The following is a 279,532-nucleotide window of genomic DNA, read 5'->3' as shown; positions in this document are numbered from 1 at the left end:
GAGATCTCAGACCTCAGAGGTGACAAGACCAAACTCAGCCTCTGCTCTGACGCCTTTCCCACTGGAGCCTGGTCCTGTGTTTGGCCTGACCAGCACAGTCTCAGCAAAGATCCTGTTGTTATCCCCACCCTGATCTCTGCGAACCCTCATTGTCTGATTTTGTTGCTCTTCCCTCCCTCGCAAGTGGTATGTAATATTCTTGGCCTGTCGTTTGTAAGATCCTTCGCCCTTGAGGTCTTCTCAGTTCAGTTCAGTTCAGTTCAGTCGCTTAGTCGTGTCAGACTCTTTGTGACCCTATGAAATGCCCCACACCAGGCCTCCCTGTCTATCACCAACTACCGGAGTTCACTCAAACTCATGTCCATCGAGTCGGTGATGCCATCCAACCATCTCATCCTCTGTTGTCCTCTTCTCCTCCTGTCTTCAGTCTTTCTCAGCATCAGGGTCTTTTCAAATGAGTCAGCTCTTCACATCAGGTGGCCAAAGTATTGGAGTTTCAGCTTCAACATCAGTCCTTCTAATGAATATTCAGGACTGATTTCCGTTAGGATGGACTGGTTGGCTCTCTTTGCAGTCCAAGGGACTCTCAAGAGTCTTCTCCAACACCACAGTTCAAAAGCATCAATTCTTCGCTCTCAGATTTCTTTATAGTCCAACTCTCACATCCATATATGACTACTGGAAAAACCATAGCCTTGACTAGATGGACCTTTGTTGGCAAAGTCTCTGCTTTTTAATATGCTCTCTAGGTTGGAATCCTAGTAACTTTCCATCCACTTGCCCCTCACTGCTCCTTTTCTGTAAATCCCCCTAGTCCTTGTTGAATTTGGAGTTGAGCCCAGTCTGTCTCTAAGTGCAATAGTCTTGAATAAAGTCTTCCTTACCCTTTTAACAAGTGTCAGGATCATTTTTTTCTTTCACAAGGGTCAGAGTTGGCTTTGCCAAGGTGTCACGGCAATATCCGAAGCCCAGGGCCCTGGAGACTGGTGGAGGACTTGCCTGTACGAGGGACTCCTGGCACAACCAGGGGCCCTGATTCAGTGGGGGAGAGTGGAATTTTGCTGTAGCCCAGCTATCTTTATTGTAAAGACAATACAGGGGATTATAAAAGAGAAAAGCATCCCCACAGTAGTTTAACTGCTGCATTTCCTGTATTTCGTCCGGTGTGCAAATTGGAAGTGGTCAAACGAGAGATGGCAAGAGTAAATGTCGACATTCTAGGAATCAGCAAACTCAAATTGACTGGAATGGGTGAATTTAACTCAGATGACCATTATATCTACTACTGCAGGCAGGAATCCCTCAGAAGAAATGGAGTAGCCATCATGGTCAACAAAAGAGTCTGAAATGCAGTACTTGGATGCAATCTAAAAAATGACAGAATGATCTCTGTTCATTTCCAAGGCAAATCATTCAATACCACAGTAATCCAAGTCTTTGCCCCAACCAGTAATGCTGAAGAAGCTGAAGTTGAATGGTTCTATGAAGACCTACAAGACCTTTTAGAACTAACACCCCCAAAAAGATATCCTTTTCATTATAGGGGACTGGAATGCAAAAGTAGGAAGTCAAGAAACACCTGGAGTAACAGGCAAGTTTGGCCTTGGAATATGGAATGAAGCAGGGCAAAGACTAATAGAGTTTTGCCAAGAAAATGCACTGGTCATAGCAAGCACTCTCTTCCAACAACACAAGAGAAGACTCTACACATGGACATCACCAGATCGTCAACACCGAAATCGGATTGATTATGTTCTTTGCAGCCAAAGATGGAGAAGCTCTATACAGTCAACAAAAACAAGACCAGGAGCTGACTGTGGCTCAGATCATGAACTCCTTATTACCAAATTCAGACTTAAATTGAAGAAAGTAGGGAAAACCACTAGACCATTCAGGTATGACCTAAATCAAATCCCTTATGATTATACAGTGGAAGTGAGAAATAGATTTAAGGGCCTAGATCTGATAGATAGAGTGCCTGATGAACTATGGAATGAAGTTCGTGACATTGCACAGGAGACAGGGATCAAGACCATCCCCATGGCAAAGAAATGCAAAAAAGCAAAATGGCTGTCTGGGTAGGCCTTACAAATAGCTGTGAAAAGAAGAGAAGCCAAAAGCAAAGAAGAAAAGGAAAGATATAAGCATCTGAATACAGAGTTCCAAAAATAGCAAGAAGAGATAAGAAAGCCTTCCTCAGTGATCAATGCAAAGAAATAGAGGAAACAACAGAATGGGAAAGACTAGAGATCTCTTCAAGAAAATTAGAGATACCAAGGGAACATTTCATGCAAAGATGAGCTCAATAAAGGACAGAAATGGTATGGACCTAATAAAAGCAGAAGATATTAAGAAGAGGTGGTAAGCATACACAGAAGAACTGTACAAAAAAGATCTTCACGACCCAGATAATCACGATGGTGTGATCACTGACCTAGAGCCAGACATCCTGGAATGTGAAGTCAAGTTGGCCTTAGAAAGCATCACTACGAACAAAGCTAGTGGAGGTGTTGGAATTCCAGCTGAGCTATTTCAAATCCTGAAAGATGATGCTGTGAAAATGCTGCACTCAATATGCCAGCAAATTTGGAAAACTCAGCAGTGGCCACAGGACTGGAAACGGTCAGCTTTCATTCCAATCCCAAAGAAAGGCAATGTCAAAGAATGCTCAAATTACCACACAATTGCACTCATTTCACGTGCTAGTAAAGTAATGCTCAAAATTCTCCAAGCCATGCTTCAGCAATACGTGAACTCTGAACTTCCAGTTGTTCAAGCTGGTTTTAGAAAAGGCAGAGGAACCAGAGATCAAATTGCCAACATCTGCTAGATCATGGAAAAAGCAAGAGAATTCCAGAAAAATATCTATTTCTGCTTTATTGACTATGCCAAAGCCTTTGACTGTGTGGATCACAAGAAACTGTGGAAAATTCTTCAAGGGATGGGAATACCAGACCACCTGACCTGCCTCTTGAGAAATCTGTATGCAGGTCAGGAAGCAAGTTAGAACTGGACATGGAACAACAGACTGGTTCCAAATAGGAAAAGGAGTACGTCAAGGCTGTATATTGTCACCCAGCTTATTTAACTTATATGCAGAGTACATCATGAGAAATGTTGGACTGGAAGAAGCACAAGCTGGAATCAAGATTGCTGGGAGAAATATCAATAACTTCAGATATGAAGATGACACCATCGTTATGGCAGAAAGTGAAGAGGAACTAAAAAGCCTCTTGATGAAGGTGAAAGAGGAGAGTGAAAAAGTTGGCTTAAAGCTCAACATTCAGAAAATGAAGATCATGGCATCCGGTCCCATCACTTCATGGGAAATAGATGGGGAAACAGTGGAAACAGTGTCAGACTTTATTTTTCTGGGCTCCAAAATCACCGCAGATGGTGACTGCAGCCATGAAATTAAAAGACGCTTACTCCCTGGAAGGAAAGTTATGACCAACCTAGATAGCATATTCAAAAGCAGAGACATTACTTTGCCAACAAAGGTCCCTCTAGTCAAGGCTATGGTTTTTCCTGTGGTCACGTATGGATGTGAGAGTTGCACTGTGAAGAAGGCTGAACGCCAAAGAATTGATGCTTTTGAACTGTGGTGTTGGAGAAGACTCTTGAGAGTCCCTTGGACTGCAAGGAGATCCAACCAGTCCATTCTGAAGGAGATCAGCCCTGGGATTTCTTTGGAAGGAATGATGCTAAAGCTGTAACTGCAGTACTTTGGCCACCTCATGCGAAGAGTTGACTCATTGGAAAAGACTCTGATGCTGGGAGGGATTGGGGGCAGGAGGAGAAGGGAACAACAGAGGATGAGATGGCTGGATGGCATCACTGACTCGATGGGTATGAGTCTGAGTGAACTCTGGGAGTTGGCGATGGACAGGGAGGCCTGGCGTGCTGTGATTCATGGGGTCGCAAACAGTCGGACACAACTGAGCGACTGAACTGAACTGTGGTGTTGTGAAGGGTTTATCAGTCAAGTCTTGGCCAGAACCCCCTCATCCATGCCTGGGTTCTGCTGTACAGTGGGTTCTCTTAAGTGAGTAGAACCGGTGTGAGGGGTTCGGGCAGAGAACACGGCCAGCTGGAGTACAGGTGTCCCAGACCCACATGCCACCTGCCCTGGTTTACTAGCCCGTGTGGCCACACGGGGGCTCCTCTGATCAGCTGGTGAAGGATGGCTGGCTCAGTGCTAGCTGCAGAATGTCTCCCTCTGGTGGTCCCGAAAGAACTCATGAAGGCCAATGCCCGCAATAGGCAGCACTTCGAGCAGGGCACTGGCCTGGGATTTGGTTTGATCCCACTGAAGGAGTTAGTCACTCAGTCCAGACTCTTTGCAACCCTATGGATTGTAACCTGCCCCAGGCTCCTCTGTCCATGGGATTCTCCAGGCAAGAATACTGGACTGGGTTGCCAGTCCCTACCCAACCCAGGGATTGAACCTGGTCTCCTGCATTGCAGGCAGATTATTTACCATCTGAGCTGCCAGGGAAGCCCTTCATCCCTCTAGCAGGCTAGTGAGTCAGCCTGTTACACCTTTGTGAGTGCCAGCAGGAGACTGCAACTCCTGGGTCAGAGACAAAGGACGGTTTATTCCTCGTGGCACTGACAGATATGCATCAGCACCCCCACATCTGAATTTCACAGGAGCAACTCAGTGGGCTCTGTAGATGCTCACTGCCTGTGCCATGGGCACACATGGTACTGAGAGGGATCAAGGAGCTGTGGATCCACCACTTTTCCAGCCAGTAGTGAGAGATCCTCATCTTGGTCTGGGGTGACGACCCTCATGTCTCAAGGTTACCAGGTGTAGGAACAATGAAAGGAAACAGCCTTGCCACCTTGGCACACCAGCAAGACCTGTAGGTGAGCAAGAGGTCCAGGGGCCTGGCCGCCACGTGGAGTGCCTGTCCCTCTGCTGTGTGTGGAGGGCAGTGTGCTGACATTGGATTGTGCGTGGACTCACAGACAGGTAGGGATGGCCTGACCCTCTGGTGGTGGGGGGACCAAAAGGAGAGAGATGGAGAATCAGGGGCAGAGAGGTCTGGAAGGGGTGGTAGTGTGGGCTGCCAGGTGGAGATACTCATACCCCGCTGTGAGGCCATTGGGCACCCACCACAGATGAGGCACTGGACAGCAGGGAGACAGCCCATTGATGGCCGTCAGTCTCTTTCCTCAGCCAGCCTGGTGCTGGCTGTGGGTCAGACAGGGTGTGGCTGGGATGGAGGCTGAACATGGCATCGTCCCTCGGAGAGACTGGGCAGTGATGCACTCCAGCAGGATGGACACGTTCTGGGTTGGCTCTGCTTCCTGCCTGTGGGGACTCACCTGGTACCAAAGTCTTGGGGCTCATTGTGGTTTGATCCACCAGCACAGGATCGGTCCCACACATCACATCAGACTAGGGGACCCACTTCAGGGGCCCCAAGGCCCTGTGTGATGTGCCCCCACCCCCTCCCCTCATCTTGTGCCACACTCCCCTGGCACACTTCCCTTCCTGATGGTCCTCAAACATACGACTGAGTTCACCTCAGTTTGCAACTGCTCTTCCCTGGATCCAGATGCCTTTCATTGATTGTTATGGCTTGATCCATCACTTCCTCAGAAAGTGGATCACTTCCTCTATCCACCCTGCTGAGAAAGGCCTTCCCAGCTACCCTCCCACCAACCCTGTGACCTCTAGTTCCTGCCCTGCTGACCTCAATGTTTATTATGTCCCTTGTGCTTTATGCTGTTCTCCCTCTGGACTACGGGCCTGGGCTCTTCTCCCTGGAGACCCAGCACCTAGACATGGTCTCCCTGTAGCAAGGCTTCAGTGCCCGTGGGCTGGCTGGCTGATGAACATGCAGGGTCTGCAGGTGCCTTTGATGCCAGTCCTGGCAGGTTCCCAAGTCACCGCTCCCTCATCCACTGGGGGTGAAAAGATTTCCTTCTGCACTAGATCACAAAGTCTTCAAACAGTTGTGGGAACTTAGCATGGTGCTTGGCGTGTGGGGGGCCCAGGCTGAGTGATCGAGCCTTTCTGCCCTCCTCCACTGACAGTGACCCTGGCCAGTGCAGAAAGCCATCAAGATGGACAGATGGACTCTGTGGCAAAGCACAGAAAGGACTTGTAGAGAAAAGACTGGCCTGTGTTTATTCATTTTATTCCATGTCCTGACTGTCCGGGTCATTTCTACCTCCATTCTCATCACTGTCACTGCAGAATCTGGGCAATCTGGTAGAACTTTCTGGAATGGCACTCAGCCACTAGGGTGTCCACAGTCTTTACCCTCCTGGGCAGCACACCACACCCACTTACTTCATTGGGCAGGCTTTTCTGATTAGATGTTTCTAGAATGGAGGCCATCTGTTGACCTCATCGATGAAGTGATGAAGGAAAACAATGTTGTCCCCCAGCATTAGGCCCACTACTTTTCATCCTCTCTCTCGACCAGGGTTCAGCAACCTACAGCCCACAGGCCAGATCCAGCCACTGCCTGTTTTTGTAGATAAAGTTTTATTGGCACATAGCCAGGCCCTCTGCTTGTTCTTATAAGTAAAGTTTTATTGACACACAGTCAGACCTACTTGCTTGTGTTTTGCCAATGGCTGCTCTCTGGCTGTAAGGACAGAGTAGTTCAAATGGAGGTGCAAAACCTAATGATTTACCATCTGGCCCACTATAAAAAAGTCTGTACGCCCTCTCTAGGCTTCTCATGAAGACTCACCACAGGCAGACCATGTCTAGGGGCTGGGACTCCCAGCCCCCGGACTCTCACCGCCTTCCTCTGCCAACCCTCCCCAGCTCTTCCTCCAAGGAGCCAACAGCCTCGCCTCTCTATTTCAATGTATTATTCACAAGAGCGCGCCATGCTAGTAACTTTTTCAGTGACTGTGGTTTTCTCTGGCTGGCAGAGCAAGGGGCTTTATGTTTTTGGCATGATGTCTGTGCTGGAACAAAGTCCTCTACTCTGCATTTCCTTTATCTGAACTTGAAACACCCCTCAGTCAGGATCAGTACTTAATGATCTTGTACTCTATGGTTCCTGCTTTTTATTTTTATGGAAAAGATGTTTCATAATTGGTTTTGCAATTATGGAGCATGACCTGCTTGTGAAATATGTGGTTTTCTAGAAGGGAATGCGCCCCAGGGGGGACCCTGTGGGCACAAATGTTTTGTCAGAAGCCTGGTTCATGAGATACTCGGCCTTAAGTGATATTTCCACGAAGGCCCTGGGATACATGAAAATGAAAGCCAGCCTGTCCGACGGCTCTGCAGTTACTGCTGTGTCATGAAATATTAACTTCCCTTTAGTATGCTTTTAGATGTGAGATGACTCTCGGGCCAGAGGGCATTGGGGAAGGAGCCCTGGGCGAGAGCGTGGACAGAGCTGCTGAGAAGCAGCTGCGGACACGGGTGGGTCTCCGCTTCCTTTGCCTGTTGACTAGGGTCTGAGATGCCTCTTAGGGGTTGTGGCTGTCCATGTAGCAGGATAACCCCTGTGATGGCCACTCACTGAGCTCCTGCTGCTCTGAGGATGCAGCTGTGGCAGATGGAGCCTGTGCCCCTGCAATGTGAAGTCCTACAGACCAGAGTTGCAATCTGGTGGACCAGCCATGATGCCTAGGTGCTGTGCCCCTGCAGTGGGCAGCCCTGCATATGAGAGCTGTTGGGTAACAGCCACCATTGCTGGTGCCAACCACCTTGGAAGAGAGACTCCAGTCATCTTCAAAGTACTTGAGAAACTGATCTAGTGCTGTCCAAGGAGCTCTGATGGGTTCTGACACTTACCCCAAGCTGCTTCGAAACCTCTGGGTGGTGGGCGAGTGAGACAGGGGCCAGCCATTGGCCAGGGCACCTGGGGCACTTTGGTCAATGCACCTAGCAGCTTTGCAGAGAGGCAGAGGCAGATGGAGGCGAAAGGCCCTCCAGAGGAGGATGCTCTAGGCAGGAGTCTGGACACTGCGTCCATGTACCCAGAGGAGGAAATGAGGGTCAGCTGGCAGCCCCTGGCCCTGCAATCAGAGGGAGCACGGGACCCTGTTCACTTCCCTAGGTCATGAGGCCACATGGGGTGGCAGCCAGGAAGGAGAGGGCAGAGGGCTGCTGTGGGGTGAGAGATTTGTGGTGAGGGAATTTGGGGTTGTAGGAAAAGCTTCGATCAGTTTTTCGGGAGTCAGCATTCAGTCCTCTCTGTGCTCCAGTCAGGAGGACTGGGAAGGTGCAGCCAGGGTGGAGATGAGGCACCTGTGGGTCCGGGGCAGCACCTGCTGGGGTGAACCCTGTGTGGAGCTCCTCCTGGTGCCTTGGATCCTGCCTTACAGGGAATGGGCTCCTGGCTCGGGGCCCCTAGGAAGATGGGGCAGGGCAGCTGCAGACCAGTAGGGGAAGTGGTTCACCCAGTCTCCGGGCCCCCATTCTCCGACACAGCCCCAGTACAGTCCTGCGCCCCACCTCCCAGCGGTTAGGACTTGATAAGAACTTCCTCCGGGTTCACACTTGGCGCCAGCCTCTTGGGAGGGGATCTGGGGAGGCGGACCGGGCTCCAAAGGGCTAGTCTCTCCTCCTGGGCTCTGGTCTGGAGTGCGGAACTGGGCGGACTGCGCTCTCTGGAGCCGTGACGCGGAACACGCTGCGGGGGCCCCGCGGGGCCAGGGCTGCGGTCCTGCTCAGCCGCGGAGGCGGCGGCGCGAGTGACGCGAGAGCGCGGGCCTCTCAGCGGGTGGGTACGCACGCCGGCCCGGGTGGAGGGAACCGAGGTGCTGCGGCGGCGCGTATCAAGGGCAGGATGCCCCAGGATCCAGGGGGAGGGTCGGGCCGGCACAAGGGTCGGAGCCCAGGCTGGGGTGCGTGGGCCAAGGGATGCGGCTGGGTCCGGGCGCGGGCGCGGGAGCTGGGGGTCGTGGAAGGCTGCAGCAAGCTCCAAAGTGTGAGTGCGCCGGAGTGCAGAGGGCTGGGCTGGGCGCGGCTCGGGCTGCGGTGCGGGCTGCAGCGGGGGTGCGGGGCTGCTGCGGGGGGTGCGGGACTGCTGCCACAGGCAGGCGGCTGGCCGAGTGCGGATGTCCGCTGGACTGCGGCGCGGGGCGCAGGCGCTGCGACACGGCTGGGTGCGGTCTCTCCGGAGGCGCCGTGTCGCGACTTGGGGGCATCTGGGACTTGGCCATCTCAGGCTCTTCCTCTGACCCGCGCCCCCAAGACCTCCCGGCCCAGTTCCGTGGTTGGCGGTTCCTTTGCCCTTCACCCGCATGTGGCTATTTTTAGTCTTCGAAGTGCTGTCACAGCCAGGATTTCAAAGGATGCTGGAGGAGGAGCTCAGGGAGCAGCTACAGGGTTAGAGAAGTGGAGAGGGGGCGCACACAGGGCAGCAGCCAGTGTGCCCAGACCAGCACGTGGTTCTGTTTACCGGTGAGTCTTCTGGGGTGGGGAGGGTGGGGTACCAGGAGGAGCCCTGTCTGGGTGAGTCCCCATGGGAACATCCACCCTGTGCTCCTGTCAGCCCCCCACTCCTCTCTAGGGCCACAGGTTCACGTTTTGTTAGTGTTTTGTGCTGGATGACATTTGTAGGTGAGCATGTTGTTACTGGAGAAGGCGATGGCACCCCACTCCAGTACTCTTGCCTGGAAAATCCCATGGACGGAGGAGCCTGGTAGGCTGCAGTCCATGGGGTCGCTAAGAGTCGGATACGACTGAGCGTCTTCATTTTCACTTTTCATTTTCATGCATTGGAGAAGGAAATGGCAACCCACTCCAGTGTTCCCTGGGAGAATCCCAGGGAAGGGGGAGCCTAGTGGGCTGCTGTCTATGGAGTCGCACAGAGTCGGACACGACTGAAGCGACTTGGCAGCAGCAGCAGCAGCAGCAGCATGTTGTTACTATATTCAGGCCTGCTGCTGCTGCTGCTGCTGCTGAGTCGCTTCAGTCCTGTCCGACTCTGTGCGACCCCATAGACGGCAGCCCACTAGGCTCCTCTGTCCCTGGGATTCTCCAGGCAAGAATAGTGGAGTGGGTTGCCATTTCCTTCTCCAATATTCAGGCCTAGTGGTCAGATTCTCTTTCTTCTTGGAAGTCATTTCCTTTTAGAGTTTTCTCAACATACCTGTGCTAATTGTTGTTGCTGTTCTGTCCCTAAATCATGTTCAACTCTTTGTGACCCCACGGACTGCAGCACGCCAGGCTTCCCTGTCCTTCACCATCTCCCGGAGCTTGCTCAAACTCATGTCTGTTGAGTTGGTGACGTCATCCAACCATCTCATCCTCTGTTGCCCCCTTCTCCTCCTGCCCTCAATCTTTCTTAGCATCAGGGTCTTTTCTAATGAGTGGCTCTTTGCATCAGGTGGCCTAAGTACTGGAGCTTCAGCTTCAGCATCAGTCCTTCCAATGAATATTTTGGATTGACTTCCTTTAGGAATGACTGCAGTCAATCATCTCCTTGCAGTCCAAGGGACTCTCAAGAGTCTTCTCCAACACCACAGTTCAAAAGTATCAATTCTTCCCCACTCAGCCTTCTTTATGGTCCAACTCTCACATGTGTTCATGACTACAAGAAAAATCATAGCTTTGACCATACAAACTTTGTCAGCAAAGTGGTATCTCTGCTTTTTAATACACTGTCTAGGTTTGTGATAGCTTTTCTTCCAAGGAACAAGTGTATTTAATGTCATAGCTGCAGTCCCTGTCTGCAGTGATTTTGGAGCCTGAGACAATAAAATCTGTCACTGTTTCCATTGTTTCCCCATCTATTTGCCATGAAGTGATGGGACTGGCTGCCATGTTCTTCGCTTTTTGGATGTTGAATTTTAAGCCAGCTTTTCCACTCTCCTCTTTCACCCTCATCAAGAGGCTCTCTAGTTCCTTTTCAATGTCTGTCATTAGAATGGTGTCATCTGAATATCTGAGGTTGCTAATTGCTCATGGAGAATTTTTGCTATATAACAGGGTGGCCAAATTTGCTTTTAGGTGAGATGTGAAGAGAGCAACTGATGGTATGATTCTGGGGAAAAGAACCCCAGAGAAGGTTTGATGCGGGGGTTGTAAGTTCATTGTCAGCTTGGTTTTCTGGACTCTCCCAGGGCCTAGACTGTTGGGCAGGGGTCTGGGTGTGGTGTGGAGGGTGTGGGTGGAGGGGAGGAAGGGGAGGGTCAGGCCAGACTCCCCCTGCGCTGGGCATGGGAATGGTTACACATGGCTTTGCCCTTCAAAGTCTGATGAGTGGTGGGTGTGAGGAATGGTGTTTGACACGTTTCCTAGGGACCTGTTGGCAGCTGGGATTGAGAAGATGTGCACAAGCCTCTAGTGAGTGTGCTGAGATGGGCATGTGTGAATCCAAAAACTGTGAATCTGGGCAAACGCACTTGAGTTTCTTGAGACCAAGTCCTTTATTGCTTCTTCTGTCACTTGTCCCGTAGAACAGTGGTCCCCGACCTCTTGGCTCCAGGGACCAATTTCGTGGAAGATAATTTCCCCACAGACCGGGATGGGGGAATGCTTTTGGAATGATTCAAGTGCATTACATTTATTGTGCCCTCTGTCTCTATTATTATTACATCAGCTCCACCGCCGATCATCAGGCAGTAGGTCTTGGAGGTTGGGGACCCTGGCTGCAGGACTGAGCCCTGGAGAGTCCCGGTCCCCTTACAGATTAGCTGCCCAGTTGTGAGATTCTCAGAGCCTTCTTTTCCTCTTCTGTCACCTGGAACATTTCCTGCGGGTCTGCTCCCCCGAGACGCTGACTGTGAGGTCTGGCAAGCTGCCGACTAGGACAGCAGGTGGCCCTGTAAAGGCCACTCTCGAGTAAGCCCCCTTTGCCACGGGGGGTGTGCCAGGCGGCTCCTGAGGACTGCAGGGCCAGCGCCGCTCACTGCTTGCCTCAGTGCATCCTGGCTGCTATACAAAGACCATGTTCGGTGGCTCATAAACAGCAGACATTTATTTCTCACAGTTCTGGAGGCTGGCCATCCAAGACTGTGTGGTTGGTGGTTCTGGAGACTGGAAGTCCAAGACTGTGTGGTCAGTGAGGGCCCACTTTGGGAGCAGACTCCTGTGTTCTCACGTGGAGGAAGGGCCCTGGGGCTCCCGGGGGTCTCTTTTACAAGGGCATTGATCCCATTCATGTAGGCTCCACCCTCCTGACCCAACCACCTCCTAAATGCCCCATAGGAATTTTAGGGGAACACAGCCCATCCCATTCTGGCCCCCCAAAATTGTGTCCTTCCCACATGCAAAATACAGTCACTCCATCCCAACAGCCCCCAAATCTTAACTCACTCCAGCATCCACTCCAAAGTCTCCCCTAAATCAGATGTGGGGAGACCTGAGGTGGATTCACCCTGGGGCATAGTCCTCTCCAGCCGTGAGCCTGGGGAACCAGACTGTCAGTGGCACTGAGCTCCAGTTCACGTGCTCGATGGACACACAGGGAGGCTAAAGGAACTGAAACATCAGCATTGGAGCAGAGAAAGGTTTACCGCAGGGCTGAACAAGGACAGATGGGTAGTTTGTGCCCCCCAAATCTGGAACCCCTGAAGCCTTCAGCAAAGCATTTTTAAAATCCAGGCCATTGGGGAAGGGGGGCAGTGGTCACAGGGTGTGTGATCAGCTCGTGCATGGCTCTCTGATCAGCTCGTGCACGGCTCTCTCATCTCCCACTGGTTGATGGCAACAGGGCAGGGTCTCGGGGGCTAACATCATCAGTCCTCAGGCTCCAGTAGGTCTGGGGGCTACATGCTTATGATCATCAAGTAATTAACATCTTCAATTTGGTGGAGGTGGAGCTTTCATGCGTGTAAAACCACTCAGGAAATGTACAAGAGAGGATGTGGGCAACACACCTGCCCTGGGAAGTCCCCCTTATAGGGTCCTGCTTGGTTGCAGTAAGCTGTGTGCTTCCAGAATGGAGTGGAAGGCCAGGCAGAGGGTGGACATTCCCATTCTGAAAGGGGAAGTGGGAAAGAAGGCAGGGTGACAGGTCCTAAGTGAGCCCAAAGCCTTGAGGACCACTGGGGGATGGTCCTGCCCCGAGGCTTTGCTGTGCAGAGCCCACTGCACCCTCCCGGCTGGAATCTCAGGCCAGGGGCTCTTCCGGTCTGGGGCCGCCCCGCCCCCACACATTGCCCTCTGCCACAGGCTTTGGGCACCTCCATCCTTCAACTCTGAGTGGAAGTAACCATGTGTAATCTCCTGCCCCCAGCCCTGGGGGTGTGCACATCCCTGGTCAGAGTGCAGGCCATCATGCAGGGTCACCCCGTGCCACACCAGGCCACTCCTGGGGCTGCTGAGGAGGCCAAGATGGGAGGGGCGCAGGGCAGCTGGGCCCCCAGGAGAGCATTCTGCCCTGTGTGCCCTTTCCCTCTGGGCCTGTGCTGGGAGGGCTGCCCCCTGAGCCGTGAGATGCCTTGGGGCCCATCCTCCCTTGTCACGGAGGCAAGTCCCGGCCTCTGTTGACTCTGTTGAGATGCTGTCTAGTCTCCCTGCTGGATGAAAACGGCCAGCCCACCTCCATCCCGAGCAAGTCCAGCCATACCCTCTATGTTCTTCCCTGAATAAGCTTTCTCAACCCTTTCTGTGTCAATAGGCTGAGCATCTCCCAACTCTCTAAGCTCTGAGTCTTTTGTGATTAGAAGTCCATCTTTAGGTCATTTCTCTCTTCTTGCATTTTGCTGTAAGTACTCAAGAGAAGCTTTGCTGTACTTTCAACACTTTGCCTACATGTTTCCTCAGTCAAATTTCATCACTCACAAGTTCTGTCTTCCACAAAACACCAGGAAAGAAGCAGTCCACCAAGCTCTTTACCTCTTTATAAAACGATTGCCTTTCCTTCAGTTTGCAATAACATGGTCCCTGTTTCCATCTGAGACTCATCAGAATGGCCTTGACCACCCCTCTTTCTACAAGCATCTGCTGGTGACGACTTAGGTTTCTCTGAGGAGGCTGGGGCACTCCCTACCACTCTCCTGTCCCGAGCTGTCGCCGCACTCGTTCTGTGTGCCCGTGGTGATGCAGGCTTTTTCTAGCACTCCTCTGAACTCTTCCACTCTGCACGTTGCTCAGGTCCAAAGCTGCCTGGGCGTCTGTAGGTGTCTGTAGCATCAGCACCCACTCCTGGAAACAATGTCCTGAGTTGTCGCGGTGCCTCCACGGGAGGGAGGTTTGGCTCCCTTCCTCTCCGCAGGTGTGAGCACGTCTGGGAGTGACCCTGGCCCAGAAGCAAGGGGGCAGGAGCTGCCCAGGGGGACGAGTGAGGACAAAGAGGTGAGAGGTGGCCTGAGCCCTGACCCCAAGTGCCCAGCACTGAACTGAATAGCCCAGAAGAGGGTGGGCCAGGGAGGCCAGGTGATGGCAGGCGCCTCGCTCCCTGGCAGATCCCAGCCCCCCTCCACCAGAGCACGGTGACCACGTGTTGAAGCTAGATGAGAAGTGTTGGGAGGGGAAACTTCCTCTGCTTCCTGTTTTGGGTTCTTATGGTTGAACTATAATAAAACTGACACAAGACTGATCAGCAGGAGAAAAAGAAACTAATTTAATTTCATGCACCTGGAGGTCCCATAGGCATGGGACCTAAGAAGTGGGCAAAGCAGGCAGCTTTTAGTATAAAATAGTATATTTAGGAAAAGAAACCATACACTAGTGAAGAATTGACAGGGCAGTGACACTTAAGTTTGGGGTCCCCAGCGAGTGAAGGATCTAAAGAGTTTGGGCTTTAGTCAATGGAAGAAGTCGCGAGGCTGGTTTACACAGGCCTCTTGGCCCCGAGCCTGCATCTCTGGTGATAGAGCCCTTCTGTCTCTGGGTGCAGGGGTGCACCTTTCACAGGAGAGGTTTATGCCCTGCTCCCAAGGAGACGGAAGGGAGGGGAAGAGTGGCCCTCTTTCGTTGGTTGTCTCTTAAGGAATTTTTGTTGTTGTTCAGTTGCCAAGTAGTATCCAACTTTGTGACCCCATAGACTGCAGCACGCCAGGCTTCCCTGTCTTTCACCATCTCCTGGAGCTTGCTTAAGTTCATGTCCATTGAGTCAGTGATGCTATCTAACATCTCATCCTTAAAATTCATTCAGTTCAGTTGCTCAGTCGTGTCTGACTCTTCGCGACCCCATGGACTGCAACACGCCAGGCTTCCCTGTCCATCACCAACTCCCGGAACTTGCTCAAACTCATGTCCATTGAGTCAGTGATGCCATCCAACCGTCTCATCCTCTGTCATCCCCTTCTCCTCCTGCCTTCAATCTTTCCCAACATAAGGGTCTTTTCCAACGAGTCAGTTCTTCTTAAATTTAAATTCAAAATAATCAGTGTGTCTCGGAGGCGCATTTTGGGGCCACCTCTGCTGGACTCCACAACGGGCAGAGAAAGGACCGTCAGTGACCGTCAGTGACTGTCTTGTATGGGGGAGGGGGATGTGGCCAGAAAGGGCTTTGGGGCGGGAGAGGGAGGGAGACCTCACGACCTGTCCTCTGCCCCTCTTCACACCCTTGGAGCAGCTGATGGCAGCGGGGCCTCCCTGGATGACACCTTGTGTGATATGGGTGATGTCATGAGATGTCACTGTGGGCGTCTTGTCTCCAGGGAAGCTCATGGGGTCTGCACGTATTTATTTTCACATTCATAACCTGAGTTATGAATAACTGAGTAAGCAGTAGTCATACTGCTTACCGAGGCCCCAGGGATGGAGACCGGGTCAGAGCAAGGGTTTCAGAAAAGAGGATCTGTTCTACTTGGAGGGTACGTGTCACAGAGTGCAAGGCTCTGCCACTCCCAAAACCAGCTCTGTGGGCAGTGGGGGCTTTTCTTCTTCTGGGAAAGCAGAAGAAGTGACCCATGTCTGGAAGCAGGAGGCTGGGACCCCATCGTGAGCACTGTGTGTGAGGACTGGGCGGTTTCTGCACTGGTCTTGGGCTCCCGGGCATCACCGGGCACACAGGAGCAGTAGGGGTGGGCATGGTGCTCTTTCTCTGGCCCTTCACGGTGACCAAAGAGGATGAAGGGGCATCTGGGCCCCGTGGCTGTACACGTGCCTCGAGACTGCCCACACCTGATGAGGCCAGAGCTCGGGCAGTCAGAAAAATGTGCAAACCAGAAGGCAGTGGGGCCCCACAGGAGGAAACACCTGACTCGCCCTCTCTGGCCCACTGCAGCAGCCCGGTGGCTGGCTTCTCACCTTGGGTGGTCTTGGGGTATGACAGCTTCAAGTGGGATCTCATTCCCTGACCGAGAATTGAACCTGGGCTGTGACGATGAGTGCACTGAATCCTAACCACTAGACCACCAGGGATCAGTGGCTAGAGTCAGTAACTAGTGGTTCGGTTCTTGACTATTTTGAAGAAAGAAATCAGCAAAGAGATGAAAAGCAGTGGGACAAGTAAAGTGTGTATTAAGAACAGGATACTTGCAAATAGACACCTGGTCAGGTTCACAGAATTGTGTGCAGCGGGGGCAGCTTAGATGGCTTATATGGGGCCGTTTTCTGGGTCTTTGTTTTCCTCTGGCCAATTATCCTACTTTCTGCCCGTATCTGGGCTGACTCAGGGCCCTCCCCTGTGTGTGGGTACATCTTCTAGCCAAGACGGATTCCAGCACGAGGGTCTCTGAGAGGTTGACAGGACATATTATGGGCTAGTGCTCCTTCCTTTTGGACCCCCACCAAACGTTTCTGTGCTTGTGCAGAGGGGTTGGGGGGAGTCTCCTTGACCTCAAGGACGAAAACTGTGGTTGTCTTGTTTTTATTCCATCAGAGCTTAGCTCCTCTCTGCTCCTGCCAAGGTAACTTTTCCTTGAGATGTTAGAAGGAGAATTTCCTCAAAATGTCTAATTGCTCACCTTGGGGCCCACCCACCTCCTACCTCACTTCCAGGCCCCCTGGCTTCAAAAGCCAGAGAGAAGCTTATTTTGAGGTAGCAGGACCAAGCCCGTTCTGTGGAGCCTGAGCCGGGCATCAGGATGGAGTTACTGGCGAAGAGGCATCGGGATCAGGCCAGCTCCGGGGAGGAAGACAGCTTTGGGGTGCAGCCCAGGAGGGTGGCCGACCTGGCCATGGTCCCCAACCTCCGGTGGAGCAGCACCGGCCTCTGCAGGAGAACGAGGTCGCAGTGCCTCTTCAGCAGCTGTGAAAAGGTAGAGCTGGGGTCACTGGGTCCGCCAGGGCCCTGGTGGGGCACAGTGACCACCTAGTTTTGCTGGGGACCACAACCCAGCAGAGGGGACCTGGAGAGAGCACTGGGGGCCCGGGTCCATGCCCCTGGGTTGGTTCCTGTCCTGGTTCCAATTGGGAAAGTGCTGGGTAAGCCCCCACACCCACCTGCCTCATTGTGCAATGACTTTGCCTCCTTTACCCAACAAGGAAGGCCCAGGCACCAGCTGAAGCCTGGGTTGGCTGCACGGAAAGCCCCAGGCAGGCTTGTGTTGGGGACATTTGAATGTCATACACCACTGGTTGGGTGTGAAGATGGTGTCTCACGTTTTAGCCTGGTCCCACAGATGTGGGCGGGTGTCCTGATACTCATGGTCACCTTTGCATCACACTGTTGTTCCCGAGGAAGGCAGCGCTGACCTACAAACTGTAAAGGGCTGTGGAATCCCAGGGTTCCCTCCTCCCTCTGGGGTCTGCATCTGAGGGTCTCCGGCAGGTGGTGGGGGAGGCCTCGGTGTCCTGTCTCTGAAGGAAGACCCTGAAGGGTGTCAGGGCTCACGGGTGGGCCTGAATGGGGTGTGGGGTGTGGTTTTTGGAATGGCACTGATCTAACTGCCTGAGAATCTCTCAGTGACCTTTTTACCCTCAGCAAGGAGACCTGAGTTCATGGATTTCTGACAACATCAAGAAGAAAGAATGCATATACTTTGTGGAAAGCTCCAAACTGTCTGATGCTGGGTGAGTGGCTTGTTCTGTTCCCACTGGTGGTTCAGACAGTATAGAATCTGCCTGCAATGCAGGAGACCGGGTTTGATCCCTGGGTTGGGAAGATCCCCTGGAAAAGGGAGTGGCAACCCACTCCAGTATTCTGGCCTGGAGAATTCCATGGACAGAGGAGCCTGGTGGGTTATAGTCCATGGGGTCACAGAGTCAGACATGACTGACTGACTAACACATTTCTTTCCCTGTTTCCACATGGAGTAGCTGACCAGGGCAGGGCTGACAGAGCCTCAGCAGGGGACAGTTCCAGTGTATATACCAGCCTGGGGTGCTCGGAACATTCCCCTCCAGATATACCCTAGTCCTCACTCTGCAGCAAACAGGCCTCACTGTTTCTTACTTCCGCTCCTTTGTCACCTGGTGATGCCGCCTCCACCATGGAGCCCTCCTTGACCACACTCAGGATGTAACCCGTCCCTCCACTGCACTCTGTATTTGTCTTTTCTGCTGCACTGCTATTATGTGGCTCTGTGGTTTTCTCAGATGAGTTCTGAGCTCTCACCGTGGCTGAGTCACTTTATGACTTCCCCACTAGACAGATAGCCAGCGTCCAGCTCAGACTGTGAACAATACAGAGGGGAGGGGCATGCCGTGTCTGGGTGATGGAAGAGGATGATAATCTGGAGCCAGAGGTGCATGATCATCGACCATGATGCTGTTCCTCCTGGGACGTGCCCAGGATGTTGTCACAAAAAGTGCCCCATTTGGGGGTTCACACTCCAGCTTGGCTCCTCTTCAGACAATGGCCCCCCTTCCTCCTCGGAGGCCATGGGGGACCCCCGCATCAGAGAAGTTTGCCATCAGGATCCAGCTGATGGCCTCAAGGTTGTATTCAGTAGTGATCAGAGTTCAAGTTTAGGCCAGTTGCTCTGACCATGTGCAGAGGGCTTTGCACCGAGGTCTGTGATTTTAGTTTTTAAAGCAAGCTTACAACAGTAGGCCCAGGTTTCCTTGCAGGAGTCATTGGCTCCAAAACCCTTTGAAGAAGGTTATTGCGGAGCCCGGGTCTGGTCGGTAGAGGTTCAAGGGGTGCCATCTGTCCAACCTCAGCCCCTCCTGTCCTCTGAATTCTGAACAAATAGCAGAGAAACATCCACAGGGGTCAGTGAGGGTTGGGGTACAGTTTGTATCTGAGACAGAAATGGGGCTCCTTCCTGTTCAGTGTTTCTGTCCCTCTTTGAAGGAATGGCGCTCAGGATATGTTTGGCTCTGAAACTTCTGAAACACCTTTCTTGGTACCTGGACCCATGCGAGGAGCAGCCATGGGGGCTCTGTTGGGGTGGGCGGTGGGTGGGGCGGGCTGTTACTTGAGTGTGTGTAACTCCCCATGGCAGCTTCTTCCTCATATGTCCCGAGGTGCTGGTGAGGGGAGGGGAAAGGGGGTGGAGCCCCACTTACCCACATGGGCCAAGAGTGCTATGAAAATTCTCTGATTATTCAGCTTCTGGGTCACAGTCTGTGGTTTCCTGCTCTGGGTCAGGCTTGGGAACACTCTGTTGATTGAAGACCTTATCTCGTTGGGGGATGGTTGAAAGAGAGGAGGGGAGGGTGTGGGCTATTTTGGGCTGTTACAACTTATGAGAAAGTTTGGGGTGGCCTTGGGCAAGGACACAAGACGGAGTCCTTGTCCTGGCGGCCCCCTTCCCCAGCTTGGACCCAGCTTCCTCCTACCTGAATGGAGGTGCTCACGGGTGGTGCTCAGGGGAGCCCTACAGGTCTAGAAGTGATCTGAGTCCCCTAAGGGGTCATGAGAGCTTCCCAGGTGGCGGTAGTGGTAAACAACCAATTTGCCAATGCAGGAGACAGAAGAGATGCAATTTTGATCACTGCGTTGGAAAGATCCCCCGGAGGAGGGTATGGCAACCCACTCCAGTACTCTTGCCTGGAGAATTCCATGGGCAGAGGAACCTGGCGGGCTATGGTCTGTAAGGTCGTAAGGAACTGGACACAACTGAAGCAATTTAGCATGCCTGCACACAAGGAGTCATAGAAGAAAGTGGGCTCGGAGTTCCTAACGGCTGGGCCAGTGCTCCTGGGCCTGAGGAGGCCCCGGCCTGAGCAGTGGGACAGGGGTACTGAACCCAGGAGACCAGGAGACAGAGCACAGGGTGGGCCTTGGCCTCTTGATTTTCTGCAGCCTCGGTTTTCTGCACGGTTAGTTAACCTGCACAAATTTTATATGTTAGCTTTCATCTAGAACCTTATTTGGCCCTCACAAATTCTGCAGGTCAGGGGTCAGAGAATGTATTTTTTTCTCCCATTTAATGATTGAGAAGTTGAGAGTCAGAGCCCCTAAGGCCACATTCCACAAGCTACAGGGAAACCCATTTTCTCTCTCTAGGTCCGGTCGTGTTTTCCCCTGGGGTCGCTGGGCTCACGTCTCACCTGGTGTCAGATTTTTTGATTTGGTCTTATCTGTATCTTGTCTTCTAGGTCACCTGTTACTAGCTAAAGTAGCACTCTAAAAAAATGTGTAGATTTCCAATTTAACAAGCTGTGAATAGCATAGTTGCTGTCTCCTCTCTCTCCTCCCATGAACGGCGTTAAAGGAGTAAAATGATTTCAACCCACCAAGACAAAGGAGGAAGGGAGGAGGTGGCAGTTGAAAAGAGATGACGGGTGTTCTCTCTGGGGGGCCATGTGCATCCCTCTAGCCCCAGCTCTAGGTGTTTCTGCTTTGAGCCTACACCGTGTGCTTTTCTGACCTTTTTATTTTGAAATAACTATAGATTTATAAGAAATTGTGAAGATACTGCAGATGGACCCCTCGGTCCCACCAGTGGTTACTTCTTCTACCCCACCATCCATAACACCTGGCAATCACTCATCTGCTCTTCATTCCTACAGTTGTTTTGGGTGCTGAATGTCACACAAGAGGAATCCTTCACGAGGTGATGTGTCAAGGCTGGCTTTTGTCACCCAGTGGAACGCCTCTGTGATCCGTTCGAGTTGTGTGTGTTGGTCCTAGGCTCCTGTTTGCTGCAGAGGAGCCAACCAGCCTAGATCATAGTATTTGTAGTGAGGTTTCGGTAGATGACAAATAATTGGATCTTATTATGTTTTATCCACTTTGCCAATCTCTGGGGCTTCCCTGGTGGCTCAGTGGTAAAGAATCTCCCTGCAATGCAGGAGACACAGGAGACATGGGTTTGATCTCTGGATCAGGAAGATCCCCTGGAGGAGGAAATGACAACTCACTCCAGTATTCTTGCTTGGAGAATGGACAGAGGAGCCTCGTGGGTTACAGTCCATGAGGGTGCAAAGAGTTAGACAGAACTGAGTGACCAACACTTTCACTTTCATTGATAATGAGGACTTAAGTTTGCCATTGTATTTTTTTGTTTGTTATATTTCTCTATTTTTCTTTTCCTGCCTTTCTGTGGGTTACTTGAACTTTTCTTAGAGTTCCAATTGGTTTATCTATGCTATTTTTGCCTATATCTCTTTTACAGCTTTTTAGTGGTTGTTCCAGGTACTACATTATATATATTTAACTTATCACATATTACTGATATCCATGTGTATTGGGAACTCATCCTAGTCTCCTGGTGTTGACATTCACCAGTTTGTGGGAAATGTAGAAACATTCCCACTTTTACACCTCTTTGCCCTTCCCCATTTATATTATAACTGTTACAAAATTTCCTCCACATACATATTAGGTCATGGTGCAATTTTGCTTCAACCGTCAAACATACTTCAGAAAATTCAAGAGGAGAAAAATGTGTTTATTCAGGCACCCGTAGTTTTACTCTTTCCATTCTTCTTTCTTTGTTTTCAACAAGTTATTGACCAGAGACAGAGCAATACATCTTAACACATCTTTCCTCACCTGAACACTATTGACTAAAGATGTCTCAGTATTCACTTACAGAACAAATAGCCGGCCGTAGGCATTGGTGTCTAAACAAATCCCCTGCTTGACAACATGCTAATATTCCAGAATTCCTCCTTTTATCATTTCCTTTCTGTTTGGAGAACTTCCTCTAGCCATCTTCTTTGGGGAAGTTTGTTTGTTGACCAGTTCCCTGGTTTTCTTTCATCTGAGAGTGTCTTGATGTCCCTTTCACGTGGAATGATATTTTTGCTGGATGCAGAATTCTGGGTTGGTAGTTTTCATCTTTAGAAAAATGTTGTGTGGATTCTTCCTGGCACTGATTTCTGACTTCTGATTCAAAATCAATTGTGCAATTATTTTCCTCCAACAGGTAAAGTATCATTTCTGACCTTCAAGATTTTTGTCGTTAGATTTTAGATGTTTGACAATTATGTGTCTCCGCTGACTCTGTGGCTGGGGTGCCAGTCATGACTCCACTGGGCCTCCTTTATCCCTGCTGAGGAGAGGAGCAGGCATCAGTTGCCCCTGGTGATCCCGCTGCCTTTGCAGGAAGGTGGTGTGTGAGTGCGGCTACCCACGTGAGCAGCACCTGGAGGAGGCCACGGGGTCCCACACCTTCCAGGGCCAGGAATGGGACCCAAAAAAGCATGTCAGAGAGATGCCAACAGACGCCTTCGGTGACATCGTCTTCACGGGCTTGGGCCAGAAAGTGGGAAAGGTTGGTTTCCATGACTCCATTGTTCTTATGATGGACCAGAGCCCACCCTAGGTGACTGCAGTGGCCGGACCTCCTTAGGGAGGGAGTGAGAGGCTGCAGAACCCACCTGCCCAGTGCTGGGGGTGGGGTGGAGGGCTCTGCATGGCAAATAGAGCTACATGGTGCCCTCAGGGGATTTGTTGCCAGGGCTCCAGGAGAGGTGTGGGCGGGGCACAATGGCAAGTTCAGGGGGTGGCCTGAATGGCTTTTATCACTGCCAGGAGGGAGCAGGAGAGCACACGGCACGCAGGTGGGGGTGATGGGCAGTGGGGAGGCCTTGGGGCTGGCAAGGAGAGCCAGTAGTAGAGCTGAGAGCCCTGCAGGTGGTGGAGCAGGGTGGGTTAGGGCCCCAGGCCTGCCCGGGGGCACGGGGGTGCGGATGGGAACAGCAGGGGGCCAAGGCCTGGCCGGCGTCTCCCTCTGGTGCTGCGAATCTCAGGGTGGTCACTGGGCCAGCAGCGTTGCCAAGCAGACTAGGGCCCCACCCCTGCCCTGCTGAATCAGAGTCCAGTCCCCTGGCTTTAACCCACCTTCTGGAGGGTTCTATGACAGCTCGTGGGTAGCTCTGCCCTGAGGGGTCTGGTGGGGTCACTTGTTTCTGTGCTGCAGTTCTGGGACCCCAGCCTCTTATTGGCTGGGTGTGATCCTCCTCCTCGATTTCTTAGAGTCGCTGCCCACGTGGCCAAAGAGGCTAAACAGCATGTTGTACAGGTGAACTTGGCCCCAGAGCTGCCTTCCTCAGCACCACCTCCAAGCCCCGCCCCTCCATGAGCTGCTGTTGATGCATCACCACGTTGCCTTGTGGGGAGACTGGAGTCAGGCCGTGGGGCTCAGGCTGGGGCACCGTCAACAGAGAGACCCCAGGGCTGCTCCCCTCCCTCCCCCCGGTTGGCCTCTCTTCTCAGCCCTTGCCTCCCCTTTCTCTCAATTGGCTACCTGCTTGGTGGCAGCCACTCTTGCTTCGTCTGGACCCAGTGTGAGCGTCTGTCCACCTGCCTGCCTGGGGCTGTCAGGCATGGCTGGGGCAGGGTGGCCAGGTTCTGGGGCCTCAGTTGGCCACCCACTGACCCCCAGGGTCTTCTGACCTCCCTGCAGTATGTCCGCCTCTCCCAGGACACTCCCTCCAGCCTGATTTACCAGCTCATGACCCAGCAGTGGGGCCTGGATGCCCCCAACCTGCTCATCTCCGTGACCGGCGGGGCCAAGGACTTCAAGATGAAGCCCAGGCTGAAGAGCATTTTCCGAAGAGGGCTCCTCAAGGTGGCCCAGACCTCAGGTAGAGCAGGGACAGAGGGACTGAGGCCCAGACCATGGGTGGTGCTCAGGCCTGGGAGTGCTGGGTGGGCGAGAGGACCCCTGGAAGGCAGAGTCAGGGCCTTGGACTGGCCAGCCCTTGTGGGTCATCGAGTTGGGCCCAGGCCTGGGCCAGGTGGGGAGTGTCTGATCAGATTCACCCACTTCCTACTGCTGTACTGGCTTGCTCATGGTGTAGACCCAGCTCTGGTTGGCTCCCCACTGATGATGCTTTGAAACAGAAGCATTTAGAGAAAGTTCTGAGATGCCATGTTCCTGAGAGCAGGACAGAGGGAGGCAACAGGGAGGTGGGGGAGAGGGCAGGGCCTACAGTCAGAGACGGGGTCGCCTTCCTGCCCCCACCTGACTGAGCATCGTGGAACATCACGGGTCCTGACTGCCACAGGAAAACCTGATCGTGGTGGGGCTCACACCTGACCATGAGTTTGAAAGCCTTGGAGCAGAGTCTGCATGGCACCAGGTGTCCCTCTGCTCCTCCCCAGGGGCCTGGGTCATCACCGGGGGGTCCCACACTGGCGTGATGAAGCAGGTGGGCGAGGCGGTGCGGAACTTCAGCCTGAGTGGCAGCTTCTGCAAAGGGGAAGTGGTCACCATCGGAATCGCCACGTGGGGCGCCCTGCACAACCGGGAGAGCCTGATCCACCCCATGGTGAGCTGGAGGCTGCTTCTGGGCGGGTCAGAGCACAGCAGGGAGGTGGTGGGGTAGGATCTTAGCCAGCGGTCAGTGAACGGGCCACCCCTTGGACACCCAGGGTAAGTGCAGTGTCACGGGAAGTGGCTGGATAGGGACGTGGGAGACCCAGGCTCAAATCCCCCCCAACCCCCCAGACCCTGGTGACCCCAGGAGAGTAAGCACCTTGCCTGGACTTTGGTTTCCTCCCTCGAGATCATAGGATGGGTCCACGTAAGAGCTGCCAGAGCTGCCGCTGATCTGGGGGCCCTCCTAACACCACTCTGATGAGAAATGGACTTTGCAAAGGTGTAGCATGGCTGGGAGCATACAGCCTACCAGCATCTGGGTTTTCAGATCCCAGAGCCTGGCCTTTTAGCCCAGGGCTCAACAGTTCCCTGATTCCCCTCCCGTGAGCTTCTCTTCTGAGCTTGAAGACAAAGCCTTCCTGCGTCCATTCACCTGGGTGCAGGCCTGAGAAACAATTGCTTAAATGTGAGGATGTGAATTGGAAAAGAGAACTGGTTCATCCAGCAAGATTTTTTGAGGACACAGCAGATTTGGCATAATGAGCACACGGAAGTTTGGAGGGAAACACTGGCCCCAAAATAAAATTCTCCTTGACACACCGAGGAGGTGTGATGACAACTGTCCCACGAGGTTTGACTGATGAGCGAGGCTCTGGCCTTCCTGGGGCGGGGGAGCTGTGCATCCACTTCCTGGGGAGCGCGTCCTCTGCAAAATGACTCCTCATGTCAGTCACAGACGCTGGTCACCAGGCCCCTCGGCTGCTGTCCTTCCGTGTCCACGTCACAGATGTGCTTAGTGGGCTGGATGGGCTCTGTCTTGAACGTCGTTACAGAGTGGAAATTTGAGGCCGAGAGATACTGGCTGACTTCCAACATCACGCTTCACTTTTCTCCCCATGTTGAGCTCAGAGGACTTCCAGCGGCACCACCTGCCCTCCTCTGTGGCATCCAGGGGCCGTGTGCACGGGTCCATAGCCAGCTCTCCTGGACCTGTGTCCCAAGTGACCACAGAACTGATGGCTTAAAGCAACTGAGTGTACTCTCTCGCATTTCTGAACACAGAAGACTGAAGCCAGTACCACTTGGCCAGAATTGAGACGTGGGCAGGGCCGGGCTCCCTCCAGTGGCTAGAAGCTGAACTCCCTGCCTCCTCCAGCTCTGCTGGATGCCACTTTCTTGGTGTGTGCCCGCATCGCTGCAGGCTCTGCTCTTGGTCACGTGACCTCCTCCTTGTCTAGGGACACTTGTCATGGCATTTAGGACCCACCTGGATGGTCCGTGCTAAGATCCTTAGCTTCATCACGTGACCAAAGACCACGTTTCCAGATGACAGAGCATTCACAGCCTCCAAGTTTTAGGACCTGATATCTTGGCGGGGTGTATCACTTATCCCGCCTGCTAGAGCACCCATTCCTGGTATGAAAGATGTAGAGCTGTCTGTCTGTCCTGTCCACCTCTCTCCATCCCCAGGGCGGCTTCCCTGCCGAGTACATCATGGATGAGGGAGGCCAAGGGCACCTGACCTGCCTGGACAGCAACCACTCCCACTTCATTCTTGTGGACGACGGGACCCACGGCCGCTATGGGGTCGAGATTCCCCTGAGGACAAAGCTGGAGAAGTTCATATCGCAGCAGACCAAGGAGAGGGGAGGTGAGCAGGGCCCACTTTCTAGGGCACTTGGAGGAGACGGGAGCAGGCTGGTCCAGGGGTCTGGGGCTCAGCTGGCCGTAGCCAGGACATTTGGTGGGTGGGGTGCTGGGGCGGCCATCAGAACACACCTGGACATCTGTATACTTGGTCAGGGGGTCATCTTCTCACGCCCCTTTAACATAAGGAAAGGCTAGGCAGGCACTCAGGACACAGAGCACCCTGTGGTCCCTTCACTACACACACACCTCAGTCCGGAAACCAGAGTGTGAAGGAGTCAGAGCTCAGACTTTGATCTCATTTCCTCTGTGCCTGGGGTGGGATGGATCCTAGGGCGCTGGGAGGTCAAATACACAGGGTTCTGCACATGTTTTGCTGGTTGGTTAGACACCTTTGAGCTGAGGTTTTCAAGTTCCACTGCATATTGGGGTTCCCAGAGTGTTGTTAGGCTGCAGCAGCTGGCAGGAGCGGGGAAGGCCCCAGGGGATGCTCGGAGCCCATGGTCCTGAACTATGCTCCCTGCTTCATCCTAGGCGTGGCTATCAAGATCCCGATTGTCTGCGTGGTGCTGGAAGGGGGCCCCGGCACACTGAACGTGAGTCCTTTTGGGGATGGGTGTCTTGGGTCAAGTTCTGTGGTGGGTGAGTAACTGCCCAGAGTGCTGTGGCCTGCCTCCCAGTGAGGCTGTCAGCAAGAGGGGGCAGAGAGCCTGTCCACTGACAGAGGGAAGTGCGTTCACCATGCGCAGTCTCTCTGGGTGGGTGGGCTGGAGCCTCCTGAGAGGCCCTGCCATGGGAGGGTCAGTCCTGGGGCTTGACCAGCACAGAGCAAAGAGGGGTTCCAGAGGGACTGCAGCCCTCACCTGTAGGACCCCTGGACAGCCTGTGGGGGGCTTCTATAGCTCTGCACTCAGGCTCCCAGGAGGGGTCCTCAAAGTACAGCCCTCAGCAACCCCCACCCCCAGCCCCTTTACACTCAGCAGCTGAGTGTAAAGCAGGTTCTGACACACGGCCACGGAGCTTCATGCAGAACCGATGTCCAGCAGGGAGTGTGCCTGCCTCATGGAACTCGGGCCAAACTGACCTCTGCCATAGGATTGTAGGATGATTGCAATTGCAGGATTGCCCTGGAGAAGCTGAACTCCCTGCCTCCTCCAGCTCTGGTGGATGCCACTTTCTTGGCTTGTGCCCACATCACTCCAGTCTCTGCTCTTGGCCACATGATGGCGGCCGTGGGTCCTGTCATCCACAAGGATGAAGTGGGAGTGGTTGCTGTCCAGGCAGGTCAGGTGCCCTTGGCCTCCCTCATCCATGATGTACTCGGCAGGGAAGCCGCCCTGGGGATGGAGAGAGGTGGGCAGGACAGACAGACAGCTCTACATCTTTCATACCAGGAATGGGTGCTCTAGCAGGCGGGATAAGTGATACTCCCCGCCAAGATATCAGGTCCTAAAACCTGGAGGCTGTGAATGCTTTGTCATCTGGAAACACCGTCTTTGCTTATGTGATGAAGCTAAGGATCTTAGCACGGACCATCCAGGTGGGTCCTAAATGCAATGACAAGTGTCCCTAGACAAGGAGGAGGTCACGTGACCAAGAGCAGAGACTGCAGCGATGTGGGCACAAGCCAAGAAAGTGGCATCCAGCAGAGCTGGAGGAGGCAGGGAGTTCAGCTTCTAGCCACTGGAGGGAGCCTGGCCCTGCCCACATCTTGAATTGGGGCAGAGCATGATGTTCTGTTTATGTTTAGTAAACTCAGGGGGTCAGCATAGGTCCTGGGGTGCCTCGGGGGGCAGGATGTGTCTGATCCCCCCCACTACCTCCCAGACTCTCCCGCAGCAGTGCTCAGTGCAGATCATCCTTCCTGCTGTGGTGGTGCCCATTCCTCATGGTGCTCTCACCCTGGTCTCTGGGGGTCTCCCTTCATGTCCTTGTCTGACCCTGGGTCTCAAGGAGGGTGTGGAACTCTGGCCCAGGCAGTGCCCCCTTCTTTCTGGGGACGGCTCTCGTGTCCACACGTTAGGGGGTGGAAACGTCCCAATCTTTCATGACAGTGGTGTCAAGTGACAGGCCTGAGAGAGGTGGCAGGTCGGGTGTGTACCCCATGTATATCAGGATCAGCGCCCTCCCCTCTGAGCAGAGGAGCGCACCAAGTAAATGTCTTCAGTAAACTTCCCAGCAGGGCTTTCCTGGCGGCTCAGTGGTAAAGAGTCCCCCTGCCAATGCAGGAGATGCAGGTCCGATCCCTGGGTCAGATCCCCTAGAGAAGGAAATGGCAACCCACTTCAGTATTCTTGCCTGGAGAATCCCATGACAGAGGAGCCTGGCAGGCTATAAGAACCGACCACGACCAAGTGACTAAACAACAAGAACAAACCTTCAGTAGCCAGACAGCAGGGCTCTCGGAGAACCCTCCGTTTTAGGAGGAGTGGGTGTGGGTGGGCTCATACTGGCCCCTGTGTTGCAGACCATCTACAATGCTATCACCAACGGCACCCCCTGCGTGGTTGTGGAGGGCTCGGGCCGCGTGGCTGACGTCATCGCACAGGTAGCCGGCCTGCCCATTTCTGAGATCACGATCTCCCTGATTCAGCAGAAGCTGAGCATGTTCTTCCAGGGGATGTTTGAGACCTTCACTGAAAGTAAGATCGTGGAGTGGACCAAAAAGGTGAGGCTGATGGGTGTGTCAGTTACCAGGTGTGAACCTGCAGCCATAGGTTAGACGCTGTTAGCCTGGCCAACGGGACCAGGACACGCATAACCGAGACTCAGAGGCCCTGGCTGACCTGGGCTGGGCACGGGAGCCATCTGCAGGGGTGGGGGCTGTGAGCCAGGCAGGCGGGGAGCTGTTGGCTGAGGCAGCACGCTGCCCTGCAAGGGAGGATGTGCTGGGCCTCCACCTGCAGAACTCCAGGTGGACAGGTAACACAGGGCAGGAGCCACGGCCATCCTGGAAGGAGGACCCTGTGCACTGGGTGGGCGTGAGGCTGGTGCTGAGGCCCTGGGGGTGGCAGAGGGGTGGGGAGCCCAGATTCAGGCAGCTGGGGTGCTGCAAGTGATGGCAGTGGGTAGCAGGGCCCACCTTCTGGGGTTGTGAAGGTGGGGAGACATGTAGATGTATCAGATGGGGGCCTGAGTGGCTCTGGGAACCATGTGGTGATCTGGGGGTGGTTTCACATGCACCCCCAGATAGAGGCATCCGTGGTCCGGCCCATCCTAGGACCAGCATTCCAGAGGGAATCCCGTCGCCAGTGGTTTTGGAGACTCGAGTCCTGGGAGGGAGCTAGTTCCACCCAAAGAGGGGACCCCCACCCTGCCATGGGAGGAGATGCTGAGTGGAAGCACAGGGAGCTGGGGACCTGACCTTGGGGCTACACATCCAGGGACAGATCATTCAAAGAGGACTCAGCCTTGCTTCGTGAGCCTGCCTGTCCTCTCTCCTTGTTTTGGGACCATTTTAGATTCTTGGAAAAAGCACAGGTCGTAGAGGGTTTCTGTTTATCTTCACAGCTCCCTGCTGTCAGTGCCCTACGCAAGCCCAGCCCGAGCGCCAGAACGGAGCAGTCAGCTCTGGTTCATCACTGTTGACCAGACTCGGGCTGTCCGGATGGCTGGGACCTGAACCATCAGCCTGTTGTCTTCATTGTCTCTTTTCTTTCTCTCTTTCTGTGACATTTTCTAGCTAGCCCACTGGACTCCAAAGAGTTTTCTGGAACGTGACCATATGAACTGGATGATAGTGGGCTGCTCTGGTCGAGGGAGTGGGCGGGGGTCTCTGGTACATGGCTTTCTGCCCATCCCCTCAACTCCTGAGCAGTGAACTTCATGGGCACCCCCACTCCGAATGGTCTGGCTTGGACCCTTCTCCTGACCCGTGGGGAGAGCATGGCTGTTATAGCCCAGGACCACGATTGCCCTGCATTTCAGTAATTTTGCTGTAAAACGCATCAGTACTTTGCTCTTCCATGGCTAGAGTGGGAGATGACACCAGGTACAGGCGGGTGAAGACCTTGCAAGGCTTCTTCTTCTGAAGACCTTACAGACAGGCTTCTTACTGGGCTGGGAGGGGAGGTGGTGCAGGAGTGTACATGGGACGTCTCTCCAAGTCCTGGAAAGAAGGAGCTTCTCTTTCACGCCCTTTGAGTCAGTTGGATTATCTGGGGCATTTGGAACGGGCCTCAGAATTGGTCAAATCCCCAGTGCAGATTTTGGGGGTCCTGTTGAGCTCTGCAGAGGGACACATGGCCTGGCCCCAGCCTCCAAAGGCGGGGCAGGTGGGAAGGAGAGTGGCTAGGCGAGCCCTCGACACCCACGAAGTCCTTGGCTGATAGAGAGCCCTGCCGCCACGGCCGCCCCCCAGCCCCAGTGGTCCTACTGACCCTGCAGTCCGGCCATGCTCTGAGCCCCTGGGGCCTGGGCTCACCTGTCCTGAGGTCCCTTGACCCCTGTTTCCTGGCAGGATTCTTTGTGGGATGGAGGCAGTCAGGGCCTCTCTGACCCTCGGTTTCCCCAACAGTAAGTTGAGGCTGACAAAGCAGTTGGGGTCTGTGTCTGTCATATATTCCGTAGATGCTAAACCAGATTGTTAAATCTCCTGGAGGCTCACAGTTTAAGTGCCTGACCGTCTCCTTTCAGGGCAAGTCTGTGGAGCAGCTTGGTTCTAACCACGTCCAATTTCAGGCCTTGTGGACCAGCCAAAGACCAAGCAGAGGGTTGGGAGCTGGGTAGGGGGACGGCAGCAGGCAGCCCAGGGCGAGCAGGACAGGTTCCAGAGGCAGCACAGCGACCCTCTCTCGCCTGTCTTCTTGTGTCCTCAGCGGACCTCTTAAGGTTCTGGGGGGTGTTTTCACTGTGGACGTCAGATCAGCTCTTCATGGAGCTGGTGGGTATTGGCCGGCAGGCCTTTGGCCTTCCCTCAGTTAGCTTGTAAATTATTCAGGCGATTCTCAGAAGTGGGTCTAATCTGCTGAGATTTAAAGGAGCTTGTGTTATCAATCCATTCTGAGTCAAGGCCTGAAAATGGTGTTTCATACATGCCAGTCTTCAGCCGGGGGGCTGCCCGCGATGGTGGCTCCTGTTCAGTGGGGAGGGGGCCCCCAGAGCTGTGATCACTGATTCACTCCACACGCCTTGGGGCTGCTCTGCCCCATGGTGGGTACACAGGTGCAGCCCCGGGAGGATGCGGATATCTGCCCTGGGGGTCTTCTTGTTGACCCGCAGCCAGCACCACATTGCTGGTGTCAGGAGTGCTGGCCCTCTCTCAGAAGTCCTGCTGTCTTATCTACAGATCAGGGGTGACTGGGGCTTAGACTCAGAGGATGGAGCAGGGCCACCTGGGAAAGTACTTAGTGCCTGGTCAGCGCACAAGCTCAGTAGCTACTCCGTCCTGTGAATCAGGAGTAGAGTTAAATCCAGGAGAGGTTTTGGCTGGAGGATGGGGTAGGGTTGGGAAGAGAGACATTTTGGCATTTTGGAGTTGACATGAAAGCTGGATCCTGAGAGATGGGGAAGGTTGGGGTCTTAGAGGTGGAGGCAGGGTGTATGAGGGGCCCTCTAGGTGGGAGAAGTCTTTATAGAGGGTACAGAGGCAAGAGCCGTGTCCAGGCTGAGGGGAAGGGGGTGGGGGAGGGCAGGAAAGCAGGTGGGGCTGGGCGTGGTGGCCTGGGAGCTGGGAGTGGAGTCTGAAGATTTGGGCTGTGAGGAACCAGCTGAGGCCCACCCCTGCCTCAGGGTGAAAGTTCAAGGGAGCAGTGACTGGTGGCAGGTCTTGTCATTAGGTCGTTCAGTCATGTCCAGCTCTTTGCGACCCCATGGACTGCAGCACTCCAGGCTTCCCTGTCCATCACCATCTCCTGGAGTTTGCTCAAACTCATGTCCATTGAGTCTGTGATACCATCCAACCATCTCATCCTCTGTCGTCCCCTTTTCTTCCTGCCTTCAATCTTTCCCAGCATCAGGGTCTTTTCCAATGAGTTGGCTCTTCCCATCAGGTGGCCAAAGTATTGGAGCTTCAGCTTCAACATCAGTCCTTCCAATGAACTTTAAGGACTGATTTCCTTTAGGATTGACTGGTTTGATCACCTTGCAGTCCAAGGGACTCTCAAGAGCCTTCTCCAGCACCACAGTTCTGGCAGCTGAGAGACGATAGGTAGATGAGATGGGTGACAGCTAGATAGAAAGGGGACAGGAAATAGAGGATAGATAGATTGGTGATTGATAGGTAGGTAGGCAGGGCCCAGGCAGAGGACCAGGCGGAGGTCTTTGGTTAAGCATTGCTGGGTGTTGAACAGATACCACTGATCAGTGAGCTGGAGGTTCTACCCCAAAGGCCACTCGAAAACACCATGTGTTTGGTCCTCACACATCTTCATCTTCATCACCGTCTGGGCGTGGGGGCGAGGCGAGGTGGTGGTCCTGGCCACACGGCAGGAGAGACTCCTGCCTGGGCCTCCGGTTCTGTGTCCGGGGCCTTGGTTCTTCAGGTGCTCTTTGAAGAGGTTGGGGGAACCTCATGCGGAAAATGCCTGTTGCAGATTCAAGACATCGTCCGGAGGCGGCAGCTGCTCACTGTGTTCCGGGAAGGGAAGGATGGCCAGCAGGACGTGGACGTGGCCATCCTGCAGGCCTTGCTGAAAGGTGAGGGTCAGGCGCGGTGAGGATGTGGGGGAGGAGCCAGAGTCCTAGTCCAGAGGAAATACCACCCATGGGCAGACGGGCTGGTCAGAGAGCAGCTGGACCTCGCCACACCACCTCACGCTCCCCCTGGGCAGGTGGTGCCAGTCACTGATGTTGGGGTGTAGGCGCCTTTCTCAACTCACCTTCTTACCTGAAATCTGAGTGCAGCCTGTACTGATTTACCCTTTCATGGTCTTCACAGTTCCTCATAAAATTCTAGGGTGGGAAGAAAGAGCCTCGGATGTCCGCTCCTGTCTCCCCACTCTCTGTCTCCTGTCTAACTCCTGTGTCTCCAGTGGCAGAGTCCAAGTGCAAGGGAGACTCCAAACTTAGGCATCCGGGAGACCATAGAACTCTTGGCCAACTTCCACTCCTTAGTCTCATTTCTGCCCTTCAGCTTGTTCTCCCGGGACCCACACTTCCTGCCTCTCCCAACTCTGGGGTGAGACCCATGCTTCCCTGTCCTTCCTGCCGGCATGGACCTGGACATGACATCCCTGGTGCCCAGGAGCATTTGTTCTGGGCTGAATGGCCCCTCACCCTGCAGGGAGGCCGGCCCCAGGCCAGCAGCGATGGCAGAGCGGGAAGCGTTCACTCTGTTTCTGTGCACTGGTCCCCACGCTGTGGGTGTGGGTCCAGGCTGCTCTGTGCCCTCACCCACACTTGGTCCTGTCAGTCCGTGAAACTGTAGCCCTCCTGGTGGGTGTGAAGCCAGATCGCTGTGTGGTTTGAATTTGTGTCTCCGGGCTTGTTGGCCATTTCCATTTCATCTCGATGAAGTGTCTGTCAGATCTTTTGTCCATGTTTAATTGGTTATTTGTCTCTTTTGTGGAGGTTTAAGAGTTCTTGGTATATCCTTGTGCAAATCCTGTGTTGGACCTATATGCTGGGATGTTTTCTCTTGGTTCATGGTCTGCTCTTTTATGTCCTCCAAGGTATCTTTAGGGAGCAGAAGGGATATACACGTATCTATTCATTTTTTTTGCCACACCGTATGGCCTGTGGGATCTTAGTTCCCCACCTGGGATCAAACCCACAACCTCCTGCAGTGGAAGTTTGAAGTCTTAACCGCTGGACCACCAGGAAAGTCCTATTGGTAACATTTTAGTTTACCAATTTTTTTCCTTCATTATTTATGTTCTTCACATCCCAGGAAATCTTTTCCTTTCCTGCGGTTGCAAATACTTTCTTCCATAGCCACAGCCTTTACGTGTAGGTTTGTGATTCATCTCAGGTTACTTTCTGTGTGTGTTGTGAGGTAAGGGTCGGAGTTCTTTTTTCTTTTCCCTAAATAACAACCCATGTTTTAAAATGTTAGTCCAGAAAGAGCAGAAACTAGTTGGGCAAATAGTTGCACTGAGAACCGGGGTGAGGTGGTGGTTCTGCAAACAAGGCAAAGAAGGACATGTGCTGGCTTTCGTGGTCTAAGCTTTGAAAGTGAATGTTAAAGTGCCTGCCTTCCAGAGAACCGTGTCTCCTTTAAACTTAGGGCGGGGGGCTTGAGCAGGACCTGGGGCCAGGGCTGGGAGCTGGGGTAAGCAAGAGTGAAGACAGAAACCCAAAGATGGTCTGATGGTAGCCTGAAAGGAAAAGTGATTGCATGAAGGCGTGTGTGTGGTGGGGTGGGGCGGTTCGTGACTGAGCACCTTATCTATTCACTTGAAACGATGGGGACGACTTGCTGACCCCACTCTGACTTTGTTGGGCTTTGAAGTGGCTCTGAAGCCCAGATGAAGTCCCCAGTGTGTGTGCTTCTACCTGTAGCTTCTCGGAGCCTCGACCACTTTGGCCATGAGAACTGGGACCACCAGCTGAACCTGGCGGTGGCGTGGAACCGCGTGGATATTGCCCAGAGTGAGATCTTCACCGATGAGCGACAGTGGAAGGTGAGACTTCCGGGGTTTGCCCTAGGGAGGGGCTGGCTGGGGCTTGTCCAGACTCCAGCCCTGTCCTTGGTGAGGGCGACTGGCATGCCTCCTCCTCCTGAAGTGGGAGACGACAGCATCCCTGTCTTGGGGATACCAAGATCGGGGCCTGAAGGCTGGTGACCAACCACATGGCCCCCATGGCCCCCTTTCAGCCCTCAGAGCTGTACCCCATGATGGTGGCCGCCCTCATCACCAACAAGCCCGAGTTTGTGAAGCTCTTCCTGGAGAACGGGGTGCAGCTGAAGGAGTTCGTCTCCCAGGCCACCCTGTTCTACCTGTACCAGAACCTGGAGCCCACCTGCCTGTTCCACTGCAAGCTGGACAGGGTGCTTGGCGGGGAGCCTGAGCGCCTGGACCCCGGTGTGCTCCTGCAGCGTGTGGCCCAGGTGCTCCGGGAGCTCCTCGGGGACTCCACGCAGCTGCTATACTCCCAGCCCCACTCCAGCGACCAGCAGCGCCTCTTCACAGTGCCTAGCGTCAAAATCAGTGTGAGTGCTGGCCAGCTTTGGAGCTCTGAAACACAAGCTATTATTGTTACTGGGAAAGTCGGCTCTCGCCGTCATAACACAGATGGGGCAGGTTACGTGGCGGGCATCTTCTTTTCCCTTCTCTGGAGGCTGGAAGTCAAGGTCTTGGTGCTGACAGGTGAGCTTCTGGTGAGGCCTCTCCTCCTGGCCTGCAGAGGAACGAGAACTTTCTGGCTCCATCTTCACGGCGCCCAGTATGGGTTCCTTTCCTCCCAGGCACCCTAGGGCTAGGGTCCTGTTGGATCAGGGCCCCACTTCTATGGCCTCCCTTAACCTTAATCACATGCATAAAGTTGTTGTTCAGTCGCTCAGTTGTGTCTGATTCTTTGCACACCAGCAAAGAATCCTATCCTTCACCACCTCTTGGAGCTTACTCAAACTCCTGTCCACTGAGTCGATAATACCATCCAACAATCTTGTCCTCTGTTGTCCCCTTCTCCTGCTGCCCTAAATCTTGCCCAGCAGTAGGGTCTTTCCAATGAGTCAGCTCTTCATATCAGGTGGCCAAAGTATTGGAGTTTCAGCTTCAGCCTCAGTCCTCCCAATGAATATTCAGGACTGATTTCCTTTAGGATTGACTGGTTTGATCTCCTTGCAGTCCAATGAACTCTGAAGAGTCTTCAACACCACAGTTCAGAAGCATCAATCCTTTGGCACTCGATCTTCTTTATGGTCCAACTCCCACATCCCTACTACTCGAAAAAACCATAGCTTTGACTATATGTACCTTTGTCGGCAAAGTAATGTCTCTGCTTTTTAGTAAGCTGTCTAGGTTTGTCATAGCTTGTCTTCCAAGAAGCAAGCATCTTTTAATTTCATGGCTGCAGTCACTGTCTGCAGTGATTTCAGAGGCCAAGAAAATAAAGTCTGTCACTGTTTCCATTATTAAACTATCTATTTGCCATGAAGTGATGGGACCAGATGCCATGATCCTAGTTTTTTGAATGTTGGGTTTTAAGCCAGCTTTTTTACTCTCCTCTTTCACCTTCATCAAGAGGCTCTGTAGTTCTCTTTCCGCCATAAGGGTGGTGTCATCTGCATATCTGAGGTTGTTGATATTTCTCCTGGCAGTCTTGATTCCAGCTGTGTTTCATCCAGCCCATGTGTGAAGAATCATCTCCAAATACAGTCACATTAGGGTTGGGGCTTCAGCATATGAAAGTGGTGGACACAATTCAGTCCAGGAGCTTCCTTTCTAAAAACTTCCAACAGTACAAAAAATTATGCGGGAAAATGCTGTCCCCTGTGCCCCTTCCCCTGAGCCCTGCTCACATCATTGGTGTTTGTGTGGCCAGGTCGACATAGCTCATCTGTGTCTGCGTGAGACGCACATGTGTGGCGTCTAGGAGGGGTTTCAATAGGAGGGGTTTTCTAGTCTGAATCTTTATTTGATGAGGATCCCGAAGTTTCCAAGCATTAAGTGTAATGCTGGCATCTGTGGTATATTTATGTGAGTGAAACTCCTCTCAAGATTCAATAAAGTTTTACAAATGACACCTCAGGGCTGAATTTTGTCAGATGCCTTCTGAGAAGTTGCAATACTCTTCTTCTTTGACATATGAACTTGGTGAGTTATAAGTCATTATTCTTTTTTTATCCCTATTTTGAATCTCAACTTGATTTCAGAGTAACATGTATTTAATCCAATGCTGGAGTCCCAACATTTTTTTAGGGGTTTGCAGTGGTACTAGTGGTAAAGAACCCACTGGCCAAAGCAGGAGATGTAAGAGGCATTGGTTCAATCCCTGCTTCTGGAAGATCCCCTGGAGGAGGGCATGGCAGCCCACTCTAGTATTGTTGCCTGGAAAATCCCATGGACCAAAGAGCCTGGCAGGCTACATACAGTTCATGGGGTCGCAAAGAATCAGACTGAAAGGACTTAGCGCATCAGAATGTTATCTTTAATTGTCGTTTTATTTGGGGAGAGTTGTATATGTCAGGTTCTGGTATCAATTTTATGTTAGCTTTGTAAAAACACTGGGAAGAGTTTCTTCTTTCTCTGCCCTGGGACAGTTTATGTGGCTGGAGTTCACTGCCTCTTACACACTTGGCAGAATCCCCTGGGAGTCCAGCGCCTTTTTGGGTAGTAATTCTGATAACTTTCTATTTTTCTTTCCTGATGGTCCTGATGTTTAGGTTTCCTGTCTCTTCTCAGATCACAGTGATTTTGTTTTCTTCTTGCTAGAAAATTATGTACTTTCTTCAGGCTTGCAAATCCATCCATTGTCCTAGGTGAGCTGTGCCGAACCCCTGAGACTGAAGTGGCTGTGGCTTGTTTCTATACATTCATGGTTCTAGTTTTCTTGATTCCAGTATATTTAAGATGCCTAGTTGGAAAGTGCTTATGAAAGTCCCAAGAGGAAGCTCATATTGAACCATGTCTGTAATTTAAGAAGATGAATTAATTTTTCTTTCTTTTTTTTTTCATAAAGATGAGCCTTCAGATGATTTCTGAAATCACTTAAAGTGTAGGTTTGTGTGTGATGTGGGAAATGTGTTCTCTGGGAATTGCTTCCAGAGGATGGACTTGTCTGAGGATGTGTTTGTTTACAGATGGGCCAGGAAGCCTGGAATCAATGTAGACTGAGTGTGTCTGGGGCCGGAGCCCTCCCACTCACATGTGGCTCTGTCTGTCTGGTCTTTCTTGCTGGTCTTCTCTGCAGGAGACACTGCAGGTTCCCTTGAAGAGGTCACAGCATGAATCTATTAACAGACTGTCTTAGAATTTTACGACTCCGCCTAGTGGCTCAGATGGTAAAGCGTCTGTCTGCAATGCAGGAGACCTGGGTTCGATCCCTGGGTTGGGAAGATCCCCTGGAGAAGGAAATGGCAGCCCACTCCAGTATTCTTGCCTGGAGAATCCCATGGACCTCAGAGCCTGGTAGGTTACTGTCCATGGGGTCCCAAAGAGTTGGACACGACTGAGAGACTTCACTTTCACTTTCCTTAGAATTTTACTTCATAGAAAAAGATTTTGATGCTATCACATAAGACTAAGGAACGTTGGGATGCCTGGCGAGTAGCAGGGGTCTGCAAATGATGGTAGTAACTGAGCATTGCACTTTCTTGGTGTTTCTTCATGTCTCCAGAGTGGTGCTTAAGAAACCCCAGTGTGCGTGAGTGTTCATGAGAACATCTGAGTGCTGTTGGAAAAGTGGCTTTCAGGGCTCTTCCTCCGAGGATAGTGGGGCCGAGCTCAGGTCCTGCGTCTTCAGTAGCTGTCCCCCGCCAGGTAGGGGCGCTGACTGTCCGCTGCTCACAGGTGCAGGGAGTGAATCCCCAGTCCTCCTACAAGCATTCATCAGGCCAAGCTACCTTCACCATAGATCCCGTCCGTGATCTTCTCATTTGGGCCATCGTGCAGAACCGCCGGGAGCTGGCAGAAATCATCTGGGCTCAGGTCAGCAGACTGCAACTATCGGTGGACCAGTGACCAGGCTCCAGCCCCATGGCTGCCCGTGTCAGTGGACTCTGTGGGCACGTTCCACCCCTGGAGGGGCCGCTTCTCTTCCCATTGATGGTTGGGGGGCTCAGGCATTATCTGTCGCTAAGATGGGCGCTTCCCAGATGCCGTCACCCCAGGCTGTTGCTGGGCTGTCTGGGAACTCCCACCAGTCAGCTGGGCGGCTCCTGGTAACTCGGCCTGAGTTTGGCTTCATTTTCAATGAAGGGGACTGGCCGGGCAGCTCCTGGTCAATGGACCGCATGGGGCTTTATCACCCATGGCAGGGACTGGCTAGGCGGCTCCCTAAGAAGCAGAACACTGCAGGCCAGGACTCCCCTCATGGTTTTCCTTTATTTCAAGCTGGCTTTCCTTTTAACAGGAAAGTAAAGTTTCATAATTTTTCTCAGAGAGGCCTTGCTTTTCTGAGCCAGCATATCCAGGCTGCTCTCAGAGCCAGCTCCCTCAGGGTCCTGGCAGAGGCTCTGGTGACCACGGCCCCCCCAACCCTCACCAAGGTTCTTGGAGGTACACCCTCTCCCAAGGTGCTTGGGGGAGGGGGTGGGCGACAGAGCCGGCCTGACTGTGGCCTCAAGTATGCCCGGTGGGGCTTATTGGCCAGAAAAACCAAACTCAGGTTTCCAGGCTCTGACACCAACCCCTCACCCGGGCCAGTGCTGCCTTCAGACCCAGGGCCTCTGGGCTGAGTATTGAGAGCCTCCTGTGAGATTCTCTTGGCCCCCCCTGTGATGCCTGGGACTGGGGGTGCCACCGAGGGTGAGGCCCTGGCCTTGGACAGGGCCATGTGATGGCCAGGTCCTCGTTTCTCCTCTTTGGGAGCGCTCCTTGAGTGGGGTTGACCAGATGCCTAGAGAGCTCTGGGCCTTGTGCCAGCAGAGCTGTTTGAGTGCTTGTGTCCAGTCTGTGTTCTTGGGGAGCAAGGGGGCTGCCTGGCCTGTGCAGAAGACTGACTGACAGCAGGGCTTGCATGTGACCTGGGGTGAGCCCAGAGGTTTATGTGGAAGGAGCCACACTGAGTCCTTGCCCCGCAGCCTGTGCTGTCTCAGGGCCTCTGCTCTCATCAGCCTGGGTGGTGGCATGTTGAAGGTCCTGGGGCAGGACCATCCAGAGCCTCATGGTGGCTCCCCTGGGTACCCAGAGCCAGGACTGCATTGCGGCAGCCTTGGCCTGCAGCAAGATCCTAAAGGAGTTGTCCAAGGAGGAGGAGGACACAGACAGCTTGGAGGAGATGCTGGTGCTTGCGGACGAGTACGAACAGAGAGCCATTGGTGAGCTTCTGAGGCTGCAGCCTCAGACCCGGGGCCCTCATAGGTGACCCTGGGGTCCTCGCCCCATCCCTGTGCACACTGTGCTGTCTGGAGGGGCCGTGCTCCACCACTGTCTGCAGCTCCCCCTGGTGAGGATCCGGCTGCTGTGACGAGACCTTCTCCCATCCAGGGGTCTTCACTGAGTGCTATCGGCAGAATGAGGAGAGGGCTCAGAAGCTGCTGGTCCGCGTGTCGGAGGCCTGGGGCAGGACCACCTGCCTGCAGCTGGCCCTGGAGGCCAAGGACATGAAGTTCGTGTCTCACGGGGGCATCCAGGTGATGTTCTGGGGGCCTCCTTCCAGAAATACCTGCCTTGGTGCTGCAGGGGCGGATGCAGCCTCCTGTGCATGTGGATAGCACAGGAGGTCACCATGTTGGGTCCTGTGGGGACCCAGGGATGGCGCTGGCCATCGGTCACCTGCTGCAGACAGGCATACCCTCTCCTCACTGTTTGCCGAGGAGAGAGCCGATGCTGAGTGAGAGTGCGTGGTTAGTTGTGAAGGCGGTGGCTCACCTCTGCACAGGATGGATGTCCCTACCTGGGAGCCCCCAGCAGGGCTCCAGGGCCAGGCCTCAGCTCCACCCACCCCTGCTACCTGGGGTCTCAGGAGGGATACATGGAGGCGGCACGACATCCTCCTGGAGCAGCAAGTGCAGGACACTCTGGCGTTGCCTTGATGACATGAGACATGTAGTGTACCGGGGGGCCCCTCAGAGCCCTGGCGCTTCCTTGGAGCACAGTCTCATCCTGTCACCACATGCTGAGTTGGCCATGCTGGATCCCAGGGGCTTGGTAGGGAGGAGTTCTGCCCACACCACCCACCCCAGGGAGAACTCAGGGGCCAGCTGGTGAGAGTGGGGCAGGGGGACAGAGCCCGGCTCCGGGTTTGAGCCTCACTTTCTGGTCTGGGAGAGCCCGGTCCTGCCCCCAGAGCCTCTTCCTGGGCTGTCAGACTCAGGACCAGACCAGAGCTGCCCACTGTGCTGCCCATCACGTCACCTGTGGGCCTGGCAGAGCGCCGTGCTTGAGCCTGCAGAGTCGCTCCTCCTTGGGAGTCTCAGGGAGCACAGGGTCAGGGTGGGTGGGGGGCCCATCGCCCTGAAACCCTCCTTCTGTCCGCAGGCCTACCTGACCAAGGTGTGGTGGGGCCAGCTCAGCGTGGACAATGGGCTCTGGCGCCTGGTGCTGTGCATGTTGGTCTTCCCGCTGCTCTACACTGGCCTCGTCTCCTTCAGGTGCTGGCCCGGCTGCAGGGCCGCTGGGGCTTGGGGCCAGACCTCCCTTCCCAAATGCCCCCTCTGGGTGTGTTCACTGCTGCCACCGGTCCCAAGATGGAAGGGATTCGCGCTGGGGAAGGGTGAGAACTGCCGTCGCCCAGTATCCACCGGGGCCGAGTTCCACCATGGCCTGAGGATTTTTTGATAGCCCTAAAGGAACCCGAGGGCCCTTCGGGGACCTCTTTGAAGGGCCGTCTGGCCGGGCCCGTACCATAGCCATGCGTGGAGGGTGGGTGGCCAGCCGCAAGTCCTGGGCCTCCCTTCTGTGGTGTGACCCATGGCTGAGCTTGCCCCTCACGGCCGTGGTCTCCCCTGCCCATGTCTTCCGCAGGAACCGGGAGCTGCAGGCAGACAGGTGCCTGGCCCGCGTCCGCGCCTTCTTCAGCGCGCCCGTGGTCGTCTTCCACATGAACATCCTGTCCTACTTCGCCTTCCTCTGCCTGTTTGCCTACGTGCTCATGGTGGACTTCCAGCCCCAGCCCTCCAGCTGCGAGTTCCTCATCTACGTCTGGCTCTTCTCCCTGGTGTGCGAGGAGCTGCGGCAGGTGGGCCAGCCCGCTCCCACTCCACCCGTGGACCCTCCTACCCCCAGGAGCATCCCGGGCTTGGTCACTTTCTCGTGGTGGCCCTTGGCCCCATGCCATGCACAGTGAACCCCACGTGGGTACTGAGAGCCGGGCGAGGCCCCTCAGAAAGTGCAGCCTGTGGTCTGCCAGCCGCTCCTGCCCTTGCTCCTCCTCCACCCGACCCCCTCAAGGCATTGGTTTTTGCTTGAAACTCTCTCTTATCACCCCAAGGGTGACATCACTGAGTGGTGTCCTGGATTTTGTGAGTCCCTGGCTCCGCTGTGAAGGACACTGCAAAATGTGGGGGTCCCCTCTTGGGAGGGGAGCTGGGCTCAGCGGGGGCCACCTCTTCTGCCAGCAGCCCCTCCCCGACTCTCAGCTACCCAGGAAGTGGTGCCGGTTTGTTGGTGGGAAACTGAGAAGGATGACCCACAGCCCCGCATGTCCCTGCTCCCCCCTCCAGCTCTTCTATGACCCTGACGGGAGCGGGCTGCGGAAGGCGGTGCTCGTGTACTTCAGTGACTACTGGAACAAGCTGGACGTGTGCGCTATCCTGCTCTTCATTGCGGGGCTGACCTGCCGGTGAGTGGCCTCCCCTCCTGGTGGCCCTCCCGTCCCATCAAAGGAGCAGCCCCCACAGGGCTGGGCTGGGGTGAGGCTGTGAGCTGGGTCCCCCTTGCGGTTTCAGCACCTCTCTGGATATATCTGTGCCAAGGGTGCCCTGCCCACGTGGGGACAGGGAGGAGCTGGGGCAGAGACGTGGGCTATGTCACCACGGGGAGCTGTCTGGTGGGAGTGCCCACATCCCAGCCGGGGGCCCTGACATCTCTAGAGCCCATCAAGGCCACATGTCTGCCCTGCGTGACCCCTTCATGAGCAGAAGGGGCTGGGCCAGCCTGGTGCTTCCCAGGACGCCCACAAGGCCCAGCTTCTCTGCCTGAGGCTGGGCTTCCGAACCCTCCTGGAGGCTCTGCCTCTGAACTTACACCCAGTTTTAATGCTTTGGGGTCTGGGGTCACAGTGGGGCTGGGGCCAGGCCTGAAGCAGCCAGCTAAGGCCCTGCTCCCTGTCAGGCTGTTCATGGGGCTGGGGAAGCTGGGCAGGGGGTTAGGGCCAGGCCTGGAGTGGCCAGCTGAGGCCCTGCTCCCTGTCAGGCTGTTCATGGGGCCGGGGCAGCTGGGCAGGGGGTTAGGGCCAGGCCTGGGGTGGCCAGATGAGGCCCTGCTCCCCGTCAGGCTGTTCACGTGGCTGGGGCAGCTGGGCAGGGGCCTGGGGCCAGGCCGGGGGTGGCCAGCTGAGGCCCTGCTCCCCGTCAGGCTGTTCACGTGGCTGGGGCAGCTGGGCAGGGGCCCGGGGCAGCTGGGCAGAGGGCTGGGATCAGGCCAGGGTGGCCAGCTGAGGCCCTGCTCCCATGCAGACTCATGCCCTCGCTGCTGTACACCGGGCGCATCATCCTCTCCCTGGACTTCACCATGTTCTGCCTGCGGCTCATGCACATCTTCACCATCAGCAAGACGCTGGGGCCCAAGATTATCATCGTGAAGCGGATGGTAAGGGGGGGCCCAACGCACTCCAAGGTGGATGGTAAGGGGGGCTCTGAAGCACACTGGAGTGATGGTAAGGGGGGCCTAAGGCGCCCCGGGGCACAGCACACCCCACAGGACCCCAAGTCACCACTCTGCTTCCACACCCTAGTGTGCCTGTCTCGGGTCTTGCCTGTACGTTGCCTCTTCCAGGCAGCCTTCCCTGATCCCTGTTATAGCTCCTGTCGCTCCCCTTCTTGGGTCATGGTCACGACCCTTCCTACTCCTCGTGGGGTGCCCAGCACCCCTCTAGGCTGTTCCCTGAAGCTCCTGGCTCCATGCAGCCATGCTGTAAGGGTTGATGGAGTCTCGTCCATTGCAAGGCACTCGGGGACCCTCCTGTGGGCAGGGACAGTGTGGGGTGGTGTGGCTGCAACTGGTACCCCGCTCCCACAGATGAAGGACGTCTTCTTCTTCCTCTTCCTGCTGGCCGTGTGGGTCGTGTCCTTCGGGGTGGCCAAGCAGGCCATCCTCATCCACAATGAGAGGCGGGTGGAGTGGATCTTCCGGGGGGCCATCTACCACTCGTATCTCACCATCTTCGGGCAGCTGCCAACCTACATTGACGGTAGGAGGGGCCCTGACAGCTGTGGAAAAGGAGGTGCCACCCTTGTGGGATTCCTCCAGGGTCACAGAAGTGGGAGGATGGGAGGACTGGGCACATCCCACTCACTCAGCACTGCCTGGGGCCGTGGCTCCTGAAGGAAGAGATGGGTGCACTTGGGAGCCCATCAGTTGAGTGGGGCAGGCATCAGCTGGCCGCAGCTGGGCTGTACTTCGCAGTTGCGGGGAGATCAAAATGGGTCGGGGATGTGGCCTGGAGCATCAGCTGACACCACCCCCCCCCCATTAAATGCCATCTGATTCCTTCCGTTCCTCCCACTGCAGTCAGACATAAGTCTTCCTTTTCTGAGTGGAGAGAACACAGAGTTTGTTCTCTGTCACGGCTTCATTGAGATGAATTCACATACAATAAAACTCGCCTGTAAAAAGTGGCCACTTCCACGGTTTTTAGTATATTTACAGAATCTAATTTTAGAACGCTTGTTCCAAAAGTCACCCCATACCCTTTAGCAGTCACCCCCGCCCCCCAAACGCAGGTGACCTGTCGTCTACTGTCTCTATCGTTGATGGTGCTCAGTAGCAAGGTCGTGTCGGACTCTTTGCAACCCCATGAACTGCAGCACACGAGGCTTCTCTGTCCTTCACTGTCTCCCGGAGCTGGTTCAGATTCATGTCCACCGAGGTGATGATATCATCCAACCATCTTATCTTCTGTCTGCCTTCTCCCGCCCTCACTCTTCCCCAGCATCAGGGTAGAAGGTGCCTTTTCTGGACGCTTCACATAAAGTGGATCATATGATATGTAGTCTTTTGTGTCTTGCCTGTTTTACTCAGTGTAATGTTTTCAAGTCATCTGTATTGTTATCCATATTTAATTCCTCCAGGGGATCTTCCCGACCCAGAAATCAGTTGACTGTTAACAAAAGGGTTTACCTGTTTTATTCCTATTAACCATGTGTCTATCCAGGTGCCAGCACCATGGTCCTAGCCAGTGTGAGTCCTTCAGCTTTGTTCTTTTTTTCATGATTGTTTTGGCCTCTGGGTCCCTTGGGTCCACATGAATTTTCAGGTGATCTAATCAGTTTCTCCAAAAAAGACATCCAGGATTTTGATTATAAACATGGGGTTTCTTCCAGTTATTTAGATCTTTAATTTCTTTCCATAGCATATTTTATTTTTCATCATATAAGTTGTAATTCTTTTGTTAAATTTACTCCTAAGTGTTTTTATTCTTTTTCATGCTTGTTGTAAGTAGAATTGTTTTATTAATTGGATTGTTTACTGTATAGAAAAACACTATATTTTGTATATTGAACTTGTATTCTGAAACCTTGCTGAACTTCTTTATTAGTTCTAATAGTTTTTAGGTGCCTTTTGAGGGATTTGCTATGATCATGTCATCCGCAAATACTTGTTCCTTTCCAATCTGGATGTCTTTTTTCTTTAAGTATTTAGATTTGGCTGCGCTGGGTCTTCACCGCTGCACGAGGCCTTCTCTAGACAGAATGAGTGGAGGCTACTCTCTGGCTGCAGTGCATGGGCTCCTCACCGTGTTGGCTTCCTTCGTTGTAGAGCATGGGCTCTAGGGTGTGGGGGCTTCTGTGGTTTTAGTGCACAGGTTTAGTTGCCCCGAGGCATGTGGAATCCTTCTGGACCAGGGATTGAACCCATGTCCCCTGCATTGCAAGGCAGATTACTCACCACTGGACCACCAAGGAAGCCCTTATCTTACAGATTTTTAAACGCCGAGTATATAGTTATGTTTTGTAATATTATGTATCCTTTACTTTTCTGCAAGTGCGGAGCTGTGTTTTGGTTTCTAGTCACATGTTCCATAGAGAAGGGTCGCCTCTGCAGCACGTTTCCTTTCTGACGTCTCCCTTTTCTTTACGACAGTTGTTCATTTTCTCTTTGACGTCTTTCCTGCCACATTCTGCTCCCAGGGTTAGGACCTGTGACTTAGATGACATAGGCCCTCCTGTGGATGACACACCCCCAGGAAGTGCCCTCGTAGGGTGCCTGGATCCCAGAAAGGCATGTGCCAGCCTGCAGTGCAGGTCTGGGTCTTGGGCTTTCCTGGCAGCGGGACTTCCTGCCCGTGAGGATGCTGGGTGTAGATGGTCAGCCCTTTCTGGCTTCCCTCGGGCTTGAGCTGACAGCTGAGGTCACCCAGATGTCCGGGGCTCCAGGCCAGTGAGGTCATTTCCCAAGGGCCCCTGTGACTCCACATGGCTTTCTGGACTCACTTGCCCCCTCATCCCGACCCAGGCGTGAACTTCAAACCAGACCAGTGTAGCCCCAACGGCACGGATCCCTACAAGCCCAAGTGCCCCGAGATCGACCAGGCGCGGCAGGAGCCCGTGTTCCCCGAGTGGCTGACTGTCCTTCTGCTCTGCCTCTACCTGCTCTTTGCCAACATCCTGCTGCTCAACCTGCTCATTGCCATGTTCAAGTGAGTGGCACATGCAGGGTACACACCCTGCTGCCTGTCCCCACCCTCAGGGTGGTGTGGATGGCGTGGAGCCTGGGACCCAGGACCTGGCTCAGCCCGGGCTGACCTGGTGATCGTGGCATCCAACCTGGGCACTACTGCTGGGGGGCAGCCCATGGGCCCTGTGCTCAGAGACCATGGGGAGGGGCACTGAAGTCTCACTCCTCCCACCCCAGCAGAAGGAGGTGGATGCGGGGCAGCGACTTAGCTGAGATCATCTTTGGGGGTGGAGGCGTGTGTGTCACACTTGTTAAGAATCTTGTGAGGCAAGACGACCTGTCTTTGCTCTCCATGTAAAGCAGGCACATAGGGCCGGCCCTGACTGTGGTGCCCAGGAGGCTGACCCTGTGGCTCAGGGCATTGCCACCCCCTCAGGCCCCTCCCGGCTTCTGGAGAAGAGCCCCTGGGACCTGTGGCCGGTTTGGGCACTGTTTCTCTTCTCTTCATCAGCTAGGGTGATGAGGTTGCCACTTGATGATTTTCCGTGTGCTCTGAACAGTGAGAGACCCTGCTCCAGTGCTGGGCTGTGATAGACAGAGGCCAGAGGCCCAGCAGGCAGCGGCTGTGTCTCAGCCCTGCCCAGCCTCCCTCCCCTCCTCCGAGGACCTCTGTCCGGGATCTGGGCCAGCTGACCTCTACCCGCACGAGACACAGGGTGTGGAGAACGAGCATGTCAGCCTGTTGAAGACACTGTCTCTTCTGTTTGTCAGATTCAGGGGAATCAGACCCTTTTAGGGTCCAGTGCAGGACACCATCCATCTCCCAACACATGAGGGTCTGTTTTGTTCTCTAGCAAGGTTTATGGGCTCTAAAATCTAGGTCTTCTTTCTTCATTCTCCTCTGGGCCCCCAGGGTGCTCAGCTGCCTTTCCTGTGTCCCGGTCGCCCTCCCTGGTGTGCCTTTGTGGGCAGTCACGGCGCACACTCAGGCAACGACACAGTTGTGCATAACCCAGCTTGTGTGGCCCATGTTCCTGGTAACCAGTGCTCCTCGCCCCCTGCAGCTACACCTTCCAGCAGGTGCAGGAGCACACGGACCAGATCTGGAAGTTCCAGCGCCACGACCTGATCGAGGAGTACCAGGGCAGGCCCCCCGCGCCGCCCCCCTTCATCCTCCTCAGCCACCTGCACCTCATCATCAAGAGGGTCGTGCTGAAGATCCCTGCCAAGCGGCATAAGCTGTTCAGTAAGCTGTCCCTCCCTCGTCCCCAGAGCCGCGTCTGGGGTGCAGCCGGGATCGGGGGGCAGCTCCTCTGAGCATCCCAGAAGCTCGGGGTGAGAGAGGGGACATGCAGTCCTCTCAGGCCCCCAGACTGCTGCCAGCCCACTGGGGTTGGGCGTGGGTGGGCTCCTCCGCCCCTCCCTGCGGGGCCCCCAGTGGGTCAGAGGCTCTCCTCCCCGCACAGAGAACAAGCTAGAGAAGACAGAGGAGGCGGCCCTCCTGTCCTGGGAGATGTACCTGAAGGAGAACTACCTGCAGGAACAGCAGTTCCAGCAGAAGCAGAGGCCAGAGCAGAAGATCCAGGACGTCAGTGACAAGTACGGGGCTGGGGATCTCGGCAGGGCTGACGCTGCAGCCCTGTGGTCCCTGAAATGCCTGTCACTTTGTTGTGGAGCAGGAGGCTCTGGGAGAAGGCGGCTTAGAAACGCCAGGGGAAAAGACCGGGGTGTTTGGATGGATGCTTGGCTGTGGAAGTGTTCTTCCTATGAACACATAGGCCCACTTGGGTGCAATTCCTACATTGTAGCAAACTGAGACCAAAACCAGCAAACATTTCCCAAACCACAGTGTCCCCTCCTCCTTCCAAAGTCCCCACTGGTACTCGGAGGCAGCGTCCCCTCCTCTGCCCAGAGGCCGCTCTGTCCTTCCTGAGTTTGTAACTGACAGCCTGTAGGCATATTGAGGTGAGGAACAGGTGTGTGTGCTCTGCACACCTGCCCCTCTGGCCCGGCCACGCCCCTCGGGCTGTCGGGTGGCCTGTGGGCCTGGGGCATCACTGGCTGCGAGGTCTTCCCCCTGGGCCACTAGGTGGTGCTCATTCTCTATGAAACTGTAGAGTGTAACCTTTCAAATCAAGAAGCCTGAAACTAGAGCTGAAGGAGCCTGTGCTGCTGGATGTGGTAAGCTGCCCACCTGCAAAGGGCACCAGGCTCTCTCCACTCACACCCAGACCCCTGGAAGGCCGCGGACCTCAGCTGTGTCCTCTTGCAGGGTGGATTCCATGGTGCGCCTGCTGGAAATGGCACATCTGAAGAAGTCGGGCGCCGTGGAGCAGAGACTGGCCTCCCTGGAGGAGCAGGTGGGCTCCGGGCTGGGACCTCTGTTTCTGCGCATGGTTCCGATGGCCCTTCTGGCCAAGCCCCAGGTGTTGGGTGGCTGCCTGGGGAAGACGGGGGTGGGGAGCTGGGCATCCCGTGTGCGGGCACCTATTGACCAATCTTGTTTTGAATGAGCGTTCCAGGTGGCCCAGACAGCCACAGCATTGCACTGGATTGTGAAGGCCCTGAGGGACAGTGGCTTTGGCTCAGAAGAAGGTGTCCCCACTCTGGGTGAGTGGGTGGCTGTGCCAGCGGCTGGTCTCTACCCACCTGTGCTCTTTTCTGTCTGGGTGTCTTTGGAGTGGAGAGGAGCAGCCCCAGCACCTTGGGATGCTTGACGCACCCCACGGCTACATGTGCTGAGAGTGGCCAAGTCCCCCGGCTTGACCAGGCTGGGGAATTCCAGAGGTAGCCTGTCCCAGGCCCCTGACCTCCCCGTGTGCATCAGGTCCAGCAGACCCGAGACCCAGTTGACCGGGTGACAGAAAGCACGTCTTTGCTCCCAGATTTGCAGCCGGCCAAGAAATGGTCACGAGCAACCCTCCTGGGCTGTTGCTGGCCCCAAAGGAGCCATCTGCCCTTTCATCCGGACAGGCTTCTGGAAGGGCTTGTGCATCATGTTGATTACTAAGAGCTCTGCTGGGAGCTACCCCAGGCAACGGGGGCCTGTGCCCAGGCCTTGGTCCTCCTGGCTGCAGTGATGGGAACCCTGGGGATGGTGCTCTCTTTGTGGCTGACTTTCAAACTGGGCTCAGGGAGGTGGAGGCAGCCCGGAAGTTTGGGGGAAAGGACCTCAGAGGGTGGCCCTGTCCCTCTCCCCATTTCCAGCACCCCAGAAGGCCTCAGTGGGGCGGGATCCTGAGCTGGACAGCGGATCGAAGGCAGAGGACCCAGGTGATGCCTACCACGTGAATGCCCGGCACCTGCTCTACCTGAGTTGCTCTGTCTTGCGATTCCCGGTGCCCAACGAGAAAGTGCCCTGGGAGGTGAGTGCCTGTTCTGGCCTCACCCACCAGGCTGCAGGGGCCCAGTGTCCTGGGGGGAGTGGTCTGGGCCCCAGGGTGGCTGAGCCTACCGAAGCCTTGAAGGGCCACGAGGGACAGATGAAGAGGGAAGCGTGGTCCACGAGACCTGAGGGCTGAAGCTGGGCCATGAACCTGGACACTGGGCTGCTATCCACACAGGCCCCACTGCCCTGCTTGTCCTCAAGCCCCCGTCCCCAGAGAACAGCCCCTATCCCCTTTCTGACTGCTGGGGAGGATGGAGGTAGAGAGTGAGAGGGAGCGAAGGAGGAGGCCTGGGGGTGTGCCACCACCCCCCGCCCCTCCCCCCACCCCGGCCCAGGCCTTCTCTCTGGTTTTCCTGGCACATCCCGGGCTGTCACTCCTCCCCAGTCTCTGCCAGGGGACTCCTCCTTCTGGAGTCCAGCCTAGCCCCCCATCCTCCCGCCTGGGGAGACTCCCCTCGACCACGGCTGGCCTAGGTGTGTGTGTCTTGAGGTCAGCCCAGCTCGGACTTTCGTGTCCTTTGGGCCCTCCCAGAGTTCTGCAGTCAGCTGTCCTGGGTGACGGCCAGCCTGGGGTGGTGACCGTCTGAGTCCCTGTGTCCCACAGACGGAGTTCCTCATGTACAACCCGCCCTTCTACACGGCCGACAGGAAGGACAAGGACCTGGTGGACCCCGTGGGAGAGTGAGTACCCTGCTTCCTGCCTGGGTGGGCGCCCCATCCTCCCTGGGGGCTGGGACATGCTAGGAGGCATGTGGCTGGGGGCGCCTGTGGCTGGAGGAGCCCCATGGTGGACGAGGGGTCACTGTGGCCACTCTGCCTCCCGCCATCTCTGTTGGGGATGCGACTTCTCCTCTCCCTTCCAGTGCCCTGGAACCTCTGTCCAGGATCAGCTACAATGCAGTGGACGGACCTCTGGACCGGCGTAGCTTCCATGGAGTCTACACAGTGCGGGACGGGCTCCCTCTGTGAGTGTACCCCCCCCCCCCCCGCCCCCGCCCCGGCCCTTCTCCAGCCCTCAGCCACATCTGCGGTTTTCCTTCTGGGGTCAGGCTTCCTCTCCAGCAAAGTTGGTGTTTTTCTGATTTGTTGTTCAGTCTCTCAGTCATGTCCAACTCTTTGGGACCCCATAGACTACAATATGCCAGGCTTCCCTGTCTTTCATTATCTCCTGGAGTTTGCCCAAACTCATGTCCATTGAGTCGATGATGCCATGCAACCATCTCATCCTCTGCTTCCCTTCTCCTCCTTCCCTTGATCTTTCCCAGCATCAGGGTCTTTTCGCATCAAGTAGCTCTTCAGCTCTTCGCATCAAGTAGCCAAAGTATTAGAGCTTCGGCTTCAGCATCAGTCCTTCCAATGAACTTTCAGGGTTGATTTAAATTTTTCTGATAAAAACAAACAAAGTATGGAAGAAAGAAACATCAACATAAAGTACTTTCTACCAACCCCCGAGGCCTACACTTGGCAGTCTCCCTGGACACGTGTGGAGGGGTGGGGACTGTGAGCTGGCCCTGCTGGCCCGGGCACTGTGCCGTGGTTCTCTGACACAACTTTTAGGACCTCCATTCCTGAGGTGTAGAAAGAGGGTAAAACGTGGACCCCATTGTGAGAGTAAAGCAGGGGCAATGTTAAAGGGCTGCTGGGCTTACATTTCCAGGCTTGTGCTGTAGGGACAGTATGCCCCACTGCACAGGTATGGAATCAGCATAGAGATGAAAGGGGGCCTGTGGCGTCAGGCCCAGCAGGCACTTGGTGGATGCCTGCCGTGTGATGGCCTGGGGTCTGAGGGTCGCTGGGGAGGCTGCACCACCAGGGCGGAGGCCGGGGATGGGATCACAGTCAGCTGGGATTTGGAGACTCCAAGGAGCAGGCGGTTGTTGGGGGAAATTGCCTGTGGAAGGAGGTGGGTGGTGGGCCTCTGGGAATGTTCTGGAGCAGGGACGGGTTGCCGGGGTCCAGCCCCGGCTGATCCAGGGAGTTCGAAGTGGGGACGGCGTCGGCGAGGATCAGGATACAATAGCTTCAATTAGATATTAACTTGAGGTATAAAGAGTAATAGAATGAGGATAGCTCAGTAGGAAAATTCAGTGGAGAAAAGAGGCTGAGTAGCTTGGTTTACGCAGGAGACCAATAAAACTTCAAGACAAGAAGTTTGCACCACTTACGTAGGCCGCAGGCGTCCTTCCGTTCTCCCAAAGGAGAGGAGACTCTGAGGCCTCCCCGGTCGGATCTTGGAAGCCCAGGCAAAATTAGTAAGCTTGGTGGGTTCCGCGCTCCAGATGGAGACTCAGCCAGAGTGAGAGAGAGAGCGACATGGAGAGACCAGTATTTCAAGAAACTGATCCCAATTCTTTATTTTCCATGGTCTACTTTTATACACTGAGATGTTATGCAAAAGTCACGCGGGGTCAGCAGTCCTGACTTTTATCAAAGTCAGGTGCTTCATACAAATGTATACAGAGATCCTGGGGGTGTTACATCATCTTCTGGCCAGGGGGCCTGCTGACAATTTATGACCCTCTCCTTGTGACAGTGGTCAGTCAACCAGGACACTTATTTCTCCAGGGGTGATTATTCTCAAAACAGATGCCACCCAAATAAAGTTACATTCCTATAGGGTGAGGGTGTAGTGGGTTTTAGTTAAGGAAAGAATTTACTTAGCCTAAGGTCTAACGTGATTTATATCAAAGGTTAATACTTATTTCTTCTATATATTCATTAATGTGTGTAAGGCCAGGGGATGTGGAGACTTAGCAACAAACATTGGCTCAACAAATGAAAAACCCTTCACCAATACAATTTCTAATCAGCCCACTATACTTATACTAATGGTTTTCTAACTTTTCTAAGGAACCTGTTTTTAGAAGGTTTAAAGCATCTCGTGCCTCTCACAGTTGGGAGGCTGTGAGCAATCACATGTGGCCGGACAAGCCTGTCAGGCAGGCTAGAGAACCTTCAGAGGAGTTTGTAGGTTAAAACACTCTTGTCACGCCCAGGAGTTTTTATTAACTGGAGCTCTAAGTTAACTCCTTCTCTGAAAGAGGTGGTGGGGGACAGCCCCCCATAAAGTCAGAGGTGTAGGTGAGAGCACAAAGTAGTAAAGTAGGCAGGCTCTGGTTATGGGGGTAGATGCTCGAGGATTTCCAGGGGGACTCCTGAGGCTCGATCCCGCCTTTGCGTATGTCGAGCCTCCTTCCTCATGACCTTTGCCACGGGCCGAGTGCCTCACTCTGGCCCCCAACAAGGGGTGACCACTGGGGTAGAAGCTGCAGGATGGGGCGGTAGAGATGAGTGGGGCAGGGAAACTGAGGTGACCAGGTGCGTCTCCAGCCCTGGACAGGGGAGGGGATTGGCGAGGGGGATACAGTGTGCAGGAAGACAGCAGTGCTGAGAGTCACAGGCAGAGGAGGGGGACCGTTGATGCATGCTCACAGGCCAGCTGAGGGCCTCAGGCACGGCGCCATGGTCAGTCAGGCGCTCTTTGGGGGGACATCTGCCATGGGGCTGGTTTCTGCTCCCAGAGGCCCCTTTCCTCTCCAGCCCACCCCAAGGTAGCCACTGCCCACCCTGGAACCCCCGACAGACAGGGTTTGCAGTGGACAGCCCCAGCGCATGACACAGAGTCACCCAGCCTGGTCAAGGGGCCTTGGGCTCTGGAGTCTGGTCTGGGCCTCCTCCCTGGTCCTATCCAGGGGAGCTGCCTGGGCTCCAAGAACCCTGAGCCAGGGCAGCTTTGGGTAGAGCTGGCACACAGCCCCTGCCTGCTGCCCTGGCTGGGGTCTCCAGCCACTGGCGGTGGGCTGAGCTGACCCCTGTCTACCCAGAAACCCCATGGGTCGCACGGGACTGCGCGGCCGTGGGGACCTCAGCTGCTTCGGCCCCAATCACACGCTGCAGCCTGTGATCACCCGGTGAGTAGCCCCTGATAAGTACAGTGTCACCCAGCACCCCACCCCGTGGTGGGGCAGGGGATGAATGTGGGTGCCTCCAGGAGAGCCCAAACCCTTCTTCCCCACAGGCTGCCTCACTTCCCTGTGGGTCCCCTCCTTCAGAGGCCCCTTGGGGAGGACTTTGTCACTACGCAGACAAATATCCATACCAATTCACCCTTCACTTCCAGAGTGACAGAGGGGGAAGGGCTGGGTCCAGGGCATGGGCTTCTTTAAGGCTTTTGGTAGAAAAATATTGTCCAACAAGGCTGACCCGCTCTGGTCAGACTGGAGGTTATGGGAGCAGATGGTTCCTCTCCCCTGGAGCAGGTGCTAGTGGCCTAGCAGGTGGCCTCCTGGGGCGGGGGTGGGGGCAGGGGTAGCCTGACCCTTCCCCTCGCATCTTTTTGCAGCTGGAGGCGGAGCCTGGATGGTGCCATCTGCAGGAAGAACGTCAAGAAGATGCTGGAGGTGCTGGTGGTGAAGCGTGGCCCCTCCGAGCACTGGATGCTGCCTGGGGTGAGGCCCCCGCTGTCCCAGGCCCTGCACTCGTTTGCCTTCTCTGCCACCGACAGGTCACCAGCCACCAGCGGCCGCTGCCCTGGACAGCTTGGAAGCTGTCCCTGTTCTGAATGACAAAGGCTGGTCCTTGCCTTAGAAGGAGTGCTTTCTCCTAGCTCTTCGTTTGGTGGTTGTGAAGATGGGTTCAGGCGCTCTTTGGAGCGTAAGCACTGACTGAGCACCTGCTGGGTCCAGGCACCAGGCTCAGGGCTGGGGCTGCCCCTGCAGAGCTCAGGGTTGGGGGTGGGCGTCTTGGGCACGCAGGCCCTGGGGCCTGAGCTGAGCCCCGAGGGCAGGATGGTGTTGCTGGGGGCAGGGCGGGGCATACACGTGTCCTCTGCTCGGGGCAACAGCTATTTGCAGGACTGATGGGCTCATGGTAACATAACTGGGATGTGTTCTGCTGGGCCTGTCCTGACCAAGCAGCCCAACCACTCGGACTCTGACCCGTCTGTCTGCCCTCTGCTCTCCCAAACCCTGTCGTTACTCTGGGGTCAGAACAGGCAGGTCCAGACAGGAGGACCGTGCACCCACAGGCCCCAGGCCAGTGTCCCTGTGCAGCTCTGAGGGGCCCCTCCCCCGAGCCTGCCCCTGGAGTCCATAATCTACCGCAGCTCAGCACGAAGCTGCTGGGTTTTCCCGGCATCCACCCGGTGGGGCAGCAAGTTAATGAGTGTGCGTGGGGCAGACCCCCTGAGGGTCTTCAGACCCCAGCCAGGATTCCAGGGCTCTGGGTGGTCTGGCTCCTGCAGCCACGACCCCCGTGCCCTCCAGGTGAGGGAAGGTGAGCGCAGGCTGGGTCATCTCCCCCCGAGAATTCTCCAGCACCCTTCAACCTCCCTCTCCAGTCTCTCTTGACATCTTCTGAGCAGTGTCCCCTGAGAGACAGCTGAAGGTCCTGCCACCCCAGGCGGTGCAAGGCAGGGAGTCTCCCAGGCTGGAGCAGTAGATGTGGTGTGGATGAGGCGCCCTAGATGGGTGGAGAGGGGAGTGCAGGTGCAGGCCCGTGTCCAGGGCAGGGTGTGCCAGGAGCCCAGCACACTGGAGCCGAGGCTAGAGGTGGGGTGGGGACGCACACACACGAGACACAGCCCTCTGGCTGGTGGCCAGGTGGCAGAGTTCAGGGTGCTGGTTCCCCCATGGTGCCTGGTACCCCTCAAAGGTTGTGACACCTGGCCTCACGGGCTGACATGGAGAGTAGGCTCTGGGCAATGTCACACTGGCCCCGAGGCAGCTGCTGCCAGAGGCTCATCCGCTTGAGGCTCCGGGGGGCTGGCCCACTGCCCATGCCAAGTGGGTGGCCAGAGGACACAGGTCCCAAACCACCCTGCCCACCTGCCCCTGCCTCCCTCTCTGCTCAGGGCTTCCGGGAGCCAGGAGAGATGCTGCCCCGGAAGCTAAAGCAGGTCCTGCGAAGAGAGTTCTGGTCTTCCTTCGAGCGCCTGCTGACTCAGGGCATAAAGGTGAGGTGGCTCTTCCGCTTTGCTCCCACCTGTGCGCCTGGGCCCTGGGGTGTGGTTGTGCCAGCTGCTGAGCAGGCTGCAGGAGCCGGGTGGGGACCCTGCCCTGAGCCCACTGCCCACAGCTCCTGGAGGGAGAACTGGGGCCATGTGGCCTGGCTCTGGGCCCCTCGCCTTCCTTCCCTGTCTGGGCTTTCTCCCGAGATCAAGGAGGGCTCTTGGGTCAGGGAAGGCCTATTGTCTGGCTCACAGTCACTCTTGCCCTGAGCACAGCTGGGCACAAACACATAACTTGCTTTTTCAGTGAATTTGCAAAGGCCGTAGTTTTAGGTCTTTATTTCCGAATCCACTTGCTCTTTTTCACAACCACGTAACATTCTGTGCCGTGATTTATTTAAGCAGTCCTCCAGGTGGGTGTGTGAGTCGTTGGTTCTGCCTCTTGTGTCTCAGGATGAGGTAGGCAATTGCTGATATTTACGGCTTGACCTACAAACCCAGCAGTTCCGCGTGGTTTGTCCGCTGCAGCCCCTGAGGGAGCATCGCCTTCTCTCTTTTCTCTACTTAGTAAAAAATAATTAAACTTGATTTGTTGAGGTTAAATCTAAACAACATATAATGAGCCATTTTGAAGTGAGCAGTTCAGTGGCATTTGGTGCATAGACAGCTTGGTGTGGTCCCCACCTCTGTCTAGCTCAAGAATGTGCTGTTACCCCCAAAAGGGAGCCCGTACCCTTGAGCAGTCACCCGCTTCATCCCCGCTCCAGCCCCTGGCGCCCATGAGGCTGCCTTCTGTCTCTGTGGATCTGCCTGTTCTGGACATTTATTGTCGGTGGAATCATTTAGCGTGAGGCCTTCAGTATCTGGCTTCTTTCACTTAGCCTACTGTCTGGAGGTCCACCCATCCTTTTTAATCCTTCCAAGGGCAGTTGAGGCAGGTCTGGATGCCAGGCCAAAGACCAAGAGGGTGACGAGCGAAGCCATGGCCCCCTGTGATGGGTCATTCAAATTGAAGGCTGTGCTGGGGGCAGGAAGACAAGGCAGGGAGAGGCAGGTGGGGCTGGGGCATGGTGGACAGCTGTGCTCACAGTGGCCCAGACCCAGAGAAGTCTTGGGGCCCTCCCTCTGGGGGAAATCCAGGGGATCAGGGATCCATCACACCCTTGCTACCCACCAGGTGTACAAAGGATACATGGATGACCCCAGGAACACGGACAATGCCTGGATCGAGACGGTGGCTGTGAGCATCCACTTCCCAGACCAGAGCGATGTGGAGCTCAAGAGGCTGAACTCTGTATGTGGCCTGGGTTTCAGGCTTGGAGGAACAGGGGCTGGGGCCATCAGTGCTCTGGAGAGGTCCTGGGGCCTGCAGGGAGGGGTCTGAGGGGTCCCTGGCCTGGGGCCAGAGCTGGCCAGGACCAGAGAAGGGGGCTGTGGGGTTTGAGTTGTACCAGAGGGTCTGTGGGGGCAACCAGGAGAGGCCAGAGGGCAGCAGCAGGTGGGTGGGGCAGAGGGGGACCCTGGGGCCTCTGGGCTCATGCCCAGGTGAGGCTGGTTCATGCACTCTTGTGGGGATATCGTCCTGTGTACTTTGATCCCCCTACAGACCCCGAATCTGGAACTGGGCTGGGAAGTCCCAGGGAACAAAACCCAGGCCTTGTCTGCAGGACAGAAAACCGCAGAATAAGGCTGTACCCACCCGCCCCCCACGCTTTCAAAGTTTCTGGGGCTTCGCAAACATTTTCTGATTTGTGCCTGAAGGGGGTGATCTTAGCACCGTTCAGTAGAAGTACAAAGGCAGCGGTCACTAGCCAGTCTGTAGCAGGTCTGGGAGCCGGGCCTTGGGGTCCCCACCGCCCTCCTGCTGTCTATGGGTTCAGGGTGTGGGCGTGAGGGCAGGGCTGCTTGGGAGGGACTCAGGACTCACTTCTGTTTCCGCAGCATCTGCACTCCTGTGACGAGGGGATGGCCATTCGCTGGCAGGTGGTGGATGAGCGCATCCCCCTGTATGACAACCACAAGGTCATCCTCCAGAAAGTGGCCGCCTTGTTCATGGCCTACTACTGACCCGAGACACAGCCTGCGTGGCCCTGTGGGGGCCAGCGGGGCTGGTGCATCTACGGCCCACTGGGAGTGTCTGCCCCTCATGGCCAGCTCATGAACTGGAGGCATTGGGGTGGTCTGGGAGGAGAGCTGAGCAGGACACAGGCAGGCTCTGGCCACGAGGCAGGGCCTCGGGGTCAAGGTGGCCACTGGGACTCCGCCAGCCAACACTGCCTCTCCCGAGCCTGCTGGTGGCCTGTGGACGCCCTCCTGGCCACATCCTCTGAGCAGCACGTCCGCCACCCTCAGTGCATCTGCCCCAGGCCAGCGCATCTCCGAGAGTCAGCGCTCCCTGTGGCCTCCTCAGGCCCACGGCCCCAAGAGGGCCTCCACTGTGCCCTAACTGGGACCCTCACCTGGTCTGGGGCAGCCTGGGACTCCAGTTCCCATGACCGTCAGGGCTGAGCCCCGTGGTGGGACAGGAGGACAAGCTCCCACCTCCTCTTGAGTTGCGGAGGTCTCTGCCTGTGTGCTGTCCCGGGCCCAGGCGGGGAGGACGCAGAAGCACCGGGGGTGGGACCTCTCCTGCACGTGGTGCTCCCTCCTCCCTCCTCCAGGGAGGAGTGGGTCGTGGGTGTGGACTGAGGGGCCACCCAGTTTAGCATCAGTACCTCACAGACTGTCTGCAGCCTTGGGATGTTGTGCAAACCCTGCACCAAACCCGCCCTCCCCACCAGAGTCACTGGTCTCTTGTTTGTCCTTCAGATGGAGTTGCAGACAGGAGCAGTGGTGGGGGATTGTGTCTGAGTCACAAGACCTCTTCCAGCCACAACCAGGCTTCCCGGGGCCCAAGGGGATCTCCTGTGGACACCCCACAGCCCCCTAGTCCAAACTCATGACTGCTCCTCCAATCAACAACCTTCCCAACACGCACACACAGCTTCCCTCTTCCTCATTTTCCTAGAGCCCAGCTCCAGCCTCCAACCTGGGGCTCAGCTGCTCATGCCTTCCCTTGCCCCTACCCTGCAGGTGCTCAGGCACTGTGGGGTACTTGCTTGTTTTTTTAATCTAGAATTACAGATCCAGCCAAACTAGCGCTTAAGTGGCAGCACCAAATAAAGACATTTAAAACTCATAAAGAAAGTTACTCGCTCAGTCGTGTCCGACTCTCTGTGACCCCATGGACTGTAACTCACTCTTCCCCTATCCATGGAATTCTCCAGGCAAGAATCAAGAGTGGGTGGCCATGCCCTTCTCCAGGGGATCTTCCCCCTCCCAGGGATCTCTCACATCGCAGGCAGATTCTTTACTGTCTGAAACGTGCTTCTCATGCATCCTTTCTGAAAGAACTTCTCAAAGAAGAACTACAGAAAAGTGAAACACACCGTAACAAAGGACCACAGCCGGACCACTCCCTTTCCCACAGTTCTAGAGGCTGGGAGTGGAGGTCAGGTGTGGGCAGGGTGGTCCCTTCTGAAGCCTCTGCCTCTGCTTGTCCCTGGCCGCCTCATTCCACGTCCTCAGGTGGTCTTTCCTCAGAGTGTGCAGGGAAGGAGGGGTTTCTAGTTCTCCTCTTACAGGGGCACTAATGCTGCCATGTCTGGGCCCCACCCTACGACCTCATTTAACCTTACTTATTTAGAGGTCCTTGCTCCAAATACAGCCACATGGGATTGGGGCTTCAACATAGGGATTTGGGGAAGGGATACAAACAGGTGTCAAACACGAACAGGACACAAATATCTGGCTTCCCTGGTGGCTCAGTGGTAAAGAATCTGCCTGCAGTGCAGGAGACTTGGGCTCGATCCCTGGGTCAGGAAGATCCCCTGGAGAAGGAAATGGCAACTCACTCCAGTATTCTTGCCTGGGAAATCCCGTGGGCGAGGAGCCTGGTGGGCTGTAGTCTGTTGGGGTCACAAAAGAGTCAGATGTGAGTTAGCAACTAAACAACAGCACAGACATTTAGTCCATCACACAAACACACACACACGTAACCAAAAGCGGGGTCCAGTTGCTCACTGCTCAAAAGACAATAAAGAGGCCAGGTTGTTGGAAAGGAAAGTTTGTTTTATTCTGGATGCCAGCAACAGGGGTTGGGGGGGAGGGTGGACACCTGTCCAAAAGCTGACTTCCCCCACTTTACTGACAATCAGTGGCAAGAGCGTTCATGGACAGAGGGAGGGACTCCTCACAGAAACAGCAGTCAGCTCTGACTGTCATCTGGTGATTGGTCTTCAGTGGTCTGAGCAGCGTCACCCGGATTGTCTCAAGTACATTAATCTTCAATTCCAGGGTCGGCTTGTTCCCATTTCCTTGAGGCCAGTTCTTGGAACTGTGGCAGCTTATGTCATAGCTACACTCTGGTCATTATGCACCAATGGTTAACTTCTCCACCTGGTAGGGGTTTCAGTATCTACAGGACAGCTCACAGGAGATGGCTCAGAATATCCTCTATAGCACTGGAGGAAGAACTAAAGGTCCTTGACTCAGCTTCCTGACTATTTTTGTTTTGTCCCATTTGACTGTTTTCCTCTGCTTTTGTATTTTTTCACTTCTCTGATTAAACTTGTTCTTGGCTGAAGTTTTTCTACAGACAAAAGGCAGGCAGAGAACATGGGAGGGAAGGACCCGTTTCACACATAGACTGAGCTCTGCAGAAGCAAAAAAAAACCTACTAAATGTAGAGCTAAGTTTTACCACTGTTGAGGCATGATGTAAAAAGAAAATTTAATGGTCGTTCTTGTAGAAATCCCAGCTTGTGTCCCTGGGAGCGGGCAGAGGAATGAACGCAGCCAATACAAGTAGAGAAGGTCTCCTCTTGTCACAAGGAAGAAATAGATGCTGACCGTCACAGTGCTGGGGGAAGAACACGGGCAGTGAGACCTGCGAATGTATATCACAGCCCAGGTAACCTCCAGAGGATGGAGAGAGAGGAATAACATCAAGCCACCAGAGGAACCAAGCAGAAACCTAGTCAAAGGGAGAAAATAGCAGTAGAGGATGCTTCACATGGAATAAGGTGGCAGGAAATAATCAAAACGTATTAGCAATTATGACACATGCAAAGTGTGAGTCGCATATTGGGATAAAAGATAACAACAAATTTCTCTTCTTTTCTGTATATTTTCCTCTATCACCCCAAAGAGACATGTTTTAGCTGACAATAGTAGGGAGTCAGCCCACCAAACACTGTCCAGAGAAAAGGTGCGGATGCAGGTCCAGCAGAGGACAGAACTTAAGGTTTGAGTTTGTCCTTTTAAGAACAAAGGGGAGTTTGAGCGGGAAAAGGTAACAATCTATTAAGAAGGTAGCGGTTTTGCAATGGCACCCCACTCCAGTACTCTTGCCTGGAAAATCCCATGGACTGCTCCTCCGTCCATGGGATCGCTAAGAGTCGGACACGACTGAGAGACTTCACTTTCACTTTGACTTTTCACTTTCTTGCATTGGAGAAGGAAATGGCAACCCACTCCAGTGTTCTTGCCTGGAGAATACCAGGGACGGGGGAGCCTGTTGGGCTGCCATCTATGGGGTCGCACAGAGTCGGACACGACTAAAGTGACTTAGCAGCAGCAGCATCCATCTTCCCAGGTGACTCAGTGGTAAAGACCCCGCCTGCCGATGCAGGAGACGTGGGTTCAATCCCCGGGTCAGGAAGATCCCCTGGAGAAGGAAATGGCAACCCACTCCAGGATTCTTACCTGGGGAATCCCACGGACAGAGGAGCCTGGCAGGCTATAGTCCAGGAGGTCACAAAAGTCAAGACTCAACTGAACACAAACTTCCAATCTAGCATCATATCTTTTAAAATATGAAATGCAAAATTGATAGAAATTCCAGGAGAAATGGGCAAACTCACAGTAATGTTTAAGATTTTTCTTTTAGAATCAAGGAATCAAGGAGCAAACAAAAAATAGGGCAAAATTTGAATAACGCAATCAACAGGATTGAGGTCATTCTATGCAGTGTTTGTGAGCATGTTTATCTAAATATTGTGAAACTGTTAGTTGCTCAGTCATCTCTGACTCTTTGCGACCACGTGGACTGTAGCTTGCCAGGCTCCTCTGTCCATGGAATTCTCCAGGCAAGAATACTGGAGTGGACAGCCATTCCCTTCTCCAGGGGATCTTCCCGACATAGGGATTGAACCCAGGTGTCCTGCACTGCAGGCAGATTCTTTGCTATCTGAGCCACCAGGAAAGCCCCTTACCTACATATTACATGTGCTTCAGTTCAGTCCAGTTCAGTCCAGTTCAGTCGCTCAGTTGTGTCCGACTCTTTGCGACCCCATGAATCACAGCACACCAGGCCTCCCTGTCCATCACCAACTCCCAGAGTTCACTCAAACTCATGTCCATCAAGTCGGTGATGCCATCCAGCCATCTCATCCTGTGTTGTCCCCTTCTCCTTCTGCCTCCAATCCCTCCCAGCATCAGAGTCTTTTCCAGTGAGTCAACTCTTCGCGTGAGGTGGCCAAAGTACTGGAGTTTCAGCTTTAGCATCAGTCCTTCCAATGAACACCCAGGACTGGTCTCCTTTAGGATGGACTGGCTGGATCTCCTTGCAGTCCAAGGGACTCTCAAGAGTCTTCTCCAACACCACAGTTCAAAAGCATCAATTCTTCGGCACTCAGCTTTCTTCACAGTCCAACTCTCACATCCATACATGACCACTGGAAAAACCATAGCCTTGACTAGACGGACCTTTGTTGGCAAATTAATATCTCTGCTTTTGAATATGCTATCTAGGTTGGTCATAACTTTCCTTCCAAGGAGTAAGTGCCTTTTAATTTCATGGCTGCAATCACCATCTGCAGTGATCTTGGAGCCCCCCAAAATAAAGTCTGACAGTGTTTCCACTGTTTCCCCATCTATTTCCCATGAAGTGATGGGACCAGATGCCATGATCTTTGTTTTCTGAATGTTGAACTTTAAGCCAACTTTTTCACTCTTCTCTTTCACTTTCATCAAGAGGCTTTTGAGTTCCTCTTCACTTTCTGCCATAAGGGTGGTGCACATTTATAAATACATGTGTGTATGTATATATAAATACATGTTATATATTATACATGTACATTATGTCTCACTTCCACATATATTTGTTTATATATAAATTGTGTGCAGTATATTTATTTGGGTACAATATGTATAATACATATTTGTATAATAAAGGATGTATAACATGCACATCTATGTATGCACATTATATGGTGTGTGTGTGATTGTGTACCCACCCCAACAACAAGGTCCAGAGGTGACATGTTGTTCTCAGACACGGAATATTCACAGCAGTGAGCGACCATCACACCACCAAGGGGGTCTCAGCAACTTCCCAAGGCAGCTCCATCACTACAGCCACACTCCACCCACAGCACCAGAAGAGTGCTGTTAGGAGGTGGCCATGCACCAGAAGAGGACAGGAAATACCTCAGTGGGTCCAGGTGTCTGCCTTGGACGTGAGTGACTGGTCCCCTGACCAGTTGGGAGGAGCCCAAGGTCAGGTGGTATCCAGGTCAGGACACTGGTCCCCGCCCCCGCCCTCAGCCCTTCGTGGATGGGGGCTTCTGTCCTTACTCTGGATCCTCTAGTTTTCTGGGCAAGAGGACCACTGGGGAGGGGCCGTGTCTCCAGGGGCAGAGCAGTCGCTGGCCCCGGGTTTCCGGTTAGCACTAGGTCCAGGGCCAGCCCACTGCCTAGGATTCAGAGCAAGAGAGCCCTGCGGGCGGGGTGCCACTGAGGGAATGCCAGAGTGGGGGCTGTGTATGCTTCCACGCCCTCTACCTCTGCCAGAGACCTGCACTGGGGCAGCTAGAGCAAGACAATGAGAGGGTCCAAGTCACGGCCTCAGGGATGTGGCTGGAAGTCTCAGAAAGGAACAGTTAAGACCTTAAATGCACTTATTTGAAAATCAAGAGTGAAAGTAAATTATCTGAGTTTATGACTCAAAAAGCTCAAAAAATAGCTACAGAATCAACAGAGGCTCAGAGGCTCAGACAGGGACTAAATCAGATGTAACCAAAGAGGGAGAAATTAAGAATTGGCATGGTGAATATATTCAAAACTCAATTCTTGAAGAAGAGCAACAAAATCAACAAAACTTGAAGAGTGAGAGGCCAGGGGAGGGTTGTGTGTACTGGTGCGGGGCAGGCGAGACTGCTGCGGAATTCCCAGATCTACTGGACAGGCTGTAGTTTGGGGGTGCTGCTCAGGCCCAGAAATCCAAGAATTCCGGGAAATCCAGGAATCTGGGGGCTTAGAAGGAGCTGAGAATGGCCCAAGCTGCTGAGGATAGTTTTACCATTGACAGTCCATCCATGGAGGCTCTTTGCGAGCTCAGGCCCTGCCTGTGGGGTTCTGGGCAGCAGGTTTTGCCGGGGGTCCTGCGTCTTCTCTCTTTGAGTAGTTCCAGCCCCTGCCCATGAGCAGGCTGTAGTCAGCAGTGCTCTGCAAGCCAAGGGTTCTGGCTTAGGGTTCCCCCAGCTGGGCGAGGGCAGGAACTGGGACCAGCGGGGGTCAGTGTGAAGGCCAGAGTTGCTGAGGGTGGAGCTGGGCATGGTGGATGGGAAGGTGGGAGAGCAAGGCGGCAGCACACACTAAGCCAGCCAGCCACACCCCAGAAGGGCCCGTCCCAGGCTGCTCTGAGGCCTCTGCCTGGGGAGGCAGCGTCTGGACCTTGGGATCTTTGTTCATCCCACCACTGTGCTGTAGCTCCTCCTGGTTCATCCCCAGGGAGACGCATTCAGCCCTCACTAGCAAAACAACCTGCCTGACGGGGAAGCAATTAACCAGTGGGAGCCTCGTGTTTTGTCCCTTGGGTCAGGAGGCCTGGATTCTGGGCGGATAAATGGGTAAGATAATCGACCTGGAGCCCAATTACAGTTATGAGGACAGCTACAGTGAGTGGGCGGACCACGTGGCCAGGATGGCATTGGAAGGCTGCTGGTGTTGCTGAGAGCAGACTTGTGGTCCAGAGTGGACAGTGAGCCAGGCTCTCACAGGGCCCTAGCCTGGGCCTAGCCGGCCACCGTCACCTCCTGCAGTGACTCTGATGTCATCATCCAGTGAGGCCACAGCCCGTGAGGACCAGGAGGACAGCATCATGCCCTAAATGGACCCATCCACCCATCCATCCATTGCTGTATTCACTACCCACATGTGTGACCATCTGTGAACACACACGTAGCCAGCACATCCCTGCTTTCTTTTACTGAGGAATTACATGCCCTCAGTTACCTGCACACATCTGCAGCCTAGCAGCTTGGAGGGTTTTTCACTGATGTTGACGACCAGCACCCAGATCATGACACAGAACACCCAGGCCCAGAAGCCCCCTGGAGCCCCTTTACCTCCCCGCCTCTGCCACCAAGGCGTGTTGCCTACTCTGGAACTTTCCATAAAGAGAAATCACAGAGGGAACTCTGAGTGTTTGGCCCTTCCCCTACTGCATAATAATGTCAGGATATGTCCACACCCACGCTGTAGTTTTGGGTGGTAATCACATTGATTTGTTTAACTTAAATATTTAAAATATTCCATAATTTGGGGGCTCCCCTCTTCAGTCAGTGTTAGACTTTATTTTTGGGGGCTCCAAAATCACTACAGATGGTGACTGCAGCCATGAAATTAAAAGACGCTTACTCCTTGGAAGGAAAGTTATGACCAACCTAGATAGCATATTCAAAAGCAGAGACATTACTTTGCCAACAAAGGTCTGTCTAGTCAAGGCTATGGTTTTTCCTGTGGTCATGTATGGATGTGAGAGTTGCACTGTGAAGAAGGCTGAGTGCCAAAGAATTGATGCTTTTGAACTGTGGTGTTGGAGAAGACTCTTGAGAGTTCCTTGGACTGCAAGGAGATCCAACCAGTCCATTCTGAAGATCAGCCCTGGGATTTCTTTGGAAGGACTGATGCTGAAGCTGAAACTCCGATACTTTGGCCACCTCATTCGAAGAGTTGACTCATTGGAAAAGACTCTGATGCTGGGAGGGATTGGGGGCAAGAGGAGATGGGGACGACAGAGGATGAGATGGCTGGATGGCATCACTGACTCGATGGACATGAGTCTGAGTGAACTCCGGGAGTTGGTGATGGACAGGGAGGCCTGGCGTGCTGCGATTCACGGGGTTGCAGAGAGTCGGACACGACTGAGCGACTGATCTGATCTGATCTCTTCAGGCTACTATATAATAAAAACATTGCAGCAGTTTCATGGCTCATCTTACTTTAATCTCTTAAAAGACACTTGACAGTAAGATTTGAGGGGTTCCTACACATGTAGACGTCCACTGCATGGCCACTACATGGCCAGGGGAGAGCATGCCCTCAAGGCTCCCACCCTATTTGGGAAGCAGGGTGAGCTGACATGACCCCTGGGGACTGTGACGAGAAATGATAGTCGATACCACACCCTAAAGCGACTGTGACACAGCAGAGTCTCAGCTAAGAGTTAACTACACAGAGAAAATGGGCTCATAAAATACTCAATCCAAAAGAAGGTAGGAAAAGAGGAAAAGGGAACAGAGCCGAGGGACAAATGGGGCAGAAATGGGACAGACAGGAGCTCATCACCCCGCGGATGTGGGTGGCCAGAGCCAGGATGTCACCTACACCATCAGACTTGTGTGACCCCATTTCCCACTGTGCCCAGGTCTGTTCCAGGACCCCACATCCCATGCAGTTGCTATTTTCCCTTAGTCTTTTCCAGTGTGTAACAGTGAGTCAGTCTTTTCTCATCTTTCCATTTTAGAACTGATCAGTCACTTTGTAAAAAACCTTTCAATTTGGGTGTGTCTGATGTGTTCTTTTAATTGGAAAGATCGTGCCTTTTTGGCAAGAATACCACAGAAGAGATGTTGTGTCTTTCTCAGTCCATGTATCAGGAGCTACATGATGCCAGCCTGTCTTGTTACTGATGATATTAACCTTAGTCACATACATAAGGTAGTTTCTGCTGTGTTTCTTCACTGTAAATCTATTATTTCTCCCTTAGCAGTTCATAAATATATTGAGGATGATACTTTGATTCTATGGAAATCCTTAAGGAAACTAAATATAAAGACATAGGAGGGAGGAGGGATAAATCAGGAGATTAGGACAAAATAGGTAACTATGCAGATATACACTATAATATATAAAATAGATAACTAATAAGAACCTGGTGTACAGCACAGGTTGTTGTTCAGTTGCTCAGTCACGTCCAACTCTTTGTTACCCCATGGACTGCAGCATGCCAGGCTTCCCTGTCCTTCACCATCTCCTGAAGCTTGCTCAAACTCAGATCCATTGAGTCGGTGATGCAATCCAAACTTCTCATCCTCTGTCGTCTGCCGGGAGCCGGCATATTGCATATTGAGTGCATATTGCATATTGAGTGCAGCACTTTCCACAGCATCATCTTTCAGGATCTGGAATAGCTCAACTAGAATTCTATCACGGCCGGGAGCCAGCGTGAGGAGCTCCACCCATGACAAAGGTCATGAGGAAGGAGGCTCAACATACACAAAGGCGGGATCGAGCCTCAGGAGTCCCCCTGGAAATTTTTGAGCATCTACCCCCAAAACCAGAGTCTGCCTACTTTCTGCTTTGTGCTTTCACCTACATCTCTGACTTTATGGGGGGCTGTCCCCCACTACCTCTCTCTGAAAAAAGAGTTAGCTTACAGCTCCAGTTAATAATTCCTGGGTGTGACAGTGTTTCAACCTACAAACTCCTTTGGAAGTCCTCTAGCCTGCCTGAATAGGTTTTTTCCGGCCACATGTGATTGTTCAGAGTCTCCCAACTGTGAGAGGCAGGAGATGTTCTAAACTGTCTAAACACAGATTACTTTGAGTAGTTAAAAGATTGATTAGAAATTGTATTGGTGAAGGATTTTTCATTTGTTGGGCCAATGTTTGCTGCTAAGTCTCCATATCCCTTACCTTCTGTGTCCTTGGCAGTGTATTGATTGATATAATGGGTGTATAGAAATGTAAGTAGTAGCCTCAATGTTTGTAACCTTGGACCCTTGAGTTAATTCTTTTCTTGATTGAGCCCACCTCACCTTTGCCCTATAGGAATGCAACTTTATCCAATGCTTTTTTGGAGGCTGGTGCCTGACTTTAGAATAATCACCTTTAGAGAAAAATAAGTTTCTTAAAATGTTAACAGGCCTCCTGGCCAGAAGATGATGTAAATCACCTAAACTTTGCATATGATAAGTTTGAAAGCCTGGCTTTGATTAGGATCAGGAACTGCTGTCCTTGCATGACTCTACCCCTTCCCCCATTATCCTCTATGCACAACTTAAGGTATAAAACTACTTTGGAAAATAAAGTATGCCCCTTTTTTGTTTACTGAAATTTGGTCTCTCCATGTCGTTCTTTCTTTCACCTTCTAGCTGAATTTTTCCTCTGAGGCGGGGAAGCTCGTCAAGCCTACTAATTTTGCCTGGGCTTCTAAGATCTGACCCGGGAGGCCTTAGTGTCTCCTCTCCTTTGGGAGAACGGGAGGACGCCTGCGGCCTTCGTAGGTGACGTAAATTCCCTGCTTTGGAATTTTATTCAGCCTCTTTTCTTCACTGAATTTCTTCGCTGAGCTATCCTTATTTCACCACTCTTTATATCCTTAATAAACGTTTAATTAAGCAGTTGTTTCCTGATTTTCGCCGATGCCGTCCCCACTTCGAATTCCCTGGATCCACCGGGGCTGGACCCTGGCAGTCGTTCTCTCAGCACACTCAGTTACCTATTTTATCCTAATCTCCCAATTTAATCAGCACAGGGAACTCTACTCAATTCTCTGCAATGGCCTATATGGGAAAAACATTCTTTTAAAAAAAAAACAGACATAAGTATATGTATAACTGATTCACTTTGCTGTATACTTGAATCCAACACAGCATTGTAAATTGACCACACTCCAATAAATTTTTTTTAAAAAAGACACAGGAAAGCAAAAAGAGTGGAGGAAGGTAACTCATCTTTTGATGTTAATCCATCAAAAAAGAGACTTGGAGTGGCTACTAATGTCAGAAAAGTAGAATTCAGGGCAAAGAATCTGGGGATAAGGAGGCTCTTTTCATAATGACAAAGTGGTTAATTAATCAAGAGGACAAACTAATCTGAATATAAAGCTTCAAAATGCATGAAACAAAAACCTGATAGAACTTCAAGGAGTAACAGACAGATCTCAGGAACCTCAGTACACCTCTCTCAATTATTAGGTAGCAAGTAGATGGAAAATAAGTAATCACTGAAGTGACTTAGCAGTAGCAGCAGCAGCACTAATTGAAGGAAGCTTCCTTATACTGATAAGGACAGCTGCAAAACCCTATAGTCAACATTATTCCTAATGGTGAAAGATTGAATGTTTGCCCCTAGGGTCCAGAGGAACAAGATATCTGCTCTCACTCCTCCTTTTCATTATTGAACTAGGGCTCTAGCCAGTGCAATTAGGCATGAAAATGAAGTAAAAGACATTCAGACTGGGAACAAAAGTGTAATACTCTTTTTACTTATAGATAACACAATTGTGTTCATGTATGCAGAAAATCTTAAGGTGTCTACTAAAAGGGTGTCTACTAATTAGTTCTAGTAACTAATAAGTGAGTTTAGCAAAATCCAGATCAGCATGCAAATGCCAATTTTATTTCCATATATTAGCTTTTAACAAAGATACGTTGAATTTAAAATACCATTTACAGTAACATTAAAAAATTAGATAAATCTGACAAAAGATGTGTGAAACCAAAAACTACAAAACACATATGAAAGAAATAAAAGAAGCTCGAAATGAGAAGATATACCATGTTCATAGAATGGAATACACAATATTGTCAAGATGTTAATTCTCTTAAACTGATTTGTAGATTCAATACAATCCCAAACAAAATCCCAGTAAACTCTTTTGGTAGAATTTGTCAAGCTGATTCTAAAATTCATGAGGCAAAGCAAAGAGTCCTGGATGACCAAAAGAACTTTATGGAAGAACAAAGTTAGAAGATTTATATTACTTGGCTTCAAGAATTACTGTAAAGCTTAAGTAATGAAGACAGCTTGGAACATTTACATAAAAATAGACAAATAGACCAACTGAATATAGAAAGTACAGAATAGACTCATACAAATACAGACCTCTGATTTTCAACAAAGATGTGGAGATAATTCAGTAGAAAAAGGATCATTAAAAAAAATAGTCCTGGAAAACTAGACATCTATTTGCACAAAAAATAAACTTCAAATCGTATCTCACACCAAATGCAAAATGTAAGTGCAATATGTAAGATTTGTTACTTATGACACCAGAAGGATGAGCCATAAAAATGAAAACACTGATACACTGAACTGCATCAGAATTAAAAATTTCTCTTTGAAAAACTTTTAACAAAATGAAAAGAAAATCCACAGAATCAGAGGAATATATATAAACCACATGTCTGGTAAAGGATTTATATCCAGAATACATAAGGAATTCTCAAAATTCAACAATAAGAAAACTCAATTAAAAGAGGGTATGAGATTTGAACAAAACACTTCCATAAAGAAGATAGACAGAAAACAAACAGATAAAGACATTCAAGTTCTGAGTGAAATACAAATTAAAACCACAATGAAATGTACTCCTACACACTTATTAGAATCTCTAAAAACAGTGACCATACCAAATCCTGGTGCTGCTCTGGAGCATACAAACAGGAATGTAAAATTGTACAATCACTTTGGCAGTTTCTTAGAAGTTAAACATAAGCCACCATAAGAGCCAGCCAGTCCACTCCTAGATATTTATCTGAGAAAGCAAGAGTATTTGTCCAAACAAAGATTGTACACAGTGTTCATATCATCTTTGGTTGTAATAGCAGAAAACTGGAAACAACCCAGATCTCCACAAGCAGATGAGTGGATACACAAACTGTGGAACATTCATGCAATGCCTCATTACTCAGCACTAAAAGGAATAACCACCAGCATCCGGTGAACCCAAAGTAATCACTCTGAGTGAAAGAATCTACGATTCCATTTATATAAATTACCGGAAATGCAAACTGATGTAGTGACAGAGTAGGTCTGTGCTTGCCTGGTGATGGGCATCAGAGGGGATGGATTGAAAAGGTGAAATTTTGGAGTATTTTGTGGTGATGGTTTCACGGGTGTATACAAACGTCAAAACGTATCAAATTTGAATATGTGTTTGATCGTATAACAATTACACCACAATCAAGTTGTCATTAAAAAAAAATCCCTAAGAATGGCTCAGGTCGAGTTTAAAAGGCTCGATCCCCGCATTCTCTACGCTCCTCGGAATGTCCATGCAAGGTCCCTAAGACGCGGGGAGGAGGGGTGGGAGTGGGGATATGGGGGTTAGGCAGGAAGAGACTCAGGGGGACTGAGGCCTAACCCCATTAACGCTTTGGCTGCCGCTGGCACCAGACCTGCGAGGGAGGCTCAGCAGGGTCGCACTGACCCAAGGGTCTCCAACCTCCCTGCTGGCACCTCCATCCCCGATCACATTATCCCTTCCACCGCCTTCATGGCCCCCAACCTGGGGGCCAGGGACCGGGCTGGACTTGGGCAGGGGCGGGGCTCTATCGCCCCCACGGCCCCGCCCAGATCCCAAGAGACACACTCCCATCTAAAACCCTGCTCCCAGGTCCGCTCCACGCCTTCCCACAGGCCCCGCCCCCAGGCCCCGCCCAAGGCTCCGCCCCTCGCCTTTACGACTCGCTTTGTCCAGGCAGCGTCCTGCACACAGGCTCCGCCCGTGCCCCGCCCCTAAGTCTCAGGCCCTGCGTCCTCCAGGCCCCGCCCCGTACCACAGCTCCGCCCCCAGACCCCGCCCAGGCCCGCCCCACCCCGCCTCTCGCCCGCAGGCACCGCCCCACGAGCTCAGGCCGAGCCGCGTGTCTCCCGAGCGGCCGCGGACGTGGGCTCAGGCCTCGGGATAGCGGCCGCTCTCGGGCGTGGCGCTGGGTCGGGCTCCGAGCGGCAGAGATCCTCAAGCACAGCAGTCTCCTGTCGAGGCCGCGCAGGTAAAGGCCCCGCCCTACCCCAGAGCTTGGACACCCTGCCCCCGTCCATCCTCCTCCCTGGAATCCCGGGGGTCCCTAGGGTCTGGGGCCCGGGAGTCCCTATGTCCGATATCCGGGGTCCCCGGGGCCCGAGCCCCGCCTGCCCAGGCCCCGCGCGGCCCCGCCACTCCACGCCCAGCGCGGGCCGCGCGCCCAGGGCTTGGCTTTTCTCTTTTCTCATTTTCTCTTTTTCAAACATAGTTGAAATAAAAGGCGCCCTGGCGGGTAGTTGTTCCCTATAGGACCGATAGAGAAGAGCTTTAATATTAATAATTGTCAGAGGCATTGTCACGATTAGCAAAGTGCTGAGCTTCTTCTGACAGCAGCCTAGCCCCAAGGCGATGAGACTGCTTGCCTGGTTCTCAGGCGCCGCCAACCATCACCCGTACATTCCAGTTTCTTAAGAAAGCCCTGCAGCCCCAGTCTTCCTGCTTTCCAGCCTTGAGCTGCTAGAAAGGAGTGGACTCCCATTACCGGGTGCTGTCCAAGCCATTGACTCCCCCCAAGGGTGTGCGGTGGGTGTGTCCAGGGCAGGGTGGAGGCGGTAAATCACAGGGATCCCCTCTGGTCAAGAGTGTCTGGAAGTCAGAGTGTGCCCTCAGGTCCCCAGATGAACCACGGCCAGCAATGCTGATTGCTCCTCTCTTTTAGAGCCAAAAGAGGACACCGGGCATGTGAGGGAAGAGAGTTTACATCTACGCGATGGTCCTTGCACAGCGACGACCAGGCCGTGGGGCAGCGTGTAACCTGCAGCCCTGAGTGACAGCAGCATCCTGTCTGTCCCCAGATGGTCAGCATGGGCCCAACAGGCAGGCAAAGCCCCTCCTCCCTGCCGGTCCCTGCAGGAGGGCCCTGCCTGCTCCTGCTCTTCTGCCTGAGGCTAGGTGCCTCTTGCCCACAAAACTGCCAGTGCCCTGACCACGCGGGGGCGGTGGCTGTCCACTGCAGTGCGAGGGGCCTGCAGGAGGTCCCCAGGGACATCCCCGCAGACACTGTGCTCCTGAAGCTTGATGCCAACAAGATCGCCCGCATCCCCAACGGGGCCTTCCAGCACCTGCACCAGCTGAGAGAGCTGGACCTGTCACAGAACGCCATCGAGACCATCGGCCCCGCCGCCTTTTCAGGCCTCGCCGGGGGCCTGCGGCTGCTGGACCTATCTCACAACCGCCTCCGGAGGATCCCCAAGGACGCGCTGGGCAAGCTCAGCGCCAAGATCCGCCTGGCGCACAACCCGCTGCACTGCGAGTGCGCCCTGCAAGAGGCCCTGTGGGAGCTGAAGCTGGACCCCGACTCAGTGGACGAGATCGCCTGCCACACTTCGGTGCAGGAGGAGTACGTGGGGAAGCCACTGATCCAGGCCCTCGACTCTGGCGTCAGCTTCTGCAGCGTCCACCACAAGACCACCGATGTGGCCATGCTGGTCACCATGTTTGGCTGGTTCGCCATGGTGATCACCTACGTTGTGTACTACGTGCGGCAGAACCAGGAGGATGCCAGGAGGCACCTGGAGTACCTCAAGTCCCTGCCCAGCACCCCCATGTCCAAGGACCCCACCAGCTCTGCGCCCTAGTGCCCACCCGCTTCCTGCTGCTGCCGTGGCAGATGGGACTGGCTCTGCCCCCGGTGTCCCTCAGGGAGGTGGTGACGTGGCTGCTTCTGCCCAGTGCTCCACTCCCACAGAGCATTTTCCTTCAGGTCCAGCAGTTTATCCACCTGACACACTGATGGATGCGGAAACGGGCTCAGAGAAATGGGAGGTCTGGGGCAAGAAGTGGTCCACTCAGGACGTAAAGCCAGGCAGTCCATCTAATGTGTTCCTTCCACTCTGGGAGCCTGTCCCACGGGGTGCCCATAGGGTGGACAAGCATTCAGGGACAAAAGAGGGCCTGCCTGTGAGTGAGGCTCCCCAAGGAGGTGGGGTGCAGCTTGTCAGTTGAAGGTTCGGGTCATCTACACTGTGGAGCTGGTTTGCCTCTGCTTCCCCAGTATGTCCCAAACAGATCTGACCAGACTCCCTGCAGAGCCAAGTGGTAGAGACCAGGTTTTTCTAGAGAGGTAAGTGGAACGTGTAACCTTTGAACAACTCTTGTTTATTCTCAGAGTGTTTGTTAAGAGTAACACGTACCAAATTTCAGTCCAGCGAGAAGGAAAAAAAAAAAATCAAAACCCCCCAAAATAACTAAACCACGGAGAGAACCTGAGACAGGTCCAGCGAGGCTCACGGGAAGCCGTGTCAGCAGCCAGATAAGGGTAGCCCTGCCCGACTCCCGCCCTGCGGGCTGTGTCCCGCCAGGGAGCCCATTATCGGGGGTCGCCACGTGCCTTGCTTTTCTACTCACCGAAGCAGCTCCTTTCCAGTGGTCAAGAGCCAAAGGGAGGACCAATGTCTGATGCTTCAAGGCGGGCTGCTTCCTCTCTCCAGGAACAGGAACTCTCTCTCTCCTTCTCAGCTTTGCTGCCAGGAATCTCAGAGCGACTTTACTGCTCGGTTTTCCTATCTGATTCATGTTCAGGGTAGACCTTACCTCCACCTACGAACCCCAACTCTGTCTTTCCAGTTTTATTTTTTAACGGCCTTTTTGTATGAGTGTTTATATTTTAAACTACTTAAGATATTTTGAGGGGGAGCAAACTACGGGTACACTGCTCGTGGATCTGAGGTATAAAGGACAGGAAGGGCAAAGGTGTATGAAGGTCTGTACTGGGAAAGCGTCACATGACTGGCCACGGAAAGCACATTTACGCGCAGATGCAGAGACGCGGTGCCCACAGCCGAGGGACCAGAAGCAGCAGCAGAAACCTGAAAAGCACATCTGAGCAAGGTCATGACTTTTTAGTTGTGGTGCGTTAAAGAAATGACCAGCAGATGCCAACCTTCGTCCACACCCCAGCGCCCCGCCTGCCCTTGCTGGGGGCACAGCGAGCACCGTGTGAACAGGGGGCTCCATGCTGAGCGTGGGGTGGGCACCTCTCTGCCCGCTGCCCACTAGGGTGCGGGATGGAGGGCAGGGCTCAGACGATGCTCCGAATGACCCCAATCCTCAGGAAACTGATGGCCTGCCCACCCTTCCGGTGACCGCTAAAGCCGAGAAGCCAGCCTGGGCGCCAGTCCACCTGTGGGACAGACGCCATGGGTGTAGGTGAGTGTGGGCCGACTGACTGGGGGACACAGGCTCCGTGGGTGAATTGGGCCCCCTCCCGCATCCATCCCGGGGTGCACACAGCGGGGAGGGGTCCTGCCACACAAGGAGCTCGTCACCCCACAGGTTTGTGGACGTGACCCTGGGTCCCTGGGTCAGGGGGAGAGAGGGAATTGAGGCCTGGATGGAGGTGGGGACAGATGCCAGGGTCCTGCTGCCTCGGCTCAGGTGCTGCAGGGGCCAGTCAGCCTGGGCACCTCCAGGCCCTTTCCTTGCTGCTCTCACCTGGAAGCAGCCCAGAGCCTCATGCCCCCAGCTGCTCTTCTGGGGACACACGGGGCACATGCAGGGCTTTCCCTCACCCTTTGCTGCTGCCCGGTGCCCAGTGTCCTGCCAGCTTTCCCCCAGGTGTGGGCCTGCTGGCTCTTGTCCACACAGCTGGGAAGAGGAAGTGGGGCCAGGACTCCAGAACACCCCAGAAGGGCCCTCTCCCTCTTGTCCTGAGCCCAGCAGCAGGGGGCTACCAGGCCCTCCTGGCCTTTCTGGGCTTCTCAGCCTTCGTGCAGTCTCCTGGCAGAGGGTACCTCCCTCCCAAGACCACTAGGATCCCACCTCCAGGAGCGGAAACTCCTTCCTGCTCGCCGGAGCGCCTGTTGGCCCTGGGCTCTCCTGGGAACCCAGCCCTCCCCTCGCCCCCTGCCCCCTTGTTTCTCTGTTTGTCCCTCTCCTCCTTAAGGGACTCCTGCAGATGACACCCAGCGTCTCTTGCTGCCATGTGTGAGCCTGGACACCCCACCACCTCCATGGGCCCTCGGACTGGCCTCCCACCCCCACCTCAGTACCCTGAGCAAGCATCTGCCTGTCTCCTAGTTCTGCAGAGGCCAGGGTTCAGCCAGCCCAGTCGAGGGGACCGGGGTTGATAGTGGTGGGGACATAGCAAAGGGGGGGCCTCAGTCAGGTGGCAGGGAGGCAGCAGCCCTTGTGGGGTGTGGGTGGACCCCAGCTTTCGTCACAGTCAGTCCACAAAGAGCCATCTGCATACAACCCTGCTCAGCCCTGTCCACCAAGCCCCTCCTTCCTTGGGAAGCAGCTCTTCACAGGGTCTGGGGGTCAGGGCGGGATGATTTCAGGGGAGTTTATGCGGCTGAGGATGGCATGAGCAGACTGGCCCAACAGCCACCTCAGCTGGGCCTGTCTTCCTTCTCACAGGAGTTGGGGTCTTGATTCTGGGAGGCCTAAGGGCAGAGGAAAGGGGAGGAGCAGCCCCCCGGGAGCCCGGTCCTCTTGCCCACCACTCTGGACTGGGGTGGGACTTCATGCTGGCTTGGTCCCCGGCCTCAGCATGGACAGTCCCCTTGGAAACCAGAGCCCCACCCTTGACCTTGACCCTGACCCTAGGCAGGGATCCCCACACTCGCAGCCTCCTGATGAGCCCTGACAGTCCTCTTTGGACTTTGGGACCCCAGGCTCTCTCGGGTGGTCCAGCAGTTGGGGATGAGCAGGTGTACTGTGAGCCCACAGCAGAGCCACTGGGACACAGGCTGTCCCTGGCATGGAGCCACCTTTCCGGGACCTCTGGTGGGCACAGCAGCAATGGTGGGCACAGGCCTGGGGCATTCCCAGAGCACCGTCCTGGGGCGGCACTGTGCACCTGCCCTGCTGGCCACCTGCCTGCCCGGCACTCCCCGGGCTCCCTTGCAGCGGGTTCTCCAGGATCCTGGCCTGAGTTCTGGAGAGCAGGCCCAGTGGACCATGGAGGAGGTGGAATGGTCTGGACTCTTGGCAGGAGCCTGTGGTGGTTACCTGGAAGCTTGGCCCCAAACCTGATTCTATTCATTGTCCTCCCCATTGTCTTTGAACCCTAAATAAACCTCTGAGCTCATGTCTGCTGGAGTGGACTCTGTTGTTGCAGCTCGGTGACCCCACCAGGTGTGACCTGCCCTCACGCCAACCTCGCCAAGTCCTGGAGCCGCCAGCCCCACGAGCTGAGCCAAGGGCTGGAAGAGCCGGGTCAGGATGGGGTGCGGTGGGTGCTGGGCTTGCCTGTACAGCTGGACTGGCTTGTGATGGCCAGTTGTCAGGCTTTAGGAATTTTGTGAGCCAGCTGACGTCATGATGGAGGCTTGAGGTTGCCTACGGGAGAGTCTACTTCAAGGCCCTTGACAGCAGCTACAACCAGGATCCTCCCTCCTGCCCAGGGAGGCTGCTGGCACTGCTTCTGGGGTCCCTCGGGAGCACCATGGGCACCCAGCAAGCAGGTTCTACTTTCATATCATCCCTACTTCAGGCTGGTTCTAAGGGAACAGTGGCCCTAAAGACATCCAGGCCCCGGTCCTGGGAGCCTGCGAAGATCAGGGATGGGCAGCAGCGAGGAGTGTGGGGGGTGCAGGTGCCCAGGAAGCTGGGAGAGGCCAGGACGGGGTGTTCTCTGGAGCCTCTGGGAGGAAGTGGCCCCACATACCTTGGTTTAGCCCAGGAAGACCCATGTCAGCCTCTGACCTCCAGAATTTTGAGAAAACAAATTCGTGCTGTTTAGGCTGCTGAATGTGGGTCCTTTGTTACAGCAGCTTCTCAAACAGTCTCCCCAGTTTGAGAGCGGCCAGTGTGCCCAGAGCAGATGGCCAGTCTCACCCTGCTCATCCTCACTGAGCCCTGCTCCTTGGGGTCAGCGGGTGCTCCCTGCCTTACACAGGTGGCCAGGAGTGACCTCAGGAACTCACCTCACACGTTGGCCAGAAGGCACCCTCCAGATGAAGGGCCTAAGTTTGGGGGCTGCAGCGGGACGGGAAGTCAGTCTGCCAGCCTCCATGGCCCCCCGCCCCCCAACACCACACACATGCCCACCGTGCACCTACGCTGTGCAAACATGCACACACACTCCTGAACACATGCTGGGGAGGGAGGGCAGGACTTGTCAGCCCCTAACCTGGGGCCCTGGGGGCAGATGTGGGGACTTCCCGAGTGCAGGCTGGGGGTAGGGGCGGGGTCAAGAGGAGGAGGCCATGTGTCAGGAGGGAAGGCTCTTCAGGGGGCAGCAGCTTGGACCCAGCTTGGAGGAAGGGCCTCTGGGTGGGCGCCCAGTCCAGAGTGTGTGAAGGTAGGCTGGGCATGGCGGGGCTGTACATGGGGGGGCCACTACGGAGAACGTGCTGACTGACGGGGTGAGGTCCAGTCTCAGCAGTGGCCAAGCCACACAGCCTTGTAGGAACCGTGTGTGGAAATCAGCACTCAGGCCCCAGAGGGCACTCTGGGCAGGCTGCCTGCTGGGAGGGGGCAGTGGCTGCGAAGGCATGTGGGCGGCGGGTACTGCCAGGCAGGGCGCCTCAGGGAATTCCCACCAGGCCCTGGCACGGTCGGTAATACTTCTATTTTCAGACAAGAAACCCAAGATTCCAAGGTCCAGGGAAAGAAATGACAGACACAGGAGTTGGCTTGTGGGCAGAGTGGAGCTGGAATCCAGGCCTTCTGACACCCAGGCCTGGAAGTTCTCACTTGGGCCCTGGAGTGTTGTCAAAACAAAGAAGCGAATCCTGGGTTTCGCCCTGGTTTGGAGAAGGGCCAGAGTCAGCGGCCTTGCGGGTCCCCTCCCTGCCGGCAGCTGCGCTGGCCAGGAGAGGGGAAGCCCCTGCTGGGACCCAGGCCTGCCAGGGTCTACATCTGTACCCGTGGTGGCAGCACTGGCCACAGAGGGCACTGCGGGGGTAGCTTTGCAGTCAGAAGCAGCCCTGTGCCCATCTGGGGTTCTGTGCAAAGGGAGACTGGGAGACAGTTCCCCAGAGAGACAAGCCCATGGCTGACCTTCCCTGTGAGACCAGCAGCTGTCAGAGGAGAGGGGCCTTCGGAGGAAGGGCTGCGGAAGCAGGCTTTGCAGAGAGATGCAGGGAGAGGGGCCGCTGGGCTGGGAGCTGACTCAGGAGCCCACGTTAGCAGCCGACCCTCCCTAATGGACGGGGCAGCCAAGGCCTGGAGCACTGAAAGGACTTTCCCAAGGCTGTCGAGCTGCTGAACGCTCAGTGGGGCTGTGACCAGGTTGCCGGGCAGCAGTGGACGGCAGAGAGACGTCCAGGAGATGCCTATGAGGCCTCCACAGCCGGGCAGTGACATGGGAGCAGTTAAGATGCTGAGAAAACCCTGAAGGAAAATGCATTTATGTCAAGACTCCATGACCACAGTCGCCAGACTTATGGTTGTAGCAGGTATGTAGTTCTCAGAACAGAGGACGCTGAACTGTCTGTCTGTCACCTGTTGAAAGTCCCTTATCTCATCAAGTCACATCGGCTCCCAGCACCCAGTCAGCCTAGGGCAGAGAGCCCATGAGAATGCTCACCCTGTCTTTGTACCGTCCCTGCTTCACACCGCCCCACCCCCCACTCACTCAGACCCTCAGCAGGTCAGCAATGAGGCCCGGAGACTTCTCTGGGCAGGGTAACCTCCGTGCTGGAATTCTCTCAGGGGCCTGTCTTCTGAAATGGTGTGCAGAGTGGGCACTCAGGCCGCTTGGCACAGCTCCAAGCTGCTGCCCCTGCCAGGCCCCACCAGGGCAGCCCCTTCACCCACATGGGTGAGCTGGAGGGGCTCCCCTTGGGTGGGCACCCACCATTCTGCTCCCCAGAGCACTTAGGACCCTGCTGCTCAGCTCAGCTGGCATTCCCCTGCACCCACCTCTGGCACCAGCCAGAGTGGACTTTGCTTGGCTGGAAGGCCTGGGTCCTGCTGTCCCTGCAAGATGGTCACCAGCCGTGGAGAGTGGCGCTGCCAGAGGGCAGCCCTGCGCACGGTCAGACAGGCCCAGTTCCCCGCCAGGCTCCCCGGGCGTGGTGTTCTCCCAGGGACCACTGGATCAAGCACCAACCTCCCGTCCTTGCCCGGGCTGAGAAGTCACCTTGGAATCAGAGCCAGTCAGTCTGGGTGTCACAGTGATCAGGACGTCAAGAGTGAGGTTTTCCACACCAGTAACTTGTAAACAGAACTGCTTCGCTTAGATTTTAACTGTTTAGCAGCCCCAGGAGAAGGAGAAGGACCCGCGCAGGTCCTGGTCACCGCAGCCGGCCCTGGAGTGCCTGTGGCTGTGACGTGGCTTGCGGCACTGTGGGTGCAACTCACCAATTTAAGTCTGTTTTGCACCGTTTGGTGGAAGGGAAGGCACAGGGAGCAATTCAGAGAGAGGGCAGGTGAAGAAGACTCCGCTGCCCACTGCAGCCTTGGAGGTGGAGGAAGTACTGAGAACCCAGGATGTGGGCACTTCTAGAAGCTGGAAAAGGAGGGAACATTCACTCCTGGAGCCCTAGAAGGAACCAGCCCTGCCCTCACCTTGACTTTGGCCCAGTGACACCTGGGAGGGACCCCTGACTCCAGGACTGCGAGGCAGTGCAGTCCCTGTTGTTTTAAGCCACTGAGTGCGTGATAATTCTGTCCCAGAGACACAAGCCTAAGGCGGGGGCTTCTGTGGTTTTGTAAACACACAAGTGGTGCTGGTCTGCTGTCCTCTCTCCACGGAAATGAAGTAAGACAGGTAGGGTGGGCTCAGATTCTTATACGCCTTTAATGGTCAAATGAGCTCACAAAGTTCTCATGCTGATTCTAGTAGGTTCTATCAACAGAGAGACTGTCCACGGGGCATCACCCTTTGTCTTTCTCACATCCTGTCTCTCTGCCCTTTGCTCTCACCACAGAGGCCAGGACTGGCTGGACTTTGATATACAAACAGTGGTGCCACCAGGCTGCTGGGCACATCCGTGATTATCATCTGAGGGCTCGAGGGTCCCGTGCTAAATACCCCGCGGGCAGCTGGTCTGAGAGCTTCTTTGTTATTATGGGAATTATAGACGTGGAAGCGGGTCCCCAAGCTGGAGAACCGCTTGGAGGAATGTTACAAAGCGCAGCCATCACTTACCCAATGGCCCCTGCTCCCAGATGTTTTCCAAGGGAAATAAACACCTGTGCACACAAATTATCCAGTGATGTTTATAGCAGCCCCAAACAGAAACAACCCCACAGCAGATAAATAGGAAGGGCAATGGGCTATTGATACGACGGACTGAAGCCACGAGCAAATGGCAAAAAGCTGCAAAGAAAGCAGAGAGCCTGCAGGTGCGACAGCTCGTATGAGTGTCAGAAGCGCTAAGCTGAGAGACGGACACAGACAGTGCCCTTCACGGTGCCATGGGAGCGATGCCGGTGGCGGGCAGGGCTTCTGGAGACAGAAAGCAGATCGTGTGTGTGTGTGTGTGTGCGCGCGCGAGGGGGTGACCGGAAGGGGCACAGGAGACTCCTGGGGGGTGGAAATGCTCCTGGCTTTGTTGAGGGTGGTTCCGCATATGTGTACAATTAGCAAAACTCATTGAATAGAGCCCTTAAGGTTGGTGCATTTTTAATTATATAAAATTAAATAAATCAAAATTAAGCAAAGATAAGGGCCTTTAACAAATTTAAAAATAACATTCGAGTCATGAAAAGAGCCACAGACTCTCTGAGATGCCCTTTTTCTTCCTTTGCGTTTGCTCTTTTGTTGCTGGCATAGCGGATGGTTTCAAGGGCTCTCCTAATATTGACCATCTTTCTGTCAGAGGAGAAACCATCTTTGGGTATTAGGTGTTACTGACGACTTTGATTCACTAGCATGTGGTTTAAACCAGTAAATCTACCATCAAAAATGAGACAGGCTCAACATTTTATTTCCAATGGGATTTTAGGTCCAACTTTGTTCAGGAAAACTGGTGGGCAGATGACAAGGATGAGGGGCTGCTGTTGTCCACTCATGGGTCCAGGAGCTGTGCTGGGGCCACAGGACACCCACGTCACATTGCCCAGGCATCGCCTGAGGGAGGTGGGTCCTCGAGGGACCAAGGTTGAGGGGATTCAGTAACTGGCTAAGTTAAAACCGTGAGTGAAAGAACTGAGGTGGTAACTCCTCTCAGTCTGATAGGAAAGCCATTCTTTTCATAATCCTGTTGGAATGGATCTTTTCAGCAGTGCACACCTGGAGCCCTGCTCTGGGATGTGGGGTGGGAGCCCCTGGAGCACCTGCTCCTTGGAGGGGGGAGGGGCTCAGAACCCCTGCTCTGTGGAGTGGGGAGGGAGCTGGGAGCCCGTCCTCCATGGAGAGGGGAGGGGCCTGGGAACCCCTGGAGCACCTGCTCTGAAGTTCCAGAGGAGGAGTGGACGTGAATGAGTTAACAAACATGAGCATCTGGATTTCTGCAGATGCTGCTCAGTGAGGTATGCAGATGGAGAGAGAAGGGAGTGTTCTGTGCACTCGTAGGGTGTGGTGGACCGGCTCTGGTCATGAGCCTGGGAGGTCTCTCTGAGGGATGATGGAGCTAAGGACAGGCAGGTCAGCCTGAGGAAGGAATGGGCTGGGTGGGACAGGGGAGGCAGCCGGGCGGTCGTGCAGCGCCTGGAGGTCACCTGGGACTCTGGGTTCTAGCCACTGGAGAGTTTAAGTGTGGCCAGGACTGTGTGGTCACGTGTGCGGCTCCGGCCCGGGCAGCTGGTGCACAGTGGACACTTCGAGTGTTAGCAGATGCCATGGCCGCTCAGACCCTCGGGCAGCACCAAGCTTCAGCTCCGAGCCTGAATTGCCCAGACACGGCTCCCATCCAGAAAGGATGTGCATGTGTGTGCACTTGTGTAGGAGCTTGTGAGTGTGTCAGCATGTGTGGGGGATGTGTGAATGTGTGGGGCTGTGTGTGTGTGTGTGTGGCAGAGGCTGGGGCTTTGTTGCTGGTGGTGAGATTAAGAACATTAATGCCTACAGGAATCGTCCAGCAACCCCAAGGCAGGTCTGCTGACCATGGTGAAGTTTTGCCAGCAATTTACCACAAGATAGTTTTGCCAGCAATTCTGCCCTGACAGATTGAGAAATAGGTAAAGTCCGATCTGATGGGGCTGATGGAAGAGGTGCACGTCACACATCTGGTCACCCTTCTGCTGGATCGGGTTTCAGGGAGGGGAGCCCTGAAGGCAAGGAGAAGGTGCAAAAAACTGCCACAGACGGTACTTCTCCAGGAAATCAGAAGGAACTTCAAAGAAAAGCAATTTGTGCAAAGATGTTGTGTTTATCACAGAAAAGGCTGTTGATTTTTGTGGTTTAACAAAAGATGATCAGTCCAGCAAATTCCTGGATGTTCCTGTGAAGAAAGCAACATTGTTGTCAAAACGACAAGGATGTGGCCACATCACAGAGCGTGCTAACTCCCGGGAGCCGCACGCGCCTTGGGAATGACACGGGACAGACGCTCAAGAGCTGACTTGAAAAGATATAAATACTGGCATGCTCTCTGCGGTCACTCCCCCTAACTCAAACAGCTCTTGATTGGTGCGTTCTCTTTCCACCCACCAGAGCAGAGATAGGATACTGTCGGAGCCGCAGTGGCCCTGCTTGGCCAGGACAAAGCCCCGAGCAGGCACAGGAGGTGGTTGCTCCCTGCGTGTTGCTGGTGTGCTGGTGACGTCAGTGTCTGTGGTCTGCCTCCTCCCTCCCCGGGCGCCAGCTGGACATCTGGACCACCCCAGGGGGAGAGGAGCTGCGTAGGTGGGTGCCTGGGGAGTGTGGACAGTACCCATGGGCCCCTCTCCTATGGACAAACCCGGGAATGGGACCGAACACAGCTGTCCTGACTCCCGGGCACCTTGGCCCATTTGGGCATTTTGTTCTTGGGGGGCGGGTGGGGGGCTTTCCAGGGAAACCGTGTGTAGAGAGAGATCCTGGCAGGATTGGTTCAGGGGCTTGTGGAGGCTGCTGATCCCCAGATCTGCCTGGTGGAAACCCAGGTAGCCGATGGGCAGTGCCAGGTCTAATGTGGCCTCCTGGGGAGACCCTGTGCTCAAGGAGGCCCCCACACCACAGAGGGTGATCCCTTTACCCAGAGCCCATGGATTTAATGTTCATGTCACCAGACACACAAGAGCCAACCGTCCCAGGCATGGAGATGGGTCTCAGGGGCCCGCTGTGCTCTTGGCCCAGATGGCCTCCCCTCTCCTTGAGGGTTGCCTGCCTCTGGGGGCACTTCTGGGCATACCTGCAGAAGGAGTATTTGACATGACATGCCATGGACCCTAGCCCCCAGCCAACCCTGCCTGTGGCTGCATGCCTCCAAGCCCTGGACCCTGCTGTTCCCTCTCACAGCTGCTCAGGCCTGGCCTCAGATCCTGTTAGAATCAGAACCCTCAGCAGACCCCACACCACTCTCAGGGAGGGTGGGCGACTGAGTGTCAGAATCAAAACAGGATGCCCACTTGAATCTGAACCTCAGATAAACACCAAATACCCCTTTACTCTATGTTCTATGCAATATTAGGGTTACATAATTTTTAAAAAAGCGTTGATTCAGTTCAGTTCAGTCACTCAGTGGTGTCCGACTCTTTGCGACCCTATGAATAGCAGCACACCAGGCCTCCCTGTCCATCACCAACTCCCGGAGTTCACTCAGACTCATGTGCATCGAGTCAGTGATGCCATCAGCCATCTCATCCTCTGTTGTCCCCTTCTCCTCCTGCCCCTAATCCCTCCCAGCATCAGAGTCTTTTCCAATGAGTCAACTCTTCGCATGAGGTGGCCAAAGTATTGGAGTTTCAGCTTTAGCATCAGTCCTTTCAAAGAAATCCCAGGGCTGATCTCCTTCAGAATGGACTGGTTGGATCTCCCTGCAGTCCAAGGGACTCTCAAGAGTCTTCTCCAACACCACAGTTCAAAAGCATCAATTCTTCGGTGCTCAGCCTTCTTCACAGTCCAACTCTCACATCCATACATGACCACTGGAAAAAGCAGAGCCTTGACTAGACAGACCTTTGTTGGCAAAGTAATGTCTCTGCTTTTCAATATGCTATCTAGGTTGGTCATAACTTTTCTTCCAAGGAGTAAGTGAATTTTAATTTCATGGCTGCAATCACCATCTGCAGTGATCTTGGAGCCCAAAAATATAAAGTCTGACACTGTTTCCCCCGTTTCCCCATCTATTTCCCATGAAGTGATGGGACCAGATGCCATGATCTTTGTTTTCTGAATGTTGAGCTTTAAGCCAATTTTTTCACTCTCCTCTTTCACCTTCATCAAGAGGCTTTTTAGTTCCTCTTCACTTTCTGCCATAAGGGTGGTGTCATCTGCATATCTGAGGTTATTGATATTTCTCCTGGCAATCTTGATTCCAGCTTGTGCTTCTTGCAGCCCAGCGTTTCTCATGATGTACTCCGCATAGAAATTAAATAAGCAGGGTGACAATATACAGCCTTGATGTCCTCCTTTTCCTATTTGGAACCAGTCTGTTGTTCCATGTCCAGTTCTAACTGTTGCTTCCTGACCTGCATACAGATTTCTCAAGAGGCAGGTCAGGTGGTCTGGTATTCCCATCTCTTTCAGAATTTCCCACAGTTTATTGTGATCCACAAAGTCAAAGGCTTTGGCATAGTCAATAAAGCAGAAATAGATGTTTTTCTGGCACTCTCTTGCTTTTTCCATGATCCAGTGGATGTTGGCAATTTGGTCTCTGGTTCCTCTGCCTTTTCTAAAACCAGCTTGAACAACTGGAAGTTCACGGTTCACGTATTGCTGAAGCCTGGCTTGGAGAATTTTGAGCATTACTTTATTAGCGTATGAGATGAGTGCAATTGTGTGGTAGTTTGAGCATTCTTTGGCATTGCCTTTCTTTGGGATTGGAATGAAAACTGACCTTTTCCAGTCCTGTGGCCACTGCTGAGTTTTCCAAATTTGCTGGCATGTTGAGTGCAGCACTTTCACAGGATCATCTTTCAGGATTTGAAATACGTGGGGTATCTCTTCACGGCTGCTCCAGCAAATCTCTTCAAGAAAATTAGAGATACCAAGGGAACCTGTTATGCAAAGATGGGCTCGATAAAGGACAGAAATGGTATGGACCTAACAGAAGCAGAAGATATTAAGAAGAGGTGGCAAGAATACACAGAAGAACTGTACAAAAAAGATCTTCATGACCCAGATAATCACGATGGTGTGATCACTCACCTAGAGCCAGACACCCTGGAATGTGCAGTCAAGTGGGCCTTAGAAAGCATCACTACGAACAAAGCTAGTGGAGGTGCTGGAATTCCAGTTGAGCTATTTCAAATCCTGAAAGATGATGCTGTGAAAGTGCTGCACTCAATATGCCAGCAAATTTGGAAAACTCAGCAGTGGCCACAGGACTGGAAAAGGTCAGTTTTCATTCCAATCCCAAAGAAAGGCAATGCCAAAGAATGCTCAAACTACCACACAATTGCACTCATCTCATACGCTAATAAAGTAATGCTCAAAATTCTCCAAGCCAGGCTTCAGCAATACGTGAACCGTGAACTTCCAGTTGTTCAAGCTGGTTTTAGAAAAGGCAGAGGAACCAGAGACCAAATTGCCAACATCCACTGGATCATGGAAAAAGCAAGAGAGTGCCAGAAAAACATCTATTTCTGCTTTATTGACTATGCCAAAGCCTTTGACTTTGTGGATCACAATAAACTGTGGGAAATTCTGAAAGAGATGGAAACACCAGACCACCTGACCTGCCTCTTGAGAAATCTGTATGCAGGTCAGGAAGCAACAGTTAGAACTGGACATGGAACAACAGACTGGTTCCAAATAGGAAAAGGAGGACATCAAGGCTGTATATTGTCACCCTGCTTATTTAACTTATATGCGGAGTACATCATGAGAAACGCTGGGCTGCAAGAAGCACAAGCTGGAATCAAGATTGCCGGGAGAAATATCAATAACCTCAGATATGCAGATGACACCACCCTTATGGCAGAAAGTGAAGAGGAACTAAAAAGCCTCTTGATGAAGGTGAAAGAGGAGAGTGAAAAAATTGGCTTAAAGCTCAACATTCAGAAAACAAAGATCATGGCATCTGGTCCCATCACTTCATGGGAAATAGATGGGGAAACGGGGGAAACAGTGTCAGACTTTATATTTTTGGGCTCCAAGATCACTGCAGATGGTGATTGCAGCCATGAAATTAAAATTCACTTACTCCTTGGAAGAAAAGTTATGACCAACCTAGATAGCATATTGAAAAGCAGAGACATTACTTTGCCAACAAAGGTCTGTCTAGTCAAGGCTCTGCTTTTTCCAGTGGTCATGTATGGATGTGAGAGTTGGACTGTGAAGAAGGCTGAGCACCGAAGAATTGATGCTTTTGAACTGTGGTGTTGGAGAAGACTCTTGAGAGTCCCTTGGACTGCAGGGAGATCCAACCAGTCCATTCTGAAGGAGATCAGCCCTGGGATTTCTTTGAAAGGACTGATGCTAAAGCTGAAACTCCAATACTTTGGCCACCTCATGCGAAGAGTTGACTCATTGGAAAAGACTCTGATGCTGGGAGGGATTAGGGGCAGGAGGAGAAGGGGACAACAGAGGATGAGATGGCTGATGGCATCACTGACTCGATGCACATGAGTCTGAGTGAACTCCGGGAGTTGGTGATGGACAGGGAGGCCTGGTGTGCTGCTATTCATAGGGTCGCAAAGAGTCGGACACCACTGAGCAACTGATCTCTAATTTTCTTGAAGAGATCTCTAGTCTTTCCCATTCTATTGTTTTCCTCATTGTTCATCTGCAATTCAAGCTAACTGGGGAGCCTACATTTTTCTCTGGTACCATTGGCCCAACCTACGTGCACCAGCAGATCCATAGTCCTCCCACCTAGCCCATGAGGCCCCCAGCTGCCCAGGGCTGGGACCAAGCCAGGTCATAGGGACAATGACAGCAAGGGGATGTGGGTCTAGCAGAGACCCGGGGGCTGCAGGAGGAGGGCCTGACTTGCATGCAGGCACATCCTTTCTCCAAGCACTGAGTGTATATAAGGGGTGGGGGTTCTTTGCCCGTGGAATTACCCTGGGGGCATTCTAGCCCCAGGACTTCTCTCTCACACAGGGCCCCTGGCCTGCACCCCTTCTCACCCTCCACTCTGCCATTCTCCCAGGCAGGAGACATCCTTGACCAAGGTCAGCCTCCGCCTCCCCAAGGCATGTGGCTCACCTGCTGGCCTGGAGGAGTCTCTAGAAAAATCCCTGCTTTGGGAAATGAAGAGGGTCCCAGTTATGGTCCTGAGACTCCAAATCTGGCCTGGATGGAGGGGGAGCAGATGCACACAGATTCCTTCCTGGGTAGTTGGGCCAGCCCAGTTCTTACCTGCAGCTGACTACAGACAGCCAGGACTCCCATTGGCTGTGTGATCCTGTGCAAGAACCAATGAGAATTTGAGATGGAAATAGCAGAGCATTAAACCAAGCAGGGGCCTTGCTGCTGCTGAGGTCCTGGCTCTCACAACCAATCCTAGAGCAGGTGGGCCTGGCTGATGGAACAGGCCTGGCTTGGCTACGGCCCTGTGGTCTGGACCCCAAGGGCCTTCCCAGCAAATCTCCTGGCATGCAGGATCTCCCTTCCACCCAGGGGACTTCCTGGTGGTGATGGCAACTCCATCCTCCTCCCCAGGTTCCCAGAGTGTTGCCACGTCACACCTGCCATCCATCTCCAGGAGGCTGGAAGCCCTCGCCCAGTGGAGGGTCAGGAGTTGGACACGGGAGGAGCTGGGCAAGTGCTGGTCCCAAGGAGGCGTTCCAAGTCCATCTGGCACACCCATAAGGCCGTGTGGAGACCAGGAAGGCCTGCCTGGAGGCAGAGGCGTGAGGGTCCATCTGCCAGGCATCTCCCATGGGTGTGGCCTCAGGGAGGAGACTGGACCCATGCCACGCATGCTTGGGATTCCTGACCTGACCCTACCCAACCACATTTGTGGGAAACCTGAGGCTGGAGGAAGAAGCTCCTGCAGAGGAGAGGCATGCTGGTGACCAGGGACATGAGGGCACGTCAGGCCAAGGTGGCCAAGTGAGTGCACTGGCCCTGGGCTGCGCTCGCTGGGGGTTTAGTTCCCATCAGAAACACACAGACACAGCAGTACTTTCTGTAGGGAGCATCATAAATAGACAGAACACAATAAATAGCTGGTACAAATATGTGAGGCAGCACGAAGCCGGTCCCTGCGTCAGGGCTCCCCAGCCAGAGCTGAGTGTCTGGTCACGTGGTGGACGCTGTGGGAAGGTGACCAGTCCCTGCTGTTTTTGAGGTAAAACTTTGTATGAGCTTTTCCTTTAAAGCAAAATCCCTGCAGGACAGCAGAGTTGCAGGAGCAGCTCTGGTCTTCAGCTTGGATGCTCACAGAGCCACCCATCTGGCCACCATGGTTGTCTAGGTGATGATGGCGTGGCTGGACAAAGGCCAGAGAAAGCGAGTTGGTGGCTCTGGAAGCCACAGCTTCTCCCAGGCTTGTCCTACTCCCCAGAGGCTTTGGGGGTTCCTGGTGAGGTTCTGGGGTGTGGCCACGTAGGTCTAGCTCCTGGGGCTCTGAGCCCATCACCCCGTCCTCAGCTTCAGCACCCGGGACAGCGGTTCCTTGGCGCTGGAGTAGACCAGGAAGGAGCCGGCCGCTGTGCGGAAGGCCTCCCAGTCCCTGCAGCCGAAGGTTGGGAGGCTGTGCACGGCCACGAAGCCTTCATACCCCTGCCACCTGCGGGGAGAGATGCTGTCAGCTTCCAGGCTGGGACGCCAGCCCCAGCGAGAGGAGTGAGTGTCTGGGCTGCTCCCTCTCCCCGGGGCTCCCACCCCACCCCTCCCTGACCCTCACCAGGGTCCCACCTGCCTCTCCCACCATCACAGTATGAGGGGCCATGCATCCCAGGCCCAAAACCTCCCCAGGTTCCAATCGCGAGGAGCTGGGCCAGGAGGGGCCTTAGCCTGTAGAGAGGGAAACTGAGGCCTGAAAGGGGGTACTGCCCTGTCCAAGACGATTCAAGATCATCCTGGAATTTCTAGATAACTGAGAAACTTAGATCAACAGTAAAAACATTAGAAATACAGAGGCAAAGGCGCTTTTATTTGCAGACATAGTTGTACTTCTTGAACTCCCATGAGACATTTCTTTAGAAAACTATTAAAACTAATAAGATACTGTGGTTGCATGACCAGATACAACAGTTAATTGTGATACACAGATGAAAATGGACATATGCTTACAATACTTGGAAAACTCCTGGAAGGGAAGGTCGCGAGAATGCCATGGTGCCTCTAAGATGAAGTGTACAATTTTACTGAAGGACACGTGGAAAATAGAGAGATCTACCACAGCCTTGGCTGGAAACATTTAATAGGATAACACACTAATAACTCTCACATTAGTGTAGCCTCTCACTGCATCTCCAGCCAGAACCCAAAGTTGTGAATGCCAGCAGGGCTAGTGGTCACCTAGCTGGCCCGGGGGCCTGACCCAGACTCAGCCCGTGCTCAGGTGCTCCCAGTGCCAGGCGACCCACAGGGCTCCATGACCTGTGACTCGCTCTGAGCCCGTGGTCATTCAAGGGGAAGGTGGGCCCACCCAGCTGAACCGAGGTGTCTAGCAGGGGCAGGGCCTTTACCTGTAAATAATACTGTTTACCGAGAAGGTATTTCCATCGAAGGAGTTTGCAACCACCAGGAAATAATCTTCTCCCACCGAGAAGAACTCCCAGTCCAGAGCACTGCGGGAGCAAGTGAGCAGAATTAGGACCTGGAGATGCTGCCTGGGGACTTGGGGGTTGGTGTCCGGCTGGTTCTCCCCCTAATCTCAGGATTCAGGGGGCTAGGTCCCACCTCCAAAATCCACAGAAGGAGGAGCAGTTTCCTCAGTCATACAACCGGTTGGTCTATTCCAGGGAAATGCAAATTAGTTGTTCACTTTTTAAACTTAAAACATTTAATTGTAATAAAATACACATAACACAAAGATTTCTATTGTATTCATTTTTAAATGGACCTTTAAGCTTAGTGGCATTGGGTACCTTCACATTGACATGCAACCATCACCACATCCACCTCCAGAATTTCTCCACCTTCCAAACTGAACCTCTGTCCCCAGGAAACACTCACTCCCCATCCCCTCCCCCAGCCTCTGGCCCCCACCATCTACTTCCTGTCCCTACGGATCTGACTCCTCCAGAGGCCTCGGGTAAGTGGATCACAAAGTATTTGTCCTTCTGTGTCTGGCTTATGTCACTGAGCATATGTCCTCAAGGTTCATCCGTGCGGTCAGGTGTCAGGATGTCCTTTTTTGAGGCTGAACAATATTCTACTGTAAGAATGGACCCCACTCATCTGTCTATGGACACCCGGGCAACAAGAGCGAACAGTGAAGTTGTGAACACGGGTGCAAAAGTCGTTCACTTGGAAGAGGTTGAAATAGAGGAACAGCCCTAAACTCGTGGCCACTCCCTAAAAGTCTGCAGCGCCCCCTGGAGGCGAAAACTTGAGGACAATGGCTGTGAGGTCACATGCTTCTTCCCTGACTCCAGTTCAGGTACCAGCAGGGCCTGCCAACGTAGAGACGTCCCCCTAAATTTGGAAGCTGTGGTTCTTACTGCAAACAGACCACTGCATCCTGTTTTCAACAAACGCCCCTGAACTTGCTAAGGGTGAGTCTGCGCTCAGAGACATCTTAGTTCTCAGGGATCTGACAGAGGGCTTCTGGGAAGGACATCCCGGAGCCTTGTCTATCCCAGGAGGCCAACCTGGGCATCAGCTGTGATCCCCAGCCACTGCTCTAATTACTGCGGGCCTACTTTACAGATGAGGAAACTGAGGCTGCAGTCTTGCAGGAGTCACTCAGATGCGCAAGGCCAGGCCAGTGCCTCTGCATCCAGAGGCCTCAGGGTTATGGCCTGTTGAGACAGCACAGTCGCACTCTCTTGGGTGACACTCACCCTGGATTCCTTCTCAGTGGGGCACTGAGGGCGCTGGCCTAGAGCTCCAGCAGAACCCTGGACATGAGTCGGCCACAGAGGTACCTGGGGACATGCAGGGGGGCAAGGCCAGTGGGGGCCCTGGGGCTCCTGACTCTTCCTTCTTCTGTTATCTGGAATCCTGTCTCCGCCACTTCCAGCCATGGCCAGTTGTGACTCATCATTAAGAAAAAGTGGTGACTGTGGCCATGCCCACTGAGGGGTTTCATGCAGTGTGGCATGGGTGGGGCTGGTAGCACAGCCGTGTGGTCCCACACGCAGCATTCTGCCAACTGTAACTGGTTCTGGAACCAAGGCCCACAGCTTTGCTTTTGCAGCAAAATGTTGACTGCACCGTCTGCCCCCACGGCTTGCATCAGAAGCTGCTGGGGCTTAATCCAGTAGGAAATCAAGGTCTGGCATGACTTCCAAAGCATCAGGGCAGTAAGTCTGCTGACGGTAATGTGAAGCATATTTTTAATCCTTCAGAACCACACTATTTGGTCAAATGGTGGAAATAGACAAGTATCCATCAACTGATGAAAAGTAAACAAAGTATGATAAATAAACACAGTGGAATATCACTCAGTCATTAGAAGAGTGAGGCACTAAGGTACAACGTGGATGAACCTTGAAAGAATGACCAGTAGAAGAAGCCGGACACATCTGAATGCAATGTCCAGGTGGGGACACCCAGAGGGGCAGAGAGCAGGCTGGTGGGCCCCAGGGGCTGCGGAGGGCACTAACAGCTGAGGGGTGGGGTTTCTTTTCAAGGTAATGAAAATGTTCTAAAGTCACCTGGAAATGGTTGTATACATATGCAAATTTCATTAAAAAAAATAAAAACCCTGAATTCTAAAAACAAGCACACAAGCCACAGCTTTTAAAAGCAGTTAGAGTCAAGGCTACAGCGAGGAGCCGCGGTCACTCAGCTGGTCGTGTGGAAGGTCTGCGGGGTGCACAGCGAGGCCGCTTCACACCTGTGGGCTGGGGGGTGGGCACCGCGGCCCCACAGATGCTCGGGTGCGCGCTGTGCGGTCCGGGCGGCCTCAGAGGTCGTAGGACCGGGGCCCCTGGATCCCCGCCCCGGCCGCCCGCCGCCCGCGTACCTGCAGGTGCGGATCTCCTGGAAGCGGACGAACGTCTGCGCGGTGACGTTCAGCTCGTATATGACCGAGTTGATGACGTAGGAGTCGTTCTGCACTCGCATCTCCACGTCGTAGCGGTGACTGTTCGCCACGGCGAGGAAGACCCTCTCCCCAATGTGGAAAACCTCCCAGTCTGCGGCGCCAAACGTCTGGGACCGTGAGAGGGAAGCCGAGAGCACGCTGTGGGCAGAGACCCTCAGGATGGCCACCCACGCGGCGCCAGCCCCCGCACTCCGGGCGTGAAGCAGGCGCCCCTCTTGAGGGTGCTGCCCTTTCCCAGCCTCCTCCAAGGCCAAAGGACCATCTGCCTAGAGAGCTTCTTAGCGCCTGTGCTGCCCCTTCCCAGGCCCCAGTGTGCCCTGGAGGAGGTCCAACTGCTATAACACCTCTTCCAGGGAGCCCTCTCTGCTCCCTCCAGTTATGAACTCAGAAGCAACATCTAGGTACCTCCAGAGTTACTTACTAGGTACTCTCCCTGGCCTGAGGCTCTCCTCTGGCTCTCTGGACAGGCCCATCCTGTGTAGGCTACTCCTCCAAAATCACTCATCAACCTGGAGGGTGAGGTGTGCATGGGCCCATGGGGCTGGACTTACATGAATGGCCGGCTGCCAAGCCTTGGCTGCAGACCTCGAACTGCATGAGCTGATTTACACGTAGGCCCACCAGGAGGTTTATGACCAGCATCTCTGGGATGCTGGGCTGGGAGTGCATGGGGAAGGGGAGGACCAGACCAGTCCAGATCCATCCCTGTTCTGAGAAACAAAGGAGTGACCACACGGGATGGCAGCTTCAGTGGAGGGGGGATAACACAGAAGCTCCCCGAAACAGGGGCCTGTGGCTGGTGGAACAGTGTGCAAAAGTTCCTGAGGACTCCAAACCACAGCCTGATGAGGCTGCTGGGGTCTGAGTTCCTGTGTCAGCAGAAAGGGGTTGACTCTGTCTGTTCTCATAAGCAGGTGAGGGCTGCGGAAGCTCTGATGGACACTCGGCATTGAAATTGTCTTTAAATGTTTTGCCTCTTGACTTTTGACTTGTGATACTGATGGAGAGACTGACCCTCCTGTTGATAATAATCATAAACTCTGGATACAATAGGCAATGTAGGAAAATAGGAAATGGCAACCTACTCCAGTATTCTTGCTGGGAAAATTCCATGGACAGAGAAGTCTGGTGGGCTATAGTCCATGGGGTCACAAAGAGTTGGACATGACTGAAGTGACTAAGCACTGGATACAATACTTAAAAATGTACACAATTGCTTGAAGGTTCTGGAGAAGGGCCAAGGGCAGGCAGAAAGTGGAGGGGAGATGATGGCCCTTGAACACGTTTGTCTGACTCTCCCTCTGAGGACATTCCTGGTCCTGTGTCATATGGGCTTCGCACTCAAGTGGAGGGAGCGGACTCGCTTGAACTGCATGAGCTGACATACACATGGGCCCACATGTAAATAAAAGGAGGTTTATGACCAGCATCTCTGGGACGCTGAGGTGGGAGTACATGGGGAAGGGGAGGACCAGACAAGTCCAGACCCAAGCTTAGCGTTTGGGGCTTGCAGAGTGTCTAGAAACCAAAGGAGACTAGCCTAGGAAGGAGGGACTCCCAGTAGGGGAGGCCCCAGTATCTCCTTATTAACTTCTCGCAAGTCCATTTTAGCTCCTGAAGTGCACACACAGGGGACAGGACCCCAGGGACCTAGGGACAAACAACAGCTGAGCGGCTGGTGGAACTGACCAGAGAGTTAGACAGCAGGGGAACCAGCAGGTAAATGTGACTATGATCAGGAGAAGAAACAGCAAGTAGAAATAGGTTGACACAGCACAAATACTGGGGTGAACAGATACAAACTTTATAGTAACTGTGATCAGAATCTATGCGCAAATATGTATGTAATCAACAATAAGGTGGGGAGATTTGGAGAGTTATGAAAACTCTAAAAGGAGGCAGATAGAAATCCTGTACCTGAAAAGCAAAATGCCCGTATTCACAAATCTATTGCACGGGATCAAAAGCTACCTAGACAATCCAGAAGAAAGCATCTGTGAACTAGAAGATACGCCAATAGAAATTATCTGATTTGAAGCACAGAAAGGGGGGGGATGTTTACAATGAAAGTAAACAGAGCCTCAATGATAATATAATTCAGTGTAGTGCATGAAGCTAGGACAAACCTAGACAGCTTACTAAAAAACAGAGACATTACTTTGCTGACAAAGGTTTATATAATCAAAGTTATGGTTTTTCCAGTAGTCATGTATGGATGTGAGAGTTGGACCATAAAGAAGGCTGAGCACTGAAAAAATGATGCTTCTGAGCTGTGGTGTTGGAGAAGAGTCTTGAGAGTCCCCTGGACTGCAAGGAGATCAAACCAGTCAATCCTAAAGGAAATCAACCCTGAATATTTATTGGAAGGACTGATGCTGAAGTTGAAGTTTCAATACTTTTGCCACCTGATGAGAAGAGCCAACTCATTGGAGAAGACCTTGATGCTGGGATAGATTGAAGGCAGGAGGAGAAGGGGGCAACAGAGGATGAGATGGTTGGATGACATCACTGACTCAATGGACATGAGTTTGAGCAAGCTCTGGAAGATGGTGATGAACAGGGAAGCCTGGCGTGCTGCCGTTCATGGGGTCACAAAGAGTTGGACATGACTTAGTGACTGAACAGCAACAACTGTGTGTGTAATTGGATCACAGAAGGAAAGGAAAGGAGAATAAGGCAGAAAAAAATTTAAGTTAAATGTTGGCTAAAATTTCCCCAAATATGATTAAAACCACCAAACCACAGATCCAAGATCAGAGACCCCAAGCAGAATAAATACAACCCCCCCACCCCATAACCTCCGCACATCATGTTGAATATCTGAGGATAGACAGAGAAGATTTCAGAAGCAGCCAGAGGAAAAAGACATTTGCTATAGGGAAACAGTGGTGCCAGTGGTACCCAACCTCTCATCAGAAACAGTTGAAGCTCGATGTCAATGGAAAAACTTCTTTAAAAGAAATGAAAGAAAACCATGAACCCAGAATTCTACAACCAGTGAAAACATCCTTCACTGTAAAGTCACTTTCAGATAAAAGTGGTAGAATGAACTGCCAGCAGACCTGCTTTACGAGCAGTCCTGGAGGAAGCTTAAGAGGGTAAAACTCCACAAGAAGCACAGAGTCTGCGAGAAGCACGCAGAGGGCGCTGGCAATGGTGAGCTGGGTGTCAAGATAGCTCACTGTTTATAGCAAACAAGAGGACAAGCTGTGGAGCTCGTACCTTAAGTAGACATGTGAGTTTATACATGCTCCCAATAGCCCAATGGACAGGTAAGGATAAATGAGATCATGTAGTTGTAAGGTTATCACATTATATGTAAAGTATAATATTAATTCAAAGATAGATTGTACACCCAAAACTAACACAACATTGTTAGTCAACTATACTCCAATATAAATTTAAAAAATTCTTTAAATTTGAACATATTAACGCAAGGCCTTCCCTAGTAGCTCAGACAGTAACACATCTGCCTGTAGTACAGGAGACCTGAGTTCAATCCCTGGTTTGGGAAGATTCCTTGGAGACGAAAATGGCAACCCATTTCAGTGTTCTTGCCTGGTGAATTCCATGGACAGAGGAGCCTGGCAGGCTACAGTCCATGGGATCACAAAGAGTCAGACACGACTGAGCAACTGACACACACTGCTGCTGCTGCTGCTAAGTTGCTTCAGCCGTGTCCGACTCTGTGCGACCCCATAGACGGCAGCCCACCAGGCTCCCCCGTCCCTGGGATTCTCCAGGCAAGAACACCGGAGTGGGGTGCCATTTCCTTCTCCAATGCATGAAAGTGAAAAGTGAAAGTGAAGTCACTCAGTCGTGTCCGACTCTAGCGACTCCATGGACTGCAGCCCACCAGGCTCCTCTGTCCATGGGATTTTCCAGGCAAGAGTACTGGAGTGGGGTGCCATTGCCTTCTCCAGAGCAACGGACACACACACACACAGTTAATTAAAAAATAAAAAATAGGTTGCAGTGTAGATATGGGATGGGGCAGAGGAGTGTGAGATGAGCTGGGAGATTAGGATTGATATATATATACACCACCATGCATGAAAAAAGATACCTAGTGGGAAGCTACTGTATAGCACATGGAACTCAGCTCGATGCTCCGTGATGACCTAGTTCAGTGGGATGGGGGTGGGCGGTCTAAGAGGGACAGGATATATGTATACCACAGCTGATCGACTTCCTTGTACAGCAGAAAATAACATTGTAAAGCAACTATACTCCAATAAAAAATAGATTGCAGTAAGTTGAACATGTATATTGTGATTGCTGAAGCACACAATTACACAACAAACTGAATTAATACAAAAAAAAGGGGATCAAAGGCTATGTATGTGACAAAGAACTTGTTTTATACCTGATGTATAAGGAACTCCTACATATCAATACTGAAAGGCAAAAAAATTAAAGTATGGGCAAAGACTTGAATATGCATTTTGCAAAAGGGACTCTGGCAAACCAGCAGGTGGGTGGAAATGTGCTATCGTTAGTTACCAGGGGACTGTGACTTAAAAACCACTGCGGTGCTGCTTCACACCTTGTAAGTAAGACTAAAAATACAGACAAAACCGGGTGTTGGCTAGATTGTGGGATGACTGGCACTCACGCTGTTTTTGGGAATGTATGAAATGGTAGAACTGTTTTGGAAAACTGCTTGGCAATTTCTTCAGAAGTTAAACATCCGCCTACCTCATGGCCTAGAATTCCACTCCTGGGTTTTTACTCAAGAAAAGTAAAAACAATTTGCCCACAGAAAACCATGTATGAGATGCTTTTGTAGAATTATTCATAATAGTGAAAATCTGGAAACAGCTCAGGTCGTACAAAGAATTGAGCCTAGAAGCCACACAGCGATCAATTTCTGGACCCGGCTGCTTCCTGGGGACACCGTGCCTACTCCGAGGTAGGTAGTCCTGGCCGGCCAGAGCTGGTCACCGCGATGCCCAGCGACGCTGGAGGGACAATTGCATGCCCAGTCCACGTGGGAAGGGGCTCTGTTTTCCTTTACTCCGACCGGCGGGGGACGGGTCTGAGGACTACCCCTCCTCGGAGGTCCCTTTCCGGCTTGAGCAATCCGCCCAGCGGCGGCCTCTGGTCCCCGCGGGTCCGGTACCCGCCCAGCCGCTCGCCTGGTGTTCTCTCCACGTCCAGCAGAGGGCGCGGCTGCCCGTTCTACCGCCCGGTGTGCGGAGCCCGGGACACCACCGCACCCCCGCCCCCACCCCACCCCACCCCCGCCCCGCGGGCGAGAGGGGCAGAGAAACACGCTTGGGCCCGTCCGAGGGTCGGAAACAAGGCAGCTCAAGCTAAAAGAGTGACTCACAGGACAAGGACAGGGATCAGGGCACCTGGCGTCGCCGACCCAGCCGGACCAGGAGCTGGGCTGAAGCCTTCCTGGGTTAGCACCCTCTCCTCACCGCGGCTCGGAGGTGGCACTATTTCTGTCCCCTGGGGCCACGCCGCAACTTCCGAGCTGGGGGGACACTCGGGCCCGTGGGGCCTCCAGCCTTATCAGAGGACCGACGTTAGAGACCCACAAGAGTGTACAGAGTGACACACACGTGCCAGCCCAACCAGGTCTTAGAAACCACGGGAGTGGCCAGACTGTGAATCGCCGGTTCTGCCCCGTCCTTTGCTGAAGAGCACCGCAGTACATACCTGCACGTACCTGTGTATACACGTGCACACACCTGCATGGATGCGATTTTACACACAATCCTGCACGCATGCATCTGTGTACATGTGCACATAACTGCAAGCACCCACATGCACACACCTCCACATGTACACACCCACACAGAACAAGCGGCCAGGGCTGGTCTGAGAAGGGGGTCTCCCCCAGATTACCAGAGCTTCCTTTCAGCCCGGAGCCACTCCACCCTCAGCTCACTGGTCTTGAGTCCCAGCAAGAAGGGGTTGGCCTGCAGACAAGGGTCGGTAAAAGGGGATGTCTGGGCCTGGGAACTGGGAGAAGAGGGCCCGAGCCCAGGGGGAAGGACGGGAGCGTGGCCAAAGGCTGGGGAGGGGAGGAGCACCCAGGTAGGCATGGCTTAGAGGGGCTCTCACCTCTCTGCTCTGTGTGCCCAGTGGGGTGGGGGCGCCCAATACAGCAAGTGCAGGGTGCCTCATTCAGTTTGAGTTTCAGATTAAAATGATGTTTCAGTCTGTGTGTATGGGCACGCTTTTACTAAAAACTGATTCGTTGTATATCTGGTTTTCACATTGAAATGCTGCTGCTTCTGTGAAGTCACTTCAGTCCTATCCCACTCTGTGCGACCCCATAGACAGCAGCCACCAGGCTCCTCTGTCCCTGGGATTCTCCAGGCAAGAATACTGGAGTGAGTTGCCATTTCCTTCTCCAATGCATGAAAGTGAAAAGTGAAAGTGAAGTCGCTCAGTAGTGTCTGACTCTTCAAGACCCCATGGACTGCAGCCTACCAGGCTCCTCCGTCCATGGGATTTTCCAGGCAAGAGTACTGGAGTAGGTTGCCATTGCTTTCTTCTTCACATTGGAATAGGCGTCCTGTATTTTATTTGCCGGATGCTAGCAGAGTCCGGCAGGGGCCCGACTGACTGCCAGTCATTGGCTGGCCGTGAGCTTCCCTGGAAGCCTGGGCCCACACCTGCGCCCTCAGCCAGAGGCTGGGCTCCTCCCATTCGGAAGTAAAACGGGGAGAATCCCAGCCCAGGGCTGCACCAGCCTGGGCAGGGGTGAGCTGGCCTGAGGCCCCGCTGTCAGGCCACTCCTGGATTCTGAGTGCATTTAGGACACGTCAGGGAGAGAAGAAGAAATTCCCACATCAAACAGCCCTGCCAAGCCCTGCCTGGCACCGGAGCAAGGCAGCCTGGCACCTGCTGGGCTGGGCGGACCCTTCCCGCCCTTCTTTGAGCGGAATTCCCCCGAGCCCTGCCCTGGAATCCCCTGGCATCGCGCCTGCCTGGGCCTGGAGCACCTCGAGGGAGGATGGTGCTTCTGGGACTTGGCAGCCAGAGCACCTGGAGCCCTTGACAGTGCCCTAGAGGGTGGGTGGGTTCCCAGTGATCAGCAGATTGCTTGTTGCAGGAGGCTCTTGGGTTCTGGCTTTGATGGAGCAAAGAACCCAGGTCTTGGAGTGCCTGGGGAGGCAGGACCAGGCTCACCGCCAGGAGAAGGCAGGCAGGTCCCAAAGGACCCTGGGGGATTCAGCCCTTGACATTGTGGGCAGTCGGCTGAGGTGGGAGAGGGGCCTGCTCCTGGGAGACTGCGGGGGGCAGCACACTCCCCGGCCAACTTTGGGGTGCCCTGCAGCTCTCCCCCGGTACAGCGACCCCTCCACACCTTCTTCCCTGGGCTGCCTGGCCCACTGCCAGCTCCAGCCTCACAGAGCAAACCAGAAGCACAGGAGAAAGTGCCCTGGCCCTGGTGAGCACACGAGCCGGTCCCTTCCAGGGCTGACCACTGGGGGCGCTCTCACAACACTCTCCTTACAGACTGCTGCTTCCTTCATTTGCGGACATTTACATTCTTGGGGCTTCCCTGGTGGCTCAAAAGGCAAGGAATCTGCCTAAATGCAGGAGACTGGGTTCAATCCCTGGATGGGGAAGATCCCCTGGAGGAGGGCATGGCAACTCAATCCAGTATTCTTGCCTGCAGAATCCCATGGACAGAGGAGCCGGGCAGGCTACAGTCCATGGGGTTGCACAGAGTTGGACATGACTGAAGTGACTTAGCATGCATGCACATTCTTGATGGAGACTGCCTTTCTGACAAACCCCAGCTTCATTCTCTGTCTCCTCAAACCCACTGATGACTCTTGGCAGCTCCTCTGCCTGTCCTTCCCCTGCCCTGATAAGTGGTTTCCCAGGGGGCTTCACTGGCCCTCTTCTTGGAAACCCTGTCAGCCCTCACCCCACACCCTGCCAGAAATACCCCATTGCCCTTGGTTCTCATTTCTGCCAGTGGCTCCTCCTAGCAACAACCCCCAGTCTTGGCCCACTGCTGCCCCCTCCCCTTCCCCATCCCCTCCTCTCCAGGTCTACACGTGATGACTGTAACCGCAGATCCCACAGCCAGACAGCTCAGGGAGCAGAAGTCCCAGCAGCTGGAGGCCGGAAGTCTCATCCTTCCGACACACCCAGCTTCCACCTCCTTTGGTCCAAGATGGTGAGGCCAAAGGGTTGGAGCCTAAAGTGGTCCGCCACCTGAAGGAAGATTCTAGGATTCCTGGTGAGAGAGGTGGGGAGGTCTGGAAGGGGTTGCCAGGGAATGCTTCAGGGTGGACAGCTAGTCTCCCATGCACCCCTGGGCTGCAGACCCAGCATGAGCACAGCCTTTCTCATGAGCTGAATTCACCCTACCAGTGAGGGACCCACCTGGTGCCCCTCTCAGCACTGTCCATGTGCACAGCGCCACAAATGCCAGCAGCCTGCGTCCCTTGCCTGGCCATCCCTTCAGAAAGGGCTCCCCTCGAAGTTGGCACCTCTCTACACACACTTCAAACTTCAACTCCTGCTTCAAACTCATGTGAGCCCATGAGAGATGCTGCAAAGCTCCAAACCAAGTGCAAACATATGGAGGTATCTTCAGGACCTAAGAGGATTTAAACAGCATACAAAAACAGCTGGCAGAACATGAAAATGGGATCTGGTGGGCTCTGCGGGATTCACTGGGTGCGAAGAGACTCGGCTCATTAGAGAAGGCAGGGTCCTCGGGTGTGTGGGCACAGGGAGCAGCAGTGCCCCCTTGCAGCCCCCAGAGTCAGATCCTGGGGCAGCTCTGCCCACCGGCTGGAGATGCGCCCTCTTGCAGCCACTGTGGTTCTGCCCACTCCCGCCCCCGCCCTGCACTTCTGGCTGATTCTTCCCGCCAGCGTCACACCCCTGGGCTGGCTCTGGTTTAGGGCATGGAGCTCAGATGGCCCCCATCCTGGCTCAGTTGGGCCTGTCTCTGCCCCTCGGCCCAGTCTCCCTTCTGAGGATGCCCTGTGTCCGAGGCCTGTGGTGAGGCTGGACACAGACTGGAGCCAGATCTGGATGCTGCTTGAAAATACAGAGGTTCAGGGGCTCACAGCTCTGGAGCCAGTATACTGGGGAGCATTCAAGGAGATGGGCCAGAACCTGGAAGGGATCTGAGACATCCTGCATGAGAGACAGTGGCAGAAACGAACACTGCTCTGAGAGATTCAGGCTGAGTGTTTCCCCATGGTGTCCAGAGAGCACAGAGAGTCGGCACGCAGCCTTCTGGCCAATCACACACGTCCCCAGCTGGGCTGTCACACCAGGCACGTGACATGAAGAGGGTTCTTGCAGCCGGTCGGGGAGTGCAGCTTGGAGATTATGATCCTATCTGACCTCTCCTGCTGCTGCTGCTGCTGCTAAGTCACTTCAGTCATGTCCGACTCTGTGCAACCCCATAGACATCTCCTACGTTTGCACAAAAAGCCAGTTTAGAAGGTCGTCATCATGGCGCCTCATCAAGGGCCTCAACCAGACCCCCAGCTCCCTGGGGCACAAGCCACCAGTGACAATGCCACCCCCTGCTATGCTCGACAGGAAATATCAACAGAAAACAAAGGGTCCTCCAGACGTGTGACAAAGGACCTGGAACATGAGAGTCAGGCTAAAATATATACATACACTCATACTGGAAGAAACCGAGCTGGTTCTAGAAACAAACCAGAATATTTTAAAACTATAATGATCTTCAAAAGTATTCAAGAAGATACTGCATTTATAGAGTAAATATAGAATGGCATGAAGAGGAAGAGTTCTTGGATATTAGAAAGATACTAGCTTTATGAGACGATGCTCATCAACACGATTGGAGAATAAAGGTAGGGAAAGAGTCTAGGTTGAAAAGATAACTCAACACAGGAGATCTGAAAGCCCTCTAACCAGTGTGCCAGGGTCGGGTGGGGCATGGAATGATCAAGAAAAACCAAGGAAATCTCCCAGGCCTGGAAAAGCACAGCTTCAAGTTGAAAGGGCACTGAGACAAAGCCGTCAGGAGGCACAGGGAGCCACTGTAAGAGACCTGTGGGTGCCGAGGGCAGAGAAGGCCACCGGAAGGGCGCTCGGGGGGCAGGGGGGCCACTGCACCCCTGGGTTCTGGGAGAAGGCCACCAGAAGGGCACCCAGGGGGGAGGGGGGCCACTGCACCCCTGGGTTCTGGGAGAAGGCCACCAGAAGGGCGCCCGGGGGGGCAGGGGGGCCACTGCACCCCTGGGTTCTGGGAGAAGGCCACCAGAAGGGCGCCCGGGGGGCAGGGGGGCCACTGCACCCCTGGGTTCTGGGAGGCCGGGGGCTGCCCTCCGTGTTCTCAAGGGAATGACTTCTACTCTAAAATCCTGTACACCATTTATCAGGCAGGGCGAGGGACGCGGCCACCACGAGCGTGCACACTTCCTGCCACAGACGGTGGTTCTCACTGAGATGAAGCTGGCGAGGTCATGGCTCCCCCAGCCTGTGGTTGTGCCATCAGGCCACGTGGCCCATGTGGCTGTGGAGGATGAGGGGTGGGCTGTGACCTCTCAGTCCAGATCTGATGTGGGCTTGCTCCGCTCTACACCCATTGGCTGACTTTGGTCACATGACCCGGGTCAGCTGCAGGGACACTGGGGAGCATGGGGGAGTTCCTGGAAGGGGGTGTCCTTGAGGTGTCACCCAAAAACCTGAGGTCAACTGGGACACTGGAGATCAGAATTGGACATGGTGGCTCCAGCCAAAGATGGCAGTAAAGGAAAGTTCCAGAAAAGCGACCACTGTCAGCTCTAGAGACAGTTGGCCAGGATGGCACAGGCAGAAGGGCCCAGGAGAAAGGGCTGCAGGACAAGAGGGCTCTTCGTGGACACATGCTGACCAGAGACCTCGCAGCGACACACGGTGGAAACCCAGGAGGCACTGAGGACGCAGTGCTCGCAGGAGCCTGGGGACAGGGAGGACCAGCAAGAAGCCGGGGGACGTTACCCTGTGCAGAGATGGTGGTTTTCTTCCCCCACAGAGGAAAGGGGAGGAGGGAGGGATACGGGAAGAAGCAACTAGGAACTTGTGGAAGCGTCCTGTGCAGCACCTGGGGTCCACGCGTGAAGTGAGCCAGGTGGTGGGCTTGTGGCATGGAAGAGAGTCTGGCCTGCATGCAGGGCCTGTCCCCAGGGGCTGGCCCAGAGGTTGTCCCAGCCCACCACTGAGAAGGGAGTGGTCAAAACGCACCCTTGGCTCTGCAAGAACGAGCTTATGACGTGGCTAGGACGATGCAAATACCGACCTCGACTGTTGATTTTAGTCATCCATGGGGGCTTGGGCTTCCCAGGTGGCTCAGTGGTAAAGAATCTGCCTGCTAATGCAGGAGACTCAGGTTTGATCCCTGGGTCAGAAAGATCCCCTGGAGTAGGAAATGGCAACCTGGTCCTGTATTCTTGCCTAGAAAATCCTATGGACAGAGGAGCCTGGTGGGCTACAGTCCATGGGGTTGTAAAGAGTTGGACATGAGTTAGCACCTGAGCACGTGGGGGCTTGGTCTGGGGTCTGACACTGAGAGGGACAAGCCAGGCAGCTTGGAAGGAGGAGGGCATGGGAAGGCAGAGGAGGGTCTGGACCCTGTGTCATCATCCTAGACCACAGTGGGGCCTGAGGAGGGGCTGCCAACACTGCCCACTAGCCTGGGACTGGTCAGTACCCGCATGGTTCACCGAGGCGTTCAGCGCTGCCCCACCTAATAAAGCCTCTCGCTGCCTCAGTTTGATGCTTTGCCAGGCAGCCCACAACAGCTGGAACCAGCTAAGGGACACAAGAGCTCAGAGAAGGTGAACAGTGCTGTCCCCACAGATGGCCAGGTCAGGGGCCAGCTGCTGGGTGCCTCAGGACAAGAGGCTGACACCCACATAAAGGCAGGTTAGACTGTGGGGCCCGCCGGGGGCCAGGGGACTCATTTGAGCACAGGTACTGGTAGGAACTCTGTGCCAGGGAAGCCCTTCCACCTCGTCTGCAGGCTCCCTCGCCTGACCTCTGGGGAGGCGCCTGGTGTGGACAGGCCTGGGGGTGGGAAGGGTGTGTGTGTCGGGGGGTGCCATGGGGAGTGCAGGGTCCTCACCAGGAAGGACTGGAAGAGCTGGAAGGAGCCGTCCAGCCGCACGTACAGGTGGGACTGCAGCCGCGTGGATGTGCCGTTGAAGGCGTTGGCCACGGCCAGAAAGGCGTAGGGCCCCACCGTGAAGAACTCCCAGTCGTAGGCGCCCGAAGTGGCGATGGTCTGGTTGGCCTCGAAGAGCCGGGTCCCCGGGTTCCACTTGTAGATGACACTGTCAATGTTATGGTTGTCGCCTGGAAGCCGAGCGGCATTGAGGGAGGGAAACAGGCTTCTGCAGCCTCATGCCAGCGCCTGGGACCAGGCCCCCCGGGACCCTGCCCCAGGCCCTGCAGCCAGCGCAGTTCAGCTGGACCCTGATCTGCACTCTTCCCGGGTCCCCAGCCATGTTACCCATCACATAGCCTTCCTGCCTCTGTGCCCCATGAGAACCCTCAGTGGCCCAGCCTTTGGGGGACTCCAGATCCCTGTGATCATCTACTGTGTTGGAGGTGGGACTCCCCACCCCCGCTGCAGCCTCACCCTTCACTCTGCCTGCCTTCCCCTTCATGCTCCCTCCCACCAGAGATCAGACCTGTGCGGGCTGGAAGCCTTCTCCCCACATTGTGCTCCTTAGGGCCTCCCACTCCCCAACACACACCCCGCTGGGCCAGCCTCTCCTGGAACACTTACTGTCCTTGGAGGTACCTGGTAGCAGGCTCCTGGGGTCCCTCTACCCATGAGTGGTGGTGGGGTCTCCTCCCTACCCCCCACAGAGCTCCCTGGCAGGTTTTAGACTCAGGTAAACTCTGAGCCTTGGAACCTGCAGAGGCTGGAGACACTTTGCAGGGCCAGCTGCCCCCAGGGTCCAGTCCCCCTTGAGTTATAGCACCCGAAAAGGCTTGCTGCGGTCACTTGGGGCAGTCACCTGGCCCAGAAGCCAGGTTTCCCAGCCCCTCCTAGGCCTATCCCCACGTACCCATTGCATCTCACAGAGTTTGTGCCCAGAATGGATGGGGGCAGGGACCCCTCCCACCTGAACAGGTGAGAGGGTGCTCAGGTGTGTCCACCTTCAGACACCACTGTCATACAGCAGAGCCTGAGGATGCAGGCCAGGTGAGGTTTATTATACATTTCTAATGAAATACACTGAATGCTGCAGGCAATCACGCCCCAGCTCAGAGTCAAGGCCACGGCCCCTACCTTCGCGGTGGTTGGCCACGGCCAGGAAGTGCTCGCCGGCCACCTCGAAGGCCTCCCAGTCCCGGGCACTGTGGGTGGGGACCCTCTGGTATGGCGTGAACCTCAGCCTTCTCTGGCTCCACTTGTAAATGACCGAGAACTCCTGACCCTTCTCATTCGGCTCAAAATTAGCCACAGCCAGGAAGATCTGGGGAGAGGACCAGAACAGGGTTCTCATCATCCGAGTGAGGGGCCGGCGCTCTGGGTTTCTCAATGTCAGCCCTGGGACACAGGCTGAGCCCAGGGACAGAGGATGAGCCCGGGACAGAGGCCGAACCCGGGGACAGAGGCCAAGCTCTGGGACACAGGCCGAGCTCCGGGACACAGACTGAACCCCGGGCTAGAGGCCGAGCCCCGGGACACAGGCTGAACCCCCAGGACAGAGGCCGAGCCATAGAACAGAGGCCAAGCTCTGGGACAGAGGCCGAGCCCTGGGACAGAGGCTGAGCCCTAGGACAGAGGCTGAACCCCGGGACAGAGGCCGAGCCCCGGGACAGAGGATGAGCCCTGGGACACAGGCTGAACCCCGGGACAGAGGCTGAACCCCGGGACAGAGGCCGAGCCATAGAACAGAGGCCAAGCTCTGGGACAGAGGCCGAGCTCTGGGACAGAGGCTGAGCCCTAGGACAGAGGCTGAACCCTGGGACAGAGGCCGAGCCCTAGGACAGAGGCTGAGCCCTAGGACAGAGGCTGAACCCCAGGACAGAGGCTGAGCTCCGGGACACAGACTGAACCCCAGGGTAGGGGCCGAGCCCCGGGACAGAGGCCGAGCCCCAGGACAGAGGATGAGCCCTGGGACACAGACTGAACCCCAGGACACAGGCTGAACCCCGGGACAGAGGCCGAGCCATAGAACAGAGGCCAAGCTCTGGGACAGAGGCTGAGCCCTAGGACAGAGGCTGAACCTCGGGACAGAGGCTGAGCTCCGGGACACAGACTGAACCCCGGGGTAGGGGCTGAGCCTCAGGACAGAGGCCGAGCCCCAGGACAGAGGCTGATCCCCAGGACAGAAGATGAGCCCTGGGACAGAGGCTGAGCCCCGGGACAGAGGCCGAGCCCCGGGACAGAGGGCAAGCCCCAGGACAGAGGATGAGCCCTGGGACACAGGCTGAACCCCAGGACAGAGGCTGAGCCCCAGGACAGAGGCTGAGCCCCGGGACAGAGGCTGAGCCCCAGGACAGAAGATGAGCCCCAGGACAGAGGCTGAGCCCTGGGACAGAGGCCAAGCCCCGGGACAGAGGCCAAGCCCCAGGACAGAGGATGAGCCCCGGGACACAGGCTGAACCCCAGGACAGAGGCTGAGCCCCAGGACAGAGGCTGAGCCCAGGACTGGCATCCTGGGCAGGCCCCAGCACGTGGCACTGACTCCAGATCTTAATTACTCTAAGACCCGTAGCCAGGCCTGTGTCTACCAGCCTATTAGCTCTGTTTCTATCTCCCAATCCCAGGGAAAGCCTTATGCACAGCAGCGTTCATCACTCAGACAAGGAGGAGAGATCTTATCACCCTGCTGTCCGTCAAGAAGCACGTGTGTGTCACACACTTGAGGACCATGTGGCAACGCCCTGTGTGTGACACAACCCAGAGGCCCAGATGGCGGGTCATGTGATGTGACAGAAGCTGGAAGCCTAGGGTGAGGGGCTCACTTGCTGTGGCTGAAGCAGCCCCAGAGACCCTCTGTCTGCTTAGGGGACCTGATAGATTTTTCTTATTTCTCTGAATTTCCCAATTTTTTGATATAAAGTTATTTTTTATTAGGAAGGAGTAAAAATCTTTAAAATGTCATCAACCATAAGACCAGAGAGCTAGTCACTCCTTCACCAGGCTGCCCTGGAGTTCAGAACCCTGACAGTCAGCAGGGACCAGAAACAGAGATTTGTCCTCACTGCATGGGCCTTGGGGGTGGGGTGTGCAGGGCTGGAACCGGGCACATTGGTGACTGACTTGAGAGCAGGTGTGGGAGGGGGCCCGGGGATCCTGCCACTTGGAGTGGAGGACTAGAAGGAGCTGGGAAGGAAATTCTTATCTCAAGGGGGCCGCCCTCTCAGTCCCACCCTTGGGCTACTGCTCAACACAGTCCTGGTGAAAGGAAGGGGGCTGCCTGCCAGGCTCTCCCATCCAAGGCCTCATGTCCAGCCCTCACCATCTCACCTGTCCCCTCCATCAGGACAGCATGTGTCCCCCATGTTTATGGGGCCAATAGAGGGAGGCCAGGGTGGAGCCCCATTTCCACTCCTGTTTAGGTCAGATAAAGAAAGCTGAGCACCAAAGAACTGATGTTTTTGAACTGTGGTGTTGGAGAAGACTCTTGAGAGTCCCTTGGACTGCAAAAAGATCAAACCAGTCAATCCTAAAGGAAATCAGTCCTGAATATTCATTGAAAGGATGGATGCTGAATCTGAAGCTCCAACACTGTGGCCATCTAAAGCAAAGAACTGACTCATTGGAAAAGACCCTGATTCTAGGAAAGATTGAAGGCAGGAGGAGAAGGGGACGACAGAAGATGAGATGGTTGGATGGCATCACTGACTGGATGGAATGAGTTTGAGCAAGCTCTGGGAGTTGGTGGTGGACAGGGAAGCTTGGTGTACTGCAGTCCATGGGGTAGCAAAGAGTCAGACATGACTGAGTGACTGAACTGAACTGAAATTAGGTCAGATTATCTCAGAGCTTTGAGGAGGCAGTGGCAGGTCTGCATGGAGTGGGAAATGTCCCAGCAGCCGTCTTGTGTCCATTTTGTAGGAAATGGAACAGATTTTTTCAGTCACATTCCAGACCAAGACGCAGGTGTGTCTGATTCAAAAGCCATTTAGAACCTGTATGAGGCTCTGAAACCAGTAGAAATGCTTTTCCCCATAAAATCTACATAAAGCAAAAGTCATTCAGTCATGTCCGACTCTTTGAGACCCCCATGGACTGTAGCCCACCAGGTTCCTCTGTCCATGGAATTCTCCAGGCAAGGATACTGGAGTGGGTTGCCATTTCCTTCTCCAGGAGATCTTCCCAACCCAGGGACTGAACCTAGGTCTCCCACATTGCAGGCAGATTCTTTAACATCTGAGCCACCAGGGAAGCCCAAAATCTACCTAAGGAGCCCCAACCCTCGGACTTTGTGGGTTTTTCCAAGATAAAAATGACATAGTCGCACATGTGAACTTGCCTTTTTCCCAATGGTGAAGTGTCTCCAGGACTGTGCCTGGTGCGTGGGAATGTTCTGGTATGAAGCAAACTTGCCATCAGTCCACTTGTAGATGGCAGATGTGGTTTTCCGGTTGGCGGTTGCTACAAAGAGCCCAGCCTCAGGGATGACGAAGACCTCGATGCCCAGCGTCTCTGAGTTCGTGAATAGGCTCTGATGCTCCTCCACGTAATCCAGCTTTTCTTTGGCTTGTGATAGAGACATGGAGACTGGTTAAGGCTTCCCAGAACAGAAGCCCTGATGGATGACATCCGGGAGTGACCCCAGGGCCCTGGGCCATGACCCTAGCATGAGGTCAGGCTAGTGTCCCTAAGTCCTGTACCACCCTCACCTGGAGGCCCAGCAAAGGAGATTCTGGTCCCTGAATGGGCTGTAGGGCCTGCAGAGCCCCCAGGGACACTTGTTGGATGGAAGTGACATGTCAGGTCCTTACTAGACACTTCACAAGGCTCCAGACTTCCACAAAAAGCTGTGCCCGAATGTGAACTAGAGAGTGGAGGCCACGGCTCCTGGACGGTCCCCTGCAGCCAGTTCCCATTTCCCAGGGACCCCCACCCTCAGACGGCTCCTCTCCTCACCTCCCTGCCAACAGCCCCACTCTTGGGCTCCAGGCACCATCACATCCCATCTGACCAGAGAGGGAGGAGAGGGTGAGGACAGTGGATGGAGCACCCTGGAGGAGGCCCATGGCCTACCCTAGTTGGGACAATGGATGAGAGCCTGCCAGCCCACGAGTCAGGCCCAGGAGGGCGCGTGTTTCCAGGTGAAACACTCAAGCTCGCGGCTCTGTGAGGTTCGTTCCCTATTCCTACATAACACTGGCTCTGAGAAGACCCCCTAGGCCCCTGGAGACCTGCATGTCTCACCTGCTAACACGGAGACCCACTCGCTGCCCACGCACAGGTATAGCCCCTTGCGGCTGGCGTCGAACCAGAACTGGGCATCCTCTGCTTTGGTGCACGGAGGCCGGGGTCCCAGCGTCACCTTCATGTTGGTTTCTGATGGGGGTGACAAATGTCCTGTGGGTATGTGCTCCCCAGAGGGAGGCAGAGTCAAGGGTGTCAGGTGACCCCTGACCCCTGTACTCCTTCCAGGAACCACTCAGGTCGTAACGAGGCCTCTGGGAGGCAGGGAGACCCGAAAGCCCAGGACTTGCCCTCGGCATCTGTGCACAGGACCTGGACATGCCCCTGAAGTCCAGCCACCTGCCCACCAAGTTCTTCCCCAGACCCTAGCTCCTCTGAGAACCCTCAGTAATCACGCTGCCTTTCTCTCTCCTCCATCTGAGACTCACTAGCACAGGTTCAGCTAACTTCTGTCTGTCTGGTTCTCAGGCACCTTGACCCCCTCATTCCTGGTCATCGTGGCTTCATCCAGGTCCAGCCCTGTCCTAATGATGCCACGTGGCCTCCATACAGTGACTCCTGAGCTGAGACCCCAGTGGCCAGGCGGTGAAACAGAGCATCCTCAACCTCGCCAAATGCCCAGCAGAGGCCTTGGGAGTCAGACACTTGCTCAAGGCCCAGAAAACACCCCAGAGGTCATGAGACTCTGGGAATTTGGGGATGCTGGCCCAGGACTGGCTCTAAGGGCCGACTTGCTCAAGGGGCTTCCCTGACTTGTGAAGCAAGGGCCGTGAGGCTCTGGAAGGAGTCAGGGGTCTCCCCACCTCCCCAGTAGGAGTTGGGGCTGTCGGGGAGAGAGTTTTGGATTCTCCATGGCAGAGGGTATAGCTTAAATAAAGTCAACACTGACTTTACATTGGGGAGGTGCAAACACAAATGAGAAATGCCAGTGCTGGGGACCTTCTAGGCTGAGGGGTCCCAGAAAATAGAACCGAACATCATGAAGATCAGGGTCCCCACTGGGGGGTTGAGGTTTGGTGTCTGTTGGAGAGGGAAGGGGAGAACGGGCCCCAGATGCTGCTCTGGGAGCATAGCAGGTGGCAGGTGGGAGTCAGAGAAGGAATTCATGTCAGCTCAGCCCCAGGTCCCAGGCAGGACGAGTGGTCCATCAAGGGCACCGTCTGGTGGGGCTTAAGCACGTGGATCTGAGAGTGTCGTCTGCCTCCCCAGGGAGGGGGTCATCTGCATCAGGCCCCAGCTATCCATTCGTCCACATGATAAGCACCCTCCTGTCTTGTGCCTGGGGAACCTGGGGGTGACCAGGCTCTCAGGGTCTTCTGTCAGTGTGGAGAGGGGTAGCTTTGGCCTACTAACCATAGGGGTATTTTAGCACCTCGTTGTCTTCCGGCTTCCCTGTGAGGCCATGCAGGATAGCAGGGATGGACAGCACAGCGAGCTCAGGATTCACGCAGGGACAGAGCCTCGGGGTGGCATCCGAGCCAGGCAACAGAACCAGCTGCCTCACCAGGCCCTGCAGAGGGAGGGGCAGGGCACTCAGACCTGTGCTGTTGGAGGGCCTGATGACCCCTGGGCTCAGCCTACCCAGACCCTGAGGGAGGGGTGGCCAAGAGAGAGGAGTCTGCCTGTAGGTTAGGGGGCACTGGGAGCAGTGGTTGAGAGCTGTGCACAGTTCTAAGGTGATTACACCACAGAACAGGTTCTTCCTGTGGACTGACCTAGAATGACTGGGTGCATTGGTCATTCGTCTGTATGTCCACTTGTCCATCCATCTGTCCACTTATCTGCCCGTCCATCTATTCATCTCTCTGTTCATCCATCCATCTCTTTGTCCAGTCATCCATTCATCCATCCACCCACCCAAATGCCCATTCATCCATCCATCCATCCATCCATCCATCTATACATCCATTCATCTATCTGTTCACCTAGCTGTCCTCCCATCTGTCCATCCACCACCCATCTTTCTATTACTCTGTACATCCATCTAGCTGTCCATCCATCCATCCATCCATCCATCCATCCATCCAAGCATCCCATTGGTAAATATTCAGATCTCACCTCTTATGCACAAGGCATGGTTCTCAACACTGGACACAGCAAGAAACAAAAGCCCATATCCTCAGTGAGCAAGGTCCCCCCACCAACACTCTAAGGGGGAGACAGGCAGGCAATGACCAGACACATAGCTGGTCTGAAGGAGGTCATGGCTACAAAGACCATCCGGAAAGGGGATGAGAGGGCTGGGTGTGGGGGCATCTTCTCAGGGGTGAGCAAGGCCTTCATGGTACAAGGGCACAAGGCAAGGCCCCAGGGTCACTGGAGTGCACCATGGCAGGACTGGGGACTCACACTCCAGGAGGAGGGCACAGCAGGTGCAAAGGGCCTATAGGGGAGTGTGCCTGGCTAGCAGGGGTCTCCTCTGAGCCCTTATGCTCCCCATTCCCATTTGGCACACACAATTGTTTAATTAGAGCATCGGGGTGCCAGGCCAGTGGTGACAGCCCCCAGGAGCACTGGTGTTGGGAGGGCCTGGTGGGCAGTGCCTCCATCCTTACCGTGAATCGGCCTTTCGTCCTCCTCCGACTGCCGATGAAGAACCGGGCTCCTCGCACAGATAGGGTGGCTGGAAAGGGCATGTCAGCCATTCTGAAAACATTGGAGGGTGGTTTTAGGGCCATGGGAGAGCAGACTCGAAGCCCACTTATGCAGAAAGGACAGCGGGCAGCACCGTGAGGCTGTACCAGTGTCTAGGGGCAGCTGTGACCAGCTCCACTGCCTTAAATAACAGAAGTGTGTTCCCTCATGGTGCTGGAGGCCAGAAGTTGAGATCAGGGTGTCATCTGGGTGTGTCCCCTCTGAAGACTTGAGGGGAGCCTCTTTCAGCTCCCGGAGCTCCTGGCTTCTGACCAAATCGTGTGGCCTCTCCTCTGCTCCTCTTTTCCTCAGGTCACCAATCACTTGACTCAGGGCCACCCTCCTCCAGCATGACCTCAACTGAGCTCAGTTATCCCAGTAGGGATGCTGCGTCCAAATGATGCCCCATTCCTGGTTCTGGCAGATGTGAATTTGGGGGACATGCTTTGCCTCAGGACAGGGTCTTCTACAAAAGCATGTGCTGCAGAAGTGCTCAGTGGCCCCTCTCCATCTCACAGAGGCCTCCAGTGACTTCTGTCCACACGGGGGTCCCCAGTCTGCCCCCCTCCTCTGAGCCCAGGGCGAAGGGACAAATGGTGTCAGAGTTAGAGGGGGTTCACCTTGTTGGTGACCCAGGGGGTGTAGGAAGATGTGGCTGGAATTAGGACCGAACAATTTCTAGTCTGGAGCTTGCCGGGGGTTGTGTCAAAGCTATGAAGATTGTTCTGTACCTTTAATTGGGAGTTTTGCTGACTATTTATTCCCTCACCCCAGAAAAGGAAACTGAGTCAGAGAGGTTAAATGATGGGTTGAAAGTCACAAAGCAAGACTTGCGCCTCAGGACTTCCCTGGCGGTCCAGTGGTTAAGAGCCTGCTTTTCAATGCAGGGGATGTGGGTTTGATCCCTGGTCTGAGAACTAAGATCCCATGTGCTGTGGGGCAACTAAGCCTGTGCAACACAACTACGGAGCCCTGGAACTCTGGAGCTGGGGGACACTAGACAGAAGGCGCTGCACCGGGAGGAAAGATCCCACCTGCTGGGGCAACTGAAACCAGACAGAGCCAAAATAAATACATACATATAGGGGGAAGAAAGCCCTGGGCTGGATCGGGGGCAGCTCCTTTTGGGCTCCTGGTGCCAGAGTTCACCCTGACCTTCCCCTGGGCCTTAAGCGATGCTACCGACTCTTTAGCAGTGCTTTTACTCGGTCAAGTCCAGTCCACACAGCGAGGACGCGGGCAGGCTTCGGCTCCCTTCGCACCCGTGCGCCCCCACCCACCGCTTTTCTAGCAGGGCAGCTCCAGGTCCACCAGCTGAGCCTGGTGCTCCTCCTCCAGCCTGACCGCATCCGCCAGGGCTCAGGTCCTAGGCCCGGGTCCACGTGTGCACTGTGAGCTGTCCCGGGCGGCCACATGTACCGGCTGGCTGTGTGGATCCCCCTTGCCAGGCAGCACACAGCCCCACGCGACCCTCTCAGGGTGTTGCAGTACCTACATGTCCACGGCGGGGCCGCAGTCCGTAGTGAGCGAAAAGGAGCCCTCGGACACGGCCAAGACCAGCACGTGCCACTGGCCGTCCACCAGAGCCGGGCTGCGGAAGGACACTCGGGTCTGCCAGGCGCCTGCCCCGTCCTCGCTGAGGAAGAGGAAGTGCAGCTGGGTGGGTGAGTATCGCAGGCCCAGCAGCAGCGAGTCCCGCTCCTCTGCCACCACCGCCAGCAGGTACTCGTTCTTCTGCAAGAGAGGGGGCGGGTGAGGTGAGGGGCGGGGCAGGTGGTGGGCGGGGTAGGTGAGGGGGCGTGGCGGATGAAGGGGCAGGGCAGGTGAGGGGTTGGGGGCGGGCAAGCGAAGGGCCAGGGTGGGTGAAGTGGCAGGTGAGGGGCAAGTGAAGTTGCGGGGCAGGTGAGGGGTGGCAGGGGCGGAGCAGGTGAGGGGGCGGAGCAGGCACGGGAGCAGGACAGGTGAAGGGGCAGGGGAGGGGAGCAGGTGAGAGCTGGGGCTCCAGACTGTAGTGCCTGAGGCAGTAACCAGAGTCTGTGATAAAACCAAACCAACCGCTGGGGTCCCCGAGGACAGCTACTGTCAGTGAAACAGAAAACTGCGTGTTGGCGAGGATGTGGGGAAATTGGAGGCCCTGTGCGCTGTTGGTGGGGATGGAAAATGGAGTAGTGGTAATACTAATAAAAAACAGAAAGGAACGTTAGGGTACATGTGCCTTTTTGAACTGTGGATTTCTCAGTGTATATGCTCTCCAATTAAGAAATAAAAAAATAAAACAATAAGGAGACTCCTCAAAAAATTTATGTGGAATTACCATCTGACTTAGCAATTCCACTTTTGGCAGACACCCCAAAGGACTGACAGCAGTGTCCGGAAGAGGCAATTGTACACCCCTGTTCTTACCTGTGTTACTCTCAAAAGTTAAAATGTCACAGCAACCAGTGTCCATCAATGAAGAAACGGATAAGTAAGATGTGGTGCATTCATGCAATGAGATATTATTCAACCTTAAAAAGGAAGTTCTGACATCAACCTGGATAAACCTGGAGGACATTACGCTGGGTGATGTAAGCCAGTCACAGAAGGACGACTAGTGTAGAGTGCACTCATATGACATGGCTGAAGGGGTCAGAGTCCGAGACAGAAAGTGGAGTGGGTACCAGGGGCTGGGGGTGTTGGGAGCTATTATCCAGTGTCGGTAGAGGTCCATTTTAGGGAGGATGAAAAAGGTTCTGGAGGTGGGCGGTGGTGATCACTGCACAACAGTGACTGTCCTTACTGCCACTGAACCACACACTTAAAAAGGGCTAGAAGGGAAATGCCACTTTACATGTATTTTTCCACAATTTTAAAAACCTCTCACAACCCGCATGATCACCATCTCCAAACACCAGCAACCCCAGCTGAGCATCACTTTCCAGCTTGAACCACAGAGAGACCATACATACTTGACTGTTTGTTAATGCAACTTAGAGTCTGTTCATTTCTAGCCTAAAAATAAAGAAGGCTGAGTGCCAAAGAATTGATGCTTTCAAACTGTGGTGCTGGAGAAGACTCTTGAGAGTTCCTTGGACAGTGAGGAGATCAAACCAGTCAGTCCTAAAGGAAATCAGCCCTGAATATTCACAGGAAGGACTGATGCTGAAGCTGAAGCGCCAATACTTTGGCCGCCTGATGCGAAGAGCCAACTCACTGGAAAAAGACCCTGGTGATGGGAAAGAATGAGGGCAAGAGGAGAAGGGGGTGACAGAGAATGAGATGGTTGGATGGCATCACCAACTCAACAGACATGAGTTTGAGCAAACTCTGGGAAACAGTGAAGGATGGGGAAGCCTGGCGTGCTGCAGTCCATTGGAGTCACAAACAGTCAGACACAACTTAATGACTGAACAACGATTTCTAGCCTAATATCACAAAAAGGTAAAGAACTGAAAATGATTAAATCTGCATGCTAAGCAGATATGTAAAATATAGAATATAATCTTTTAGCAAGTCTTTGCCCATGTGAAAGTGTGAGTGAAATTTCAAGCAAGTATTACACTAAAACAGAAAGCCTTCATGGTCCTCAAGTTTAACAGCTAATTTAGTAACATCCATGTGAACAGTTTGGGTCACTTGGCCTCTGCCCACTCCGGCGCCAAGGGAACACTTGTGGCCCCTGTGCTTATCTTCCTGTAGAAGGTATCTCCAGAAGCCACCTCTCAGGAGTGTGTGCCTGAGGGCACAGTGGGACAAAATGCTCACGGTGGTGGTTGGGGCAAGGCAGGGGTTGGGAAAGACGCTGACGTCACAGCAAGCGCATCCGGGCTGGACAGGCACCTCCACTCCCCCCACGTTCACCTCCCAGGACCACAGGACCTGAGCAACCCGGTCCTTCCCAGCGAGGGCAGGAGCCCCACCCAGTGTGCCTGCCCAGAGGAGTCAGGCCACTGCCCTTCCAGTGGCTTGTCACTCACCCCCTAGAAATACTTGTAGCTGGAGAAGACCAGTGTCTGGTCAAAACCCTGGGTTTACCCTCAGTGAAGGTGAGATGAACAGAGCAGATCAGGTGATGAACTGAGTTTATTTATCCCCGTGCCCAAGGGGGTGCACCCAAGGTTGGAAGTCAAGGCCAAGTGACCCAGACAGAGGACCTGGAGGGGTAGGGGGGCAATGACCCAGAGACAGCTGGAGGTGATTCCTGGGAGGCAGGAGCCCTGGGAGCCGTGAGCTTGGGGTTCCTGGGGGCAGGAGTGAGAGGTCAGTCAGTCAGGACAGTGGAGACATTGGGGAGCCTGTCCTGAGTGAGGGCAGCCACCCAGCTCAGGTGAGGACAGAGGGAGGGTGGGAGGACCGAGTCACAGGTGGGACCTGAGGCTGGCTGGCCCACAAGTGATGTGCCAGGTCAGCAGCAGGGCTCTGGGGCTGAGACAGGGACACAGCAGGCTGGGCGGGAGCATGTAGGCTGGCAGAGGAGGGACACAGAGGAGGCCGGGCGGCAGCAGCTTGGCTGGCAGGAGGAAATGGGCACGTAGCAGGCGGGGCGGCACACAGGGCGGCAGAGGAGGGACACTGAGGAGGAGGGTCTGCAGCAGGATGAGGGGGCTGAGCAAGGGGAGGCCTCACAGCACACAGGCCTGCAGCAGACAGGGGTGCAGCAGATGGGCCTGCAGCAGACAGGGGTGCAGCAGACAGGCCTGGAGCAGACGGGCCTGCAGCAGACAGGTGTATAGCAGACAGGCCTGCAGCAGACAGGGGTGCAGCAGATGGGCTCACAGCAGGCCTGCTGGCAGGGGGAGGAGGTGCAGCAGGAGGGCTGGCAGCTAGACTGCTGGCAACATGAGGAGGTAGAACAGGGGGAGGCCTCACAGCAGACAGGTGTGCAGCAGACAGGTGTGCAGCAGACAGGCCTGCAGCAGACGGGCTCACAGCAGGCCTGCTGGCAGGGGGAGGAGGTGCAGCAGGAGGGCTGGCAGCTAGACTGCTGGCAGCATGAGGCCAGGCAGGAGCTGCTGCAGGCTGGCTGGCAGCAGGGGCGGGACTTGCAGCTCACTGGGGCACAGAGGAGGGTCAGGCGGGGGGCTGGGGCGCAGCAGCTGGGGGCACAGCAGGGGGGCTCGCAGCAGCTCTCTGGACAGTCATAGCTCAGGTCGCTGGAGCAGACAGACAGGGTGGAGGCTGCCATGGTGGAGACGGTGGGGTTGGAGGAGGGTTTGAGTGTGTGTGAGTGTAGAGCTGTGTGTGTGAGGTGCTTGGGATGCAGGGCTTTTATACCTGGCCCCTGGCTTGTGTTGTCCCCACAGGAGATTCCCAGGCCCTCCCTTCCTTGTTGGGGTTGAGAGCTGGCGGCAGGAGCCCCTCATTAGTGCTGGCGTAGTTTCCACAATTGTTTTCACTCATTAAACCCGTGAGCATAAATATACTGCGTAAATGTTGCAGGATGTTTTTCCATTTCTCCTTTGTTTGGCTCCAGAAAAGATATAGAAAATATCTGAGGTAAGATCCTAAAGGAAATCAACCCTGAATATTCACTGGAAGGACTGATGCTGAAGCTGAAGCTCCAATCCTTTGGCCACTGATTCAAAGAGCTGACTCATTAGAAAAGATCCTGATGCTGGGCAAGATTAAAGCAGGAGGAGAAGGGGACAACAGCGGACAAGTTGGTTAGATGGCAACATTGATTCAATGGACGTGAGTCTGAGCAAGCTCTGGGAGATGGTGAAGGACAGGGAAACCTGTTATGCTGTAGTCCATGGGGTCACGAAGAATGGGACACGACTGAGCAACTGAAAAACAGGAACAATGCTGGGTGAAGGAAGGAAGGAAGGAAGTTTCCTCAGTAAGGAAGTTTCCGCAAATAGATGAGGCAGCCCAGGCACAGAGACGTTAAGCAACCATCTCCAGGTCACACAGCCCAAAGTATTGAGAAGGTAACAGGCAGGAAGGCCAGGGGTCTCCAAATGGAGGAAATAGGCTGCAAGTGTCAGACATTTTTATCTCTCTCAAGCGGCAGGAGGAAACAAACTAGTGATATTTTTTCCTTCTCTATACAAATTTGAAAGGAGGTTTCTCTTAAAATACTGTGTTGCCATAATGACACCTGGTTTCACCTGAAGTTAACTATTCTCAAACCTTGAGTTAACCAATGCATTTTTCTTATGGAAATGTTTGTCTTAAGCTATGTTAATGTGCTATGCATTTACCCCAGACTCTGTCTTCAAGTCGGTTCTGCCTAATGGCTCAGAACCTACTTGACAAAACAGTATGTTATACTCAGATATTGTTCCCCTAATCTATGTAAATGAAACTATTTGTATGGTAATCTGCCCTTCTACAAGATTTAAGTCAATCGTTTTATGGCCCGGGATGAATCATCTGGTGCCAAGATTATCCCAAAATGCATCTTATGGATGAGGGGCCTGGTGCCATTCTAAGTTTAAAGACATTCCTTTCTTTCATTAACAGACTGCTAGTGACTATATAACATCCAGCTGAAGACTAGCAGGGGGGTACTTTTTCTGCCCCCTTCTGATGCCTATGTCAGAAGCTTTCTCTATCTCCTTTATACTTTAATAAAACTTTATTACGCAAAGCTCTGAGCAATCAAGCCTCATCTCTGGCCCTGGATTGAATTCTTCTCCTCCGGAGGCCAAGAATCCCGGCGTCTTTTCGTTCAGCAACAACCTTTCATCGTCAGGACTGGGACTGGAAGCCAGCCGTCTGTGTATAGGATCGAGGCTCTTAGCCAGGCCTTCCCCCAGGCCAACTTCAGTGCTACTCGCAGAAGGAAGCACGTGTCCAGGGAAGCTTAGCACCAGGCAGCTGAGCTGAAAATTTACAACAGAGGCGGGAAGCAGCAAAATTAACACCACAGAAAATCAACTCTGTGGTTTCCAGCACACTGCTAGTTCCTCCAAACTACAGAGGTAAAGTATGCGTGTTTGCTCAGGGGCTCAGTCGTGTCCATCTCTTTTTGACCCCATGGACAGTAGCCCGCCAGGTTCCTCTGTCCATGGCATTCTCCAGGCAAGAATACTGGGGTGAGGTGCCACTTCTTACTCCAACAGAGGTAAAGCATAAATCCCCAAATATGATGAGAGAAAATGTAATAAACAGACCATGTGTTTCACTGACACCAAACATGATCGCACAGTTGCTAACAAGGAAGAAGGAAGAGCTAGGATAGAACAGTAAAGACAGGACTGAACACGAACTACTCTGAGCTGAGCGAACCAAGGTGCTTGTGTTTGGACTGGAAGGGCCTCATGAATTCAAGAGCATTGGAGTTTTAGAGCCCACCCTAGTCATACATTGGCAGAACTGAATGAAGGGCAGCTCCATCTCCAGGCAGGAAGAAACGGCCAACAGTCTGGAAATGAACCCTGACCGGTCGGACCCCATACCTCTCCCACCAAACAGTGAGAGACACAGAGCTCTGGGGGAACACTGGGGACTAAGACTGATTTTTTTCTTTTTTCAAATTATTACAGCATTCTCCTGCACTGGCAGGCCAAGTCTTTACCAGTAGTGCCACCTGGGAAGCCCCTTATATATTCCTCAAGTAAAGAGAACAGCAGTGTGTTTTCACATAAGCAAGAGCTTGGAAAACACTCTACTCATGTTTCCCTCTTGGAGAAATATTTAAAGAAACAAGACCAACGATGGGACTCCCCTGGAGGTCCAGTGGTTAAGGATCCACCCTCCAGTGCATGGGGTGTGGGTTCAGTCCCTGGTCAGGAGGCCAAGATCCCACACGCCCCTCAGCCAGAAAAACTGAAACACAGAAAAGAAGCAATGTGGTAAAAAATTCAATAAAGACTTTAAAAATGGTCCATGTTAAAAAAGTCTTAAACACAAAAACAGAAAGAAAGAAGACAAACGGCCCAAGTGATGTCACATACAGGAGCACATGGGGATTTAGGCAGGTGTAGGTGCAAAGAATTGATGCTTTTGAACTGTGGTGTTGGAGAAGACTCTTGAGAGTCCCTTGGACTGCAAAGAGATCCAACCAGTCCATTCTAAAGATCAGTCCTGGCTGTTCTTTGGAAGGACTGATGCTAAAGCTGAAACTCCAATACTTTGGGCACCTCATGCGAAGAGTTGACTCACTGGAAAACACTCTGATGCTGGGAGGGATTGGGGGCAGGAGGAGAAGGGGACAACAGAGAATGAGATGGCTGGATGGCATCACCGACTAGATGGTCGTTAGTTTGAGTGAACTCCGAGAGTTGGTGATGGACAGGGAGGCCTGGTGTGCTGTGATTCATGGGGTTGCAGAGTTGGACAGGACTGAGCGACTGAACTGAACTGAAGTGAACTGAGGTGAGAAGAAAAGGAAGAAAAGTCTAAACAGAGTTTAGACCTTAGGGTTCTGTTGGTACATACAGTGTCTGACCCTTCTCAGGCAGTGACCCTGGTGAGTTCTGATACTTTATTAATATCAAGTGTATTGAAACACTAAGCTTTTGGATTGTTGTTGTTGTTCAGTCACTAAGCTAAGTCCAATTCTTTGTGACCCTATGGACTGCAGCACGCCAGGCTCCTCTGTCCTCCACTGTCTCCTAGAGTTTGCTCAAATTCATACCCACTGAGTCGATGATGCTATCTAAGCATCTCACCCTCTGCCTCTCTCTATTCCATTTGCTATCAATCTTCCCAACATTAGAGTCTTTTCTAATGAGTCAGCTCTTCCCATCAGGTGGCCACAGTATTGGAGCTTCAGCTTTAGCATCAGTCCTTCCAGTGAATAGTCAGGCTTGATCTCCTTGCTGTCCAAGGGACTCTCAAGAATCTTTTCCAACACCACAGTTCAAAAGCATCAATTCTTTGGTGCCCAGCCTTCTTTATGGTCCAACTCTCACATCCATACATGACCACTGGAAAAACGACAGCTTAACTAGACAGAGCTTTGTTGGCAAAGTAATGTCTCAGCTTCTTAATATGCTGTCTAGGTTGGTCATAGCTTTTCTTCTAAGGAGCAAGCATCTTTTAATTTCATGGCTGCAGTCACCATCTGCAGTGATTTTGGAGCCCCCAGAAATAAAGTCTGTCACTGTTTCCATTGTTTCCCCATCTATTTCCCATGAAATGATGGGACCAGATGCCATGATCTTAGTTTTTTGAATGCTGAGTTTCATGTCAGATTTTCCACTCTCCTCTTTCACCCTCATCAAGAGGCTCTTTAGTTTCTCTTCACTTTCTGCCATAAGGGTGGTATCATCTGCATCACTAAGCTTGTTGATATTTCTCCTAGTCATCTTGATTCCAGCTTGTACTTCATCCCGCCTGGCATTTTGCATGATGTACTCTGCATATAAGCTAAATAAGCAGGGTGACAATATACAGCCTTGATACTCCTTTCCAATTTGGAACCAGTCCACTGTTACATATCCAGTTCTAATCGTTGCTTCTTGACCCACATTCAGGTTTCTCAGGAGACAGGTAGTGTGGTCTGCTATTCCCATGTCTTTAAACATTTTGCATATATTGGGTTTAATAAAATGTAATTAAATAAACTCTACCTGTCTTTTTTCACTTTTAAATGTGGCTATTATAACAGTTGGGCTTCCCCTGTGGCTCAGCAGTAAAGTATTTGCCTGCTAGCAGGAACTGCAAAAGACATAGATTTGACCTCTGGGTCAGGAAGAGCCCCTGGAGGAGGGCATAGAAACCCACTCCTGTACTCTTGCCTGGAGAAGCTCATGGACAGAAGAGTCAGGCAGGTTACAGCCTATAAGGTCACAAAGAATCAGACACGCTTGAAGCAACTCAGCACACATGCATGCGTATTATAATAGGTACAGTTACATATGAGGCCCCCAGTCAAGGCCCTTCACACTGCCCCGCAGGTGCCTACCCAGCACTGTCCTAAAGGGCCAGGGTATGTCCCTCCTCCCTGTATTTCCCCAGAGGGATAGCTGCCTTAATACTTCAATTCCTGAGGGCATCGCCCAGCAAGCACCTGTCATTTCCAAATAGCCCATCCCCCTTGGCTGTTGGTCCCTGTGATGGATAGTTTCAAGGGTCAACTGACCAGGCCATGGTGCCCAGTTGTCTGGGTAAACATGTCTGGATCATGACACAGTTGCTTTTTAGATGAGAACAATACTGAAATCAGTGGACTAGGAGTAAAACAGATTGCCCTACAAAATGTGGGTGGGCTACACCCAAGCAGTGAAGACAGTGACAACAGACTGAGGTCCCCCAAGGAGAAAGAGATTCTACCAGCTGGTCATCTGTAGCTGCAACACCGACTCTTCCCTGGAAGCTCACCCTGCAGATTTGGGTCTGGCCCGCCTCCAAACTGTGTGAGCTAGCTCCTCAACATCAATCTCTGCATACGTGCACATGTCTTATGGGTTCTTTCTCTGGAGAACCTTGACTCACACAGGCTCCCAACATCACTGCATGTGGCTCTCACCATCCAGACCTTCCCACACAGAGGGAAGCACTCACAGTCCTGTCCAGGGCACTAGGGAATGGCTGGCACCAGCCTGTCTGAAGCTGTTTCTGGAGTAAGCTTTACGTATTCAAGGCAGATGTTTACTAAACGGGGTCTTCTTTGTCCTTAGGGAAGCCCCATGTTCCCAGTGTGCAAGCTTGGGGCCTGAACATATGCCCCACTGCCACCCATCACTCACTTCATGCAGGGGTCTACAGGTGAGCAGGATACTCTGGACTGGAGGCTGCAGTCGAATTATGGCCTCAGGACACCCTGGCAGAGAGTAGCAGGGCGTGGTTAGCCGTGCCTGATGATGTTACAGTCCTGGATACAACTCAAGGCCAGGTTTCTAAACCAGCCCAGACCACTGTCCACAACAAAGGTCTTTCCCAGGGTTTGAAGAGATATGCATTCAAGGCACAGAGACGACATGACAATGACTTTATTTGTTAATAGGCAGACCCCTCACCTAGGTCAGGACAAAATCCATGACCAAAAAGGATGGAGAGCCGCATGCTGGCTGACACTCAGGGCCTGGAGGGAACTAGGAGCCAGCCCAGGCTGCTCACAGGAAACTCTGGGGCAGAAGGAGAACCCAGACTGGCCTAAGGCTACAGAAATTTCAGGTGAAAGTCAGCGTTGGCCCTGGAAGGAGTTGGCAATGTGCCAGGTCAGCAACAGGGCTCTGGGGCTGAGGTTGGGATGCAGCAAGTAGGGCGGGAGCACGCGGGCCGGCAGAGCAGGGACACGCAGGAGGCCGGGCGGCAGCAGCTGGGCTGGCAGGAGGAGGTGGGCACACAGCAGGCGGGGCGGCACACAGGACGGCAGAGGAGGGACACGGAGGAGGAGGGTCTGCAACTGACCGAGGAGCAGGGATTGGGCTGGCAGCACAAGGAGGCTGAGCAAGGGGAGGACTCACAGCACACGGGCCTGCAGCAGACAGGTGTGCAGCAGACGGGCCTGCAGCAGACAGGTGTGCAGCAGACAGGCCTGCAGCAGAGAGGTGTGCAGCAGATGGGCCTGCAGCAGACAGGTGTGCAGCAGACAGGTGTGCAGCAGACAGGCCTGCAGCAGACGGGCTCACAGCAGGCCTGCTGGCAAGGGGAGGAGGTGCAGCAGGAGGACTGGCAGCTAGACTGCTGGCAGCACAAGTCCGTGCAGGAGCTGCTGCAGGCTGGCTGGCAGCAAGGGCTGGACTCGCAGCTCACTGGGGCACAGAGCAGGGTCAGGCGGGGGGCTGGGGCACAGCAGCTGGGGGCACAGCAGGGGGGCTCGCAGCAGCTCTCTGGACAGTCGTCCACCTGCCAGGAGGAGCTGGTGCAGGAGTCACAGGACCCGGGCAGGCAGACCCGGCTGCGGTAGCTCAAGTCACTGGAGCAGACAGACAAGGCAGAGGAAGCCATGGTGGAGGCGGTGGGGCTGGAGGAGGGTGAGGATGTGAGTGTGTGTGAGTGAGTGAGTGAGTGTGTGAGCACTGCTCAGGGCTGTGGGCCTTTTATACCCTGTCCAGGTGTGTGTTGGGCCAGCTGAAGGCTCCCTGAGGCTTCCCTTTCCTTGTTGGTGTTTTGAGCCCCTATTACTTCTTGTTTATTTACACAAGAGTTTGCTGCTTATATAATGCATGTCCTGGTTGAGGGCTGGATCACCCTGAGCTGTGTGAGGTTCTCTAAGCAAACACAGGATTAATCTAGGGTCCCGGAGCCCCACCTGTGTGTGCCTGCAGGCTCTCCTCTCCCACCTGTCTCCATGGCTCTGCAGGGGAGCGGCTGTGAACCCCCGTCTCAGAGACTTGGCATCGCAGAGCTCAAAGTTGGGACAGTGCTGTCACCTGCTGTAGGACATCCCTCTCAAGCACCAGGGCTGAACAGTGGACAGGCCAGCCAAAGGGAGAAGGAGTGAGTGAGAAGAACCAAGACATGTCTCAAGCACAGCGCAGGATGGAGGGAAGGTCCAGCTGCGTCAGACGAGGTTTCCAGGGACAGAATGTGTGCAGCAAAGGGAGAAACAGAACACTTTCCAGAGAGAAGGGAGAGAAACACGGTGCTTCCGATTTGGGACTTGGACCGAACTAGGACAAGAGGAATGGAAAACGGTGCGTGTCTGACACACTGGTGAAATGTCTGACGCCAAATACGAGGAAACAGCCTAAAAGCTTCCAGAGAGTTTGGCATCTGACTTCACTCAGCCAATCAACATATCTGAAGACAGTGCAACCAACTCTTGAAAGTCTGAGGAAATGGATTATCGGGCGGATGGAGATTAGAGCATTTCTGATAAGACAGCTATTCTGAAAAGAAGCCACTCATATAGTTTCTACAAAAACCACCTTGAGAGTACATGGTCCAGAAAAAGAGCGAGCCCAAAGGCAGGCAGAATATAAAAAAGAATAATAAAGAACAACAAAGTCAGCAAAAAGCAGACAGAGGGAGAGGAGGTCCATCGGCTTGACCCTGTAGAAGCAAGTGCCTGATGGCTGCCCCGCCCCTCTGGCCTTTGACAGACTCTTTCCCGCGTGCAGGTCTCTGAGTTTGACCAATGCAGACACATCCCCACCAGACCATAGAGGCCCCCAAACTCCTGTCCCACTGGAATTAGCTCCTCCTTCCGTCCAAAGCCCCAGGCAAGTGCTGATTCAAAATCACTGCAGTTGTGACTTTTCTAGGAGGTCCTTGCCTACACTGGCATGGTAATGGTTTTTAATTCTAGCCTTTCTCATAGATATGAAGGGGACTTTGTGGCAGTTTTAATTTGCACTTCCCTACTGAGTAATGATGCGGAGCATCATTTTATATGCTTATTTGCCATCCCTGCATCTTCTTTGGTATTTCTTCAAATCTTTACGCCCTTTTCTTTGTTAGTTTTTCTTGATGTTGGATTTTGAGTGTTCTTTATATATTTTGGATATAAGTACTTTAGTCAGATGTGTGATTTGCAAATATTTTCTCCAAGTCTATGGCTTGTGTTTTCATTCTTTAAGAGTGCCTTTTGATGAACAATACAATTTAATACTGATAAAGTCCAGGGTATTCCTTTTTTTCTTTTAGCGATCATGCTTTTGGTATTGAATCTAAGAACTCTGTCTAACCACAAGGTCACAAAGATTTTCTCCTATGTCTTCCTCTGCTGCTGCTGCTGCTGCTGCTGCTGCTGCTGCTAAGTCGCTTCAGTTGTGTCCGACTCTGTGCGACCCCATAGATGGCAGCCCACCAGGCTCCCCCATCCCTGGGATTCTTTTCTGTATCATTCATCTGGGCCTGTACCTTTGCTAGCATTGGACTGTTTTGATTATTGGCACCCCATTCCAGTACCCTTGCCTGGAAAATCCCATGGACAGAGGAGCCTGGTGGGCTGCAGTCCATGGGGTCGCTAAGAGTCGGACACGACTGAGCGACTTCACTTTCACTTTTCACTTTCATGCACTGGAGAAGGAAATGGCAACCCACTCCAGTGTTCTTGCCTGGAGAATCCCAGGGACGGGGGAGCCTGGTGGGCTGCCGTCTATGGGGTCGCACAGAGTCAGACACGACTGAAGCGACTTAGCAGCAGCAGCATGGTAAATACTAAAGTCAGATAGGATAAAACCTCCAACTTTCTTCCTCATTTTCAAATTTTGTGGCTCCTTGAGCTCCTTTGCCTTTCCAAATAATTTTAGGGTTAACTTATTGATACTAACAAAGAAATCCTATTTGTTATTGGAATTACTTTGAATCTATAGATCAATTTGGAGGTGATGTGTTGTGTTTAGTCACTTAGTCGTGTCCCACTCTTCGTGACCCCATGGACTGTAGCCCGCCAGGCTCCTCTGTCTATGGGGATTTTCCAGGCAAGAATACTGGAGTGGGTTGCCAAGCCCTCCTCCAGGCGATCTTTCCAAGCCAGGGATTCAACCCATACATCTCAGCCACCAGGGAAGCCCCGGTGTGGGTAGTCTGTCACTTCTCCAGGGGATCTTCCCAACCCAAGAATCAAACCAGGGTATCCTGCCTTTCAGGCAGATCCTTTACCAGCTTGACAAAAGGAAAAATAAAAGGGATTTAAGTTGAAAAACGGAGAAGGTAATGGTAACCCACTCCAGTACTCTTGCCTGGAAACACCCATGGACGGAGGAGCCTGGTAGGCTGTAGTCCACGTGGTCACTAAGAGTTGGGCACGACAGAGCGACTTCCCTTTCACTTTTCACTTTCATGCATTGGAGAAAAAAATGGCAACCCACTCCAGTTTTTTTTTTAAACTTTACAATATTGTATTGGTTTTGCCATATATCAACATGAATCCGCCACAGGTATACACGTGTTCCCCATCCTGAACCCTCCTCCCTCCTCCTTCCTTGTACCATCCCTCTGGGTCGTCCCAGTGCACCAGCCCCAAGTATCCAGTATCGTGCATCGAACCTGGACTGGCAACTCGTTTCATATATGATATTATACATGTTTCAATGCCATTGTCCCATATCATCCCACCCTCTCCCTCTCCCACGGAGTCCAAAAGACTGTTCTATACATCAGTGTCTCTTTTGCTGTCTCGGATACAGAGTTATTGTTACCATCTTTCTAAATTCCATACATATGCGTTAGTATACTGTATTGGTGTTTTTCTTTCTGGCTTACTTCACTCTGTATAATAGGCTCCAGTTTCATCTACCTCATTAGAACTGATTCAAATGTATTCTTTTTAATGGCTGAGTAATACTCTATTGTGTATATGAATGGATAAGAAAGCTGTGGTACATATACACACTCCAGTGTTCTTGCCTGGAGAATCCCAGAGATGGGGGAGCCTGGTGGGCTGCCGTCTATGGGGTCGCACAGAGTCAGACATGACTGAAGTGACTTAGCAGCATCAAGTTGAAAAAGAAGTAAAATCATCTCCATTCACAGATGTTATATATACATAATCCTTATGTGTACAAAATCTGAAAAATTCCATACCTACACACAAAACCATTACAACTAATATGTGAATTCAGCAAAACAGCAGGATACAAAGTCAATATACAAAAAATTAGTTGTATTTCTATACACTAATAATGAATAACCCTAAAAGGAAATTACAAAAATGATTCCATTTAGAATATCATCAAAAAAGTAAAATACTTAGGAGTTAATCAAGGAGGTCAAAAACTTATCCAGTGAAAACTACAAATCATTGTTGAAAGAAATGAAAGAAGACATAAGTAAATGGAAAGACACCCCATATTTATGGATTGGAAGCTTTAATATTGTTAAGATATCATTACTGTCCAAAGCAATCTATATATTTAATACAGTTGCTATCAACATCTTGATGACTTTTTACAGAAATATAAAAAGACTCATTCTAAAATTCATATGGAATTTTAAGGGACCTTGAATAACCAAAAAAAAAAAAAAATCCTGAAAAAGGACAAAGCCAGAGGAATCATACTCCCTGATTTCAAAGCTCACTACAAAGCGACAGTAATCAAATAGAGTGGCACTGGCACAAAGTCAGACATAGAGATCAATGGAAGAGAATACAGGATCCAAAAACAAACCCTCACACGTTAGGTCAAACCATCTTTGACAAGGGCATTAAGTCCATTCACTGGAGAAAAGACAGTCTTTTCAACAAATGGTTCTAGGAAAATTGGATATTCACATGCACAAGAATGAAGTTAGATCCATACCTAACATCATACACAAAATTAACTCAAAGTGGATCCTCAATCTAAATGTAAGACCTGTAACTATGAAACGCTTTGAAGAAAAAATAGGACAAAACTTCACAACCTTGAATTTGGCAGTCATTTCCTGGATATGACACCAATGACATAGTCAGCATAAGAAAATATAGAAACGGGACTTCATGAAAATTTTAAATATTTTTCATCAAAATGTAGTATCAACAGAGAACAAAGGTAACCCAAAGAAATGTGAGGAAAGATTTGAAAATCATATATCTGATAAGAGATTGATATCCAGAAAATATAGAGAACTCCTAAAACTCAATAACAACCACAACAAAAAACCTAACTCAGAAATGAGCAAAGGCCATGAATAGACATTTTTCCAAAGAAGATATACAAATGGCCAATAAGCACATGAAAATATACTGAATGTAACTAATCATTAGAGAAATGCAAGTCAAAACTACAGTGAGGTACCACCTTATACCTCTTAGTATAATGACCATTTATTTTAAAAAACAACATAAATACTGGTGAGACTGTGAAGAAACTGGAACACTTGTACACTGTTGGTGGGAACATGAACTGGTACATCTACATGGAAATCAGTATGATGGTTCTTCAAAATTAAAAGTAGAATTACTGTATGATCCAGTATTTCTACTAGGTCCATGCTGAAAAGAATTGAAAGCTGAATCTTGAAGAGCTATTTGTAAAACCACATTCACAGAAGCATTTTTCACAATAGCTGAAAAGTGGAAGCCATTCAGGTGTTCACTGATGGATGAATGGATAAGCAAAATGAGGTATACCCATAGAATGGAATATTATTCACCCATTAACAGGAAGTAAATCCGGCACTTATGGACAAAGCATGAGGACATTATGGTAAGATAAATAAGCCAGTCACAAAAAGACAAACACTTTGGGATTTCATCTACACGAAGTACTTTAGAGACAAAAATTAGAATGATGCTTTCCAGGAGCTGTGAGAAAGGAAGTATGGGAATTGTTGTTTAATGTGTATAGAGTTTGTTTTGCAAGATAAAGAGTTCCAAGTAAGGACAGTGGTGATGGTTACACATGGTTATGAATGTACTTAATACCACTGAACTGTACACTTTAAAGTGGTTAAGGTTGTAAACTTTGTGTTATGAATATTTTCCCTCAATAAAAAAAATAGAAAAAGGCTATAAGGCATGAAGGAACATGAAGGAAACGTAAGTGCACAGTCCTAAGTGAAAGAAGCCAATCTGAAAAGTTTCCACTCCTGATGGTTCCAAGGATATGACATTCTGGAAAAGACAAAACTATGGAGTCGGTAAAAAGATCAGTGGTTGCCAGGGTTAGCAGGGAAGAAGAGATGAACAGATGGAGCACAGAGGATTTTTAGGGCAGGGAAACTATTCCGTAATGCTCCACATGTGCTATAATACAGTTATCAAAACACATAGAACTTAGCAACAGCAAGGGTGAACTCTATGTAAACAATAGACTTTGGGTGATATTAACATGTCAGTGTAGGTTTATCCATTATAAGGAATGTAGCCCATTTGTAACAAATGCATCAAATCACAAGATACTGACGGTGGGTAGGCTGCACCTGTGTGAGGGTGTGACTATATAGGAACTCTATACCTCCCACTCAGCTTTGCTCTGAACCTAAAACTGCCCTAAAAAACAAGATATGTTAAGTTGATACAGGACAATTGAGGAGATCTGGGTTTTTTTAAGTGAATTTTGCTTATTTGTGCCTTCAAAGAATGAGTCCATATCACCTTAATTGCTTATTGCATTTCCTTTTAATATCTGGGCGTCTGTGCTAAGTTCTCCTCTTCCATTCCTACTATTTTCTCTCAGAATTGAGGCAACATCCTTCGGAAGAGCCACCCCATGTCCTGAGACTTATGAATATTTCCAACAGGCTGGTGGGGGCAGGTCCATTTAAGGCTGTCTCTCATCTCTGCCAATCAGTCCAGCTAACTTTATGGGTTTTCCCAGGCTCAGCCTCACACCTGTTTGCTTATCATTTCTCAGGGGACACTTAAGGGAGGCCCTCCGTGGACAGGGGAGTTTCTCAGAACAGCTCTCTTCTCTCTGGCATCCTGACCCCGGACACTAGCTGCCCCACAACGCCCCCAATTTGCAGACCAGCTCTAAAACTGAGGGATCCATGGCACTCCACCTGGGTTTCTGGCCTGGGTCCTGGAAACATTCTCGAGGGGGTGAGCTGGGCAGCTGTGAGACCCACTCAGTTTCTTTCCCCTCCCAGGTGGGCCTGTGCTGTCCTCCTCAAGTCCAGCATCTCAACCTCCTTGTGTCCTGACCTTGTTAGTTCTCTGGATCAGTCGGGGGGGAAGGTCATCCAGGCCCTCTCACCCCACACGGTTGGAGCAGCCCTCCCCCCTCCCACCACATTTCTGCTAAAAGTGCAGACCCCCTGGCTGACCAAAGGGGTGACCCCAGCCACATACAGGTTGTGTCACAGGGGTCCTTAGGTCACCTGCATGGAGCGGACTCAAGGGGCCAGTTCCATATGTTTCAAGTGGGCAGGAACAGTCCAGGGAGCCTGAGAAACCCGCAGACCATGACAGGTCTGCAGGGGACCAGCCACGGGACAGGGCCTGAGCAGGCACTGACTTCCTGGAGAAGCAGGAGCCCCACATGGCGGCCCTGCCCAGAGAGGTCAGGCCAATGCCCTTTGGGGTCTCAGTCACTTACTGCCGGGGCTTCCCCAGTAACTCAGACAGTAAAGAACCTGCCTGCAATGCAGGAGATCCAGGTTCGAACCCTGAGTCAGGAAGATCCCCTGGAGAAGGGAATAGCAACCCACTCAAGTATTCTTGCCTGGAGAATTCCATGGACAGAGGAACCTGGTGGGCTACAGTCTATGGGGTCTCAGAGAGTTGGACATGACTGACTGACTAACACACTCACTTCCTGACAGAAATGCTCTCGGCTGGAGGAGACTAGTGTCAGGTCACAATCGTGTGCTTCCTTCCACCCCTGCACCCACCCAACAGAGAACCACATGAAGGGAGCAATCAGGTGATGACATGAGTTTATTTATCCAGGTGCCTGATGGGGTGCTGACTGGTTGGAAGTCCAGGCCAAGTGACCCAGCTAGAGGATCTGGAGGGGTAGGGGGGCAGGTGACCCAGAGACAGCTGGAGGCGACTCCTGGGAGGCAGAAGCCCCAGGGAGCCGTGAAGTCAGGGTTCCTGGGGCAGGAGTGAGAGGTCAGTCAGTCAGGACAGTGGAGACATCGGGGACCCTGTCCTGAGTGAGGGCAACCACCCAGCCTAGGTCAGGACAGAGGACCAAGTCATAGGTGGAACCTGAGCTCGGCTGGCTCTGGGGACACATGCCAGGTCAGCAGCAGGGCTCCGGGGCTGAGGTTGGGATGCAGCAGGCCGGGCGTGAGCATGCGGGCCTGCAGAGGAGGGACACGGAGGAAGCCGGGCGGCAGCAGCTGGGCTGGCAGGAAGAATCGGGCACACAGCAGGCGGGGCGGCACACGGGGCGGCAGAGGAGGGACACAGAGGTGGAGGGTCTGCAGCAGGACGAGGGGGCTGAGCAGGGGGAGGCCTCACAGCACACGGGCCTGCAGCAGACAGGTGTGCAGCAGACAGGGGTGCAGCAGACGGGCCTGCAGCAGACAGGGGTGCAGCAGACGGGCCTGCAGCAGACAGGGGTGCAGCAGACGGGCTCACAGCAGGCCTGCTGGCAGGGGGAGGAAGTGCAGCAGGAGGGCTGGCAGCTTGACTGCTGGCAACATGAGGAGGTAGAACAGGGGGAGGCCTCACAGCAGACCGGCCTGCAGCAGACAGGTGTGCAGCAGACAGGTCTGCAGCAGACAGGTGTGCAGCAGACGGGCCTGCAGCAGATGGGCTCACAGCAGGCCTGCTGGCAGAGGGAGGAGCTGCTGCAGGCTGGCTGGCAGCAGGGGCTGGACTCACAGCTCACTGGGGCACAGAGGAGGGTCAGGCGGGGGGCCAGGGCACAGGAGCTGGGGGCACAGCAGGGGGACTCGCAGCAGCTCTCTGGACAGTCATAGCTCAGGTCGCTGGAGCAGACAGACAGGGTGGAGGCTGCCATGGTGGAGGTGGTGGGGCTGGAGGAGGGTTTGTGTGTGTGTGAGTGTATGAGCTGTGTGTGTGAGGTGCTTGGGGATGCAGGGCTTTTATACCTGGCCCCTGGCTTGTGTTGTCCCCACAGGAGACTCCCAGGCCCTCCCTTCCTTGTTGGGGTTGAGAGCTGGCGGCAGGAGCCCCTCATTAGTGCTGGCATAGTTTCCACAATTGTTTTTACTCATTAACCTGTGAGCGTAAATATCCCATGTTGCAGGATGTTTTTCCATTTCTCCTTTGTTTGGCTCCAGAAAAGATATAGAAAATATCTAGGTAAGATCCTACATGAAATGAACCCTGAATATTCATTGGAAGGCCTGATGCTGAAGCTGAAGCTCCAATCCTTTGGCCACTGATTCAAAGAGCTGACTCATTAGAAAAGACCCTGATGCCTGGCAAGATTAAAGCAGGAGGAGACAGGGACAATAGAGGACAAATTGGTTAGATAGTATCATTGACTCAATGGACATGAGTTTGTTCCTGCTGTTGGAGATGGTGAAGGATAGGGAAGCTAGCTGTCCTGTAGTCCATGGAGTCATGAACACTGGAACACGACTGAGTGACTGAACAACAGGAACAATGTTGATGAGGTTTAGAGGTGATCATATCTCTAAATTTGTGAATTTAGATGTTGAGCTCTCCTCTGTTTGAGGTGCAGTACTTTTAATATTGACTTTTACGCATTTTTAAACTTAGGTGTAATGTGACACGTGCACGTCTGTAAAATGCAAGTGGTCCAGGGGATGTGACGGTGCAACCAGGTGAGGGTCATGTTCAGCAGGGGGTGGGGGGAGATCCTGGCACTCACCCCCAGCAGCTGCTCTGCCAGCAGGAAGCATGGTGAGAGGGACATCCAGTCCCCTGCAGCCCAGCCAGTGTGCCTGAGAGGAGTGTTAACAGAGCACGGTCATATGTGGAGTCTGTTAGGAGATTTCAGGGAGTAGCGCTCACAGGTGTCTGAGTCAGGGGCTGTGTTCATCAACCTTTCACCCAGACCCAACTGCTCACAGCACACCCTGTGCACCCCACACTTCTCAGCCGAGCAACCTGCCCCTGTGGCCAGAGTTTGCCTTCCTCAAGGGCGATGCCCTGAAAGACTCAGAGAGAAGGAGGGTCTCCTGCTGGAGAACCGCGTGTGAGCAGCAGAGACTCGAGGACCCGAAGCAACACCCAGAAGTAAAGCTCAGGCAAGAGTTGGTTTTCCTTGTGGATACAAGAAGATGTGGTCCCAGGGAGCCTGGAACAGCAAGTCAGCACAGGCTGACTCTGGGAAGACAGTGACATCTGGGCAGTGGTCATCAAGGTGGCCCTGACCATGGCTGTGGGGTCAGATGACACTGTCTGAGCACCTGTTCTAGGCCAGGTGGTGAGCTGAATGCTCTACACCTGCCAAGTCACTTGATTTCACATCCACTCAGCAAGGAAGTTTCTGTAAGTAGGTGAGGAAGCCCAGGCACAGAGAAGTTAAGCAACCATGTCCAGGTCACACAGCCCAAAGTCTCAGGACTGGGACTGGAAGCCAGCCGTCTGTGTATAGGATCGAGGCTCTTAGCCAGGCCTTCCCCCAGGCCAACTTCAGTGCTACTCGCAGAAGGAAGCACGTGTCCAGGGAAGCTTAGCACCAGGCAGCTGAGCTGAAAATTTACAACAGAGGCGGGAAGCAGCAAAATTAACACCACAGAAAATCAACCCTGTGGTTTTCAGCACAAACACTGCTACTTCCTCCAATCCACAGAGGTAAAGTATGCATGCTTGCTCAGGGGTTCAGTCGTGTCTGATTCTTTGTTACCCTGTGGACTGTAGCCTGCCAGGTTCCTCTGTCTATGGCATTCTCCAGGCAAGAATACTGGGGTGAGGTGCCACTTCTTACTCCAACAGAGTGTAGTGAAATTTGCTCAGTCGTGTCTGACTTTTTGTGACCTCATAGATTATACAGTCCAAGGAATTCTCCAGGCCAGAATACTGGAGTGGGTAGCCTTTCCCTTCTCCAGGGGATCTTCCCAACCCAGGGATCCAACCCAGGTCTCCCGCACTGCAGGCGGATTCTTTAGCAGCTGAGCCACAAGGGAAGCCCAACAGAGGTAAAGCATAAATCCCTGAATATGATGAGAGAAAATGTAATAAACAGACCATGTGTTTCGCTGACACCAAACGTGATCGCTCAGTTGCTAACAAGGAAGAAGGAAGAGCTAGGATAGAACAGTAAAGATAGGACTGAACATGAACCACTGTGAGCTGAGTGCACCAAGGTGGGTGCGTTTGGACTGGAAGGGCCTCATAAATTCAAGAGCATCAGATTTTTAGAGCCCACCATAAACATACATTCAGTCAGTTCAGTTGCTCAGTCATGTCCGACTGCGATCCCATGGACTTCAGCACGTCAGGCCTCCCTGTCCATCACCAACTCCTGGAGTTTACTTAAACTCATGTCCATTGAGTTAGTGATACCATCCAACCATCTCATGCTCTGTCATCCCCTTCTCCTCCTACCTTCAAACTTTCCCAGCATCAGGGTCTTTTCAAATGAGTCAGCTCTTCGCATCAGGTGGCCAAAGGATTGTAGTTTCAGTTTCAGCATCAGTCCTTCCCATGAACATTCAGGACTGATGTCCTTTAGGATGGACTGGTTAGATCTCTTGCAGTCCAAGGGACTCTCAAGAGTCTTCTCCAACACCACAGTTCCAAAGCATCAATTCTTCTGAGCTCAACTTTCTTTATGGTTCAACTCTCACATCCACCCACAACTACTGGAAAAACCATAGACTAGACAGACCTTTGTTGGTAGAGTAATGTCTCTGCTTTTGAATATGCTTTCTAGGTTAGTCATAACTTTTCTTCTAAAGAGTAAGCGTCTTTTTATTTCATGGCTGCAGTCACCATCTGCAGTGATTTTGGAGCCCCCCAAAATCAAGTCTGCCACTGTTTCCACTGTTTTTCCATCTATTTCCCCTGAAGTGATGGGACCAGATGCCATAATCTTTGTTTTCTGTTTTCTTTAAGCCAATTTTTTCACTCTCCTCTTTCACCTTCATCAAGAGGCTCTTTAGTTCTTCTTCACTTTCTGCCATAAGGGTGGTGTCATCTGCATATCTGAGGTTATTGACTTACTCCCAGCAATCTTGATTTCAGCTTGAGCTTCAGCCAGCCCAAAATTTCTCATGATGTACTCTGCATGTAAGTTAAATACGCACAGTGACAATATATCGCCTTGATGTAGTCCTTTTCCTATTTGGAACCAGTCTGTTGTTCCATGTCCAGTTCTAACTGTTGCTTCCTGACCTGCATACAGATTTCTCAAGAGGCAGGTCAGGTGGTCTGGTATTCCCATCTCTTTCAGAATTTTCCACAGTTTATCAGGATCCACACAGTCAAAGGCATTGGCATAGTCAATAAAGCAGAAATAGATGTTTTTCTGGAACTCTCTTGCTTTTTTGATGATCCATCAGACGTTGGCAATTTGATCTCTGGCTCCTCTGCCATTTTAAAAACCAGCTTGAACATCTCGTAGTTCACAGTTCACGTACTGTTGAAGCCTGGCTTGGAGAATTTTGAGCATTATTTTGCTAGAGTGTGAGACTGAATATTCTTTGGCATTGCCTTTCTTAGCAAGTTGAATGAAAACTGATATTTTCCAGTGCTCTTGCCACTGTTGAGTTTTCCAAATTGGCAATTTTTAAATGAACTGAATGAAGGGCAGCTCCATCTCCAGGTAGGAAGAAATGGCCGACAGTCTGGTCTGGAAATGAACTATTACCAGGCAGTCCCCGGACCTCTCCCACCAAACAGTGAAAGACACAGAGCTTCAGGGGGAACACTGGGCACTAAGGCTGATTTTTTTCTTTTTTCAAATTATTACGTCTTTATCCTGCATTGGCAGGCCAAGTCTTTACCAGTAGTGCCACCTGGGAAGCCCCTTATATCTTTCTCAAGGAAAGAGAATAGCAGTGTATTTTCACATAAGCAAGAGCTTGGAAAACACTCTACTCATGTTTCCCTCCTGGAGAAACATCTAAAGAAACAAGACGAATGATGGGACTCCCCTGGAGGTCCAGTGGTTGAGGATCCACCTTCCAGTGCATGGGGTGTGGGTTCAGTCCCTGGTCCGGGAGCCAAGATGCCACACAGCCCTCAGCCAGAAAAACCGAAACACAAAAAAGAAGCAATTGGTAACAAATTCAATAAAGACGTTTAAAAAGGTCCAGATTAAAAAAAATCTTAAGAACAAAAACCAGAAAGAAAGAAGACAAATGGCCCAGTGATGAAACATACAGGAGAACATGGGGAATTGGGCAGGTGTAGGTGAGAAGAAATAAAGACGCTTACTCTTTGGAAGGAAAGTTATGACCAACCTAGATAGTATATTGAAAAGCAGAGATATTACTTTGCCAACAAAAGTCCGTCTAGTCAAGGTAATGGTTTTTTCAGCGGTCATCTATGGATGTGACAGCTGGACTGTGCAGAAAGCTGAGCACTGAAGAATTGATGCTTTTGAACTGTGGTGTTGGAGAAGACCCTTGAGAATCCCTTGGACTGCAAGGAGATCCAACCATCCATCCTAAAGGAGATCAGTCCTGGGTGTCCATTTAAGGACTGATGCCGAAGCTGAAACTCCAATATTTTGGCCACCAAATGTGAAGAGCTGACTCATTGGAAAAGACCCTGATGCTTGGAGGGACTGGGGGCAGGAGAAGGGGACAACAGAGGATGAGATGGCTGGATGGCATCACCAACTCTATGGACATGAGTTTGAGTGAACTCCAAGAGCTTTTGATGGACAGGGAGGCCTGGCATGCTGTGATTCATGGGGTCCCAAAGAGTCAGATACGACTGAGAAACTGAACTGAACTGAGGTGAGAAGAAAAGGAAGATAAGTCTAAATAGCCAGAGCGATGGGTTCTGTTGGCAACACAAAGTTGATACTTCCCATGCAGTGACCCTGGTGAGACTCTGATACTTCATTAATATCAGATGTATTGAAATGCTAAGCTTTTGAATTATTGTTGATCAGTCACTAAGTGAAGTCCAATTCTTTGTGACCCTATGGACTGCAGCACGCCAGGCTCCTCTGTCCTCCACTATCTCCCAGAGTTTGCTCAAATTCATACCCACTGAGTCGATGATGCTATCTAAGCTATGATGCTCACCCTCTGCTACCCGCTCTCCTTTTGCCATCAGTCTTTCCCAACATTAGAGTCTTGTCTAATGAGTCAGCTCTTCGAATCAGGTGGCCAAAGTATTGGAGCTTCAGCTTTAGCATCAGTCCTTCCAATGAAAGTTCAGGCTTGATCTCCTTGCTGTCCAAGGGACTCTCAAGAGTCTTCTCCAACACCATAGATCAAAAGCACCAATTCTTTGGTGCTCAGCCTTCTTTATAGTCCAACTCTCACATACATACATGACTACTGGAAAAACTACAGCTTTGACTAGACAAACCTTTGTTGGTAAAGTTGTCTCTGCTTCTTAATATGATGTCCAGGTTGGTCATAGCCTTTCTTCTAAGGAGCAAGCATCTTTTAATTTCATGGCTGCAGTCATGAAATCACAGCCATCTGCAGTGATTTTGGAGGCCCAAAAAATAAAGTCTGTCACTGTTTCCATTGTTTCCCCATCTATTTCCCATGAAATGATGGGACCAGATGCCATGATCTTACTTTTTTGAATGCTGAGTTTCATGTCAGATTTTTCACTCTCCTCTTTCACCCTCATCAAGAGGCTCTCTAGTTTCTCTTCAGTTTCTGCCATAAGGGTGGTATCATCTGCATAGCTGAGTTTGTTGATATTTCTCCTAGCCATTTTGATTCCAGCTTGTACTTCATCCCGCCTGGCATTTTGCATGATGTACTCTGCATATAAGCTAAATAAGCAGGGTGACAATATACAGCCTTGATACTCCTTTCCAATTTGGAACCAGTCCACTGTTACATATCCAGTTCTAATCGTTGCTTCTTGACCCACATTCAGGTTTCTCAGGAGACAGGTAGTGTGGTCTGCTATTCCCATGTCTTTAAACATTTTGCATATATTGGGGTTAATAAAATGTAATTAAATAAACTCTACCTGTCTTTTTCACTTTGAATGTGGCTATTATAACAGCTGGGCTTCCCTTGCGGCTGAGCAGTGAAGGATTCGCCTGCCAGCAGGAACTGCAGCAGACCCAGATTTGACCCCTGGGTCAGGAGGAGCCCTGGAGGAGGGCACAGAGGCCCACTCCTGACTCTTGCCTGGAGAAGCTCATGGACAGAAGAGTCAGGCAGCTTACAGCCCATAAGGTCACAGAACTCAGACACACTTCAAGCAACTCAGCACACACATGTGCGTATTATAATAGGTACAATTACATTTGAGGCCCCCGCCAAGGCCCTTCACACTGCCCCGCAGGTGTCTGCCTACCCAGCAGTGTCCCAAAGGGCCAGGGTATGTCCCTCCTCCCCATATTTCCCCAGAGGGATAGCTGCCTTAATACTTGAATTCCTGAGGGCATCGCCCAGCGAGCACCTGCCATTTCCAAATAGCCCATCCCCCTTGGCTGTCGGTACCTGTGATGAATAGTTTCAAAGGTCAACTGACCAGGTCACGGTGTCCAGTTGTTTGGGTAAACATGTCTGGATGTCATGACACAGTTGCTTCTTAGGTGAGATCAATACTGAAATCAGTGGACTCGGAGTAAAACAGATTATCCTAAAAAATGTGGGTGGGTTACACCCAAGAGTTGAAGACCTTGAGAACAGACTGAGGTCCCCCAAGAAGAAAGAGATTCTACCAGCTGGTCCTCTGTAGCTGCAACACCGACTCTTCCCTGGAAGCTCACCCTGCAGATTTGGGTCTGGCCCGCCTCCAAACTGTGTGAGCTAGCTCCTCAACATCAATCTCTGCATACCTGCACATGTCTTATGGGTTCTTTCTCTGGAGAACCTTGACTCACACAGGCTCCCAACATCACTGCATGTGGCTCTCACCATCCAGACCTTCGCACACAGAGAGAAGCACTCACACTCCTGTCCAGGGCACTAGGGAACAGCTGGCACCAGCCTGTCTGAAGCCGTTTCTGGAGTAAGCTTTACGTATTCAAGGCAGATGTTTACTAAACGGGGTCTCCGTTGTCCCTAGTGAGGCCCCATGTTCCCAGTGTGCAAGCCTGGGGCCTGGACATATGCCCCACTGCCACCCATCACTCACTTCATGCAGGGGTCTACAGGTGAGCAGGATACTCTGGACTGGAGGCTGCAGTCGAATTATGGCCTCAGGACACCCTGGCAGAGAGTAGCAGGGCGTGGTTAGCCATGCCTGATGATGTTACAGTCCTGGATACAACTCAAGGCCAGGTTTCTAAACCAGCCCAGACCACTGTCCACAACAAAGGTCTTTCCCAGGGTTTGAAGAGATATGCATTCAAGGCACAGAGAGGGCATGACAATGACTTTATTTGTTAATAGGCAGACCCTTCAGCTAGGTCAGGACAAAATCCATGACCAACAAGGATGGAGAGCAGCATGCTGGCTGACACTCAGGGCCTGGAGGGAACCAGAAGCCAACCCAGGCTGCTCACAGGAAACTCAGGGGCAGAAGGAGACCCCAGACTGGCCTAAGGCTACAGAAATTTCAGGTGAAAGTCAGCGTTGGCCCTGGAAGAAGTTGGCAATGTGCCAGGTCAGCAACAGGGCTCTGGGGCTGAGGTTGGGATGCAGCAAGCAGGGCGGGAGCACGCAGGCCGGCAGAGCAGGGACACGCTGGAGGCCGGGCGGCAGCAGCTGGGCTGGCAGGAGGAGGTGGGCACACAGCAGGCTGGGCGGCACACAGGACGGCAGAGAAGGGACACAGAGGAAGAGGGTCTGCAACTGACCGAGGAGCAGGGATTGGGCTGGCAGCACAAGGAGGCTGAGCAGGGGGAGGACTCACAGCACACGGGCCTGCAGCAGACAGGTGTGTAGCAGACGGGCCTGCAGCAGACCGGCTCACAGCAGTCTTGCTGGCAGGGGGAGGAGGTGCATGAGGAGGACTGGCAGCTAGACTGCTTGCAACATGAGGAAGTAGAACAGAGGGAGGCCTGACAGCAGACAGGTGTGCAGCAGACAGGCCTGCAGCAGACAGGTGTGCAGCAGACAGGCCTGCAGCAGACAGGTGTGCAGCAGACAGGCCTGCAGCAGACGGGCTCACAGCAGGCCGGCTGGCAGGGGGAGGAGGTGCAGCAGGAGGACTGGCAGCTAGACTGCTGGCAGCACAAGTCCGTGCAGGAGCTGCTGCAGGCTGGCTGGCAGCAGGGGCTGGACTCGCAGCTCACTGGGGCGCAGAGGAGGGTCAGCCGGGGGGCTGGAGCACAGCAGCTGGGGGCACAGCAGGGGGGCTCGCAGCAGCTCTCTGGACAGTCGTCCACCTGCCAGGAGGACCCGGTGCAGGAGTCACAGGACCCGGGCAGGCAGACCCGGCTGCCGTAGCTCAGGTCACTGGAGCAGACAGACAAGGCAGAGGAAGCCATGGTGGAGGCGGTGGGGCTGGAGGAGGGTGAGGATGTGAGTGTGTGTGGAGTGAGTGAGTGAGTGTGTGAGCACTGCTCAGGGCTGTGGGCCTTTTATACCCTGTCCAGGTGTATGTTGGGCCAGCTGAAGGCTCCCTGAGGCTTCCCTTTCCTTGTTGGTGTTTTGAGCCCCTATTACTTCTTGTTTATTTACACAAGAGTTTGCTGCTTATATAATGCATGTCCTGGTTGAGGGCTGGATCACCCCTGAGCTGTGTGAGGTTCTCTAAGCAAACACAGAATTAATCTAGGGTCCCAGAACCCCACCCGTGTGTGCCTGCAGGCTCTCCTCTCCCACCTGTCTCCATGGCTCTGCAGGGGAGCGGCTGTGAACCCCCGTCTCAGAGACTTGGCATCGCAGAGCTCAAAGTTGGGACAGTGCTGTCACCTGCTGTAGGACATCCCTCTCAAGCACCAGGGCTGAACAGTGGACAGACCAGCCAAAGGGAGAAGGAGTGAGTGAGAAGAACCAAGACATGTCTCAAGCACAGCGCAGGATGGAGGGAAGGTCCAGCTGCGTCAGACGAGGTTTCCAGGGACAGAATGTGTGCAGCAAAGGGAGAAACAGAACACTTTCCAGAGAGAAGGGAAAGAAACATGGTGCTTCCGATTTGGAACTTGGACCGAACTAGGACAAGAGGAATGGAAAACGGTGCGTGTCTGACACACTGGTGAAATGTCTGACGCCAAATATGAGGAAACAGCCTAAAAGCTTCCAGAGAGTTTGGCATCTGACTTCAGTCAGCCAATGAACATACCTGAAGACAGTGCAACCAACTCTTGAAAGTCTGAGGAAAGTGGGTTATCAGGCAGATGGAGATTAGAGCATTTCTGATAAGACAGCTATTCTGAAAAGAAGCCACTCGTACAGATTCTACAAAAACCACCTTGAGAGTACATGGTCCAGAAAAAGAGCGAGCCCAAAGGCAGGCAGAATATAAGAAAGAATAATAAAGAACAACAAAGTCAGCAAAAAGCAGACAGAGGGAGAGGAGGTCCATCGGCTTGGCCCTGTAGAAGCAAGTGCCTGCTGGCTGTCCCGCCCTTCTGGCCTTCGACACACTCTTTTCCAAGTGCAGTTCTCTGAGTTTGACAAATGCAGACATACCCCCACCAGACCATACAGGCCCCCAAACTCCTGTCCCACTGGAATCAGCTCCTCCCTCGGCCCAAAGCCCCAGGCAAGTGCTGATTCAAAATCACCGCAGTTGTGACTTTTCTAGGAGGTCACATACATGGAATCGTACACCGGGTGGCCTTTGGGGTCTGGCTTCTTTCGCTTGGCAAAATGCAGTGGCCGTGGTGCTGTGTGCATCTGAGGTTCCTCCCTGTTCCTGCTGCGTAGTGTCCATGGTGAGGGTGCTCCACCATGTGTTCGCTGGACAGTTGGGAGACCTATTCATGACTTCCTGTGTTTGGTAATTATGAACAAACCTGCTGTCAACATTCTTTGTGCACAGCTTTCTGTGTGATCCTGTTTTCATCCTCTAGGATAAATACCCAGGCGGGGCATAGCTGGATCGGATGGGAACTGTATGTTTAGCTTGATAGGAACCTGCTAAGCTCTTTCCCCAAGTGGCTGAGCCATTCTGCACTCCCACCAGCAATGCGTGAACGTTCTCGTGGCTGTATATCCTCGGCCAACAGTTGATATTGTGAGGGTTTTAATTTTGGCCATGCTAATAGGCATGAGGGCTTCCAAGATGGCCTGGTGGTTGAGTCCATCTGCCAGTGCAGGAGATGTTGAGTTCGATCTCCTGGGTGGGAAATCCTCTAAAGAGGGAAATAGCAACCCACTCCAGTATTCTTGCCTGGGAAATCCCATGGACAGAGGAGCCTGGCAGGCTACAGTCCATGGGGTCGAAAAGAGTTAAACACAACTTAGTGACTAAACAGGGCTTCCCTCACAGCTCAGTTGGTAAAGAATCCACCTGCTATGCAGGAGACCCTGGTTCAATTTCTGGGTCGGGAAGATCTGCTGGAGAAGGGATAGGCTACCCATTCCAGTGTTCTTAGACTTCCTTTGTGGCTCAGCGGTGAAGAATGTGCCTGCAATGCGGGACACCTGGGTTCGATCCCTGGGCTGGGAAGACCCCTGGAGAAGGGAAAGGCTACCCATTCCAGTATTCTGGCCTGGATAATTAAGAGTCAGATGCAACTGAGCAACTTTTGCTTCACTTCACTTCACTTAGTGACTAAACAACAACAATAGGTATGCAGTACTACCTTAGTATCGGAGAAGGCACTGGCAGCCCACTCCAGTACTCTTGCCTGGAAAATCCCATGGACGGAGGAGCCTGGAAGGCTGCAGTCCATGGGGTCGCTAAGAGTCAGACACGACTGAGCGATTTCACTTTCACTTTTCACTTTCATGCTTCGGAGAAGGAAATGGCAACCCACTCCAGTGTTCTTGCCTGGAGAATCCCAGGGATGGAGGAGCCTGGTGGGCTGCCGTTTATGGGGTCACACTGAGTCGGACATGACTGATGCGACTTAGCAGCAGCAGCAGTACCTTAGCATAATTCAAACTTGCACTTCCCCAAAGACCAGTGATACGGTGAGGTTCTCTAATGTACTTCTTTGCCAAACTTATCCACAGAGGCTGTGTCATTTATTTTATGTATCAAAGCTCCAGTTTCTCCACATCCTTGCCAAAACAGTTATGGTAATTGTTTTTAATTCTAGCCTTTCTCATAGGTATGAAGGGGACTTTGTTGCGGTTTTAATTTGCACTTCCCTAATGAGTAATGGACAAGGCAATGGTACCCTACTCCAGTACTCTTGCCTGGAAAATCCCATGGGCAGAGGAGCCTGGTAGGCTGCAGTCCATGGGGTCGCAAAGAGTCGGACACAACGAGCGACTTCCCTTTCACTTTTCACTTTCATGCACTGGAGAAGGAAATGGCAACCCACTCCAGTGTTCTTGCCTGGAGAATCCCAGGGGTGGGGGAGCCTGGTGGGCTGCCATCTATGGGGTCGCACAGAGTCGGACACGACTGAGAGAATGAACTGAACTGAACTAAATGAGTAATGATGTGGAGCATCATTTTATATGCTTATTGGCCATCCCTGCATCTTCTTTGATATTTCTTCAAATCTTTAGGCCCTTTTCTTTGTTAGTTTTTCTTGATGTTAGATTTTGAGTGTTCTTTATATATTTTGGATACAAGTACTATAACTATAAAACTCTTTTAAGAAAAAATAGGACAAAACTTCACAACCTTGAATTTGGCAGTCATTTCCTGGATATGACACCAATGACACAGTCAGCATAAGAAAATATAAAAACTGGACTTTATGAAAATTTTAAATATTTTTCATCAAAATGTAGTATCAACACAGAACAAAGGTAACCCAAAGAAGTGTGAGGAAACATTTGAAAATCATATGTCTGATAAGAGATTGATATCTAGAATGTATAGAAAACTCCTAAAACTCAATAACAACAACAAAAAACCTAACTCAGAAATGAGCAAAGGCCACGAATAGACATTTTTCCAAAGAAGATATGCAAATGGCCAATAAGCACATGAAAATATACTCAATATAACCAATCATTAGAGAAATGCAAATCAAAACTATAATGAGTTACCACCTTACACCTCTTAGTAAAATGACCATTTATTTTAAAAAACAACATAAATATTGGTGAGTCTGTGAAGAAACTGGAACACTTGTACACTGTTGGTAGGAACATGATCTGGTACAGCTACGTGGAAATCAGTATGATGGTTCCTCAATACATGAAAAGTAGAATTACTGTATGATCCAGTATTTCTACTGGGTCTATGCTGAAAAGAATTGAAAGCTGAATCTTGAAGAGCTATTTGTAAACCACATTCATAGAAGCATTTTTCAAAATAGCTGTAAAGTGGGAGCCATTCAGGTGTTCACTGCTAGATGAATGGATAAGCAAAATGTAGTATACACATAGAATGGAATATTATTCACCTGTTAACAGGAAGTAAATCTGGCACTATTATGGATGAATGATGAGGACATTATGGTAAGATAAATAAGCCAGTCACAAAAAGACAAACACTTTGTGATTTCACTTACACGAAGTACTTTAGAGACAAAAAGTAGAATAATACTTTCCATGGGCTGCGAGAAAGGAAGTATGGGTATTGTTTAATGTGTATAGAGTTTGTTTTGCAAGATAAAGAGTTCCAAGTATGGATAGTGGAAATGGTTACACATGGTTATGAATGTACTTAATACCATTGAACTGTACACTTTAAAGTGGTTAAGGTTGTAAACTTTGTGTTATGAATATTTTACCTCAATAAAAAAAAATAGAAAAAGGCTATAAGGCATGAAGGAACATGAAGGAAACGTAAGTGCACATTCCTAAGTGAAAGAAGCCAATCTGAAAAGTTTCCACTCCTGATGGTTCCAAGGATATGACATTCTGGAAAAGACAAAACTATGGAGTCAGTAAAAAGATCAGTGGTTGCCAGGGGTTAGCAGGGAAGAAGAGATGAACACATGGAGCACAGGATTTTTAGGGCAGGGAAACTATTCCATAATGCTCCACATGTGCTATAATACAGTTATCAAAACACATAGAACTTAGCAACAGCAAGAGTAACTCTAATGTAAACTATGGAATTTGGATGATATTAACATGTCAGTGTAGGTTTATCCATTATAAGGAAAGACTGTAGCCCATTTGTAACAAATGCATCAAATCACAAGATACTGATGGTGGGGTAGGCTGCACCTGTGTGAGGGTGTGACTATATAGGAACTCTATACCTCCCACTCAGCTTTGCTCTGAACCTAAAACTGCCCTAAAAAACAAGATATGTTAAGTTAATACAGGACAATTAAGGAGATCTGAATTTTATTTATTTGTGTCTTCAAGGCATGTGAAAGTGCTGCACTCAACATGCCAGCAAATTTGGAAAACTCAGCAGTGGCCACAGGACTGGAAAAGGTCAGTTTTCATTCCAATCCCAAAGAAAGGCAAGGCCAAAGAATGCTCAAACTACCGCACAATTGCACTCATCTCCACGCTAGTAAGGTAATGCTTAAAATTCTCCAAGCCAGGCTTCAGCAATATGTGAACCATGAACTTCCTGATGTTCAAGCTGGTTTTATAAAAGGCAGAGGAACCAGAGATCAAATTGCCAACATCCGCTGGATCATGGAAAAAGCAAGAGAGTTCCAGAAAAACATCTATTTTGCTTTATTGACTATGCCAAAGCCTTTGACTTTGTGGATCACAATAAACTGTGGAAAATTCTGAAAGAGATGGGAATACCAGACCACCTGACCTTCCTCTTGAGAAACCTATATGCAGGTCAGGAAGCAACAGTTAGAACTGGACATGGAACAACAGACTGGTTCCAAATAGGAAAGGGAGTACGTCAAGGTTGTATATTGTCACCCTGTTTATTTAACTTCTATGCAGAGTACATCATGAGAAACCCTGGGCTGCAAGAAGCACAAGCTGGAATCAAGATTGCTGGGAGAGATATCAATAACCTCAGATATGCAGATGACACCACCATTATGGCAGAAAGTGAAGAGGAACTAAAAAGCCTCTTGATGAAGGTGAAAGTGGAGAGTGAAAAAGTTGACTTAAAGCTCAACATTCAGAAAATGAAGATCATGGCATCCGGTCCCATCACTTCAGGGTAAATAGATGGGGAAACAGTGAAAACAGTGTCAGACTTTATTTTTGGGGGTTCCAAAATTGCTGCAGATGGTGGCTGCAGCCATGAAATTAAAAGATGCTTACTCCTTGGAAGGAAAGTTATGTCCAACCTAGATAGCATATTCAAAAGCAGAGACATTACTTTGCCAACAAAGATCTGTCTAGTCAAGGCTATGGCTTTTCCTTTGGTTATGTATGGATGTGAGAGTTGGACTGTGAAGAAGGCTGAGCACCGAAGAATTGATGCTTTTGAACTGTGGTGTTGGAGAAGACTCTTGAGAGTCCCTTGGACTGCAAGGAGATCCAACTAGTCCATTCTAAAGGAGATCAGCCCTGGGATTTCTTTGGAAGGAATGATGCTAAAGCTGAAACTCCAGTACTTTGGCCACCTCATGCGAAGAGTTGACTCATTGGAAAATACTCTGATGCTGGGAGGGATTGGGGGCAAGAAGAGAAGAGGACGACAGAGGATGAGATGGCTGGATGGCATCACTGACTCGATGGACATGAGTCTGAGTGAATTCCGGGGGTTGGTGATGGACAGGGAGGCCTGGTGTGCTGCGATTCATGGGGTTGCAAAGAGTCAGACACGACTGAGCAACTGATCTGATCTGATCTGATCAAGGCATGAGTCCATATCACCTTAATTGCTTATTGAATTTCCTTTTAATATCTGTGGGGTCTGTGCTAATTTCTCACTTTCATTCCTATTTTCTCTCAGAGTTGAGGCAACATCCTTCGGAAGAGCCAACCCATGTCCTGAGACTTATGAATATTTCCAACAGGCAGTGGGGGCAGGTCCATTTAAGGCTCTCTGTCATCTCTGTGAATCAGTCCAGCTAACTTTATGGGTTATCCCAGGCTCAGCCTCACACCTGTTTGCTTATCATTTCTCAGGGGACACTTAAGAGAGACCCTCCGTGGACAGGGGAGTTCCTCAGAACAGCTCTCTTCTCTCTGGCATCCTGACCCCGGACACTAGCTGCCCCTGGTTTGCAGACCAGCTCTAAAACTGAGGGATCCATGGCACTCCACCTGGGTTTCTGGCCTGGGTCCTGGAATCATTCTCAAGGGGGTGAGCTGGGCAGCTGTGAGACCCACTCAGTTTCTTTCCCCTCCCAGGTGGGCCTGTGCTGTCCTCCTCAAGTCCAGCATCTCAACCTCCTTGTGTCCTGATCTTATTAGTTCTCTGGATCAGTCGGGGGGGAAGGTCATACAGGCCCTCTCACCCCACACGGTTGGAGCAGCCCTCCCCCCTCCCACCACATTTCTGCTAAAAGTGCAGACCCCCTGGCTGACCAAAAGGGGTAACCCCAGCCACCTACAGGTTGTGTCACAGGGGTCCTTAGGTCACCTGCATGGAGCGGACTCAAGGGGCCAGTTCCATATGTTTCAAGTGGGCAGGAACAGTCCAGGGAGCCTGAGAAACCCCTAGACCATGACAGGTCTGCAGGGGACCAGCCACGGGACAGGGCCTGAGCAGGCACTGACTTCCTGGAGAAGCAGGAGCCCCACCTGGCGACCCTGTCCAGAGGGGTCAGGCCAATGCCCTTTGGGGTCTCAGTCACTTACTGCTGGGGCTTCCCCAGTAACTCAGACAGTAAAGAACCTGCCTGCAGTGCAGGAGATCCAGGTTCGAACCCTGAGTCAGGAAGATCCCCTGGAGAAGGGAATAGCAACCCACTCCGGTATTCTTGCCTGGAGAATTCCATGGATAGAGGAACCTGGTGGGCTACAGTCTATGGGGTCTCAGAGAGTCGAACATGACTGAGTGACTAACACACTCGCTTCCCGACAGAAATGCTCTCGGCTGGAGGAGACTAGTGTCAGGTCACAATCATGTGTTTCCTTCCACCCCTGCACCCACCCAACAGAAAACCACATGAACGGAGCAGATTAGGTAATGATGTGAGTTTATTTATCCAGGTGCCTGAGGGGGTGCTGACTGGTTGGAAGTCCAGGCCAGGTGACCCAGCTAGGGGATCTGGATGGGGTAGGGGAGCAGGTGACCCAGAGACAGCTGGAGGCAACTCCTGGGATGCAGAAGCCCCAGGGAGCCATGAGGTCGGGGTTCCTGGGGCAGGAGTGAGAGGTCAGTCAGTCAGGACAGTGGGCACATCAGGGACCCTGTCCTGAGTGAGGGAAACCAACCAGCCCAGGTCAGGACAGAGGACCAAGTCATAGGTGGAACCTGAGCTCGGCTGGCTCTGGGAACACATCCCAGGTCAGCAGCAGGGCTCTGGGGCCGAGGTTGGGATGCAGCAGGTTGGGCGGGAGCATGTGGGCCTACAGAGCAGGGACACGGAGGAGGCCGGGCGGCAGCAGCTGGGCTGGCAGGAGGACTTGGGTACACAGCAGGTGGGGCGGCACACGGGGCGGCAGAGGAGGGACACAGAGGTGGAGGGTCTGCAGCAGGACGAGGGGGCTGAGCAGGGGGAGGCCTCACAGCACACGGGCCTGCAGCAGACAGGTGTGCAGCAGACAGGGGTGCAGCAGACAGGCCTGCAGCAGACAGGGGTGCAGCAGACAGGCTCACAGCAGGCCTGCTGGCAGGGCGAGGAGGTGCAACAGGAGGACTGGCAGCTAGACAGCTGGCAACATGGGGAGGTTGAGCATGGGGAAGCCTCACAGCAGACAGGCGTGCAGCAGACAGGTGTGCAGCAGACAGGTGTGCAGCAGACAGGCTCACAGCAGGCCTGCTGGCAGGGGGAGGAGGTGCAGCAGGAGGACTGGCAGCTAGATTGCTGGCAGCACGAGGCTGGGCAGGAGCTGCTGCAGGCTGGCTGGCAGCAAGGGCTGGACTCGCAGCTCACTGGGGCACAGAGGAGGGTCAGGAGGGGGGCTGGGGCACAGCAGCTGGGGGCACAGCAGGGGGGCTCGCAGCAGCTCTCTGGACAGTCATAGCTCAGGTCGCTGGAGCAGACAGACAGGGTGGAGGCTGCCATGGTGGAGGTGGTGGGGCTGGAGGACGGTTTATGTGTGTGTGAGTGTATGAGCTGTGTGTGTGAGGTGCTTGGGGATGCATGGCTTTTATACCTATCCCTTGGCTTGTGTTGTCCCCACAGGAGACTCCCAGGCCCTCCCTTCCTTGTTGGGGTTGAGAGCTGGCTGAAGGAGCCCCTCATTAGTGCTGGCATAGTTTCCACAATAGTTTTCACTCATTAAACCTGTGAGCGTAAATATCCCATGTTGCAGGATGTTTTTCCATTTCTCCTTTGTTTGGCTCCAGAAAAGATATAGAAAATATCTAGGTAAGATCCTAAAGGAAATCAACCCTGAATATTCACTGGAAGGACTGATGCTGAAGCTGAAGCTCCAATCCTTTGGCCACTGTTTCAAAGAGCTGACTCATTAGAAAAGACCCTGATGCTGGGCAAGATTAAAGCAGGAAGAGAAGGGGACAACAGAGGACGAGTTGGTTACATAGTATCATTGACTTAATGGACATGAGTTTGTGCAAGCTCTGGGAGATGGTGAACGACAGGGAAGCCTGCTGTGCTGTATAGTCCATGGGGCCACGAAGAATGGGACACGACTGAGCGACTGAACAACAGGAACAATGCTGAGTGAGGTTTAGAGGTGATCATCTCTCTAAATTGGTGAATTTAGATGTTGAGCTCTCCTCTGTTTGAGGTGCAGTACTTTTAATAATATTTTGAGTTTTACGCATTTTTAAACTTAGGTGTAAAGTCACATGTGCACGTCTGTAAAATGCAAGTGGTCCAGGGGATGTGACCATGCAACCAGGTGACAGTCGTGTTCAGCAGGGGCTGGGAGATCCTGGCACTCCCCCTCAGCAGCTGCTCTGCCAGCAGGAAGCATGGTGACAGGGACATCCAGTCCCCTGCAGCCCAGCCAGTGTGCCTGAGACGAGCGTTAACGGAGCATGGTCATACGTGGAGTCTGTTAGGAGATTTCAGGGAGCAGCGCTCACAGGTGTCTGAGTCAGGGGCCGCATTCATCAACATTTCACCCAGACCCAACTGCTCACAGCACACCCTGTGCACCACACACTTAGCTGAGTAATCTGCCCCTCTGGCCTGCCTTCCTCAAGGGGAATGTCCTGAAAGACCCAGAGAGAGGGAGGGTCTCCTCCTGGAGAACCGCGTGTGAGCAGCGGAGACTCGAGGACCCGAGGCAACACCCAGAAGTAAAGCTCAGGCAAGAGTTGGTTTTCCTTGTGGATACAAGAAGATGTGGTCCCAGGAAGCCTGGAACAGCAAGTCAGCAAGGGCTGACTCTGGGGAAGACAGTGACATCTAGGCAGTGGTCATCAAGGTGGCCCTGACCATGGCTGTGGGGTCAGATGACACTGTCTGAGCACCTGTTCTAGGCCAGGTGGTGAGCTGAATGCTCTACACCTGCCAAGTCACTTGATTTCACATCCACTCAGCAAGGAAGTTTCTGTAAGTAGGTGAGGAAGCCCAGGCACAGAGAAGTTAAGCAACCATGTCCAGGTCACACAGCCCAAAGTCTCAGGACTGGGACTGGAAGCCAGCCGTCTGTGTATAGGATCGAGGCTCTTAGCCAGGCCTTCCCCCAGGCCAACTTCAGTGCTACTCGCAGAAGGAAGCACGTGTCCAAGGAAGCTTAGCACCAGGCAGCTGAGCTGAAAATTTACAACAGAGGCAGGAAGCAGCAAAATTAACACCACAGAAAATCAACTCTGTGGTTTCCAGCACAAACACTGCTACTTCCTCCAATCCACAGAGGTAAAGTATGCATGCTTGCTCAGGGGCTCAGTCGTGTCTGACTCTTTGTGACCCCATGGACTGTAGCCCACCAGGTTCCCCTGTGCATGGGATTCTCCAGGCAGGAATAGTAGAGTGAGGTGCCACTTCTTATTCCAACAGAGTGTAGTGAAAGTTGCTCAGTCGTGTCTGACTTTTTGTGACCCCATAGATTATACAGTCCAAGGAATTCTCCAGGCCAGAACACTGGAATAGGCAGTCTTTCCCTTCTCCAGGGGATCTTCCCAACCCAGGGATCAAACCCAGGTCTCCCACATTGCAGGCAGATTCTTTACCAGCCAGCCACAAGGGAAGCCCAAAAGATGTAAAGCATAAATCCCCAAATATGATGAGAGAAAATGTAATAAACAGACCATGTGTTTCGCTGACACCAAACGTGATCGCTCAGTTGCTAACAAGGAAGAAGGAAGAGCTAGGACAGAACAGTAGACAGGACTGAACACGAACCACTCTGAGCTGAGCGCACCAAGCTGTATGTGTTTGGACTGGAAGAGCCTCATGAATTCAAGAGCACTGGATTTTTAGAGCCCACCGTAAACATACATTCAGTCAGTTCAGTTCAGTCACTCAGTCATGTCCGACTGTGACCCCATGGACTGTAGCACGTCAGGCCTCCCCGTCCATCACCAACTCCTGAAGTTGACTCAAACTCACGTCCATTGAGTCAGTGATACCATCAAACCATCTCATCCTCTGTCATCCCCTTTTCCACCTGCCTTCAATCTTTCCCCCATCAGGGTCTTTTCAAATGAGTCAGCTCTTCGCATCAGGTGGCCAAAGGATTGGAGTTTCAGCTTCAGCATCAGTCCTTCCAATGAACATTTAGGACTTATTTCCTTTAGGATGGACTGGTTAGATCTCTTGCAGTCCAAGGGACTCTCAAGAGTCTTCTCCAACACCACAGTTCAAAAGCATCAGTTCTTCTGAGCTCAGCTTTCTTTATGGTCCAGCTCTCACATCCACACACAACTACTGGAAAAACCATAGCCTTGACTAGACAGACCTTTGTTGGCAAAGTAATGTCTCTGCTTTTGAATATGCTGCCTTGGTTGGTCATAACTTTTCTTGTAAGGAATAAGCGTCTTTTTATTTAATGGCTGCAGTCACCATCTGCAGTGATTTTGGAGCTCCCCCAAAAATCAAGTCTGCCACTGTTTCCACTGTTTCTCCATCTATTTGCCATGAAGTGATGGGACCAGATGCTATGATCTTTGTTTTCTGAATGTTGAGCTTTAAGCCAACCTTTTCACTCTCCACTTTCACTTTCAGCAAGAGGCTCTTTAGTTCTTTTTCACTTTCTGCCATACGGGTGGTGTCATCTGCATATCTGAGGTTACTGATATTTCTCCCGGCAATCTTGATTCCAGCTTGTGCTTCTTCCAGCCCAGCCTTTCACATGATGTACTCTGCATATAAGTTAAATAAGCACGGTGACAATATACAGCCTTGATGTATTCCTTTTCCTATTTGGAACCAGTCTGTTGTTCCATGTCCAGTTTTAACTGTTGCTTCCTGACCTGTACACAGATTTCTCAAGAGGAAGGTCAGGTGGTCTGGTATTCCCATCTCTTTCAGAATTTTCCACATTTACTGTGATCCACACAGTCAAAGGCTTTGGCATAGTCAGTAAAGCAGAAATAGATGTTTTTCTGGAACTCTCCTGCTTTTTTGATGATCTATCAGATGTTAGCAATTTGATCTCTGGTTTCTCTGCCGTTTCTAAAACCAGCTCAGACATCTGGTAGTTCACAGTGCACGTACTGTTGAAGCCTGTCTTGGAGAATTTTGAGCATGATTTTGCTAGCGTGTGAGATGAGTGCAATTGTGTGGTAGTTTGAGTATTCTTTGGCATTGCCTTTCTTAGGGATTGGAATGAAAACTGACATACTCGAGTCCTGTGGTCATTGCTGAGTTTTCCAAACTGGCAGTTTGTAAATGAACCGAATGAAGGGCAGCTCCATCTCCAGGCAGGAACAAACGGCTGACAGTCTGGTCTGGAAATGAACTATTACCAGGCAGACCTCGGACCTCTCCCACCAAACAGTGAAAGACACAGAGCTTCTGGGGGAACACTGGGGACTAAAGCTCATTTTTCCTTTTTTCAAATTATTACATCTTTCTCCTGCATTGGCAGGCCAAGTCTTTACCAGTAGTGCCACTCGGGAAGCCCTTTATATCTTTCTCAAGTAAAGAGAAGAGCAGTGTATTTTCACATAAGCAAGAGCTTGGAAAACACTCTTTTCATGTTTCCCTCTTGGAGAAATATTTAAAGAAACAAGACAAATGATGGGACTCCCCTGGAGGTCCAGTGGTTAAGGATCCACCTTCCAGTGCATGGGGTGTGGGTTCAGTCCCTGGTCAGGGTGCCAAGATGCCACACAGCCCTCAGCCAGAAAAACTGAAACCCAAAAAGAAGCAATGTGGTAACAAAGTCAATAAATACTTTTAAAAAGGTCCAGGTTAAAAACATCTTAAGAACAAAAACCAGAAAGAAAGAAGACAGACAGCCAAGTGAGGAAACATACAGGAGCACATGGGGATTTGGGCAGGTGTAGGTGAGAAGAAAAGGAAGAAGAGTCTAAACAGCCAGAGAGATGGGTTCTGTTGATACACGCAAAGTCTGATCCTTCCCAGGCAGTGACCCTGGTGAGGTTCTGTTACTTCATTAATATCAGATGTATTGAAACGCTAAGCTTTTGGATTGTTGTTGATCAGTTGCTGAGTGAAGTCCAATTCTTTGTGACCCTATGGACTGCAGCATGCCAGGTTCCTCTGTCCTCCACTATCTCCCAGAGTTTGCTCAAATTCATACCCACTGAGTCAATGATTCTATCTAAGCATCTCACTCTCTGCCACCCGCTTCTCCTTTTGCCGTCAGTCTTTCCCAACATTAGAGTCTTGTCTAATGAGTCAGCTCTTCCCATCAGGTGGCCACAATATTGGAGCTTCAGCTTTAGCATCAGTTCTTCCAATGAAGAGTCAGGCTTGATCTCCTTGCTGTCCAAGGGACTCTCAAGAGTCTTCTCCAACACTATAGTTCAAAAGTATCAATTCTTTGGTGCTCAGCCTTCTTTATAGTCCAACTCTCACATACATACATGACTACTGGAAAAACTACAGCTTTGACTAGACAGACCTTTGTTGGCAAAGTAATGTCTCTGCTTCTTAATATGCTGTCTAGGTTGGTCATAGCTTTTCTTCTAAGGAGCAAGCATCTTTTAATTTCATGGCTGCAGTCATGAAATCACAGCCATCTGCAGTGATTTTGGAGCCCCCCCAAAATAAAGTCTGTCACTGTTCCCATTGTTTCCCCATCTATTTCCCATGAAATGATGCGACCAGATGCTATGATCTTAGTTTTTTGAATGTTGAGTTTCATGTCAGCTTTTTCACTCTCCTCTTTCACCCTCATCAAGAGGCTCTTTAGTTTCTCTTCACTTTCTGCCATAAGGGTGGTATCATCTGCATCACTGAGCTTGTTGATATTTCTCCTAGCCATCTTGATTCCAGCTTATACATCATCCCGCCTGGCATTTCATATGATGTACTCTGCATATAAGCTAAATAAGCAGGATGACAATATACAGCCTTGATACTCCTTTCCCAATTTGGAACCAGTCCACTGTTACACATCTAGTTGTAACAATTGCTTCTTGACCCACATACAGGATTCTCAGGAGACAGGTAAGGTGGTCTGGTATTCCCATCTCTTTAAACATTTTGCATGTATTGGGTTAATAAAATGTAATTAAATAAACTCTACCTGTCTTTTTTCACTTTAAATGTGGCTATTATAACAGCTGGGCTCCTCTCTGGCTCAGCAGTGAAGGATTCGCCTGCCAGCAGGAGCTGCAGCAGACCCAGATTTGACCCCTGGGTCAGGAGGAGCCCTGGAGGAGGGCATAGAGGCCCACTCCTGACTCTTGCCTAGAGAAGCTCATGGACAGAAGAGTCAGGCAGCTTACAGCCCATAAGGTCACTAAGACTCAGACACACTTGAGGCAACTCAGCACACATGCACGCGTATTATAATGGGCACAATTACATTTGAGGCCCCAAGTCAAGGTCCTTGACACTGCCACGCAGGTCCAGCAGTGTCCTGAAGGGCCAGGGTATGTCCCTCCTCCCCATATTTTCACAGTGGGATAGCTGCCTTAGAACTCGAATTCCTGACGGCATCGCCCAGCGAGCACCTGCCATTTCCAAACAGCCCATCCCCCTTGACGGTCGGTCCCTGTGATGGATAGTTTCCAGAGTCAACTGACCAGGCCATGGTGCCCAGTTGTCTGGGTAAACATTGCTGGATGTCATGACATAGTTGCTTTTTAGGTGAGATCAATACTGAAATCAGTGGACTAGGAGTAAAACAGATTGCCCTACAAAATGTGGGTGGGCTACACCCAAGAGTTGAAGACATTGAGAACAGACTGAGGCCCCCCAAAGAGAAAGAGATTCTTCGAGCAGGTCATCTGTAGCTGCAAAACCAACTCTTCCCAGGAAGCTCACCCTGCAGATTTGGGTCTTGCCCGCCTCCAAACTGTGTGAGCTAGCTCCTCAACATCAATCTCTGTATATGTGCACATGTCTTATTGGTTCCTTCTCTGGAGAACCTTGACTTACACAGGCTCCCAACATCACTGCATGTGGCTCTCACCATCCAGACCTTCGCACACAGAGGGAAGCACTCACACTCATGTCCAGGGCACTTGGGAATGGCTGGCACCAGCCTGTCTGAAGCTGTTTCTGGAGTAAGCTTTACGTATTCAAGGCAGATGTTTACTAAATGGGGTCTTCTTTGTCCCTAGGGAAGCCCCATGTTCCCAGAGTGCAAGCCATGCCCCACTGCCACCCCATCGCTCACTTCATGCAGGGGTCTACTGTTGAGCAGGATACTCTGGACTGGAGGCTGCAGTCGAATTATGGCCTCAGGATATCCTGGCAGAGAGTAGCAGGGCGTGGTTAGCCGTGCCTGATGATGTCACTGTCTTGGATACAACTCAAGGCCAGGATTCTAAACCAGCCCAGACCATTCTCTACAACAAAGGTCTTTCCCAGGGTTTGAAGAGATACGCATTCAAGGCACAGAGAGGGCATGACAATGACTTTATTTGTTAACAGGCAGACCCCTCACCTAGGTCAGGACAAAATCCATGACCATCAAGGATGGAGAGTCGCATGCTGGCTGACACTCAGGGCCTGGAGGGAACCAGGAGCCAGCCCACACTGCTGACAGGAAATTCAGGGGCAGAAGGAGACCCCAGACTGGTTAAGGCTACAGAAATTTCAGGTGAAAGTCAGCGTTGGCCCTGGAAGGAGTTGGCAATGTGCCAGGTCAGCAACAGGGCTCTGGGGCTGAGGTTGGGATGCAAGCAAGGCGGGAGCACGTGGGCCGGCAGAGCAGGGACACGCTGGAGGCCGGGCGGCAGCAGCTGGGCTGGCAGGAGGAGGTGGGCACACAGCAGGCGGGGTGGCACACAGGACGGCAGAGGAGGGACACGGAGGAGGAGGGTCTGCAACTGACCGAGGAGCAGGGGTTGAGCTGGCAGCATAAGGAGGCTGAGCAAGGGGAGGACTCACAGCACACGGGCCTGCAGCAGACAGATGTGCAGCAGACAGGCCTGCAGCAGATAGGTGTGCAGCAGATGGGCCTGCAGCAGACTGGCCTGCAGCAGACCGGCTCACAGCAGTCTTGCTGGCAGGGGGAGGAGGTGCATGAGGAGGACTGGCAGCTAGACTGCTTGCAACATGAGGAAGTAGAACAGGGGGAGGCCTCACAGCAGACAGGTGTGCAGCAGACAGGCCTGCAGCAGACAGGTTTGCAGCAGACGGGCTCACAGCAGGCCTGCTGGCAAGGGGAGGAGGTGCAGCAGGAGGGCTGGCAGCTAGACTGCTGGCACGACGAGGCCAGGCAGGAGCTGCTGCAGGCTGGCTGGCAGCAGGGGCTGGACTCGCAGCTCACTGGGGCACAGAGGAGGGTCAGGCGGGGGGCTGGGGCGCAGCAGCTCGGGGCACAGCAAGGGGGCTCGCAGCAGCTCTCTGGACAGTGGTCCACCTGCCAGGAGGAGCCGGTGCAGGAGTCACAGGACCCAGGCAGGCAGACCCGGCTGCCGTAGCTCAGGTCACTGGAGCAGACAGACAAGGCAGAGGAAGCCATGGTGGAGGCGGTGGGGCTGGAGGAGGGTGAGGATGTGAGTGTGTGTTAGTGAGTTAGTGAGTGAGTGTGTGAGCGCTGCTCTGGGCTGTGGGCCTTTTATACCCCGTCCAGGTGTGTGCTGGGCCAGCTGAAGTCTCCCTGAGGCTTCCCTTTCCTTGTTGGTGTTTTGAGCCCCTATTACTTCTTGTTTATTTACACAAGAGTTTGCCGCTTGTAAAATGCATGTCCTGGTTGAGGGCTGGATCACCCCTGAGCTGTGTGAGGTTCTCTAAGCAAACACAGGACTAATCTAGGGTCCCGGAGCCCCACCTGTGTGTGCGTACCAGCTCTCCCCTCCCACCTGTCTCCATGGCTCTGCAGGGGAGTGGCTGTGAACCCCCGTCTCAGAGACTTGGTATCGCAGAGCTCAAAGTTGGGACAGTGCTGTCACCTGCTGTAGGACATCCCTCTCAAGCACCAGGGCTGAACAGTGGACAGACCAGCCAAAGGGAGAAGGAGTGAGTGAGAAGAACCAAGACATGTCTCAAGCACAGCGCAGGATGGAGGGAAGGTCCAGCTGCGTCAGACGAGGTTTCCAGGGACAGAATGTGTGCAGCAAAGGGAGAAACAGAACACTTTCCAGAGAGAAGGGAGAGAAACACGGTGCTTCCGATTTGGAACTTGGACCGAACTAGGACAAGAGGAATGGAAAACGGTGCGTGTCTGTTACACCTGTCAAATGTCTGACACCAAATACTAGGAAACAGCCTAAAAGCTTCCAGAGAGTTTGGCATCTGACTTCACTCAGCCAATCAACATACCTGAAGACAGTGCAACCAACTCTTGAAAGTCTGAGGAAAGTGGGTTATCAGGCAGATGGAGATTAGAGCATTTCTGATAAGACAGCTATTCTGAAAAGAAGCCACTCGTACAGATTCTACAAAAAACACCTTGAGAGTACATGGTCCAGAAAAAGAGCGAGCTCAAAAGCAGGCAGAATATAAAAAAGAATAAAGAACAACAAAGTCAGCAAAAAGCAGACAGAGGCAGTGGAGGTCCATCGGCTTGACCCTGTAGAAGCAAGTGCCTGCTGGCTGCCCCGCCCCTCTGGTCTTCGACCCACTCTTTCCCAAGTGCAGTTCTCTGAGTTTTCACAAATGCAGACACACCCCCACTAGACCATACAGGCCCCCAAACTCCTGTCCCACTGGAATCAGCTCCTCCCTCGCCCCAAAGCCCCAGGCAAGCACTGATTCAAAATCACTGCAGTTGTGATTTTTCTAGGAGGTCACATAAATGGAGAAGGAAATGGCAACCCACTCCACTGTTCTTGCCTGGAGAATCCCAGGGACGGGGCACCTGGTGGGCTGCCGCCTATGGGGTCCCACAGAGTCGGACGCGACTGACGCGACTTAGCAGCAGCAGCAGTACCTTAGGATAATTCAAACGTGCATTTCCCCAAAGACCAGTGATATGTTGAGGTTCTCTAATGTACTTCTTTGCCAAACTTATCCACAGTGGCTGTGTCGTTTATGATATTGTTTTATGTATCAAAGCTCCAGTTTCTCCACATCCTTGCCAACCCTGGCATGGTAATTGTTTTTAATTCGAGCCTTTCTCATAGGTATGAAGGGGACTTTGTGGCAGTTTTAATTTGCACTTCCCTAATGAGTAATGATGCAGAGCATCATTTTATATGCTTATTTGCCATCCCTGCATCTTCTTTGGTATTTCTTCAAATCTTTAGGCCCTTTTCTTTGTTAGGTTTTCTTGATGTTCAATTTTGAGTGTTCTTTATATATTTTGGATACAAGTACTTTAGTCAGATGTGTGATTTGCAAATATTTTCTCCAAGTCTATGGCTTGTGTTTTCATTCTTTAAGAGTGTCTTTTGAGCTGCAGGAGTTGCTTGTATATTTTTGAGATTAGTTGTTTGTCAGTTGCTTCATTTGCTATTATTTTCTCCCATTCTGAAGGCTGTCTTTTCACCTTGTTTATACTTTCTTTTGTTGTGCAGAAGCTTTTAATTAGATCCCATTTGTTTATTTTTTGCTTTTATTTCCAATATTCTGGGAGGTGGGTCATAGAGGATCCTGCTGTGATGTATGTCAGAGAGTGTTTTGCCTATGTTCTCCTCTAAGAGTTTTATAGTTTCTGGTCTTATGTTTAGATCTTTAATCCATTTTGAGTTTACTTTTGTGTATGGTCTTAGAAAGTGTTCTAGTTTCATTCTTTTACAAGTGGTTGACCAGTTTTCCCAGCACCACTTGTTAAAGAGATTGTCTTTAATCCATTGTATATTCTTGCCTCCTTTGTCAAAGATAAGGTGTCCATAGGTGTGTGGATTTATCTCTGGGCTTTCTATTTTCTTCCATTGATCTATATTCCTGTCTTTGTGCCAGTACCATACTGTCTTGATGACTGTGCCTTTGTAGTAGAGCCTGAAGTCAGGCAGGTTGATTCCTCCAGTTCCATTCTTCTTTCTCAAGATTGCTTTGGCTATTCGAGGTTTTTCTGTATTTCCATACAAATTGTGAAATTATTTTTTCTAGCTCTGTGAAAAATACCGTTGGTAGCTTGATAGGGATTGCATTGAATCTGTAGATTGCTTTGGGTAGTATACTCATTTTCACTATATTGATTCTTCTGATCCATGAACATGGTATATTTCTCCATCTATTAGTGTCCTCTTTGATTTCTTTCATCAGTGTTTTATAGTTTTCTATATATAGGTCTTTAGTTTCTTTAGGTAGATATATTCCTAAGTATTTTATTCTTTTCGTTGCAATGCTGAATGGAATTGTTTCCTTAATTTCTCTATTTTCTCATTATTAGTGTATAGGAATGCAAGGGATTTTTGTGTGTTGATTTTATATCCTGCAACTTTACTGTATTCATTGATTAGCTCTAGTAGTTTTCTGGTGGAGTCTTTAGGGTTTTCTATGTAGAGGATCATGTCATCTGCAAACAGTGAGAGTTTTACTTCTTTTCCAATTTGGATTCCTTTTATTTCTTTTTCTGCTCTGATTGCTGTGGCCAAAACTTCCAAAACTATGTTGAACAGTAGTGGTGAGAGTGGGTACCCTTGTCTTGTTCCTGACTTTAGGGGAAATGCTTTAAAATTTTCACCATTGAGGATAATGTTTGCTGTGGATTTGTCATATATAGCTTTTCTTATGTTGAGGTATGTTCCTTCTATTCCTGCTTTCTGGAGAGTTTTTATCATAAATGGATGTTGAATTTTATCAAAGGCTTTCTCTGCATCTACTGAGATAATCATATGGCTTCCTGCAGCTCAATTCCAGAAAAATAAATGACCCAATAAAAAAATGGGCCAAAGAACTAAATAGATGTTTCTCCAAAGAAGAAATACAGATGGCTAACAAACACATGAAAAGATGCTCAACATCACTCATAATCAAAGAATACAAATCAAAACCACAGTGAGGTACCATTTCACACCAGTCAGAATGGCTGTGATCCAAAAGTCTACAAGCAATAAATGCTGGAGAGGATGTGGAGAAAAGGGAACCCTCTTACACTGTTGGTGGGAATACAAACTAGTACAGCCACTATGGAGAACAGTGTGGAGAGTCCTTAAAAAACTGGAAATAGAACTGCCATATGACCCAGGAATCCGACTGCTGGGCATACAAACCGAGGAAACCAGAAGGGAAAGAGACACGTGTACCCCAATGTTCATCGCAGCACTGTTTATAATAGCCAGGACATGGAAGCAACCTAGATGTCCATCAGCAGATGAATGGATAAGAAAGCCGTGGTACATACACACAATGGAGTATTACTCAGCCATTAAAAAGAATACATTTGAATCAGTTCTAATGAGGTGGATGAAACTGGAGCCTATTATACAGAGTGAAGTAAGCCAGAAAGAAAAACACCAATACAGTATACTAATGCATATATATGGAATTTAGAAAGATGGCAACAACAACCCTGTATGTGAGACAGCAAAAGAGACACAGATGCATAGAACAGTCTTTTGGACTCTGTGGGAGAGAGGTGGAGGGGGAATGATTTGGGAGAATGGCATTAAAACATGTATAATATCATATAAGAAATGAATCGCCAGTCCAGGTTCGATGCAGGATACAGGAAGCTTGGGGCTGGTGCACTGGGATGACCCAGAGGGATGGTATAGGGAGGGAGGTGGGAGGGGGGTTCAGGATGGGGAACACGTGTACACCCGTGGTGGATGCACGTTGATGTATTGCAAAACCAATACAATGTTGTAAAGTGAAAAAAAATAATGATAATAAAAAAGAGTGTCTTTTGATGAACAAAACAGATTAATACTGATAAACTGTTTTATCAGTTTCTTTTTTTTTCAGGGTATTATTTTTTTTCTTTTAGCAATCATGCTTTCGGTATTGAATCTAAGAACTCTGCCTAACCACAAGGTCACAAAGATTTTCTTCAATGTTTTCCTCTGAAAGTTTAAAACTTTTACATTTTATATTTAGGTCTCTGGTAATCTTTGATTAAAGTTTTACATTAAGTAAAAATTGAGGGAGAGGAGCTAAGATGGCGGAGGAGTAGGACGGGGAGAACACTTTCTCCCCCACAAATTCATCAAAAGAACATTTAAACGCTGAGTAAATTCCACAAAACAACTTCTGAAAGCCGGCAGAGGACATCAGGCACCCAGAAAAGCAACCCAAGTCTTCGAAAGGAGAGAGAAGAAATACAGCTCCAGTCACCAGAACACCGACACAAGCTTCCTTAACCAAGAAACCTTGACAAGCCACCTGTACAAACCCACACAGAGCGAGGAAATGCCACAATAAAGAGAACTCCACAAACTGCCAGAATACAGAAAGGACACCCCAAACTCAGCAATTTAAACAAGATGAAGAGACAGAGGAATACCCAGCAGATAAAGGAACAGGATAAAAGCCCACCAAACCAAACTAAAGAGGAAGACATAGGGAATCTACCTGATAAAGAATTCCGAATAATGATAGTGAAATTGATCCAAAATCTTGAAATCAAAATGGAATCACAGATAAATAGCTTGGAGACTAAGATCGAGAAGATGCAAGAAAGGTTTAACAAGGACCTAGAAGAAATAAAAGAGAGTCAATATAAAATGAATAATGCAATAAATGAAATTAAAAACACTCTGGAGGCAACAAATAGTAGAATAACAGAGGCAGAAGATAGGATTAGTGAATTAGAAGAGAGAATGGTAGAAATAAATGAATCAGAGAGGATAAAAGAAAAACGAATTAAAAGAAATGAGGACAATCTCAGACACCTCCAGGACAATATTAAACGCTACAACATTCGAATCATAGGGGTCCCAGAAGAAGAAGACAAAAAGAAAGACCATGAGAAAATACTTGAGGAGATAATAGTTGAAAACTTCCCTAAAATGGGGAAGGAAATAATCACCAAAGTCCAAGAAACCCAGAGAGTCCCAAACAGGATAAACCCAAGACAAAACACCCCAAGACACATATTAATCAAATTAACAAAGATCAAACACAAAGAACAAATATTAAAAGCAGCAAGGGAAAAACAACAAACAACACACAAGGGAATTCCCATTAGGATAACAGCTGATCTTTCAATAGAAACTCTTCAAGCCAGGAGGGAATGGCAAGACATACTTAAAGTGATGAAAGAAAATAACCTACAGCCCAGATTATTGTACCCAGCAAGGATCTCATTCAAATATGAAGGAGAAATCAAAAGCTTCTCAGACAAGCAAAAGTTGAGAGAATTCAGCACCACCAAACCAGCTCTCCAACAAATACTAAAGGATATTCTCTAGACAGGAAACACAAAAACAGTGTATAAACTCGAACCCAAAACAATAAAGTAAATGGCAACAGGATCATACTTATCAGTAATTACCTTAAATGTAAATGGGTTGAATGCCCCAACCAAAAGACAAAGACTGGCTGAATGGATACAAAAACAAGACCCCTACATATGTTGTCTACAAGAGACCCACCTCAAAACAGGGGACACATACAGACTGAAAGTGAAGGGCTGGAAAAAGATTTTCCATGCAAATAGGGACCAAAAGAAAGCAGGAGTAGCAATACTTATATCAGATAAAATAGACTTTAAAACAAAGGCTGTGAAAAGAGACAAAGATGGTCGCTACCTAATGATCAAAGGATCAATCCAAGAAGAAGATATAACAATTATAAATATATATGCACCCAACACGGGAGCGCCGCAATATGTAAGACAAATGCTAACAAGTATGAAAGGAGAAATTAACAATAACACAATAATAGTGGGAGACTTTAATACCCCACTCACAACTATGGATAGATCAACTAAACAGAAAATTAACAACGAAACACAAACGTTAAACGATACAATAGACCAGTTAGACCTATTTGATATCTATAGGACATTTCATCCCAAAACAATGAATTACACCTTTTTCTCAAGCGCACATGGGACCTTCTCCAGGATAGATCACATCCTGGGCCATAAATCTAGCCTTGGTAAATTCAAAAAAATAGAAATCATTCCAAGCATCTTTTCTGACCACAATGCAGTAAGATTAGATCTCAATTACAGGAGAAAAACTATTAAAAATTCCAACATATGGAGGCTGAACAACACCCTGCTAAATAACCAACAAATCACAGAAGAAATCAAAAAAGAAATCAAAATTTGCATAGAAACGAATGAAAATGAAAACACAACAACTCAAAACCTGTGGGACACTTTAAAAGCAGTCCTAAGGGGAAAGTTCATAGCAATACAGGCATACCTAAAGAAACAAGAAAAAAGTCAAATAAATAACCTAACCCTACACCTAAAGCAACTAGAAAAGGAAGAAATGAAGAACCCCAGGGTTAGTAGAAGGAAAGAAATCTTAAAAATTAGGGCAGAAATAAATGCAAAAGAAACAAAAGAGACCATAGCAAAAATCAACAAAGCCAAAAGCTGGTTCTTTGAAAGGATAAATAAAATTGACAAACCATTAGCCAGACTCATCAAGAAACAAAGGGAGAAAAATCAAATCAATAAAATTAGAAATGAAAATGGAGAGATCACAACAGACAACACAGAAATACAAAGGATCATAAGAGACTACTATCAACAATTATATGCCAATAAAATGGACAATGTGGAAGAAATGGACAAATTCTTAGAAAAGTACAACTTTCCAAAACTGGACCAGGAAGAAATAGAAAATCTTAACAGACCCATCACAAGCACGGAAATTGAAACTGTAATCAAAAATCTTCCAGCAAACAAAAGCCCAGGTCCAGACGGCTTCACAGCTGAATTCTACCAAAAATTTAGAGAAGAGCTAACACCTATCCTGCTCAAACTCTTCCAGAAAATTGCAGAGGAAGGTAAACTTCCAAACTCATTCTATGAGGCCACCATCACCCTAATACCAAAACCTGACAAAGATCCCACAAAAAAAGAAAACTACAGGCCAATATCACTGATGAACATAGATGCAAAAATCCTTAACAAAATTCTAGCAATCAGAATCCAACAACACATTAAAAAGATCATACACCATGACCAAGTGGGCTTTATCCCAGGGATGCAAGGATTCTTCAATATCCGCAAATCAATCAATGTTATACACCACATTAACAAATTGAAAAACAAAAACCATATGATTATCTCAATAGACGCAGAGAAAGCCTTTGACAAAATTCAACATCCATTTATGATAAAAACTCTCCAGAAAGCAGGAATAGAAGGAACATACCTCAACATAAGAAAAGCTATATATGACAAACCCACAGCAAACATTATCCTCAATGGTGAAAAATTGAAAGCATTTCCTCTAAAGTCAGGAACAAGACAAGGGTGCCCACTTTCACCATTACTATTCAACATAGTTTTGGAAGTTTTGGCCACAGCAATCAGAGCAGAAAAAGAAATAAAAGGAATCCAAATTGGAAAAGAAGAAGTAAAACTCTCACTGTTTGCAGATGACATGATCCTTTACATAGAAAACCCTAAAGACTCCACCAGAAAATTACTAGAACTAATCAATGATTATAGTAAAGTTGCAGGATATAAAATCAACACACAAAAATCCCTTGCATTCCTATACACTAATAATGAGAAAACTGAAAGAGAAATTAAGGAAACAATTCCATTCACCATTGCAACAGAAAGAATAAAATACTTAAGAATATATCTACCTAAAGAAACTAAAGACCTATATATAGAAAACTATAAAACACTGGTGAAAGAAATCAAAGAGGACACTAACAGATGGAGAAATATACCATGTTCATGGATTGGAAGAATAAATATAGTGAAAATGAGTATACTACCCAAAGCAATTTATAGATTCAATGCAATCCCATTCAAGCCACCAACGGTATTCTTCACAGAGCTAGAAAAAATAATTTCACAATTTGTATGGAAATACAAAAAAACCTCGAATAGCCAAGGCTACCTTGAGAAAGAAGAATGGAACTGGAGGAATCAACCTACCTGACTTCAGGCTCTATTACAAAGCCACAGTTATCAAGACAGTACGGTACTGGCACAAAGACAGAAATATTGATCAATGGAACAAAATAGAAAGCCCAGAGATAAATCCACGCACCTATGGACACCTTATCTCTGACAAAGGAGGCAAGAATATACAATGGATTAAAGACAATCTCTTTAACAAGTGGTGCTGGGAAAACTGGTCAACCACTTGTAAAAGAATGAAACTAGAACACTTTCTAACACCATACACAAAAATAAACTCAAAATGGATTAAAGATCTAAATGTAAGACCAGAAACTATAAAACTCCTAGAGGAGAACATAGGCAAAACACTCTCTGACATACATCACAGCAGGATCCTCTATGACCCACCTCCCAGACTATTGGAAATAAAAGCAAAAATAAACAAATGGGACCTAATTAAACTTAAAAGCTTCTGCACATCAAAGGAAACTATTAGCAAGGTGAAAAGGCAACCTTCAGAATGGGAGAAAATAATAGCAAATGAAGCAATGGACAAACAACTAATCTCAAAAATATACAAGCAACTCCTACAGCTCAACTCCAGAAAAATAAATGACCCAATCAAAACATGGGCCAAAGAACTAAATAGACATTTCTCCAAAGAAGACATACAGATGGCTAACAAACACATGAAAAGATGCTCAACATCACTCATTATCAGAGAAATGCAAATCAAAACCACTATGAGGTACCATTTCACGCCAGTCAGAATGGCTGCGATCCAAAAGTCTACAAGCAATAAATGCTGGAGAGGGTGTGGAGAAAAGGGAACTCTCTTACACTGTTGGTGGGAATGCAAACTAGTACAGCCACTATGGAGAACAGTGTGGAGATTCCTTAAAAAACTGGAAATAGAACTGCCTTATGATCCAGCAATCCCACTGCTGGGCATACACACTGAGGAAACCAGAAGGGAAAGAGACATGTGTACCCCAATGTTCATCGCAGCACTGTTTATAATAGCCAGGACATGGAAGCAACCTAGATGCCCATCAGCAGATGAATGGATAAGAAAGCTGTGGTACATATACACAATGGAGTATTACTCAGCCATTAAAAAGAATACATTTGAATCAGTTCTAATGAGATGGATGAAACTGGAACCTATTATACAGAGTGAAGTAAGCCAGAAAGAAAAACACCAATACAGTATACTAACGCATATATATGGAATTTAGAAAGATGGTAACAATAACCCTGTGTACGAGACTTCAAAAGAGACACCGATGTATAGATCAGTCTTATGGACTCTGTGGGAGAGGGAGAGGGTGGGGAGATTTGGGAGAATAGCATTGAAACATGTATATTATCATGTATGAAACGAGTCGCCAGTCCAGGTTCGATACACGGTACTGGATGCTTGGGCCTGGTACACTGGGACGACCCAGAGGGAGGGTAGGAGAAGGGAGGAGGGAGGAGGGTTCAGGATGGGGAACGCGGGTATACTTGTGGTGGATTCATTTCGATATTTGGCAAAACTAATACAATATTGTAAAGTTTAAAAATAAAATAAAATTTAAAAAAAATTGAGGTACGGGTCAAGGTTTACTTTTTTGTTTTGCATAGAGACATCCATTGTTCCCAATTGCCTTTGCACTTTTATAAAAAATCAATTGATTTCATTTGTGTGGGCCTGTTTTTCTTTTCTGTATCATTCATCTGGGCCTGTACCTTTGCTAGCATTGGACTGTTTTGATTATTATAGCTTTATGGTAAATACTGAAGTCAGATAGGATAAAACCTCCAACTTTCTTCCTCATTTTTAAATTTTGTGGCTCCTTGAGCTCCTTTGTCTTTCCAAATAAATTTAGGGTCAACTTATTCACACCAACAAAGAAATCCTATTTGTTATTGCAATTACTTTGAATCTATAGATCAATTTGGAGGTGATGTGTTGTGTTTAGTCGCTTAGTCGTGTCCAACTCTTCGTGACCCCATGGACTGTATCCTGCCAGGCTCCTCTGTCCTTGGGGATTCTCCAGGCAAGAATCCTGGACCGGGTTGCCAAGCCCTCCTCCAGGGGATCTTTCCAAGCCAGGGATTGAACCCATGTTTCCTGCATTGCAGGCAGATTCTCTAACATCTCAGCCACCAGGGAAGCCCAAGAGTACTGGGGTGGGTAGTCTGTCACTTCTCCAGGGGATCTTCCCAACCCAGGAATCAAACCAGGGTATCCTGCATTGCAGGCAGATCCTTTACCAGCTGAACTACCAGGGAGACCCCAGTTTGGAGGCAACTGACATCATAATAATATTTAAACATGTAGACATGGTCTAGTTCTACACTTATTTGTGTCTTCTTTTTCTTTCATCAGTGTTTTTATAGATGTCATTCTGTACATAATCTGTAAAATTTGTACCTGTTTTTATTTTTTTATGCTAATATACTTTTAAACAAAAAACTTAATTCAATTTTTATTGCTATTATATAGAAATATAAGTAGTTTCTAAAATTATTTGCTTATGTATTATTATTATTATTTTTGGTGGTGCTGGGTCTTCTTTCCTGTGTGAGGGCTTTTTCTAGTTGTGGTACACGGGCTTTCTCGCTGCGGTGGCTTCTCTTGCTGTGGAGTCTGGGCTTACGGTGCACAGGCTTCTGTGGTTGCAGCAGGTAGGCTCCGTAGGTGTAGCTTGCAGATCCTAGAGTGTATACATGCACGCACGCTCAGTTGCTAGTCGTGTCTGACTATTTGTGACCCCCATGGACTGTGGCCCACCAGGCTGCACTGTCCATGGAATTTTCCAGCCAAGAATCCTGGAGTGGGTTGCCATGTCCTCCTCCAGGGGATTTTCCCAACCCAGGGATGGAACCTGCATTGCCTGTGTCTTCTGCACTAGCAGGTGGATTCTTTACCACTAAGCCACCTGGGAAGCCCCCTAGGTGAGTGGGCTTCAGTAACTGTGGCATGCAGGCTGTAGTTGGGGTGCACTGGCTTTCGTTGCTCTGCAGTCTGTGCAATCTTCCCCAGTCAGGGGTCGAATCCATGTCCCCTGCATTGGCAGGTGGATTCTTATCGACTGAGTTCCCAGGGAAGTCCAAGAAATATAATTAATTTTTCTTACTCCAGGCTTGCATCCTTCAACTTGCTAAACCCTCATGTATTTCTACGACTCTTTTTGTAGATTTTAAGGGTTTTCAATGTGGACAATCACATCCTCTGTGAGTAGAGATGATTTCATTTCTTTGGTATGCACCCTTTTATTTGTTATTTTGTTGCCCAAGATGTGATCTTAAGTATGATGTTGAAAGAATGCAGAGAGAAGACACCTGTGTCTTGCTCCTGGTCTTAGAGGAAAAGCATTCAGTCTCTTACAAAAATCCTCATCAAAATACTAGCAAACTGAATTCAGCAGCAAATTAAAAGAATTGTACACCATGACCAAGGGGGATCTCCTGCCAGAATGCGAGGGTGGAAGGAGTGATATGAACATCAATGAATATAACACACCACATTAATGGAATGGAGGGGGAAATCCATAATCATCTCAATTGATGCAGAAAACGCACTTGACAAAATTCAACACTTTTTATGATAAAAACACTCAACAAACTGAAAGTAGAAGGAAACTGTCTCAACATAATAAAAAAAAAATATGTATATGAAAGACCCACAGCAAACATCACACTCAACATTGAAAGACTGAAAGCTTTTCTTTTAAGATCAGGAGCAAGGCAGGGTTGCCCACTTTTGCTACTGCTATTCATCAGTCCTGGAAGTTCTAGGAGAGCAGCTGGACAAAAGGAAAAATAAAAGCCGTTTAAGTTGAAAAAGAAGAAGTAAAATCATCTCCATTCACAGATGTTATATATACATAATCCTTATGTGTACAAAATCTGAAAAATTCCATACCTACACACAAAACCATTACAACTAATAAGTGAATTCAGCAAAACAGCAGGATACAAAGTCAATATATAAAAAATTAGTTGCATTTCTATACACTAATAATGAATAACCCTAAAAGGAAATTACAAAAATGATTCCATTTAGAATATCATCAAAAAGTAAAATACTTAGGAATTAATCAAGGAGGTCAAAAACTTATCCAGTGAAAACTACAAATCATTGTTGAAAGAAATGCAAGAAGACATAAGTAAATGGAAAGACACCCCATATTTATGGATTGGAAGCTTTAATATTGTTAAAATATCATTACTATCCAAACCAATCTACATATTAAATGCAGCTGCTATCAACATTGATGACTTTTCACAGAAATAAAAAAAAAAACTCATTCTAAAATTTATATGGAATCTTAAGGGACCTTGAATAACCAAAAAAGAAAAATCCTGAAAAAGAACAAAGCCAGAGGAATCATACTCCCTAATTTCAAAGCTCACTACAAAGCGACAGTAATCAAATAGAGTGGCACTGGCACAAAGTCAGACATAGAGATGAATGGAAGAGAATACAGGATCCAAAAACAAACCCTCACACAATCGGTCAAACCATTTTTGACAAGGGCATTAAGTCCATTCACTGGAGAAAAGACAGTCTTTTCAACAAATGGTTCTAGGGAAATTAGATATTCACATGCATAAGAATGAAGTTAGATCCATACCTAACATCATACACAAAATTAACTCAAAGTGGATCCTCAATCTAAATGTAAGATCTGTAACTATAAAACTCTTTGAAGAAAAAATAGGACAAAACTTCACAACCTTGAATTTGGCAGTCATTTCCTGGATATGACACCAATGACACAGTCAGCATAAGAAAATATAGAGATGGGACTTTATGAAAATTTTAAATATTTTTCATGAAAATGTAATATCAACAGAGAACAAAGGGAACCCAAAGAAATGTGAGGAAACATTTGAAAATCATATATCTGATACGAGATTGATATCCAGAACGTATAGAGAACTCCTAAAACTCAGTAACAACAAAAATCCTAACTCAGAAATGAGCAAAGGCCACGAATAGACATTTTTCCAAAGAAGATATACAAATGGCCAATAAGCACATGAAAATATACTCAATAGAACTAATCATTAGAGAAATGCAAATCAAAACTACAGTGAGGTACCACCTTACACCTCTTAGAAGAATGACCATTTATTTTAAAAAAAACATAAATATAGGTGAGATTGTGAAGAAACTGGAACACTTGTACACTGTTGGCGGGAACATGAACCAGTACAGCTACGTGGAAATCAGTATGATGGTTCCTCAATACATTAAAAGTAGCATTAGTGTATGATCCAGTATTTCTACTGGGTCTGTGCTGAAAAGAATTGAAAGCAGAATCTTGAAGAGAAATTTGTAATACCACATTCATAGAAGCATTTTTCACAATAGCTAAAAAGTGGAAGTCATTCAGGTGTTCACTGCTAGATGAATGGATAAGCAAAACGTGGTACACCCATAGAATGGAATATTATTCACCTGTTAACAAGAAGTAAATCTGGCACTATTATGGACGAAGCATGAGGACATTATGGTAAGATAAATAAGCCAGTCACAAAAAGACAAACACTTTGGGATTTCACCTACACGAAGTACTTTAGAGACAAAAAGTAGAATGATGCTTTCCAGGAGCTGTGAGAAAGGAAGTATGGGAATTGTTGTTTAATGTGTATAGAGTTTGTTTTGCAAGATAAAGAGTTCCAAGTATGGATAGTGGTGATGGTTACACATGGTTATGAATGTACTTAATACCATTGAACTGTACACTTTAAAGTGGTTAAGGTTGTAAACTTTGTGTTATGAATATTTTCCCTCAATAAAAAAAAATAGAAAAAGGCTATCAAGGCATGAAGGAACATGAAGGAAATGTAAATGCACAGTCCTAAGTGAAAGAAGCCAATCTGAAAAGCTTCCACTCCTGATGGTTCCAAGGATATGACATTCTGGAAAAGACAAAACTATGGAGTCGGTAAAAAGATCAGTGGTTGCCAGGGTTAGCAGGGAAGAAGAGATGAACAGATGGAGCACAGAGGATTTTTAGGGCAGGGAAACTATTCCGTAATGCTCCACATGTGCTATAATACAGTTATCAAAACACATAGAACTTAGCAACAGTAAGAGTAACTCTAATGTAAACTATGGAATTTGGGTGATATTAACATGTCAGTGTAGGTTTATGCATTATAACAAATATAGCCCATTTGTAACAAATGCATCAAATCACAAGATACTGATGGTAGGGTAGGCTGCACCTGTGTGAGGGTATGGATATATAGGAACTCTGTACTTCCTACTCAGTTTTGCTCTGAACCTAAAACTGCCCTAAAAAACAAGATATGTTAAGTTGATACAGGACAATTGAGGAGATCTGGGTTTTTTTAAGTGAATTTTGGTTATTTGTGCCTTCAAAGAATGAGTCCATATCACCTTAATTGCTTATTGCATTTCCTTTTAATATCTGGGCGTCTGTGCTAAGTTCTCCTCTTCCATTCCTACTATTTTCTCTCAGAATTGAGGCAACATCCTTCGGAAGAGCCACCCCATGTCCTGAGACTTATGAATATTTCCAACAGGCTGGTGGGGGCAGGTCCATTTAAGGCTGTCTCTCATCTCTGCCAATCAGTCCAGCTAACTTTATGGGTTTTCCCAGGCTCAGCCTCACACCTGTTTGCTTATCATTTCTCAGGGGACACTTAAGGGAGGCCCTCCGTGGACAGGGGAGTTTCTCAGAACAGCTCTCTTCTCTCTGGCATCCTGACCCCGGACACTAGCTGCCCCACAACGCCCCCAATTCCAAGACCAGCTCTAAAACTGAGGGATCCATGGCATTCCACCTGGGTTTCTGGCCTGGGTCCTGGAAACATTCTCGAGGGGGTGAGCTGGGCAGCTGTGAGACCCACTCAGTTTCTTTCCCCTCCCAGGTGGGCCTGTGCTGTCCTCCTCAAGTCCAGCATCTCAACCTCCTTGTGTCCGGACCTTGTTAGTTCTCTGGATCAGTCGGGGGGGAAGGTCATCCAGGCCCTCTCACCCCACACGGTTGGAGCAGCCCTCCCCCCTCCCACCACATTTCTGCTAAAAGTGCAGACCCCCTGGCTGACCAAAGGGGTGACCCCAACCACATACAGGTTGTGTCACAGGGGTCCTTAGGTCACCTGCATGGAGCGGACTCAAGGGGCCAGTTCCATATGTTTCAAGTGGGCAGGAACAGTCCAGGGAGCCTGAGAAACCCCTAGACCATGACAGGTCTGCAGGGGACCAGCCACGGGACAGGGCCTGAGCAGGCACTGACTTCCTGGAGAAGCAGGAGCCCCACATGGCGACCCTGTCCAGAGGGGTCAGGCCAATGCCCTTTGGTGTCTCAGTCACTTACTGCCGGGGCTTCCCCGGTGACTCAGACGGTGAAGAACCTGCCTGCAATGTAGGAGATCCAGGTTCGAACCCTGAGTCAGGAAGATCCCCTGGAGAAGGGAATAGCAACCCACTCAAGTATTCTTGCCTGGAGAATTCCATGGACAGAGGAACCTGGTGGGCTACAGTCTATGGGGTCTCAGAGAGTCGGACATGACTGAGTGACTAACACGCTCACTTCCCGACAGAAATGCTCTTGGCTGGAGGAGACTAGTGTCAGGTCACAATCGTGTGCTTCCTTCCACCCCTGCATCCACCCCACCAGAGATCACATGAAGGGAGCAATCAGGTGATGACGTGAGTTTATTTATCCAGGTGCCTGATGGGGCACTGACTGGTTGGAAGTTGAGGCCAAGTGACCCAGCTAGGGGATCTGGATGGGGTAGGGGGGCAGGTGACCCAGAGACAGCTAGAGGCGACTCCTGGGAGGCAGAAGCCCCAGGGAGCCGTGAAGTCGGGGTTCCTGGGGCAGGAGTGAGAGGTCAGTCAGTCAGGACAGTGGACACATCGGGGACCCTGTCCTGAGTGAGGGAAACCACCCAGCCCAGGTCAGGACAGAGGACCAAGTCACAGGTGAAGCCTGAGCTCGGCTGGCTCTGTGGTGACATGCCAGGTCAGCAGCAGGGCTCCAGGGCCGAGGTTGGGATGTAGCAGGCTGGGCGGGAGCACGCAGGCCTGCAGAGGAGGGACACAAAGGAGGCCGGGCGGCAGCAGCTAGGCTGGCAGGAGGACTTGGGCACACAGCAGGCGGGGCGGCACACGGGGCGGCAGAGGAGGGACACAGAGGTGGAGGGTTTGCAGCAGGACGAGGGGGCTGAGCAGGGGGAGGCCTCACAGCACACGGGCTTGCAGCAGACAGGCGTGCAGCAGACAGGCACGCAGGAGGCCTGCTGGCAGGGAGAGGAGGTGCAGCAGGAGGGCTGGCAGCTAGACTGCTGGCAACATGAGGAGGTAGAACAGGGGGAGGCCTCACAGCAGACCGGCCTGCAGCAGACAGGTGTGCAGCAGACGGGCCTGCAGCAGACGGGTCTGCAGCAGACAGGTGTACAGCAGACGGGCTTGCAGCAGACAGGTGTGCAGCAGACGGGCCTGCAGCAGACAGGCCTGCAGCAGACGGGCTCACAGCAGGCCTGCTGGCAGGGGGAGGTGGTGCAGCAGGAGGACTGGCAACTAGATTGCTGGCAGCACGAGGCTGGGCAGGAGCTGCTGCAGGCTGGCTGGCAGCAAGGGCTGGACTCGCAGCTCACTGGGGCACAGAGGAGGGTCAGGCGGTGGGCCGGGGCGCAGCAGCTGGGGGCACAGCAGGGGGGCTCGCAGCAGCTCTCTGGACAGTCATAGCTCATCTCGCTGGAGCAGACGGACATGGTGGAGGCTGCCATGGTGGAGGTGGTGGGGCTGGAGGAGGGTTTGTGTGTGTGTGAGTGTATGAGCTGTGTATGTGAGGTGCTTGGGGATGCAGGGCTTTTATACCTGGCCGTTGGCTTGTGTTGTCCCCACAGGAGACTCCCAGGCCCTCCCTTCCTTGTTGAGGTTGACAGCTGGCTGAAGGAGGCCCTCATTAGTGCTGGCATAGTTTCCACAATAGTTTTCACTCATTAAACCTGTGAGCGTAAATATCCCATGTTGCAGGATGTTTTTCCATTTCTCCTTTGGCTCCAGAAAAGATATAGAAAATATCTAGGTAAGATCCTACATGAAATGAACCCTGAATATTCATTGGAAGGACTGATGATGAAGCTGAAGCTCCAATCCTTTGGCCACTGTTTCAAAGAGCTGACTCATTAGAAAAGACCCTGATGCTGGGCAAGATTAAAGCAGGAAGAGAAGGGGACAACAGAGGACGAGTTGGTTACATAGTATCATTGACTTAATGGACATGAGTTTGTGCAAGCTCTGGGAGATGGTGAACGACAGGGAAGCCTGCTGTGCTGTATAGTCCATGGGGCCACGAAGAGTGGGACACGACTGAGCGACTGAACAACAGGAACAATGCTGAGTGAGGTTTAGAGGTGATCATATTTCTAAATTGGTGAATTTAGATGTCGCAGCTCTCCTCTGTTTGAGGTGCAGTACTTTTAATAATATTTTGAGTTTTACGCATTTTTAAACTTAGGTGTAATGTGACATGTGCACGTCTGTAAAATGCAAGTGGTCCAGGGGATGTGACCGTGCAACCAGGTGAGAGTCGTGTTCAGCAGGGGCTGCGAGATCCTGGCACTCACCCCCAGCAGCTGCTCTGCCAGCAGGAAGCATGGTGACAGGGACATCCAGTCCCCTGCAGCCCAGCCAGTGTGCCTGAGACGAGCGTTAACGGAGTGTGGTCATACGTGGAGTCTGTTAGGAGATTTCAGGGAGCAGCGCTCACAGGTGTCTGAGTCAGGGGCCGCGTGCATCAACATTTCACCCAGACCCAACTGCTCACAGCACACCCTGTGCACCACACACTTCTCATCTGAGCAATCTGCCCCCCTGGCCTGCCTTCCTCAAGGGGAATGTCCTGAAAGACCCAGAGAGAGGGAGGGCCTCCTCCTGGAGAACCGCGTGTGAGCAGTGGAGACTCGAGGACCCGAGGCAACACCCAGAAGTAAAGCTCAGGCAAGAGTTGGTTTTCCTTGTGGATACAAGAAGATGTGGTCCCAGGGAGCCTGGAACAGCAAGTCAGCAAGGGCTGACTCTGGGGAAGACAGTGACATCTAGGCAGTGGTCATCAAGGTGGCCCTGACCATGGCTGTGGGGTCAGATGACACTGTCTGAGCACCTGTTCTAGGCCAGGTGGTGAGCTGAATGCTCTACACCTGCCAAGTCACTTGATTTCACATCCACTCAGCAAGGAAGTTTCTGTAAGTAGGTGAGGAAGCCCAGGCACAGAGAAGTTAAGCAACCATGTCCAGGTCACACAGCCCAAAGTCTCAGGACTGGGACTGGAAGCCAGCCGTCTGTGTATAGGATCGAGGCTCTTAGCCAGGCCTCCCCCAGGCCAACTTCAGTGCTACTTGCAGAAAGAAGCACGTGTCCAGGGAAGCTTAGCACCAGGCAGCTGAGCTGAAAATTTACAACAGAGGCGGGAAGCAGCAAAATTAACACCACAGAAAATCAACTCTGTGGTTTGGCACAAACACTGCTACTTCCTCCACTCCACAGAGGTAAAGTATGCAGGCTTGCTCAGGGGCTCAGTCGTGTCTGACTCTTTGTGACCCCATGGACTGTTGCCTGCCAGGTTCCTCTGTCCATGGGATTCTCCAGGCAGGAATACTAGAGTAAGGTGCTACTTATTCCAACAGAGTGTAGTGAAATTTGCTCAGTCATGTCTGACTTTTTGTGACCCCATAGATTATACAGTCCAAGGAATTCTCCAGGCCAGAACACTGGAATAGGTAGCCTTTCCCTTCTCCAGGGGATCTTCTCAACCCAGGGATCAAACCCAGGTCTCCCACATTGCAGGCAGATTCTTTACCAGCCAGCCACAAGGGAAGCCCAAAAGATGTAAAGCATAAATCCCCAAATATGATGAGAGAAAATGTAATAAACAGACCATGTGTTTCGCTGACACCAAACGTGATCGCTCAGTTGCTAACAAGGAAGAAGGAAGAGCTAGGACAGAACAGTAGACAGGACTGAACACGAACCACTCTGAGCTGAGCGCACCAAGCTGTATGTGTTTGGACTGGAAGAGCCTCATGAATTCAAGAGCACTGGATTTTTAGAGCCCACCGTAAACATACATTCAGTCAGTTCAGTTCAGTCACTCAGTCATGTCTGACTGTGACCCATGGACTGCAGCACGTCAGGCCTCCCCGTCCATCACCAACTCCTGGAGTTTACTCAAACTCACGTCCATTGAGTCAGTGATACCATCAAACCACCTCATCCTCTGTCATCCCCTTCTCCTCCTTCCTTCAATCTTTCCCCCATCAGGGTCTTTTCAAATGAGTCAGCTCTTCGCATCAGGTGGCCAAAGGATTGGAGTTTCAGCTTCAGCATCAGTCCTTCCAATGAACATTCAGGACTTATTTCCTTTAAGATGGACTGGTTAGATCTCTTGCAGTCCAAGGGACTCTCAAGAATCTTCTCCAACACCACAGTTCAAAAACATCAATTCTTCAGCGCTCAGCTTTCTTTATGGTCCAACTCTCACAACCACACACAACTACTGGAAAAACCATAGACCAGACAGACCTGTGTTGGCAAAGTAACGTCTCTGCTTTTCAATATGCTTTCTAGGTTGGTCATAACTTTTCTTGTAAGGAATAAGCGTCTTTTTATTTAATGGCTGCAGTCACCATCTGCAGTGATTTTGGAGCTCCCTAAAAAATCAAGTCTGCCACTGTTTCCACTGTTTCTCCATCTATTTGCCATGAAGTGATGGGACCAGATGCTATGATCTTTGTTTTCTGAATGTTGAGCTTAAGCCAACCTTTTCACTCTCCTCTTTATCTTTCATCAAGAGGCTCCTTAGTTCTTCTTCACTTTCTGCCATACGGGTGATGTCATCTGCATATCTGAGGTTATTGATATTTCTCCCAGCAATCTTGATTCCAGCTTGTGCTTAGCCAGCCCAGTATTTCTCATGATGTACTCTGCATGTAAGTTAAATAAGCATGGTAACAATATAGAGCCTTGATGCATTTTTTTTCCCTATTTGGAACCAGTCTGTTGTTCCATGTCTAGTCCTAACTGTTGCTTCCTGACCTGTACACAGGTTTCTCAAGAGACAGGTCAGGTGGTGTGGTATTCCCATCTCTTTCAGAATTTTCCACAGTTTATTGTGATCCACACAGTCAAAGGCTTTGGCATAGTCAGTAAAGTAGAAATAGATGCTTCTCTGGAACTCTCTTGCTTTTTTGATGATCCATCAGATGTTGGCAATTTGATCTCTGGCTCCTCTGCCATTTCTAAAACCAGCGTGAACTCTGGTAGTTCACAGTTCATGTACTGTTGAAGCCTGGCTTGGAGAATTTTGAGCATTATTTTGCTAGCGTGTGAGATGAGTGCAGTTGTGTGGTAGTTTGAGTATTCTTTGGCATTGCCTTTCTTAGGGATTGGAATGAAAACTAACATTTTCCAGTCCTGTGGCCACTGCTGAGTTTTCCAAATTGGCAGTTTTTAAATGAACTGAATGAAGGACAGCTCCATCTCCAGGTAGGAAGAAACGGCCGACAGTCTGGTCTGGAAATGAACTATTACCAGGCAGACCCCGGACCTCTCCGACCAAACAGTGAAAGACACAGAGCTTCTGGGGGAACACTGGGGACTAAAGCTCATTTTTCCTTTTTTCAAATTATTACATCTTTCTCCTACATTGGCAGGCCAAGTCTTTACTAGTAGTGCCACTTGGGAAGCCCCTTATATCTTTCTCAAGTAAAGAGAACAGCAGTGTATTTTCACATAAGCAAGAGCTTGGAAAACACTCTATTCATGATTCCCTCTTGGAGAAACACTTAAAGAAACAAGACAAATGATGGGACTCCCCTGGAGGTCCAGTGGTTTAGGATCTGCCTTCCACTGCATGGGGTGTGAGTTCAGTCCCTGGTCAGGAGGCCAAGATCCCACACGCCCCTCAGCCAGAAAAACCGAAACACAGAAAAGAAGCAATGTGGCAACAAATTCAATAAAGACTTTAAAAATGGTCCAGATGAAAAAAATCTTAAGACCATAAACCAGGAAGAAAGAAGACAAATGGCCAAGGATGAAACATACAGGAGAACATGGGGAATTGGGCAGGTGTAAGTGAGAAGAATAAAAGACGCTTACTCCTTGGAAGGAAAGTTATGACCAACCTAGATAGTATATTGAAAAGCAGAGATATTACTTTGCCAACAAAGGTCTGTCTAGTCAAGGCTATGGTTTTTCCAGTGGTCATCTATGGATGTGACAGTTGGACTGTGAAGAAAAGTAAAGTAAAGTAAAAAGTCACTCAGTTGTGTCCGACTCTTTGCAACCCCATGGACTATAGCCTATCAGGCTCCTCTGTCCATGGGATTCTCCAGGTAAGGATACTGGAGTGGGTTGCCATTTCCTTCCAGGGGAGAAGTTACTGCTGCTGCTAAGTCACTTCAGTCGTGTCCGACTCTGTGCGACCCCATAGACGGCAGCCCACCAGGCTCCCCCGTCCCTGAGATTCTCCAGGCAAGAACACTGGAGTGGGTTGCCATTTCCTTCTCCAACGCATGAAAGTGAAAAGTGAAAGTGAAGTCGCTCAGTCGTGTCTGATTCTTAGCGACCCCATGGACTGCAGCCTACTAGGCTCCTCCATCCATGGGATTTTCCAGGCAAGAGTACTGGAGTGGGATGCCACTGCTGTGAAGAAAGCTGAGCGCCAAAGAATTGATGCTTTTGATCTGTGGTGTTGGAGAAGACCCTTGAGAGTCCCTTGGACTGCAAGGAGATCCAACCAGTCCATCCTAAAGGAGATCAGTCCTGGGTGTCCATTGGCAGGACTGATGCTGAAGCTGAAACTCCAATACTTTGACCACCTCATGTGAGGAGTTGACTCATTGGAAAAGACCCTGATGCCTGGAGGGATTGGGGGCAGGAGGAGAAGGGGACAACAGAGAATGAGAGGGCTGGATGGCATCACCGACTCAATGGACATGAGTTTGAGTGAACTCCGAGAGTTGGTGATGGACAGGGAGGCCTGGCGTGCTGTGATTCATGGGGCAGCAAAAAGTTGGATACGACTGAGTGACTGAACTGAACTGAGGTGAGAAGAAAAGGAAGAAAATTCTAAATGGCCAGAGAGATGGGTTCTGTTGGTACACACAGTCTGATCCTTCCCAGGCAGTGACCCTGGTGAGGTTCTGATACTTCATTAATATCAGATGTATTGAAATGCTAAGCTTTTGGATTGTTGTTGCTGATCAGTCACTAAGTGAAGTCCAATTCTTTGTGACCCTATGGACTGCAGCATGCCAGGTTCCTCTGTCCTCCACTATCTCCCAGAGTTTGTTCAAATTCATACCCAGTGAGTCTATGATGCTATCTAAGCATCTCACCCTCTGCCACCCGCTTCTCTTTTTGCCATCAGTCTTTCCCAACATTAGAGTCTTGTCTAATGAGTCAGCTCTTCGCATCAGGTGGCCACAGTATTGGAGCTTCAGCTTTAGCATCAGTCCTTCCAATGAATGTTCAGGCTTGATGTCCTTGCTGTCCAAGGGACTCTCAAGAGTCTTCTCCAACACCATAGATCAAAAGCACCAATTCTTTGGTGCTCAGCCTTCTTTATAGTCCAACTCTCACATACGTACATGACTACTGGAAAAACGACAGCTTTGACGAGACAAACCTCTGTTGGCAAAGTAATGTCTCTGCTTCTTAATATGCTGTCTAGGTTGGTCATAGCCTTTCTTCTAAGGAGCAAGCATCTTTTAATTTCATGGCGGCAGTCATGAAATCACAGCCATCTGTAGTTTTTTTGGAGGCCCAAAAAATAAAGTCTGACACTGTTCCCATTGTTTCCCCATCTATTTCCCATGAAATGATGGGACCAGATGCCATGATCTTAGTTTTTTGAATGCTGAGTTTCATGTCAGATTTTTCACTCTCCTCTTTCCTTCATCAAGAGGCTCTTTAGTTTCTCTTCACTTTCTGCCATAAGGGTGGTATCATCTGCATCACTGAGCTTGTTGATATTTCTCCTAGTCATCTTGATTCCAGCTTGTACTTCATCCCGCCTGGCATTTTGCATGATGTACTCTGCATATAAGCTAAATAAGCAGGGTGACAATATACAGCCTTGATACTCCTTTCCAATTTGGAACCAGTCCACTGTTATATATCCAGTTCTAATCGTTGCTTCTTGACCCACATTCAGGTTTCTCAGGAGACAGGTAGTGTGGTCTGGTATTCCCATGTCTTTAAACATTTTGCATATATTGGGTTTAATAAAATGTAATTAAATACACTCTACCTGTCTTTTTTCACTTTGAATGTGGCTATTATAACAGCTGGGCTTCCCCTGCGGCTCAGCAGTGAAGGAATTACCTGCCAGCAAGAACTGCAGCAGGCACAGATTTGACCCCTGGGTCAGGAGAAGCCCTGGAGGAGGGCACAGAGGCCCACTCCTGACTCTTGCCTGGAGAAGCTCATGGACAGAAGAGTCGGGCAGCTTACAGCCAATTAGGTCACAGAACTCAGACACACTTGAGGCAACTCAGCACACATGCATGCATATTATAATAGGCACAATTACATTTTAGGCCCCCAGCCAAGGCCCTTCACACTTCCCTACAGATGTCTGCCTACTCAGCTCTGTCCCAAAGGGCCAGGTATGTCCATCCTCCCCATATTTCCCAAAAGGGATAGCTGCCTTAATACTTGAATTCCTGAGGGCATCACCCAGTGAGCACCTGCCATTTCCAAATAGCCCATCGCCTTTGGCTGTCGGTCCCTGTGATGGATAGTTTCAAGTGTCAACTGACCAGGCCACGTTGCCCAGTTATTTGGGTAAACATGTCTGGATGTCATGACACAGTTGCTTCTTATGTGAGATCAATACTGAAATCAGTGGACTCGGAGTAAAACAGATTGCCCTACAAAATGTTGTGGGCTACACCCAAGAGTTGAAGACCTTGAGAACAGACTGAGGCCCCCCCAAGGAGAAGAGATTCTACCAGCTGGTCATCTGTAGCTGCAACACCAATTCTTCCCTGGAAGCTCACCCTGCAGATTTGGGTCTTGCCCGCCTCCAAACTGTGTGAGCTAGCTCCTCAACATCAATCTCTGTTTATGTGCACATGTCTTATTGGTTCTTTCTCTGGAGAACCTTGACTCACACAGGCTCCCAACATCACTGCATGTGGCTCTCACCATCCAGACCTTCGCACACAGAGGGAAGCACTCACACTCCTGTCCAGGGCACATGGGGACGGCTGGCACCAGCCTGTCTGAAGCTGTTTCTGGAGTAAGCTTTACATATTCAAGGCAGATGTTTACTAAACAACGTCTCCTTTGTCCCTAGGGAAGCCCCATGTTCCCAGTGTGCAAGCTTGGGGCCTGAACATATGCCCCACTGCCACCCATCACTCACTTCATGCAGGGGTCTACAGGTGAGCAGGATACTCTGGACTGGAGGCTGCAGTCAAACTATGGCCTCAGGACACCCTGGCAGAGAGTAGCAGGGCGTAGTTAGCCATGCCTGATGATGTTACAGTCCTGGATACAACTCAAGGCCAGGTTTCTAAACCAGCCTGGACCACTCTCTACAACAAAGGTCTTTCCCAGAGTTTGAAGAGATATGCACTCAAGGCACAGAGAGGGCATGACAATGACTTTATTTGTTAATGGGCAGACCCCTCACCTAGGTCAGGACAAAATCTATGACCAACAAGGATGGAAAACAGGATGCTGGCTGACACTCAGGGCCTGGAGGGAACCAGGAGCCAGCCCAGGCTGCTCACAGGAAATTCTGGGGCAGAAGGAGACCCCAGACTTGGCTCTAGGCCACAGAAATTTCACGTGAAAGCCAGCGTTGGCCCTGGAAGGAGTTGGCAATGTGCCAGGTCAGCAACACGGCTCTGGGGCTGAGGTTGGGATGCAGCAAGCAGGGCGGGAGCACGCGGGCCGGCAGAGCAGGGACACACAGGAGGCTGGGCGGCAGCAGCTGGGCTGGCAGGAGGAGGTGGGCACACAGCAGGCGGGGCGGCACACAGGACGACAGAGGAGGGACAGGGAGGAAGAAGGTCTGCAACTGACCAAGGAGCAGGGGTTGGGCTGGCAGCACAAGGAGGCTGAGCAAGGGGAGGACTCACAGCACACGGGCCTGCAGCAGACAGGTGTGCAGCAGACAGGTGTACAGCTGACAGGCCTGTAGCAAACGGGCTCACAGCAGGCCTGCTGGCAGGGGGAGGAGGTGCAACAGGCGGACTGGCAGCTAGACTGCTGGCAGCACAAGGCTGGGCAGGAGCTGCTGCAGGCTGGCTGGCAGCAGGGGCTGGACTCGCAGCTCACTGGGGCACAGAGGAGGGTCAGGCGGGGGGCTGGAGCACAGCAGCTGGGGGCACAGCAGGGGGGCTCACAGCAGCTCTCTGGACAGTCGTCCACCTGCCAGGAGGACCCAGGGCAGGAGTCATATGACCCAGGCAGGCAGACCCGGCTGTTGTAGGTCAAGTCACTGGAACAGTCAGACAGGGTGGAGAAAGCCATTGTGGGCTTGTGGGTCTGGAGGAGGGTCAGGATGTGAGTGTGAGTGAGTATGTGTGCGAGTTCCCAGAGCTGCCCAGCTTTATACCTCCTCTCTGTGCTGTGTGTTGTTCTGGCAACAGCTTGATGAAGTCTTTCCTTCCTTGTTTTTGTTTAGTATCATGCTCTGTTTGGCAGCACTGGTCACTGTCTGTAAATACTTTTGGCTGGTGAGGCTCCTGAGTGGAGGCAGGGATATCCTGCCCATGTTTGTCTCCAGAGGCAAGATAATAGCAAAGCTTTTGATGCCTTTGCAAGGACAGTAGCAGTCAGGTAACTTTCTGATAACAAAGGCCCTCTGTGCCAGTGGGGACAACAGCTGCTCTTGTAAACAAAACTTCTAGTCCCAAGGAAGGGACGAGAGCCAATCCCAGAATCAGGGCTTTGAGAGGAGGGAGGTATGTTCAGGAGTGGACAGGTCTGGCCACGCCCCACTGGCATTAAACAAAACTTCTAGTCCCAAGGAAGGGACGACAGCCAACCCCAGAATCAGGGCTTTGAGAGAAGGGAGGTGTGTTCAGGAGTGGACAGGTCTGGCCATGCCCCACTGGCATGGCTGCAGGGTGTGAGCTGACAGAGCAGGCTGTACTTTGTGAGCTGATACTGCTGGTTATCATGGAAGGTGAGGGGACCTGTGTCTACTAGGAGTGAACCCTGGGTCAGATGTGAGGGGCTGTGTCCTCCTGGGGCAGAGACTGGCTCACAGAGAAGGGCTCGGATGCAGACGCAGGCTAGCCCAGAGAGAATGACCACTGGAGCAATTGCCTTTTGCTGCATTGCACGTGAGCCTTTATAGAAGCTGCACAAAAGAGTCTTAATGTTCACACCTTCCTCCTCTCCTCACAGTCCAGACAATGTCAGGGGCTCCTGCAGCCCTGGGTGCTGATTAGAACAACATCTCCTCCCTCAAGGACCCCTTCCACCGGTAGGCATTCACCAGGTTGAGGTCCTGGAGTCTGTCACAGTGAACGTCAGTAGGAGGGCCTGGTTGTCTGTGAGCCTTGTGCATGGACACCTGGACACTGTGTCTCCAGTACTCCGTTCACAGCTGTGGCCTAGCGAGCACAATGGCATCTGGCCATGACCCTGTGTGTCCTCATTTTTCAGCCATTGTATTCTTCCAAGTCTCTGAAGGGGCAAGGGCAGGACCTTGGTGATGCCCTTGTCTGCAGGTAGCCCCCAGATTCCATAGAGGACTTGTCAGGGACAAGTGGGCTTTCGAGTTCCAGCCTTCACTGACCTCTGATGGGTGGGACTGAGGACTCTACTGGAGGACTGCATGGCAGTCAGATAACAATGGAGAAATATTACCTTAAAGAAATAATATGTTAAAACTGTATAAATGTATTGAACAACTTTAATCTACACATCCAGGAGGTTGAAGAAATTCCAAATAAGATACACAAGTAAGAGTCACAAACAGACACATCCTAGTAAATACATTGAAAGTCAAAAGCTTAGAGAAAATCTCAAAAGCAGAAGGAGAAAAATGCTGAGTCTCTCACAAGGGAATCCCAGTAAGACTTACAGCTGACTTTCCATCGGAAACAACTGAGACGAGAATCAATGGGACCAGGTATTCTCAAAGTATAAACTGTTAGTTTTCATTCCAATCCCTAAGAAAGGCAATGCCAAAGAATGCTCAAACTACCGCACAATTGCACTCATCTCACACGCTAGTAAAGTAATGCTCAAAATTCTCCAAGCCCGGCTTCAACAATATGTGAACCGTGAACTTCCAGATGTTCAAGCTGGTTTTAGAAAAGGCAGAGGAACCAGAGATCAAATTGCTAACATCCGCTGGATCATAAAAAAAGCAAGAGAGTTTCAGAAAAGCATCTATTTCTGTTTATTGAGTATGCCAAAGCCTTTGACTGTGTGGATCACAATAAACTGGAAAACTCTGAAAGAGATGGGAATACCAGACCACCTGACCTGCCTCTTGAGAAACCTGTATGCAGGTCAGGAAGCAACAGCTAGAACTGGACATGGAACAACAGACTGGTTCGAAATAGGAAAAGGAGTACGGCAAGCCTGTATATTGTCACCCTGCTTATTTAACTTATACGCAGAGTACATCATGAGAAACGCTGGGCTGGAAGAAGCACAAGCTGGAATCAAGATTGCTGGGAGAAATATCAATAACCTCAGATATGCAGATGACACCACCCTTATGGCAGAAAGTGAAGAGGACCTAAAGAGCCCCTTGATGAAAGTGAAAGAGGAGAGTGAAAAAGTTGGCTTAAATCTCAACATTCAGAAAACAAAGATCATGGCATCTGGTCCCATCACTTCATGGGAAGTAGATGGGGAAACAGTGGAAACAGTGTCAGACTTTATTTTTGGGGGCTCCAAAATCACTGCAGATGGTAACTGCAGCCATAAAATAAAAAGACGCTTACTCCTTGGAAGGAAAGTTATGACCAACCTAGATAGCATATTCAAAAGCAGAAACATTACTTTGTCAACAAAGGTTAGTCTAGTCAAGGCTATGGTTTTTCCAGTGGTCATGTATGGATGTGAGAGTTGGACTATGAAGAAGGCTGAGCGCCGAAAAATTGATGCTTTTCAACTGTGGTGTTGGAGAAGACTCTTCAGAGTCCCTTGGACTGCAGGAGATCCAACCAGTCCATTCTAAAGGAGATAAGTCCTGGGTGTTCATTGGAAGGACTGATGCTGAAGCTGAAACTCCGATACTTTGGCCACCTCATGTGAAGAGTTGACTCATTGGAAAAGACTCTGATGCTGGGAGGGATTGGGGGCAGGAGGAGAAGGGGACGACAGAGGATGAGATGGCTGGATGGCATCACTGACTTTATGGACATGAGTTTGAGTGAACTCCGGGAATTGGTGATGGACAGGGAGGCCTGGCGTGCTGCGATTCATGGGGTCGCAAAGAGTCGGACACGACTGAGCAACTGAACTGAACTGATAAGCTGTCAATCAATAATCCTATATACAACAAGGCATTTTTAATACATGGAGGAAAAATATATTCCCAGATAAAAATAGAATTTGTTATTAGTTGATTCATCTTATAAAATACTAAAAAGCCAGTAACCAGACAGAAATTCTAATCCACAGGAAAAAACAAAGAACAGCAGTAAAGGTAACTATGTAATTACAAAAAAAATACAAATTCACTTTTTTAATTCCTTCTCTTAATTGATTTAACACAATTTAAAATAATATATGTATAAAGCATTGTATAAAACAATATGTATGTAATGTATTGTTGGGCATACACTTCATAGACATGTAATATATTTGACAACATCAGCAGAAAGGCAGTACGTGGGAGCACAGCTATACTGGGCAAAGGAAATAACAGCAGATGATGACTCAGATCCACAGGAAGAAGTGAAGAGAACCAGAAACAATAAAAAGGTTAGCATGCTGCTGCTGCTGCTAAGTCGCTTCAGTCGTGCCCGACTCTGTGCGACCCCATAGACGGCAGCCCACCAGGCTCCCCCGTCCCTGGGATTCTCCAGGCAAGAACACTGGAGTGGGTTGCCATTTCTTTCTCCAATGCATGAAAGTGAAAAGTGAAAGTGAAGTCGCTCTGTCTTGCCCGACTCTTAGCAACCCCATGGACTGCAGCCTTCCAGGCTCCTCGGTTCCTGGGATTTTCTAGGCAAGAGTACTGGAGTGGGGTGCCATTGCCTTCTCCGAGCATAGAACAAGCTTTAAATATATATTGCTTTTCTTTCTTCTCTAAGCTTCTTAAAAAATCATAAAAGTATAATAAGTAGTAATTATAACCACATATCATTTGATTTTAACATGTAAGGTGTAATATTTTAACAGCAAGACCACAGAAAATATAGGAAGGACTAGAGTTATATATAAAATGGAGCAATGTTTTCATACATCGCTGGAATTGAGTCAGTATAAATCAGAAGTTGATTCTGATAACTTAAATAAATATATGGTAGGCCCTAGAGCAAACACTAAGGGAAAATTTTAAAAATAGGGGAAAAATCATTAAAGAAATAGAACACTATATTGGAAAATATTTACTAAAAGAAAAACAGTAAAGGAGGATTTTTTGTTGCTGTTGTTTAGTCACAAAGTTGCATCCAACTCTTTTGCAACCCCATGGACTGTAGACCACCAGGCTCCTCTGTCCATGGGATTTTCCAGACAAGAATACTGGAGTGGGTTGCCATTTCCTTCTCCAGGGGATCTTCCCGACCAAGGGACTGCACCTGCCTCTCCTGCAGCGACAGGCAGATTCTTTACCACTGAGCCACCTGGGAAGCCCAAAGAGGAACTCAATTATGAAAAGACGTGAAATAAGGAACAAAAAAGTGAAATAGCAGGTGTAAAGCCAACCACAGTTAATGCTCATTATTATGTTTGAGAAAGTTACCACAAACACTGGACCTTTGCTTCTGGGGAAAGAAAGATTTTGGTTCCTGTGAGCCTCCGGTCTCATTTTCATCAACTAATCAATACAAAATTGTGTGCCTCTGTGTCAGCAATGAAGACAGCACAACTGAAAATTTTTTTTTTTTTAAGTTTTTTTAAAAAAGCTAATTCTATAAAGCTATTAGAGAAAACTTTGGGATAAATCTTCATGTCCTCAGATTTGGCATTGGATTCTAAGACATGGCTTTAAAAGTAGAAGCAAGAAAAAAAAAGGTAAATATGACTTCTTCAAAATTAAAACGTTTTGTACTTCAAAGGAGACCATCAAGAAAGTGAAAATACAGTCCATAGAATGGGAGAAAATATTTGAAAATCCTATATAGCACAAGGAACTTATATCTAGAGTTCTTATATAAAGAACTCTCATAACACAACAATTTAAAAGGCAAATAATCCAATCAAAAACTAGGCAGAGGACTTGAATAGACATTCCTCTAAAGAAAAGGCATAAGTGGCCAGTATGCACATGTAAAAACACACACCATCGCTACCCATCAGGGGAACGAAATCAAAGCCACAGTGAGATACTGCTTCGTGCCCACAAAGGTCACTAGAATAACGAAGTCAGATAACAACAAGGGTTGGGGAGGATGTGGAGAAACTGCAAGCTTCATCCAGTGCTGGTGGGGATGTCAGATGGTGCAGCGACTTTGTGAGACAGTCTGGCAGTTTCTAAAATGTTAACCCATTGATGTAAGAGCCATCAACTCCACTCCTAAGTATATACCCAAGAGAGATGAAAATCCACGCCCCTACAAAAATGCTTATACATGAATGTTTATAGTAGCATTATTTGTAATACCCAGAAGACAGCAATAAGCCAAATGTCCATCAATGACAGATGGGGCGATCAAAATGTGGTATATCCTCACAGTAATCTATGGCATGGCCACAAAAAGGGATGAAGCACTGATACATACTACAGCACGGGTGAACCTTGAATACATACTACATAAGCCAGTTACAAAGACCATATATTATACGATTCCCATGCTATGAAATGTCCAGGCAAACCCAAAGATAATGTGAAGTCAATGGGTTGCTGCCTAGGGCTGGGGGTGGGGAGTGTGGGGTGAAGGGTGGGAGCCAATGGGCTAAGGGCTTCCTTCTGAAGCCCTCATGTCACAGGCATGAGCTACAACAGGCTGTGGTGAGGGTTGCACTTGGAGGTTGACTGCACCCAATGCCCCAGACACGTGCACCTCAGATATCTGAATCACTAAAACCTATTTTTAAAAAGTTACTGAGAATCACAGGAAATAAAGAGATGGAGTCAATTTTCTGGGAGACCCGTGGGTTGGATCTTGTTCAAGAAAGTAGCTGACATGACAAAGACTTTTACCTGAGAACTGGAATTACATAAAACAGAAGACAATGGAAATTACAGTACTGAAAACACAATGGCTGGAGCTGAAAACTCAGCAGATGGGTTTGCAGGTAGATTTCATGGAATGAAAGCAGAGAGGATACGTGAGCAGAAGTCCCTAGGGAGTATCAGGATGGACTCACAGTTGACAGAGTTCACAGTGAGAGTCTCGGTTATGGAAGGATGGGGCTTTCCAGGTGGCTCAGTGGTAAAGCATCCACCTGCCAATGCAGGAGACACAGGAGATGTGGGTTCAATCCCTAGGTGGGGAAGATCTCCTGGAGGAGGAAATGGCAACCCACTCCAGTATTCTTCCCTGGAAAATCCCATAGACAGAGGAGCCTGGTGGGCTACAGTCCATGGGGTCATAAAGAGTTGGATACGACTGAGCCCGCACGGATACTGCTATGAGAAGATGGAGAATCCTGACTTGGAACGTGAGGGATGGGTCGCATGCCTAGCAAGTGCCTCTCTCCTGGACCCTGCGGAACCTTCCAGAGCGCTCCTGTCCTGGCAGGAGAGGGTGGGGATGTTAGCTGGATCTGGGGTGGATGGGACTGCAAATCTCAGGTAAGCAGACCCCAGAAGGGTATGTTTTGTTATTCTGTTCACATTTCCTGCCAAAGGATGTCAAACTAAAAACTGTGGCATCATCTCTCGCCTTTGACAGCTCAGGACACCAGAAAGTTACAGTTGCTATACGGACCCTTGGTGACAGTCACACGGGCTCTGCCTGCACACTCACAGCAATGGGCACCTCAATACCTACCAAGGCCAGCCGTTCTTGACCTCTTGATGGGCCAGTCATGCCCTCTGCACACTCTGGCATTGCTCTAAGTCCTTCAGTCGTGTCCGACTCTATGCGACCCCATAGATGGCAGCCCACCAGGCCCCGCCGTCCCTGTAAGTCTCCAGGCAAGAACACCCTGCACACTCTGGCATTGGGAACATGCAAAGGCACGGGGTCATTCTACAGGTAGAGCAGGAGGAGTCACTGACCTTAGGGGGGAGGCTGGGGACTTTCAAGGTCACAACGATGGAAAATTCCTCCGGGAAGAGATCACATCTGAAGAAAATCCTCGAGGCAGGGAAGCTCAGGGCACGGGGCGCGGCGGCTGAGAGCTGGAGTCCTCGTGCACCTTGGACCTGCATCACCCTGACCCCGACTGCAGAGCCATCGGGAGGGACCGCCTCTGCCAGCATATCCAGGGGCCGCAGGTCTGTGTCAAGGAAATTATAGGTGGGTTACAGGGTGCCTGGGTGTGACTGCAGCATCATCACAAGAGCCCTGCAAGCTGAGTGTCACAACTTCCCTCTAACCAGTGAGCAGACAGAGGCACGGAGAGCTTACAATCCAGTGGGTCTGCTGTGACCTCTCCTCCCCACAGCTCCACCCTGTCCTCCGACTGCCAGGCGCTGTGCTGGGCCTGCTGGGGGTCAGCTGGAGGTCAAGGAAGTCCCCGCCTAGCCCCAGGTGCCCAGGAGATAGGCTCCCACGTGGGAAGCACCCGGGTCTGGATGCGGCAGGGACCACATCCGTGCCCTGCAGAGCTGTCTGTGAGGTTACCTGTGCTGCTGGAGAGCGGGCACCTGACAAGACCTGGACTCACCCCGGCCTGGGCACTGCCTCCTCCACACGCTGTAGAGGAGCAGGCGGGCTCCTGTTCTGAAGTTCAAGGTCATCAGACAAAATATACCCAAGGCCAGATGGTAGGAAAGGACAGTGGGGAGCCGGGTGAGCACCTGTGACTAGCAGTGGGGGTCGTGTCAACCCCACCACCCCCTGGCCCCACAGTGGGAGGGAAGGACTGGCTCGGGGCAGAGCCCACGGCTGCCCCTTGGACCCTTCCAAACTTGGCTGCCATGTGTCAGGTCATGGCTGGGATAAGACACAGGCCCGTGAGAATGAAAAGCCCTCCCCAGAGCTGTCTCCCTCGGGGCCTGGCGGTTCTGCTAGGAGGCCTGAGCCTGACATGGAGCTAGCGGTCAGGGCACTACGGGGATGGGTCAGCAAGTCAGCAGGGCTGCGGCCATAAGAGGAAAGGACGCCCCCAGTGCACTCCCACCACACTCAGGCCCAGCCCCACCCGCCCCAAGGCTGCCCCTGCCCTCTGCACAGCCCCAGAGGGTGACCAGAGGGGGCTTTGTGGAAGCTCCCAGGGGCGGGGTGTCACAAACAGGGTAGATGAAGCAGAAGACAAGGAGCATGTTTTCTCCATTAAATTAAGGGGATTTAGGAAGGAAAAGGTCTCTCCAAACCAGTTCAGAGGAAAAACACTGAGTCCAGAGAAGAGAGGAGTGAAGTGAAGTGAAAGTCGCTCAATTGTGTCTGCCTCTTTGGAACCCCATGGACTATACAGTCCATGGAATTCTCCAGGCCAGAATACTGGAGTGAGTAGCCTTTCCCTTCTCCAGGGGATCTTCCCAACCCAGGGATCAAATCCAGGTCTCCCGCATTGCAGGCAGATTCTTTACCAGCTGATCCACAAGGGAAGCCCAAGAATATTGGAGCGGGTAGCCTATCCCTTCTCCAGCAGGTCTTCCTGACCCAGGAATTGAACCGGGGTCTCCTGCATTGTGGGTGACAGCCACTCAAAGTCAGAGCACAAAACGTGGAAGGTCAGTGGTGAGAGGGACCAGAGCAGACCAGGGTGGGCGGGGCGAGGGGAGAGGTCCAGAGAACAGAGGGATTCTACCCAGAAGGCAGGAAATTCTTACTAACAGGGAAACTGGGTGGCCTCAGTAAGCAAGGAACTCGGACTCTTAAAACCAGACCACACTGTCCCACCCCCAGTGCTCAACAAGTTTCAGAGTTAAGGGCCATCAAGCCTGGGGCACAGCCAGGGATGCTGACTTCCTCCTGGAGAGGGCCAAGGGGCATCCTCGTGTGTCTGGAGGCGCCCACTGGGTGTGGACGTGCCCGAGGGTGCGGGGACTGAAGGCAGGCTGGACACCGATTTGAGGCTCATGCCAGCTGGGCAGCAATGCTTGAGGCCCAGGGATGTGGCAGCCTGCGCAGGGTCTGGGAGGACAGACAGGCGATGTGGTGAGGGAGGGGTGGATGCTGCTCTGTGATGGGAGGGCAGGTCATAGTTGTCATTTCCACCACTGGACATGAGAGGCAGCGCATGGTGGGGGGCTTCACTTCGGAAAGCATGCATGCTGCAAACTACACTACTCGTGGCTTGGGCTCTGATGTACCCGAACGTTGAGGGCAGGAACATTGGCTGTGTGTGTCGGGGTCAGGGCTCCCAGACAGATGCCAGGGTCGGAGGTGGAGGGGAGTCTGTTTCGAGAGCCGGATCCTGACCCCGGCCTTGGGCTGCCCAGGTGAGGGGTGAGGTTGTGTCTGGGCAGGGCCCCTGGAGAGCCTGGGGCTGTAAGTGAACACTGCTTACCCTAAATTCACCCCCAAAATGAGAGACACAGGGTACACGGGCCCTGCCTGGCTGTGGCCCACTGTCAAGGTTTCAGCTGTGGCCCCACAGGGGTCCAGCCCCTCCTTTAGGAAATATGGGCCCTCCACCAGGCAGGCCACCCAGCTGCCAGGACATGACTTGACCTGGCCAAGCCCCAGGCACGGCAACTAGGGAGACCTGGATTGCACTAATCCCAGCTCAAGCCTCTCCCTCCATTGTTAACCGAGACAGCCTCTTCCTGGTACCCTCCCCAACACCACTCCACTACCCACCGTGCAGCCTCTGCCCTGGCAGGCCTCTGTCCACACAGGCTCTCTCTCTCTGTGCCTCATCCACACCCCCGCCCTGCCGAGGGTTCTGCAGGTTAAAGAGATGGTGTGTTCGTCTTCCTGGGGAAGTCCCGCTGATGCAGGAACCACTGAGTGACTGATTTCATAAGGGTCAGGGTTCACAAAGGACGCTTGGACACGCAGTGATGGAGTCCAACAAGATAACTCTAACAGATGTGGCATGGTCACCAGCACCTCCTGGGAGGCTGGACACACAGATGGACAATGGCCAAGCCATAGAGAGGTTCTGCCCTACAATCTCGACAGTGACCAGCCTGGAAGCCTGCCCACAGCCTCTGCACTGCCCAGAACATGGCCAGTGACCACCAGCTCCCTAACATTTGTCCCCAGGTCCAGTTTAGGGCCACACAGAGAAAACCAGACCTGCTCCTTGACCCAGGCACATGGGCACAGCTCTGGTCCACCCCGCTTCCCACACTAAGAGCCTCCATCAGACCACACCCAGGCCTTTCTGTCCACTCCAGTCTGTGCCTGAGCCTCTGCCAAAGCCGGTTGTGGTGGCAGACCACCTGCTGGAGCCAGCATGGAATAGACTGGCTTGTTCTCCTTTGGGTCTTGTTCTTATTTTGGTGGTCTTCCTCTATTCCACAAAAGCTCCTTGAAATGCCAGTTTCCAAAATAAACAGTTGTCCCAGGTGCTCATAATTTGGCAGAGAGGATGTAGCAGCCGCAGAGAGATGAACTCAAAGCTGGCTACACATAGGTCCTAACCCCGACCTCAGCCTCATAAGACCTGGCCCACGATTGACTCACTGCACCTTCTGAGCCTCAATTGCCTCGTCTGTAAGATGGGAGGGTGGTGACCGGCCCTGTCGGGTACTCAGCGCAGCTGAAGAAAGAGCTGAGTGACCTGGGGCTGGAGGAGCTGATCACAGCAACAGACAAGGCAGAAAGCAAAACCCTATCTTCCCCTGGAAGGGTGCCCACTGGGGCCAGGGCAGGGACCCTGGGACAAAAGCCTCCTGCAGAATGAGCCCTGGGGCTGGAGAGGGAGCGGAAGGAAGGGCTGGTGTGTGGAAGCGTTTTCACAGGAGGTCTGAGAGGAGGCCCGGGGCTGGGGACGCAGAGCTCCCTCCAGGATGGCCGTGCCTGGCTGTGTCCCGAGCCTGGACAGGGCAGCATCCTGGGGAGGCCTATGGGGAGGCCTGAGGTTGGCCGAGACAGTATGCAAAGCGTTTCTGGCCAGAAGCCAGGCTCCTCATGCCCGAGAATAGTCCCCTAGGGAGGCCTCCTGTACAGGGACCATGAAGACTGAGGTTATTCATTGGCTGGGGGCGGCGAGGAACAATTGCCTTTGTTGGATGCCCAGGTGTGAGCCACAGGCCAGCTTCAGATGGTCTCTGAGATGGCCCCTCCATTAGAGGTGGGGAGGGAGGGAGACCACACAGCCAATAAAGTCCTCTTCACTCTGGATTTCATTGAGTTCACTGGGAGCTCAGGGACTAGGAACAAATTCATTTCCAAGAATTAGGGGTCCCTGCAGGGCAGTGAGACTGACCAGACTGCCCTAGCAACAGAGAGTCCAGTTTGGGCCCAAGGAGAGGCAGATGGACCAGTGATGGGGGGAGCCAAGAGCTCAGACACCGCTGGGCAGGATGACAGCAGTTCAGGCACCGTGGAGGTATAGTTAGTAAGGAGGGATGGTTGACCTGTGGGTGGTGATGGGAAAGTTGGGGCTCAGCAGAGAGAAAAACCCAGGCCCATTCCTCCCTGAACAGGGCACACAGAGTCAGCTCTAGGCAGGGTGGGAAGTGGGACCTCCAAGTTAGAGGGAGAGGTTGCAGGCTGTCTTTGTGTCCTGAGGTTAAGGAAGGTTTCTCAACACTAGACGCAAACCATCAGAAGGAAGCTGGATCATCTGCTCACATCAAAACAAGAATGTCTGCCCAAGAAAGGACACCATGGGCCATGCCGTATTCACAGAACGGAGCCTGGGCAGGATTTAAAACTGACAAGGAGTTAACACACCTCAGGAGCAAGACACCCAGGACACCAGCAAGGAAAATGTGAGAACAGTTGTTGCCCCAAAGGCAGGCAACCCGAGAAAGAAACAGCCAAAACAGCCTGATCAGTCAGACAAAAGCAAATTAAACAGTGACAAGGTATCATTTTCCCCCTATTACACTGGTTAAAAAAGGAAACAGGAAAAAGTATACAGATGGAGCCCAGAAACAACCTACACATCCATCGAGAGCTGAGCAGAAGATGTGGCACATATACACAATGGAATATTACTCAGCCATAAAAAAGAATGAATTAATGCCATTTGCAGCAACATGGGTGAAGCTAGAGAGTATTATACGAGGCGGAGAAAATCACACAAAGACAATACCATATGCTGTCATTTATATATGGAACCTGGTGTACAACACAAATGAATTTATCTGCAAAATAGAAACAGACAGGCACACAGAGAACAGATCTGCCGTTGCCAAGAAGTGGGGTGGGGGAGGGAAGGATTGGGAGTTTGGGATTGGCAGATGCAAATTATTGTATGTAACATGGATAAACAACAAGGCATTACTGTAGAGCACAGGTAATCACATTCAGTATCCTATCATAAACCATAATGGAAAAGAATCTAAAAGAGAAGGCATATATATATAGTATAACGGAATCGCTTCACTCTACAGAAGAAATTGACAATATTGTAAATCAACCAGCTTTCAATTTAAAGTAAAGATGGAGCACAAAAGGGGAAAATGGTTCCTGACCCTGTTCTGTGTTTAAATCGGCTTTTCTTCACTTTTTTAAAAGGCGCTGAAGGGATGTGGAGGGAGGCTGGGCTGGGCCGCTGGGCTTCGAACGGGATGGGCTGTTTTGGCTTGAGCCTGGCGTGTCCCTGGGACGTCCACAGCCTGGAAAGCCACAGCTGCATGGTGACCGGGCTGCAGAAGCTACAGGGAAGGTGTCAAGAGAGCAGGATGCCAGCAATGAATGACCAGTAGGCGTGAAGAGCCCCCGGGGTCAGCTCGGGCTAAGCCCTTCTCTTGCATCCACGCTTTTAAACTCACACACATCCCCTCCCTCGTCACCCTCCAAGGTCTGCGCTAGCCCGGAGCCAAGGGCTCTCAGAACGCGGGAAGTTGTCCAGAGGGCCCATCAGAGAGTACAGCGACAACCGTGGCCTTGGCGCCAAGCTCTCCTGCAACCTGACCTCTCAGAGGCCTGGACCCCCTTTCCTGTGGGGTTGTGGGAAACATCGTCAGGCAGGCAGGAGCTGCCCCCTGAGGCAGACTGCCTCCCAGTGACGGGTAGATGGACCACCCACCCCACAAGGTCGGTGCAGTCAGTCCCGTTCTAGGCCACTTTGTAGGTCACACTTTAACATTCCTGTGAATTTGTGAGAGGCTCTGTGTCTGCCTATGAAAGGACAGCTGCTGGGGCTGCAAGCAGGTCCCCTAAGAGCCACGTGGCTGGCAAGCAGCTGACTTTAGTTCACGGTGTGTAAACAGGTAATAGGGCTTCCAGGATCCCTCAGTCAGCTGACGCAGGGAAGTCCGCACACGGAGTGGGACCAGTCCATCTCCCAACCCCACACTTGCAGTCCAAACCCAAACCTTCCGTTCTCACCTTTCTCGGATGTTCTCTATAGGGTCCAGCAACTGCCTGAGCTCACCAGGCGCCTGGATATTCAGGAGACAAAGCACACGCATCATGCAGGCAGCGGGGCTGGCACGTGGACAAGGGGTTGGGACAGGATGCTCAGCTGCCCGCGGGGTCCCACCCACAGAAGGCACCGCCACTGATCCAAAGAGCCGCCTCCCACTCTTCTCCTGCCAGGAGCAGAGGTGGGTGAGGCCAGGATGGAAGGGCAGCACCCGCCCCAGGGACCTTTGCAATAGAAACACAGCTCACTCCTGCAGGGTGCGATTATCCTGTGATCCAGCCAGCTTTCCGTGTTCCCTTATCGCACATCCTCCTGGTGAGTGAAGACACGACAGTGATGAATGGGGCTGCAGTGGCCTCGGGCTGCAGGAGGTGGAAGTCCAAACACTCATCAACCAGGGGCTCGGCTGCTTCCAAATCCTGTGCATGCGAGTGCCCTGACTCTATTATCCTGAAAACTCATGCAATGATGGAATCAGAGTGAAAAGAGCCATGGAGACCACACCATTCCAAGCCTCCGGTTACAGACCAGGATGGCCAGCACAGAGAGGCGTGTGGATACAGCTGAAGGAGAGGAAGGTCTGTGGTCCCAGTGCTTCCAGGAGGAAAGGAGGATGGTATCAAGTCAACCATAGAGGCTTCGATTGGAGAAACTTAAACTAAAAGGGCAAACGGAACCCACAGTGAGAGGAAGGGAGGAGAAGGATGGAAATCAGTGTGACTGAAACAAAAGGAAAATTCACCGAAACCAAAGCTGGGCCTTCGAGACGATCAATAGAACTGATAAACTTCTATCAGACTGATGGGAGCGGTGGTGTGGGATAAGAAGAAACGATGTATCAATGTCAAAAACTGAAAACGAGGTAACACCGAACATTTTTCAAAAGCTAAAAGAAAACAGACTCACAGACATAGAGAACAGACTGTGGTTGCCAAGGGGGAGGGGAGATGGGAGGGGATGGACTGGGAGTTTGGGATTAACAGATGCAAACTGTTATCTATAGGATGGATAAACAGCAAGGTGTCACTCAGAGCACAGGCAACTATGCTCCATATCCTGTGATTAAACCATAATGGAAAAGAATTTGAAAATGAATATATATATATATATATATATGTATATGTATAACTGAATCACTTTGCTGTACAGCAGAAGTTAATATAAGATTGTAAGTCGGTTATACTTCAATAAAATAAAATTCTAAAAGGAGGAATTAAAAGGATAATGAAGAGACTCTACAAATAGCATTATGCCTATATATCCGAATCTTAGATGAAATGGACCAATTCCTTGATAGGCAGAGACTGTAACTGAGTAGGCCCCTTCTTGGGACAGACCCTCCCTCCACGTCCTCCACCTGCCTCTTGTTCATAGAAAAACTTTTAATACTGTTTGTGGGGTTCTCGCGGCAGGAATTCTGGAACCATTTGCCATTTCCTTCTCTAGTGGACCACGTTTTGTCAGAACTCTTCTGACAAATGACTCGTCTGTCTTGGGTGGCCCGACATAGCATGGCTCATAGTTTCATTGAGTTACCCAAGCCCCATTGCCAAAACAAGGCTGTGATCCATGAAGGGTTAGTGAGCAGTGATGTCCCAATGCTGGTTTCAAAGACTTGGTAACTGATCTACACCTCCATGTGACGTTAACACTAGAGAAAGCTGGAGAGGGGCATATGTGACTTCTTTGTGCTCCTTGTGTGGCTGTGCCATAAAATAAACTAAAGAAGCACCCCACAAGCTCAGACCATGCCTGGACCAGCAGAAGGCCCATGCGTGCTCTGAACCTGCCAGGCCAGCTGCTGCTCGCACCCCGCCCTTCACGACTCACCCAAGGAAGAAGAAAGGACACCTGCTTGACTCCTCCTTCCACCCAGAGCCTGGCCTTGCGCCAGCCTCAGGGCAGGGACAGCACTTACTAGGGGCTGGTTGTGTCCCGAGAAGACGCTGCTGCCCCAGCCCCAGTAGCTGTGACTTTGACCTTATTTGGAAATAGGGTCTTTGCAGATTAATCAAGGTACAGTGAGGTCTTCGGGGTGTCTCTTAATCCCACCAGACTCATGCCCTCATAGAAAGGGGAAGTTTGGAGGCAGACACATGCCCACGTGGAAAACGCCCTGTGACGATGGAAGCAGAGATCGGGGTGATGCTTCTACAAGTGAGGGAACCCCAAGAATTGCCAGAAAAGTCCCAGAATCCAGGGGAGAGCTAAGAGACCCTGGGACAGCTCGTTCCCCAGAGCCTCAGACGGCATTAACCTCCGACGTCTGACGTCCAGACTAAGACCCATTCGTGTTGTGTGAGCTGGCCGGTCTGTGGGGCTGTCACTGCTGCCCGAACGCTGGGCCAGGGCTGCCTGCAGACCAGGACTCACAGTATCTTTATTTAGAACCAAACACACCTCCTCGCTGACCTTCCAGCCACACGACATTGTTCAGCCAGCCCGGAAACCCCAGCGGCACTCACCCTGACCGGGCCAGGACGCAGCGCCCACAGACCCGGGTCCACCTCTGCTCCTAGTGACACTGGTGAAAACAAGAGAGCTGACGCTCCACCCAGGGTTGTTTTTTAGGCCAAAACCAAGTAAAGTCGTTCCAAGCTGACTTCAAGAGACAGCTGAGCTCCTGGGACAGAAACAGTTGCCACTTGTTCTCTGAATCTGCTCTCAACAGCGACCAGGAGGGAGGGTGTAGAACCTCCCCCAGGACAACACACACACCAGGAGGGGAAACAAAAAACAGCAGCCTGGACACTTCACACACTCACACACACACTCACATCCTCACCTTCCTCCAGCCCCTCCACCACCACCACGGCTGCCTCCACCTTGGTATGGCAGCCGGGTCTGTCTGCCTGGGTCCTGTGACTCCTGAACCGGCTCCTCCTGGTGGACGGAGGAGGACAACTGTCCAGAGAGCTGCTGCGAGTCCCCCTGCTGTGCCCCCAGCTGCTGCGCCCCGGCCCCCCGCCTGACCCTCCTCTGTGCCCCAGTGAGCTGCGAGTCCCGCCCCTGCTGCCAGCCAGCCTGCAGCAGCTCCTGCCCGGCCTCGTGCTGCCAGCAGTCTAGCTGCCAGCCCGCCTGTTGCACCTCCTCCCCCTGCCAGCAGGGCTGCTGCACACCTGCTGCAGGCCTGTCTGCTGCACACTGGTCTGCTGCAGGCCCATCTGCTACACAGGGAAGATCCCTTGGATGAGGAAACGGCACCCCATTCCAGTATTCTTGCCTGAAAATTCCCATGGACAAATAAGCCTGGTGAGCTACAGTCCATGAGGTCACAAAGAGTCGGACATGACTGAGTGGCTGAGCATGCACTGTTGCACACCTGTCTGCTTCAAGCCTGTTACACACCTTTTTGTTGCACACCTGTCTGTCACACCCCTGTCTGTCATACACCTGTCTGCTGCAAACCTGTCTGTTGCACAAGGAAGATCCCCTGGTGTAGGAAATGGCACCCCACTCCAGTATTCTTGCCTGAAAAGTCCCATGGACAGAGAAACCTGGCGGGCTACCGTCCATGAGGTCACAAAGAGACACAACTGAGTGACTGAGCATGCACTGTTGCACACCCATCTGCTGCAAGCCTGTCAGTTGCACACCTGTCTGTTACACACTAGTCTGTTGCACACCTGTCTGCTGCAAGCCTGTTAAACACCTGTTTGTTACACATCTGTCTGCACACACCCGTCACACACCTGTGTATTGCATACCTGTCTGCTGCAAGCCTGTCTGCCTTTCAATCATTCTACCTGGAGATTTCTCCTTAATGTTAATTTAAGTTGGTCTTCTGGTGTTGAAGTTGCTCAGTTTTTGTCTGGCATCATTTTGTTTTACCTTCACCTCTGATGGTGTTCTTAAAGGTTTGCAGTTATTTTCTTTCAGCCCCTTAAAGATGCCCTTTCATTGCCTCCTAACTTTCTTCTTTTCTGATGGGAAAACTACTATAAATCTTCTGCTGCTGCAACTATGAAGTTAATGTTTATTTTTCCTCTGATTGTTTTCAATGATTAGTCTTTATCTTTGACTTTCATCAGCTTCATTATGATCCACTTAGGTGTGGCTTCATTAATATTTAGTTCTCTTAAGGTTTATATTATTGCTTGAATTTGTAGCTTGAATCTTTGTTTTAGAAAAAGATTTACCATGATCTCTTCAAATATCCCCCATTATATCTCTTGCTTTCATTTTGGGCTCAAAGGAGGAAAAAAAAAAAGTGAAATTGCTTCACCACGTTCTCCCATATTTATTCAGTTACTTTCCCTCCTTTTGACGCTCTAACCTCATCCTAAATGCTTCATAGCTTCTATCAGTAATCCACCCTCTGGCTGTCTCTTCTATTATTAAATCCACCTATCAAGTCATAAATACTATTGTTACATTTCTGCAATTCTTTGAGTCCAGAATTTCTACTTCTTTTATACATATTTCAGTTTTAGATAAAACTGCCCATCCTTACACCTGTTTTCTTAAGCATAGTCATCACAATTGTTTCAAAAGCCGTGTCTGACGACTCTAACGCCGTGTCGCCTGTGGGTTTGTTTCCACTGTCTGTTTTGTCTCTTGGTGCTATCCCTTGGCATGGCTGTCATCCAAGATTGAATGGCTGAGGTTGTATACGCAAATCCTGGCAGCTCTGAAGGCTTCTCTTCTTCTGAAGAGATTCACCGCACCCTGGGCAGATGGCTTGGGTGTGGCAGAGGACTGTTATTGTTGTGAGGCTGGGAGGCAGACTCTGTAAGCGCTGGTCTGTGTCTGGTTTTCCCCACTCCTAGGACTGAGCTCTTTGGGGTCCTGGCCGAGAGCTGCTCCTTTTTGGCTAGTCTTAACTCTGGGTTTTGTCTCCTTGGTCGAGACTACAAAAACTCTGCTTGGCCTTCAGTGGCTTTCTGATGACCTTCTAAGTATCTTCCCTGTACAGTATGAAACTGGGCAGATGCCTTGAGGGTTCAATCTATGTTTCTAGAGCTCTGCCTCCAATTTGTCTGGGATCTTGTCCCCTCGAGTCCTTGCTGCCTCCACGTGCACAAACCCCATGTAATTTTCTCCAGCCCCCTGGGATCTCGGGAGCTCTGCTGGCTTCTCTTCATTGTAGTCGCAGCCTTTGGCCACGTTTCTCCTCTGTGCACCCAATGCCAAGACTCGTCAGCCACATTTCAGGGAAAAGCCATCAGGAAAAGCTGGCTCACCCCTAAAGGGAAAGCCAGACATAGACCAGCGCTTGCAGAGTCTGCCTAAAGTTCCCTAACATTCAACAAGTTTGCCTCTCAATTCTTAGTTTGATCAGCAGCCCTCCAAAGCTTTGAACAGATGTTTGAGTTTTATCCAGCTTTCCAAGTTCTCCTCGGCAGGAGTGTATCTGGCACTGGTTCCTTATCATAGGTGGAAACAGACATCTCTCCTTCTCTCTTCCTCTGTGTGTGTGTGTCTGTCTGTTTCTCTCTCTATCTCATACATTCCCAGTCTATATGATGAGTTCCTGTATCTACAGAGAGGCCAGGAACCTGAGCACAAGAGGCCAGGTTCAAATGTATTTTATTTGTATAACTCAAAATATGCAGACAGACAACTCAGCCCACAATTTGACTGAAATCCTAGACCCCTCTCTTGCCTTTCATAGACTCCCAAGGAGTCGAGAGGCCTAGACTGAGCCCCATTGTTGGAAGCACAGAACAGCCAGGAAGGGTGAGAATTTGAGCACCCACACTTAGCAGAAGCAGCAGTGCCCCCAGAGTCCTCCCACAGGGGTGAGGTGTCACTCCTCCAGGCCGACGCACACCATTCTGTGCTGGACCTAGAAAACAGCATCACAGGGCACCAAGAACCTGACTTTCCTAGGCTGGCAGCTCAAGGCTCAGCTTGTTCATCTTTACATTTCTGAGCCTGCTGCACAGTCAGGCAGGTCCCCAGGTGTGCACACAGCGGCCCCGGGCATCAGTCAGGGGAGGTGGAGTTAGGCTAGATGGATCTCTCATGCAGCCAGTGCAGACCCCTGCCACATTACCACAGACATACTCCCTTCCTACCTTGATGTTATGTTCTGTCATAAATGTCATAAAAGTTATGACCAACCTAGACAGCATATTAAAAAGCAGAGACATTACTTGGCCAACAAAGGTCTCCTTAGTCAGAGTTATGATTTTTCCAGTAGTCGTGTATGGATGTGAGAGTTGGACTGTAAAGAAAGCTGAGCGCTGAAGAACTGATGCTTTTGAACTGTGGTGTTGGAAAAGACTCTTGAGAGTCCCTTGGACTGCAAGGAGATCCAACCAGTCCATCCTAAAGGAAAACAGTCCTAAATATTCATTGGAAGGACTGATGCTGAAGCTGAAGCTCCAATCCTTTGTCCACCTGATGCGAAGAATTGACTCATTAGAAAAGACCCTGATGTTGGGAAAGATTGAAGGCGGGAGGAGAAGGGGATGACAGAGGATGAGATGGTTGGATGGCATCACCAACTCAATGGACATGAGTTTGAGTAAACTCCAGGAGTTGGTGATAGAGAGGGAGGCCTGGCCTGCTGCAGTCCATGGGGTCACAAGGAGTCAGACATGACTGAGCGACTGAACTGAACTGAAAGGTGCTCAGGATATGTCAACAGACTTCCAGATATACTCAAGAGTTCTAAGAGCTGAGCAATATCTCATAAAACCAAACAAAAACTGGCACTAATGAGAGATCATGGGGTTCCAAATACCAATCAGGAAGAGAGGGTGTTGTGAGCCTCTGTAGGGACAACACACAACACAGAGGAGGGCTATAAAGCCAACAGCCTGAGCACCTCACACACACACACACACACACTCACACACACTCAAACTCTCCTCCAGCTCCACCTCCACCATGGCAGCCTCCACCCTGTCCATCTGCTCCAGCGACCTGAGCTATGACTGTCCAGAGAGCTGCTGCGAGCCCACCTGCTGTGCCCCCAGCTGCTGTGCCCCGGCCCCCCGCCTGACCCTCCTCTGCACCCCAGTGAGCTGCGAGTCCAGCCCCTGCTGCCAGCCAGCCTGCAGCAGCTCTTGCCCAGCCTTGTGCTGCCAGCAGTCTAGCTGCCAGTCCTCCTGCTGCACCTCCTCCCCCTGCCAGCAGGCCTGTTGTGAGCCCATCTGCTGCAGGCCCGTCTGCTGCACACCTGTCTGCTGCAGGCCTGTCTGCTGCACACCTGTCTGCTGTGAGGCCTCCCCCTGTTCTACCTCCTCATGTTGCCAGCAGTCCAGCTGCCAGCCCTCCTGCTGCACCTCCTCCCCCTGCCAGCAGGCCTGCTGTGAGCCCGTCTCCTGCAGGCCCGTCTGCTGCAGGCCCGTCTGCTGCATACCTGTCTGCTGCACACCCGTCTGCTGTAAGGGTTCCCCCTGCTACAGACCCTCCTCCTCCGTGTCCCTGCTCTGCCGCCCCGTGTGCCGCCCTGCCTGCTGTGTGCCCACCTCCTCTTGCCAGCCCAGCTGCTGCCGCCCAGCCTCCTCTGTGTCCCTGCTCTGCCGGCCCGCATGCTCCCGCCTGGCCTGCTGTGTCCCCACCTTGGCCCTGGGGCCCTGCTGCTGAGTGTTCCTCTCAAGGTCACCCCAAAGTGTGAGAGCTCACAGTCATCTGAACCTTCCGACTCCTTACTGAGAGCCTAGACAGCTTTCCCGTCGCCGCCCCAGGCCCTGCCGTGAGCTCCGCCAGTCACCCCTCCTGGGAATGGCACACCCACTTCTTCCAGTGCTGCCTCCCCTCCGCCCACCCTGTCCGGTGTCAGCTTTCCTCCCTGTCCTGTGTCAGCCTTCCCTCCACAGCCTGGGTTGGCGGCCCAGCTCTCCCAGGGGTGTGAGCCTCACGTGGCATGAAGGAAAAGATAAATGCTTGGTGTTGGTTTCTCATCCTCGCCCCCTGAGCTCCGGCACAACCCCTGCTCCTCCACTTGTTCCTAAGCTGGTTTCAATTTCTCCTCCCGTGAGCTGTCAGTTCCTTCCAATAAATTCCTTTCCTGATCAGTTTAACCACAGTTCATTTCTGTTGTTTCCAACTAAGGCCCTTGCTGGACACTCCCCCGTGTAAGGTGGTCCTGGATCACTCCCAAGGGCTTCCCTGTTCCTGCCCCTTCAGTGGTGTCCAGGAGCCCCCACTCCAGAAAGATGAGCCCCCTGGGTCTGTGCAGGAGAGCACACAGCAGGCCCGGGACACTGTCCTCAGGCGGCGGGGAGGGGAATGTGCATGTGGGGAGGGGTCTCTTGTGGGGGGGCCTCAACCTTCTGCACAACTGTGAGGTGTGTGCTGCACACCTGCTCTCGCTCGGGGGCTGGGGTCTTGGTACCAGGCAAAGGGTGCCCATGTGACCAGCCCCCGATAAACTCCCTGGGTGCTCGTCTCTCAGGAGCCCCCTGCTGGCGGATCAAGCGCACCCCGTGTGACCTGGCCGGAGGGTCTCGGGAGGCCTGTGTCTAGCGCCCCTTGACTTCTCCCCGGGCCATGGTCCCTGCGCTGATTTACTCTGTGTTGAGTCCTGTGAAATCTAGGGGATCACCAAACCTGGGTGAGGTCCGGGGGACCCCAGTGCCCATCAGACTGGCAAAAATGTCTAAGTTTGATAACAACAAGCATGGTCTGAAGTATAGGAAACAAGATCTGCTCTGAGATGCAGGCAAGGTTTCCAGTTTTCAGAGTAGGTTAGTAACACCTGGGAAAGCTGCCCAGGTGCACACCTGACCCCTCCCCCAGGGGGCCTCCTGGAGATGACATCACGTGTCTGCACATGAAACCCACACAGGCCATCTCGCAGCAATGCTGACAATAATCTAAGTGCCCCTCAGTAGGAGAATGGACAACTAAACCACAGCATGTACACACAAGGGGGATACGCAGTGGTTAAAACAGCTGAACCAGGGAAACACAGGTAGGAGTGAATTCCAAAACATAACATCGAGTAAAAGGAAAATCATATTGCTGATTAACACATACAGAGTAATACATATACACAGGTCAAAACACTACTTTGACTCCACAACTATAAACATCTCTATGAAACTAGAAAAATATCCATGGGAATGACAGACACCAGCCTGAGAACAGTGGCTCCCCTGGCGGGGGCATGTGGAGAGTACATAGCACCTGTGACGTGCTGTAAATTCGGCAAAATGTAAAGACTTGTTACTTGTTACTGATTCGTAGATGCATAGGTGTTTATTATACTATTTTCTATACTTTCTGAAATATAATTTTAAAAAACTACCTAGAAAAGTAAAAAGCTGTTACACAGACCACGTTCCTGAGCCAGATTCAATAAGATAAACTTGCAATAATTAAAAGAAAATTTCCTCTGGAGAAATCAAAGGTGGTCTCTCCACTTCCCAGGTGGCACTAGTGGCAAAGAGTCCACCCACCAACGCAGGAGACATAAGAGATGAGGGTTAGGTCCCTGGATGGGGCAGATCCCCTGGAGGAGGGCATGGCAAACCACTACAGCAGTCTTGCCAAGAGAATCCCCATGGACAGAGGAGCCTGTCGAGCTACAGTCCATAGGGTCACAAAGAGTTGGACACGACTGAAGCTATTTAGCACACCAGTTGAGGAAACAGAAACTTAATTACAAATTCTTTGAAAATAAATGAGGCAAGTACTACACCCCAGGACACATGTGGTTTAGGTAAGGTAGTACTCAGGGAGTAAATGAAACCCTTAAAGACATATAGCACAGAGTAGGTGGGATTGAAAATAAAATCTCAAGTCAGAAAGTTAGGAAAACTTCAGAAAGGAGGGGAAAGAAATAAATTAGCAAAATTAAGGAACTAAGAACAAAGAAAGAAATAGTAAACATAAACAACAACGCTAAATATTTGCTTTTAAAAGCAAATTAAAAAAAAAGATGTATAAAAGAATTTAAATGTTGACAAACCTAAAAGAGATAAATAAACACTAAAGACAAAGAACAAAGTTTATGAGAAAAAGCTACATCTGTGCGTCAACACAATCAACATTTTTAGGTGAAGATGGTAATTTTCTAGGAAAATATCAACCTGGGAATCAGTGCAAGAAAAAGTACAAAACTTGAATGGCAGTGATCACAAAAGAACTTGAGAAGATAGGGGAATGCTTTCTGGGGCAGTAAGTACCAGATCCACACACTGAACAATGACAGAAAATAGACCAATGGAACTCAGTTGTGTCCAGTAACTGCGCACACTTGTGCTGACACTTGGTTCACAATCAGGGTGTCACTGGGATTTCATAGGTGGTGATAGTACTGGACAACCAGATATCCGCATGGGAGGAAGTGAGCTTTGCCTATCCTCACAGCATACACACACACACATTGACTGGAGGTCGATTACAGAGCTGAATGTGGAAGGCAAAATACTGAAGAGCTGGGAGAAACGTCAGTAACCTCAGATACGCAGATGACACCACCCTTATGGCAGAAAGTGAAGAAGAACTAAAGAGCTTCTTGATGAAAGTGAAAGAGGAGGGTGAAAAGGTTGGCTTAAAGCTCAACATTCAGAAGACTAAGATCATGGCATCCAGTCCCATCACTTCATGGCAAATAGATGGGGAAACAGTGGAAGCAGTAGCTGACTTTGTTTTTCTGGGCTCCAAAATCACTGCAGATGGTGACTGCAGCCATGAAATTAAAAGACGCTTACTCCTTGGAAGGAAAGTTATGACCAACCTAGACAGCATATTGAAAAGCAGAGACATTACTTTGCCAACAAAGGTCCGTCTAGTCAAGGCTATGGTTTTTCCAGTGGTCATGTATGGATGTGAGAGTTGTACTATAAAGAAAGCTGAGTGCCAAAGAACTGATGCTTTTGAACTGTGGTGTTGGAGAAGACTCTTGAGAGTCTCCTGGACTGCAAGGAGATCCAACCAGTCCATCCTAAAGGAGATCAGTCCTGGGTGTTCACTGGAAGGACTGATGCTGAAGCTCCAATACTTTGGCCACCTCATGCAAAGAGCTGATTCATTTGAAAAGACCGTGATGCTGGGAAAGATTGAGGGCAGGAGGAGAAGGACGACAGAGGATGAGATGGTTGGATGGCATCACCGACTCAATGGACATGCGCTTGAGTGGACTCCGGCAGTTGGTGATGGACAGGGAGGCCTGGCATGCTGTGGTTCATGGGGTCGCAAAGACTGAGCGACTGAACTGAACTGAGAATAATACACTGAACAATGTCTTCATGACATTGTGGTAGGTAAAAACTTTTGAAGCAGGACATAAAAAACATTAAGCATAAAAGAAAAGAATCAATAAATTGGACTTCATTAGAATTAAGAACTACTCACAGAGAGGTAAAACTGTCATTATGTGCTGATGACATGATACTACACATGGAAAACCATAAAGATTCCACACAAAAGCCACTACTACTACTACTAAGTTGCTTTAGTCGTGTCCGACTCTGTGCGACCCCACAGACGGCAGCCCACCAGGCTCCCCCGTCCCTGGGATTCTCCAGGCAAGAACACTGGAGTGGGTTGCCATTTCCTTCTCCAGTGTGTGAAAGTGAAAAGGGAAAGTGAAGTCGCTCAGTTGTGTCTGACTCTTGGAGACCCCTGGAGGGCAGCCTACCAGGCTCCTCCGGCCATGGGATTTTCCAGGCAAGAGTACTGGAGTGGGGTGCCATTGCCTTCTCCGACAAAAGCCACTAGAGCTGATAAATGAATTCAGCAGGGTAGCATGACACAAGATTAACACACAGAAATCGGTTGCATTTCTTTACACTAACAATGACATATCAGAAAGGGAAAGGAAAAAAACGTTCTTTTAAAATTACATCCACCAAAAGACACAACTTGGGAATAAGCCTGATCACAGAGGTGAAAGACTCATATGCAGAGAACTATAAAATATCAATAAAGGAAACTGAAGATGATCCAAAGAAATGAAAAGATATTCCATGCTCTCAGTTTGGAAGAACTAATATTGTTAAAATGTCTGTGCTACCCAAAGCAATCTACAGATTTAAAGTAACCCCCGTCAAATTACCCACATTTTTCACAGAACTAGAACAAATAATTCTGAAATTTATATGGTACCATAAAAGTCCCAGAATTGTCAAAGCAAGCCTGGAGAAAAAGGACAAAACTGGAGGCATAGCCTTCAAGACTTCAGACAATACTACAAAGTTATAGTAATCAAAACACCACAGCATTGGCACAGAAACAGACATGGATCAGATAAGGATCAACAGAACAGACCAGAGAGCCCAGAAATAAATCCACACACCTACAGCCAATTAATCTTCAACAAAGGATGCAAGAATATACAATAGAGAAAAGACAGTCTTTTCAGCAAGTCATGTTGGGAAAGCTGGACAGCGATACGCAAATCAGTGAAGTCAGAACAGACTGTCACACCCTACACAAAATAAACTCAAAACGGCTTAAAGACACAAATGTAAGACATGACCCCATAAACTCCTAGAAGAGAACATAGGCAAAACATTCTCTGGCATAAGTCGTACCAATGATTTCTTAGGTCAGTCTCCCAAGGCAATAGAAATAAAAGCAAAAATAAACAAATAGGACCTAATCAAACTGATAAGCCTTTGCTCAGCAAAGAAAACCATAAACAAACAAAAAGACAACCTACAGACTGGGAGAAAATATTTGCAAATGATGCAAGTGATAAAGACAATTTCCAAAATATACAAATAGCTCAATAGCTTAATTTCCAAAATATACAAACAACTCAATAACAACAACAACAACAAAACAGTGGGCAGAAGATCTAAATAGACGTTTCTCCAAAGAAGACATACAGATGGGCCACAGGCATATGAAAAGATGCTCAGCATCACCAATTATTGGAGAAATGCAAATCAAAACTACAATGAGGTACCACCTCACATTGGTCACAATGACCATCATCTAAAAATCTACAAATAGTAAATGCTGGAGGGGGTGTGGCGAAAAGGGAACCCTCCCTACACTGTTGGTGGGAATGTAAATTGGTTCAGTCACTATGGATAACAGTATGGAGGTTCCCTGAAAAACTAAAAATTGAGTTACCATATGATACAGCAATCCATATGCAGAGAAAACTGCAATTTGGAGAGAAACATGCATCTCTATGCTCATAGCAGCACTGTTTACAATAGCCAAGACATGGAAGCACCTACATGTCCATTGATAGGTGAATGGATAAAGAAGATGTGATATATATAAAAAAGAATGAAAAAAATTCTTAAATGAGATAATGCCATTTGGAGCAACATGGACCTAATCATACACAATCAACATGGAGGTTATCATACTAACTGAAGTACATCCGGCAGAGAAAGAGAAATACTGTACAATATCACTGGTGCGTGAGATCTAAAATATTACACAAACGAACTTATTTGTGAAACTGAAACGAACTCACAGACACAGAGGACAGACTTTTGGCTGCCAAGGGCAGGTGGGATGAGGAATAACTTGGGAGTTGGGGATTAGGAGATACACACTACTATATATGAAATGAACAACAAGGACGTCCTGTACAGCACAGGGAACTATATCCAATATCCTGAAATAAACCATCATGGACAATAACATGAAAAAGAATACGTATATATGTATAGCTGAATCACTATGCTCCAATAAAAAGAACTATTCATTGAACCACACCATGGGGCTTTCCTGGTGCCTAGTGGTAAAGAATCTGCCTGCCAATGCAGGCGACATGGGTTCAACCCTTGATCCAGAAAGGTCCTACATGCCGCGGAGCAACTAAGTCTGTGTGCCGCAGCTACTGAAGCCTGCGCGCTCTAGAGCCCATGCTCCATGAGAAGAGAACCAATGCAGCGTGAAGCCCATGCACCCCAACTAGAAGGTAAGCCCTGCTCTCCACAATCGAGAGGGAAGAAAAGCCCGTGCAGCAACAAAGCACCATCATAGTCAAAAATAAATACATGAAAGTTTTCAAAAAAGAAAGACACCATGAACTCACACATCCATTGGAATGACTCATTAAAAAAAGACTGTGACACCCAGTGTCACAACAAAGTGGAGGGACCAGAATTCCCACACATCTGCTGTTTCGAAGATAAGGGTGTCCTCAACACACTGGGGGAAAGGGTCCATACTGCATATTCCAATTTACACGTAACTTCAGAAAAGACAAATGTAGTCTAGAGGGAGAGGAGAGCTATGGTTCAGGGTCAGGACGGGGTGGGACTGACTCTGAAGGAGCACGTGGGAACTCTGGGGATGATGGGAAGCTCTGGATCTTGCTGTGGTTGTGGTCTCATGGTGTCCATGTTTCCCAAAACTCAGCAAATGAAACTTTGAATAAGTCCATTTTGTAGTATGTAAATCATGCCTCTACGAAGTTGACTTCTTGAAAAGGACACCCTCAAGAAAATGAAAAGCACAGCCCTGGACCTGGACGAGCTGGATGTGGGTGACTGTCTTGTGGGGGGTGGGCTGCAGCCACTTGCTCCAGCTCTCGAGGGCTGACCGTGCATCGCTGTGCATTTGGTAACATCACACTGGTAGCCAAGCTGAGGGTGTCCACACCGTGGAAACTGACAAACACAACACGCCAGGGCTTTCTTGTTTTTGCTTTACAGCCAGACGGTTATTATATATTTACCAGCACAAAACTGCATAGATACAAAGATAACTCATATTCAGAATGTATAATAAATTTCTATAAATCAGTAAGAAATGCAATTAACCCTACTAAAAAATCAAATGACTTGAACAGACACCTCCCAAGAAAAGATATCTGAATGTTCAACTTTACTGCATCCAGGATGCAAGTTAATTCAACATTGTGTACTGAAATGGAGCTGGACCCTGTGGTCTTGACCCCCATGCCTTCAGCCTTCCTTTTGTCTACAGAAAACTTTAGCCAAAGAATAATTTTAATCAGAGAAGTGAGAAAACAAAAGCAAAGGAAAACAGTCCAGTAAAACTAAATAATAGTTTAGTCATTAAGCAAAGTCAAGGGCCTTCAGTTCCTTCTCAAGAGCAATATATTCTGAGTCATCTCCTGCGAACTGTCTTATAGATACTGAAACCCCCACTGGGTGGAAGAAGTTACCTACATTAGGACCAGACTGTAGCCATGACATAAGATGTCAAATTCTGAGAACTGGCTCCAAATAAATAGGAACAAACTGACCCTGGAACTGAATATTAACTGTACTTAGTCAAGATGATGCTGGTCAGACAACCAATGACCAATTTCCAGAGGACTGTCAGAGCTGACTGTGCTGTTTCTCCAGGTAACTTCTCCCTCCAGCAATAAAACCTCGTACCCTCTTATTGCTGGTGGGGGCCAAGGCGGTGCGGGGGAAAGGGAAGCCAGCCTTTGGACAGGAGTCTGCCCTCCCCTCACCTGCCAGCATCCAAAATAAAGCAAACGTTCCTTTCCTCCAACCCTCCCTCTATACTGGCTTTTGAGCAAGAGCTGGACCCCGCTTTCAGTAACAGTAACCCTGTATTTCCCATAAGGGATAAAAACACCTTTTAAAAAACTATAGAGCAACTGAAATTCATAAAACTCACTTGTGGGAAGTAACTCTGTAAAAAGTTGTTGGTCAGCACACGCTAAACTGCAGATATCCCTTTCATATGACCTAGCATTTCAACACTTGGGTATACACCAAAGAGAAATTAGTGAATATACCCAGCAAAAGCAAAATATATAAGAATTTTTATAGCAGCATCTTTCATCTTAGCCAAAATCTAGAAATAATCAAAATCTGCATCACCGGGAAAGAGAATATTAAGTGAAACACAGTGGGGTTTAATGCAATGGTTTTCATCACAGCAGAACAATGATCTATGACTCAGGCAGCCACATGGGTGCTTACTACTGATGTTTGTTGAGTAAAATAATGAACAAAAAAGTAGAGAGAACAGATGAAACCAGTCAATGGGAGGAGAAGGTGGAAATGTGACTCCTCCTGGGGGAAGTGAGTTAACTGAAAACAGCACAGGGGGACAACTAGAATTCCGGAAATGTTCTCCACCTTCAAAAAATATACTGCAGGAAAACTTCCCCAATCCAGAAGACCGTCCCAAGCTAAACTATCAGTCAAGTATAAGGGCAGAATAAGGCATTTTTAGATATGCTAGACTCAAAAATTAACCTGCCATTAACCCGTTTTTCAGAAAACCACTTGAGAGTGTGCTCCACCCAAATAAGGGCATGAACTCAGAAAGAAAAAAGACACAGCATCGGGGAAACAAGAGACCCATGATAGGAGAGATATGAAGGAAAATCTAAAGACAATAGTGAAGAGAGATCCTTGAATGATACCTGCACATCTGGCTGAGAGAAGAGCCAATGGATCAGTTTACTTCAGTCGCTCAGTCGTGTACAACTTTGCGACTCTGTGGAGTGCAACATACCAGGCTTCCCTGTCCATCACCAATTCCTGGAGCTTGCTCAAGCTCATGTGCATTGTGTCGGTGATGTCATCCAACCATCTCATCCTCTGTCATCCCCTTATCCTCCTGCCTTCAATCTTTCCCAGCATCAGGGTCTTTTCCAATGAGTCAGTTCTTCCCATCAGGTGGCCAAAGTATTGGAGTTTCAGCTTCAGCCTCAGTCCTCCCAATGAAGATTCAGGACTGATTTCCTTTAGGATTGACTGGTTTGACCTCCTTGCAGTCCAAGGGACTCTCAAGAGTCTTCTCCAACACCAAAGTTTAAAAGCATCAATTCTTTAGTGCTCAGCTTTCTTTACAGTCCAACTCTCACATCCATACATGACTACTGGAAAAACCATAGCTTTGACTAGATGGACCTTTGTTGGCAAAGCAATGTAATGTCTCTACTTTTTAACATGCTGTCTAGGTTTGTCATATATTGGCCAATAGACATAGACCCACAAATACAGAGGGCTCCAGAAGATGGATTTCCAAAAATAAATGAAGCCAATAGATTCCGTGTTATGTTGGAACCTCTTGAATGGGCTCGGGATGAATTAGTCAGAGAACCTGGGAATGGTTTATTGATAGGTACACAGAAGAATTAACACTTTCAAATTGAGGTGTTGGAGAAGACTCTTGAGAGGCCCTTGGGCTGCAAGATCAAACTAGTCAATCCTAAAGGAAATCAACCCTGAATATTCATTGGAAGGACTAATGCTGAAGCTGAAACACCAATACTTTGGCCACCTGATGTGAAGAGTTGACTCCTTGGAAAAGACCTTGATGACAGTAAAGACTGAGAGCAAAAAAAGGAAAAGGGGGTGGCAGAGGACGAGATGGTTGGATAGCATCACCAACTCAATGGACATGAATTTGAGCAAGCTCCAGGGGATGGTGAAGAACAGGGAAGCCTGGTGTGCTGAAGTCCATGGGGTTGCAAAGAGTCGGTCATGACTTGGCAACTGAACAACAACAACAGAAAGATAAGCAAATAAACACCAGAAGCAACTGTTAACCCTAAGAAATGAAAAACACAAGCGAAAACAAAACACATATAAATAAGGAAGTTAAATCTCGTTTCACTACACAGACTTGGCTATGGACAATGTTCAACTAAAATATTGACAATAATACAGATTTTGACCATGAGTTTAACCAAATAGTGGGATTTCACTGCCTTATGACTATGCAGATAGGGAATTTTCTTGGGGCTGATGGAAAACAAGAGAAAGGCTTCCTTCTACAATAGGAAATCAGATCATAACTAAACCTGAAAACTCAGACATAACATAATATGAATATAAGTAATTGTGAGATAAATAAAAGAACTAAAAACAGTGTTTCAGATGAGCACTGGAAAAGATGCATATAGGGATGAGCCATGGACACCCTGCCACCAGGTCTGCAGATGGAGAAGGTAAGAGGGCACCCTCCCACCAGGATACCTGTTGTTCAATACAAGAGGGTCTGCAACATGTGTGGAGCATCTGTAGGCACAAAACATCCTGGGACCAGAATACGTATCAAAGAGACACAAGCAAAGAGGTGGAGAGAGCAGTCAAGGCTCTACAGGCACCCAGAGAGTCTGCATCTCAATGCTTGCTTTTAAGACACAAAAACACCTCCAGTCATCAGAAGTCTCAAAGACAGTGTGATAAACATCTCACTGCTACTGCTGCTGCTAAGTTGCTTCAGTCGTGTCCGACTCTGTGCGACCCCATAGACGGCAGCCCACCAGGCTCCCCTGTCCCTGGGATTCTCCAGGCAAGAACACTGGAGTGGGTTGCCATTTCCTTCTCCAAAACATCTCACAGTAAATAAACTAATAACTTCATCTGGGAACATCCTCTGAGCAGTAACAAGGAAAAGGAAGGTCTGTTGAGCCTCAGGTGAGGCAGAGCATCCCAGGGAGGGATATAAAAGCCCCAGTGCCCAGAGCACCTCACTCACCCACCAATCACACCCCCAACTGGAACACCTCTCAGCACAAACCCCCAGCATGGCCGACACCTGCTGTTCCAGGACTTGTGTTGTTGCTGCATCCACCTTGTCTGTCTGCTCCAGTGACTTGAGCTGTGGCAACCAGGTCAGCTCACCCAGTGCCTGCATCGGCTCCTCCTGGCAAGTGGACGGTTGCCAGGAGACCTGCTGCGAGCCCACCTGCTGTGCCCCCAGCTGCTGTGCCCCGGCCCCGCGCCTGACCCTCATCTGTGCTCCAGTGAACTGCGAGTCCAGCCCCTGCTGCCAACCAGCCTGCAGCAGCTCCTCTCCCTGCCAGCAGGCCTGCTGTGTACCTGTCTGCTGCAGGCCCGTCTGTTGCACCCCTGTCTGCTGCAGGCCCATCTGCTGCAGGCCTGTCTGCTGCACACCTGTCTGCTGCAGGCCCGTGTGCTGTGAGGCCTCCCCCTGCTCAGCCCCCTCATCCTGCTGCAGACCCTCCTCCTCCGTGTCCCTCCTCTGCCGTCCCGTGTGCCGCCCCACTTGCTGCGTGCCCACGTTCTTCTGTCAGCCCAGCTGCTGCCGCCCAGCCTCCTCCGTGTCCCTCCTCTGCCAACCTTCATGCTCCAGCTCAGCCTGCTGAGTCCCCACCTGGGTCTCGGAGCCCTGCTGCTGACCTGACGTGTCCCCTTGGAGCCAGCAGGTTCCAGGGATCCTGCCCTCCATCAGACACACTTGAGCTCCCTGACCCCCCTGGCTTGCTCGGCCTATCCTCCCCAAGTCTGGCTCAGCACACGGAAAAGACCAGACCCTACCACACCCCAGCCCTGGCCAAGCTCTGGGGGCCTGACCTGCTCAGGGAACTCCTCTCCTAACCTTGGCCCATGAGTGCCCTGGCTGCTTCCTTGATCCCTGGTCATCCTGGGCCATGCTGACCCTGGTCCTGCCCTGAGCAGTGTCGCTTTGCATCTCTGAGCACCAATAAAATTTCTGCTCCCCTCACTGGGTCTCCATGCTGACACCTGGGGCAGGAAGGGTGGGTGTGAGGCCTAGCCCTCCTTTACATCATCAGATCTGGGGAAACTGAGGGGCTTCTGAACCTGACACTTGTCCACCTTGTGCCGCTGTTCTGCTGTCCAGGCATCACCCTAGCCCTGTTGTGCTCCTGAAGCTTTGCTCTTGGGCAAGTCCTGTGGGCACCACCTGGGCTCAGATGAAAGACCCCCCACAACCTCCCTGTGGTAGAAGCAGCCTCTCCAGTCCCAGGGACCACCAGGACCCAGAAGTGCTGGGAGGGGGACACAGGGTGTCTGTGGCAATTGGCTGGCCCAGCATCCTAAGAGGGTGGGTGTCCTGGACTCACTCACAGACACTGGGAGGCACCAGACTCCAGCATGTACCAGTTGCTGGGAAGCCAAAAGTAGACAAACTGCAGCCTCTGGAGCACCCCCTCCCCAGTGCCTGCCAGGCTGGGCTGGTGGAGAGCTGATGGGAAAGGCTAGACCTCAGGCGGTGAGGATGGACAAAGCCCTGAACAGTGTGAGCACCTGTCTGATCATGGGCAGGAGACACACGGGAACACACGTGTCCAATGGAGCCATATTTGGTGTCACACACGACCAAGCATCGGAGAACAGACTCCTGGAGTTGAAGTCCTGAGCAGAGGTGCAGGCAGTGACATGACAATCACCTCGTTGTCCACAGGGGTTCTAGGTCTTTACTCCTTAACAACAATGTAGATTCACAGCACAGGGGCACACGCTTTTCTATCTTTGCCAACCTGATAAAGAAAAACTTATGTGGGAGGGAGGTTCAAGAGGGAGGGGACATATGTATACCTATGGCCGATTCATGTTCATGTATGGAAGAAACCAATACAATACTGTAAAGCAATTACTCTTCAATTAAAAATTTAAACAAAGATTTAGGCAAGTAGTATTTTGAGAATAAAGAGCATGGAACATGTATGTAGTTAAATGTAAAAATGAAAAGAAAACAAAAACCTTATCATGGTCTCTTTTGCCTGAACACAGAGCATCCCAAAGTGTGGGTCCACCATTATTGGTTTATTAGCACTAGGTGGACACACACTTAGAGTCTCCCTGTGTGTGCTCACTCAGTCGTGTCTGACTCTTTGCGACCCCATGGACTGCAACCCACCAGACTCCTCTGTCCATGAAATTTTCCAGGCAAGAATACTGGACTGGGTTGCCATTTCCTACTCCAGGGGATCTTCCCAACCCAGGGACCAAACCTACATATCTCGTGTGTCCTGCATTGGCAGGTGGATTCTTTACCACCCGGGAAGCCTCAAAGTCTCCCTCAGTTCAGTTCAGTCGCTCAGTCGTGTCCGACTCTTTTCGACCCCATGAACCGCAGCACGCCAGGTCTCCCTGTCCATCACCAGCTCCCGGAGTCCACTCAGACTCACGTCCATCGAGTCGGTGATGCCATCCAGCCATCTCATCTTCTGTCATCCCCTTCTCCTCCTGCCCCCAATCCCTCCCAGCATCAGGGTCTTTTCTAGTGAGTCAGCTCTTCTCATCAGGTGGCCAAAGTACTGGAGTTTCAGCTTTAGCATCATTCCTTCCAAAGAAATCCCAGGGCTGATCTCCTTCAGAATGGACTGGTTGGATCTCCTTGCAGTCCCAGGGACTCTCAAGAGTCTTCTCCAACACCACAGTTCAAAAGCATCAATTCTTCGGCACTCAGCTTTCTTCTCACATCCATACATGACCACTGGAAAAACCATAGCCTTGACTAGACGGACCTTAGTTGGCAAAGTCATGTCTCTGCTTTTGAATATGCTATCTAGGGTGGTCATAACTTTCCTTCCAAGGAGTAAGCGTCTTTTCTGACTATTACAAACATCACCACTAGCAGAGGCCTCAGCATGTACCTATGGCAATAGTGCACATGGTGCTTAAATTCCCAGACATGGGATCGCCCCACCAAAGTGTCTGCCAATTTTAGATTCTGGATGATATTGCCAAATACCCTAAAAGGGACTTTTCAAAATTGTGCCCGCTAAGAGTGATGTCAGGAAAGACAGGGACTAGAGAACTCTAAGGGCTCACTCCCCACAGAAACACCGAAGAAACTGGCAAAACTCTCAGAATCAGCCACATCTGAGCTCTGGAAATGGTAAAAGTTTTACAACAACCAGGAAAAGGCTCCACCAAGGAAAAGGCAACTGAGGCAGGTAGGAGAGCTCGGTGGCACTTTAGCAGAGCCTCACCCCCCCCCCACCACCAGCACTCCACTTCCCCACCCCTGTCCCCCAGCTCAGCAGCAGTCTTGAAGACAACAGCCTGTGTGCTGGTGAGGTTCCTGGTGCTGAAGGGAGCAAGCAGACCTAATTCCGAAAGAACTGTGGTTGTTGTACCTGTTGGTGGCTTCTGGAAGGACTCACACTAAGAACCTGCCTTCATTTCTCGTAACTCAGAACTCTCTGGAGGCAGAAAGGTGACTGCATGAACAGTGTTTGTCAAATCAACTGGCTGCTATGCCAGGGGGAAAACATCAGTTGTGACACACAAGATACCCCAAAGAGCCTAAGACAAAGATTTGTGAAGTGAGATGCTTTGCAGAACAGGACTTTCAGATCTACCACAGCCTCCTGAGGGCAAGAAGAGTCTGAGCATACTCATGAGGAGACACCAGCTCAGACAGCACCCAAGAAGGCCCTTTGCACTCACCTCTGGCCCCACCTCCAGGTCTGACCAAGCAGGAAGTGGAAGTGAAGGTAGAGTTGTAAACTGCCCAGCTGAGGTCTGAAAGCATGCCCTGACTCACAAACAGAGTACAAATACAAAGACTGGAAAAAATATTTCCGGCTCCAATGTTTAAGGAAATTTCTGTCAAACCACTACCTGACCACTAAGCTAATGGAACATGAGAAAGAGTAGTCATTCCAAAACAAGTTCAGAAGAGTCATCAAACAAAACAACAACAGTAAGTCACAACAACCGACAACCACAAACTACAGGAGGAAAACCTGATGTTCAGAGTTATTGCATTATCATATTCAAGATCCCCCATTTCCATCAAAAGTTGTGCAGTAAGTAAAGAAAAAGTATGGCTCATTGACACTCCAAAAAAAAAGCAATTAGTAGAAAATGTCACTGAAGAGCCCAGGAATTGAAATTACTAGACAAAGTCTTAAATCAACTCTTAATGTACCCAAGTAGTTCAAGGAAACTGTGAACAAAGGTTAAGTCTCATGAAACAGAACAGCAATAGAGAGACAGAAATTTAATTTTTTTTAAAGTACCAAAAAGAATTTCTAGAGTTGAAATGTATAAAAACTGAAATAAAGATTTCACTGAAGGGGCTCAATAGCACATTTGAGGAGGCAGAAGAATTAGTAAATGTGCAAATAAATCAGGTGAAAAGACTCCAGCTTGAGGGGTAGATGGGAAAAAAGAATGAAGAGAACTCAAGAGACCTGAGGGACGGCATCAAGTGCACCAGCATACACTTAACAGGAAGGTCCAGGAAGAGAGAAGAGAAAGGAGCAGAAAAAATTATTTGAAGAAATAATGGCCAAAAACTCCCCAAATTTGAGGAAACATGCGAATCTACATGTCCAAGAAGCTCCATGATCTCCAGGTAGACTAAACTCAAAGAATTACACACTGAAACATGTTCCAGTTAAATTATCCAAAGACAATGATAGGATCTTACAAGCAGCAAGAAGAGAATTAACACCCAATTTATTATGAGAAACTGTGAGACTAGAGGCAGAGGGATGACTTTTAAAGTGCTGAAAGAAAAAACTGTCAACCATGAAGTCTACATCCAGCAAAATTACCCCTCAAAAATGAGACAGAAATTAAGACATTTCCAGGTAAATAAAAACCGAAAGAGTCCATAGTTATTAGACATGCCCTACAAGATATGACAATTCAGACTGAGATAAAAGGGCACCAAACACGAACTTGAAACAATATGAGGAAATAAAGAACCTTAGGAAAATTGTCAGTTTTGGTAGTTTGTGTTTATGAGATTTTCCATTTTTCTAGGTGATCTAATTTTTTATGAATAGTTGTTCATAGTGCTCCTGTATAATCCTTTTTGTTTATGAAATGTCAGTAGTGATGTCCCCATTTTTATATCTGACTGTAGTAATTTGAGACTTTTCCTTTTTTCTTAGTCAGTCTAACTAAACGTTTGTTGATCGCGCTGCTCTTTTCAAAGAACTAACTTTTAGATTCATTGACTATCTATATTTTTCTAAGTTTCTGTTTCTTTCATCTGAGTTCTAATCTTTATTTCCTTCCTTCTGCTAGCTATGGGTTTAGTTTGTTCTTCTTCTTCTAATTCCTTGAAGAGTAAAGCTAGATTCTTAATTTGAGATTTTTCTTCTTTTTTAATGCAATTGTTAGCAGGTATAAATTTTCCCCTCAGCATTGTTTTTGCTGTATCCTGTAAGTACTGGCTTGCTGTGTTTTCATTTACATTCACCTGAAAAGTATTTGCTAACTTACCTTTTGATTCTTTTTTAAACCATTGGTTGTTTAAGACCGTACTGTTTTTATTTCCATTTATTTGTGAATTTTCCAGTTTTCCCTTTGTTAATTGATTCCTAGTTTCTTTCCACTGTGGTCAGAGAAGATATTCTGTATGATTTCAATCTTTTAAAATGTATTGAGATTTGTCTTATGGCTTAACACAGGGTCTAATGTGGAGAATGCCCCATGTGCACTTGAAAACCAACAGGTAACCTAGTGTTGAGTGTTCTGTATGAATGCTTGTCTGGCTGGTTTACAGTGTCCTTCAAGGCCTCTATTTCATTACCAAACTTTGATCTAGTTGTTCTGTTTCATTGTTTAGTAATGGAAATAACATTAATTATTTTTTAAAAAATGCTAATTCTCTCCTCATTCTGTCTATTTTCACTTTACATAGTTTAAGTCTATTGCTAGGACCATATAGGCTTATAATTATTATATCTTCTTGACATAGTAACATTTTTATCAATATTTAATTTCCTTATTTGCCCCCTACTACAATTTTTGACTCAAAGTTCATTTTGTCTAATTGTATTATTGCTATCCATCTCTCTCTTGGTTATTATTTTCATGAAATTTTCCCCATCCTTTCACTTTCAGTCTATTTGTATCTTTGGCTCTAAAGTGAGTGAACTGACTCAAAAAGAAATAGGCAAGACATAAATCGAGTGACAAGATTAAATCAGTAATCGAAAACCTCACCAAAAAGGAAAGCCCAGGACCAGCTCAAAGCTGAATTCTACTAAACATTTATAGAACAATCGCTACCAATCTTTCTCAACTCTTTCCAAAACAGAAGATACGGGAACACTTTCTAACCACTTTCTAACTGATTCTATGAGGTCAGCACCATCCTGATGTCAAACTCACATAAAGACTAAGAAAAGGAAAAAAGAAAACTACAGACTGAACTTCCTTATTGATACAGATTTTTTAAATCCTCAGCAAAATACAATCAGACAAAATCCAGCAGCATATTAAAAGGATATATACCACGTTGTGGATATACACCACAACCAAGTGGGATTTATCCAAAGAATGCGAGAGTGATTCACCATGTGAAAACCAGTCATGTAATGCACCACATTAATAAAATAAAGGGGGGGACCCCACATGATCATCTCAATTGATACAGGAAAAGAATTTGAAAAAAGACAACACTCTTTCAAGATAGAAACACTCAGAAAACTAAGAGTACAGAGAATTTCCTCAACTGTATAACAGAGGTCATTTTGAAAAACCCACAGTCATCAACATGCTCAATGGTAAAATACTGAAAACTTCTCCCTACAATAAGGAAAAAGACAATGATGTCCACTTTCACCACTTCTAGTCAGTGTTGTCCTGGAAGTTCTAGTCAGAGAAATTAGGCAAGAAAAAGAAATAAAAGATACACAAATTAGAAAGAAAGAAATAAAACTTAGCACAGAGCTACAGTCTTCTAAATACTGGTACTGACACAAGGATAGACATAATAGATCAATGGAGTAAAAAAACATACACCTATGGTCTGCTGATTTTTAACAAGAGTATGAAGACCATTCAATGGGGAAAGAATAGTCTCTTCAATAAATGGTGCTGGGACAACTAATAGTTACAAGCAAAAGAATGAAGTTTAATCCTATCATACACCATATACAAAAAATAACTCAAAGTGCCTCCAAGATCTAATTATGAGAGCTAAAACTACAACTTTTAGAAGAAAACATAAAGATAAATCTGCATGACCTTAGATTTGGCAACAGTTTCTTAGATATGACACCAAAAGCACAAGCAACAAATAAAAAAAAAATAAATTCAACTTCATCAAAATTAAAAAGTTGTGTATATTGATGGATACCATCAAGAAAGTGAAAAGGCAGCCCACAGAATGGAAGAAAATATTTGCAAATCATAATTCTGATAAGGGTCTAACATTCAGAAAACATAAAGAACTACAACTCAACAACAAAAAGACAATCTAATTTAAAATGGTTCCTGGGTTTAAAATCCCCTGGAAAAGGAAATGGCAACCCACTCCAGTACTTTGGCCTGAAAAATTCCATGGACAGAGGAGCCTGGTGGGCTACAGTCCATGGGATCACAAAGAGTCAGACACGACTGAGCGACTTCACTTTCTTTTCTTTCTTTCTTTCAAAGCACTTTAATAGACATCTCTCCAAATAAGATATATGTTGCACCTGAGTGAAAAACTGCCAGGCAGTACCTCTAAATGTTAAACACAGAGCCACCATATGACGCAGAAATTTCACTCCTAGGTATACATCCAAGAAATTAAAAAGCAGTGTTCAAACAAAAACTTATACAAAATGTTCAAAGCAGCATTAGTCACATTAACCAAAAGGTGGAAATGACCAAAATCTCCATCAACTGATGAATGGATAAATAAAATGTGGTCTATCCATATAATGGAATATTATCCCTAAAAGAAATTAAGCACCAACACATGCTACAATGTGGATGAACCTTGAAAACATGCTGAGTGAAAAAAGTCAACACAAAAGGTACATATTGTATGATTCCACTTACGTGAAATGTGCAGAATAGGCAAAGTTGTAGAGACAGAAAGCAGATTAGTGATTAACAGGGGCTGGAAGGGACTGCTTAATAATGCAGGATATCCTTTTGGAGTGATGGAAAATGTTCTAGAACTGGGTGGTGGTCATGGCTGCACATGTGACTGTATTAAACGTCACTGAATTGTACACTTCAAAATGGAGTAAATAATAAATTTCATATTATGTGAAAAAAAGCATGCCTAAGAGTGAGCCCCCATGCACAGCAGCCCTGGAAATGATCAGCTTTGTAAATCTTGGTTCATCTTAAAGGTGGGACATTTATGTTTTAATTTGGGAAACTTTCATTATTGATATCAAGTAGTTTTTCATATGATTATTGAAAACAAATGTTTTTAATTTTGTTCGATTATTTTATCTTATATTGTTTTAGTTTAGTCACTTTAAAATTTTCATATTAACTTTTCACCTATCATGCAAATTGCAAGTATTTTCTGGCAGTTCAATATTCTTGATTTGTACACAAAAAAGATTCCCTTTGGATTTTTATTGAAATTGTGACAGATTGTTCTCCAGCTTCTCCACACCACCTTCACCCACGCCTGTCTCAGGATTAAATCCTGATCCAAGACCTGCCTCTCAGGACAACTGACCATGGGCTCTGGGGGACGTGGTTTAGCACTCAAAGTTCAGTCCTTGGATCTGGTCACTCTAATGCACCAGGGAGCCCCAGCATCACGGGAACAGTCCATCTCCTACTTAGGGGAGGGAAGATCCTCTCCTGTTCTCAGGCACCATCCTCCTTACTGACATGGGGACCACAGAAGTTCACAGAGCCCGCCAGTAAGGCCCTGCCCTCTCCTGTTGTCTTTTCCCCAAAACGGATACCTCTGTCCTCTTCTCCCCAGTCACAGGCCAGGCCAGCTAAGCCAGGTGAGGCCCTACACACACAGACTGGCCCACTCAGTGCACGTCCTCATGGACCTGGAGCTGTCACAAGGTGCCCATGCATATGACCTGCCTGGGAGAGGCCAAGGGGTCAGCCATGGGAAGCCTGCATGTTTCCTCCAGGTGTCCTGTAGAGCCAGTCTCAGGCCAGAATCTGGCACCCTGCCAGCAGTGACCCCAAGTTTTATGAGCTGAGCAAGGACATCTCATGACAGTGGAGCTGACCCAAGTGAGAGTCCTCATAGGGCACCATACCAACCAGGAAGAGAGGCGTGGAAGCCTCTGTTGGGACAACACACACACCCAGGAGGGGTATATAAGCCAGGAGTCTGAGCACCTCACACACACACATACTCACTCACACACACATACCTCCTCCAGCTCCACCATGGCCTTCTCTAACCTGTCTGCTTGCTCCAGCGACCTGAGCTACAGCAGCCGGATCTGCCTGCCTGGGTCCTGTGACTCCTGCACCGGCTCCTCCTGGCAGGTGGACGACTGTCCAGAGAGCTGCTGCGAGCCCCCCTGCTGTGCCCCCAGCTGCTGTGCTCCAGCCCCCCGCGTAACCCTCCTCTGCGCCCCAGTGAGCTGCGACTCCAGCCCCTGCTGCCAGCCAGGCTGCAGCAGCTCTTGCCCAGCCTTGTGCTGCCAGCAGTCTAGCTGCCAGCCCTCCTGCTGCACCTCCACCCCCTGCCAGCAGGCCTGCTGTGAGCCCGTCTGCTGCAAGCCTGTCTGCTGCAAGCCTGTCTGCTGCAGGCCTGTCTGCTGTGAGCCCTTCTGCTGCAAGCCTGTCTGCTGCACACCTGTCTGTTGCACACCTGTCTGCTGCAGGCCTGTCTGCTGTGAGGCCTCCCCCTGCTCAACCTCCTCATGTTGCCAGCAGTCTAGCTGCCAGCCCTCCTGCTGCACCTCCTCCCCCTGCCAGCAGGCCTGCTGTGAGCCCGTCTGCTGCACCCCTGTCTGCTGCAGGCCAGTGTGCTGTGAGGCCTCCCCCTGCTCAGCCCCCTCATCCTGCTGCAGACCCTCCTGCTCCTCTGTGTCCCTCCTCTGCCGTCCTGTGTGCCGCCCCACCTGCTGTGTGCCCACCTCCTCCTGCCAGTCCAGCTGCTACTGCCCAGCCTCCTCCGTGTCCCTCCTCTGCCGCCCCGTGTGCCGCCCTGCCTGCTGTGTGCACACCTCCTCCTGCCAGCCCAGCTGCTGCCGCCCGGCCTCCTCCGTGTCCCTGCTCTGCCGGTCCGCATGCTCCCGCCCAGCCTGCTGCGTCCCTGCCTCGGCCCCGGAGCCCTGCTGCTGACTTGGCCCGTCAGGGCCCTCCAGGCTCCAGGGTCCCTCAACAGAGAGGCTCAGCTCAGAGCTATCAGCCCTTAACCTCCCCCAGGACTTTAACCCCAGAAAGGACACCCACAGGCCGTCTCCTCTGTGTCACCAGGAATGACAGGGACTCCTCATCCTCCAGGGTCTTCTCAGCAGTTGCTGCCAAGGTCATCCTAGAGCCTAAACCCAGGCTGAGTCATCACAGCGGGTCCGGTTCTCTGGGCCCCGCCCCTCCTCCAGGCCCCGCCCCTCCTCCAGGCCCCGCCCCTCCTCCAGGCCCCGCCCCCTTGGCTCCCAGACTCTCCTCCGCAGGACCTGCCAGCGTAGCCTGATAAACTCGGCTTCTTCACTCTACATGGTTCCTCATCCCATGTCCTCTCCTGATGTGAGTGTGGTGGTGGCAGGGGCTCCGGGGAGGGGCACACACCGCCCTCAGAACTCCAAACAGAACCTCCCATGACCCTTCCTGGGAGAAGAGAACCAGGAAGGCTCTGGACTTGGGACCTGGCAAAACAGGGCACAGCCACCCTGTGCTTCAGGCCGAGGCTGCGCTGTCCAGGCCTCCCCCACAAAGCCAAGGGGTGGCCGTGCACCCCGAGGTCAATCAAGAGACCTTGGAGGCCTGCGGCTCTGCAACCCAGCCACATTCTGCCTTTCTTCCGTGGCACTTGCAGCCCTCCCTCCCCGGTGAGGTCCCAAGGACAGTGAATAGTGTTTCCTCAGCTCTGAATGCTGCTTATCAAAGGCGCACTGTGTCCATCCTGAAGGCTCCACGCAGATCCCCTCACAAGAACCCACCATGGGGTCCCAGCTGCCACTGTTGCTTTGACCCCAGCATCCATGCCAGGCTGCTCCCAGCACACGATTGGGACAGCAGGACAGAAGCCTCGTGCTCCAACTATACAACCACCTGCTGAGGCATTCTCAGAGCTGTGTGGAGGGCCAAGGTGCTGCCCACCAGGCCCTCCTTCCTTCCTGCTCCCCACGCAGGGGAGTCTGGTCAACCTGGGCATGTCAAAGCCCTTCCCCATTCTGCTCCCCCTCTTACTCTTCCCCCAAAATAAACTTCTAGCGAGTCTATCACATGCTGGCATTGGCTTCTTGGAGAACCCCAAATGACTCCTGCAGCCTCATTTCAGTGCAGAAAGAGGGGAGGGAGGGAGGGAGACAAGAGGAGGGGGAGGGAGGGATGGAGGAATGAGTGATTAAGCTATGGCCCAACACCAGAGCTGCACCTTACATGAAAAATTCACACCCTCAGCATGCATGTGTGCTCAGTCACTTCAGTCATGTCCAACTCTTTGCAACCCCATAGACTGTGGCCTGCCAGGCTCCTCTGTCCATGGGATTCTCCAGGCAAGAATACTGGAGCAGGTTGCCATGCCCTCCCTTCAGGGAATGTTTCTGACCCAGGGATCGAACCCATGTCTTCTGTGTCTCCTGCATTGCAGATGAAGTCTTTACCACTGAGTCACCACTGAAGCCCCACACCAGTCTCTGTTTGCCTTTAAATTACTTCAATCTATTCTGAGGAATTTTGGCAAAATTTTCACCTCAATTTGCATGTATCTCAGTCTAAATCCATAACGAATTCATCTACTCATTTCTTGTGGACATCACCTTTTCCTGGCTCCTGGAAAGATCTTAGTGCACTAAGATACAAAAGAAAGACTTGTGCTAATAAGCCAACAAAGGAAATAATATGAAATCATAAACAGAATCAATTAATCCAAAAATAAAGCATAAAATGAGGAAAAGGGGAGGAAGAGTATGGGACAAATAGCATTATCACACTAAACATAGGTTGTCTGCATGCTCCAATTAAGATGGAGACTGGTTGACTGAGGTTGACCTAACTTTATGCTGACTATGAGAAATGCACTTTAAATACAAAATGAAAATGGGTTAAAAGTAAAAAGTTGGAAAGAGGTATATCATGTTGCTGCTGCTGCTGCTGCTAAGTCGCTTCAGTCGTGTCCGACTCTTTGCGACCCCATAGATGGCAGCCCACCAGGCTCCCCCGTACCTGGGATTCTCCAGGCAAGAATACTGGAGTGGGTTGCCATTTCCTTCTCCAATGCATGAAAGTGAAAAGTGACAGTGAAGTCGCTCAGTCATATCCAACTCCTAGCGACCCCATGGATTGCAGCCTACCAGGCTCCTCCGTCCATGGGATTTTCTGTGCAAGAGTACTGGAGAATCAAAAGAAAGCTGGGGCAGTTTTATCAATACCATAAAGTATAGTTTCCAGATCAAAGACTATTGCCAGGGATGGAGTGGATCCTTTCATAAAGATAAAATAGTCACTCAATCCTAAATATTGATGCACCTAATAGTAGACCTTCAAAATGTATGAAGCAAATACTGATTGACCCGCAATGAGAAACAGACAAATCTACTCTTACAGCTTGAGATTTCAATAATCCTCTCTCAATAACTTATAAAACATGGAGACAGAAGGTCAGGAAGGATATAGACTATTGAGTGGCTCAGTGGTGAAGAATCTGCCTGCAATGCAGGAGACACAGGTAGACATGGGTTCAATCCCTGGGTCAGGAAGATCCCCTGGAGAAAGAAATGGCAAAACACTCTAATATTCTTGCCTGGGAAATCCCATGGACAGAGGAGACTGGTGGTCTACAGTCCATGGGATTGCAGGGAGTCAGACATGACTTAGTGACTGAACATGAACGTATTAACCAGTGAACTATTTGACACTGAAAAAACACTCCACCCCCAGACAAAAACCTTTCATTTTCAATCAAAGCAAAACATGTATCAAGAAAATTCACATTTGTTAAGATAGACCATATGGGGGCTATAAAGCCAGTCTCTGTAAATCTGAAAAGATTTGAATCACAAAACAGGTATTTTCTGACCACATTGGGATTAAATTAGAAACCCAGGGACAGAAAGATCTTGTAAAATCCCCAACTACTTAGAAATGAAATAGACTTCTAAATAAAATATAAATCAGGAAATGAAGAAAAAAGGAAATCAGGAAATATTTTGATGTGTATAAAAGTGAAAATACAACATATCAAAATTCGTGGGATGTTGCTAAAGTGATGCAGAGTGGGACATTTGTAGCACTGAATGTCCTTGTTAGAGAAGAAGAAAATTCTCAAATAAATGACCTCAGCTTCCACCTTAAGAAACTAGAAGGCAAATTAAATTCAGAAGAGAAAAACAAAACCAAAGATCAGAGTAGAAAATCAATGGAATGGAAAACAGAAAAATAAAAGAGAAAATCAAATAAGCCAAAAGCTTTTTCCTTGTGAAAATGGATAAAATTGAATAATCTTTATCTATACTGACTAGCAAGCCAAACAGAGAAGATACTAATCACTAATATCAAGAATGAGAGATGTGACATCACCAGAGCTCCTACAGACATTGGAAGTATAATAAGGGAACATTATGAGTCACTTTATGCCCACAAATTTGACAAACTAAGTGAAGCAGATTAATTCCTTAGAAGACACAAACTATCAAAAATCACTCAGGAAGAAATATATAAACTGAATAGCCCTATATCAATCAGAGAAATTGGATTCATAGTTTAAAACCTTTCCATAACCCACCTGCCCATTGATAGGTGAATGGTTAGCAAATAAATGGTTAGAAAAATATATACCTTGGAGTCTTACTCTGCAGTAAAAAGGAGCAAATTATTGACACCACAGCCTGAGTGGATCTCAAGGGAGTTGTGTGGAGTGAATAAAGTCAGTCTCAAAAACTGACATATTTTAGGATGCCAAAAAACGTTTAAACTACTGTACAATTGCACTCATTTCACATGCTAGTAAGGTTATGCTTAAAATCCAAGCTAGGCTTCAGTGGTACTTGAACAAGAACTTCCAGATGTACAAGGTAGATTTAGGAAAGGAAGAGGAACCAGAGACCAAATTTCTAACATTCATTGGATCATAGAGAAAGCAAGGAAATTCCAGAAAAACATCTACTTCTGCTTCACTGACTATGCTAAAGCCTTTGATTGTGTAGTTCACAACAAACTGTGGAAAATTCTTAGAGATGACCAGACCACCTTACCTGCCTCCTGAGAAACCTGTATGCAGGTTAAGAAGTAATAGTTAGAACCCAACATGGAGCACCTGACTGGTTCAAAATTGGGCAAGAAATACCACAAGGCTGTATAGTGTCACCCTGCTTATTTAACTTACCTGCAGAGTACATCATGTGAAATGCCTGGCTGGATGAATCACAAGCTGGAATCAAGATTGCCAGGAGAAATATCAACAACCTCAGATATGCATACAATACCAGTCTAATTGCAGAAAGTGAAGAGGAACTAAAGAGCCTCTTGATGAAGGTGAAAAAGGAGAGTGAAAAAGCTGGCTTAAAACTCAACATTCAAAAAACTAAGATCATGGCATTCAGTCCTGTCACTTCCATGCAAATAGGGGAAAAGTAGAAGCAGTGACAGATTTTACTTTCTTGGGCTCCAAAATCACTGTGGACAGTGACCGCAGACACAAAATTAAAAGACACTTGGTCCTTGGGAGAAAAGCTATGACAAACCTAGACAGTGTATGAAAAAGCAGAGACATCACTTTGCCTATAAAGGTCCATATAGCTATGATCTTCCCAGTAGTCAAGTACTATGTGAGAACTGAACCATACAGAAGGCAGAATGCCAAAGAATTGATGCTTTTGAATTGTGGTTTTGGAGAAGACTCTTGAGAGTCCCTTGGACAGCAAAGAAACCAAACCAGTCAGTCCTAAAGGAAATTAGTCCTGAATATTCATTGGAAGGACTGATGTTGAAGCTGAAACTCCAATACTTTGGCCACCTGATGTGAAGAGCTGACTCACTGGAAAGACCTTGATGCTGGGAAAACTGACAGCAAGAAGAGAAGGTGGTGGCAGAGGATGTGATGGTTAGGTAGCATCACTGACTCAATGCATATGAATTTGAGCAAACTCCGGGAGATAGTAGAGGACAGAGGAGCCTGGCATGCTGCAGTCCGTGGGGTGACAAAGAGCTGCACATGACTTAGCGACTAAATAACAACAGTAAATGATACCCTTTAATAACATTCTCAATTTAACAAAAGAGTAGAGATACAGAAGAGATAAGTGGCAGCCAGGGGTTAGGGATGCAAGTGTGGGTGGGTGTGACTGTAATGGGGTAGAGGAAGGAGCCTTGTGGTGATGGTACAATCCTGCCTCTCACTGTGGTGGTGTTTGTGTGAACAACAAACATGAAGATGCTGCATGGAGCTACACACACACATAAAATCGATGCGCTCTGGATGAGATCTGTGGACTGTTAACTTCCCGGTCGCGCGCTGTGCTTGTTATCCAAAATGCTATCATTGAGGGAAACTGGGTCAAAGTATACAGGAACTCCCTGTACTTTCTTTCTGGCAACTTCATGGAAATCTGTAGTTATTTCAAAATTGAATATTAAAAAAAAAATTCCACCAAAAAAAGGCCTGGACAGCTTCACTGGTGAACTCTGTCGGTGTGACACAAAACACCAGTGCGTCCAAGAGGCCCAGTGTCCACTCTCTGGTGGGCCACCAAGGGGGGTGCTGTGGCCTTTGACCGCCCAGCACCTTCTCCTCACCCTAAACCAGGGAGCTACTGCGGCCGTATAATCACTGAGACCTCTGGGAACCTTCCTTCCTTCTCAGCGCTGTTCCAGAACATGGAGCCGAACACCCCTCCCCATGTGGTGTGCCAGCAGGGGCGCAGTCCTGGCTGCCTCCCTAATTCCACAGATGGCCCATCTGCCCTCTGGGATGGCTCCAACCCAATGTCCAGCCACCCCACATTCCCCCCAGGTGTGGGTGTAGAAGACAAACTAATCAAGCACAATCCTGGTTGAGCCCAACCTGGATGACTCGGTGAACATCGCACTCTGATGTTTATTAGACCTGTGATGCTGGAGGCATCAGAGCCTGGACCAGCCAGTGCAGGCACCATGGGGATGACCCGGGCAGGGGCCGGGGGACACTGATGGGTGAGTCCCTCAGCCTAGCTGGTTGGGATCAGGCGGCCTTGCTGCCACACAATCTAATCGGGTCTGGGAGGTGTGAGGAGGACGATGTTTGGGCTGCCTTGTGGGAGGTCAGAGAGCCCGCTGCTTCTGACCCCCCACACAGGGGATGGGTCCTGCAGGTCATGGGCTCAGAAGCAGGAAGGGACGCTGCAGGGGTCCGGTCTGCAGACCACAGCAGGGCAGGAGGGCTGGCAGCACCCAGAAGGCTGGCAGAAGGGGACCACATACACGATGTGCTTGCCATGCACAGGGACATACAGGACAGGCTTGCAGCTCAAAGGCACACAGCAGGATGCCTGGCAGGGGCTGGGCACAGAGCAAACGTCCTGGCAGGGCCTGGGTGCACAGCAGGATGCCTGGCAGGGGCTGGGCACACAGCAAACGTCCTGGAAGGGGCTGGGTGCACAGCAGGTCGGCCGGCACAGCACAGCCATGCGGGAGGCACCACAGGGGCTCCCACAGCCCAAAGCGGGGCAACAGACAGCAGGGCAGGCCGGCTGGCAGGAGCTGGGCACACAGCAAATCTCCTGGCAGGAGCTGGGCACACAGCAAGCTGACTGGCAGCTTGCAGGGCAGCTGGTGTCACACATGGTGGTTTGGGGCTGGGTGGGGTCGAGACAGAGGACAGGGCTGGTCTGGAGGCTCCCTCCCCAGGGTGTCCCTTATACCCAGGCTGTGGCGTCCTGGCAATGAGGCACCAGGTGTCTTCTTTATGGCCGCCTGCTGTTTTTCCTCCTCCTCCCCCTGAGGGTCTCTTCCTGGAGCCTCCAGCTGCCGTGACTCAGTTCGGGAAGCTCCCTCAGCTGGAGGCTGACAGTGACCCAGTCGCCCTGGGATTTCTGAAATCAGAGCCTGGGTTGGATGGGGAAGGGCCATCAGGCCAGGACTGGGCCCCCACGTGGTGATTTTCAAGGTCTTCCCCCAATTTAACCACCCTGTCCTTTGTCCACATAAACACAATCACACTTGTTGCACCAGCACCTCCATTTGATTTGTGATCCAGAAGGTTCTCCCTTGGGGTGGGGCTCCTCACTGGGGGCTGTGGCCACGTTATTGCCATAATCATAACAACCAGGTTCCAGTTCATGCCAGGGCTGAACTAAGCATTTTACATGGACTGTCTCATAACCAATCAGTTATCAACCCTGCCACCATTCAAGGGGCCGGCAACACAGACATCCAGTCAGGAAGACCTGGAAGGTCCTGTAATGCACTGAAGCTGCTCGGTCTCACTCTGCAATCTGTGGTCTTTACATTGCTCCTAACAGAGTGGGATTTAGGTGTGGTGTGTGATTCTTGGATCTGTAAATTGGAATTTTCCTAATCAGATTTGGGGGTTTTGTCCCTTATTTCTTCAAAATATCCTTAGGCTTCAGTGTCATTCTTTTCTCCTTCTGGGGTTGAAATTACTTGCATGTTAGCCTTTCTGATATGGTCTCAAAAACCCTCTTTGTTTTTCTTATCTCTTTGTCTCTCTTCTTCAGATTGGATGCTTTCTACTGACATGTCTTCAAGTTCACTGACTCTTTCTTCTTCCATAGCCCAGGTTGTGCTGACTGGTCCTCAGGCTCTATGATCTGAGTCTGTCCCCCTACACTGGTTCTCTGGCACCCCACGCTGTGGGATTTCCCACTGCTCCTGGAATATTTCTGTTTCTGCAGCAAGGTCCTCACACCCTGTCCTTGCTGCCTCTGCCTGGAGCACCCACCACCCCTGACCTTTCACTGCACCCACTGTCAGCTCAGCATCACCTCCTCCCAGAGGCCCCCAGATCACTTCTCCACTGAACCTGCTTTCTTTTCTGGGCCTCAGCCCCCGCCCCTCAGAATGATTCCATGCATTGATTTTTCATTCACTCCACTGCCCTGGAGGGCTCATGAAGCTGGACGTTTCTACCCCAGCACACAGAATAATCTGCTGCCTGAGCAAATCAGTTCTTGCATGATTACAATAAGGCAGGAGCTGACAAACTCTGTAAAGGGCCTAGAGTAAGCATCTCAGGCTTTGTAGCTATGTGGTTTCACTCACAACAACTCAACATTGTAGGGAAAAGCAGCCTTAGATACACTAAATGCATGTGTGTGGCTTTGCCCCAAAGACTGAAATTTGCAGGCACCTGCTTCAATGTTTTCCTATGCAAAGTAAAAAAGCTTGAGGGCTTCCCTGGTGGCTCAGATGGTAAAGCATCTACCTACAATGAGGGAGACCGGGTTTGATCTGTGGGTTGGGAAGACCCCCTAGAGAAGGAAATGGCAACCCACTCCAGTACTCTTGCCTGAAAAATTCCACGGACTGAGGAGCCTGGTAGGCTACAGTCCATGGGGTCACAAAGAGTTGGACATGACTGAGTGACTTCACTTTCATTTTCACATGCAAAGTAAAAGCTCAAAATATACGATGGCCTCAAAGTCTTCACTGACAGCATGAGATTAAAAGGAGTAAAAAGATACAGTACTTTTAGTCAATCTGGGGATTCCCCGTGCACAATGATAACCTGGAGAAACACCATGAACCCCATGGAAAGGCAAACTAGAATATCCTGTTTAGAGGGAGGACCTGGCCTCAAAGCCAAACTAATTTATGGAGGAGAATAGCCCAGAAAAACGTGCCCCAGGATAATAAGACGTTGGGGAAACACAGTGGCGACAACCACAAGGAAGTCAACAGTTGTGTTTTTGTTGCTGGGACGCCCACAGCCTGGGTATAAAAGCTGCTGAGGGAGGCAGCCTGCAGACATCTCCAGCTCTCTGCCCAACACCACCCAGCCCCACACCACCATGTGCCACACCAGCTGCTCCTCAGGCTGCCAGGCTGCCTGCGTGCCCAGCTCCTGCCAGCCATCCTGCAGCACATCCAGTCCCTGCCACACGTCCTGCTTCACGTCCAGCCTCTGCCAACCAACCTGCAGCACGTCCAGCACCTGCCAGGCAACCTGCGTACCCGTGAGTTACAGGCCAGCCGTATGTCTACCAGTGACCTACAAGCCCACCCTGTGTGTGACTCCTTCTTGCCAGTCCTCTGTGTTCCTGCCCGTGAGCTACAGGCCAGCCGTGTATGTGGCCCCCTCCTGCCAGTCCTCTGGGTGCTACCAGCCCTCCTGCCCCACCCTGGTCTATAGACCCATCTCCTGTAGCACCTCTTCCTGCTTTTGATCATGAGCCTCCTCGCAGATGCTCCCAGTGCAGACCAGATCACTCCTATACCCCTCCTAGCACAAGTCCTCAGTGGGCCTCCAGGTTCTGAATGTGGCAGATGAAAAGCATGATCAACCAAGCTCTGAACCTGCGTGAGAACGTGGCAGGATGATCTGGACCCTTCTGTGAACTGGTGCATCCACCCCTACCCAGAGGAAGCCCTGGTTCCCAGGGTCCTTCTCTGACTCCAGCAGGAAACCACACCCTATGTGAGCCAAATACAAATAAACCATGCTACTCAATGCAGCCTGTACCCCTGTTTTATCTTCACATATTTTGAAGTTTTCTTCTTAAAAGTGTATACAAATCATAAGTACCGAGGACTCTCCTCAAAGAGCCCTCTTGACAGCTCAGCTGAAGGTGGAGGGTCCTTGGTGGGTGGAGGGTGGGGAAGGTATGTCCCCACATCGGCCACTTGAGACTCACATTGTGAGTGGGGAAGGACTTCCCCTACCTCTGAATGGCGGGTGGGAAACAGGCCCAGACCCAGGTCCAATCTGGTGCCTAAAGGATGACCACACAGGGAGACCATAAGGCTCATACAAACCCACCACACACACAAAGGGGAGTCTGGCCATCCCAGGGAGAGGAGACAGATCTGAGAAAGCCTCACCCCTCAGGCCCAGGCACACAGGGCCTGCCAGGGTTGACCTTGGGCCAAGACCAGAGAGCCCCACTTTCCTCCTGGCTCCAGCCTGGCCAGCACAGCTGCCTGAGCACATAAGTCTCCAGCAGGGAGAGGCAGACAGATGTAGAGGTCACTTCTGTGTGACAGGCATGCAGGGGCAGAGCAAAAGTACTGTGTTCACAGCCCCCGTCCTAAGCACAAGATGCTGACAACCACACAAGGACTCTGAAGCCACTGGTACCTGGAAGGTCCTCAGAAAACACCAAAACCCAAACCAAGGTCAACATCTGAGCAGGTTGATTCAAATGTCCCCCACACTGATGACCTGACACTTATTCCCAGGAAGAAACACAGTTTATGTCCGTTTAAATTAACACATCTGAGGTTGACAAAACTTAGAAGACATTCAAAAAAGCAGGGAAAAATCAATTCATTGTCAAGAGACAAAGGCGTCAATACAACTAGACTCAAAGTGACCCAGATGCTGCAGTCGTGAAACTGAAATTTAAAAATAAACGTGACTAATATGTTAAAGGGTTGAGTGTAAAACATGGGCCACACATGTGGGGACCACACAGATGCGGAATTGCTGCAGAGAGATGGAAAATAGAGGAAAGGGTCAAATGGAAAGTATAGAAATAAAAATACAGCATCAAAGATGAATTCCTTCCATGGGCTCTTGAGTAGACCTGACACAGTCAAGTGCAGAATCGATGAACTTGAAGATGGGGAAATAGAAACTACCATATTCAAAAGCAAAGAGCAAGATGGTGGGGATGGGGATAAGAAGAGAACATCACAGACTCTGGGACAATATCAAAGTATCACTGATGCATGTAACTAGAGTCCAAAGAGAGAAAAGGCATAGAACGTACCTCTTCACAGAAGAAATATTTGAAGAAATCGTATCTGAGAAATTTTCTATAAGTGATGAAAGACATAAGCCTAAAAACACCAGAGCACCTCACGTGGGATAAGGACCTTCTCCCTACCCTCCCCTGACCAAAAAAATGACCTGGACACATCATATTAAAATAGTGGCTGTCAAAAAAAAAAAAATAAAGAGGAAATCTCGAAAGCACTCATATGGGAAATATATGCCATGTACAGAAGAGTAAAAATAAGAATTACATCAGAGTTCTAATTAGAAATTCCACAATCCAAACACAATGGAATGACATCTATAAAATACTAAATGAAAAATCTGTCAGCCCACAAAACTGGGAAATATCTTTCAAAATTGAAAGTGCAATAAACACTCTCTTAGGTAAACAAAAAATGAGAGAGATCAGCAGATGATATGTGCTGCCAGAAATATTGAGAAAATTTCTTCAGGTCAGGGAGTATGATAGCATAGAGAAACTTGGGCCTACACAAGGAACAGAATGGCCCTAGAAATGATTTTAAAGAGAAGACAAATATAACAATCATTATTAGACCGTTGTCTAGAGCAAATGTAGTAACAGTGCACTGCGGGATTCTTAATAAATGGAAAAGTAAAATATGACAATAACACAAAGGCTATGAAAGGAAATGGACGTGCTGGGCTGTGGAATCCTGACAATATGGATGCAATGGTAGAATGTTGTCTGGAAGCAGACTGTATTATGTTAAAGGTGTATAGTATAAACTCTAGGCCAAGCAGCTTCCAAAAGATGTGTAAGTGATGAGCTAAAAGTAGAAATGAAATGGAATAATTAAAAAGAAGGAAATGAGGGAAAAGAACAGATGGGACAAATCGAACACAACTCACAAGATGGTATTCTACCTTTAAAAACAGTAACAATTACATTCAATGCAAAATGTCTGAACGTCAAAATCAAAAGACAGATTTTCAAATTGGATCAAAAAGCAGTACCCAACCATTAAGATATCTATCAGAAATCCCACGCAGGGCTCAGTTTCCTCCCTCTCAGTGGTGTCCAGCTGGTCTGTCCTCCCCAGGGGCTATAGAGCCATGCAGGCAGGAGTCTGGGCACGTCACCCCAGGGTTCTCCCCTCCTTCCCGACACCAGGTACCCACATTGGCAGGCAGGACGCCCAAATGTCCCCACAGCAAGAGGCCCAGTGGGGACTTGAGCGGAAGAGCCGAGCAACATGCCCCAGCCCCATGCACAGCATGCACAGACACCCCAGGGCATGTGAGTGTCAGTGCCCACCAGGGACACCCAGGGACTGGCAGCACGGGTACACTGGGACCCTGACTCCTCAGGCAGTTTGCCCACCTCAAACCACCAGTAGAGCCCAGTGGCCAGCATGGCACAGCACCTGCCCAGCATGAGCCCTGCCCAGCACGAGCATGGCCACTCCCAGCCCAGAGACTGCAGGCTGTGCTTGTTGACGGGCTTCATGGGGCACCCGGCACAGGGACAGGAAAGTGCAAACAGGATCAACAGCACAAGGAGGGGCCACGTTGCCGGGACACACGTCCCGGGTAATAAAGGCTGCTGGGGAGGGACCCGCAGACCAGACCAGCAGCCCCACCACCATGTGCTGCGTCGGCTCGCCCGCCGGCTGTGGTGCCCTGGGCTGCGCCCCCATCTGCTGCCCGCCCGTGGTGTGTGGGGGTGCCTGCGACTCCCCCGACCCCAGCGGGTCTCTGCTGTGCTGTCCCAGTGACGGCATGGTCACATCCTGCCAGCCACTCTGCAACCCTCATTGTGCGTGTAGCCCTGCCTGTTGCATTCCTGTGACCTGCCAGACCATGGAGTGCAAGGCCCACTTCTGCCCCATCTGCTTCTGCGTGCCTGCCTCGCTCTGCATCCCCACCTGCTGCTGACGCTACAGTGGGTGAAGCCATGGCTCCTGATCCTGGAAGCTGAGCTGTCCATCAAAGGTCTTCACCCTCTGGTTCTGCCCTTCACGCAAACAAGCTCTCCAAGCCCCACAACTGGCTGATCACCAAAGACCCTACCCGCTCCTGCTGAGTTTCTGAACCAGGAGCCCACCCCACTGGCTAGTTAATAAACACATCCACCTAGCTCCCTTTCCTCAGAAATGGTCAGGAGCCCACGCCCCGGGGCCGGGAGGGCAGTTTGTGTGTGCAAAGGGGCTGGGGGGCAGGGCTGGGGACTGGCCCATCCTCATGAAAATGTCCCGAGGGGGGCCCAAGCTTGGTGCCCACCTCTGTCCTCCCTGCCCTCATAGTCCCGCCTGCAGCCTGCGAGGCCGGCCAAGCACCACCATGCCCTTGGTCATGAGCCAGGGGATGCTCGGCCACTCCCGTGAAGAGCCCTGACCAGGTGGTCTAGCGCCAGGACAGAAGAGGGTGTGGTGACAGCCCAGCCAGGCTGCTTCCCCAGCCACCCATTCCAGCCACTGCCTGGCCCTCAGCAGGGAGAAGCAGCACCTGTCTTCTGCGCACCTGGGGTACCGGCCAGTGTGCTGGCCGCCATGACGCCTAGCCAAGGCAGCTCCTGGTCGTGGATGCTCGGGAATGGAGAGGAGCGGAGCTGTAGGCTCTCCCCTCACATCCACCTCCACACCCACTGAGGGGCCCCAGGCGCACAGCCTTGAGTCACCGCAGTACAGTCCTGGCCATGGTGAGTGAGTGACCCTCAGATGACGACGCGGGTCAAGGTGAACGTGCAGCAATGCCTGCGCACCTGCCGGGCCCCGCGATCTGCCGTCCTCCCCTCCCTCATGTGACGCGTGTAGCCTGGTGTGGTGGTCTGTGCGCGGGCTGGAAAAGAATTCCCAGATATGAGACAGAATGAGAGGAGAATAGAGTTTATTAGAGTGGGAGACGCAGCTAAAACGGGGGGCCAGCTCAGCAGAGAGCCGACTTCGAAAGTGAAGACTTGGTCAGCTAAAATATAATTCTGGCATTGCATTTAATGGCATGGACAATCGTCCTCACAAACCGCATAATCCTTTTTCCACTTGTAACTTCTCTTCAGACAATTTTAATTTAGCTTCATGTACCTTACAGTAGGCAGAGAGGAGGATCCAGCCCGCCACCCAGCACGGCACATTCTAATCCTTTCTAAACTGGGGCTAGCCACAAACATTCAATAACTTCTAAAGGTTCAGTCCACTTTAATGTAAGGTTCCAATTCTCACACAATCCAGTGAATATGCCCCATTCATTAGCTAATAAGCAATACGGTGGATCGTCCCATCCAGGAATAAAAGCTTCATCCACTTTAAACTCTTTCTTCTTAAAGACTGGCATTTTGTTTCATGAATCCTGCTCACGGTGCCAATTCAATGTTTCGCCTAAACTTTTAACTTTGGTTTCAGGTTCAAAAGATTCATTAACAAAAGAAATCACTCGTTATACACAAACAATATTTAGTAGAGAATTACCAATATTTAATAGAGCATTATCTAACTCACTTTCAATACACAGACATTAAAAGAACAGAGCAATCGAAACAGTAGAGGAAGGTAACCCACACACATCACCTAATTGGGCCAACCAACATCCAGCCTCAAACAGTGCTGGGAAGTCCCATGTAACAGCAATCTGGAGTCCCGCTGGGGAAAAGGTCCTGGGCAGCGTGTCTGCTCCACGGGTGAGACTTCAAAATTGCAGTTTGGGGGATTCCCGCTTATAATTCCAGGCCACAGACTGATATCATCGTCAGTCTGTGAGCAAAGTGCAGCTCTGGTTGTATGTTAATCTTTTTTACAATGCTGTTTGTTTCATCTTCTGAGTCTTAGGATGTGGCTAAACCCCAAGTGTGGTTGGCCAGACCTCCTCCACAGGCTCAAGAATTCCAAGACCTGCTCCCTAAGTTATCTGTAGTGCTTCTCAGTTTTCACTTGTGAGCAGGCACATAGTCAGGGCAGTGTCCAGACAGGTCAGGAACAAGGTTGGAGGCCTGCCTGCTCTCCTTTCTTGTCTCTGAAGCCCGGACAAGACCACTTCCATTTAATTCCCCTAATACCTAGGGGGCTCAGCACCCCATCATCACGTGCCTGGCAGGGGTTATACCACATCTACAAGACACTGTCGCCTGGGTAGCCACATGCCTATCACATCAATGTTCCCATCTGTAAGGTGGGTCTTTACTGACTCAGGAGTGCTCCGTGAGACATGGCTTACAATGAGCTGCACCTGGCTCCAGCACACACTTCCCTGAGGCCCCCAGGCTACTGGGCAGCGTTAACACAACTGAGAACCTGAGCGTGAGCTCACAACCCCCAACACGGTGCGTGTGGACACATGTCCACACACCAAGGGTGGCAGACACAACAGATGTCCCCAGAACTTCATGCTGTGGGTTCTTATCCACAGACTTGTAAGCAAGCGTGCTTTAACATCCAAGGAACTAAAAAATGGGATGAAAAACTTGAGAAAGGAATAAGATACTATTTTTTTAAAACAGATATACCTGAGAGAATCAAAGACAACTGCTAAAGCCAAAACATATAAAAATCATTGCAATAAAAGTCCGCAGCCTGGGTGGGATGGCAAGTTGGGGAGACCAGTGCACACGAACCAGACACTGACCTGAAAAAAATTACACAGAAACTAAGACATTTATTCGAAAAATGACAAGCAGCCAGCAGTCTTGGGAGACAGAGAAGGGTCAGCACACGCCACACGGCTCTCCAGAGAGAAGCGGGGAGAGGCGACACTCAGGGGCAGAGACCAGACTCCAGAAAAGAAAGCACCCAATTATGAAGAAATCCACGTGGTGAAAACAGAGAACACTCAGGTCAGCAAGCATCCACAGCACCGGGGAGATGCGCTGGGCCTGGGGCCTTCGCTGTAGGGCCTGCACCTGGACAAACGGCGCCTCCAGCTACAGGTACCAAGGAACGAGAGGGACTACAAGTAACTGCCTGCGTGTGCAGTTGGGACAGAGTGTGGACAAAAGATTCAAAAAGACCAAAAACCCAACTGCCACTTCCAAGGTGTCAGGGCAAAGGCAGGGTCCTGCTCACACCCCCTGCACACACCACCACGAAGAGGGTGGGCAGACCACCCAGGACGCCTCTCTGGCCTGACATCTGGACCTGCCACCACCCTCATCCAGGAACCAGCTCACGCACCTCCTCGGAGGGCGAGCAGGGCATGTGTTACTTGTTCTCCCCGCCTCCACTGCAGCACGAGCCCCAGTAAAGCCTTGCCTGAATTTCTCACCTGACCTCTCATCAATTCCTACTGACAGAGATGGCCTAGCACCTGGTTGGTCACAAAAGGAGCAGGTTGCCCACAAAGGACAACCAAGAGGGGACTTCTCAGAAGTGACAAAACCTGGCGGATTCCAAGGAAGAAAGACAAAGCTCCGACACAGAACAGACACACGCCCTTCTCAGAACACGGCAGAGCAAGCAGACCAACGGCATTCAAGGGTAATGTATTCAAAATCTGAAATTTTTCAATTACTTTTCTCTAGCTTTAGATGAATCTTGCTGAAATGAGACTTTGTTAACTAATAGTTGGGGTACATTTTGTCTCAAAGAATTTCCAATTTCATGAGGAGATGTCACAGTGGCCTAAAAAAAAATTGCACGCAGTGTATAAATACATGTGAATCTTTTGAATTCGTCAAAGAATTTCAGCTAGAGACCCCGTAAAATGGTATTTACCACAAGATGATACCCCGTCACAACAGGCAAGAAACTGACTTTACTGTCCCTTTGAAACAAGGGACTGACCTTTCCCTTTTGACTTTGTTCCTCTGTATGACATGTTGAAAATATCTGTGCTGTTTTCAGAAGCTTGTCTATGAAAAGCATCATGGAAAAGTAGTTAAAAGCATTCAATATATGCATAGCAAAATCAGGGGCAGAAATTAAACAGAAACAGTTATCCACAGAGACCGACAAGGTCAAAAGATGGTTCTCTGAAAAGATAAGTCTTTGGCTTGTGGAACTGGCTGGCAGAATAAAATGGAAGGCCCAATAAAGGCCCCTAGGAAACTGGGACTGAAAATTATGCCAGAACTACAGGAGTAAGAGAGATGTTAAAAATAATCATTGGCTATTTCAACAATTTTGTCCCAATAAATTTTCTGAAGATATTAAAACTTTCAGCCCTGGGATTTCTTTGGAAGGAATGATGCTAAAGCTGAAACTCCAGTACTTTGGCCACCTCATGCGAAGAGTTGACTCATTGGAAAAGACTCTGATGCTGGGAGGGATTGGGGGCAAGAGGAGAAGGGGATGACAGAGGATGAGATGGCTGGATGGCATCACTGACTCGATGGACGTGAGTCTGAGTGAACTCCGGGAGTTGGTGATGGACAGGGAGGCCTGGCGTGCTGTGATTCATGGGGTCGCAAAGAGTCGGATATGACTGAGCGACTGATCTGATCTGATGGTGAATTTATTAGAAACATAAATAACCTTTAGGCCCTAAAGAAACTGAATCAGGATTTAGAATCTACCTGCCAAGACCATACCAGAGATGGTCTAGGAATAAATGTCTCCAAAGTGACACAAAGTCTCCCAGAGAATACAAAGATGAGATAGCTCCCTCACTGTATGAGGTGAGACCCACCTGAGTGCCTAAAAGTGAAGGTGAAGACTGTCAACAAAAGGAACCATGTCCGGTGCAATTCACACCACTCAGAGCACATCATTCCTGCTAGAGGATGGGGCAGAGGTTACTCAGGGATGGTGGGGCCAGGGGCCCCTGGAAGAGGCCTTAGATGGTGTCGGGGGTGGGTATCTCCACTTCCTGGACCTAGAGCCAGTTACCGGCAGTGCCCACTCTACGAAAAGCCATCAAGTTTTGACCTTATTTTGTGTCCTTTTCTACGTGAGCATCACCCTGTAAAAAATACATAAAATAGAAAATAAAGTTCCTAAGACATTTCACAATGACCAGGCTGTCCACACTTGGAACATCCGACGATGGTGGCCGTGGGTTAACATATGGAACAGCCAGTCCCACACCTGCTGGCAGCATAGTTTGGGAACAACCCCTTTGTGGTGAAATTTGCACCCTCTGGAGTTGGTGAAGGCATGCACAGTGACACACGAGCAGGGCACTTCTCAACAAAGATGCTTAAGAGACACTGACTCAAGGAAGAAGTTAAGAGTGAAAAATTGCAGCATTTGCGGTAGGAACTACAGAGTCAGAATAACCTAAGTGTCTGTGACTGGAGACTTAATCGATGGATCCCAGTATATTTGGACGGTGGAATATCATCATATAGCCCTGAACAGATGCCAAGAGCTGGTGTATCTGCAAGGATGAGTTACTCCAATGTAACATGGAGGAAGAAAGCAAGTTACAAAAAGATACACAGTGTATGACAACATCTGAACTTTAAAACATACTAAAAGTTATGACCAACCTAGATAGCATATTGAAAAGCAGAGACATTACTTTGCCAACAAAGGTTTGTCTAGTCAAGGCTATGGTTTTTCCTGTGGTCATGTATGGATGTGAGAGTTGGACTGTGAAGAAGGCTGAGTGCCAAAGAATTGATGCTTTTGAACTGTGGTGTTGGAAAAGACTCTTGAGAGTCCCTTGGACTGCAAGGAGATCCAACCAGTCCATTCTGAAGGAGATCAGCCCTGGGATTTCTTTGGAAGGAATGATGCTAAAGCTGAAACTCCAGTACTTTGGCCACCTCATGTGAAGAGTTGACTCATTGGAAAAGACTCTGATGCTGGGAGGGATTGGGGGCAGGAGGAGAAGGGGACGACAGAGAATGAGATGGCTGGATGGCATCACCGACTCGATGGACGTGAGTTTAAGTGAACTCCGGGAGATGGTGATGGACAGGGAAGCCTGGCGTGCTGTGATTCATGGGGTCGCAAAGAGTAGGACACGACTGAGCGACTGAACTGAACTGGAGGATCTAATGTATTGTCTCAGAACCTGGATGAAGAAATGCACTGGGGAGAGAAACCCCAAGTTCAAATGGGGGTTCCTGGGGGGAGAGCCAGGGAAGGTGCTTCAAAGGCAGTGAAACCCATTTCCCGGTTGTGGCTCTGCTGGCATCTTCATCTTGCCCACAGCCCACCCAACAACAAAGCTACGGCCCCTGCCGTACCCCCAACACCATCCTCACCCTCTCAGTGAGCTTCACAGGAATTACCATAGGCTAGCTTAACCAACGGCAGAGCCAGTCCAGCACGTGTGTGTGGCTACCTGTGTGTGTGTGTGTGCACGTGTGTGTGCCTGGAGTTGGTGAAGGCACGCACACACGAGCAGGGCACTTCTAGACAGACAAGCTCAAGAGACAGTGACACAAGGAAGAAATTAAAAGAGTGAAAATCTGCAGCATTTGTGGTAGGAGCACCCACATGTGGTCCAGATGGAGACAGGCCAGAGGAACTGCCTGCAGTAACAGCCTGGAGCCAGGAGAGGGCGGCAGACGAAGGCGCCGAGACGGGGCTTCGCGGGGAAGCTGGGGCTCACATCTCCATCCCCGCGTGCACCCCTGAGACAGGAAACCCGGGGGCCATAGTTCTGAGTCTCCCTCTTTGTCACACAGGTTCTGAATCCCTTGTCATAATCCCTCTTATGTTCTCACAGCTCTTTACCTTGGCTTTTCATTATATGAGGTTCTTACCATGTGGCCTGTTTGCTAACATTTTCTAAGACTCTGATGTGGCAAGCGTTATGCCCAAAGCTCACATATGTTATTTTTAATCTCTTCTACAACTCTGCAGGGGAGCTCCCTTCTTGAGATGAGGGAAAGGCAGTTCAGAACCGATAAAGAATTTGCCCCAGCGGAGACTGAAGCCCACACCTGCCTACCTCCACAGGCCACACGAGCTCAGCGGTGCTGTGAGCTCCACCAGCGGCCTGGAGAGTAGAGCCCAGACTAACCTGAAAGCAGAGAACCGGTTCTGCTTCCGCAGGCAAGGCGGGCTGTGGAGGCCGCGATGGCCGTCAGACCCGCGGTGCGCGGCGCGCAGCAAGCCCGCACCGTGGGGGGAGGGGGCGTGCGCCCCGTGCTGCCTGCGGCTGCGTGCGTGAGTGTGCGTGTGCACGTGTGTGCGTGCCCTATACGTGTTTGCGCTGCGTGTGGGCACGTCGTCGGTGTATGTCGAGTGGGAGCACTTACGTGTGTGTGTGTGTGTCTGTGCCGCATAGTGTATCCTGTGGGCGTGCACACGCATGTGAGCCTATACGTCCAAGCTGACTGGTTCCATTTCTGGCTCAGTTTTACCCAAAGTCCTTGAAATGTAAACAATAGGAGTACGTTCCAGATCACCTGGACACATCAGCTCTATCATCTGCCTCCAGGACATAAATTAAAAGGTTGGAAATCGGGTTGTCAGCAGTGAGAAAGTCCCAGGACGGACTGTGTCCTCTTGCCTGTGGGCGGGGATGGCCACCACCCTTAACCGTGAGGGAAGGAAGCTCAGCACAGACCACAGCCAATCACCATGGTGCTTGTGTGTCTCAAACCACACCCATCTCACCATCTTAGAAAAGCTCCCAGGAAAATCCATTACAAAATAAACCCCCAGAAACAAAAGGCATGGAATTTGAGGCTGCTTCAGAGCATGTGGCAGGGAGTGAATTTTCCTACATCTCCAGCTAGGTGAAGCTGGTCCCGCCGTGCACACCAGTTCCCTGCCTGGCACTATCCTGCAGGGCTGGCCTCTACCCCTTGCTGTAATTCTCTCTGCTGAGCACCTTTCTCAGGGTAGAGCTTGGCTTGGCCTAAACAGAAAGGTCACAGATGCCAACAGGAGGAGGAGGAGCAAGGACAGTCTGCAGCCACGTCCTCCCGCCCACTGCCCACTCGGCCCCTGCACGCCAGCCCTCCACTGGAGTAGGTGTAACCTGAAATAGTCCCACGAGCAGACAGCAGGGAGGGGTCTAGACCGATAAACCACATGGCACAGCCGTGTGGAGGAAAACTAGTATGGTACAAAGAGTGAAAAAAATAAGTTCCAGAAGATTACATCTGGGACAGCGCCCTTCCAACATCGTGGGAAACCAGCAAATCAGAAATTCTACCTTTCAAGAATACAGAGATGTGGATCCATTCTATGATGTTAAAGGTAATGGAATAGTAAACGTATGTTTCTAGCTGAAACGTACCCAAGAAGTTAGGGGTAAATTACTGATGTTCTACTTTCCATGTTAGGTAGGGCATTCATGAGGTTTATTATAAGAACCAACACGGGATCATTAATTGATCAATTTAAAATGGATGATATATGAAGTGAGACATAAGCCGCAAACTAGAGCAATCCTAATTCTGTGAACCTGACTCCAAATAAGTCAAACTGCCCCAATGGACTTGACTCTGTGACGCAGGAAGCAGGATGTCTTCCAACAAGATGAGAAGCCGGCCTCTCTCCCTGAGGCAGGGCGTGATAGATGCGGGAAACAAGGCAAGACACTGCCCGAGCCTCCTGCCCCCAGGCCTCATTGGCCACTCCCTCCACCCAAAACCGCCCACCTTCCCATGAGCCGCCGGGGACAGGGATCAATGAAGAGGTGATCAGCCTTAAATTCTTGGTAACAGCCTGGTGGTGGCTGTAGTTGCTCAGTTGTGTCCAACTCTTTGCGACCCCATGGACTGAAGCCCACCAGACTCCTCTGTCCATGGGATTTCGCAGGCAAGAATACTGGAGTGGGTTGCCATTTCCTTCTCCAGGGGATCTTCCCAACCCAGGGATCAAACCTGGGTCTCCTGCCTTGCCTTCTTTACCACTAGAGCCACCAGGGAAGCCCTGGTAATAGCCTCGCTAGCCAGAAAACAGAAATGAAAGACAGTAGGAAGAGACTGTTGCGTGGGGAAAGCACAATTTATTTGGCTCACATAGGGTGTGGTTTCCTGCTGGAGACAGAGAAGGACCCTGGGAACCAGGGCTTCCTGGGGGGAATGCAGCAGTTCACAGAAGGGTCCAGATCATCCTGCCATGTTCTTGCCTGGGTTCAGAAGTCGGTTTAGTGTGCTTTTTTCATCTGCCACGTGCAGAAGCTGGAGGCCCACTGAGGACTTGTACTGGGAGGGGTGCAGGAGTGACCCCATCTGCACTGGGAGTAGCTGGGAAGAGGCTCATGATCACAAGCAGCAAGGGGTGCTACAGGAGACGGGTCTGCAGACCAGGGTAGGGCGGGAGGGCTGGTAGCACCCAGAGGACTGGCAGGAGGGGGCCACCAACACGGCCGGTCTGCGGCTCACGGGCAGGCACACAGCCAGCTTAAAACTCACGGGCACATACACAGCAGGACTGCAGCTCACGGGCAGGCGCACAGCGGACCGGCAGGAGGGAGTCACACACACGGCCGGCCTGCAGCTCACGGGCAGACAGGATGGCTGGCAGGGGCTGGGCACACAGGCAGCCTGGCAGGGGCTGGATGTGAAGCAGGATGGCTGGCAGGGGCTGGGCACACAGGCAGCCTGGCAGGGGCTGGACGTGAAGCAGGATGGCTGGCAGGGGCTGGGCACACAGGCAGCCTGGCAGCCTGAGGAGAAGCTGGTGTGGCACATGGTGGCGTGGGGCTGGCTGGTGTCGGGAGGAAGGTGGGTGATGTCTGCAGGTTGCCTCCCTGGGCGGCCTTTATACCCAAGCCGTGGGCGTCTGGACAACACAGACGCGACTGTTGTCTTCCTTGTTTTGCCTCTTCCGGGCTGTCTCCCAGGACATTGTTTTCTGTTGCAGATTTTTTAGTTGCTTGTTTGGCTTTTACTTATCTTCATGACTAATGGCCCCTCTTCAAGCTCTTGTATTGGCATCCTGCCTGAGTGCCTTACTGGCTCTGTCTGGATTCTGCTTCATTCCTTAAAATTTTACCTGACCCACTTTTGTACAAATCTCTAGATGTCCCTCCCTGTGTGATACTGGTCCTCAAACAGCCACGGAAACCACCCTCCTCCCATGTCAGCTCTACCGTGGAGCAAGGAGAGCAGAGTGCATCTGTCTGACACCCGAGTGTCCAGGGTATCAAGCTGCAGGTGGGGCACCAGAGGACACAGGAAGGATGGGGACTCCTCACCCATAGAGTCCAGAGGACAAAGGGCTGAGTCCCGGAGAACTTCTGGTGGGTGGTGACCTTAGCCCTTCATCTTGAGATAGCCTCATAGTTAGAGAAGCAAGAGACAAAGCCAGAAGGGGCCAGGGGTCGGCACTGGAAGCACCGGGCATCTGAGCAGGGGAGCATCAGAAAGGACCCCCAGGAAATCGGAAGAAGGAGGGGCTGTCCACGCTCAGTACAAGACCACTGGACGCTATGGAGAAGCTGCTACAGGATTAGGGGTAGACCTCTGCTGGCCTCCCACTGAGACCCCACAACCTGTACCTATGGAGCAGGGGTCCCTCCCTCACCCTGAGTGGGACCTGCTCCAGATCCATCCTGACAGCCTGGCCCACCCACGACAAGATTTCCAGGGAACACAGTTCGGAAATGAAGTCTCACCAAAATGGAGAGCTCGGGAAGCACTTTGGACTTTCCACAAATTTACACTTTGTTACACCCTAACAAAGTGTAAAACCAAACCCACATAAACAAGCTCAAGGTGACCAGTTAGTAAGTGACTGTTCACTAGACAAAAAAGTGAATCATCAGTAAAAGATAAGAGAATGCAGGCTCTCTGAATGTTCATAATTTCTAATATTATAATCAAAAATCACTAGACATAAAAGATATAGGAAAGGGCTTCCCTGGTGGCTCAGTGGTAAGAATCCGCCTGCCAATGCAGGAGACATGGGTTCAATCCCTGATCCAGGAAGATCCCACATGCCATGGAGCAACTAAACCCACGTGTCACAACTAGTAAGCCTGTGCTCTAGAGCCCAGGAGCCACAACTACTGAAACCCTCACAGCAATGAAGACCCAGCACAGCCAAAAGTAAATAATAACTATAAATTGTAAGAAAGAGATAGGAAAATACAGTTCATGGTTAAAGGAAAAAACCACAGTGATGTAGCCTGAGATGGTCCAGATATTGGTCTGGCAGGTGATGACCTAGAGCAGCTGTATGTTTAAAGAATCAAAGGAAGATGTGTTCAAAGAATCAAAGGAAAATATTATATCCATGAGTTAACAGATAGAGAACCTCGGTTGAGGAATGGCAATTTTTAATAGATAGGACATCTCAGCTGAGGGAGGGGGTATTCTAGAATTGAAAAGCACAATAGCTAAAATAAAATGTCTGTTGGGTGGGCCTTACAGCAGACTGAAGGTGGGAGAAGAAAGAGTGGATGTGAAGATATATGAATAAAAGTTATCCAATCTGAAGGAGAAAGGAGAATTAAGAAAACTGAGAAGAACTGTGAGACCATATCAAACAGTATAAAATACATGTATGTTCAACCTCAGAAGCTGATTTGAAACAATTTACAGATCCAGGAATCTTAGAAAACCCAAAAGCAGGATAAATATAAAGAAAACCAGATCTGGGCACTTAATCATTAGAGATGAAAACCCCAAATAAAAAGAAGTATCTTCAAAGCAATGAGAGAAAAAACACTCTACATACAAGAGAAAGAACACGGCTGACTCTTCATCAAACAGAGCGAAAGACAGAAGGCAGTAGGGTGACATCAGTAAAATGATAAAATACCAAAACTGCCCGTCGAGAATTCTAGATCTAGCGAAGAAGAAAAGAAAAGGAAAGCTTCAAAGCTGAGGGTGAAGTGAAACAATTTCAGAAAAACAAAAGCAAGAGGGTTCCTCACCAGCAGATTTGCATTAGAAGAAATACGAGGTGGAATATTCCTTGAGGTGGAATAGAAATGGGCTCAGGTAGGCACTGGCTGTACAGGTAGGAATAAGGAACAGAGGAGAGGTAGAGAGCAGGCAAGTACAGGTTAGCTTTTCACTCTTCTAGAGACTGGCCTGTAAGACAACTGACAATTTCAAATGGATTGACACTATTCAGTAACGAGGTCACACATGGACATGTAGTCACCTGGATTTTCTTTAGCTATGGTTTTGACTTGTGGTCAGAGCCCAAGGAGGAGTGTGTGAAGGGATGAAATCACGGGCCGCAAGGGGCTTTTCTAGGGGCCACGAGGTCATTTGCTGTGTGGTCTCAGGTCAGCTCAGTCCACTAGTTTTGCAAGTTCTGACCATGCTTTAGCCCCTGAGACCACAGTGGTCTTCAGCCTCAGGATGACTTCATTACTGGGGTGTTTGACTCTTCACAGGACTTCCCAGGGCCATCCCCTCTGTCCACACCAGCAGTCACACAGGGGCTGCACAGGGGCAGAGGGTTTCGGGGACACAGCCTCTGAGGAGGGAGCAGCACTGTCCTGAGAGATGGCCACCCCAATAAACGGCACCCACCATAGAATACGTGCTAAGGCTGATGTGTAGACAGAGCACACGGCGGGGAGTGGGGTGGGAGGAACTCGTAATCCACACTCCGGCAGCTGCCCTGTGCCCTGGAGGAGGACCCCAGGCTCCCACACTGGCTCCAACCTGCCTCACAGGGCCTGGCTGACCAGACCCTTGGGTGGGGAGAGGAATCGGAGGTGGTTCAGCCCTCTCTCCACCCCAGTCCTCCTGGGACCTACCTGGGGCTGCCTGACCTGGTTGGGCAATCCTGAGTTGGATGCTCATGGTGGAGTCACACCCTTAAGCCTTGCTCTTCAGGGCCAAACAAGATGAATATTTTCATCTGCCTGCCCCTCGCTCTTGTCTGTGCCAACTGATTCTGGCCTGTGGGTTATGTCACCAGTGAACCCCTAAATCCCAGCTCCGTGAGACGCCAAGTAAGGACCACAGATTCCACAGCGAGACTGAGCAGCTTCAGAGCTTCTCCATTTGCAGGGGTGGAACCTGCATGCATTACAGGACCTTCCAGGTCTTGCTGACTGTATATCTGTGTTGTTGGCCCCTTGAATGGTGGCAGGGTTGATAACTGATCAGTTATGAGACACTCCATGTAAAATGCTTAGCTCAGACTTAGCACAAAGCTGGAGCCCTGTTGCTATAATTATGGCAGAAATGTGGCCACAGCCCCCCAGTGAGGTGCCTGACCCTGAGGGAGAACCTTCTGGATGACAAATCAAACGGGGTCACTGGTGCAGTGAGTGTGACTGTGCCTGTGTGGACAGATGACAGGGTGGTTAAACTGGAGAGGACCTTGAAAATCATGAGGGAACCCAGTCCTGGCCTGATGGCCCTTCCCCATCCAACCCAGGCTCTGATTCCAGAAATCCCAGGGCCACTGGGTCACTGTCAGCCTCCAGCTGAGGGAGCTTCCTGAACTGAGTCACAGCAGCTGGAGGCTCCAGGAAGAAACCCTCGGGGGAAGGAGGAGGAGGAAAAACAGCAGGTGGCCACTAAGAAGACACCCGGTGCCTCATTGCCAGGACGCCACGGCCTGGGTATAAGGGGCAGCCTAGGGAGGGAGCTTCCAGACCAGACCTGTCCTCCGTCCCGACCCCACCCAGCCCCAAACCACCATGTGTGACACCAGCTGCCCTGTGAGCTGCCAGCCAGCCTATTGTGTGCCCAGCTTCTGCCAGGAGATTTGCTATGTGCCCAGCTCTTGCCAGCCGGCCTGCCCTGCCCAGGGCTGCGGGAGCTCCTGCAGTGCCTGCCATGTGTCTCTGCTGTGCCAACCTGCCGGCAGGTGCCCATCCCCATGCTGCCCAGTGGCCTTCTATTGCGAGCCCAGCCCCTGCCAGGCGTCCTGCTGTGTGCCCGTGAGCTGCCAGCCGGCAGTGTGTGTCCGTGTGAGCTGCCAGCCCACCGTGTGTGTGGCCCCCGCCTGCCAGCCCTCCTGCCCTGCCCTCATCTGCAGGCCCCTCCCCTGTGGAACCCCTTCCTGCTACTGACAAATCATCCAGAAAATCGATTCTCTGCTATTGATCTTGAAAGGCCTCTCCTTGTCTAATTAACAGGATTCTGTCCACACATCTCAGTGCTGAATCGGTGACAGACCCACATCGCATAGAGGTGGGACATCCACCTTACTTTTCTTATTCATGAAAGCTTAGCGATCTATAAAAAATAAATCTCTGAGCCTCAACGCTGGCTTTTTGTGATTTTCCCCTAAGCCCTGTCTCCTTGCCATTTGCTGTCCTGGACAAGCCGAGGCCAGCATGGAACTCCTGTCCTGGGGTGGGGGTTCTTCTGAGAAAGCCACCCCGCTGGGACATCGAGGTGGGGGCACTCTGTGGGGAGGGCTGGCCCAGGCTGCTGAATCCAAAGGGCCGTTCTCCCAGCATCTCCATTGAGAAGCTTGATCCTGGGCTCTTTAAGGAAAGAGTAATGGGGCGGGGGTAGGCAGAGCCCAACTTGCAGCTGCCTGCAATTTCCCAGAGGGCTTTCCAGGAATAAGGTTCACTGCGAGGTTCACTGAAGGCTGGACTGGGAGCCAGGGTGGCAGAGGAGTGGATGTAAGCTCAAGAAAAGAGTTTCCTACAAGTCAGAGCCACCCTGAACAGAAGCCACCTGGCTACCGTCCTGGCTTCAAGCACTGAAAGGCTGGAAGACAGCAGGCAGAAGCAGGCACCAGCCATGTGCCCGTCAGCAGGGGAAGTGTTATCGCCCAGTCGTGGCTGACACTTTGCGACCCTACGGACCACAGCCCGCCAGTCTCCTCTGTCCATGGGATTCTCCAGGCAAGAATACTGGAGTGAGTTACCATGCCCTCCTCCAGGGGATCTGCCTGACCCAGACTGAACCCGAGTCTCCTGCATCACAGGCAGATTCCTTACCATCTGAGCCACCAGGTCAGCAGGGGAGCCGGTCATGAAGCCCAACTTGGCAACAGAAGAAAATCAGCACAACAGCGGAATGAACCTCAGAAACACCATGCTGGTGGAGGGAGCCAGGCACAAGGGCGCCTGCTGTGTGACTCCATTTAGGTGAAGCCCCGAGATGAGCTGAACTAATGTGTGACTTGAAAATACACGAAGAGTGGCTGCTTCTGGAGGCTGGGATAAAGTTGGCTGGGCAGAGTGGGAGGGAGGTTCTGGGTCATGACCACTGAACACTACTTAATGCTCCACCTCCTAGCATGTTCGAGTGGTATGTACTGCTGTTGGTAACCTAGGAATCCTTCAGAAAATAAGACACATGGACGAGGATTTCCTGGGCAAGTACCTGGGGAAGCAGACAAAGCACAGAGGCCGTGGTGGACTCTCAGTGTGGATACTCTCTGTTTAAGCCTTTCAACTTCCTGTATGTTTGAGATTTTTCACAAAATGAAAACAAAGAATTGAAAATATAGTTAAAATATCATAATAAAAATATTCATGAAAAGAACAGGAACCACATATGGGGTTCCTGCTCTGGATGGGAAATTAAACCGAGAGCTTCCGTGCCACAGCCAAGTGAACTGGGGTGCAGCCCAAGGAAACCAGGTCCCGACCCCCAAGTGGCGTAACAGTGGACTCCAGGTCAGCCAGATGTGCAGAGTGTGGGTGACTGTGAGAAAGCCAGTCTTCCAGTTCAAGGTGGGGTCTCAGCCCACCCACCATCCCATCCAAACTTCCCAAGACCCACTGTGGGGCCCAGGGGATCATCTTACAGACAGATGAAGGACTGAACACCTGAGATGGAGGCAGAGGAGAGTGTGCTGACCACAAGGCGGGGCAGCAGAGGTGGGGACCAGCCTGGCCTGGGAGCCCCACGGCACTCTGCTCCCTGCGGGCAGGCCTGGGGGAAGGAGGGTGGAACATGGCCACATGGACCCAGGGAGAGTGCCCAGCTGTCCCACATCCACCCAGGAGGTGTGCTTCTCCAGCAGCAGTATGGATACCTCACGGTAGGAGTCAGGGTAAGGCTACTCGGGAGCTTCTGGCAACCTCAGCACATAGCTCATTTGTTCCTGCATCTGGGTTCCCATCTCCTACTCCAAAATGAAGTCCACCACCTGACAGTCCCCCACCCCAATCCCAGGTGTCACCTTCCCCATGTAGACGAGAATCCTCTAATACAGCACAGTGTGACAGGCACAGTGGGAAAGGCGCCTGGACCACCGAGGACCACCCTCACCCTCACCTCAGCAAACAAGGAAAAGTTGTGGCATGGAAAAGAAAGACCAGACCGGGAGGCAGAAAAAATAAGAAGAAGGAGAGACATTTTTAAAAATCCCTAAATGTAACTCAAAGACATTCAATAAGATGCTACAACAAGAAAACAAGGATAAGAAGCTTTGGAAAGGAAAAAAATTAGAAAACTTACCAAAATGGTCCAGATTTATAAAATAGCTTCTTTAGGTAGAAGTGGGATGGGGAATCCAGAGACCTGTCAGTCTGTCTTCCTTCCCTCCCCTCCCCCCAGCCCACCTTCATCCCCCTCTTTGTCTTCTTCTTCCCCTCCTCTCTTTCTCTCTCTCTCTCTCTGACACATGTCCTCTCCTCTGAAGTGTCTCCCCAGGACTTGGTATTAAAGCCTTGTCACTTTGAGTCCCTCTCTCTCTCTCTACAAGCTTTAAGGAATCATGGAGTTGGCATGCACATCATCATTGGATATAAAGGTGGAGAACTGACAGCAAAAAATGACCTTCACCTGTATGTCTCCAATGTCTTAAATTGTTAAACAGTATGATGAACTCAATTCAACTGAGTTCAGTCACTCAGTCATGTCCTACTATTTGCCGCCCCATGGACTGCAGCACGCCAGCCTCCCTGTCCATCACCAACTCCCAGAGTTTACTCAAACTCATGTCCATTGAGTCGGTGATGCCATCCAACCATCTTATCCTCTGTCTTCCCCTTCTCCTCCTGCCTTCAATCTTTCCCAGCATCAGGGTCTTTTCAAATGAGTCAGCTCTTCGCATCAGGTGACCAGAGTATTGGAGTTTCAGCTTCAACACCAGTCCTTCCAATGAATATTCAGGACTGATTTCCTTTAGGATGGACTGGTTGGATCTCCTTGCAGTCCAAGGGACTCGTAAGAGTCTTCTTCAACACCACAGTTCAAAAGCATCAATTCTTCGGCCTTCAGCTTTCTTCACAGTCCAACTCTCACATCCATACATGACTACTGGAAAAACCATAGCCTTGGCTAGATGGACCTTTGTTGGCAAAGTAATGTCTCTGCTTTTTAATATGCTATCTAGGTTGGTCATAACTTTTCTTCCAAGGAGTAAGTGTCTTTTAATTTCATGGTTGCAGTCACCATCTGCAGTGATTTTGGAGCCCAAAAAAATAAAGTCTGTCACTGTTTCCACTGTTTTTCCATCTGTTTGCCATGAAGTGATGGGACTGGATGCCATGATCTTCGTTTCCTGAATGTTGAGCTTTAAGGCAACTTTTTCACTCTCCTCTTTCACTTTCATCAAGAGGCCCTTTAGTTCTTCCTCACTTTCTGCCATAAGGGTGGTGTCATCTGCATATCTGAGGTTATTGATATTTCTCCCAGCAATCTTGATTCCAGCTTGTGCTTCAGCCAGCCCAGAGTTTCTCATGATGTACTCTGCCTATAAGTTAAATAAGCATTGTGACAATATACAGGCTTGACATACTCCTTTTCCTATTTGGAACCAGTCTGTTGTTCCATGTCCAGTTCTAACTGTTGCTTCCTGACCTGCATACAGATTTCTCAAGAGGCAGGTCAGGTGGTCTGGTGTTTCCATCTCTTTCAGAATTTTCCACAGTTTCTTGTGATCCACACAGTCAAAGGCTTTGGCATAGTCAATAAAGCAGAAATAGATGTTTTTCTGGAACTCTCTTGCTTTTTCCATGATCCAGCAGATGTTGGCAATTTGATCTCTGTTTCCTCTGCCTTTTCTAAATCCAGCTTGAACATCTGGAAGTTCACGGTTCACATATTGTGCCTGGCTTGGAGAATTTTGAGCATTACTTTACTAACATGTGAGATGAGTGCAACTGTGCGGTAGTTTGAGCATTCTTTGGCATTGCCTTTCTTAGGGATTGGAATGAAAACTGCCCTTTTCCAGTCCTGTGGTCACTGCTGAGTTTTCCAAATTTGCTGGCATACTGAATGCAGCACTTTCACAGCATCATCTCTTAGGATTTGAAATAGCTCAGCTGGAATTCCATCACTTCCACTAGCTTTGTTCATAGTGATGCTTCCCAAGGCCCACTTGACTTCACATTCCATGATGTCTGGCTCTAGGTGAGTGATCACACCATCATGATTATCTGGGTCGTGAAGATCTTTTCTGTACCGTTCTTCTGTGCATTCTTGCCACCTCTTCTTAATATCTTCTGCTTCTGTTAGGTCCATACCATTTCTGTCCTTTATTGAGCCCATCTTTGCATGAAATGTTCTCTTGGTATCTCTAATTTTCTTGACGAGATCTCTAGTCTTTCCCATTCTGTTGTTTTCCTCTATTTCTTTGCACTGATCACTGAGGAAGGGTTTCTTATCTCTCCTTGCTATTCTTTGGAACTCTGCATTCAGATGGGTATATCTTTCCTTTTCTCCTTTGCTATTTGCTTCTCTTCTTTTCACAGCTATTTGTAAGGCCTCCTCAGACAGCCATATTGCTTTTTTGCATTTCTTTTCCATGGGGATGGTCTTGTTCCCTGTCTCCTGTACAGTGTCACGAATCTTTGTCCATAGTTCATGAGGCACTCTGTCTATCAGATCTAGTCCCTTAAATCTATTTCTCACTTCCATTGTATAATTGTTATGCATTTGACTTAGGTCATACCTGAATGGTCTTGTGGTTTTCCCTACTTTCTTCAATTTCAGTCTGAATTTGGCAATAAGGAGCTCATGATCTGAGCCACAGTCAGCTCCCAGTCTTGTTTTTGTGACTGTATAGAGCCTCTCCATCTTTGGCTGCAGAGAACTAGCCATGACTTATAGCTGTCTTCCTCTATAATAAACTTATTATTTTCAAGAATTCTTAAGTCCCCATCAACACACTAAGAATTGAAAGACTGACACATAACACTTACCAAGGACCTACTCATCCACATTATACCAACCACAAAAATGCACAAGAGAAGAACACTATTAATAAAAGACTGAATTCATCAAGGTGATATAAGGATTAAAAATATATATGCACCACACAACTGAGACCCAAAAATATATGAAGCAAATGTTGGCAGAATTGAAGTGAGAACCAGACAGTTCTGTGATAACAGTTGAGGCTTTGGAAACCCCATGTTCAATAATGGATAAAACATCTAGGGAGATCAATAAGGAAACAGAGGACTCGAAAAACACTGCAAATCAACTAGTCAAAACAAACACACAGAACACACCACCCATCAACAGCACATTCGATGCTCTCCAGGACAAGCCATATATAGGACACAAAACAAGCCTCAGTGAATTAAAAAAAAAAAAGCTGAAATCATACAAAGGGTCTTTTCCAATCACAATGGAATGAAATTAAACATCAATAACAGAAAGAAACTAGAAAATTCACAATATGTCGAAATTAAACAACAGATTATTTTTTTAAATGGGGTCAAAGACAAAAGTCAGGAAATTAGAAAATACTGATAATGAATTAAAATGAAAACACAATGTATCAAACCTATGGTATGCAGTGAAGGCTGGGCAGAGGGGAATTTAAGCCTCTAAATGCCTACTTTAAAAAAAAAAAGAATAGGGACTTTCCTGGTGGTCCAGTGGTTGAAAATCTGCCTTCCAATACAGGGTATGTGGGTTTGATTCATGGTCAGGAAACTAAGAGAGCCACAGCTACTGAGCCTGCACACCTCCACTAGAAAGAAACCCGTACGCTGCAAAGAAGACCCCACGTGCCACAACTAAGACCCAATGCAGCCAAATATTAAATAAATATTAAAAAGAATGACCACAAATCCATAAACTAATGTTATACCTTGAAGAACTAGAAAAGAGCAAACTAAATCTAAAGATGGAAAGAAATACTGAAATTAGAGTGAAAATAAATGGCATAACAGACAGAAAAACAGCAGAGAATTAACAAAACCAAGTTTGACTCCTTGGAAAGATATACAGATAGACTAGCAAAGAAAAAACAGAGAAGGTACAGTAACTAAATTCAGAATTGAAAGTACGGATATTACCATGAACCTCAGAGAAATAAAAAGCATTATAAAAGAATACCAAGGACAATTTTGTATGCCAACAAATTATAACCTAGATGAAATAGAAATTTTTCAATAAATATACAAATTAACAGAACTGACAAAAAAAGAAACAGAAAATCTCAACAGACCTATAACAAAATATTGAATTATTAATTAATACTCTCACAGGGAAAAAAGCCCAGGACCAGATGGCTTCACTGGTGAATTCTACCAGCGTATAATAAACTAACACCAAACCTTCTCAGGCTTTTCCAAAAGCCAGACGAGAGAACACTTCCTAACTCATTCTGTGATGCCAGCATTTCCCAGAAGTAAGGAAAAATATTCACCAATATACTTTATGAACATAAATGCAAAAATGCTCAACAAAACACTAGGAACCTGACTCCAAGAGCATACCAAACTGATTATATACCATGACCACGTGCCATTTATACCAGGAATGCAAGGTTGGCTCAACATTGTTTTAAAAAAAATCAACCAATGTAAAATACTGCATTAGCAGAATGAAGGAATAAAAGATACAAGTTCTCAGACTACCCTGGTGGTACAGTGAAGAAGAACCTACGTGCCAGTGCAGGGGACACAGGCTCAATTCCTGGTGCAGGAGGATCCCACGGGCCACACAGCAACGAAGCCCATGCACCACACCTCCTGAGCCCTTGCTCTAGAGCCCATGCTGTAGAGCCACGAGCCACAACTACTGAGCTAATGAGGCCCATGCTCCTAGAGCCTGTGCTCCACAATAAGAGAAAGTCTTCCCACAGAAACAAAGAGCCAGGGCAACCAAAAATTTTAAACTTAATAAAATAAATAATCTTTAGAAGACACGATCTCAATTGGTGCAGGAAAGGATTTTGACGAAAGCCAACACAATTTCATAATTTAAAAAATTACTCAGAAAATTAGGAATAGAAGAGAAATTCTTCAACGTCATAAAAGGAATATATGAGAAATCCATAGCTAACATGACACTCAACGCACCCTTTGTTGGTGTATGAATTCAGGAGAAAATAACATGCCAATCAAGAGAGTATTTAAAAAGAACAAAACATGCTAGTGATTCAACTGAGTGTTGAGAAGTAAGGGAATAATAGCGAGAAGCCCCGGAAAGATGCTGGTGGTGGGGCTGTGAGGAGTGCTGGCCGTCTAGAGTCTACCCACAGGATGGACTCCAGGATACTGGACACCGCCCCTGGGGCTGGACCCCTGCTTCATGGATCCCCCAGGCTCCAACTCCTCAGGAGTTTAATGAGTTGAGTGACCTGTCATGGGATTATGACGCGCATCCTCAGGACCTGCTCCAACAAGGAAGCAGACTCTGCTGGGCCCCCATGATGCAACAACACACACCCCAGAGCTGTATATAAGCTCCAACCACCTAAGGACATCACACAGCCTCACCCATCCACTCTCTCACACACTCACACCTCTTCCAGCCCCATCACCTCCACCATGGCTGCCTCCAACCTGTCCGTCTACTCCAACGACCTAAGCTATGACTGTCCAGAGAGCTGCTGTGAGCCCCCCTGCTGTGCCCCCAGCTGCTGCACCCCGGCCCCCCGCCTGACCCTCCTCTGTGCCCCAGTGAGCTGCGAGTCCAGCCCCTGCTGCCAGCCAGCCTGCAGCAGCTCCTGCCCGGCCTCATGCTGCCAGCAGTCTAGCTGCCAGCCCTCCTGCTGCACCTCCTCCCCCTGCCAGCAAGACTGCTGTGAATCCGTCTGCTGCAGGCCTGTCTGCTGCACACCTGTCTGCTGCAGGCCTGTCTGCTGCACACCTGTCTGTTGCACACCTGTGTGCTATCAAGCCTCCCCCTGTTCTACCTCCTCATGTTGCCAGCAGTCCAGCTGCCAGTCCTCCTGCTGCACCTCCTCCCCCTGCCAGCAGGCCTGCTGTGAACCCGTTTGCTGCACCCCTGTCTGCTGCACCCCTGTCTGCTGCACCCCTGTCTGCTGCAGGCCTGTCTGCTGCACCCCTGTCTGCTGCAGGCCTGTCTGCTGCACACCTGTCTGCTGTGAGGCCTCCCCCTGCTGCAGACCCTCCTCCTCCTCTGTGTCCCTCCTCTGCCGCCCCGGGTGCATCCCTGCCTCCTCTTGCCAGCCCAGCTGCTGCCGCCCGGCCTCCTCCATGTCCCTCCTCTGCCGGCCCGTGTGCCGCCCCGCCTGCTGCGTGCCCACCTCTTCCTGCCAGCCCAGCTGCTGCCGCCCGGCCTCCTCTGTGTCCCTGCTCTGCCGGCCCGCGTGCCCCCGCCCTACCTGCTGCATCCCCGCCTCAGCCCCAGGGCCCTGCTGCTGACCAGGCACACCCCACCCCCCCCCGCCCAGGGCTAGCCAGGCACAATAGGGCAACCCCTCACCACCAGCCTCATGACCACCTTCAGGGTTTCTCCAGGAGCTGCTCTGAGCTACTTGGACACCCCCTCATCCTCTCTACCCAGGAGTAGGGTCCCCTCAAACTCCAGATGATCGTGCCCTTGCCTACTGCCCACTCCTCCTGGGACCCAGTGCTCAGGCCTGGGGACCAGGTTTCACAATCCAGGCCCCAGTGGTCTCACCTCAGAAGCTGCTTGAAAACATAATAAACTTGACTGCATTTAGTGGTGCTTTACTCTCTTCCGGTCATTTCTGGTAGCATTGCCAGCCAGTCTCCACAGAGGCCAGGGCACGTGCACTGCCCAGGTCCTCGCTGCCCTCCTGTCCCTGGCCACACTCCTGGGGGCCGTGCCCCACGCAGGCCTAGCACCCAGGTCCTGTCCTAGAAGCCAGCCGGGCAGGCAGGTCCTCAGCAGTGGCCAGTCGCAGGCAAAGGAACTTCACTGCCCTGGGCATCTCCTGGCCCCCTGCACTGGGGTGCTGGCAGGACACAGGATTCAGGCCACTAGGTGGAGAGGATGAGGCCTCTGCCTGCAGCGGGAGGACTCGGAGCCTGGGCAAACGGCCCCTCTCAGTCACCTGAGCTTTCCTGCCCCACCTTCCTTCTTAGGCACCTACAACCCCTCTGTCCAGAGTCCTTGCTCTGATCACACGCCCCGAGGGTTTTTCTAATATAAACAATGAGTGAGACTCAGCCCCCATCCCTCCCAGCTCAGTGCAGCTGCACCCCACCCCCAGAGCTTCCGCACAGTTCTCCCAGTCCTTTCTCCACCTTGACACCCTCCCCTCTACACTCCCACCCCCCATGTTGCTGACCCTACTCCCAGCCTGGTCACCAAAGGCCCCTTGGCAAAGGTCAGTGTCCCCCTAGACCTTGTCCTGTGGACCTATCCCTGCAGAATTTAGCCCTCGACTTGGGGACAGGTCCCTCTGCTCCTCCTTACCCCTCTGTCTCCTGGGCCTTCACCCTGACCTCCGTTCATCTCCTCGCTCCTGCGTCTGGACCTTCTGATGCATCTCGGGGCCTTTCCTGGCTTCCAGGCCACTCATGGCACCTCCAGACACAACCTCACCCCAGGACCTGTGGAAGCCCTTCGTGGACCATCCGAAGCTGAATTAGCACTTTCCCCAACTAGCCTCTACTCACACTCCATCCCAAGGGTGCCGGTCCCCTGCTGGGCCAGCTGGACTCCGCCCCCACCCCCACCCACTGTCCTGGGCCTGAGCCTGAGGCTCTCCGGCCACATGTTTGAGGTCTGTCCCTGCCTCTCACGACCACCATTTCCCCAGCTCAGGCTGACACGCCCTGTGTTTGCTAAATGGCCCTGGGCAGTGGACAGGGCCAGGGTCCCAGCTTCAGGGCCCCTGTGGCTGCCAACAGCCCGTCCTCAGCATGAGGGGCTGTGCTTGGAGGACTCCCAGTGATGCACATTCCTCTACAGAATTTATTCTGGAAAGAAACTATCATTGTCCAGTAAAACATGCCAATTTTGGAGAAAGGAGAAAGGTTTACAGGTCTGGGGGAAACTCTGCCTTCCAGGGTCCCTCAAGATATCAGCACAAAGCCCCACCCAGGTGCTAAAAATAAATCAAACTTTCAAAATGTTTTTGACTTTTTAAGAATCAATAAAAATTGTTTTAATTAAAAAAAAAAACGGGACTTCCCTGGCAGTCTAGTTGATAGGGACAGAATGAAGGGACAAAATAGGTGATTAAATAGTAAATCCCACTAGGAGATTGTAAGTGAAAAATATGAGAGACACCTGTTAGTTAATGATTACTCTAGAAAGCAGGTTTACTTAACTATAAAACCAAAAAGGCTTGCTTAGCAACAAAATTATGCAACAGGAGTACAAGGCATGTCCCAAACCAACAAAACAGTGGCGACGTGAGACCCACATCCTGCCGAATGAGCTCAGTCGGCTGTTCCGAGTGCTGAGTCACTTCAGCTGTGTCCAGTTCTTTACGACCCTATAGACCATAGCCCACCAGTTTTCTCTGTCCATGGGATTTCTCTAGGCAAGAATATTGAAGTGGGTTGCCATTTCCTCCTTCAGGAGATCTTCCCAACCCAGGGATCAAAACCATGAGCACCATCAATTGGTAACCCCCAAAACATGTTCTTTGGCTTTTAAGACACACTCTTTGCACAATATCCCCAAAACATAAAAACAATAGTAGAAAATAGGGCTTCCACCCTGCCCAGTGGTGTCATCAAGTCAATGACCCCCAAACAGCTCCGTGCACACAGAAAACAATCACTTATGGGAAGGCGACTTTGCAAAATGAAAGACATTCATTGGACTGAGACCTGAAAATTTCCTGAATTGTTATGACAGTCCTGGCCTGACCATCTAGGGAGGGACAGGTAAACTCCCTGCCCCAGAGGAAATGATGATGGAAACATGACGTCTTCTCGAGAAAGAGAAGTTCTCCTCTCTTCCCCACTTTTCCTTTGATGAGAAAACTGTGTCCACTGAGTTCTCAGGGCGTGGCATTTCTCACCCACCTGCTCGTAAGCCTCATGGTGTCCTATTCTAATAAGTGAAAGTGTTAGTTGCTCAGGCATGTGTCTTTGTGACCCCGTGGACTGTAGCCACCGGGCTACTCTGTCCATGGGATTCTCCAGGCAAGAATACTGGAGTGAGTTGACGTTCGCTTCTCCAGGGGATCTTCCTGACCCAGGAATCAAACCCAGGTCTCCTGTACTGCAGGTGGATCCTTTACCATCTGAGCCACCAGAGAAGCCTATTCTAATAAACCACTTCTTATCTACCACTTTGCTCTCACTGAATGCTTCTCTGCCCTGACACATAAAGGACTATGATACTGGAGCCCTTCAGAGGCCCCCTGAAATGACACCAATCGGTTTCACAGTGACTAAGACCTCGTGCTTCTAAAGCAGGAGGCTTGGGTTCAATTCCTGGTTGGGGAACTAACATCTTATATGCTGCAGGGGGCAGCCAAAAAGCAATAAATAAGTAAATAAATATTTTAAAGGCCAGAGCGCGGGCAGCAGAGTTTCAGGCAGCAGAGGAGAGCTGACGCCTGGGCTGCCTGGGCAGGGCTGAGCCTTTACCCGAGCCCTGGGTGCTCCCAAAGCGTGTGCGGGAAGATGGAGAGGAGGTGAATGGAGGCGGGAAGAAAGGAGAGCAGACCCCTGGAGCTCCCTTTCTGACTCAGAGCCTCCCAGCAACCACAGCCTGGAAGCTTTTTCTAGATCAGCCCACACCTGTGCACATGACCTTGGGAGGAAAAAGAACTTCGCAGACTGACTGCAACTTGCTGATTAAGGCTCTTGACCAGGAGGAGGGGACGTGAAGACAGGCAGAGGCTGAAGGGAAGTGGCCACAAGCCCAGGACACCCGGAGGCAGAAAAGCTGGAGGAGGCAGGAAGGGCCATCCCCTCTGGCCATAGGATGCCCTGATTGCAGCTCATTATAACTCTTCTCAGACTTCTGGCCTCAGAACTGTGAGAGAATACAATTCTGTTGTCTGGATATTTCATATGATCCAGTGTTGACCATTTGTTACAGCAGCCACAGGAAACTGGTGCAAATGTACATGATAAACAGATTCATAATTTTAAGTGCTGTGGCTTAAGCTGTCATTGAGACAATATAAAAACAATTAATAATGAAATAAACCTTCCTGTCCAGCCAACCGCTTCCCATACACACCATCGAGGGTCTGCCTGCCTTTCTGACCAGCCCCAGGCTCCTCGGCAGTGCTTCCCTACCCCCAGCTCCCACCCCTCCATGGTGGCTGTCACATCCCAGCTGCTCTGCATGCTGGCCTCACTAATCCCTGCCACCTGTCTCTCTCCTCCCCCACCCTTCACCTGCAGAGCTGCCCTGACCGCTGTACCTGGCAGCGTCAGGCTCAAACAGCTTTTGGTGACTCTTCCCTAGACCACCAAGTATCCCACCAGGATGTCCCAGGAGCCCACAGACAGAGGTCCAGGCTCAGCTCCCAGGAAAGAGGCAGCAGCGACAGGGTGGGGCAGAGTCTGAGTGGACGTCTGGAAGGAGGCAGGAGGAGAGGCAGAAGGAGCCCCAGCAATCTGTCCAGCAGGAGGGGGCGACCCATCCTTGGGAGCCTGAGCAGGTGCCCAGCTTTGGGAGGAGGGGGCAGCCACTCCCAGCCCCACCTGGCTGAGCCTCTGATGGGCCACCTGGTATGGCCCGAGCCACAGGGATGCCTTGAGCCTAGCAGGTGGAAAGGAGACACGCTGAGCAAGGGGACCACTGCCCATAAACATGAGCCCACCCCTGGAAACACAAAGTCTGTTGGTCTCGGCCACGCCCTTCCCGCAAGTCTTGCCCAAAACAGGACAGCTAGATACACCCAGCCTGAACCCACCCAGGTAACGCCCCTCCCTCCATCTGCAGGGGCTTGTGACAAACGCAAAAGAAAAGGGGCCATATGCCCCAGTAAAGAGCCCCTTCCAGGGCCCAGAATGCAAGTCACATTCCCTAATCCCCTGGCGCCCACAATGAGTGCCCAGTGGCCAAGAGCCCCCACTGCCCACACTGGGTCCACCCCGACCTTGTACTCCCACACCTACTCAGCACGTGGTCAGGAGCAGTATGGCCCAACACACAGGTAGGACATTTACGAGCTGGGCCTCCATCTCCCGGGAAAACAACGCAGCCCTAATGAGGGTTCCCTGGAGCCAGATCCAAACACCAACCAGGAAAGGAGCGCGTTGTGAGCCTCTGTTGGGACAACACACACACAGAAGAGGGGTATAAAGCAGGCAGCCTGAGCACCTCACACATACACACTCACACACTCACACACACTCACATCCTCACCCTCCTCCAGCCCCACCACCTCCACCATGGCTTCCTCCGCCTTGTCTGTCTGCTCCAGTGACCTGAGCTACAGCAGCCGGGTCTGCCTGCCCGGGTCCTGTGATTCTTGCACGGGCTCCTCCTGGCAGGTGGACGACTGTCCAGAGAGCTGCTGTGAGCCCCCCTGCTGTGCCCCCAGCTGCTGTGCTCCGGCCCCACTCCTGACCCTCCTCTGTGCCCCAGTGAGCTGCGAGTCCAGCCCCTGCTGCCAGCCAGCCTGCAGCAGCTCCTGTCCGGCTTTGTGCTGCCAGCAGTCTAGCTGCCAGCCCTCCTGCTGCATCTCCTCCCCCTGCCAGCAAGACTGCTGTGAGCCCGTCTGCTGCAGGCCCGTCTGCTGCAAGCCTGTCTGCCGCACGCCTGTCTGCTACACACCTGTCTGTTGCAGGCCTGTCTGCTGCACACCTGTCTGCTGTGAGGCCTCCCTCTGTTCTACATCCTCATGTTGCCAGCAATCTAGCTGCCAGCCCCCCTGCTGCACCTCCTCCCCCTGCCAGCAGGCCTGCTGTGAGCCCATCTGCTGCACCCCTGTCTGCTGCAGGCCTGTCTGCTGTGAGGCCTCCCCCTGCTGCAGACCCTCCTCCTCCGTGTCCCTGCTCTGCCGCCCTGTGTGCCGCCCCGCCTGTTGCGTGCTCACGTCCTCCTGCCAGTCCAGCTGCTGCCGCCCGGCCTCCTCCGTGTCCCTGCTCTGCCGGCCCGCATGCTCTCGCCCTGCCTGCTATGTGCCCACCTCCTCCTGCCAGTCCAGCTGCTGCCGCCCAACCTCCTCCGTGTCCCTCCTCTGCCGGCCCGCGTGCTCCCGCCCAGCCTGCTGCATCCCCGCCTCAGCCCCGGAGCCCTGCTGCTGACCTGGCACGTCTTCTCAGGGCCACCCAGGTGCTATGGGCCACTCCGTTCCCCTCTGTTGCCAGCCTCTGGCCCCCTTCAGGATTTGACCCAGACCTACATGAACGTGCACTGGCCTGAAACCTCAACTAGCAGGCCTTAGCCCACCTGCAGCCTCTGGGTCAGGCCCAGAGGAACCCGAGACAGCCCCATGTTACCGAGGGTCCACAGGCTTCTCCTGACAGCCATGGACACTGCTCTTCCCCCCAGCCTTTGGGGGCCTTGCTCTGCCCTGTCTCTGCCCGTCCTGTGCTATGTACTTTCCTCCCACAAGGGTCTTGAGCTGAGTGAATAAACTCACCATCCTTGCCTTCGCTGGTCCTCTCTCCCAGTAGCCATATGCGTCACTGTCTCCAGCCTCCGGGCTGACGTTAAGTAACCCCATCCTCAGCAGCTGTGTCTTTGGAGCATTTCCAAAGGGCTTGAGCTCTAAGGCTCACTGCGGTCATCCCCCCGGCCCTCGACTCCTGTGTCTGACTCTCTGGGCAGCTCTGGAGGGATGTGCTACGTGACCAAGACTTAGCACTGATCAGCAGGCCTCTTGGCAGGAGGGCCCGCTGGCCCCCATCTGGCTCTCCCTGGTCAGCCTGAGACTCGCAGGGGCGGGGCCTCCTGGGACACAGCTGAAGTGGAGCAGTCCTGCTGACCCCAGCTCACCTGCCCCTCCACCTGCCCTCAAACTTGGTGCTTTATTCAGTCTTCAAATACCCAAGCCTGCCTTGTCTGTGCCACGGACCACTGACCCACCCCCTCCCCAGCCCCTGGGTCAGGCTGGGTGTGATGGGGCTCAAGGGAGGAAGCCAGAGGGTAGGTGACTTCCAGGGCCCACACTGGTCCTGAGACCCAGGCTTGCTGCCTGAGGTCTACCCCTGGGGGCGCTCTGGAGTGCCCCTCATGTTTGCCAGAGCCGACATTCGCTTCTAACCTGCCTTGCCCTGCCTCACCCCTTCCCCAGTGCCACCTCCTAGCTCTTGACCTGACCCTGCTAGTGACATGACACTGCTCCCCTCAGGAGGCCATGAAATCCCACAGGAGGGGGGGGGCGGGTCAGAGAGGTCACCTGACCTCTGATGGTCTCCCCTGGAGACCCTGGTCCAGACTCCCAGGGCTAGGATGGCATTTCTAGTGCCACTGTCCCCCAAAAAAACAGGCCCTCTGGGAACCTGTTGGTGGGAGTAGGGCCCTCTTGCAACTAGAATTGGGTAGTGGAAATGGGTGTAGACAGACTCACTCTATGCCCTCTGCCTGCACTCTGGGGCTGCAGGGTCCTGATCCTGACTCCCCTACCCCCTGCCCCACAGGACCCTGTCCATATCTACAAGGACCCTCTTATGGAGAAGATGTGAGACATCAACTTCCCCAGCTGTTAGGTGATAGGAAATCCCCTGGGGCTCTGCCCACCTGGGCCTCCCTATGCCTTCACCAGCCTCCCTCTGGCCAGCTTCACCAACCGTCCAGGGACCAGGGAACTGGGGGCTCCAGCTTCCTGTATGCCTCAACTCCTCTGGCCAGCTACTGAAACCCACAGGCCCCTTCTCAAAAACACACATTTAAATGCACATACTGTAATCTTCCAGATTGCAAGAAGAGACCATGATCACTACCAATTATCCAAAAAAAAAATTTTTTTTTCTACTGACTAATAAGATGTGCGGCTTCCCTGGTGGCTCAGTGGTAAAGATTCTTTACCTGCCAATGCAAGAGACGTGGGTTCCATCCCTGGATTGGGAAGATCCTCTGAAGAAGGAAATGACAACCTGCTCCAGTATTCTTGCCTGGGAAATCCCAAGCTCAAAGGAGCCTGGAGTGGCTACGGTCCATGGGCTTGCAAGAGTTGGACATGACTTAGGTACTAAACAACAAAACTAAGATGTGGGCTTTCTCACTAAGACATTAAGAAGAGGGAGCGCAAGCCTCATTTGGATAGGGGACAGAAACTTCGTGAGTATTTGGACGGAGCACAGGGATGCTGGCGCCTCAGTTGGCGCCTCAGCTGGAGACAGTCCCAGGTGTTGCCAACACGGGGCACATCCCTCACTGGGAGCTGTTGCTTCTGCATTAGTTTTGAAGGGGAAAGTGCAGCCAGTTTCACTCAAGTTCACGGCAGCTGAATTCCAACCCCCAACTCTGGATGGAGCCACCTGCCTAAGGAACAGAACACCTGTGTACAGCAGCAGCAGCCAGTCACCAATGACCTTTCCCTGGGGCACCCCAAGTTCAGTGTGCGACACCCCAGACACACAACACACAGAGCGCGTTGTTCCAGGGAGGGTCATTGCCCAGCATGGGGTTCCCCCAGCCGGGTCCCCAGGAGTCTGCACCTGAGTCTGGACACCACTGACACTGAGCCCCAGCCTGGAGCACCGTCCAGCCCACCTGCGCCAGGTGGGGCTGTGGAGCTGCAGCGTTGGTGGCCTGGAAGGGCATCTAGTCTCCCTTGGTTTCGCGGGCTGCCAGGCCACTGCAGAAACCACGGGAACTGCGCCAAGCCAAAACCACAACCAAACTTCACCTCCAGGTGACTGTGCTCTGGGTTCTTCCCAGCAGCGCGGAGGTGTGCACACACTCACACACTAATACCCATACGTATTCACACACTTACGCACACTCACATGCGGCGCGCACCCCGCCTTCCCCTCAACATCGGATGACCCCCTTGGTCCACTCATGTCCTGCGGTCCAGGCAGGCCTGCAGGTGCGATGCCAAGGCCGGCGCGGGGGCCCCCACCCTGCCCCGCAGGGCCCAAAGGTGGGCAGCTCTGGCCTTTGAGGTCGCCTCCCCTCCCCCTTCCATTACCAGAGGCTGGTGCTGAGGGACTCGCTGGGCTGCAAACCCATTGCGCGGTAACCATCGAGGGAGTTGCGGGGGCATTCTCCTTTCCCTCACCCTCCTCCCAGCGGCGAGTAAGTACCCCTGACTTTGCTAGAGACGCTCATTATATTGGATTTGCCGGAGACCCCCACAAATTCCCTAAAGTGCAGTACCCCGACCTGGGGGCAGCATGAAAAGTGAGCGGCTAACACAGGGGGCTCCTACCCCGTGTCCCAGCCGCTCCCAGGACTGAGACCCACCGGAAGGACCGGTTTGCAGGCTTCGTGAGCAGAGCTGGGGGAGTAGGAGCTCGTGGGCATGGCTGAGAAGTGAGAGGAGGGTGAGGCGCTCGGGAGCCCCAGCCCCCGCCCAGAGTGCTCTGGCGGGAGCCGCGTTCCGCCCCGCCCCCTTCAGGCGGAAATGTGGGGTTAGGACGCAGAGGGCCTGGCACTCCCCAGACTCTCAGGACAGGGAGAGCACCCTACCCGACACCCACACAGAGGTCCTTTCTAAGCCTGGAGCTCAGAGTCCACCCAGGAGCACAGGGCAGCGGGGAGGGGGAGATGAGGCAGGTGGGGAGGGCAGGGCTCCAGCTGGAAACAAAACCCAGACCCCAAAACTCGGAATGGTGGCTTCTTAGATTTTGTCCTGGAAAAAGGCCTCCTGGAAATCCATTATTTACTCTTAAAAATCAAAACCCTAGGAGCAGCATATAGTGTATGTTGTTGCTACGTTGTTACTTAGTGGCTCAGCCGTGTCGGCCTCTTTGTGACCTCATGGACTGTAGCCCACCGGGCTGTTGTCCATGGGATTTTTCAGGCAAGAATACTGGAATGGGTTGCCATGCCCTCCTCCACGGGAGCCAACCTGTGTCTCCTGCATTGCAAGCAGATTCTTTACCCACTCAGCCATCAGGGCAGCCCCTTTGTGTATGAGGTTCCATTGCAAAAATGAGTAAGCTTTGTTTCCTAATTTCTGTGCAGGGTCCTAGCTTAATGGTTGAGAATGTTTTAAAAGGAAATGGGCGTCAGGCTGACAGTTTGTCCCCACCTGCAAGCCACCCCCCAGCCCTGCAACACTGTCAAGCAGGTGAAGTGGACCTTTCAGCCTGGGTCCCCTCACAACCGCGCCAGGGGCCCTCCCCTCGCTGTGGCACATGCCAGCTCCCACGTGCCAGCTCCTGTGGTCACCTGGGCTGTAGGGCTCAGAAGGCTGCTCCTGAGCCGGGCGCCGGCCTGGGGCTGGGGCTATTCCCAAGCAGCCTGGTGGCCACAGTACCAGAGGGTGGGGTGGGGGCCACACCCACATGGACAGAGGTCCCCTGACCTGAAGCAAGCTGCAGCTCCCAGACTGCCAACTGATCAGACGGCCTTGCCGCGTGAGCCCAGCAGGGGGTGTTGTGCCCACACTGACTCCCAGGAACCCGCCTGTGGGCCTCATTCAGCACCAGGACTCCCCAGCTCACTTCCTGCAGCGTTTTCATTAAAGGAGCTCAAAAGTCAGGGTGAGAGATTTCCTGGGAGCTGCCAGAGGTGGGGTAGGGAGGGCTTCCTGCTACCCCCAGATGCCCTTCACTGAGCTGCCTACCTGCCCGCTGGCCTGCAGCTTCCATACCTCAGCTAGCTTTTATAATGCAAACCTGTGCCCCACCTCTCCTGGGCACTGCCTCTAGCCCCAGGGATGCGCCCCACCCCAGATACCAGGTCTGATCCCACCCACAGCCTGCCCTGGGGTCCCCCATGTCTGCCAACAGCCTTGTCCATGTGCCGGGCAGGGCTGCGGTGTGCTGGTGTGCCAGCTCCCAGCCTGGGGCACAGCATCTCCCTGGCAGGGGTGTCAAGCAAGTGAAGGAGGGAGGGGCTGCTGCGGATGCCGGATCCACCAGGTACCCACACCTCAGCACCGCCCTGAGTCCTAGGCGAGGAGCCGCCTCTAACTACTCCCGGGATTACAGGGGATGTTGTTCTGACATCCCACAGCCCCTGGACAACTCCCCCCCAACCCCCTTCTCTCTGCTCCACCCCCTACACCCACCAGTGACCCAGCCTTGGGGTCCAGCTGTCCCCATTATGGCTCCCACTGAACCCCTCCACCTTTCCTGTCCACGTGGAGATGACACCGGGTGGGGATGGGCTGAGTTAGGGGTGGACAGCAGGCTCTTTGGCCACAGCTGCCGTTCACTCCTTGACCAAGAGTACTGGTCTAGAATTCAGGTCACCAAGCCATCCCCGCAGGACACACCCAGCCACTTTCTTGGCACTACACGCATCACGCCCCCCAGAATTGTGGACTTGGTGTGGGAGCTGGTAGAGTCTTACAGTCATGGTTCGCCCTGTGTCCAAGGGCAGCTGGCCCCACTGTGGGGAGCAGGGGGGGGGTCTGGGCGTCAGAAAACTCAGGCTGACTCTGGGGTCAGGGAGGCCCCGAATCCTGCCTGACCCACTCATCCCAGGGGAGCTTGCCCCACACACCCCATGTGCGCCCAGAGCCCCTGCAGACCCACCTCATCCTCCCACCCTGAGGCTGCTCCAGCAGCTGCAGCCGGTCTCCCAGCCTGCCCCTACTCTCTGCCCTCCACAGCCTTGGTCATGCTGACCACCTGCTAAGGTCTTTTTTTCCATCTTGGCTGAGGCTCTATAAGACTTCACTTGTCCTCGGATGCCCCTGTGCAGCAGGACCAGCCCCAGGCCCCTGCCCTTATCAGAGGGTCTGCCCACCAGGCTCTGGGCAGAGATGTGACCTCAGTTTGCCCATCGGCAAATCTGGCCACCCCACCTCCCGTAAGAGGCTACTCTTTCCGAGTCAGAGGCTCGGACGGGGTGGAGGGGCAGAGGACTTCAAAACCCAGGGTCACAGGGTTGCAGTCAAGGCCCCAGCACTTCCCAGGCACAGACCCAGGAACAAAGGCCAAGGGAAGGTGGAACCCAAACCCCACACAAACCCCGCGGTGTAAACTCCTGTGCTTTTCCAAACCAAACTCCATCAAAGTGACTATTTGAATCCTGACTGGCCATTATCGACTGTCCTGGGAGCGTTCCAAATTGAGCTCAGTATTATTTACTTGACTTTTATCTTTCCTCCCTGGTTCGAGGTATTTATAACTGGGTCATCTTTTAACTATCTGCAACATGCCTGCAGGGGAGAGGGGGCGGGCTTTATAAATAACCTTTATTATTACTATGCAGGTTGATTCTGTTCCCAGCGCTGAAGGGAACATGAAGACACACGTCTGTGACTCACCCACCAGGGAGACACGGAGTGCTCAGGACAGCGGGCTCGGATGCTTCACCCCTGTACCCTAGACCTGCATGCAAGTCTGTCCTCCATGCTCCAAGCCAGGGATTCAGGGTTGCAGGTGGGCTTGGCCTGCATGTGGTTTGCAAATCACGCATCCTGAGGCTTTGACTGTGGCAGGTGCAGGGGCCTGGGGGCTCGGAGGCCCAAGCTTCAGTCCTTCCCGACACCCCAACTCCATGGCTGCTCCTCTTCACCTGCACGATCTGGCTGTTCCCTGGAGGAGTGGGGGGCTGAGAACCTTTATGGACCCCCCCATACGGGTGAGCGTTCCAAACACTCATGCTGCGGGGGTTGGGGGGGGACATCATGGGCCATGGTGCCATCACCGGGAGCCAAGTGCCATCAGAGCAAAGCGCCACAACATTCAGGGACCAGGGAGGGTTCCAGGAGCCCAGGACCAGATACTTGAAAGTAAACCCAGAGCCTCACACAAGCCATCCCAGTGCCATCCTGCCCTCAATGACAGCCGGCCAAACCACCACCCTCCATAACGCCCCCCACCATCATTCACTCCCTTTCCCGAAGCCTGGCTTCTGGCTTCCAGTCTTGTCTCCCTGTTACTCTGTTTTACAGTGTTAGGTTTGATCAATAGTCTCTCGGTAGAAGCTCCAGAAAGGCATGATGAGGTCATGCTCACTGACAGGTCAAGGCGCCCTTTCTAAGGAGGAGGGGGCGGAATCTCCCCTCCAACTCCGCTCTCCGCTTGGTGGGGGTGGACAGTCGGTGCGCTAGGGGCTGTCATCACGCATTCTGCATCTCTAGGGACTGCGGCCACCAAGACTGCACTGAGCTAAGAGTGCAGCCTTGGGTTCTCTGTCCGGGGCAGGTGACGGACCTGCCAGCTGCCGGGCCTCATTCCTCTGGCAGGTGTAAGGCCTTCTCGGGAGGCCCAGCAGGTAGGTACCTGTGAAGGGCCTCGGGTGGGGGCGGCGAGGTCTTTGAAGGGAGTCCCCACCCTGCTGGCATTGCTATTGTGAGCGCCGGCTTGCTGCTCCCTTTAATCTCTGCCTCCTCCCTCCCAGTGGTGCAGTTCCCACAGCCATCTCCGCACGGTGACCTGACCTCGGCCTGCCCGCTCCCCTCCTGACCCCCAGGCCGCCCCACCCCCATCCGCGCCCCCCACCTACCAGTGCAGGGCTCCCATTGCCGGGCCCCGCGGCCTGGGGTCGCCAGGGGCAGGAGCACGACACACAGAGTCAGCAGGGCAGACATGAGGGGCCCGGGTCCCAAGCTCCATCCAGCGGCTCCGCACACGCCCGCGTCGGGGAGGCAGCCACTGGCTCCGTGAGCACCTGGCTCGGCCCTCGCAGCAACCTCGGCCCGGCAGTCACTGTGGCGGCCGCATCCCTGGGCCGGCGCAGGTGCTGCTGGCACGTCGGGCTGCAGACAGCTCTATCTCCTCATTTCCGCCCCGGGCGGGGGTCCTGCCCTGCCGATAGCATCTCCGTGGGCCTGCGATTAGTCATTGGCAAAGCGCGTTTTTCCCAAAGGAAAGACAGAAATAGATCATCCGGGAGGGCTGAGAGCGAACCAGAAAACTCCCAGGACCTGTGTCCCCTGGTGCGGACTCCAAGCCCAGGACCGAGGTCGGCCACCGCTGAAAGGAGGCAGCAGCCGGCGGGCGGTCCCTGTGCCTGCAGTGGCCGTCCAGGAGGCCGGCTCCCGCGAGGGCTTTTATCTGGTGCCCAGCCTTCCGAGGGTGTGTGGGTTTGTCAACTGCTGGGTTTCAGGAATTTCCCTCCGGAGGGAAGTCAGTCATTCAAGGGAACAGCTAATGAGGAGACAGGAGCGTCCTGGGGGAGGGGCAAGGCGGTGGTTCCTCTCCTCATGGTCTGTGGGCTCTGACCTCCCCAAACCACAGTCGACCTGCGAACCTGCTCCAGGCAGGACAGTTACTAAGCGTGATCTAAGCGTGATTATACTTTCTGAAATCCCTCCGAGAGTGTGCAAGGACAGCCTAGGGAGGGGAGAGAGTTCCCAGGCCCCCAAAGGCACCTTTTCCTTGTTTAGGAGGCAGCGTTCTGGTTGTGAACCCCAAGCTCTCCCTGGGAAGCCCCAGCTCCGAGGTGTGGGCGGCTGCCAGTCTGACACAGAAGGTACTTGTGGGGGCAAACAGAGCCTGGGTTCAGGGCTTGGAGGGAGGGGCGGGAGGGACAGAGAGAGAGAGAGACATAGGCATAGAGAGAGAAACAGAGTCAGAGAGAGGGAGGGAAAGAGAGAGAGGAAGAGGAAAGCGGAGAAAGAATATGCCAAAGGCATGCTAAGTCGCTTCAGTCATGTCCGACTCTTTGCAACCCCATGGACTATAGCCTGCCAGGCTCATCTGTTCATGGGATTCTCCAGGCGAGAATACTGGAGTGTGTTGCCATGTACTCCTCCAGGGGATCTTCCCAACCCAGGGATCGAACCCATGTCTCTTATGTCTCCTGCATTGGCAGGCGGGCTCTTTACCTCTAGTGCCACCTGGGAAGCCCATGCCAAAGGCGCTTCCCACAGCATAGCCCCTGTGACTCCAGAGATTGTCCCTCCGTCTGTTTCTCCATCTGTCTGTCCATGTACAGGTGGTTTACATCCTAATCACAGGAATCCCTGTCTCCTGAGGAAATCCCACAAGCCCCCTCTTACACCTGCCCTGTCACAGGACCGGGAGCCCCGAACCCAGAGAAAGCTCAGCAGGTCCTTCTCCATATTGGGTCCTATGAGATCCTGAGCAAGTTCATATGGACGCAATGAATTGTCTTATTCTGTCCAAGGTGCCTGGTCGGCCCTGCATAGCAGGGACCCAAGATACGTGGTGGGCTTAGTTCACAGGAAGCAGCATTTCTTCAATGTGTGTCAAGCACGCGAGCTTTGAGGGGCACAGCGAGCGCAGAGGGACCAGCGCCCTCCCTGGGGACATGCAGGCACCCATGAGTGGAAGCCTCTGAGGCTTCGGCAACACAGAAAGCCTCGCAGTCTTCTATCCCAGGTTTCCCCAGCCTCTTGTGCCGTGGCAATCACTTTTTCCCACATCACAGGCTCTAAAGTCACAGGGACATGTCCCAAGAACCCACTAGACACAAGCATGTGCAAAAAAACAGCAGGACCCTGCTTTGCGGTTGTTCAGAACCTGCCAGAAAGGTTCATGATTGGAATTTCCCTCCTGGGAATGCCTGCCCAATCGGGTTGCCTAACTGCCTCCAAGTGAAAGCATAGAAAACCTCCCAAGAGTGTCCCCAAACACATCCAGCCTAACTCTGATCCCAGCTGACCTCCCCTCTCCCTTGTCCACTTCTCTTTGGGGCTGTTCAGCTTGGAAGAGAGGCTTGTATCCCAACCACGGCTGATGCTTTCTCCAGGAAAAGCTGGGAGTGGTGACAGATAAAGGGGGATTTGAAATGACAACTTTGTGTTACAAGAGCATATCACCAAATCCCCTGGTTTTTCTATTAAACTCACCTGTCCATTATGCAGACTGTTTAACCTTGATGGTTTTTAGTAATTTAAAGACACACACACACCTCAGGAATATACCATGTTTGGGTATTTAATGACCACTGTTCTAAGGATGTTTGCAAAGATCTCTGAGAACATAAGAGAACACTCAGCATGTGATGGCGAGTCTAAATGGACTTGGGAGGATCTGGCACGCTTGCACAGGGAGCAGAGCCAACCCTACACTATCTGCTCCTGGGCCAGGCCCCCTGCCAGGGCTGGGCTCCCCCCTGACACCCAGCCGTGCGCCCGTCAATCTTGGACTCAGCTGGAAAGAAGCACATGAGGCCACCATTTCCAGCAAATGCAAGGTAGGATTCCGTTTAAAAAGTGGTTTGATAAGAGGTCTCTTTAGGTTATTGAATAAGAGTTTGCTTTTATTATTTTTTTCCAGTTTTTAAAATTGTATTTACTTTCGACTGCGTGGGATGTTCGTTGCTGGGAGGGCTTTCCCTTAGTTGTGGTGAGTGGGTGGCTAACTGCCTAGCTGCGGGACTCTAGCTTCCCACTGCGGTGACGGCTTCTGCTGATGTGGAGCACGGGCTCAGTGGCTGTAGCACCCGGGCTTAGCCACTCTGCAGCATGTGGCATCTTCCCAGAGCAGGGCTGGAACCCGTGTCCCCAGCATTGGCAGGCGGACTCTCGACCACTGGACTGCCAGGGGCGTCCTAGAGTTTGCTTGTGTTCTTTTATGTAATTTTATTTATGTATTTACTTTGGGCTATGGTGGGTCTCCGTTGCTGTCCAGGCTTTTCTCTAGTTGCGGTGCACAGGCTTCTCACTGCGGTGGCTTCTCTTGCGGACCACGGACGCTCATGCACAAGGGCTTCTGTAGCTGTGGCTCACGGGCTGCAGAGCCCAGACTCAGTAGTCGTGGTGCACGCACTTAGTCACCCTGCCCAGCATGTGGGATCTTCCCAGACTAGGAATCGAACTCATGTCCCCTCTATTGGCAGGTGGACTCTTAATCACTGAGCCACCAGGGAAGCCCATGAGTTTGCTTTTCTCATCCCAAGAAGCATTCTTTGGAAAGTAGGACTTCTAAAGGGCTGCTAAAGGCTTACTACGTATATTTTCTCCCTATCACTTCTTTTTTGATGCTGTTGGGGGGAATACTTTTTGATGCTTTGTCTTTTGCCAGGTATTTAAATTTTTTATTTAGTAACATTTTCCTCAAGATGTTTGGGTCTTACAGGACTTTTCGATTTGTGTTTGTGTAGCTCTCTTTTCCGTCTGGTCTGTGGTCCAGAATATTTGGACTGCTAATGAGTTGAATTCTGCTCCCAAGAAGCTGTTCTGCATGCATCAGTATTAAACACCTCTCCTTTCCCACCATTTTGAAACATCACATTTATGATGGACCAGGCTTCTCTATGGGGCTTCCCTGGTGACTCAGGTGGTAAAGAATCCACCTGCAACACAGGAGACTCAGATTTGATCCCTGGGTGCGGAAGATCCCCTGGAGAAGGGAATGGCAACCCAGTGCAGTATTTTGGCCTGGAGAATTCCATTAACAGAGGAGCCTGGTGGGCTACAGTCCATGGGGTTGCAAAGAGTCAGACACAACTGAGCAACTAATACATAGACACAGACACAGAGGCTTCTCCGTGCACTCGGATCCACTCCCCTGATCTCTGCTGTATTCATCTCTTTCTCTCTTTCCTTTACCAGAGTATTATTTTGACAACAGCATTTATAGTAAGTGTTCATACATACAGATAAAGGATATACACACTAGTTTTCCCTTTTCAGGAATGCATTAGCAGTTCTTACGTATTTTCCCACATGAACTTAAAAATGATTGGTTCTTACCTCTGCCTTCCAAATGAAATTTGAACAAATGAGCAAAAAGCATTACAGGAATACCTATTAGAATGGCAATAAGTTTATAGATTAATCTTAGAATACAGGGCATTTTTATGACGTGAAGTCTTCCCACCCAGGGATATGTATATCTCTCTGTTTATTCCAACCTTGAATTAAAAGTATGGTTTTGACTGTAGAGGTCCTGCATTTATTCTGTAAAGTTATTTCTGTAAGTATTCTATAAGTTTATTCATGATTTTATCACCATTTGTCATTGGTTGTTGCTAGCATTAGGAAAATTTATTCATTTTTGTACAATTATCTAGCAACCTTAAACTTACAAAATCTTTTTTTTTCCTTATGAAAGTAGAAAACTTGGGGAGGTCGTTTTATTTTTATTTATTTTTTGGCTGTGCACTGAGGCATGCGGATTCTTGTCGCCCAGCCAGCAATTGAACTCACACCCTCTGCATCAGAAGCACGAGAGTGCACTAGAGGCATAGAGTCTTTACCACTGGACTGCCCGGAAGTCCCTACTAAGTAATTCCAGCATCTCTTGTTTTTCAGACAAACACTATCTCCAAATGAAAGTAATGCTGGCCCTTCTGTTTTAATATGTGCACCATCTGTCTTCTTATTTTATGGTATGAGCTAGAACCTTCAGAAAATGTTGGCAACCGTGACAATAGCAGGCTTTTCTTGTCCCTGAGTTCAGTGGGAATCTCAGTGGGGCTTGCAAACATCATCATATTAAAGAATTTTTCTTTTCTTTTACTTAGAGGAGGAAGGGCTGCTGCATTTTCTCAAATGCTGTTGCCCCTCAATTGATGTGATTTCACGTATCTTCTATCTTACATTTTCAGTGGAATTAAGCATAAGATCTCCTCCTAACGCTGAATGATCCTTGCATTCCTGGGGTAAAGCACACTCGTGGTACGTTTTCCCCTAATTCACTGGAAGTTCCACCCAGAGGCTCACTTGGAGCACTTGCTTTCTCCCTCACATCCCCCTCCTCTCAGGCAGCCCCTGGACGCAGAAGGCACAGCCTGTACCTCTGTGCTGAGCATCAGGCTGTATTTGCAGTAGCTCACCTGAAATCCTTACCCACCCAACACCCCCAACCAGCGTCTCAAAGGCACCGTTCCAACGCTGCCCACTCAGAGCCGGCTCCATCCTGGGTGTAGGCCAGTACCCCGGAATTCTTCCTTGGCACCTCCCTCAGGAAGCCCCACTGAGTTTACCCACGAACACTGCTGCCCCCGCCCCCGCCTTCCTGGCCAGCCACCCTTGTCCCACAGTGCCACTGCCCAGCTGTCTCCTGCCCCCTCAGGACCCCCCGCACCCGCCCGTAGTGGCCACCGCGGAACCCAGCCCTGGCCTGGCTGCTCTC

The 279,532-nt window shown here is 50.9% G+C and overlaps 17 protein-coding genes and 1 non-coding gene across 48 annotated transcripts; 9 read left to right on the top strand and 9 right to left on the bottom strand.

The window, feature by feature from the left end:
• The first annotated feature begins 8,490 nt into the window (after positions 1-8,490).
• On the top strand, positions 8,491-58,984 carry TRPM2 (transient receptor potential cation channel subfamily M member 2). Of its 5 annotated transcripts, none has more exons than XR_015139080.1 (33): positions 8,491-8,711; positions 16,832-17,091; positions 17,757-17,845; positions 22,275-22,443; positions 23,578-23,758; positions 24,279-24,445; positions 25,966-26,146; positions 26,677-26,738; positions 28,610-28,810; positions 32,676-32,778; positions 34,582-34,703; positions 34,898-35,233; positions 38,535-38,672; positions 39,874-40,003; positions 40,173-40,318; positions 41,166-41,278; positions 41,652-41,865; positions 42,350-42,468; positions 43,304-43,436; positions 43,866-44,037; positions 46,302-46,485; positions 47,528-47,709; positions 47,930-48,062; positions 48,736-48,823; positions 48,986-49,073; positions 49,671-49,828; positions 50,384-50,532; positions 50,715-50,816; positions 53,676-53,762; positions 54,194-54,299; positions 55,703-55,804; positions 56,976-57,092; positions 57,740-58,984. XR_015139080.1 is itself a non-coding variant. In XM_086331679.1 (33 exons), exons 2-33 carry the CDS (start codon positions 16,918-16,920, stop codon positions 57,863-57,865), a joined length of 4,500 nt encoding a protein of 1,499 aa, XP_086187805.1. In that variant the 5' UTR covers positions 8,491-8,711; positions 16,832-16,917; the 3' UTR covers positions 57,866-58,984. The 5 variants fall into 5 exon arrangements, 4 of the variants coding, with proteins under 4 accessions (XP_086187805.1, XP_086187974.1, XP_086188057.1 ...); XM_086331679.1 differs by having other exon boundaries at positions 50,456-50,532; XM_086331848.1 differs by having other exon boundaries at positions 8,573-8,711; positions 23,596-23,758; positions 50,456-50,532.
• Positions 55,678-55,746, top strand: LOC147378997 (Z6 small nucleolar RNA). The gene has a single exon (XR_015135357.1). It is a non-coding gene; the product is annotated as a Z6 small nucleolar RNA (small nucleolar RNA).
• Positions 58,985-71,619: 12,635 nt separating the features above from the next.
• On the top strand, positions 71,620-76,903 carry LRRC3 (leucine rich repeat containing 3). Its single transcript, XM_086331567.1, has 2 exons — positions 71,620-71,842; positions 72,533-76,903. The coding sequence occupies exon 2, from the start codon at positions 72,669-72,671 to the stop codon at positions 73,449-73,451; it is 783 nt and encodes a 260-aa protein (XP_086187693.1). The 5' UTR covers positions 71,620-71,842; positions 72,533-72,668; the 3' UTR covers positions 73,452-76,903.
• Positions 76,904-88,922: 12,019 nt separating this feature from the next.
• On the bottom strand, positions 88,923-274,575 carry TSPEAR (thrombospondin type laminin G domain and EAR repeats). Its single transcript, XM_086327842.1, has 12 exons — positions 273,990-274,575; positions 190,992-191,212; positions 114,449-114,687; positions 112,875-112,965; positions 111,673-111,829; positions 110,320-110,451; positions 109,415-109,641; positions 106,216-106,402; positions 105,040-105,269; positions 92,883-93,070; positions 90,436-90,537; positions 88,923-89,531 (listed from the first exon to the last, which is right to left on the bottom strand). The coding sequence occupies exons 1-12, from the start codon at positions 274,072-274,074 to the stop codon at positions 89,378-89,380; spliced, it is 2,013 nt and encodes a 670-aa protein (XP_086183968.1). The 5' UTR covers positions 274,075-274,575; the 3' UTR covers positions 88,923-89,377.
• On the bottom strand, positions 114,703-119,755 carry LOC147378994 (uncharacterized). Its single transcript, XM_086329363.1, has one exon. It carries the CDS (start codon positions 118,115-118,117, stop codon positions 117,338-117,340), a length of 780 nt encoding a protein of 259 aa, XP_086185489.1. The 5' UTR covers positions 118,118-119,755; the 3' UTR covers positions 114,703-117,337.
• Positions 124,045-124,831, bottom strand: LOC147378993 (uncharacterized). 4 transcript variants are annotated; one of them, XM_086330215.1, is made up of 2 exons: positions 124,394-124,831; positions 124,045-124,333 (listed from the first exon to the last, which is right to left on the bottom strand). In XM_086330215.1, the coding sequence occupies exons 1-2, from the start codon at positions 124,774-124,776 to the stop codon at positions 124,045-124,047; spliced, it is 672 nt and encodes a 223-aa protein (XP_086186341.1). In that variant the 5' UTR covers positions 124,777-124,831. The 4 variants fall into 4 exon arrangements, with proteins under 4 accessions (XP_086186341.1, XP_086186404.1, XP_086186487.1 ...); XM_086330278.1 differs by having other exon boundaries at positions 124,045-124,303; XM_086330361.1 differs by having other exon boundaries at positions 124,045-124,363; positions 124,454-124,831.
• LOC147378992 (uncharacterized) lies at positions 132,390-133,115 on the bottom strand. The gene is made up of 2 exons (XM_086330511.1): positions 132,931-133,115; positions 132,390-132,801 (listed from the first exon to the last, which is right to left on the bottom strand). Exons 1-2 carry the CDS (start codon positions 133,113-133,115, stop codon positions 132,390-132,392), a joined length of 597 nt encoding a protein of 198 aa, XP_086186637.1.
• On the bottom strand, positions 140,676-141,620 carry LOC147378991 (uncharacterized). Of its 7 annotated transcripts, none has more exons than XM_086329840.1 (3): positions 141,567-141,620; positions 141,204-141,518; positions 140,676-141,098 (listed from the first exon to the last, which is right to left on the bottom strand). In XM_086329840.1, the coding sequence occupies exons 1-3, from the start codon at positions 141,618-141,620 to the stop codon at positions 140,796-140,798; spliced, it is 672 nt and encodes a 223-aa protein (XP_086185966.1). In that variant the 3' UTR covers positions 140,676-140,795. The 7 variants fall into 7 exon arrangements, with proteins under 7 accessions (XP_086185966.1, XP_086185698.1, XP_086185786.1 ...); XM_086329572.1 differs by having other exon boundaries at positions 140,676-141,143; positions 141,219-141,518; XM_086329660.1 differs by having other exon boundaries at positions 140,676-141,038; positions 141,192-141,620.
• Positions 149,547-150,266, bottom strand: LOC147378990 (uncharacterized). Of its 2 annotated transcripts, none has more exons than XM_086330640.1 (2): positions 149,958-150,266; positions 149,547-149,897 (listed from the first exon to the last, which is right to left on the bottom strand). In XM_086330640.1, the coding sequence occupies exons 1-2, from the start codon at positions 150,264-150,266 to the stop codon at positions 149,547-149,549; spliced, it is 660 nt and encodes a 219-aa protein (XP_086186766.1). The 2 variants fall into 2 exon arrangements, with proteins under 2 accessions (XP_086186766.1, XP_086186857.1); XM_086330731.1 differs by having other exon boundaries at positions 149,547-149,864.
• LOC147378989 (uncharacterized) lies at positions 157,161-158,248 on the bottom strand. The gene has a single exon (XM_086331309.1). The coding sequence runs from the start codon at positions 158,224-158,226 to the stop codon at positions 157,405-157,407; it is 822 nt and encodes a 273-aa protein (XP_086187435.1). The 5' UTR covers positions 158,227-158,248; the 3' UTR covers positions 157,161-157,404.
• Positions 174,305-191,212, bottom strand: LOC147378987 (uncharacterized). Its single transcript, XM_086327974.1, has 2 exons — positions 190,992-191,212; positions 174,305-175,620 (listed from the first exon to the last, which is right to left on the bottom strand). Exon 2 carries the CDS (start codon positions 175,588-175,590, stop codon positions 174,634-174,636), a length of 957 nt encoding a protein of 318 aa, XP_086184100.1. The 5' UTR covers positions 175,591-175,620; positions 190,992-191,212; the 3' UTR covers positions 174,305-174,633.
• Positions 183,270-184,159, bottom strand: LOC147378988 (uncharacterized). The gene is made up of 2 exons (XM_086331125.1): positions 184,106-184,159; positions 183,270-184,057 (listed from the first exon to the last, which is right to left on the bottom strand). The coding sequence occupies exons 1-2, from the start codon at positions 184,157-184,159 to the stop codon at positions 183,518-183,520; spliced, it is 594 nt and encodes a 197-aa protein (XP_086187251.1). The 3' UTR covers positions 183,270-183,517.
• LOC147378986 (uncharacterized) lies at positions 204,209-204,910 on the top strand. 3 transcript variants are annotated; one of them, XM_086330790.1, is made up of 2 exons: positions 204,209-204,517; positions 204,593-204,910. In XM_086330790.1, the coding sequence occupies exons 1-2, from the start codon at positions 204,209-204,211 to the stop codon at positions 204,908-204,910; spliced, it is 627 nt and encodes a 208-aa protein (XP_086186916.1). The 3 variants fall into 3 exon arrangements, with proteins under 3 accessions (XP_086186916.1, XP_086186952.1, XP_086187018.1); XM_086330826.1 differs by having other exon boundaries at positions 204,209-204,532; positions 204,626-204,910; XM_086330892.1 differs by having other exon boundaries at positions 204,209-204,621; positions 204,730-204,910.
• Positions 215,715-216,296, top strand: LOC147378985 (keratin-associated protein 10-8). The gene has a single exon (XM_086331017.1). It carries the CDS (start codon positions 215,715-215,717, stop codon positions 216,294-216,296), a length of 582 nt encoding a protein of 193 aa, XP_086187143.1.
• LOC147378984 (uncharacterized) lies at positions 224,930-225,924 on the top strand. 9 transcript variants are annotated; one of them, XM_086328403.1, is made up of 3 exons: positions 224,930-225,281; positions 225,387-225,511; positions 225,617-225,924. In XM_086328403.1, exons 1-3 carry the CDS (start codon positions 225,019-225,021, stop codon positions 225,922-225,924), a joined length of 696 nt encoding a protein of 231 aa, XP_086184529.1. In that variant the 5' UTR covers positions 224,930-225,018. The 9 variants fall into 9 exon arrangements, with proteins under 9 accessions (XP_086184529.1, XP_086184705.1, XP_086184623.1 ...); XM_086328579.1 differs by lacking the exon at positions 225,387-225,511 and having other exon boundaries at positions 224,930-225,360; positions 225,559-225,658; positions 225,749-225,924; XM_086328497.1 differs by having other exon boundaries at positions 224,930-225,360; positions 225,418-225,550; positions 225,749-225,924.
• Positions 234,633-235,124, top strand: LOC147378983 (keratin-associated protein 12-2-like). Its single transcript, XM_086331433.1, has one exon. The coding sequence runs from the start codon at positions 234,750-234,752 to the stop codon at positions 235,122-235,124; it is 375 nt and encodes a 124-aa protein (XP_086187559.1). The 5' UTR covers positions 234,633-234,749.
• On the top strand, positions 260,096-260,938 carry LOC147378982 (uncharacterized). 7 transcript variants are annotated; one of them, XM_086329078.1, is made up of 3 exons: positions 260,099-260,407; positions 260,531-260,635; positions 260,744-260,938. In XM_086329078.1, the coding sequence occupies exons 1-3, from the start codon at positions 260,099-260,101 to the stop codon at positions 260,936-260,938; spliced, it is 609 nt and encodes a 202-aa protein (XP_086185204.1). The 7 variants fall into 7 exon arrangements, with proteins under 7 accessions (XP_086185357.1, XP_086185204.1, XP_086185129.1 ...); XM_086329231.1 differs by lacking the exon at positions 260,531-260,635 and having other exon boundaries at positions 260,096-260,526; positions 260,749-260,938; XM_086329003.1 differs by lacking the exon at positions 260,531-260,635 and having other exon boundaries at positions 260,099-260,495; positions 260,736-260,938.
• On the top strand, positions 265,776-267,060 carry LOC147378981 (uncharacterized). The gene has a single exon (XM_086328642.1). It carries the CDS (start codon positions 265,859-265,861, stop codon positions 266,714-266,716), a length of 858 nt encoding a protein of 285 aa, XP_086184768.1. The 5' UTR covers positions 265,776-265,858; the 3' UTR covers positions 266,717-267,060.
• Positions 274,576-279,532: the final 4,957 nt, after the last annotated feature.

Source organism: Bos grunniens, chromosome 1, assembly GCF_055505025.1.
Source record: "Bos grunniens cultivar Pamir isolate PY7600 chromosome 1, Bosgru_T2T1.0, whole genome shotgun sequence".
Classification (NCBI taxonomy): domain Eukaryota; kingdom Metazoa; phylum Chordata; class Mammalia; order Artiodactyla; family Bovidae; genus Bos; species Bos grunniens.
Note: the sequence above shows the minus strand (reverse complement) of the source record. Positions and strands in the feature narration are given on the sequence as shown.

Excerpts from the sequence above, each read along its gene's own strand:
- LOC147378986 (XM_086330790.1), top strand. The coding sequence starts at position 204,209 with ATGGCAGCCTCCACCCTGTCCATCTGCTCCAGCGACCTGAGCTATGAC. Across the intron at positions 204,518-204,592 it reads CACCTGTCTGCTGCAGGCCT|CCCTCCTGCTGCACCTCCTC; the intron begins GTCTGCTGCACA and ends TCCAGCTGCCAG.
- LOC147378982 (XM_086328759.1), top strand. The coding sequence starts at position 260,099 with ATGGCTGCCTCCAACCTGTCCGTCTACTCCAACGACCTAAGCTATGAC. Across the intron at positions 260,606-260,662 it reads CCCCTGTCTGCTGCAGGCCT|GCCTCCCCCTGCTGCAGACC; the intron begins GTCTGCTGCACC and ends GTCTGCTGTGAG.
- LOC147378987 (XM_086327974.1), bottom strand. The coding sequence starts at position 175,590 with ATGCCAGCACTAATGAGGGCCTCCTTCAGCCAGCTGTCAACCTCAACA.
- LOC147378994 (XM_086329363.1), bottom strand. The coding sequence starts at position 118,117 with ATGGCAGCCTCCACCCTGTCTGTCTGCTCCAGCGACCTGAGCTATGAC.
- LOC147378984 (XM_086328123.1), top strand. The coding sequence starts at position 225,019 with ATGGCCTTCTCTAACCTGTCTGCTTGCTCCAGCGACCTGAGCTACAGC. Across the intron at positions 225,402-225,461 it reads TGCAGGCCTGTCTGCTGTGA|GCCTGTCTGCTGTGAGGCCT; the intron begins GCCCTTCTGCTG and ends TGTCTGCTGCAG.
- LOC147378992 (XM_086330511.1), bottom strand. The coding sequence starts at position 133,115 with ATGGCAGCCTCCACCCTGTCTGTCTGCTCCAGCGACCTGAGCTATGAC. Across the intron at positions 132,802-132,930 it reads GCCTGCAGCAGCTCCTCCCT|CTCCTCATGTTGCCAGCAGT; the intron begins CTGCCAGCAGGC and ends CCCCTGTTCTAC.
- TRPM2 (XM_086331679.1), top strand. The coding sequence starts at position 16,918 with ATGGAGTTACTGGCGAAGAGGCATCGGGATCAGGCCAGCTCCGGGGAG. Across the intron at positions 17,846-22,274 it reads TCCAAACTGTCTGATGCTGG|GAAGGTGGTGTGTGAGTGCG; the intron begins GTGAGTGGCTTG and ends CTGCCTTTGCAG. Across the intron at positions 23,759-24,278 it reads CAAGGTGGCCCAGACCTCAG|GGGCCTGGGTCATCACCGGG; the intron begins GTAGAGCAGGGA and ends GCTCCTCCCCAG.
- TSPEAR (XM_086327842.1), bottom strand. The coding sequence starts at position 274,074 with ATGTCTGCCCTGCTGACTCTGTGTGTCGTGCTCCTGCCCCTGGCGACC. Across the intron at positions 109,642-110,319 it reads GTGGGTCTCCGTGTTAGCAG|CCAAAGAAAAGCTGGATTAC; the intron begins GTGAGACATGCA and ends CTCTATCACAAG. Across the intron at positions 90,538-92,882 it reads CAGGAGATCCGCACCTGCAG|TGCTCTGGACTGGGAGTTCT; the intron begins GTACGCGGGCGG and ends TTGCTCCCGCAG.
- LOC147378988 (XM_086331125.1), bottom strand. The coding sequence starts at position 184,159 with ATGGCTTTCTCCACCCTGTCTGACTGTTCCAGTGACTTGACCTACAAC. Across the intron at positions 184,058-184,105 it reads ACTTGACCTACAACAGCCGG|GTGGACGACTGTCCAGAGAG; the intron begins GTCTGCCTGCCT and ends TCCTCCTGGCAG.
- LOC147378991 (XM_086329493.1), bottom strand. The coding sequence starts at position 141,620 with ATGGCTTCCTCTGCCTTGTCTGTCTGCTCCAGTGACCTGAGCTACGGC. Across the intron at positions 141,519-141,566 it reads ACCTGAGCTACGGCAGCCGG|GTGGACGACTGTCCAGAGAG; the intron begins GTCTGCCTGCCC and ends TCCTCCTGGCAG.
- LOC147378981 (XM_086328642.1), top strand. The coding sequence starts at position 265,859 with ATGGCTTCCTCCGCCTTGTCTGTCTGCTCCAGTGACCTGAGCTACAGC.
- LOC147378983 (XM_086331433.1), top strand. The coding sequence starts at position 234,750 with ATGTGCCACACCAGCTGCTCCTCAGGCTGCCAGGCTGCCTGCGTGCCC.
- LRRC3 (XM_086331567.1), top strand. The coding sequence starts at position 72,669 with ATGGTCAGCATGGGCCCAACAGGCAGGCAAAGCCCCTCCTCCCTGCCG.
- LOC147378989 (XM_086331309.1), bottom strand. The coding sequence starts at position 158,226 with ATGGCTTCCTCTGCCTTGTCTGTCTGCTCCAGTGACCTGAGCTACGGC.
- LOC147378985 (XM_086331017.1), top strand. The coding sequence starts at position 215,715 with ATGGCCGACACCTGCTGTTCCAGGACTTGTGTTGTTGCTGCATCCACC.
- LOC147378993 (XM_086330172.1), bottom strand. The coding sequence starts at position 124,776 with ATGGCTTCCTCTGCCTTGTCTGTCTGCTCCAGTGACTTGAGCTACCGC. Across the intron at positions 124,675-124,722 it reads ACTTGAGCTACCGCAGCCGG|GTGGACGACTGTCCAGAGAG; the intron begins GTCTGCCTGCCC and ends TCCTCCTGGCAG.
- LOC147378990 (XM_086330640.1), bottom strand. The coding sequence starts at position 150,266 with ATGGCAGCCTCCACCCTGTCTGTCTGCTCCAGCGACCTGAGCTATGAC. Across the intron at positions 149,898-149,957 it reads CACCTGTCTGCTGCACGCCT|TCCTCCTGTTGCACCTCCTC; the intron begins GTCTGCTGTGAG and ends TCTAGCTGCCAG.